We start from the raw sequence: 288,358 nt of genomic DNA on the forward strand, positions 1-288,358 counted from the left end.
TTGGTTGCATTATCTGGACCACTTGCTACAAATTAGTACTACTATTTTCAGTGATGGAGGGACGCGGGTGGCGCTGTGGTCTAAACCACTGAGTCTAGGGCTTGCCGATCAGAAGGTTGGCGGCTCGAATCCTCGAGAGGGGTGAGCTCCTGTTGCTCCCAGCTCCTGCCAACCTAGCAGTTCGAAAGCACGTCAAAGTGCAAATAGATAAATAGGTGCTGCTCCGGCGGGAAGATAAACGGTGTTTCCGTGCGCTGCTCTGGTTCGCCAGAAGCAGCTTAGTCATGCTGGCCACATGACCCAGGACAAACGTCGGCTCCCTCGGCCAGTAAAGCGAGATGAGTGCCGCAACCCCAGAGTCGTTCATGACTGGACTTAACTGTCAGGGGTCCTTTACCTTTACCTTTATTTTCAGTGAGCCTATACTTTAATAAGAGCTGTACTCTTAAAGGAGTTCAACTTGAACATGAAATAATTCAGTCATTTATTGTCATGAATCCCATGGAAAAATCCTGTTTGAAGGGACCGAAGGATTGGGATGAAATCACTTAGTCCAGGGGTCTGCAACCTTTAAGACATAAAGAGCCACTTGGACCCGTTTCCGAAGAAAAAACAACAACTGGGAGCCGCAAAACCATTGCGACATTTAAAACAAATATATCTCCGGAGCCACGATCTGACAGCGGGCGGGAAGGTGATGTCGGGACGGTGCATGACTAACGCACGCACCGCCCCCATGCGACGTCACAGCCAGTACAGCGCCCGCCACAGTGAGGAGTGTCGGGGTGCACAATGCGCCTCCTCCCCTCACTAGTATCCGCCCCGGAGCCGCAGCAAAGATGTAAAAGAGCCACATGCGGCTCCGGAGCCGCGGGTTGCAGACCCCTGACTTAGTCTGATGAAGGGTAGGGACCAAGGAGTTCATTGGAGCCATAGCTGCCCCACCATTTCTGGATGTCACAGCAGAGGAAGCAGCTTCACCTGATCAAGACTCCATCCCACCTCCTGTCAACAAGGTCGCTCAGGTAACCATGGAGCCATTTGAGCCTGAGTCGGAGAGTGAGCTGGCCCAGACAGCCCAGGGTCCGTTCCCAAGGATACACTGTTGGGTGCACCAGTACATGCACCACCACACCTGCAGGAGTTCCTGCTTGCTTGCCCAATCCCTTTGCTTGAGATGAGAACAGCACAAAGGACTGGTCACCACATTCTTCAAAAGAAAAGCGTGGGTGCGTTTCAGGTGTTAGGACGACTTCTTAGCTTGTGCCTAGCCATATATCTTACAGCTCTGCTTTTGAACTTATGGACTGTGTAGCCTGTAACCTGATCTATGTTTTAACCGTGTACTGACTTCTGGAATAAAGCCTTTGGGAATAATCGAGTCCAGAGTCTGAGTACTGTGACTGAGTGTGGGAGCCAGGGCATTTACCAACTAGCTGTCTTAACACCCCCTCCCCCCACTGTAAAATTATATGTGTTATATCTAAGACTGTCACAATAACTCTTACTGAATTAATTGTATGAGTTTTAGAAAATAAATCTATCAGTTCAAATTTATGTGTAAGGGTGTGCGTAAATGTATGTGTAATGTAAAAAAAAATTCTTGCTATTAATGGAATAAAATTGATTAAAAAGGAAATGGACTAAGAATTACTACCTTCTAGTTGGTCTTATATATGCATGCCTTCATGTTTTCTGGGAATATTGAGCTAAGTTTTTTCCCCTTTGCTGTTGTGATATTGCTTGTTCTTCCTTCCACCCCTATTTATTCACCATGAAATCTTGGATAAGGTCTTTCCAGCTCCCCAATATAATGGCATGACTATAAGGATAAGTTGGTATCCTACCTACCTCTATGGAGTGCTGAATCAACACTTGCATGGTGATCCCAGGTCGAGCCAGTGCTTGCATGAAGACTATATATTCTGGATATTTGGATCAGGCTGTACTGAAGATGACTCATCTCAGCTATCTGTACTGAAGATGACTCATCTCAGCTACCTGCCTATCTCCCATTCCCACCACCCTTCTGAGTAATACCCCTCCCCACCTTCTCACTATATAGAAGGATCTGGCAACTTCTGTTTCAGTGTATCTGAAGAAGTGTGCATGCACACGAAAGCTCATACCAAGAACTAACTTAGTTGGTCTTTAAGGTGCTACTGGAAGGATTTTTTTATTTTGAAGATGACTAAATAAGATATTTGTAAATAATATTAATCATCATCATCATCAGGGCTTTTTTTTCTAGAAAAAGAGGTGCCGGAGGAGCACCCACCCAAGGTGCTACCCACAGACTCCACTGTGCAACTCAGGCGCCGTGCCACCTGCAGCCTCTGTTACAGAGCCCTGAGCGATGTGCCCCTGTGCCAAAACGCTACAGAGGTGCCGGAACTCACCAAAGAGGTCCCAGAACTCACCAAAGAGGTCCCAGAACGCAGTTCCGGTGAGTTCCAGCTGGGAAAAAACTCTTGGTTTAATTATTTATACCCCTCTCTGGGTTTCCCCAGCCACTTTGGGTGGCTTACAGCATATCTAAAAACATAATTAAAAACATCAAATGTTAAAAACCTCCCAATACAGGGCTGCCTTCTAATGTCTTCTAAAAGTTGTGTGAAACAAATTAAATAACAAAACACCTGAGTTATTGCCCTGAAGTAGCATTGGAACATGGTTTCTACTGAAGTTTTATCTAACTTGGAAGTTAGCATTTTGCGCTGTTTTCCTGGAATAAGCCTTTTAGCCTAGACCAGGCTCCCGAATCTGGTTTCTGCCACTGTTTTGTGGCTTACTGCATCATTCCCTTCTGGTCCAGTTAGATTTTTTTTCCTTCGATCATTTGGATAGCTCAGACATTTTTGTTCCACGTAATTTTTTTAAATTAAAAAAAATTCTATTATTGCACAGAATGGGGATTGTAATGTGGTTTCTGTGTGGGTTTTGTGGCATATTCCATCATGCTTACTAAGTTCAATAGGACTGGTGAATTTAGTTTGTTTGGATAGGTTAGAAATTGATGTTCTGGGCCATTTTTATGATACTATTCCTTTCCTGAAATTGGTATTGGAGTATGGTTTCTGTGAAAGATTTGTTGCTGCACCGTTTCCATATTGTCCATTGTGAGTTGTGCAAATCATTTATCTGGATTGTTCAGGAGTTCATGTTATGGGCTGTTGTTTAATTATATTTATTGCCTGGAATGGGCTCCAGAACGTGGATTCCGTGGATATTTTGTGCCTTATGGCATGGATCCCATCTACTCATGCACGAGGGGTGAATTTGGTTCGGAAGTTGGTGTTCTGGGTCACTTTTCCAAATTACTGTATATGGTCTGGATCAAGTATCAGAACAGGTTTTCTGTGAAATTTTTGTGGCCAGACTGCATCAATCCCATCTGTTTCATGTGACTGGTGAATAATCTGTTTGGCAAGCTCAGAACGGCCTCAAACAGGTACGCGGATGTGGTTTCTGGGCACATTTTAAGTGGCATTGTGTAGCTACCATCACATGACTAACATTTTTTTTTTTACTTACTAGTTGGAATTTTGGGTCATTTTTCCTGTATAACATTCATGGCCCTGAGTGGGTATCTGATTGTGGTTCCTGCGAATCTAGTCGTGTGACTGGTGATTTGGTTAGGTTAGCTCTGGTGTCGCTGGACCTCGGCAGCCTCTCTGGCTGCAGCCCTGAAGGCAGCCCTGTTTAGAGAAGCTTTTAATGTATACTAGACTATTGTATTTTAATATTCTGTTGGAAGCCGCCCAGAGTGGCTGGGGAAACCCAGCCAGATGGGGGGGGGGATAAATAATAAATTATTACTATTATTATTATGGCTTGGGAATCGTGAATTTTTTCACGCTGCATTTGGAAGCGTGTTGGAAAAGCAAGGAAGCACCTCGCCCGCGCCTTTCCCGCCTCCCGCGTTGCCCTAACAACTCTGCTCCTCCACTCCCTCCAGGTACTGCCCCCTCCCTCCCGGCAGCCGATGCCGCAAAGCAAAGAAGCAACGCAAAAGCAACGAGGCCCGCGTCTTCCCAGCCTTTCTTTTACGACACTTAAGATGGCTGCCTCCATGAAAGCGGCTTGTGGGCTCTGTGCCGGGGAAGCTACTTAGAGGGGTTGCCGAGCTCCTTTCCAGCCACCGGATTCAGAGGGTTTTGCCAAAACAGAACCGGAAGAAAGAAAAGTGGTGTTTTTGGCTTTTCTACCGTGAGGTAGAAAGGAAGCGCCTGGGAGAGGGATGCGGAGCGCGCGCGGCGTTTGAACCGTTGCGAGGCGCCTCATGGGACGGCAGGGAGGCGCAGGCCCTTAGCCTGGACCGAGGGGAGGGAGCAGCTGCGGCGGGTCCCGCCCCGGAGTTCGCGGGAGGCAAGAGCTCAGGGCCGTCGGGGAAGGGCCCGCGTGGTTGCCTTGGGCTCCTCGGAAAGAGGCGTCCCGAAGGGGAGCCGAGATGCTGCGACCCGCGTTGCTGCCGCCCTTGGCTCGAGGCTGTTTGCGGAGGAGCCTCCCGCAGTTGGGAGCGGAGGGGAGGCAGCGGAGGTGCCTCTTCTCCGGCTCCCCCTCGTCCGCTTCCCACTGGAGCAAAGTGGTCTCCGAAGCCGAGAAGATCGTGGGCTACCCGACCTCCTTCCTGAGCCTCCGCTGCCTCTTGAGCGACGAGCTGAGCAACATCGCCATGCAGGTGCGCAAGCTGGTGGGGACCAGGCACCCGTTGCTCAACACGGCCAGGTAAGCTCCCCTCGGGGCCTCTGAAGCATTGGGCACCGAGTCGGCTGTCACTTTTCTCGTACACAACCGTCCACTCCTGCAAGCGAGGTAAATGGGAGGCATGCTTACTCTTACTGGCTTCAGTTGCCCAGTCACGTTTCCTATCACAGCGCTTCCGGTGCTGTGAAACCCCATTGACCCGTATGGCGCTGCCTGGCGTGGAGTCAGACCATTGGTCGGTCAGCATTGTCTAGTTAGATTATGCAGCCCTGCTGCATGAAGCCTTTCTTTAAAACAACAAAACCAGAGGCAGCTTTATGTTGAATGGCAAACGTATTTAGTTTGAATTGTTTGTTGTTGTTGATATTGTTTATTTCAGAACAAATCAATAAAAAACTATTAGGAAGAAAAGAAATCCAAAGATGTCAAGAATCAAAACGGGGACTTTCTACATGAAAATTAAGTTTGATGAAGAGAGTTGTTTTAGGCCAAGATGTGAACACTCATTTAAAGATAGGAACGTTCCTGGTTTTTGTGCAGAGGGCTCATGGGGATATAGTTTTTTCAAGAAACTCCATATGAAATTCTTTTTTAGCTAATGAGCACCAAGTGAAATCATATAATGAGGGCCATTTTTAACTGGTAGAGACTATAAATTAAGGACCTTGGTGGTGAAGGAGACTATCTTGGTTATTGTTTGTTACTGTAATACAGAGGTTTCCAAACTTTTCATGTTGGTAACACACTTTTTAGACATGCATCAGTTCATGACACAGTAACTCAGCAAACCAGAGGTTAAACTAACTCCTTTCTAGCCCTGAAAGGAGCACAAGGAATGTTCACGCAACACACCTACACATTACAGTTGACACACTTAATGTGTCGCAACACATAGTTGGAAAGCTTTGCTGTAATACTTCATGGGAAACAAACATTTAAAGGCATTCTGTTAGACAATGACTGATGGCTTTTGTTTATTCCTTCAACTTCTTAAGAAGGTACTTGTTTTGGAGATTTTTGTAGTATGCAGATTTATTTAAACTTCATCAATTGAGAGGTGGTTGGTAAAGCAGCTATGGGGGCAATCCAAACCCTAGGCTGGAAGCAATAGGGCTTGTTGAAGTATCATCACCATCACCTCATCCATGGCCCTGCCACTCATGCTGGTCAAGTAAAAGGGTGGGGTCAAGGAAAAATATCCCTTCACTGCACCAGCTCTCAGACTGAAGGGACTTCCAGGGGAAGATGCTTGGATCAAGCCCACTGACATCACAAGATAGTAACAGGACAAACTCAGGATCCCCTGGATCATGTCCCAGTCCCGAAACACCTTGTTTTCTGGATTTCCCACTGGCAGTTTCCAGCAGGGATACAGCTAGCAGTAGCTTCTGCTAACCAGTGTTTGGGTAGGCACATTGGGATGCTTCTCATTGACTGGGTTGCCCTGCTGACATCTCCACTGCATCCACATGCTGTCTGGCACAACAGATTAGGGATTTGGACCCTCCTGCTTGTTTAATTGGCTGATCATCACAGTGAATTCCCTTCGCTGTTTCTGGTGCTGACTGTAAAAACTGGTTATTTATAGGAACATTGCTTGATACTCTGGTCTGCTGTTTTCATTTCATTACAATGGTTATTATGGTCTTGGACAAGTCATATAAGATTATGTTATGTAGTTTTATAGCTATTTCCAAGATAACAATACTTTTCAGAAGAGATTGGTTTGATTTATTAACATCCTTCAACAGTTGTGGAAAAGTTTGATAGTTATTGTAATATTACAGTACTCTTCTAAGAGAGAAAACTTGGAATTTAAGTAGTATAGTATAGGGTAGATATGTTTGTTTTTGCTGTTCTTTAATAACTCTTCAAAGCTATTTCTTTGTATTGTTCTTAGAATATCTCCAGACATAATTAATACTTTTCTAGAGAGACCAGTTTGAACAAATGAGAAGTGTTTCAGCTAAAATAATCAAATTTAGAGGCAGTATATTGTCAGATAGCCCACCAATATGACATATAATCCTGGCAGAACATCACAGATATGCCAGTATAACATTCCATTGGTAGAATTGTTCTGCTGGCAAAAATGCACGCCATATACTGGTTTAAAAACTGATAAATCTTTCCTCTTCCAGCATACATCACTTAACATTGTATACACTGAACCTCATTAATCTTTTAGTGACCATTTGCCCATTTTAAAGAAGTCCTTTTTCGTTTTTAATCCCTCCACCCCAGAATATATTTGTGTCGTCAGCAAACTTGGCTACCTCACTGCCTCCTCCTAATTCTAGATCCTTTATGAACATGTTAAAAAGTATTGATCTCAAAACAGATCCTTTGGGACTCCACTACAGCTGTACCTTGGTTTTTGAACAGCTTAGTTCTTGAACGTTTTGGCTCCCAAACGCCGCAAACACTGAAGTGACTGTTCTGGTTTGCGAACTATTTTTGGAAGCCGAACATCTGACGGGGCTTCCATGGCTTCCCATTGGCTGCAGGAGCCAATCAGAAGCCGCTTTTTGGTTTCCAAACGTTTTGTAAGTTGAATGGACTTCTGGAACGGATTCAGTTAGATTTCCAAGGTACGACTGTATTTGCATGCCTCGAGTTCTCTTCTTCTTGCCCTTTAACCAGTTCCAAGTCCATAAGAGACCATTTCCAATTAACTCATGATTGATGTGTTTGCTCAGGAGTGTGCAGTAAGGAACCATATCAAAAACTTTCAAGTAAACAATGTCTACATGCTGACCCTTTCCACAAGTTTGTTTATAGTCTCAAATGGATTAGTGAGACGGGGTGTACCTTTGCAGAAGTTAAGCTGATTTCTCTTTAGCAAAACGTGACCTTGTATACACTTGATAATTTTGTCTTTAATGATGCTTCCCATCAATTTACTTGAAACAAGCATTAAAGTGTTTTGATGGTGATGTCTTCATTGCTTGACTGCTCCATGTCTGCTTTACAGGCATCCGGACTATGCAGCTATATAGGTGCTGTTTTGTATGTGATTTTCTTGTTTGGTATGCTAGAAAATTTGAATCTCTGCTTATAGTGATACCTGGGGAGTTGCTATACTGGGGCTACTGCTGTGTGCCACTTGGGCTGATGGGCTGGGGGTGCTGTGATGGTGCCATTTTTGTACATGGTGGTGTGTGTGATAGAGGTAACACAAGGCCCCATCATAAGTTCTTTGGCTGTCTCCATATGTGACTGATGACCTGGATTCTAGTGTTTCCAGAAGTTCTGGCAGGCATGTACATATTTTTCTTTCTGCTGTTTTTTATTTTTTCTCTCTTAAGTGCTTACCTCCTCTCTCCCCGTTTCCCAGACAGCAGCATTGCGCATCTCCCACCCACCCCACCATAATTCAGAGTATCTGATTGCTCTGTTGTACCTCTTGAGAGAACGATGTTTGCATGCATTGCTTTTATATTGAAGCAAGTTGAGACATGGGGTTGCAATCCACAGGTGATGAAAGACACCTCTGCATGAGATTTACTCGGGTAGATTGTTAAGAGCTTATACTCTGTTCTAGTGGGCTTGAGATTGTCAGGTGCATAAAATGTTTTTGACAAAACACTTTATAGTCTGTCAATTTGAGGTAAAACTGTTTATATTCCAGAGTAGTTGCCTTGGTCACATACTATCATTTTACTAATAGCAAAGCCAGCAAGGCCATGAAGATGGGCAAAAGGGAACTTAAAGCATGAGGAGGTTGGTCAGTGAGGCATTGCTGAAAATGGGGAGCCCTGTAGCTTTGCTTTTTTAAAAAAGGAAACACCTTTGGCTTGGTGAGGCCGTCATAATTTGTGATTAGTTTTACTCAGGCGGTGTCCCCACAACAGTATCTACCTTTGTTTATAGGCTAAAAGACAAAATCTGACAGCCAAAAGTGTGGTTTAAATTTGAGTTTGAATCCATTGTTTAAGAAAATAGTCCAAAAAAAGAAGTTGTTAGGGTAGCTTTAATTTTCTTATACTCAAAGAGAAAGTTAATGATAGTTTGAGAAGACCTGTTTCAATATAAGCACAGTAAGTATAGTTACAGGCAGGGGCAGAAACCTCTGCTCTGTGAAAAGGATGGTATGTTTGACTTTCATGTGTCCTATAGATACTTCTTTGACACAAGCCTCATGATGCTGACTGCAGCCTACCTAAGGAAAGGATATGTGACAAATGTATGTTATAATATGACAGCTTTAAAACATCATTGAAAACAGTCTAGAAGTCTTCGATATGAGTTATTAATGCTTTAAAAAGCAAAATACAAAACTACTAAAGAATAACAAAGCTGCTATATATTAGAAACCGCATCAAAACATTTCAAGAGATTATCTTAATTTTATGCTGACAACATAAATGAAATGGTGCTATTTAAAAGAATATGTTTTGTGTTTATTTTCAGCTCATGTAATTGCAGTTTATTTAAGTCATTTAAATAGTGTGAACTGAAATACAGCCATGGAATAGGTAATATTGACTTTCAGATTTCTCAAGTGAGATAAATTGAAGGTAGCATTATTGCTCAAAACTTGGATGTGTCCCATAAACTAAAGTGCTAAGGAGTATGGCCCATCACAGAATTAGATATGCTTAAGACATTGATTTCAGTGGGCTTAAGCACACTTTGCAGTGGGCTTAATTGTGGAAGTTTCCCACCCCCTATACTGACAATATCGTAATCTCTGTACAGCTCTAGTCTTCTGAGTCTGATGGCAGACAGTTTCACTTCACAGCTGTCCCAAGATTACCACATTTTCAGTAGACCACTAAATGCATAGCTGTGCTAACCTAGACTTAAATTTGGAGTGTTGGAGACAGGAAACTCTTTTGTTTGGGCATTCCCAATTGCTGAAATTACTTGGCTTTTAAGGCAGAAGCAAATTCTTCTGTAATAAGCCTAATTTAGCCTTGTATTCCACTTTCATCCCACAGATTTTCCAAATTTAACAAAGCTGCTTGAAATTTTGCAGTTGTATTATTATTATTATTATTATGCTGCCTGTTATGCTGTATGGAAAGTTTCAGGCAAATCACTTATGACAGCTGGCAGATACAGGATTTCTGTAACCGAGGTGGCTTTCAGTATTTCAGACTTTTCCCTTACTTCCCCACTCCTCCAACCCTGGCCTGGGTTATAAACTTCTAAAGAAGAAATATTCTGTTCCTAGCAGTTAAATTTGTTTTACTTTGTGGTGCCTGCTCAAAATTTGTGTCCTTGGCTAGCTCTGTGTTTTGAATGACCTTTTCATGTTCACACAGAGATTTGGTTTGTTCAGTGACTTATGAAGGATTTGGAAAGGAGACACATACTGGCACATTTTAGGAAACCTTCTATTAAAACCTTCGTAAAATTCTTCTTGGCTCTAAAGTAAGATGGCTATAACGCCAAGGGAGGGAGGAAAATAACATGTTCAAATGAGGGGAGGGAGTCTTTAAAATTCAATGCCAAATTCTTCTTACTGAGGCTTTCTAAAATATTGTGGGGGGTTTTCAGAAGAAAAAAACCTCATGTAAGTTCAAGGCAGAGAGAACAAGAGGTAAACACAACAGAGAAAAAATGACAAGGTTTTAGCAGAACCTTCATTTAATACATAATATTGAAGCAAAACTATCAAAGGACTCGAAGAGTGGCTCAAATTGCATAACTTGCATTAGCAAGTAGTTTATGACTTCCTTCTACTTTACAAATGGTGAATCTGTGGCTGTCAGGGATCAGGCTCCAGCTCCCATCAGTCCCAGCCAACATGGCCAATGATCAGGGAAGGTTAAGAGTTGTAGTCCAACAACGTTTGAGGGCCACAGGTTCTTCATCCCTACTCTACTTTGTTTGGATGTTGCAATTTAAGTAGCTTTTAAGTACTTCAGGGATAGCCGCGCAAAGCCTCTTCAACAACATTTGATTGATAATCTTTTTTTCTTGTTTTCCTCCTCTAAAAACTAGGTGCATCTTATGGTCGGGTGCATCTTATAGAGTGAAAATGCGGTAGTTTACAAAGCTCCCTAACCACCCTGAATCTGTTGTGACTGGACAGCAACTGATGTTCACTGCCAGTGCTGCAAATTGGTGGGACAGTTGTGTATTTTTCCAAATGCTTCCCTCTAGCACCTAAAGCATTAGCAAGCCACGTGTCTCTGTCCTCTTCCCTTTTATCTGATAAGAGTGAACAGTACAGAATGACAAAGGTGGCTTGTCTTGCATTTGAGCTGGTTCTTGTTCCTTCCTAGCTGAAGCAGAAACCAATTTGAAGGGCCAGCTGATTTTTTTTTTAAATAAACTGCTGGAGAAAGTGCCACTACTTTGCATGAAATGCTGCTGGAAAGTAGCAGATTTCTAGAGGTCAAGATGCTAGTTTTTCCTCCTCACTTCACTCTCAGAACTACTTGGGAAACAATTTATAAATGGACCTGGTCTCTTAAAAACTCATTTTAAAAAACCTTTTTTATTTCATTTAGGATGACATAAAACACAAAGTACAGCAATGTTCCTATGTGCTGGGGAGCTAAGAACCTGTACTGTATAAAGTAAAATGATAAGACAGTCCAACAATAACAATTCTATATTTTTGCAGTCTTTCCACTGGGTCAAGTGTTTCTCTTATAGATGCTGAATTAACCTGTTAATGCATCTATTAGTGCAAGGATCGGTGTCCATTGCCCATCCCACAAAAGTGAATTTTGTGCAGGAACTTTTCTTGAAGTCCTGTTGAATATTGAACAGAAGTGTAAAACAGGTCTTGTTGGATTTGTCTCTTCAGCTATCAGACCCTCTGAGTCAGCCTTTCCAATATTGCTAAATGCCAAGCCTAGTCATAGATTCATTGTTGCCCCCTCTAAATATTTCCAGAAATGTGTAACTATCATGCTCACTGACAAGCCCTTGTTTTTTTAAGGTAAATTAAGGGATATATTTATCAACATAGTAACATGTCAGGAGCAAGAACACTGAAATTTTGTATCCAGAATAGCTGTGTATAGTTCTGTTTTAAGATGGAAGTTTTCAGCATTGTTTTTATTATTATTAACATTATCATCATCATCATCATCATCATCATTTTAAAGTCATTTCATCATTTAGAGAAATATCCGTATAGAGCATGACAAATGGGGTAGGTGATGTTAGTGATTGATCGGGGCAGCACATGTTGTTTAACCACATGATTTATAAGCAGCTTTGCAGGGTGCTAATGCAGCTTTGAAAATAAATTGTATAGGCCACCTGCCCTCAGATCCTTTTAGTGTTCCTTCTTTATTGACTCCCACATTTCCCCTTTCTTTCCTTTTCTTCCTTAGAAAGCAAGCACGTTGGTTCAGAATTTATCAGTGGTGATTTTTACCAGTAAAACTAGAGGCATGATTGAGCAAAGTGAAATACTTTTCAATCCCATTGATTTCAGTGGAAACCAGGTATTGAGTAGTATATGTCTACTCACAAGTAAGTCCTGCAGAATTTAAGATTGCAGACTTAAAGTGACTGGCTCAAATTCTTCTTAGAATTAATAAAATTAAATTGTAAAAATGTTGATAAAGCATATCATATTTCACTAGAAATGTAATGTTCTGCATGCTTACACTTTCTGGAATCATTCTTCCCCAAGAAATTATATAATATTAATGGGAGAATTTTTCATAAATTGCATAAGCAAATTTCACATGACTAGCGCAAAATACAAAACATTTCGATAATTTTATTCTTTCATTTTCCCATCTTCCCAGTTAACACTTAGTGAAAACTTTTAATTACCAAAAATAGTTTTCTCTAAGTAATCTTGAAAACAGCATCAGTGTGCTAGTGTGGATTCACCTCTTGTTCATTAAGTTTGGGTCTCTGGTTATACTAGTTGTCAGTCATTGCTGATTTTAAACATATTTTCCTTTTTAAAATTTGAGTTTTTGCTTCCCTAAAATGTATGCCCTCACCCCTGAAATCTTTGGCACTTATTTTTACTTGAAGGAAATCTGGAGTGTATATGTAGGCATAGAGGAAAGTAAACCATTAGAAACTATTTTAATGCATGTGAAACAGACAGTGGAGCAAAGCTACAACTATCAAGATCGGAGTGTCAGAGTGCTTGTTGTCCTGGTAACAGATGAAGAAGATCAGGATGAGATTTCAAGAATACAGAGGAGAAAGAGACAACATTGGGCCTGTTATATTTAAAAAAATGCAGACCCCAGAAAAGCTTGAATGGTTCTTATGATTATGCCTTATGCTTCTACTGGTGGGTCAATATATAACCATTGCAAGTTAGATGAAAACATAGGTATAAAAGAAGTCTAGGCTTGAACCATGATAAGCGTTAAAAAATACTATGGATGGCAGAGCATCCCTGCTGAGACTTAAGTCCATTGACTGTAGTGGGTCTACTCCATGACTGATGTCCTTAGCTTTCAGATAGCAGCAAAAGATGGAAGGCAGACTGCCTATATGCCAAAGTTTCTAAAATACCAGATATAGATTAAGCTTTCGAAATACTCCTAGTAGCGATTGCTGGTTTCAGATTGATGTTCAGTTGATGTTATATGAACATGCAGTAGTGAGCATCAGACTTGCATGCTCTTCCTCTTCTCTTTGCATGCTTTGCTTTTCTAAAGGACTTGCAGTTCTTTGGTAAATATAATTGCCATTGCATGTGGATGAGGAAAATTATGGTTTGGGTCTGGTTTCAAATGCAAATATACAGAAAAACTGGTTGAATAAACAATAGTTTGCAGGTATATATGTAATGGCAAACTATGGTTTGTTAAACTAGATGTTTGTTAGGAGAAAAAAGCAGTATAATGAGAGATCAGTGGGAGATGAAACAATCACAAGCTTGAGGCCAACTAAGTTTGTTCTTGGTATAAGCTTTTGTGCGCATGCACACTTCTTCAGATACCATCTGGTATCTGATGAAGTGTGCATGCACATAAAAGCTTATACTAAGAACAAACTTAGTTGGTCTCTAAGGTGCTGCTGGACAATTTTTTTATATATATTTCGACTGCGTCAGACCAACACGGCTACCTACCTGAATCTACAAGCTTGAGGGTCATTGCTGCTCATTCATGTCAACACCAAACCATGGCTTGGAATTACATTGAATGCAGCAAGTATCACCATGTTAATTTTGAAACATATATACTTTAAATACATCTTTAATTTGTTTTTGGTTTTTTAAGCTCATCACACAACTATTTCCTTACTTTCTACTGATGTATTGTGAGAACTTGAATTTCAGAAGCCATTTAACTAAGGACAGTTAAGAAGCATAAAGATATAGGAAGCAAATGTTATATTTGTAATTTTAGCATTCACTTTCAAGATTTTATAGTTGAGAGATTATTTATGTTCCAAATGGTGAGAAAATGTTTTTAGAAAGCTTAGCCAAAGAACACTGAGCAGGGATGCTGTTTTGGGGGGGGGGGTTAGAACTGTATCTGTGAAAAGTAAAGATTTAATTGTATTTGCCTACAGTAGTAGATTCTGTTACTAGTATACCTGGATTATTTAAGAATTCAAATATACAGTACTGTAGTACAGCAGTTCTTATTGACATGCTTGGCAAAGAAGCAAACAAGACCACTCTTTTGCCATCTGTTTATAATGCTATATAAAGAAAATCATGCTGGTTGCTGTGGAAACTAACATTTCCCAAACCACAAGTTGCTTAAATTCTCCACCTTTTAAAATATTGAGTTCTCTCAGGAATGAATACACACACATGGGAAATATATCAGAAATGTTCCAGTTACTTTTCCACCAATTAACTGTACAGTGTGTTCAATATTTGTATTTTGTCACAGAGGCATACGTTGTCATTCTCATTTCAGAAGATTTATTGATATTTTTGACATAGAGATGTTTTGACTGACATCTACATCTGTACATAGCAACATATTTAGTTGGACTGTGAGGTTTTGCAATGGAGTGAAAATGCTACCATGTAGGTTTTAGAAACTGAAACTGCTATTTATATGAGCTGCTTCTGGACTTAGGTACTTTATTCATTGCTTTCAGGCACCTTTGGGAGACACAACTTGCTTAATCTTGCTCCTGCTTGTGGATATTATAATATGGATTTGTTGAGCAAAATATAACATTGTAAAAGTGTTGACAATCATGCATAAATTTCAGAAACCGTATTGGATTACCTTCAGGTTTGTTTAAATTCTACTGTTCTCTAGTTTTTATCCAGGTGTTTTGGCAGACACAGGAATTATCCCAAGAATGCATAATCAGATGCAATGTATCTGTAGCCTATCATGGCTCCTTGACATGTCTGTATGGATATATGTATCATAGCATTTATTTGGAGTTTTGCACAGGACATTGTAGCTTGCTGAGTTGGCTCTAGTTCAGCAGATTTCCCAAGTCTTCCTTTTGATGCCATGAACATTTCAGCTTTCCAAAGAAAATATCAGCTAATAAAAACACTGTCCAGAATTGACACCACTTGATAATTGGAAGTGCCTCTGATAGTCATTGCTTCTATCTTGTTTTGATTCATCCTAGTTTTGTCTACGGTAATTCTTGGGTGCTGATTCAAAACTCCCATTGCTACTTCAAGGTCAGATGAAAGATCCTCTGCATATTTGAGGACTCTGCACTCCCAATCTGTGGCTGACTTCTTCATATGCACAGAAACAATTTTATGGCAAGACAGAACCTTGTGGAACCTTACAGAAGGACTCATTTGGAACAGAATAGCAACTGGCTAACTCCTGTATCTGAGATCATCTAAATGAAGAACTGGGCTACTATAAGAGAGAATTCCAAATCCTAACCAAATTCCATAAGCAGCTCCATTTAGTTGTCAGTGCAACCCAAATATATTTTAATGCACATTTGTAGCCAATGTATGAGAGAGAATATTCACTGAAATGCAGTTGCTATAATTGGTCCACTGAGGATGTTAAATTACAGGTCATAGAGTACAATAGTTTGAAAACTGCTAAAGCAAAAATCTTGTTTCAGGCATCTGTTTAGGAAATCATCATAGCTGAGTGAGGGGGCCACTTTAGCCTAGATTTTCATAGTACAAAATTTTGATGTTCGATGACTAGGCAGTAGTGTTTCATATTGTCAGTTGTCCTGCAGTTGTAGAGCTGAAGTGGGATACACTCTGGCTTCTGCCACTGGCTATAAGACAAAGGGTCACTGGGAAGCTGCACTCCTTTTCTCTGGTCTCTTGCATTGGCCAGTGAATGAGCAGCTGCTCCAAGACCTGCTTTCCCCCTTCTCTCCAGACTTCTTTTTCCTTTTGTGTTGTATCCTTCATTTGTGTGAGCCTACAAATAGGAACTGTCTTTTTAATGCATGTGCAGCATTTAGACAAGTTTAGAGGCTTATCAGTGCTAATAATTTATGGAGTCAGGCTCATAAGTAAATGTATGTTAAAGTGATCAAAATACATATTTAAAGGAATATTTACAATTATTCATTTGCTGATTCTAGTATTTGTGACAGGCATAAATTGGACAGAATATCTGCTTCATAACTGAACCTGCACAGGATATTGGTATTCACGCCTGTGAGTTCTCTAAATGTTGGCAGTTCTTTTTATTTTTGTCATTTACCTCTCGCTAATCTTAAAGTTCTGATACAAATCAGGGTAGGGGTTTACGCAGTACATGCTAAACAACTCTCTTGTCTTCAGGTTAATTTTTTAACCTTTAAGGAGGAAAGCAGGGAGCCTGTATAACTTGCGCAAATTGTCTTTGAAGGTTTTATTGCTCTTTTCTTAATTTCATTTTAGTATCTGATTAGTGACCACCTTAAAGATCTTATGACTGAAAGGTAATCAATAAACATTTCAATAAAACAGGTAAATAATAAAATTAGGCATGCATAGTGCTATTGTTGGATGATCAGGATGACATATCAACTGGAACATTAATGCTTTCATGTATTCATGCATTTTAGATTTTATTTGCTCATCATGTTTCAGATTACTGAATTTTTCTACCTTGTTTTTGGCAGAAACCATTGTCTACTTTTCTGACTCCTTTGGAAATACAATGGAATACATTTTTCTACTATGCAGTATCTTCTGAACTTTTCTTTGTCTGGTGTGTGTGTGTGAGAGAGAGAGAGAGAGAAGCAGACTTTATTAGTACAGTACAACTCTCAGCCTGCAAGTTCTAAATGCTCATTATGCCCAATGAAAGTTTTTCTCTTCTGGGAAAAATACTCAAAATAATATAACTGCTAAACCACTGAAATTACAGATTTATCTGTGACTGAAAAGTTAAAATGCCTGAGCATTAGAAGTTGAAGTGTGCAAAGCTTAATGGGGATACTCATGTTTGCATGATTTATTCTTTTAAACAGATGGACGTTAGTAGGAGGTGTAATTCTTTCAGCACATAAACTATTAGCCAGTGTTACTTCTTGTGTGGGTGGTGCGAGTCTTATATCAGCATACCATAATAGTATACTTGTTTCAGAGCTAGACTCCCCCCCACCCCACATCAACATGAATTTTTAAAGAAGAGCTCTATTTAAATCTGTGAATCTGTCAGGCATTTAAATCTAGGTTTTGTCACATGGATAACATGGAGAATAATTGTTTCATCCCCCCCCAACCCTCAGTCTTTTCATTTTTCTGTAGATCTGTATTTGCTGTGGGTAGTTGTACCCGTCTAATTTTATTTACCTTGAGGGCATAGTGTTTAATAATACTGAGCTGCACAAACTATAACAGGCAGCACCTTAATCTTGGTAGTTTTGTATTTATATTTACACTTCTGCTTGTGTTTTCCCAAATCTTTTAAGAAAGAATTTGATACTAATGTGTGTGTGCACGCAGGCCCAATTTTACTTGGGTTGCATCCAGTTCCCCTTTCCCCCCTAGGGGCACCTGTCTTCTGCCACATACCCATCAAGAATAATTGCACCATCTGGAAGACTTTTATGTACCTGTAACTTGGGTTGAATATCTCTAGGGAACTGAATTCCGGTGGAATGCGAATGTGACCCCTGGAGCCATGTCAAGTGACTGCAGTAGCTTCTAGTAACTAAAGGATGGCCACCTTAGGCTTTATTTGTTTCAAGTCTTATGCAATTTACTGTAGCGAAGATAGAGTATGTGTTGCTAATGTAATTCTGTTTACTACTTTTGTTGAAAAAGAACTTCAGCTTTTTCTTAGCTGATAACTTGGACAAAGCAACTGTAAATAAACGTAAGGAATGTTAGGTGAGACAGATAATATGAGCAGGTGCCGTACTGCTTGTCAACTACTTTTGTCTATCAATTCTTGCTCTGTACTCTGTCCACTGTCATTTCTCTCTGTCTAGGGTTGCTACTAATTAGCAGCTGTTTTTAGACTGGAGTACTTCCCGGGTTAATCACGTGTTTCTTCCTCCATATTCTATTTTTATCTATTCTCTATCATATGGTAATAGACTTCATTTATATTTTCATTCAACCGAAGCGAGGTTGGTTGTGGAAACTGAACTTGTCTTCTAACATTATAACTTTAGTTTGAAACTTCGTTTGAAATTAGTCATATACCGTATTTTTCGCTCTATAACACGCACCTGACCATAACACGCACATCGTTTTTAGAGGAGGAAAACAAGGGAAAAAATATTCTGAATGAAACAGTGGACGTATCATTTTTGTGCTTCATGCTGTGGCCACAGACATGTGATCTGATGGTGAATTTGGGGTGACCCAATGCAAAAATCCTGAGGATCCATGTGGACCCATACTTTTTAACCACGTTTTTGCACCATTGCAGCCCCAGGCAACAGTGGGTGCATGATTTTTTTTGGGGGGGACAGGCTGTAGTCATGGACATGCTATGTGCTCTGATGGTGAATTTTGGCTGACCCAATGCAAAGATCCTGAGGATCCATGTGGATCCATGCTTTGTAACCACGTTTTTGCACCATTGCAGCCCCAGGCAACAGTGGGTGCGTGATTTTTTTTGGGGGGGGGACAGGCTGTAGCCATGGACATGCTATGTGCTCTGATGGTGAATTTTGGCTGACCCAATGCAAAGATCCTGAGGATCCATGTGGATCCATGCTTTGTAACCACGTTTTTGCACCATTGCAGCCCCAGGCAACAGTGGGTGCGTGATTTTTTTTGGGGGGGGCAGGCTGTAGCCATGGACATGCTGTGTGCTCTGATGGTGAATTTGGGGTGACCCAATGCAAAGATCCTGAGGATCCATGTGGATCCATGCTTTGTAACCACATTTTAAGTGGGGAGGGAAGGAAAAACACAGAAGGCTAAGAATGCAGGAGAGGGCTATAACGTGAGGAAAGGAAGGCAGAAGTTCCCCCCCCCCACCCACACAAGCCAGCCAGCGTGTGCTCTCTCTCTCTCTCTCTCTCTCTCTCTCTCTCTCTCTCTCCCTCTTTAAATGGAAGAAAGCATATTTGAATGCTGTGTGTCTCCAAAAACAAAAAGCAGGAAGTCAAATCAGAATTTTAAGCCGAACCTGTAATCTCTCTTCCCTTCACAAACATTGTTCCTCCGGAGCAGGGAGAGGATAGAAGGACGGACGCTCTGCTTTCCCCTCTACTTGCCTGGAGGGGAGGGGCTTCCCCTGCTCTTTGTTCCGTTTGAGCAAACACAGCAAGGAAACAGAGAGGGCGGGCAGTAAGACCCTGAGGCAGAATGCAGGAAACCTGCCACTTCCTCTCTTCAGGCTTCCCTTCTCCCTGAAGCGCGGTTTGATTTTTGCCTCATTTTTCGGCTCCAGGGACCACACATTCGCTCCATAACACGCACAGACATTTCCCCTTCCTTTTTAGGAGAAAAAATCTGCGTGTTATAGAGCGAAAAATACGGTAACTTGCATAATCACCATACCTATCCAGAAAATACTTTATGCCATTGCATATTGATTGCTTTTTCAATTAGCCATCTCTATATGCAATATATATTGGTAAAAGGTAAAGGTAAAGGTACCCCTGCCCGAACGGGCCAGTCTTGACAGACTCTGGGGTTTGTGCGCCCATCTCACATTTATTGGCCGGGGGCCAGCGCTGTCCGGAGACACTTCCGGGTCACGTGGCCAGCGTGACAACGCTGCTCTGGCGAGCCAGAGCCGCACACGGAACACCGTTTACCTTCCCGCTGGTAAGCGGTACCTATTTATCTACTTGCCCCCGGGGGTGCTTTCGAACTGCTAGGTTGGCAGGCGCTGGGACCGAGCAGCGGGAGCGCACCCCGCCGCGGGGATTCGAACCGCCGACCTTTCGATCGGCAAGCCCTAGGCGCTGAGGCTTTAGCCCACAGTGCCACCCGCGTCCCAATATATATATTGGTATCGCTGTGCTAATACTGTTTATACTGCTATAAACAGTATCCCTCTGCTAATACTGTAATACTGCTAATACGCCATTTCTCCCCTCATTCCTGATCATACAATATGGTGGCTGATGCTGATGGTAGTTGTAGCCCAAAACATCTTTAGCCACTAAGATAGAGAAAGCTAGCCTTAGGGCTGGTCCACACTTCACTTGTCCCATGCTTAAAAAACATGGGTCTGAGTGGTTTTCCATTTGTCCCACTCTTTCCCCAGGAAAACCTGCTCTTTACTGATGAATTAGAGCAAATCTCAAGCCCTGTAAACAGCAAGTGATGTTTGTTCCGATTCAGCGGTAAAAAGCAGGTTTTCCTGGGGGAAAGCAGCAGGATGAGCGAGAGTGTGGATGAGCCCTTAGTGTTAAGAATCATATAGAAGCTGTAATTTTGAGAGATCAGGAGCAAGCTGCAGTGAGCCTTGGACTTGCATACAGTGGTACCTCGGGTTACATACACTTCAGGTTACAGACTCCGCTAACCCAGAAATAGTACCTTGGGTTCAGAACTTTGCTTCAGGATGAGAACAGAAATCGTGCTCCGGCGGCGCAGCAGCAGCAGGAGGCCCCTTCATGAAGACTAGATATTCTGTTTTGGTTCCCATAACCCAGGTCCCAGAAGCCATTTTGCTCCTAGCTTTTCAATCTAACACTGTACGTAATCTAACATTGTACGTAATGTGGAGCTTTCTAAAGAAGCAGTAGAGAACTATAGATTCTAAAGTGAAAGCAGAAGTTCATTCTCTCCTCTCACACATAGAGGAGAACAGGGCAGGACACAAGCTATGGCTCATCCTCAGTCATCTAACCCACTATTTAGGCAGTCATCTAAATTGGTCTTAGGAAAAATTATTTGAATGTTCAAAATTCTGATCTGACTTAACTTTTTTCTTTTCTTTTTCTTTTTTGCAGAGGTTTTGTGTTGGATAGCAGGAACAACCTGCAGATGAGAGGCTTGGTGGTTTTACTTATATCTAAGGCAGCTGGGCCCAGCATAACAGCAGAGAGCTCCCTCCAAAATGATATGATCAGTGGGATACATCCTAGGTAAGAATTTTCTAATGCAAAATATGCAGAGTCACATCTGTTTTCTTTTCAGATTATGCCAATATGTGTGTGGTTGTTTTTTTAAAAAATATGCAAATACAGTGGCACCTTGGGTTACAGACGCTTCAGGTTACAGATGCTTCAGGTTACAGACTCTGCTAACCCAGAAGTAGTACCTTGCGTTAAGAACTTTGCTTCAGGATGAGAACAGAAATTGTGTTGCGGCAGCGGGAGGCCCCATTAGCTAAAGTGGTACCTCAGGTTAAGAACAGTTTCAGGTTAAGAACGGACCTCCAGAACAAATTAAGTTCTTAACCCAAGGTACCACTGTACTATTGAGATATATGAGAATAATATTCAGAAAGACAGTTTCCCTTCCTGTTTCCACCTGTGCTTCATTAAAAAGAAAAGTTGTATAGTGCTTTTTGTATATGATGATCTCTACAGTCCTTACTTTTATCCCTGTTTGCAACAACTCTATGAGATCCTTATATAGGCATTTCCCAGATAGGATGCTGCACTGAAAAATAGTGTTCTAAGTGAATGCACAGCAGCAGGATTTTTTCCCCACATAGATAGTTTTATAGTAGCAAAAGCACTCATCTTTTCCATCCAGGCACAAGTACCGCACGTATCACTTTCCAGTCTGTGTTTGACCTTATATTACTTCTTATTGTACTGATACACAGTAAAAAGGGTCTATTTTTCAATGAAATTATTATTAAACCGATTTGAGGGTTGTTGTTGTTGTTTTACAATCAAGTGGTGTGTAAATTTTATGAAATAAATAAATAATAAATAAAATTGTTAAAATGCCTTCCTTCATTTGGATCGCCTCCCATACCTTGGTATCCAATCCTCCAATACTGGTGCATTGACGACTCCCCCCCCCAAAAAAAAAACAACAACAACCTGAATTGTAACTAATTGTTGAATGGGCAGCTGTTAGTAGGTGTACAACTATTTTCCTGCCTTCTAACGTGGCTAGGTCTTTTACATAACCAAAAAGCATAACTAATAGATTGGCTCATAACTTATATCCAGCAGTGATGGCTCTTTTACTGTTTCTGATAGAAATCATTGGCTTCCATTGCATCAAAATGTTGATTCAGGATATGGGAGAAATTAATGAGGTGTATGGTAAACGGCGTTTCTGTGTGCTGCGCTGGTGCTGGCTCGCCAGAGCAGCTTCATCACGCTGGGCCGCGTGACCTGGAAGTGTCTCTGGACAGCGCTGGCCCCCGGCCTCTTAAGTGAGATGGGCGCACAACCCTAGAGTCGGACACGACTGGCCCGTACGGGCAGGGGTACCTTTACCTTTTTTATATAGGTAGAATGAATGACTTGGCCTCTGCAAACCATGGTCCAAATATCTGGGGGTGGGGGGAAGCTTGTACAGATGTCTTTGTCTTCTTATAATGATGAGTGCTTTGGCAGTGGTAATATGTAAGGAGCAGTTCCTGGTCCCATCACCTCCTGGCAAATAGAAGGGGAAGAAATGGAGGCAGTGAGAGATTTTACTTTCTTGGGCTCCATGATCACTGCAGATGGTGACAGCAGCCACGAAATTAAAAGACGACTGATTCTAGGGAGAAAAGCAATGACAAACCTAGACAGCATCTTAAAAAGCAGAGACATCACCTTGCCAACAAAGGTCCGTATAGTTAAAGCTATGGTTTTCCCAGTAGTGAAGTATGGAAGTGAGAGCTGGATCATAAAGAAGGCTGATCGCCGAAGAATTGATGCTTTTGAATTATGGTCCTGGAGGAGACTCTTGAGAGTCCCGTGGACTGCAAGAAGATCAAACCTCTCCATTCTGAAGGAAATCAGCCCGGAGTGCTCACTGGAAGGACAGATCCTGAAGCTGAGGCTCCAATACTTTGGCCACCTCATGAGAAGAGGAGGCAGTGGAAGACAGGAGTGCCTGGCGAGCTATGGTCCAAGGGGTCACGAAGAGTCGAACACGACTAAACAACAACAATCCACTTCTCTGTCAATAATTTGGAGTTGGGTATGTGTAGCTTGGAATGTTTAATCTGGAAAAGAAGAAACTGAGAGGAGATATGATAGCCATTTTCAAATATCTAAAGGACTGTCACATGGAAGATGGAGCAAGCTTGTTCTCTCCGGTGTAAGTCTCGAACCAATGAATTCAAGTTACAAGAAAGGAGAGTCCAACAAAACATCAGGAAGAAGTTTCTGACAATAAGAGCTGATCAACAGTGGAACGGACTCCCTCAGAAGTGGACTCTCCTTCATTGGAGGTTTATACGCAGCGGTTGGATGGCCATCTGCCATGGATGCTTTAGCTGACATTCCTGCATTGCAGGAAGTTGGACTAAAACTCTACAATTCTATGATTCTATGTGCCAAAAAAAGAGCAAACCCCTCCTATACATGGTGGACATCTTATAGAGCTCTGAATCTGGGAACAAATAAAGGCAGTATTGTCCTTTATTATTGTTAATGTACCAAGACTTTTGTTTGTCTTTTAACTGTTATACCAGATTTAGTCCTCAGAACAAAACAGTCACTCTTGTCACTAATTTCTAGACTGGTTTATGCTAATCACTGGACATGTAAGGAGATACCTTTGAAACAAGAAAGGCTGGGAAATTGTGGGATATTATATTATTTAAATTGATGCCATGCCACAAATCTTCAACTGCATTAAAACTTGCAAAATATCAAGCCCAGTAGTAATTTTTATAAAGAACATTTACTACTGACCTATTAATAATGTGATTAGTTAAACCCCTTACACAGGGTAATAGTATGCCTAAGGCAAATATATTTTATCTTACAGAAAGGTGGCTTTAAATAGGCACCACTGTTGCAGGAAGGTAAACGGCATTTCCGTGTGCTCTGGCACTTGTCAAGGTGTCCCATTGTGCCAGAAGCACATAACCCAGAAAGCTGTCTATGGACACCAGCTCCCTCAGCCTGAAGCAAGATGAGTGCCACACCCCATAGTCAGGTTTGACTGGACTTAACTGTCCAGGGGTCCTTTACTTTTACCTTTATATTTAACTTTCTGTATGTTCTGATAATTTTATCAAATAAAAAATATTATAAAATGGAGAAGGTAAGGACCATTAAAAAAATGACAATAGTTTTGCACATAATAGGTAGATTAAACTGCATGCTATTTTCTGAATTTTAGGTTCGTGCCTTCAAAACTCTAGTTAAAAGTTTATTTGCAATGACTATGCAAGACAAACTGAAGCAAGGTAAACAGATTCCCATTAATATGCATTGCCAATTATGTAGAGACACCACCAAACCTGTGAACAGATGCTCATCTGTCCAAGTGTTTCCCTGAAATATTTCCACATAGCTTTAAAAATATATAGCCATACCAGTGTAGCTGGAAAGTGACAATACTGATGGATTCAGCCCTATGATGCATGAACAAGAACACATTTTCAAATATAGTTAAGTGGCACTTGTTTCAAAATATTTGTTTCATTTCTCAGATCAAGATGAAACAGCTGAAAATCATTTGGTATTCCAAGTGTCAAACAAACACTGAAATAAAAATTTGCCTCATCCAAGTAAAGAAAGCTTTTATTATTGCAGAAATTTGGCCAATCTTACTGCTTACATTCAAAGCTATGTAAAATAGTTGTATGATGGAAGCACGGATTTGTGGGTACTAATGGCTTTAGTACTAGTAAGTCCTTTTCAAGTGTTGGGACCTGGCATACCAGGGTACGGATTCCTGCTCAAGTCATGAAGCTCACTGGGTAACTGTGGGCCAGTCACTGTCTATCAGCCTAACCAACCTCACAGGACTGTTTGTTGTGATAAGCTGGGGAGGGGGAAACCATGTACACCACCTTCAGCTCCTTGAGTGAAAAGGTGGAACATAAACTGTGATAAATAAACATGTATATATGCATGTGCATACATCTGTACACAAGGGATGACGGATAAAAACTTTACTATCTTTATGATTTCTGAATGGGTTCTACAACCTTACATTGGTCACTTCCATATCACATACACTGTTGGATAAAGACAGTGCTTCATAAGGTAGGTGAGCAGATAGGCTTTCAAGAAATAAGAAGTTTTATCAAAAGGGCATAGCCTTTTTCAAAATCAAAAAAGCAACATTTTTTTAAAAAAACATTTTACACTTCAAGGGTAGCTATAATTGGTTCTTTCCAGTTCTAAACATTAATATAAGGTCCATTGAGAGAGAGTAGAATTAAAGCTTGAATTACCAAAGAAAATTATTTATCAGTAAACAAGGATGGATATGACATGCTATTAATGCTCTGAGAACAAGTATTAATTAATAAGAAAGGCACCAAAGTGTGGGGGAACCCTATGTTTTTAATTAATAGGGTGTGGAGTCCCCAATTTCCCTCCCGCACCACTTTGACCCCTCTAACATTTAAACTTGCTTTAAAGAGATTTATTCCATCCTCTCCCCCAGCCACAGTTTTCACCTCATCATGGTGCTTGTTTCCTCTGCTTTTGGCAAAATATACCAATGAAGCAGATGGGCCTTGCTATGTACATGTGATGATGCTAAACAGTTAAAGGAGATGGCAAGCTGCCTCTGAGCCCTTGCCCCTATCACCAGGTGTGCTGCTATAATCAGCAGCAGGGAAGGGATAAAAATCCCTTCTGAGGCTTGCAACTGCTGCCGCCTCTGGGACAGGATCAGATTAATCAGATGCATTTTGGAAAGTTGGCGTCAGCTCATTTCTATTATTAAGGCAATTCCCTTCCACTATTTTTTTAACAGTTTGCTCGCATTTTAACATTTGCAAAATGCTTTCTTGATGCATGGAAACCTGTATCAGTTGCTGATCTTCAGTTAGGGAGGAAGGGGGGTGTAATGCGGAAGCAGGTGCCTATCTCTCCGGCTGGGTGCAAACACCTGGCTGGGCTGCCAAAGTGAACCTTTTCTGTCCGGACAGCCACTCACCCGTGGCTGACTCAATCGCTGGCAGCATCCATCAGTGGGCGTTTCTTAAACTTCTTCCAGCAAAGAAGCTCTTTGACGCCTAGTCTCCTCCTACACTCTCTGCGCGAAAGCCTTCTGCGCAAGGAGGGCGTGGGCAACGGAGGAGCCCTACTCTCCCTGCTGGTCCCAGGCAAGGAGTCATGGGACCACCTCGCCGCTTCCCCCATCCACCCCCCTTCTCCACTGGTGCTACGCTGATTCTCTTCCCCAGAAGATGGGCTGCTTCTCCCGATCTCTGGACGCTCTCTGGAATCCCTCTGGCTTTTGCTCTCTCCCTCCGGCACTGATGGCAGTTCCCTGACAGGGGGTTACAGTTTACTTAATTTATGCCTGTTCTACTGGGAAGCATAATTAAATTTTCTGAATATCTTTCAACAGAAATGCATCAAAAAGCCATGTATTGAAGTCAGAGCCATATGTTGGTATGGCAGATTTGTTAAGAAACTGGGAATTCTTCAGTAGGGCTTTTACATCAACATGCTAGCATATAGTGTATAATACTGTATAGACAATGTACCACGTGTGCAGTTGGCATGCCCTTCCTCCATGCATCTGAAACAGGCACCTAAATATATTAGACATGAGTAAAATCTTTATATGCACACAAAATCTTAGAAAACTGCCAGGGAAGGGAGCTTTCAGGTGCCTGCACCCACCACCAAACCACTCTACAATGGGTTCATGTCAGTAACAGCAGTGACCATTGAGTCCTCCAGCACAATAGCTCCATGCTGCTGTCAGGCAAAATCGTTCACCACTACCATGCAGCAGGTACAGCTTAAGTTCCCTTGCAGCCTACTAAAGGTAGTGACAGTGAACCAGAGAGCCAGCACAAGTAAGGATTCTGCATTATCACTACTGACAGGTTGCTACATCTTCAAATCATACAGGATTCAGCATAAAAAATGTAGATGATGCATTAAATGCATAAATAATAGCCACATAGGACCCTGATCAGGACTGGGGCTATGGTTCGTTCCCATCACCCAACTTCCAATCCAAATCTTTATTACCACCACCCAACTTCATTCCTGACAACAGCTGCCCACACATCCAAAACTGCTTCTTGCTGCACAAAAAACTGCTGTTGATGCAATCACACCTTGTCTAATTTTCTTTTATCTGGGCACAGCACAAAAGCTTTTCCAGCAATCTTCTAAATAAAGACATTCTGTAAGGATCATCACCACACTGCAAGTTAAATGCAGCTACTCTTAACAATGACCTCTACATGACCAATCATCTAGAACTGTCATATTTGAATCAGTTTTCCAGGTCATTATTTTGGTAATTCTCAGTGATCAAGAGTGATTTGATGAAGGTTTCTTGGTTTGGAAAACTGGTCAACATCATATTTCCTATGAATGGTTAAAGATCCACTTGTGACTTCTTTTCAACTTCCTAAAACAGGAAATCTTTGTGAGCAGATACTGATTACCTGTCTTTCTTTAAAACACCCTGGAAAAGTAATAGTCAATGAAGATATACAGCTAACTCAGTAGGTTAGGAAAATAGGTAGTAATCTTACAAGGATGCAGAATATGTCTTCATCTTATGGCTCAGGCAAGAACTGCTCCTTGTTGTTGTTGTTTAGTCGTTTAGTTGTGTCCGACTCTTCGTGACCCCATGGACCAGAGCACACCAGGCACTCCTGTCTTCCACTGCCTCCCGCAGTTTGGCCAAACTCATGCTGGTAGCTTCGAGAACACCATCCAACCATCTCATCCTCTGTCGTCCCCTTCTCCTTGTGCCCTCCATCTTTCCCAGCATCAGGGTCTTTTCCAGGGAGTCTTCTCTTCTCATGAGGTGGCCAAAGAAGTGGATTACTAGTGATAATGGCTATATGATAAGGTCTGTTAATGTGTCTGAACTTGGCCTCCAAAAATTATTTCTAGTAGTCACTAGGAATATCGTAAAAGTATTCCTGAACACATCCAATTGTCTTTCTGTCTTCACGGTTATCTGGCACAGTACTAGCAATAACTATTTCCAACTTTATAGGTCTTCTCTAATTTCAGAAACATTAAATGTCATTGTATTGGCATAGTTATGCAACAGTAGACTCTGCTTGATATCTGCTGGTCCAACAGCTCCTAGTACATCTTTTGAACAGCTCTACTTCCAATCTCCAGGGCTCTTGTTTGACTACAGATCCAGCTCTTGTACAGGTTCCTGATGGAAAAGATCAGTTCTGAAACTGGCATTGCACAAATGCACCATGCCACAGTTCCAGACCTTGCCTCGGCCAGAGCAGGGTCGATCCTGGTAAATCTTGGCCAGGTAGGTGGGGTACCTGAAAGGAAGATGGAGGCATCTTTTACGTATGGAGCTCCTGATTGCAGATGGTCCTTTTGCCTGATTTTTCAGCGATGCCTCTACCCTCCATTGTCACAACCAGCCTCATTCAGGTTTTGCAGGAGAGACTTCCAGGAAGCTGCTGGGGGAAAGGACAGTCAGCTTCTGCCAACACCCCCCTCCCTTTACCATATGTTTTTCTCTGAATCCAGCCCAAAACCTTGTATTTAATTATCTTCCTTTTAGAATTTATATTGGATTTTGAAAACATGTTTTCACATTTCAGTGGCAACTGTTAAGTAAGGTCAGTTGTTTAAACTATCACTGTATATTTGAAATGATATCAATTGCAGTGGTGATTCTAAGGCAGAAAGTTCTTAATTTAAGATGTCCCAGTCCCAGCAGGTTGATGGGACTCCTGTATGGAAGAAGTGATGTTATGCAGGCTTCCACCATGCCTGCATGATGAGGAGCATAAGTGCAATGACCATATGATCTGTGGGGTTGGGCCAATTGAGACTGAGGACTGTCCTGTTCACAGTGCCACTACATACCATTATTTGGCTACTGCATTTTGGACTTTTCAAATGCAGCCCTATCCAGAATTCAATGGAATAGCTGTTTGTTACTGTAGCATGTATGACTGTGGCTAGGACTGCTTTCTTCAGGTAAGGGCATAGCTTGCTTACCAGCCAAAAGTGGTAAAACGTGCTCTTGGCCTCTACCACCACTTGGGCATGCAGAAGTAACTCCAGATCCAGCAGCACCCACAAGATGAAAATCCAGTTCTTACAAGGGAATGCAACCCCAACAGGAGCAGGCTGCACACCTTTTGAATGGATCTGCCGCCCCCCAAATGTTTGCTTTGACTGGACTGGATAAAATTTTATTTTCTTCATCCTCATTCAGTCTTTCGCTGATGTCAAACAAATGCAAAGAAATAAATTCAAGGCTAGCAGTTCAGTTGTGGGGTTTTTGTTTTTGCTGATTCCACCACTTTTCTTAGTTTGTAGCCTTAATATTTGAATGTAGCTTATCTTTATTTAGAACAATTCAGTCATTGTATTTATCTGTCTTACTAAGCATAGGTTTTGATACATACAAATTATATTTCTATTCTCTCTCTTGGTACACTCTGCTGGATAATTTAAAAAAAATTTAAGAGACCTTTGATCTATCATTTCTATAACATAAAATATAACTTAATTTTATTCCTGACCATAATGGCTTTAACCTTGTGTACTAATTTGAATATGCTTGTGGAGGTAGAATCTTAAATGAGACACAAATGAAGGGAAAATTGCTAATGCTGGCACTGTATATCTAATGAGTACGGTGTAATAAACCATAACCTCTTCAACAGTTCTGTGGAAAACAGTGTGATTATTTTGGATGGATGGCTCTTTATGTATGGCTCATTACCATCTGGCATAATCTGTATTGATATAGACTGTAATTGTGAACTATTTGACATGCTGGTTTTAATAAATGTGACTTGGCTGGTTTGGGCTGGTATATAGGAAACTGTAACAAGGGAGTTAAAGGCTGTCTTTCAGATCTGAATCCCAGTCCAGATTCCTTGTGTGCGGGAAAAGACCACCTCCACAGATCCTCCTCCACAGAACAGATGGTCAGCTCTGGAGTGAGTGTGTGTGTGTGTGTGTGTGTGTGTATTTAGAATTAGTTAGAATTAGTTTTGCTCAAACAGGTGATTGGTGATGTTAGATTAGATATAGGTATAGACTATGCTAGCTGTTAAGTAGTACCTCCACTCTATATCCTAACCTAGCTTCTGGATTGAGAGACTCCACCCGCCCTTCTATCCTGTTGCATCCTGTTGGATCACATTAAGGAGCAGCAATTTGCAGATAGGTGCTTGATATTAAGTTCTTGCTTTCTGAATCAGGACAAGTGTATTCCTGTGCAGTTAACTTCCAGTGCAAAAAAGGGAAAGTTTAGCTGGAGGACATATTGAAGCAGTTTTTGCACTCTTCCATCACTCTCCTGGAATTCTTCCCACAAGGCAGTTGGTAGTAAAAGGCCTAGAAACCCTTTTAGACACACCATACTTTCTGTTTTCTCCTACAGACATACACATCCTTCATATATACCACGTCCCCTGGCAGTGCACTGAAGGAAGTTCAGTTTAAAACAATGGGCTGCGACCTTAACAGACACAAGACGAAAGGGGGGGGGGACAGGGACACAAGAGGAAAGTACAGTGGTACCTCGGGTTAAGTACTTAATTCGTTCTGGAGGTCCGTTCTTAACCTGAAACCGTTCTTATCCTGAAGCACCACTTTAGCTAATGGGGCCTCCCGCTGCTGCTGCGCTGCTGGAGCATGATTTCTGTTCTTATTCTGAAGCAAAGTTCTTAACCTGAGGTACTATTTCTGGGTTAGCGGAGTCTGTAACCTGAAGCGTATGTAACCTGAAGCGTACGTAACCCGAGGTACCACTGTAAGTACATTCACCAGTCCTTACATTATGATTACCCAGTGACCAGATGGAGTGGCTGTTTGTGAGGGCAATCCTGGAGGACCTAAGCAGCAATTGGTGCCAGTGAGGTTGATGAGCAGAGGATCGGCTCACTGCCTCACTTCTTCAGATGTAGCTATGTGGAAATGCTTACCAGAGTGAGGGGGAAGGGAAGCAGCCCTTGCCAATAAAGCATAATACAGTGGTGCCTCGTAAGACAAAAAGAATCCGTTCTGTGATTCTCTTCGTCTAGCGGTTTTTTCGTCTTGCGAAGCAAGCCCATTGACGGATTAGCGCTTTTAGCGGCTTTTAGCGGCTTATCTGCTGATCGGATCAGCTGATAAGCGGCTTAGCGGCTTAGAAAAAGGGGGGGAAGGGGAAAAAACCAGCAGGAACTCTCAAGACATTGTCGTCTTGCGAAGCAAGCCCATAGGAAATTCGTTTTGCAAAGCACCTCCAAAATGGAAAACTCTTTCGTCTAGCGAGTTTTCCGTTTTGCGAGGCATTCGTCTTGTGGGGCACCACTGTAAATCTTAATTCTCACACACAGTTGTGTGACATTAAAGTTTATTATTCCAAATAATGGGTGACAAAAAATAAATTTAACACTAGGGGCATGATCCAGACTCGCCTCTGTTCACAGCTCTGTATGTGTGGCAGGAAGATTTCTGATATAGGGATAGCCAAGCTCAGGGGGTTGGATTGGATAACTAAATATGTTTGCTAAAATAACTTTATATTTTTAATACCAAAAACTATAAAATATTAACGGTTGTTAGATTCCCAATTTCTGTTAAAAAATTATTTGAAAACTGTTAAATCTAAGGAGTTTAGATTCATATGTGTTGTGCCATTTAGTTACACTGTAATGTGGTTTCCAGAACATGCAGTGACAAATCCACAACACTTGATCATTGTTATTATGAATGCCCATTGTTTGCAATGTAATACAATCCTGAGACAGGACAGTGCCCTTCAGATGCAAGGGTAGATTTAATATTGAGACAATGCAAGCACCTAGAAGTAAATGATTATCTGCACACTGCATTTTCTAAGAGACTCCCTTCCTGCAGCTCCAACCTGGTGGAATGCTCTGTCACAAGAGACTAGGGCCCTGCGGGACTTGACATCTTTCCGCAGGGCCTGCAAGACAGAGTTGTTCCGCCAGGCCTTTGGTCAGGGCGCAGCCTGACTCCCTCCTCTGGCAACCTGCACAGAATTTTGTTTAATCGGTTGCCATCAATTTGATTTTAACTAATTTTTATAATGAAATATTCTTAGAATGTGTTATTATTTGATTGTTTATTTGATTGTTGTTAGCCGCCCTGAGCCCGGCTCAGCTGGGGAGGGCGGGATATAAATAAAATTTATTATTTATTATTATTATTCCTGCTGCATCAGAATTTGTATACGTAGCAATGGGTTCCAGGAGTTCCACGTTTTCCTTACTTAATTGTAGAGATTGGTTTTTGTTGTTGAACTGAAAACAGCCATATTAGTTAAAAGTTCTTATTAGGGATAAATCAAATGCTCTGTAATATGATCTAAGGAAATGTGAACATATTATAGATTGGTGGGGTTTTAATGCATTTCGGCAGAATCAACCAAGTCAGTTGGAAATTCTGCTGCAAATGGTATGTCAAATACAAAAAAACCAAAACCCATTTATTCTATGTGAAATAGTGAAAAAAATAAACTGGCTGCGCTCTAGGCATCTTTTGCAAGATGTAGCTTGTTATGGTACATTGCCATGTATTATAATCCGGATAGTACAGTTTTATTTGATAATATATATACCCACTCAGCTCAACTGCTTCAGAGCTACTTCATAGCATAGAAAGCATACACTGCCTCATTTAAAGGAAATTGTGGCACTTGAGCTGTTTACCTTCATCTACTAGGAAGTGTGAGAGGGAGCTCCCCATTCAGACTTCTCTTTGTGGCTTTCCCATACTCCTTTTGTGCTCAGTACGCGAAACAACTTGGTTTGTGGCAGAAGGGTAAATTGCTGGACCTCAGAATAGCAGGTCTCCAAAACTGCGGACTAAGCTAAGAAGGATGATGGGCTGCCCATGGAATAGAGAGAAATGAGAGCAATGGCAGAAATGACAGTGGTGGGTACTCTTGATGAAGGGGATAAAGTCAAAGTTGGATCTTACTTTTGCTAGTGCATCTCACGTAAAATGGGTGAGTGCATATGCGCCTTAAGCTATAGCTAGTGTAAGACTTCAGGATAAGGACACTCATCTGTATACTGTCAACTGCAGCCATATCTCTACCCTGTCAAAATAATAAATAATAATAATTTGTGCTGATAATAGTTAATAACAATTTAGTCTTAAAGGAGTAACGTAAAAAAAGAAAATGGATCTGACACATTTGGAAGTCGATAGGGAAAGGTGGATTTTTAAAAATACTGTACAGCATTTCCAGTGTTTCTATTTCTTTTTTTACTCTTAATTCCCCTATTAGCTCTGTTCTGGCACATCTTATTTTTGGTGCTCTCAAAGCATAACTGTTAATTCAGTCTCACAGTTACATAATAGGACTAGGCAAATATATATATATATATATATATATATATATATATATATATATATATATATGCAGGTTTTGGTGTCTTCGGGTGTCTTCCCATGTAAGAGTCGGGGTGTCTGGGCGACGTTTCGACGAGGTCTCACTCGTCATCTTCAGGCTGGTGCTTTCGGCTTCTTGTTACTGGAACAGAGCAGAATCTGGTGTTTGAGTTCCTATAAATACTGTTGAGGGGTGTGGTGTATAGCCTCCAACGTTCTGGGCAGAGAGGAAGTTCCTAGATTAGTGTGCCTTTTCTTCTTTTGTTCCAGTAACAAGAAGCCGAAAGCACCAGCCTGAAGATGACGAGTGAGACCTCGTCGAAACGTCGCCCAGACACCCCGACTCTTACACGGGAAGACACCCGAAGACACCAAAACCTGCATTCCTGTACCCGTGAAAATCTACGAAAGCAAAAATATATATATATATATATATATATATATATATATATATATATATATATATATATATATATTTTGCAAGGCTATAGCACATGCTACTAATGTTACAGAGCTGCAGAAATGTAACTTGATGGTGATTGGTTTAGTAAAGTATTCTCTAGGCAGGAGTCAACTCAGTTGTTACTGGTGCAGACCAATGTCCACTTGTACAATGGGAATCTCCCCCCCTTCCCTTCCCATCCCTCCCCCCCTCCCATCAGCTCTGGAGAGTTGAGGGAACCCCCAGGATTGAGGGGGCAGAGGGAGAATTCTTGTTGCGGAGTTGCCCTTTATTTCCTGCCCCCAAAAGTTAGTGCTACGTTGGATTCCACTGTGTTTTGCTTATATTATGTGAAGGGGGGGGGAGTGGAAAGCTAGTAACAGTGACAGTCAAAATGATTAATTTTGAAAAAGAATGAATGCTGAGGATATAAATCTGCCTTAAAAACATTCGGTTGTATTGAAATTAGGTGTGACTAACTTAGGTACATTAATATCAGTGGGTCTACTCTGAGTATAACTTTGTTGTATACAATTATTGTCTCACCTAATCGCCCTGCTTCGAACCCAAGATTAGTGAAGGGTTGCTCCATGTGCACAGTGGAAAGATAATGAAACTTTATGTTCATATGCCCTTCTCTAAATAGGTTTGATAGCTCAGTGTTAGTACTGAAAGCTGGTTTTGAGAACTGATCATGATGAGATTGTCTACTTGTTTGTAAATCGGCTGATTAAAGTTTAAATCTGTTGCTTTAGCCACTAGATTTTGATCATTATTACTTCTAACAATGTTACTCTTCCCTATAGTGCTTTTTTCTGCCATTTTGTAAACGGCTGTCTCTGTGACTTTTCTGTGCCCAAAGGCAGTCAACATTGATTTATCCAGGAAAGAATAATTCAGTAAGGCTGCAATCCTAATAAGCCTCACTGAACACAGGAATATTTACTTCCAGATAAAAATGCACAGGATTAGGTTGTAAACCGTGGTTCAGATGACTGCAGTGCTTAAAAGCAGTATAAATACCATATTCTTCTTTCTTATTTCAGAGGGCTGCTTTCGTAGTAAATAAATGTTCAACAAGTGATCTTTAGTGTACTTTATCTATTATGGTTTACTTAAGTAAAAATGGGACCATAGTTAATAATCTCCTGCAAAGTAGACAACCTCTTAATTACTATTATTTCACCACTCCAAGATTTCTGTAGATGTTTTCCCTCCTAACACATTAAACTGAAGTCAGACTGCTTAAGAATCTCCTATTCTGGCATCCTGTATTAAAACTCAGATTCCTTGGGAGATGCCTAGAGCTATTTTATATATCCAGATGACAAAGATTGCTTTACCTTGTTTGTCATTTTAGTTAAAAATTAAGTATGCCTTATCATAAGATGTCGTCTAGCATTTTAAAAAATTGAATATACTAAATACATGAGCTGTATTTTTTAGTGCAGTAGGCTGAATAATACAGGTTCTGTTTGGAGAGCAAACAAGAGCACAGAAACCTAAGGAAGAATGGGAAGGAAGGCTCAGAAAGTATGACACTAATGTATTTGTGTAACCTTTTTGTGGCAAGCTGTACAGAGAGGATTTTTGTTTCCTTCATTAAAAGCTTATTAAAGGGGGAAAGGGACACTGGGGGGTGGGGTGGGGGTGCGGGTCAGAGAGGTGAGTTTGATCTCAGGATATTAATGTGTGCCTTCAGCTGGGGGAAATGAGCCATCACTTGAGTAAGCTGCAGCTTTATGTACTCGTCACTAGGGATCCCCATATGTCCTGGGATCAGCAGCAGCAGTCAGACCTCAGTTGTCGAGAGCAGAGGACACTCATTGGTATTCATGGCAGGTATCTCAGCTCAATCTGCCCAGAGCAAGTCTGTTTAATGTTGATCAGCTGTCCATCTGATAAACTGAATTGATATGGACATTTTCTCCAAGGGCTGCCCTGACAATGACAGCAGAAGCATCAGGATGTCTTGTTAGTTGCCCTCCCTCCTCTTCCCTCGTTCTAGGATGTGTTAACCCTTCTTTAGACATAAGGTTATGACAGAATGTAATTTTCTGTCACATTCAATAGATGGCTTTTATTCCTGCCACTGTCTGAAACAAAAAGGTTAAATTTAGCATATAAAAAGGTTTGTTGTCCCATATACCCATTGCTATAATTTATCTGTGTATGGTAATAGAATGATAAAGTGCATAAAAATGGGGTATTTTTAGGCCCTTTTTTAAAAGTGTTTTTGTTGTGGTTGTTTTTACTTGCAATTATCAACATGGTTTAGGGTTGTTAGTACACATTTGAAGAATGGGGGTATCCACATTTTGATTTATTTTTAAACACTATTTTATATTGTTAAGTATTTCCTTAAATCTAGTAAGACTCCTCATGTCAGGGCCTTATTATACATGGCATCGCATATGTATTTAAACAAATATGTTTTATTAGTCCTCTTATTTTGGAGAGGAAAGCAACCATGGGCCCTGTGCTTGTTTGCTGCTGAAATTTGCCACTTACCTGGCTGCTTTTCTGGCCTTTAAGATTCTTGTTTGTAGCAAACTGCATTGGGAGGGGGGGCAAAAACACAGCCAGGTAAGGAGCAGCTTTTCAGTAGAAAATAAACACAAGGCCCTGATCAGGGTCAGCACCAGCTGCTTTTTCTCCAAAATAAAATCAATCAGGTTAAACACAGTTGTTCAAACGTGTGAGTTAATTCACGTGCAGTTTGCCCCTCAAGTGGGCCAGGCAGGATAGGCTCAAAATGGTGTGCTCACAAAGTGCTGAATGCTATATTTGTATTGATAAGTACCCCATCTGCTATAGTTTTCAGCATTTCTCTTTTGTAGACAACCAGATTATACAGCTGTTTTGCAGCTAATTGAACTGTTTCCTGTCTTTGCTTTAAAGCCAACGAAGTCTGGCAGAGATTACTGAGTTGATTCACACAGCTTTCCTGGTACATCGTGGGATAGTAAACATTGGTGAACTGACATCATCAGATGGCCCATTGAAGGACATGCAATTTGGAAATAAAATGGCTGTCTTAAGTGGTGATTTTCTTCTAGCAAATGCATGCACAAGCCTTGCTGAACTGCAAAATACTAAGGTAATATGGTTTTTATTGCTTTAAAGAAGGTGTAGGCTTCATTTGTGTTTATTTCAGTAGATTTCTCTGCTGCCTTTTGTGAGCTAATTTTGTTAGAAATCCATGTTCCTTGAGGCATTAGATGTCATATAAAACTGTACGTGCTGCCCAAAGGTCTGAAATTTTATCAGATACGTTATGTCAGCTATGTCAAATAAATTGTGCTATAAAATTAACTCTATATTAACCATATTTACTCACCAAGAAACTACTTGTAAGATAGCAGACTTATGTCTACCATAAGTAGAAATGATGAATTAAAGCAAATTGAACATAGCTCAATGAGCTTAACTAATTCCCCTTTAAATATTAATAATATTGTTTGGAACAGGTTTAAAACTAGTTTTTGTTAGAATTTTTTTTCATCTTTTCCATGAAACTTAGAACTCCACTGCACATAACCTTTTTCTATAGTAGTAGTAGAAGTATTGTTTATTAAATTTGTATGCTACCCTTTATCCAAAGATCACAGGGTGGTTCACAACACAAAAATACATAGTACATAATAAAACAAAAACAAACCAGTAGCCCCCTTCCCACAAACACATTTAAAAGGCCATAGAATGTTTAATCAGCCGAAGGCCTGGTTATAGGGTAATGTTTTCACCTGGTGCCTAAAGATATGTAATGAAGGCGCCTGGAGAGCCTCCCGGGGAAAGCATTCTACAAAGAGGGAGCCACCACAGAAATGGCCTGTTCTTGTGTTGATACCTTTCAGGCCTTTTATGGAAGGGGGCGCACAAAGAAGGGCCTCAGATGATGAGCTCAGGGTCCAAGTGAGTTCATATGGGGAGAGGCGGTCCCTGAGCTGTTTAAGGCTTTATAGGTGTAAACCAGCACTTTGAATTGGGCCTGGAAACTAATTGGCAGCCAATGCAGTTGGACCAAGATTGGTGTAATATGCTCAAACTGCCTTGCCCTGGTGAGCAAGCTGGCCACTGAATTCTGTCCCATCTGAAGTTTCCAAACCATCTTTAGAGGCAGCCCCATGTATAAGTATAATTTATCTAAGTAATCTAACCTAGAGGTTATCTAAGTATGATAAAAGAATGATAAAATTACTTCATGCACTGCAGTTTGTTGGCTCTCATCCAGTTCATTACTGAGGCAAGACAATGGTCCAGCACATTTGCTGCCACACCTGCAGGTGTAAAGGTGAAGTAGAGCTGTGTGTCATCAGCATATTGCTGACAATGTTCTCCAGAACTCCAGATAACCACACTCAGCAGTTTCATGTAGATGTTAAACAGCATTGAATCCTGAGGAACCCCACATCCAAGGCTCCACAGGGCTGAAGAGCACTCCCCAAGCATCTCTGGAAATTGCCGTATTTTTCGCTCTATAAATGCACTTTTCCCCTCCTAAAAAATAAGGGGAAATTTGTGTGCATCTTATGGAGCGAATGCAGGCTGCGCAGCTAAGCCAGAAGCCAGAACAGGGAGAGGGAGCACTGTGCTGCGCTCCGTCTCGCTGTAATAGCTTCGGGGTTTGCGGCGCAAAGCCTCCACAGGGCAGCGGGGTGAAGGCCCCCGTTACCCTGTGGAGGCTTCGCGTGGCTCTTGCGGTGGGGGGAAGGCACCTCCCAGAAAAGGCCCCAAGAGCCGCGCTCCCTTTAAAGAGTGTGCAGCTCTTGTGGGAGATCGGGGAAGGGACAGAGCCTATCCCAGAAGCCAGAACAGGAAGAGGCTATCCCAGAAGCCAGATCCCTCTTGCTGTTCTGGCTTCTGGGATTCAGAATATTTTTTTCTTGTTTTCCTCCCCCCAAAACTAGGTGCGTCTTATCGTCTGGTGTGTCCTATAGAGCGAAAAATATGGTAGCATCCAAGTAGGACATGAACCGCTACAAAGTAGTGCCACCCACTTCCAATTCAGACAACTGCTCTACAAAGGTGCCATGGTCGATGGTATCAAAAGCTGCTAAGAGGTTGAGGAGGATAAACAGGGAGGTGTTTCCCCTGGCTGTCTCCTAACATACAGGCAACCAAAGCAGTTTCAGTGCCAGAACCCTAAATGAAATGGAGCTAGAAAAGCAGTTTCATCTAAGAGCACTTGGAACTGTTGTGAAAAGTCTAATCCATCCTTGGACATCTGTTACCATGGGAAAATGTGAATGAGTAGACTGTTCACACATACTGTTTGTGATAGGCATAGAACTTTTAGAGCAACAGTGATCACAGGGATGACTGGTTGGACATTTTGGTTATGACCTGGTTCACACCCTGTTTTATGTGAGCATGTGCTTAAGAACAAAAAGTGGTATTGTCTACCAAGTGTATTCTGTGTACACACATGCTAAGATGCACAGAGAGCTATTGCATGAACTTTGTATTTTATAAAATCTGCAATTAAAATCAAGGGGGAAAGTAGCCATAAATCATTCTCAGTCCTACTCAGATTGATGAAAAACATGGATAAAATGCTGCTCATTATTCTGTCTTTAAGTACTTGAGCAAAAACGTGTAATTATTTCAAGCTTGCCTTGAATCAGATCTGTAGTAAATTGAAGCAGAGTAGCCTAAAAACTGCTTGTATTCTCGAGCAATTAAGCGGCATGTCTGAAAGTTCTGCCAAAACATGTTAACACTTTCTCCCACTTTTGACACCTGAATACTTTAATACCTTCTATATACCATAAGTGGAATACAGGCAATTTATTTATCAACTCATTCTTTCTTGCATCTTAAAAAGCATGAACAGTTGGACTATAAGCTGTAAAAATTCTTGACACTTACACTGACTTGACTTAGTATTATTTTGAAAGATGAGTTTTTAGACTTGTATATTTTGCACAAAGTGTATAAAGCCGTGAAGTCCTCCCCCATTTCCCCACTCACCACTTTGTGAAATGTGATTTCAGCTCATTTACTAACCATTGTTGCATTTGATGATACATGACAGGGTAAGGCCATATAAACCCTTCTGGGCAACACTAATTCAGTAATCCCATATTTCCCATTGGACCTAGTGGAGTTTTACTTCTGAGTAGACATGTGTTGTAATGGTCCATGTAAGTAAGTATTTTGCCTAATAATGGAGCCAATTGCTATGATTTCAAAGCCAGGTGGGGCTAACTCTTAAACCACCTAAAATTTTCAGATGGCCATGAATAGGAAGGCACACAACACTTGACATCTCTCCACTTTGCCTTTCCAATTCTGATATGTAATCCATGAAGAACGTCTGCCTCAAGTTGGAAAGCAGGTGGAGCTGCTGCTGCTGCTGCTATTTCTTCCTCTTACAAGCCCTTGGATTCAGCATGGGGGCTGGAAGGAAACCTGTAACCCAGCATGGACAAGATGGCTGTTTCTGTGCTGCTGAGCTGCATAGCTGGCATCAGTCTTTTCCCAGCTGCCCAGCTGATGGCTTCATCAGTTGAGCTGCAGGGAAAGATGGGCAGAACTCCCTGGGACTTGGCAGGCTGTACAGAGAGTGGCCAAGGGTCATGTGTGGCCTGCAGGTTGCTCCACAGAGTGCTATTATTATACCCCAGACTCTGTGGAGAGCTTTTAATTTCTTGCATTCCTAGCATGTAGGACCATCTTCCAAGGCAGATTTATGAGAAGCCAGCTAGTGACCAGTATTATATATTAGGATGTGCTAACAAGTGCAGTGAAACAAATAATTGTGTGTGACACGTTATAAAGTGTACTGGTCATGAGAGACCACAGTGATTGAGGAAGAACATGTTTGTTTCAGTGATTACAGTTGTGATATGCAATATATTTTACATCCAATATTTCTATTATTGTTTTGTACTGTCAGTCCCAAACTAATTCTATCATGGTGTTATGGGCAATTGTCTGAGATTTTGTATGATGCGTTTATCTCTGTATTTCTATCAAGCCAGATAATTAAATGTGAAAATTTGCAGTCATAATGAAATGCAGAGCTGTTTTATAATTGCCAAGGGTAAAATTAGCAGAGTCAATTATTTTCCCCTTAGGCTTTTCCCTGTAGATATTAAAGGGCTGCATGATAATTGCCTTAGGTAACACTTTGATTTTTAAATAACATTAAATATAGGAATTGCTGCTAATCTTGTCACAATTTACCTCTTTGCATTACTGCTGTAGAATATAACTACTATCAAAGGGCTGAACCTACATTGAAATGTCAGTTATGAAACTGCAGATTGCATAAACTCCTTGCAAAGAAGGCACATGGAAACATCAGTGTCTGTCTTGGTGATGAGGTCAATGTCATAGCTTTCTTAGTTCTTTGTTGGTGTGAACATGCCACTTTGCATAACAACGTGTGAGCAGTATTATTTAGCAAATGGATATTTCAGGAAAAGTCATGTTTATTAAAAAAACTAAACTACTATTTTTCTGCTGGAATCCTATTCTGTTATCTGTTTGTGTGTGCAGAATGTGTCAGTTGAAACATCATTGTACTGTATAATTCCAGGGTGCAAAACGTGGCTGTCATATCCAGGGTTTTATGGCAAACTCTGTGGCTGATTCAGCTTGCAAATGTATAGGAGCTGCACTAAATCCTTAACAAGTGACCAGATTCCCATATCAGCTGGCACTTCAGTATCATTGAGCTAAGCAGCAGAACACAATCATGTCAGACCATATTTTTAAGTTTTTTAGCTTTTCAGTCATCTGTGGATCAGTGACAGCTGACCTGTGATTGTAGTCGACCTCCTTGTATGCTTTACTGTGATTGTGAAAAGCCTTTGAGTGAAGTATCTGCAAAATGGCAAAGGTACAGTTCATTTGTGAAGAACTGTGGTGCTATTTTTCAAATTTACATGAACAAAAAGAGGCAAGTCTACTTGGAAGCCACACACATTGAACCTGGAGGCATGTAGGTGGCCTTGGCTCAAACAGACTATTGTAGGTGAGAAGAGTGCTGTTGTGCTCAGATTCTTTTGAGGAACTTCGAGTGGGCATCTAGTGCTATACTAGATGGACCTTTGGCCTGACCCATAAGACTTTTTGTGTTCTTATTTTGAAAGTTAAATCCTAATGACAAGGAAATGGATTTTGAATGCTAACACTTGTCATTTCTTCTTTTGCCCCATTGTCTCATGCCAGAAAAGTATGCGATGTGAACCGGGAGCTCTGTGTGCAGATTTATGTATGGCTTAGCCTATTTTCAACGTTATCTGAAATAAGTGATTTATTACATGAACTGCACAGAAACCTGCCATATGCATCAGAATGCATCATAAATGGTGCATATAGTTGTTTCAGCCATGTGTTCTTCTGGGGTGCCTTATTAAATCCTTGGTTTATAAATACTGTGAAAAATAGATTGTATCATCATAAATCTTTAATTTAAGGGGATGAACTGTAAACATGAATGATCTTCATGATATTTGCTAATGGTTCAAGGACAACTTCCAATTAGTCTGTGCTAGATATTAATTTCTTTTGTGCATTTATTGCCTAGATGATGTGAATAAAGCTTATGAAAGGGAGCATATTAGAGCTACCTTGGCAAGTCCAGATTACTTCTGGTTTGTAGTTTCTTGGTTTCTACTGGCTAATCATTTTAGCATTTTGTCCTGGAATTTGGGGCCAGTAGAACTAAATAGCAAATTTCATTTTGCTACTCTTTAAAAGCTATGGATCATGTTCAATTTAATTGTTGTGCTAGCAGAAGCTGGCACAACTACTCCTACTAGTGCAATGGGACTTCCCCCCTGTCTTCTGCCCTTGCACCCCTGCATCATCCCCAAATCTGCTCTAAAGGATCAAGAGAACCCACAGAACAGCCCGCAAGGGCGGAGAGGAGAATTTGTGCTTGTCCAACAACACAGTCTCTTTAGCATTACTTTGAATACAATATGTTATGCAACAGTATGGTTATGTCATATCTGAGCAGTAGTAAAGTAATTGTTGTGCTATTACACACTAGCCTTTGACACAGGAGCCTTTTCAGATAATTACTAAGGACTTAACAGAGAATTAAAGAGGTTCACGTCGGGGGTGGGGGAGGGAAGAAGAACACAGTGTGAATAGGAAATTCCTTCAGCTTTTCACCTCTGTGGATTGTAGTGGCAGCTATATAAATTTAAGTTGTTCTGAATTTTTGAATATTACATGATCTATGTCAACCTTTAATATCAAAGCACTGGGTTGTCAGTGCAAGTGGAGACTCCAGCAAAGGGAGAGTTTGGTATGTTGTATGAAACACTTGTGTTTGGCACATGTGGCTGTCAGCTGAAGCTATACACAAGGCAATATTGTTTCATTGAACATTAGCTGTTTATAAATAACCAGTGGCACAGATGTACCACTTATATTGTGGCTGAATTTCCGTATGCTAGCTTATGTATTCCTTAAGGCATAAATATGCTGCTTACTAAATAAGCTATTTGTTTACATAAACATCACAGATTTATGCAAGCAGATCTTCCTTCTGCGCAGAATCTAAGTAATTCTGAGCTAAGTTTTGATTTAATTTCCCTTCCCGTTATAGGAAGGGTTTACCTGTATTATGGCAAATAATGTACAGTATGGGCTGACATTGGAACACAAAGGTTATAGTAGTGGTTGCTTATGAGTATGTATGATTAGGACTGGGATCCAAACTACTCTTCATAGTTCTGTTACAAATTAGCTCATAGTAGTTTGTTGGTTATTGTACATGGTGCATTGTAGAGCAGGGCTGAGGAACTGCCAACCTCAAGGCCAATTCTAGCCCCCTTCATGTTCATATCTGACCTATGGTGCACCCTTGCTGCATCCCCCTCGGTGTTGCAAGTCCCCAACCCTTTGCATTTCTGTGTTAGGCAGGAAGAAAGAGTAACCTCTTTCCCTCTGCCTAGCCAAGAAGGGGAGAGAGAAAATGGGAGAGATAAGGAGAGAGAATGGGAAGAACAAAAGAGGAGAATGAAAGGAGGGGGATGAGAGAAAAGGCCCAGCTTCATCCACTGCTGTTGCGCAGACCCTGCGGGATCACCCCAAGGAACTGAGACCCTAGTTATAAAAAGATTCTTCATCCCTGCTGTAGACTAACTGGCAAAGCTGAAAGCTGATCTCTGTCTGAATAAGCTTCCAGTGAAAATGTTGGCAGTAGATGGGCTAGCCGTTGGGGCAGTCCGGGCTTCCCTAAAAAAAGAGAGGAAAGGCATCTGCACTCCATGAAGGGTGTTCTTTCTGTAACAAAACAAAATGAGGATCAATCTAGTAAAAGAGGATGCAGATGTGTCCTTTGTGGCCATAGTGAGTTTAAGGGTAAGTTAGTTTTAACTGTGGAGTTGAATGTGTTAAATATAAGGGATTGTTTGCTACATCCTTGACATTTTGCCACATCATAGCCCTGCCACTGACTTGAAGAATTGGCTGGGGTGTCAGTGATTGTAAACAAATCAAATTCAAAACATCTGTGTTAATTGATTTCTCTCTCATGTGCACATATTCTTTCTCATCCCAGGAAGTAGCTTTATTCTGTGGGAAAGGCCCCTGGAGGTTTTAAACGTAAGACTTTATCCCACCCCCACCCTCGTGACCCAGTTATTCACCTAACTGTAGAAAAGAGAGGGAGCTGTGGGAATAAATCTGGCATTATGTTTCCTTCTCCTGGCTGTTTCTGCCCCCAGGTGACGGGGCTGTTTGGATTAACTGTCATTTTGGCAGCAGCTGACATGCCAGATCCCTGTGCCATAGAAGGAAGGAAATGACTTGATGGGCCTGGACATGTGGGTGTCTCACTACAACATGGTTTGCCTGTGCATTGTTGATCAATAAGGATACGCAAGTAGTTACAAAAAATCTTTTTGAAAAGAAATACCCAAGGGATGGCAAAGAGAGAAAAAGGTAGGAAAATTTGAAGCACTATAACATAAACCTCCAAATAGCAGCTATGCACAGAACAGCAGGATCGAGGTGAGGAAGGGATGTTGTGAGACAATACAGAGGGGCAGCCAAGTTGTACATCTTGAAGTAAAGGGCCACATGAACAATGTAACCAAGAAAGATATCGTACTGTCAGGAGCTGAATGCTGGCAGGTATCAGTAAAGGTAAAAGACCCCTGGGCAGTTAAGTCCAGTCAAAGGCGACTATGGGGTGTGGCGCTCATCTTCACTTTCAGGCCAGGGGAGCCAGCGTTTGTCCACAGACAGCCTTCTGGGTCATGTGGCCAGCAGGACTAAACTGCTTCTGGTGCAACAAAACACTGTGACAAGTGCCAGCGTGCATGGAAATTCCGTTTACTTTCCCGCTGCTTACCTATTTACTTGTACTGGTATGCTTTCAGACTGCTAGGTTGGCAGAAGCTGGAACAGAGCAACGGGAGCTCACCCTGTTGCGTGGACTTGAACTGCTGACCTTTTGATCAGCAAAGCCAAAGAGGCTCAGTGGTTTAGACCACAGCACCACCCACTCCCTTCTGCAGGCAGATATATGGTAGAGCTGGTCCCTGTCTAAGCACAGTCTTTATTCTTGGATATCTCTGCCTCCTACTGGCTGTGTTGTGAACATCACCAATGAGGGAGCGTTACATATACCAACCAGAGAAATAAGGTTCCGAGTCTAATACCAGTGCTAAGTGTGGTTCCTCCCCCCACATTGCCTTTCACAACACATGGAAGAGCTGTTTGGTCACCTTAATTCCAACAACTTCCTCAACCAACTTCATGAGATGTCTATGTCACACACAGAGGAGCATAGAAAGCTGCCTTATACTAAATCAGAAAACTGGTTCATCTGGATCGGTATTATCTACTCTGACTGGTGGTGGCTCTCCAGTGTTTCAGGAAGAGGTCTCTTCCTGCCTTACCTAGAGACGCTGGGGATTGAACCTGAAACCCGCATGCGGGGTGGGGGTGGGGGCGGAGTAGCCAGTAACAAAGGTGCTTTTGCTTGTTCTGCAGTACTGCTTCATGCAGTGATAGTTTCACTGTAGTGCTAAATGAGTTTTTTTCGGTGCATGTTAGCAATCATACATTAATGCCTTCTTCCAGGGGCAAACTATAACTGCATACTTCTCCTGCAAGCCTCCATGTGTGAAGGCTCAGTTGGGCCAACAATATGGAAGCATGTTCTCTTGGATGTAAATGGCCTACAAAGGTGTAGAGGAGAGGGGGTGGGGTGGGGGTGTACACAGACAGACAGACACACACACACACACACACACATTCCAAAAAGCCCATCAGCTCCATTGATGGTCAGAGCAGTTTGCTTGCTTGCTTGTTTAAGGTTAAAAACAATTAAAGATTGGACTGTAAAAGCTGTCAGAGAAATTTCATTATCTGCTGCATAACAAGACATTACCATATATTTGTGACCATTTTGATAACTAGCTGTCCTTATTTAGCCTTAGTGCCCTTATATTTGCTAAGAGAACGGATTGCTGTTATCTGTTAGCGGTGTGCTGAATTTTAATTCAAGCTAATATATTTCATCTGGGAATTAAGGCAAGTCATGTGTAACATTGAAATGTGACTTCTTCCATGTTGAAAGTACAGTGCTGTCAAATAAATATTAGATTTTAATTGGCCCCATATAAGGGATTTGGAGTTGTACTATAGCTCGCTGTTATAATAGTGGCATGGTTTGTTTTTCTGTTATGCATCACATTGTGAATCTTCTGCTTTTGAGATTGAAAAATAATTGTATTATCTATTTTTATTAAATTCATATTCTGCCCTTCCCCCCAAAGGATTATTGTTTGAATCCCCACATTGGGCCGAGCTTCCATTGCTCTGTCCCAGTTTCTGCCAACCTAGCAGTTTGAAAGCACACCAGTGCAAGTAGATAAATAGGTACCGCTCTGGCTGGAAGGTAAATGGTGTTTCTGTGCGCTCTGGCTTCTGTCATGGTCCTCTGTGCACCAGTAGCAGTTTGGTCATGCTGACGAGATGACCAGGAAAGCTGTCTGTGGACAAATGCCGGCTCCCTCAGCCTGAAAAGTGAGATAAGTGCCACACCCCATAGTCGCCTTTGACTGGACTTAACCATCCAGGGGTCCTTTACCTATTGTTCTTAATACAAAAAAGGTTCACAATAACAGCATACCAGCTTTGACTTGAAGTTTATTTTTGTTTGACCTAGGTGAATTTCAAGTAATCTTAAGTTTCTGTCCATAAATGTAGTAGTGACTAAATTTACCAATTGCTGGAAACCACAAAAGGAAGAGTGTTGCTGTGCTTAGGTCCTGCTTGTAGGTTTCCCATGGATATCTGGCTGGCCACTGAGAACAGGATGTGGGACTAGATGAGCCATTGGCGTGATCCAACAGAGCTATTCTAATATCCCTGTATTTAAATGGGAAGATAAGCAGTTCTCTCTGATAAATGGACTAGAGTGGTGAAGTTGTAATTAGCACAGTATGCTGGCACCCCCCAGTGTCAATAATAGCTGAGTTTTATCAGCAGTTTCATTATACAGATACGATTCTGCTTGTATAAGACCACCCTCTGTCCTGAAAAAAGAATTGGGGGGCAAACTGTGAACAATGAAAGTACAGTCTTGCAAAGTCTTAGATGCTTGATGCTTGAACAGTTCTGTTTGCTGAACATACTTTCTTACCTCCTCCTCCTTGCTGCAGCCCCTCTGCCCCTTGAAAAGCTGCTTCTAAGTGATGAGGGGATCCTCTGGAATAGTATTAGATACTGTGTGAAGGGGTGAGAAAGGGGAAATAATTGACAGAAATCAGAAACAACTCTGCCCTGTTGAATGAGCAAGTGACTTTTGCCAGTGCTAGGGCTTTGTTGGATTCAAGCTGGTATTCTCCTGTGATGCTCATTCCTGAGAAGGATTTCAGATGCAGTTCTGTATAGTAGTTATAGTTTCCCTTGAAACTGATTGAACCAAAGGTTAAGCTTCCAGACCCACTTAATTTTGGTTCTTCCTAGTTGTACATTATTGTAGGTTCTATATTCATAACAATAGACACTCACTAATGGGTGATTTTCCATTGGTATCTTTAAAACTTTGGACAGTATGAATTGCAATCAAAATGTTTGTCATTGTTTCACAATATACCAGACTCATGAGATCACTGGTACCTTCATTGTCAACATAACACTATCATAATTTTATTGACAGTTTCAATATAGAAACTTGAATGGAACTTTCCTCCTATAAAAATGGGAATATGTTGTGAGAGAAGCAAAATGAGTAATAACTGTTGGGACTCTACCTTGCCAGATGCTCTCAGAAAGAGGACTGTGTAACTCTCTGCCTGAAGACAACAACAACAACCCATCTACACATAGACTGGTAACTTGCCCAGAATTAAACTTTGGATTTGGATCTCTTGTTCAGGGCTGAATTTAGGAACAGGAGACCCAGGTGACTGCCTGGGGCGTCTGTCATGGGCTGTCTACTCAACTATACACTCAGCAGCTGAAATGAATAGTGCAACCGGTTCATCTGCACTTGTAAAGCTGGCAACACTAACCTGTGTAGATAGCATTGTGAACCTAAAAGAAAATGTGCAGAATTTTACAGTTTCAGTATCCATTCAATAAATGGATTGTAATTGTGATCAGATGTATGTGCAAATTTATTGTCATACAAATCATGCCTCAGAAGTTGTGAAATGAACTCCAAATATAATAAGAGAGTATTCAAAAGATGAACCAATTGTGGAGCAGGGGGAGAGAGATACTCCTTGCCTAAGGCATCATTTGATCTAGGAATAGTCTTGTTTCTGAAACCTGTGTGGAAGTAGCTCATATACAGATTTAAATTAGTGGGTTGTCTAGCACAGTCCTGTTTTCCAATTACTACTGGCGGGTCTCAGCCAGACATCCTTCTCAGCCCTACTACCTTAAATCTTTCACCTTGGGATGTGTTATAATGATGCACTGTAATATTGTTTTCAGCACTAAATAATAAACCAGCAAAAACAGTCAATCTTCAAGCCCAATACAAATAGGCTATCAAAGCCATTTATATACAGTACATATCCTACCTTTTTCACAGAACTCAAGGTGGCTTGCAAAAATTTAAAAAATACAGGTAAAACACACATAACTAAGGACATAGAACAGAGTATGGTTAAAAAATAAAACAATGTAAAAATAGATCTATTAAAATTCAGATAAAAACACCAACAGTACAGCATACTATCATGAGCCCATTCCTTAAAAGCAGTCAGTTCCCCAAAACATGCCAGATTAAAACAGGTTTCACCAGCTGGCATAAGGACAACAAAGAAGGAGCAAGTCTAGCCTCTCTAGGAAAGGAGTGTTGTTGTTGTTGTTACTTATTAAATTTGTTGTTATTGCTTATTAAATTTGTACACTGACCTTCATCCAAAGATCCCAGAGTAGTTCACAACAGAAAAATACAAGATGAAAATCCAAAGTACATATAAAAACACACCAATAACCCCCCACTCCTACAAACATTTAAAAAGGCATAGAACGTTATCGGGCAAACACCTGGTGGGAGAGAACCATTTTCACCTGGCACTTAAAGATGTAATGTAGGTGCCAGGTGAACCTCCCTGGAGAGAGCATTCCACAAACAAGGAGCCACTGCAGAAAAGACCTGTTTTCTGGTTGCCACCCTCCAGACCTCTTGTGAAGGAGACACAGAAAGAAGGGCCTCAGATGATGATCACAAGGTCTGGGTTGATTCATATGAGGAGAGGTGGTACTGCTGCCTTCACTGCCACTAGGTAGGCTCGATGATGAGCCCTCACCAGTGTTCAGTTGCATTCAACCAGAGTTTTCCTCCACTTGCATTCAAGCCATCTTCCAGATTGTTTCCTTGCCCTAAGCTCCAAAGTCTGGGATCTGCCACCGGGAAGACTACCTTCTGCATTCCCATCAAATGTGCCTGTGGGAATGAAAGAAGGGTGTCTCCTGAAGAGCTAAGAACCCGGGTTGGTTCTGTCAATAGTATCTCATAGAGAAAGACAAAGGTTCATATGGAATAACATGGTCTGTCAGATAGCATGGACCTCAGCCTTGTAGGGCTTTATAGACCATAACCACCACTTTGAATAGCCAGTGGAGCTTTTTTAACAAGGGTGTCGTGTGCTCCCTATAACCAGCCCTGGTCAACAGTCTGCTTGCAGCTTTTTGGACCAGTTAATGTTTCTGAGTAGTTTTCAAAGGCAGCTCCATATAGAGCGTGTTACAGTGACCCAAATGGGATGTAATATGTCACTGTAGCCAGATCAGACATCTCCAGGAATGGCCACTGCAGAAATCTGGGCTCAGGACTGAATCCAGGAGCACCCCCATTATCCTATGTCTAAAGTAGACTCCAGTGCATGAGAATGATGGTGATAAAAAGTGGCTCATCACTAAAATGAAAATGAATGCCCTATGCCAAACTTGTGCTAAAATGAGATGTATGAATTATAGGCAAACGAATGGCACCTCCATTTTTTCTAAAGGGTTTACTTTTGTTAATCTAGTGTTAGTACTATGGATTAAGGATGTGTGTGACAGGCAGACAGACATTTATATATATATATTCGCTTCAATTGATTACTGAGGTTCTTGCTTGAATAAATTTCCCACCCGTTCAGCACATAAAGGGAAGATAAATATTCCCTAGAGAGCATTCTGCGTCTTCTTAATGGTTTTTAATGGTGCTTTGGTATTCAGGAAAAAAGTAATAAATTTGTATGTGATTGTTTTTACTACTGCAGCAAATGCTTAAGTGCCAAACTAAGAACCTTCCTGAGAAGCAACTAATAGGAAAGATTAAGATGTCTTTGATCACCTGTTCTCTGAAGGGACAGAAAGATCTGTAATGCATTTTCCTGCTTCATGGTGTAAGAAGTCTTAAAATATTTTCTTGACTCAGGTTTTAAGGAAGGGGGACTATAATTAAGTAGATTCTTCATGTACTGCTGTTCTGTACAGACTGAAACTGACAGAATAAAACTTGCAAAATCTTGTCGTCATTGAACTCCACATTCTGAGGTGCCTTTTATGTCAGTCTGGGATCCAAGCACTGTTAACTAATGTTGACTTAATGTGCCATTTTGTTAATGGGAAAAAGTGGCAGAGGGTTCATCTAGCTCAGTGTTCTGTGCTCTGAATGGCAGCAGTTCTCCAGAAGGCTGCCCCAGCCTTCCCTTGGAGATTCCAGGGATTGATCCTGAAACCTTTTGCATGCAGAACACTGAGCTGTGACCCTTTCCCAAACACTTCTGTTTAATGTATTGGGTGCTAAATGGCTCTTCGGCCTTAAACATTATTTATTGATATGGGACCAAGCCTGCTAAACTTGTGACTCCACAAGCTGAATGCAGCTCTGTTGGTGAGACCTCCTAGGTGCCTGACAACCTCTCTTTTTGCAGCAAATAAAATAAAAAGATTTAATTAAAAAAAGCTTGGATTATCTGGTGAATCCCTAACCTCTCCTTGTGAGTTTTTGTAAAACTGATTAGTATTAAGCAAGCCTCAATATGTAGGTTCAGTCCCCAGCATCTCTAGGTCGGGCTAGGAAAGATCCCTGCCTGAAACCCTGGAAAACAGCTGCCAGTCCATGTAGACAATACTGAGCTAAAGGTAAAGGGACCCCTGGTCCAGTTGTGGCCGACTCTGGGGTTGCGGCGCTCATCTCGCTTTATTGGCCGGGGGAGCCGGCGTACAGCTTCCAGGTCATGTGGCCAGCATGACTAATCCGCTTCTGGAAAACCAGAGCAGTGCACGGAAACACCGTTTAGCTTCCTATTTACTTGCACTTTGACGTGCTTTCGAACTGCTAGGTTGGCAGGAGCAGGGACTGAGCAACGGGAGCTCACCCCGTCGCGGGGAGTCAAACCGCTGACCTTCTGATCAGCAAGTCCTAGGCTCTGTGGTTTAACCCGCAGCGCCACCCGCGTCCCTTAATACTGAGCTAGATGAACCCAATTGTCTGCCTCAGTATAAGCAGCTTCCTATGTACCAAGTGAGCCTATTTACACAGAAGCACAGAACTATAGAGTTCAAAGGACCCTGAGGGTCATCTAGTCCAATCCCCTACAATGCAAGAATCCCAATTTTTCATACATGACCATCCAACGTTTGCTTAAAAACCTCCAGGGAAGGAGTGCCCACCACCTCTCCTGGGAGTCTATTCCACTGTTGACACTACACACTTTTTATCTGCTCGTGGAAAACATTAGTCCAGGTTCATTTCATTGACCTAGAGGAAAACTTACACATTATGATAGGAAGTCATAATAGGGGGCAAAGCCCTTGAGTAGATGAAACTTACTGGAATATCATTAAACATAAGACAGTATTTATTGCAACAGTTTAATACTAATCTTATAATTCACATGCTTACTAAATCTCTGATACATTACTGCCTTGAGTTCTACTATATCAATATGGCAATGATACATATCAAGTTCTACATTTCCAAGAAGATGTAAGAACCGTGCCAGACAAGATTATAATTGTAAAGGTCCACTTCAGGCTTTTACTTAACAAATCAGCTAAAGTCTGGAGGTGAACAAAATAAATAATAAAGGCTTTGTTTTGTTTGTGTCTGGAAACTTTTCAAGTGCATTTTCAAAATTCTAATTGGAGCCCTGTTTTTCAGCACTGGGGTCATGTAGTGCACAGTCTACAAATTGCAAGTTTCTGCACTAGGGGATTTCTGCACTTGTGCTTTTCTATTAAGTGCATTTATTCTTTATTTACAAAAATATTTTTAATCTGGTCTTATAGAGGCAATTCCCTTTGGACAGGCAGCCAAGGAATAAAAAGTAGTGTGTGACAAAGCTTTAAGCCTGGGGTGGGGAACCTTTTGCAGCTCAAGGACCTCATTCACTTCTGTGCAACCTTCCAAGGGCCACATGCCAGCGGTGCGTGGCATGTGGGAAGAGCAGTGGATGTAAATGTTGTATTTGTTTCAGTAGGTTTCTACACACACTCTCACACCCCTCTTTGCCCTCCATCCAGAGAAATAGGCATTACCAGTGTTCAAGGATACATTCTATTCAGGCAAAAACACTCGTGGTGGGTGTGAAGCTGGGCCAGTACAGCTGTGACTTGGGAGAGACCAGAGTTCAGAAAGACTCAGGTGGCTGCAGTTTCCCACCCTTGCTGAAGCAGTAGGTTAGGAGAGTAAAAGAAAACATATCCTTAAGAAGCAAGGAAGCAAAGTTATTGGCAACTTGAGAAGGCAACTTGAATGAGACCCTTTAAAGCAGCTTCACACTGTTGTTGTTGTTGTTGTCGTCGTCGTCGTCGTCGTCAAATTACTGGTATCTAATAGCATTTCCCCAAAACCCAGCAAGTTCTATCTTAATGGTGAATTGATTTTTAGGCATGATCACAGAGAGCTTAATTCTGCTTTTAAAACATCTCTCTTTCAAACAAATAGATGGTTAGTTGGAAATGGGAAGTGTGCTTTCAGCTAGCAAGTCTATCTGGAACTTAGGAGTCCAGCACAAGCAGTTTTCTTGTTCATCCCTTGTAACGTTTTTCCTTTATTTCTCTTCAGTTAAAAAGAAATTCCCCAGGACACTTTTGCCTCAATCCACTGCTTTCTCGAGTTCCCCTTGTTATTTCAAACTCTTCGTTCTGTGACATATGAACACAGAGTATCTTTTTTTTGCTCTCCATATAATGCTAACTTTTTTCAGATTATTTAAGGAGTGCAAGTGCTCCATCATACCAGCATGTTGTCTCCCTCCTGTCCTGTTCAGGCTCTTAAAAGCTATTTATTCTTCAAGTACTTGCAGCCTTTAAGATGGCTGCTCACAGTTTGGTTGGCTGCATTCATTGCTTGATGTAACTATTTTGTCCAAACAGTTAGATGGGGTGTGTGTGTGAGGGGCTGGGCAGGGAGAAGAAAATGGAAATTATTTGAGTCGCCCAGATGATCCCAACTGAGACAATAGCAAAAATGATAATTTACACAGCCTGAATCTCAGTGATGCTTAGAGAAAAATATACAATAGCTATTGAAATATTGCAGAGATCTGGTTTTTTTCCCTTCTTTAGCTGTAAGATGCCTTTTCTTGTATTCCAAAGCTATATTCTGCTAATGTTGCTCAGAGAATTTCTCCCCACCCCCATCTTTATAGACAGTTGTTACTAGATTGGCAATGCAACATAAATATGGTGTTATATTAGTCTAACTGTCCTGCTATGATGGCAATATTCAGTCTATGTACTTGATTGATAATTCTGGGCCCCCCCAAAATTTGCATAGTCCTCCAACAGTGATTTTCAAATTGTTCTCCAAGAAAACCTGGATTTTTCTCATAATTTTTTTCTGGGGTGTGATCCTCAATGAAAAAATAAATGATGGACAGGCTCCATGAAAGGAAGCTTGCCTACCACTCTGAATCATTGTTTAATATTTGCAGCTACAGGGCAGTGTTGGGCGTGATCTGGACTGAGCTTTTCATACAGAGCAATACTGAGGTCCAATTCATCTGGGCAGCACTTTGCACAAATGGTGCAGATCCTAAAAACCTAATGTGCAGAAATTTACCAAATCACAACTCTGAGAGCAAGTGTTGTCTGAAGTTCAAAGATTGAAAATCCCTGCTGTAGACCTAAGAAACAATGCCTTATATTGAGCCAGACCGTTGGTATTGTCTACACACTGAATTGCAGTATACTCTCCAGGATTTCAGACAGGAGTCTTTCCCAGACCTACCTGAAGATGCCAGGGATTGAATCCGAGCTTTAGCTCCTCCCTGAAGTGATTTGCCATGACTGGGAATTAAACCCAGGCTACTATGGTGAAAACACAAAGCCAAAACCACTAGACTACCTGGCACCTTAATCATGCTATGAATAATATTGAGAAGGTAGCATTTTTCATATTTTATATAACCTTTATCTAGTAGGTGTAAAGTTCTGATTAAGTAACTTACTATACTGTTGAATATTTCAGATTTCAGAAGCATCTTTCTAAACTTGGAGCACTGGTGATGGTCGGGGAAGTGGAGAGGGAAAGAAGTATATGACCTTGTGTAGTACAGTAACCAAAAGTACGAGCTCTGGGTCCTCAGTTCAAATATCACTTCAGCCATAGACTCAGCAGGGCACAGGGCAGGCGTAAGATTATGTTGGCATTCCTTTGGGATTGGTTCAGAAGGTGCAGCTGGTGTTGTGGCCCGCAGTTGTTGAGTGGAACAACTGGATGCACAAATGCTACACCTGAGCTGAACTTGTTGTTGATCAGTGACCAGACCATGTTCAAGTTCTTCTGCCCCTGTGTAGACCTGTAAAATCACTTCGACCATTTGGGGGAAATCTGCTTGTGGTCCTGCACCCTACAGTATATCATAGCGCGAAGGCCATGAAAGCAGGCATGCCAACTGTGGACCGCTGTTCTGAACTGGAGTTAGGAGAACATCAGATTTCTCTTTGGTGGAGGCTAGTGATTATATAATGCCATGCTGAAAGAGGAGTGAGAGACAGGGGTTGGAACGTGTGCATGAATGAAGGGTCTGTGAACATAGGGACCTATGGTCCACTCCTGATCCCTAAGCCAGAGTTAAGTGTTATGATTGCAGTAGGACATTAGTGACCATTAAACAAGGCTGCTGAGAAGATAAACTTTAGAGGGTGATTGTTAAGGGGCAAAACACAATTGTATTTATGTGAAACCTTTTATAGACTCGTACTCTATGGATGTATAAACAGTAGCTTTATTGCAAGAAAGATTCATTGCAGATGAAAAGAAGTGCTCTTAGGGTGTAAGAAGTAATTGAACAGTTTAGTATATTGTGTGCCTATGAATTTCATATAGTGTTGATTTTGATGTTTTATATATGTTTACAGGAAAAAAAATCTGATTCTTCAAGAAATAATTACATTGAAATTAGTGAAAACCTGCCACTTCCTTATATGTGTGTATAAGAAGTAAAGGATCTTTTGCTGAGTTGTGTCTTGTCTAGAGTTTCAGAGAAGGTTGGATGTGTGTTTTGAGAGGGGGGAGGAAGTGCTGGCTATTCACAGCTAGATGCATTGTTAAAGCTCATACTATCACTTTGACATTTAGAGGTAGGACTCAGTGTCTTTGTAAATTCTTCTTCTTCGTATTACTGCCATGTCTCTGGGCTCCAACCGTTTCACAAACCATAATATTTTTTAGTGAGTGATTGATCTGTATTATGTGTCCCAGCCATCAGAGAAATCTTGAGATGTTGCTTGTATAAACCGTAATACAATCTGACACTGAGCATTTGGTTACAGGCTTTCATAGACCTATTGGCGATACACAATCCTCCTGGATTTGGGCATAAGGCTTATCTGATACCTTCCCAAAAAATGCCCCTCATTTTCTCTGTTCCCCACTTAAATAACTCAACACATCTGGGTTAACACTGTAGGATCATTGTCCTTTCAGTTCCCCTGCAGCTCATATTGCTACAATATTTCTTTAAGTATCTGATTACTGAACAGGCAAGGCTATTTTTTCCCCTCCCCAAACAAGGCTGTTTTAAAATAGGCCTTACAAATTAGTTCCTAGGCGTCTTCTTTTTTTTAAGAAAAGGATTTAATTGGTACTGTTTGCCTAAGTGTGTACATAAGTTTGTGCAAGAGGCTAAGAGTGCAATCTGTGCATGCTTACTTGGAAGTAAATCCCGTTCTGTTCCATAATGCTAACTCCCAGACAAATGTACATAGGATTGCCGTCTAAATATAGTAAGGCTGGTGGAGGTTTGCAAATAAAACAATAAGAAGGATCACCAAGAATGTTAAGGGGTTTATTTGTGTTGCTTTTGGGGACTTTATTGTTGGCCATGCTGTCTTCGGTTACAAGAATGATAAAAACTGAAACCAAATCTTTTTAATTCAATAACAAATGGGCTAAATTTTAGGAAAGGGAGATGGGGAATCTGATACAGTTCTATATACATAGGAAATTAATCACCGAAGAGAGTAAACCTGTGAGCAGGCAGGATAGCCTTAAGGTGTGCCTACTTGATACGCCTGCATTGAATATATTACAGTAAATTCTGGTATATTGTTCCAGTTAAGGGAGTTCCAGTAGTTCCAGTGAGACTATGGCTGGTTTTTAAATTTTGGATTTGATTCAGCTTTTTAATGTGAACAACTGAGAACCCTAAAGATAATAGTTTTCTAAATATCATATGAACAGCTGTATGTTGGTGAAAGTTTCAATACATGTGTTGCTGTTGACCCTCAGGGCAGACACTTAATACAACTACAGTATGTTTCCAATGCATGAAAATGAATAATAAAGAACTGCTTATGGACTCTTTGACTTTTTTGCAGTGGGTATAAATTTTTGAGTTTGTAACAATTTCCAGAGGATCTTGCAATGTGTACATAACTGGCAGCTTATTTAATTTATACTTTAATATATATATTATTTTGCTTTTGTTTACATTAACTTGAAATGTAGTGGGAAGAGGAAATGCTAAGCACAAGGCTCCAACTTAGAGATTTTCTTTTATTAATGTTTCCTTTGCTCTTTCAGTTTGGTGCACTCTACCATCTCTGTAATTAATCAACCCACTTAAAACAATTATTTCTTTTTCCCCCTTTCAGGTGGTAGAGATCATGTCAAGTGCCATTGGTGAATTAATACAAGGGATATATTATGAAAATTCAAACTTGGAAAACGTAAGTTCCTATAATTACGAAACTCAGAGTGTGTGCATAAATCACTCTTTCCCTCCCACTTTAAAAAAGGTGGTGCGTGAGTCTGACAGAACAAACTGAATTAAATTAGAAACTCCTCATGATATTTCAGTTATTGGGTTGTACCATTTCAGGTAGTAGGTAGGTGAATCAAATGTTTGAAATCTTTTCCAAATGTTATCTCCCGTTGAATTTTCTCTGACATGTTATATGTATTTTGTGGGGAGAATGGCGAAATTCAATTCTTCCACTTACAGCCTGAAAAAAAATATATAGTCAAGGCTTGTAGATAAGCTCACAGAAGTCACTAGCCTGCAAAATGTATGACTAGCCTGCTAAAAGCCTAGTAGCTTCTGTGTCTATGCTGACTGCAAATGAAGGCCCCCTCCCCCAATTCTGCAGCCAGCATGGAAATGCAGACCGCTAGCATGTTAACACACTACCAAAAAAGAAAAACTATCTATCAAGCAGACTGGCAGAGAAGAGAGCGAGCAATCCATCCTTCCTCTGCCAGCTTGCTTCATTTTTATGCTGGTCACAGAGGAAGGGACTTTTCTTCCTCCACGGCTAGCGTGGAAACCAAGTAGACTGCCATGGAAGGGATGGAGAGATCCGTCCCTCCTCCACCTGCCCACTTGCCTGCATGGAATTACCGGCCACCTCATGGCTACTGGAAGACTTTTGAAATGCAAGGCTAGCCCTGCCTAGAAACAACTGCATCAGGTGTGGCTTCAGGATGTCCCTATTTCTTTTTAGTCATCAGTGTTTCTTTTTCATAGTGGCCATGCTCCCAAACAGCCCTGGCCTGGCTGCTTTTTCACGTGGTTTCAGATTCTTCTGAAGGCTCAATAAGACGATAGTTTCAGTCATGCTCCAATCCCCTTGCAAGAAAGACAAAGGAGGAGGACGATGGGGTGGTGGAGTGCTTCTAATGACGGAGTTCAAGAAGCAATGAGCATGTGATCCTTAAGGGAAGGCACATCTGAACTGAAGTACATCCCTAAATAACATTGTAGCAAGGAAACAATTTACTCCCATTTCATATACTTCCCTCCCTTGGGTATATTCTGCTCTTTAAGGTGCATTCTGCATTGGACGGACAGGTCCCTCTTTTAATTTAAAAATGGTTTTCTCTGGAATTTGAGTAAAATAAAAGGATTAAGGCACTCCAGGGTGTGTTTTATGGACCCATTTACTCTAGCCCCTTTTCATCACAAACATCAAAGGCATGTATTAATAGACCAATAAAATATGTCCTGTCATGTTCAACAAGCAGTAAGACATCTGCTAAGTGAGACATCAATCACATGCAAGATGCTTGCAGGGTAACTGTGTTGCTGCTGCTGAAGACTCATAATTTTATTGGCTTCTTTCCTACACAGATGGGAAAATAAAGATTGTTGAATCATCTCACTTATAGCTGAAACAGTGAGTGATCCAAATGGCAATTTTTTAAGTCTGTGCATTGTTCTGATTTAGATTTAACTGACATTTGTAGTGCCAAGTAGTACATGCAACACACTGCAGTTTATCAGAATTAAAATGTAGGAATATAGCAGTCCATGCTTTTCATTTTGAAGTTCTCAAAGAATTGTTGTACCTTTTTCTCTGTAGCCTTGAAGAGAATAATATATTTGCATATGAGCCCCAGTAGTTGCATTTCACTGGGATAAATTAAGATAGTTGGGTTGGGATTATGAAGGCACATGAAACTGGGATACGTAAATATTTAAAGTTATCTCCAGCTGACAGTAACTAACTGTTGTGAATTGTTGGCAAGTATTGCAAGCCGTGATTAAGGATCATGAGTAAGCTGTGGGTTTTAATCAGGGATATCCAAGGGATCTTAGCAGCATACCTAGATTCATTTTAAGTAGGCTTAGCAGCAGTAACGCATCACAAAACCAAGTAAAGGAGTTAAATGGAAGTTGAGAAATAGAGGCAGGAAGAGCCACTCCACCCTTCCCTGCTCCCAGGTCCTAAACAAGGGGAAGGAAACCTTATCTGGTCATTGGGCCAGATGCTTATCTCTCCACTTCCTGGCAAATTTGACAAGTGGGTGAGGCCATCCACCTGTCATTCAACTGACATCACATATTGAAGTTCCAATTGCTGGGTCTTCAAAGTACCGTATTTTTCGTCCCATAAGACGCTCCATCCCATAGGACGCACCTAGGTTTTTTTGGGGGGGAAATAAAGGGAAAAAATTGTTTCCTTTATTTCCCCCTCAAAAGCAGGTCGGGGAAACCGAACCAGGTCGAGGAACAGCGGGATGGCGGCGCTGCGCCTCCCTGCTGTCCCCCGAGCTTGTGGGGCTGGCCGATGTCTGCCCGGCGGGCGGGGTGCTCTGTTTCAGGGCGCCCCGCCTGCCGAGCAGCAGGCTGCTATCCGCAGTGTGGGAAGCCCTGCGGGGAACTCCCGCAGGGCTGCCTAGGCTGCGGATGTGTTCCCGAAGCGCCGGGCGCTCTGCTTTCAGGGCGCCCGACGCTCCGGGAAGCAGGCTGCTATCCGCAGCCTAGACATCCCTGCGGGACCTCCCGCAGAGCTGCCTAAGCTGCGGATGTGTTCCCGAAGCGCCGGGGCTCTGCTTTCAGGGCGCCCGACGCTCCGGGAAGCAGGCTGCTATCCACAGCCTAGACATCCCTGCGGGAACTCCTGCAGGGCTGCCTAGGCTGTGGATGTGTTCCTGAAGCCTGGAGAGCGAGAGGGGTGGGTGCGCACCGACCCCTCTCGCTCTCCAAGCTTCAGCGAAAGCCTGCATTCGCCCCATAGGACACACCCAGATTTCCCCTTCATTTTTGGAGGGGAAAAAGTGCGTCCTATAGGGCGAAAAATACGGTAGGTGCAGGGAGGTGTGGAAACACTTTTGCTGTTTGCAAACAGTCTTCAACAGACCCCATGCTCCTGTGGCTCAAGTGTGTGTCTGTGTGTATGTGTGTGTGTGTAAGCAAGCCTTTTATAAAAGGGAAATGTCCTGTGTGTAGGCAGTGCTTTCAAAGGGCAGCTTTTTTCTTCCCTTCCCAGTCGAATGCTTTCAGATATCCTATACATCCCTGTTTGAGGCTCATATGGAATGAGGGTGTCTGAAACCTCTTTGCAAAAGGGAGTAGTTTGGTGTGTCAGCAGTGAGCTCACCAGCTGATGATGGTATGGGGAAAAGTTTGTTGGAGTGACCCTCCTGGCCCACAGGCTGCAGGTTCCCCACATCTCTTCTAAACCCTTGTTCCAAGATTTAATCCGAATGAGACCATGTTGGCTATGACTTAAACATATACAGTGGTGCCCCGCAAGACGAATGCTTCGCAAGACGGAAAACCCGCTAGACGAAAGGGTTTTCCGTTTTTGAGCTGCTTCGCAAGACGAATTTCCCTATGGGCTTGCTTCGCAAGACGAAAACGTCTTGCGAGTCTTGCGATTTTTTTTCGCTTCCCCCTTTTTCTAAGCCGCTAATAGCCTTTTAGCCGCTAAGCCTTTAATAGCCGCTAAACCGCTAATAGCGCTAATCCACTAAGCCGCTAATAGGGTTGCTTCGCAAGACGAAAAAACCGCTAGACGAAGAGACTCACGGAACGGATTAATTTCGTCTTGCGAGGCACCACTGTATTTAGATTATATTTTAGAATGTTCTTTTATGCTCTTTGCTATCATACTGCCACCTTTTAAAAATCCTTCCCAGTAGCCAAAAATGTACCCTGTGAGTTCCCCACCCCAGTTGGGATTTCTTTCTTTCTTTCTTTCTTTCTTTCTTTCTTTCTTTCTTTCTTTCTTTCTTTCATCTTTGAAATAGGGTATGTGGTTTGATAACATAACTCTGAAATGTCAGAGTTGCCGCAATATACTTAACATGGATTCCGAGGAAAGTCAAATGCATTTTGTAGAAAGAATTTCCAGTGGAATTTATTTCTAAATAATGTGCTTAGGATCCATATAGTACTCTGTAAGAGGTCTCTGCAGATTATGAGTAGGTTTTGCATAGGCCAGCACTGGAAAGTAGCACCATCCATTATAAATTATTCCACTCACGCCGCTTCCTCATGTGCGGTCCCACAGCTGGGTGTGTACATGCATGAATTAAGCAATCATTCAGACTGACTAATCACATTGGTCTTTTACAACCAGCTATCACTTTGCGAAGAGGAAGGGTGCTGATCGCAGAGATCAGCATCTTCTCTCAAGTTGTTTGCCCCACCTGTCTAAATCTCTCTTGCAACAAACACTGGTGTAAGATTTCACTGAGAGAAAGTGGCTTCAAGCTCTCGTATGTGTGTGCATGCACAGGTCTCTGTTGACAGAACCTTTTCATTGCCTCCCCAGGCTGGGGTGTGTGAGTGTTCCACACCAGCAGTGGCATTTGGGATGAATGGCCTTTTACTCCAGTGGGCTGTTTTAAAAACTCAAGCATACAGACGTTGTTATAACTGCAGTTCCCAAATCTGTTGCTAGTTTTTAATTTCACAAACCTCACCAAAAGAATTAAGATGAAACACAGAGCAACATGAACATTTTAGGTATTTTATGTAAAAAAGAATGATCATTGCTACTTATCATCTGAAAAATCAAGTCATATAAACTTGTGGCACAATCTTAAAACTGCCTTTGTTAGCAAAGGATGCTCAGGATAGAGCGTCCCAACTGCTGTGCTAGTATTTCCCTTGTGCTGGCATTCCAGACTGATGCACTGGTGCAGGTGTTTGACCAAATGTGGCAACATGTGAAAATATACATTCCACTAGAGAGAGGGGCTGCTTAGGCAGGAGCCCCATTGAAATGATTTGTTCTGAACGAAGCTGTGCTTGGTAGATTTGCACCCATTGTTCTTTGTATTTTGGAAACCACAGTCTTTCAATAAAACGGCAGATTGCTCATATTTAGTCTGCTGGCCTTGCTTAGGTTGCCCAAATAAGTCATAGCATAGATCTAAATGTAGAAATTGAAAATAAACGTGTACCTCACTTGAGAACCAGTGAGCTCCCTTCAACCCATCCCTGTCAAGTTCCTTTGTAGATTGTTTTTTAAAAACTAATTTTATGCTTCTTATCTCTGCATTAATGAGGGCTGGGATTTAGTGGAATTTAAGTGGAATAATACTAAATCACATTTCTGAGCTGGCTATCATGTTAATTGTCCTTCATGCTTTTAGCTTTTTTTCCTACTTTTTTTTAATCTGAGGAGTTTTGGTCCCAAATGCAGTCACCAGTTCTTCGACATTTCATCTTTGGAGCTTATTTTGAATAGAATGACACTGGCCAAATAATTGGACTTGTTGTTTGGGTGCCTTTTCTTATCTCTCCTTGTTATTTTGGAAATCCAGGAAATTTGCAAAACAAATGTTGTTTTAGTAAACACAACTGTCAGATGAGACATAGCTGAAGTTTTCATCTTGATTTTGTCATCACATATATAGCTATAAACATGTGGTTTCTCTTGCCTTCTTCTCTCCCCCCCTTCCTCCCCCCCCTCCTTCATGCAAGTTAATGGTGTATTTGAAAGCAATGAATTTTGATACAATGTTCAGTAAGTTGGCTTTGCAGAATTGTACTACTTTTCCCATCAGTCTCATATTATCTCCTCCCTTGCAACCCAGCACTCCTTGGCAGTAGCCACAAGGGAGGAAGATTAGAGCTGAATGGAGGGATTTTATTTCATTTGTTACCAATTTCATGACAGATAATACCTTGCTAGAAAATTATGGTGTCATGCAGATTTAGTTCTTACTTGTTTCTAAGTAATTTAATTGAAGAAATTGACAGGAACAGGATTGTTTAGATGACATAGGTCTTTTTCTACAATCTCTTTTTTTGTTTGGATTTTTTAAATCCACCTTCTGGTTCAACCTCAAGGCAATGACAAAATGCATCCTAGGTTTTAGTAATCTTGAAGCCGTTTATTCATGTTACAGCCTTAAATTTCTTATCCTCTTCAAGGTGGCTAAGAGACAAGGAAGACAAGTCACAAAAGGACTATGGTGCTATCTTACATAAAGTTCCTCCCCCCCCCCTAAAAAAAGGAGAATTCTGGGTTAACCAGTCACAAAATGGATGGGGGTGGCTGCCATGGGGAGCATGGCATAATGCAAAATTAGAAAGAAAACCACTCCTGACAAATTTATGCTTCTGCTATGCTGGGAAGACAGCTTTGATTTGCTGGTCCTTATTATGGAGATCTCTTTCTCCTACCCGTCACCCCCACACGGACATGCACACACTAGTGCTGTTGCTGTCTAATGGCAACAGGAGCATTCCTTAGTACCTGGAAAATAGACAAGGTAGCAACTCTACTCTCATTACACAGTAGTTGCTTTGAATGTATCTGCACATTTTGCCCCATAACTTTCTTTCTAGCAGGGCTAAAAGGTAAAGGGACCCCTGACCATTAGGTCCAGTCGTGACCGACTCTGGGGTTGCAGCGCTCATCTCGCTTTATTGGCCGAGGGAGCTGGCGTACAGCTTCCAGGTCATGTGGCCAGCATGACTAAGCCGCTTCTGGCGAACCAGAGCAGCGCACGGAAACACCGTTTACCTTCCCGCCAGAGCGGTACCTATTTATCTACTTGCACTTTGACATGCTTTTGAACTGCTAGGTTGGCAGGAGCAGGAACCGAGCAACGGGAGCTCACCCCGTTATGGGAATTCGAACCGCCAACCTTCTGATCGGCAAGTCCTAGGCTCTGTTTTTTAACCCACAGTGCCACCATCGTCCCATTCTAGCAGGGCTAGAGACTTGCTTTTTTAAGAAGCTGTTGGGCCAATGAAATTAAGGCAGCCTAATTTCTGTGTCTTGAAGCTCCAGCAATTGCTTCTCCTCTGGAAAACAAGGGATTGCACGAGGAGAAACAGTCACTGAGAAGAGAGTTGCTTAATCCTTCCTCCACTCACCACTTCTCCTCTAACTCCCTGCCTCCACAGCTGCTTTTTCACAGTCATAGTTCCAGAGTCACTTTTGCAAATCTTTTCCTTTAAATTTTATGTTGCTGTTGGGTAAATGTTCATCTCATTACATAAACTTAGATTAGCAGGTTGGTAATTAGTTGCTAGTGGTTAAAATACAATGACTTTATAATTCAAATATACAGATATATAAAGAAATCACATTTGGTTTGTGGGTTAAATGGAATCAGTTGTGAAAGAAAAGATATTCAGTTAATAATGGGCACCAATAGCATGTGCATAGATAATATAGAAGCTTAAAGTTGTTCAAACCTTTTGGTTTCTATAATTTCCATCAACTTGTTAAGATGGAAGATTACTGCAGAATGTTCTGCTTCACCTGCCATATGAAGGTCTCATGTAGAGTAGGTGGTTTCACTGTTGTGTTTAATAATACCTCGATTTGGAGCATATTCTACTCACTCTTTCTTGCATTTCTAGGGAAATGGTCTCACAGATGACATTAGGATATCAACGTGGAAGGAGCAAGTTTTCCTATCCCATAGTGCCTTGCTGGCAAAAAGCTGCCACGCTGCAATGGAATTGGCAAAACATGATGCAAGGATCCAGAATATGGCATTTAAGTATGGAAAGCACATGTCTATGAGTCATAAGGTATGCTCTTCCTTTTACTGCAGTAGCTGAAAAGCTGATATAATGAACAAGAACCACACGTATCTTTTCTTTCTGTCGTAGCTTTGTAGTCAGCAGGTGCAGGTTTTGGTTGCTGCTGCTTAATATATATAGATATAGATATAGATATAGATATAGATATAGATATAAACACACACGTAAATTGTAGGTATAAAAGCTATTCACTTAACCAGCCCCATCAGTGGACATCCACGTACACAATAGGGCTCCCTCCCTCCCCAATTCTGTGCCTGCATGCCCTACCTCCTGAAATTGGCTAGGGAGGGGGATGGTAAGGAGAACTGCATGCAGGGGAGAAGAGGGGGCTCAGAATAATTAAGAAATTGCTGCATAACACCCAAACTAATTACAGCCTCAGTTAAAGGTAGCACTGAAGAGGAAAGTACTCCATGCTTGCCTAAGCACCTGTACAGGTGGGGCAAGGGGCAAGTCAACAGGAAGTTCCACAGTTCTAGGGCCATCACACAGAAGTCCCGGTTTCTTGTGTGTGCCAGTCAGCTGAACTGGTGCACACTGAAAGAACCCCGAAGAGCTAATTCTACTACTGAATGCATGTTCTGTTGATTTCACTGGGATTTAAGCATGCCCGAGTTTTGCACCAGTAGTGTGTCATTTTTCCTTTCATAACAATGCATTGTAAAAAGCTAGGTCACAAGCATGACCAAGAAACTCAGGGAGGGGTTGTGCACATAGGAACAGGCCAGATTCTTAATGGTTGGGTTACCAGAGTCAGGGAGCAGTCTTAAACCCCTAACTCTGGTATCTGCAATTGTACTTTTTTCTCCCTTATTATCAAATAATTTCTGTTAGCTCCTATTGGGAAAGTAAAGCGCTGAATTTGGCACACACTTGTGGTGGTTTGGCATGCTCTGACAGAGTTCCCACAGGACAGGACATTTGTATGCACATGCACAGACACAGAATCTTCCAGTATGCTTAAAAAACCGTACTGTGGTTGGAGACTCTGGTAATATTAATTGGATTTGAACCAATAGCCTGATAAATCCTTAATAGTGTGTATTGGTTGAAGGATTTTGGTATGGCCAAGCATACAAAATATATATAAGACTCTGCACACATGTGGGATGTCAGTCACTGATGAAATGGATTAGCTATGAAGAACTACTTTTATTTTACAAACTATTTTGATCCTCCTTCTTACAGCTAAATGTCGACATTCAACCATTTTTGAATGAAAGTTCTAATGATTCTGTGGCCTTCAGTTTAAATTCTGCTCCTGTAGTCTTGCATCAAGATCTCATTGGAAGAGAAGCCTGGATTAAGCAAATTGAAGAGGTAGGCAAATAGCACTGTTCATATATTTAGTCTTCTTTAGTCATCATTTGCTTAGCACGAGAGGAATGAGTCTCTAGCTCATGTGAATCCCTCTTTTCTTCCGCTGGAGCCACAAGAAGTTCAAAAGCTTTAGCTTCTGTTTGTGTTTAACCACAAGTTGTTGCCTTGCCCAGACCAACAAACTTGTTAGTGTTAAACTATGGTTTGTTTGGAATGAGTCCCAAACCATAGTTAGCATTAATCATAGTTTGTTAGTTCAGACAAAATGTCAAATCATTGTTAAGCACAGTGGGAAGCAAAAGCTTTCAAACTTTTACACAGCCATGCCTAGGAGAGGTGGGGAACACATACGTTTTTCTTGTTCCTGTCTCACTAAACTGTGTTTTTAGTATAACATCGGATTTTGCCATTCAGTGATACAAGTGAATGTGGCATATGTGTCTGTGTATTCGTCCAACATATGGGTACCAAACCAACATGCATAAAATGAAAATATTATTCTGCTTCTGTGTATTTACAGCTTAAGTTCAATAAAAATAAAGTGTTGGTACCAAGAAATGAAGATCACAATAAAAATACTATGACACTTAAGGTAACAAGATTATCAAAATTCGTAGTATTAGACACCGCTGAGCCTGACACTGCTCTGCTTTGTATTCTGTAGGGATTTTATTAAAATATGCAAGCATTATCTGTCACTAAAACAAATAAAATAACAGTTTTAGTTTTTCAACAACTAATTACTTCTAAGCACAGAGCAAAGAGAAGGCAGAGGGAAGGAACTGCTCATGCATATATGATTACAACTCAAAACACAGCTGGATGGACTAATTTTAGGCCTACTAGCTTTGATATGCTCTCTGATGTTGTGATTGTTATCCCTTCTCAAGCTGCTATCTTGATACAAATCCATATCTATTCTAATGAATACGTTCTTTGGTCAGTGTATGCTTTATTGAATTCAGTGCAGCTTACTCCCAACTAAGCAGGGTTATGACTGCAGACTTAGTTCCTTATAATCTTTCCACAGTCATCACAGAGAAGCCCTTTTCTCCCAGGCACAGGAAACAGTTCAGTCAGTACAGGCATCCCCAGTCTGGTACCCTTCAGACGTTGTGCACTGTAAGTTCCCTCAGCCCCAGCAAGCATAGCCAATGGCCAAAATGGTCTAAAAAAACTGAAGAGTACCTGGTTGAGAAAGGCTGAACTAGAATAACAGTTGATTGAACCAGTTCACTGGTGCACTTGGCGTTCTCTCTGCAACTGCCTTTGATAGCCCATCTGTGTGTCTTATTTTAGATGAAATATGTTTGTTTTCCATTGTTTAGTTTGAAATCTGCAGTCTCAGAATTATAATCTCATAGACAATGACACAAATTTTGAAGCATGCGGTCTCAGAATTATAATACCTTAGACAATAAAACAGATTTTAACTTTTATCCTTGTGTTGTTTCAGGCTCAAGTTAAAGGAAACTTAATAGACTATACAAAGGTAAGTAAATGCTTAAAACCCATGCCTTATTTTTAGAAGTTCCATCTCTCTCTCTCTCTCTCTCTCTCTCTCTCTCTCTCAAATGGCTTTAGTCAAGTCTGTGCATGCGTATGTAGTGTTTAGTTGGCCCAGTAACATCTTATGCATGATGGAGTAGATCTCATCATTTCCTTTATTTGTTAATTATTTTCATCCTGCTTTTCAACCAAAAAAATGGTCTTGCATAGTAGCCCACTGCAATGAAGATACAATAAATGCTGGTATATACATACAAAGGGACACGGGTGGCGCTGTGGGTTAAACCACAGAGCCTGGGACTTGCCGATCAGAAGGTCGGTGGTTCAAATCCCCGCGACAGGGTGAGCTCCCGTTGCTCGGTCCCTGCTCCTGCCAACCTAGCAGTTCGAAAGCATGTCAAAGTGCAAGTAGATAAATAGTTACCACTCCGGCAGGAAGGTAAACGGTGTTTCCGTGCGCTGCTCTGGTTCGCCAGAAGCAGCTTAGTCATGCTGGCCACATGACCCTGAGCTGTACGCCGGCTCCCTCGGCCAGTAAAGCGAGATGAGCGCCGCAACCCCAGAGTCTGTCACGACTGGACCTAATGGTCAGGGGTTCCTTAACCTTTACCTTTTTATATGCATACAAAATATGATGCCAGTGTTGCCAATATGTCCTTGTATTCTAAAATAGTACCCCCACCCCAGTATTCCATTATTTCAAAATGCCCATTTCAGCTACTACAGTCATTTGCTCACAAGTAGTTAATCAGTCTGTTTATACGCCAGTCCTGTATTCTGGAGTATGGCTATCACATGCAGAAAAATTATTGATCCAGTATGATGATTATAGATGACTTGTTCCAGAGAGGGGGAAAAGTCATTTCCCTCAGTACTCAGTGACTAAAGAAGCATTAGAAGAGGACCATTGGGGTTAGATGCATGTGAATTTGGATCAGTGCTAGAAATTCCTCCTTTGAAGAAGAGAATGTCCACCGCAGCTGCTCCTGTTGATCCTTTCTCCTGATAAGACATCAGAAGGGACAGCACAGCTGGATATAGTCATATTTAAGGAAACGGCTAATAATTCTTGTGTGCATGCTTGTGTGACATTTGCTAAGAGTCCTAACTAGAGTCCAGATCTCTCAAACTCTGCCATATATCTCTCCTTCCCTCATTTAAAATTTTGCACTGTAGTTAGCACATTCCTCACACCACAATGTAGCCCTCCCACTCAAAAAAGGCCTCCTAATAACAACAAAAATCACCACTGTATGCCTGGGGTGTATGTCACAAATGTCTATTTTGTATTGGCAAGGCATTGTTTGGGCACTAGAATAGCAGTCAATCTCTCTGTTTTGACTTGCTTGGAAAAGGCAAGGCAAGATTATTCTTCATAGAGCACTGCAACCGAGTTTTGTGTGTCTTGACTGGTTTCATGCTGCTAATCTCATACATGATGCTATAATTTATTGTAAAGCTAAAAACGAGTTCCTTGCATAATTCAAATCAGGGAAGCATTTGTGCAGGTGACTACTGAAGGCAGATATTTTGATAATAACAAACATCAATAGCCTTTTTGATATCTAAAAAGCCTATTCCAAAACTATTCTTTTGAGGAGTCAGATCTTTATATTCCATAATATAGTTATCTGCATTTGAGCTGCCAGATGATAAACACTATAACTGGTGCAGCCAATGTAGCAGATGGCTTATCTAAGCACCCTCCTGAAAGGCCTTTTGGATATCACAGCATTATGTACATCAGTATAACCCTTTGTATATGGAACAATGTTTTTTAAAAAATAAATTTATTGCTATGAGAGTTTTATATGAAGAGATTAATATACTTTTCCGATTGGCAGTCATATATTTTTAACAAAAAAACCAGTCTTACTGAAACTTCCTTCTTTAGCATTTAAATTTTCTAGTTTCGCATCTTGTGAGCAATGTGAAGATAGTGGGTATAATTTGCTCAGGAAGTTATAAACTTTGCATTATAATACAAAAGTTAGGTTGCTTGAAGACATATCAGGTTAGAATATCAGTGCAGTTCTATGTGTTGCCATGAAGAACTGCATCATAGTATATCCAAAAAAGATAGATAAAATATAGCATTATATAGCATTAAATTAATGACTGTCCAGCTGCCATTTAAAAAGAGGAAAGTTGAATGTGTAGAGCCGCAAACACCAATCTGATCTATAGCAACTAATTATGAAACATTCCAACAGTAATGGGGGAAAGTAAACCTCTTAGCTACAAAATATATTGGCTCTATCTCAAGGTAACATTTTGGTAGTCTAAATATCAGCACTTAGCAAAGTAGACAGTTCCTCACAGGAGAAAACAAATTTAGAAAATCCAGTACATAACATGGCAAACACTTAATGCATTAGTTAGTTCCTTGACCACAAATCAATTTAAGTTTTCTTCTTTTCTTTTTTTAGCAAGTTGGCGCTGTGGGCTAAAGCCTCAGCGCCTAGGGCTTGCCGATCGAAAGGTCGGCGGTTCGAATCCCCGCGGCGGGGTGCGCTCCCGCTGCTCGGTCCCAGCGCCTGCCCACCTAGCAGTTCGAAAGCACCCCCGGGGGCAAGTAGATAAATAGGTACCGCTTACCAGCGGGAAGGTAAACGGCGTTCCGTGTGCGGCTCTGGCTCGCCAGAGCAGCGTTGTCACGCTGGCCACGTGACCCGGAAGTGTCTCCGGACAGCGCTGGCCCTCGGCCTATAGATGTGAGATGGGCGCACAAACCCCAGAGTCTGTCAAGACTGGCCCGTTCGGGCAGGGGTACCTTTACCTTTACCAGGTTAAATATAGGGTGCCTTGTAAGAAAAGGACAGCCAGTTTTATGTATAGAAAGTGAAAAGCACAGGTTGTGAGTGAGACAGGGAATTCCCAGTAGGAGCAGGGAGACTTACTGGGATGCTTGGGCTGTGGGGTTTTTGTATGGAGTGTGAAGTGGCTGCATGGGAAGCTGTGGATGGCTGGAATGCAGTGAGTGCATTTGATAGATTGTTCCTGTGTGGAGTTTGCTTTGCTGAGTTTCATAGGTGCCAAGGCTGGAATATATTTGCCCTGGTGATTCAGGTATAGTAATGGGGAAATGCTTTGGAGCGCTAAATGAAATAGTGCTGATGAGTGAAATTTGTGGTGGGGCGGGGAGGAATAGATTTGCAAAGGAAAGGAGAACTAGCTGTTCGTCTTTGCTGTCCTTTTCACAATTTGGGTAAATACTACAGGAGCCCCGGCTTGAAGTATCCTCTGTGGTGGAACCTAAAGAGAATCAGAAGGCCTTCCTCAGCAGTGCTCTGAAATTCTCTTCAAAACCTCCTAAACACTTTGATAGGAATCACTGCCCCCACCTGACAAGTTTGAAAAAAATGACATTCAGAAATGGAAAAGATATTCTATGCAGCAAATAAGGGAACTCCCAGAATAGTTATTGACCATGCAGAGTTGCAGAAAGGCTACTTGAAATGAGGAATTGGGCCTCAGAGCAGGGGTGAGGGATCTCTTTTTCTGTGAGGGTTGCATTTCCTTGTGGGTCATCTGTGTGGGGCAAACACTAGTGAGCAATATGAGCTTGTGGTGGGTGGGGCCAATGCAAGCACTACATGGAACCCCTCTTTGCTCTCTCTGGCAAACCATTTTCTCACTTTCCTCTTTAGGCAAGCATCTTGAGGAGTTTGATTTTAGTCATGACTTAGTGGACAGCTGTCATTACACTTTTATGCTGCTATCTTAGTCTAGTTGATTTTAGTTTTTTATTGTATTCCACTGCCTTATGTCAGCAATCTTGGGTTATTTAAAAATGAGGCAGGATATAAATAAATAGATAAAAGTACAACGTATCTCAGTTCAAGGACATTTAGAGAGAGCCATTACGGAACAGAATATCTCAAGTTTCTAAGGAACATTGAGTTACAAGATCTGTAGCTGGCCCTTAGCTTCCCTTCTGAATATGACAATTTCTAAAGGATTCATCTGTGATGATTGCCTACCACCTCTTTAAAAGCAATCTCTCTAACCTGTCCACCATTTGAGAGAATAATTTATGTCCTTTTACCTTCAGCAAAACATCCGCAGCTTGCTGCACAATTGGAGCACCTGCTAATATCAGAAATGTGCACAAAAACAAACACACATTTGCAGTATTAAGTTTCTGTTCTTACCTTGCTCCACTTACTTTGTTCCATCCAGTATAGTGCGGTTGGCTCTAAAAGAAATGCTTAATTAATGTTGCACTGTACATGCATATCATAAAAACCTATTTTCCCCTGAAGTATACTGCTAAGTAATGTGGGAAATAATTTTTTTATGAATGGGGACATGAGCACTAAAGTACCATGCCTTGCTAAGAATTGAGTTCATCTTCAAATATACATAATTAATTCACTTAAGTTACATGTTTAGATAAGAACAACCATTCATTATATATAAGTGTAATTGCCTACATAAAATAGATGGATCTTGCAGCCAGCTTCTAGTTCTCAAGTTACTTTCATGTCATTTAGAGTATTTTTTTTTACTAAAGTATATTACTTAAATATTGCAGGAAATTTTTCTTTCCTGCCTTTTAATTTTATATATACACTTCAACAGGAATGTGTGTTTAATGTTTCTAAGAGCTTCCATATGTAATCATATAATTATCAGTTATGGTTTCATAGACCCAGTTCACACATAATGCTAAGCCAAACCATGACTAAGTATGAACAAGCAAATGTATGGATTCTCAGAGTGAATATTACAGCTGCTCCCCTGGTCCTTCTGTTGCTGTGCTACCCAAGACTAAACCATGGTTTGACTTAAAGTTATGTCTGAACTAGGTCTTGTGTTATTTGTCTTGCTGCAGGCAAAGCACAAGCTATAGTCAGTGTTTCTTCTTTGCTTTATTGCTCATTCTTTGTCTGGGGAAGAAAAAGCACACGCCTGGCTTCAGACATAATACTGAGCCAAACCATGGCTTACTTTCCAAGCAGCTCAGCAGTAGAAGGACTAGGGAAGGAGCACAACAGCCAAAATCTTTGCTTAGGAAACCCACACTTCTGCTTGCACATTGTAAGTCATTGTTTGGCTTAGCAATATGCGCAAAATTGGGCATTTCCCATGGGGTTCATTTAAAGCTGGAGGAGTTAAGTAGCAGGGAGCCCTGGCAGGATAATTGAGTCATCTTCTTCTAACCTGTCCCAGTAGTCACTTCAGGGTAACTAGTGTGCAAACAAACTTAGAAGCATTGCCTGTTTTGCAAAAGCTTCAGTAGATAAGGGACACATGGCCTCACTAACAGAGCTGAGAGGCATTCTCCATTTGCGCATTTTCTGTACATTTAATACCTAGTACACAGGGCATAAATATGTTACTTCAGGCATAGGCAAACTCCGGCCCTCCAGATGTTTGGGACTACAATTCCCATCATCCCTAGCTAACAGGACCAGTGGTCAGGGATGATGGGAATTGTAGCCCCAAACATCTGGAGGGCCGGAGTTTTCCTGTGCCTGTGTTACTTGATACTCTGATAACTCCTGATGCACAGCAGTACACCCCTGTATTGTAGACTACTGAGCTAGGACTGGGTGGGAGACGCAGGCTTGAATACCTACTAAGCCATGAAGTTCGCTGAGCGACGTTGGGCCATTATTGTCTTTCAGCCTGACTCATTTAACTGCTGTGAGAATAAAATAGGGGAGTGGAACCATGTGTGCCACTTTGAGCTCTTTGGAGAAAGACATGATATAAAACATAATAAATAAATATCCCCTCCATTGTATCTTGACAGGTTAGGGAAGCAACCCATCACATCAGTGCAAGATGATGGTGCACTTCTCCATTAGTGAGGCAGAGGGTTCATACAGGGCATGATTCAGATGAAATTAAGCATTTTATATTCATTTATTTCAACAATAAAGTTAAGCACATTCTTAACACTTTCCAGTTGAATCAGTGGGATTAAAATGTATCTAACTTTTGGCCTGGTCATACTTGTAAACAAATCCAGAAATACAGTGGTACCTCGGGTTACAGACGCTTCAGGCTACAGAGTCCGCTAACCCAGAAATAGTACCTCGGGTTAAGAACTTTGCTTCAGGATGAGAACAGAAATTGCACGGCGGCAGCAGGAGGCCCCATTAACTAAAGTGGTAGCTCAGGTTAAGAACAGTTTCAGGTTAAGAACGGACCTTCAGAACGAATTAAGTTCTTAACCCGAGGTACCACTGTAGATTGTTTTTTCCTTTTCTGTTATGCAGTGCTAGAGTGATGAAATTATGATTGTTGATAGCAAATGTTTTCTAATGCACACAGTGCCCACTGATCTAAATTAGACCAGCTAGAAGCCCATCTGAAAGAAGATTGCACAATAACAGGCTTTGGTGGGTGATCCCCATAGATAGGCTGAACTCTTCAGCCAGTTTGCCTCTTGGTACTCCAAAGGAAATGGGTTGTGGATTAATATTTTGAAATTATACTCCAGATTAAAATTACAATGTGTAAACAGAACAATATACACTGTGCTGTAGTCTGCACAACATGAAAGTAAATGCACATATTAATCTACTTGCTTGTGATGAAATTCAGTTAAAAATGCATATTAATGAATTTATTATAAGCACAAGTTTATTTGTTGGGCTTATTCCCATTAGGCAAGAATTGTACACATGACTAGTTGAGAGCCTTCTGCTGCAGTTACATTAGTCTTTGAAAGGTGCATCTTGAATTATCAATAAATGAAAAGCAATTAAATTGATTAGGGTTGTTTCATCGAATAGTGGATTCCATTTTTTTGTCAGTAATTTAACGAGACTGTCCTTTGAAGCTCAGGTCATGAAAATACAGAATCCATAATGTTTTCTTAGCATTCTGCATATAGTTATTTCTGTCAAAACTGATGATATTGTGCATGTGTTTTCTCACAGTTGCAAGATGCAATCAAGGCTGGCAAAGGTGTGACTTCAGCTATTGACCTATGTCGTTACCATGGAAACAGAGCACTGGAGGCTCTGGAGTGCTTCCCTCCCTCGGAGGCCAGATCTGCTTTAGAAAACATTGTTTATGCTGTGACAAGATTTTCATGATCTACAATTGGGAAAAGGAGCCACTTTTTGTTTGCGCTAATGAGCAGAACAGATAATAGTGGAGAGCGTCAAGATCTGCCATTGCTCCGCATCTAAATGTGTCAGTGGCTTTAAAAAATGTTTTTCTGTTCCACTCACCACATTCCCAAACTAACATATACCCTTCGGAACTGCTACAAACAAAATTAGGGAAAAAAGGTCAAACAGTTTTCACTTGTCATGCCAGAAGCACACTTGAGGCTGCACTGGTAGCAATAATTAATGAGACTCGCTTCTGTGACCTCAGCAAATGGACAGGAAATAAGTCCTTATTGATTGGACATAGCCAGGGATGGCGCCAGTGTGGTGGCCTGTGGTTTTCCTGCACTAGAGAAGACAGAGGGGGGCCCTGAAGCTGCAGGTGTCGGGAGAAATGCTTTCTAAATCTGCCAGAGAGAGGGCTGTTTAAAACCAGAATTAATGTACCAATTTATCAACATGAAGGGCAGCTCGATGAATTAGCAGGGGAAAGGAGGGAATCTTTTATCTGACTACATGCCGCTATGTCTCCTCACACTGTTTCGTTATGTATTTACATATAAAATTACCCTTTGCCTAATGCATTGTGTGTTTGAAAGAGTTGCTGAGAGCGCGCATCAGGTATGGTAAGAGCTTTGTAATATTTATGTCGTTCTGCAGAAAAGAATAATTTTGAATGTGCTGTTTGTATAGTCTTCAATTTGGTTCAGTGGGTGGGGTTTTAAACTTCCAGGGTAATTATTTGCCTTCTGTATAATATGCCACTTATTTCAGCAAACGCAGGTAACTACATTTTCCTTGATTTACTGAACATTTTGTTTTAATTCACACCAAATAAATGCTTCTTCATACAACTCTGTGTCAATTCTATGCCATAAAGGAGTAAAGGATCGTTCTTCTCCCTCCCCCTACCCCCTTCTGTACAGGATTTCATTCCCTGAATAGATGTATATTACATGAGAAGTTTTTTAACCTTACTGTGTCAGATGTTAAAGTCCAATTACAGAGAGAATACAAGGTATATCAGAAGCCTGCAATCTGACACTGTCTCTATTTTGTTCATAGGAGATGATTTTTGTGGTTTGCATGCTTGCAATCTGAGAACATCGTTGACAAGAAGGCTGAGTTTACATAAATGATCCAGATTGAGACTCAGCTACCTTTCTTCCTTCTGTGGTGTAATTACAGCCCAATCTGGAGACAGCTAGCACAGCAAACAGATTTCATTACATTGCTCTCTCCCTCTCAAACACTAAGTGGAGTTATTTCAGTTAACTTCTTCACACACACACACAAACTAAAGTGAAGTGTCGCAAACCTTCTATATAATGGGCCAGTATGTGATTCTCAGAGGACTTTAAAAAAGCTTAACATGATTTATGTATTTTGATACCTTAAATTTTAGCACTACAAAAACATTGCTGGCTTACTGTAATTCAGTTTTGTAATTAGATGAAAATGTAGATCAAACCAGTTGAATTCTCAAGCCATTATGTTCTTGATATACTCTTGAACAACATTCAGTCTGGAAAAAGAGGACATCCGGGGTTATAAATGTATTTTCCATGTCAAAGAGAATGTTGTTGAAACTATGTCAGAAACAGGGCTTCAAGTTGGCTTGTTTCAAATAACCCATACTTAGGGTGGGATTCACCTAACAAACCCTGTCAATGGAACCCCTGCGTAAGGGCTTCTACAATGGAACTTGCCCCCCTCTTCCACTCACACACCCAAAATTGGCTGGGGGGCAGGTCGGGAGAACCCCCAGAGCAGCCCATGGGAAGAAGGCAATTGTTCCCTCTGGCAAGCTGAAATGCATGCACAGATGGAACGTTTGTAATAGCAATGTTTAATTCCACCCTTAATGTTAACCACCATTTGGCAGTTCAGACGAAATGGCAAACTTGTCTCCTTCCAACCGCATGAGGAGGAGAAAAATGGAGAGGCAGCACTTAAGCCTAAAGCTCACCTATGCTCATTGGCATCATGCTAGACTATTGCTTAGGTTAGGGATGAGGGACCTCAAAGGCCAAGTTACAACACAACTCTAGAAAATGACCGAGTCCTGCTCTTGGCAACTAACATCACCAGTATTTATAATCTTATTAGTGAAAAAAATGAGCTGGAACCCAATATATGCAATAAACTATTTCTAAAGGGTACAGCTCAAGAACTCTTGGGACTGAGTGGTGCAGCCTTACTTATATAAGGGCTGAATTGTGGCATCTACCTGAGCATTTCTGGCAAGCGTCTTGATTTAGATATCATTTTAGCTTGCTTGACACTTTTAAAAAATAATCAGCAAATACATTTTTGAAGGCTAAACGTTTGTTCTGAATTTGGACCCCAAACCTCACATATGCAAGTACAATTGTATCTCATGGTGAGTTCTATGTAAACACAGTTGTCTAACAACTTCATTATGGATGAGGTGCATGATTTTCCACTAATGATTTCATTGCACCTATTTAATTGTTCCCCTTGATTCTGGTGCAACCAAATTCCACAACACACTCTTAAGCAATATATTTACTAGATGGGCAAAGGATGCTTCATCCTAGCAAGCAAACATTTTACATCAACTAGTGGCTTATTAAACATGTCTACAAAATGATAAGGCAGTTACAGGAGATATACCTGTTGGATTGTGCAGAGGTTTATGAGGGATTAAGCTCATGTGTGTGCATTAGCAGGATATTTCACTGAAGCACTGAACAAAAACATTGCCACCTGAACTGTGCAAGACTGCAGATACCAATATATTAAAATATACTGGGGGGGGGGGTGCTACAGCTTGTTACTATTGTTTTTTAGAAGAAGAAGAAGAGCTTGGATTTGATATCCCGCCTTTCACTCCCTTTAAGGAGTCTCAAAGCGGCTAACATTCTCCTTTCCCTTCCTCCCCCACAACAAACACTCTGTGAGGTGAGTGGGGCTGAGAGACTTCAGAGAAGTGTGACTGGCCCAAGGTCACCCAGCAGCTGCATGTGGAGGCGCGGAGACGCGAACCCGGTTCCCCAGATTACAAGACTACCGCTCTTAACCACTACACCACACTGGCTCTCACCTAAAGTTTAGGATTGCAGTTTAAGCCACTATAGTAAAATTGCATATGATATGTATTTTTACAAACTATTCCAGTCAAAGCTGTTTTGACTTCTGACAAAAATGATGTGACTTTAAATAACTGAAGACTATGAATAAGCCTTGACAAGAGGTGTACATATACAAAATATATTGCATTTTTTAATTTGGAGCTACCTGAGTTGGTAGTTCTTAGTACCTTTAAGTATGTTTTTTAACCTAACATTTCTCAATATAAAGTATGACAGTAAAAAGTGAAAGGCTTGATCTTTTAGCAGTTGGTCCTATTAAGTGATTAGAAAAATATTCCAGTTCTTTGGTAGGTAATCATAGGATTTTTAGAAGTTCTTTTCTGTTACATTAAAGGCACAGAAATCACACACAAACACACCCAATTCACCACTTGAACTCAAGATAGCCTCTTTCAAGAAACATGTTCAGGTGGTTCTGTCAGGATTGCTGAGTGACTTTACACAAACCACTCAATCTCCTGGTCTGTACTTTTCAATCCGTAATATTAAGATAAATTATATGTAGAGATATAGAGAAAACCTGATTTATTAATGCAGAATGTTTTGTGAGCTACAGAGGTAACAAAAATGCAGTTTTTTACTGCTTGTATATAAAATATACATTCTTGGTTACCACAAGTAAGTGCTGTTTTTTTAGAATCAGAAGTGTTGCAGCTCACCATGAAAGCCTCCCTCGTTCTCTTAGAATGGCAATGACACCTACCTGAAAAGTGCCGGAACTGAGTTCCGGTGAGTTCCTGCTGAAGAAAAGCCCTGGTTACCACTGCAAAGCAACTTTCTCCAATCTAAGAATGTGTTGGTGAGTGAGAACAACTGCTACAAACCTTCAAACTATTTATTTCAGCATTTGTAATATGTCAGTGTTTTCAACTTCTGTGAGAGCTTGTTTCCCTCACAGACAGACATAACTTCTACCATCTTATCTTATATAGGGCACTGTAGACTTCACATCCTCTGTTACCACTGATAAATGGAGAGGATCCTGGTGTCTTATTGCACAGAGAAGAGTAGATAGGCACAAGGACTTTATGACTCCAGTAGTAACACATCACATGTATGAAGATTTTTTGCTGATCCTCAAGGATATCAACAATGTACAGTACCTCTACAGCAGAAAGAAAGATTACACAGGTAGTCCAAAAATCTTTCATTACTAAAAAAAATCTGCAGACATTTTATTCTACTGAAAATCTCCACGTATTGTCCATAACATCTTCCTCAATTCATTTTTTTTCCCCTGTAGGTGTGTTTGTATAGTAGTTGACTTTGTGGTCAAACTTAGCACAGATAATGAAGCATAAAAATACCTGCCATCTAAATGAAAAAGCAAGTGTTACAAACCAGCCAAATTAGACCCACCTCCTTCAGTTTTTTGAAAAGTTAGTATTGCTCCTAGCATACCCATGTTTTATAGTACCTTTTCCCTTCAAATTATCTTAAGTTCTTGCTCAACTACTGTCTAAAATCACTGTAACCCTTTTCATTAGTCAGAAGAGTACTTTGGCTCCCCCATGTGTAAGAGATTCTTACACTTCTATGAAGCTCTGAATCCTCCATTTAATAATGGATTGAATCAGTGTTTTTAAAAAATGCCTGTGATGGAAGAAAGTTGATTCCTCTCATCCCTAAAATAAAATGAATGCATGTTTTAAACTTCTAATATTTTCTTTTAAATCACAATGTATAAAAGTTCAGTGACAAATGGTGAAAACACATTATTATTTAAAGTGTGCATGATAGAATTGTTGGCCTTTGATTAAATATTCTGTGAACACCTTTCAACTTTCTTTTAAAAAGTTTTTCTTAATACAGTTTAGGGCAGCCTTTACCAACCTGCTGCTCTCCGGGTGCTTTAAACTTACAGCAGTGTGCAGGCGTCCTGATGGGAGTTGCAACCCAAAACATTGGGAGGACATCAGGTTAGTGAAGGTAAATTTAGAGGCTCTATTGTTTTTCAAATGAATATTGTATTTCCTAACAACCTTTTGGCAACAATATTATTAAAAACATAATGGTGTTAAGAAAACATTTTTTGCAGTGCAGTATTAACTTGATGATAGGAAAGTTATTTGCCTAACCAAAAATGTGGAATAGAAAAATGTAAGTCACACTCAAAGATGCTAAAGTAATCCTTTACATCCTTAATACAGAAAAACCAGTGCTCTCCTTGCTTATTTGCTAGTCACCCGAGAGTTCCCTATCATTTGCCTAGCACTTTCATTTATGTACACCCAAACTGAGCTTAGGCCAAGAGAGATGTTAATGCTGCCTCATTACTCCCCCAAAGCTACTACTGGCTTGTCAGTTGTATTTGCTACCAGCTAACTATTGGTTTTTTAAAAAACAAGGTCATGTTATAGGTCATGTGTTTACCGCTTTTATAGGGAATTTTGTAGGGTGTATCTAGAAAATGTATTAGTGGTTCCTCAGTGGACACACCTTTCTGAATTCCACCCACTTTTTAGTGATACTGCACTACTAAGCATGTCTGGAGGAGAACACTGAATGCACCCTAAAACATGCCCATAGTTCCTGCAGTAGCACAAGACCTGGCAACTGATCAATGAGTGTCCGTGTGCAGTAGAAAAGAACACAGAATGTTAATGCAATAAATGCACAAAGATTTCATGGCAAATATGTAGGACAGTCCTTGGAAGGCAAGTAGACAAGAAGAGATTCTCTCTGGGCAGAAAGCTTGAAAACTACTGGTTTACTTAATGGAACCTTTCTAAACACAGGATTCTCTTTTAACTTAAATTTGCAATATTGGGCTTACTGAATTACCTTTTTTATACAAGTTGTTTTCTCTCTCTCTCTCTCTCTCTCTCTCTCTCTCTGAGGAGCACATCTTTTTTAAAACAATATATTTGTATGTTTGTAATCCTTCTGTTGTGACCACTTAAAGTTTGTGGCCCAGTAGCTGCTTCTGACCCACCAAGCGGAAGCCAGCACAAGTTGGGACTTTTTGTCTCTCCTCTAGTGCACTCCCCAAATCTGCTCTGGAGGGTCTGGGGAACCCCCAGAACAGCATTGGGGGGGAGATTGTTCAGGAAAGCAGAAATGCTTGTGCTGACAGAACAGACTCCTTCGCACTACAATTAAAACCCCAATAAACTGAATGACCTCTACTTTTCACCTAGCTCCAGGATTCCGTTGTTTTTTATTTTGAGAAACAGAGAAAATTACTTGTGAGAGTTTCTGTACAGCTCTCCCTTTACAAAATGAATGCAAAATCAACTATGATTTCAGTGAAAAATCTCCCAACTTCAACATGGTTTGAAAAACTCTTCATTCCTCGCTTTTGCTCATCAGAGACCATTTTCTCTCCCCACATACACACACATCTACATTCACTATTTATAACCTAGTTCAACAATGCTAGCATGCAGCAGTGGAAGGTGTGCATTTCATATGTAAATCAGCGGCAATAATTTTGTACAATTACTTCGTTGTTTGCATCATTATGATCAACAGCAGCATAACAAAGTGCTTGAAACAAAGGATGTTACCGAAATGTGGTTTTGTCTTGGCAAATCTACTCTCCACGTTTTAGCTAATAAAGCAGTTTATTCATAGATGACAGAAATATATAGGCTGTGTTCACCAGCGCTTTCAGAATACAGTTTAAACTTGTTGCATTAGCATCCCAATCTTAAATGTTTATTCCTGATGTTTCGGCATCTCTGCCTGAAATGATGGATTAACAAGTATATGATTATGTAAGATCAGCTGCCCAACCTGCACTTGCACATCAGGCATGAATAGATGAGAAACACAATAATCTTATATGAAGTAATTGTGAACTCAGTTATCTGTGAATACTTTAGTAGCCAAAACAACACCATCTACATGCAGTATCAGCAGGCTTACAGAAATACCAAGATATGCAGAAGCACCACATTTTTTAAAAAAAAATCAACAACCTTTAGGGAATTAAAAAGCAGGAATAGGAAATAGAATGGAGTGTCCTGGATAAGGGTCAGGCTAACTGGATCTCTGAACAGGCTACACCTGTAAGAACTAGAATAAAGGGGGCTGGATCAAATAAGAATATCCTGGTATGTGTAGGGAGATTTAAAGGATGTTGTATTTGGATTTGACAAACCAGTGGGGTTTTGTTTTTTTTCTTTTACTCCTGGAGACAAAGGTGAAGGGTAGAACTTGTTGGCCACAGCAGTGATTGGCAGAAAAGATTTAACATAATAGACTCCTGAATTACAGGAAATTTAGGAATCTGCCTGTTGGTGATGCAGGATTGCTGGGCTTCAGTTTTGGATTCTGCCCTGCAGAAAAAATACTGGTAGGGCTCAGCCCCACCTTGAACTAATGACTAGCCTCTTACGATAGAGGCAAATGAGGGTATGTGAAAGATGATCTGTTGTCACAGTACCAAATCACAATCATTCTGACATTTATGCACCAATATCCAGGCTATAGGGGACACGGGTGGTGCTGTGGGTTAAACCACAGAGCCTAGGACTTGCCAATCAGAAGGTCGTCAGTTCAAATCCCCGCAACAGGGTGAGCTCCCATTGCTTGGTCCCTGCTCCTGCCAACCTAGCAGTTCGAAAGCATGTCAGAGTGCAAGTAGATAAATAGGTACCGCTCCGGTGGAAAGGTAAACGGCGTTTCCGTGTGCTGCTCTGGTTCGCCAGAAGTGGCTTAGTCATGCTGGCCACATGACCCGGAAGCTGTACGCCAGCTCCCTCAGCCAATAAAGTGAGATGAGCGCCGCAACCCCAGAGTTGGCCACGACTGGACCTAATGGTCAGGAGTCCCTTTACCTTTATCCAGGCTATAAGCCTAGCAAGAATATGCTACTCAGTCCCACATTAAATGAAGGGGAAATGGAAATATAAGTATTAAGCTTATGAGGTAGTTTTTGCATGTATTTACTGCAATAAGATTATTAAATCTGTGCAGACTGCATTTTATTGATTGCATTGGTACCAGTCTCAGGCTTTCAAATTAAATAAACTGCTACTTCTAAAGGTCCTTGGGACCATTGCTTGTTCCAGATCATAAATCTTGCATTTCCCTCTGTGAATTTTAATTACAACTAGAAGAAAAGCAGACACCCCCCAATTAAGTGGGAGGTGTTTCTTAAAAGCATCAAATAGTAACCTCTGAATCAAAGGCATGAAAATGGAAACTGAAAACACTGCAAAGCACACCCAGATGTTTTTGTTTCGTATATGAACAAGTGTGCAAAACTTACTATGCATAGTCTATTTGAAATTGCAGTGCTTTTTATTCCTTTTTCAATCAGAATTGGTAGAGGAACGGTATACTCACATTCCAGGATGGGTAGCCGAGGCCTGCAGGGTCCCTTCTGGGCTTGGGTCCCCTAATGGGAACAGTGCCTGAGGCCAACACTCTAGAGTAAGAAATGAGGTGGAGTTCAAATTGGCAAATGTTTTCTCATTTCTGAAGCAGAGTCTGGTTTGCACACTTTTGCTTTTCTTTACTTTAAAAATGTGGTTTTGTTAACATAATGTAAAGCATTTCAGGTAAGCAAATAAGACTGCAGAACTAAGTGCCAAATCATTTAACTCTTTAATTACATATATGATTAACAGTGCAAAGGCAGGTGGGATTCCTTTACCTTGAATAGCTCTCATGTGGAAGGCAGCGTTCCTGCCGGTAGTTTGTTACATGGGGGTGAGAGAAACTGCAACAGCTATTGGAATTCTGCGAATAATTTCTGCCAATTGGGATATTATTATTTTAAGGCAAAATCAGATCAAGACTTACCCAAGTTTACATTGTGATCATAAAAGTGCTTGCCGTTCAATGTTTTCCAAACATATGCAAACCAGTTTGCCTGGTCATATTCAGCCAATTTGACTATTAAGCCATCATGCATATGAGAGATGTTAACAGATTTTTCTTCCGTATGTTAGTCCAAACTAATGTGAATGTGCCTAGGAATAACTTTCTGCACTTTTATCAAAACCCATGGATACACTAGTAGCAGAGTTTGCTCAAAGTATAGCACAGTTGCTTCTAAAACCATTTAAGTCACCTGATTCCTTTCCTGAGAAAGTTCAGGCACAAGGACCGGCCCTACATCTTCTATTGTGAAAACAGATACATTCAGTTTCACCGCAAATACATTCAGCTTCACCACAGTCTCCTTTCACTTATTCGCCAAACCTCTGGCTTCCTTGTACAAAGGTCCAAACAACCAGTGGGCTGGTCTGCTTCTAATGTATTTAAAAATAATAATTTTGTTGGTGTTTTTCTGTTTTTATTAATGTGCTCCTCAAATTCTCTTTTCCCCACCCCCACCCCTTATTGTCTGCTTGTATTAGTCAGAAATTGTGTTTCTTCTGTTTACTTTTGGATAATATTTCCATTTTCGAAAGGAAACCTTGGGTGATATTCAACGAAGTTACTTGGAATAGACCCCCTGAAATTAATGAACATCACTAAGTTCATTAATTTCAGTGAATCTTCTCTTAAGTTAAAATGCTCATGAAGCATGCCGGCATCCCCTTAGTCCTAAGCAGTACTATTCCTGATCTGTGGTCTACCTTTTAGCCAAGTTACTATTATTGTGATTTTGAACAGCCCCATAAGCAGATGTAGGGAAGCGTGACTGGTTAGGTCACAATAAAAAAATTCCTTCCTGTAGCACCTTAAAGACCAACTAAGTTAGTTCTTGGTATGAGCTTTCGTGTGCATGCACACTTCTTCAGATACTTCTTCAGGTATCTGAAGAAGTGTGCATGCACACGAAAGCTCATACCAAGAACTAACTTAGTTGGTCTTTAAGGTGCTACAGGAAGGAATTTTTTTATTTTGACTATGGCAGACCAACACGGCTACCTATCTGTAACTGGTTAGGTCACAGTGGACCTTGGGGGCGCTGCAACTATGATAAAGAATGGAAGTTGAGGTGCCGCTGAAATTTGAGACCCCAAAGACAGCCCCCAGGCATTCTAGAAAGAATTCATCTTCTCTGTCCCTCAACATGCATTTCTATAATCACTTTTGAGAACCTTTCAAAGTCAAAGGTGACTGCGATTGAGGGTTTTTTTTTGGGGGGGGGTTGTTGGTTTTTTTTTTGTTGTTGTTTTTTTGCAAGTTGTCTAGTTAAGTATGGGTTTTCCCCATCGGTTCAACATGTACATCTTGCGGCAGCGGCAGGTGCTGGGACTGTTAATTCCAGGTTCGCTGCCCCTGATTCGTTCCATTACCAACTAGAGGGCCATATATACTATATACGTTTATTATCTATATAAGTCGCCCAGAATGGTCCTGTATTAGACGACAAATAAATTGAACAATTAATTCAGATGCCTCTCGCTACCTTCGGTAGCGCCCGGCAAACCTCACGAGGGCAGTGTGGGTGTTTTATTAACCGTTGCTTTTTGTGGAGTGGCCGTTGGCGTGTAAACTAGCGGGCTGGAGGGCAAAGAGAAGGAGCGCGAGAGTGACCCGACTGCAACTAACGGCTCCTTCCACCAGGCACAGCCACGGGGGAAAGGGGGCGGGGCTCAGAAGCGCGCGGGGGGGGGAGGAGGGGTATGCGTAATACGCGTGTGGAACGGAGAGGGCCGCCGCCTTCTCTCCCCCGCGCGCGAGCTGTGGTGCCCCGACTTAATCAGTCCGCCTTCCCCCACCTCCTCTTCCTCCCCGCCCCCACCCGCATGCACATTCTCTGTCCCGGGTGGCCGCAGCAGCAGCAGCAGCAGCTCCTCGGGGCTCAGTGTCCTTGTGCGGAAATGACACACGGTCCCGTCACGTCACGCGAGAGCGCAGCGCGCGGACCCCCTCTCTCTCGCGCACACGGACACACACACACGCACATACACAAAGAGCTAAGTGGGAGGGGAAGACACGGGAGCCAGCCACGGCCGCGCTTATAAAACACCCACCCAAGACCAAGGGGGGCCCTCACCCTCTTTTCCCCACAGTGCCTAAGAAGGACCCAGGTAAGCCCCTTCCCAACTTTCTCTAGACAGGGAAACCAGCTTACCCCCCCAACCCCCCCTCCCCAAGGTAGGTGTGTGCGTGTGTTGGCCAACTCCCTCCCCACAGTTCCACTTTCGGCCTCGGCGGGAGGAACACGGTCCTTCCTCAGCCTCCCCGGCCCCCTCCCCCTCGGGGAGAACTATGGCTGTGTTCCTCGCGCGGGAGAACGGCCAGGCAGCGCGGGCGCCTCCATCTCCGGCGGGGGAGGGGGGGGGAGCTGGATGTTATATTGTGCCCCCTGTTTCCAGCTGCCACATAGACCAGCTCTCGAGGACCGGGGGGGGGGTGGGAAGCATTCCGGAAGCTGCCGTCGCGAGCCGCGGGGCACGCTACCCAAAAGAGGGTTGGCCCAAGAAGCGCTTCGGTGAGCGGGTAGACTGGCCAGCCGGCTCTCCCCTTTCCCCAGCTGCTTCTCGAGGCGCGCACACGCACCGCCGGCTCCTGTTGCCTGGAAACCTGGCTCCCTGCTCGGCAACGGAACCCGCTTTCACGACCAGCCGCGAGGCCTATCCTCCCAGCGCCCGCCGCTGCCGGCCCTTCCCTCAGTGGCCTTGGGACTCCGCTCCGTGCTAAGGCTGGCGAGGCAAAGGGAGGCGGGGGTGATAATTGAAGCGTCCTCTCCCCCGGACCCCCCCCCCGCCGCCGCCTTCGCCTTCTTATTCCATTCGATCTGGGGAAGGGGGTGCCCACGTGACCCCGCGACTCGCGAGCGCTGCCTCGCGCGTTTCAAAGCCGGGAGGGGGCGTTGCGAGTTCCCGCGCGCCTGGTGCGATCCTGGTCTTATTGGCCAGTTTCCAGGCATGGCTTCTGCATGACTGCAACACCTTCCTCCTCCTGTTGCCCTGGGTTGTTAGGGAGGGGCTCGTAGTTCTCTTCCTCCAGGCGACACTTTCTGTTCTACAGGCAACATCCAAATACAAAGTCCTTATTGGCAAAAAAAGAAAGATACTCATCCTGCTCTTGGGGAAAACGTTTTGGAGTTTGGAGAGGAAAGCACCCAGCAACAGCCCTGTCCTCCTGCTTGGGAGCAACCTCCGCTTGCCAGCCACATACTTGTTCTCTCTGGGTGGAGCCGTAGTAAGGAATGGCCGTATTTGGGGGATGCTGCCCAGAGAGAAAGTGTGCGCAAGGAAGTGGCTTACAGCTATAGGCTGGCCAGGCAGTGGTCACAGGTAGAGACAGGACTCTTTGGAGCACTGCTGTGTGGATTGGACATCACCATGCTGCTCAGAGAAAGAGAACATGCAGGGAAACAAAGTAGGAGTGGTTGCTGCTTGCAATAGTAGTTGCCATCTCTGTCTTTTTGCTTTCATCTTCTGGGCAGCACATCAGAGAGGATTTGGTTGAATATCAGTTGCCACTACAGTACCTGGTCAATCCTGTTGGGCTCACCCACTAGCAACTATCTGATGGTGCCAGTCTTGATGTTGTTACAACCATATCATAAATTCAAATTAACACACACCTTACAATGTTGAGCTCATGTACTTAGTATTTGGTGATAATTTATAAAGCAAAAGATGCTACTGTCCTGTAAGTTAGGGCAACCTAATTCCCATATATAATGTAAAGCTAGGCTAGGAGATGGTGATTTGCAAAAACTACATGAGTTTATGGCAGTGGTGTGTCTTCATTGCTTTCCTATATCAGTATTTACTATCTTCTAGATCACATTGGCTCTTATTTTGCTTCATAATAAAAAAAAGAAAAACCTTTTCCCGTAAAGTAGCTAAACTCTTACAAATAATTTGGGTAGTCACTGTTGCATTGTAATCCTACAGTAAGGCAACAATGTGACAGTGCTGACAATTGTCTTTGGCAGCCAGAAGTCAGGGAAGGATCCATGGCCATTTTAAGGCTACACCTCACATAGTTAGGTTATAATGGTAAGTTGGTTTGTGCAATTACTCTTACTGGATGTAGAGGCACCAAACTGACTGTGAGTCTCATATATCCTGATAATAAAATATAGATTACAAATATTTTTGTCTAGTTTCCTAGCATGGTACTCAGGTTGAATGTGTATTTAAATGGTGAAAATACATTATATAATCTTGTTGATCTTTAAATATCCAGCTCAGAATTGTTCTTGCAGTTAAAAAAAAGAGGACATATGTAAAGGTTGTCTATGTAGAAATAAGTACACCCCCACCTTGAGAAATCTGCTACTACAGCCACAATTTATTAAGTGTGATATGGAGGTTAGAAAACAAGGAATTGAATTTCTCAATAAATCTCAGTAATAGCTTTGGACCAGTCTGTTTGCTGTAGTAGAATTTGTCCTTCTAAGTGGCCAGACACTAATGGACAACTGCATATACTTTTACTGTGTAAACAAGACGGCCCTATGGAGGGAATTTCAACTTAATGTGGGGTGTGAGATCCATTGAATTCAGTGGGGCAACCTTCTAAGCAGCCATGAATAGGATCAAGCTGAAAGCCACCTAACTTTATAAGGCAGTAGTGAACTTTATAATTGCAGTGGGGCTATGATGCTGATCTGGCCTCACTCTGGAACAGATAGGTGTGAGGTTGTGAAAACGTGCTAGCAGGAGCACTAGATTCTGGAGCACTAGATGGTTCTGCCAACACATCTGTACCAGCATAACCTCACTGCTGTTGTGCTGCTGCCCCTCTCCATCCTGGTATGCAGCAGTGACTTAGCCAGAGGGAGGCTAGGTGAGTGGTGCAGCTTCTCTCTGCCACCCACTAATACTGTAAGAGAAAAGAGTGGGGTAATAACCTAAGTAGGTAGTAGCTGCCACAAGTGCACCATGGATATAGCACAGTTCTAAACCATACTTCTTGCATATTTCACCTGCACTCCCAACTTTAAATCAGAATATAACAAAAGAATCCAGGATGGGGTTGACTGGCCACAGTCTGGATCTCACTGTCGCTTGTGCCTGTTCTGACAGAACACAAAAAAGCCAACTTGGGGGGGGGGAGAGAGAGAGAGAGAGAAACTGGCCATAGATATGAGCTCACATGAACATCACACATTCCCATTGGGTTACTTCTGTGAATAGAAAAATAAAAACGTCTCTGTTTCTGTTGGCAGAAAAAGTGTAGATCAGGTTTTTGGACCACTGAGCACTGAGACTATTGCTGTGGGAAGCAGTAATGCCATGGGAGCATGGTATAACATGGCTGGTGGGGTGTAGCATAACACAAAATTGGAGAATACAGACCTTGCTGCTACCCACCCACCACCTCAGGCGTACCACATGGCCAGTTATGTCTTGCTGGTCCTTACTGTGGAGATAACACAATACTTCAAACACAACACAGATGCTGTCACTATCTCTTCATGTTTATGAATAGGAGAAGGCCTCACAGTTAGGCGTTTATGATGTCACAGGGAAAATCTGATATTGCCAGTTGGCTGTTGAGCAGACATTTTTTATTTCAAGATCTACCTTTTGAGAAAGAGAAACAATTCAGGAGACAAGTGTATTAATCAAAGTGACATTAATCCTAATGTGTTTCTTGCAATTACCTTTTCATCAGGGTACTTGCATTTGTTGCAGTTTAAATGAGTAGCTCTAAAAGGAGCCTACAGTGTTGGGGTTAGAAGGCTAGTGACTCTTTTCAGAGTTAGTCACACAAATAATTGAAATAGGTATGAGCTAGTCCTTTTCCTGACATTTCCCTAATGAAGAGCTAATTGCTCAAAATGAGTTGGAATTTAAGCCACTTGCATTAAATGGTCTCCAGCAGCTTTTTGATGTTTTGTTAGTTTCTGCAGTTGGTGTTAACCCATTTGGGGTGCTCTTCAAAGAGAACAGCTACTTTAGAAGCCAACATAGAATCCAATAACAATCTAATGACTCTGATTTGATTTTTTAATTAAAAAGTGTGCCATAAATTGCCTTAATAAAGAATAATTATTATTAGTAATTACTTTAATTACTAACTTTGTCAAGTTATTGCCATTATAATGAAAGCTTCATTTCACACTTAACTGTAAAGTAATTTTCAGTGTGTTAGTATTTATTGGTCCTGAAAGCTTAAAAACTTAAGATGAGCATTTTTTGTACCCATCATTTTTAGGGTTTCAATCCTATACACACCTACCTGGCTTGAGCATAAGACTTCTTGAACACAGTGAGACTTACTTCCAAATGCATAATATTGTTTTGTGAAATGCTGAAATCAACTTTTTTAATGGAAAATGATTTCAGGCTTAGGTGCTCAAAGAAAAAAATAACTGGTTTTGCATGGCGAGGTTGATACTTATGTCTGAGTCAAGCGATGTTTTGGTTTCTAGAACAAATCATTAGTAGCTCAGAGCAAATACTATGGGTTGTATCCAAAGTTGCCTGAGTTGGGTTGTGCTCACAGAAAAGGTACTTTCAGATCTCTGATCTCCATGCCTCTACCCCAACAAAATCTCTCGATTTTGGGATACCGCACATGTGAGGTAGTTTTGGGAATCTACTGAAGAAGGGAGAATTGTTGTAAATCAGCTCTCTACACTCTCCCTCCCAACTTTTGCTTATGGAAGCTCTCATGAATCCCAGCCCCTTTTTCAAATGGAGAGGTTCTGCTGGGTTCAGTACCGTGTATATTACAAATATCTATGTCATGATTTTGTGTTACGTAAACATGTTCTACATCTGTTTTGCTGATCTATGATCCCCTACTCCATTATAACCTCTGTCTTCATTCAGATTTTGATGAAGTTCCATAATGGTTCCCTGCATTCTTAAAAAAAACCCCAGTGCAAATCCTTATTCCATAGCTGGCAATGTTGACTCTTGTTCATCAAGAGGCAAGAGCTGAAGCTACCTCTGCATGCAACATCACATTTAAACCTTTCTCCCCATTATGCTTTTTTAAAGACTAGCTTGCCAAAATTGATAGATCTTCTATTTACTATATTGTACATTTAAATTTTTATTATTTATTGCTTTATTTATTTATTGTTGCAAACTGCCTTAGGACCCTAGGATGAAGGGAGCCATATAAATTTTATAAATAGTCAGCAATGTTCCTCACACCAATATAAATGGGGGCAGCTTTTGTATGCAAACTATTTGAGTGCATTCTGAATATAAACCAGAAAAGCTGGATTTCGGCAGATGGCTTTACAGTACACATAACATGTCTCTCCTAAGCTGTATAGGCTTTTTACTTATTTCTTTATCTCTATTATTGTAGAGTACGGAATATGAATTCAGATGAACTGCTTGATGATGAAGAAAATGCTGAAGGTAATGTTATTCCTTTTAATCTACTTTCTCATTAGATCAAAATACTTTTGAATATAGTCCATACCAAAATTACATTTTTATAACAAAGACTGTAACAAATGAAAAAATCTTATCACACATTGCTTTCCACTAATTTCCTTCTGCCTGTTTTGTCCACTTCTCTGGCTTGTTCTTTACACTGTAATTCTGTTGAAGCTCTTACATTCCGAATGCAGTGAAACTAGGGTTACCGTGTTTAATAACAAGAGAAGTTGGGGTGACTGTTTAAGTTATAGTAGAGGTGAAGAACTGGATCTGCCACACCAACCCTCATGGTCACACTGACAAGTTGGTGGCCGGAAATCACTTTATGTCATCATGGTGTTAGATAAGCAATTTCCCCATTTCAAACCCTGTAGGTTAAGGAAGGCTTTCCCTGTGGAGCTTGCTATAAGTTCCATTTAGTGCAGGCATTCCCAACCTACAGCCCTCCAGATGTTTTGGCCTACAATTCCCATGATCCCTAGCTAACAGGACCAGTGGTCAGGGATGATGGGAATTGTAGTGCAAAACATCTGGAGGGCCAGAGGTTGGGGATGCCTGATTTAGCGCTTACAGCAACCCTTGTTTTGGGCAAAGACCAGCTGCATTATGGAGTTACCAATGAGGAACTCCTTAATGCAGGCAGTCCCTGAAAACAATAATCCCAGCCTCATATGGCAAGCAATAATCAGGAGAGCACCTTAGAGGCTCTCAAATGTTCCTTTGCAGCTGTGTCTTTACCTGCCCCACCTCTGATGTCATATATGAGTCAAGTGTGGAACAGATCAATGTGGTTTGGGGGATATGGCCTCATGTGTCAAATTAGGACCCCATTGGGACTAATTAGACCCATGGACCAGAGGTGTCCCATTGCTGAGCTTTAGACTGTTGAATCCAGAATAGCTACCTATATATAATTCAGATCCAGTCAGTGACCAATTGGTACTATTTTTCTCTTTCATCAGTTATTATCAAAAATATTATGAAAGTAGAAACAGACAAAGAAGATGAAGTCCTAGACTGCTCCGTAATATCAAGACCTGAAAAAACCACGCTGGATGGTTTAGTGACTTCTCTGCAAGAAACCAATAAACGGAAACGGACCTTGTTTGGTTGTGATAGCTCAGGAAGCCACCAAGAAATTCTACCAAGTCTGAAAAAAAGAGGCCTTACACAAGAGGTGATTCCTTTACATATGGATATTAAGAGCATCTTGCTTAGACTTGTAGTTAACTATTTCAGATTGACAAGCAGTTTAATGAATTTAGTCAAACCAGTTAATCTTTGTTCCGAAATATTAAATACTCATTTGGGTGTTTTATTTTATGGAAATTGTAGGCTGCAACAAAGCAAAGAAGACACTATTTAGCCAAAAACAAACAAAGAGAAAACATGCATCCTAGAGATCAATAGATTTTCTGAGGAACAAGGTGGTGGCTGTTTTTTAAAGAGCAAAATTCAATAGATGTGTGAATTCAGCTGAAGAAATGGTGAATATGGTTTCTTGTCTGGATTTCATCTAAAATAGTCTACATAAACATTTGCACTTCAGTCCAGCAAGGTTAAGCCAGAACCCAAACAGCTATTTCTGAGCTGTTTCCTAGGTGATACTTTGTACTTTCACTGATTCCCCCTGCTTGTAGCCCCTTCTGTTCGCCAAGAATTGCTCTGGAGAGTTGGAAAGCCTTCTAGAACAGTGTGGTGGGGAGCCTACGGGGGGGGATTGGCCCCCCTTACACCAGAAACCTGTGAACTAAAAAAACAATTCCATTCCGTAGATGGCATGCTTAGGGTTTAAGTTATTTCTGTTTTGCTTTTTAGGGCCAAGCCCTTACAAGGTGGCTTACAAAGTGAGATCATAACTCAAAGCTGAGGTTTTTCATGTTTTTAAGATGGAGTAGTCAATTCTTGCCTATTTGCCTTGATAGTATTTGAATATGTATATTTTACCTTTTATTAATTAGTATTTGTACAGCAAGCTGTGAAAAAATATTTCTGATTTTTAAAGTCTAAATTCTTTCATTTTTTAATTCTAGTATTGAAATTTATGTTGCTGTTGCTGCTGCAAAGCAAAGTATGTTTGCAAAATATCCATCTTATAGTGAATTAATGAAGACACCCAAATAATGTGAACTGCTGGTATAAAATAGTGCCTGAAATGTTTTGTGATCTCTTCCAAATGTCAACACTTTATAGGCTACAGCTCTTTTGGCATTGCTTCCATTTGCATGGAAATGGAAGACGCGGGTGGCACTGTGGGTTAAACCACAGAGCCTAGGACTTGCCAATCAGAAGGTCAGCGATTTGAATCCCCACGATGGGGTAAGCTCTCGTTGCTTGGTCCCTGCTCCTGCCAACCTAGCAGTTTGAAAGCATGCCAAAGTGCAAGTAGATAAATAGGTACCACTCCGGAGGGAAGGTAAACGGCGTTTCCGTGCACTGCTCTGGTTAGCCAGAAGCGGCTTAGTCATGCTGGTCACATGACCCGGAAGCTGTATGCCGGCTCCCTCAGCCAACAAAGCGAGATGAGCGCCACAACCCCAGAGTCGTCCACGACTGGACCTAATGGTCAGGGGTCCTTCTACCTTTTACCATTTGCATTATCAGAAAATATTGTACATCATTTAGCACACATATTCTCTTACAACAGTTTTCTTCCTTCAGATGTGCCTAGTGGAAAGTGAGTAGGCTGTGAAAGGTTCTCAATCTGGGCATCGCAAGGTTTTCAGTCTGGGTGTTGTTAGTTGAATACAGTACTGTTGATTGGATCTTAACTATGCCTTTCACAGATTGAAGGTTTTAAATGTAGCGGAGGATCTCTTTGGCAGAAGGGGTAGTCAGTTCCCCTGATTTCACACTCCCCCTGCAGTCTTCCACTGGTCCAGACACGGAGCATAAGAGTCTACAGAGGGAATGAGGAATCAGCGAAAGATGACTCTCCCTCCTGTTGACAGGAACAAACTTGGAATCCAGGCCAGTGAGTTTGATGTAGGGGATCCTTATGCATATATGAGCTGCAATATTCTCAGAACTCTGATGTTAAGGAAAGGCTATTGATTTGAGTATTTTGGGCAGCTCCCAGACATGAAAGTTTAGATCCTAATAAATACACAGGGAAAATACCCTCCAACTCCTCCATCCACTTTCCAACCCATAGTGTAGGTGGAAGCAACTAACATAGTCTGGATCCAACCCTATGGCAGCATTGTGTTAAATTAATTTAGTGTTTAAAATTAAGAAAATAATGTTTTATAATTTATTCATTAAGGATAAATAAGTAACTAATTTGAATACTAATGTTACATTTGTTCGTTGAAAGGGCCTTCTTTCAAACTTGATGCACAGAGATGGATCACCTACTCAGGAAGATGTGGAACAGCTAAACAAGAGCAAGAATCCTAGCATAACGTGGCTCGGTGAAGAAGAAGCCTTAAATAACACAATCATGCCATCATATAAGAAACCTCTGTATGGGATCTCACACAAAATTACAGAGAAGAAAAGTCTGCCAGGAACAGAGCAGTTCACTTCCTATGAGTTGTTTGAAAAGGTTAATCCTAGCAGTCCTTCCAATCTTCGGACATTGAATGAGCAACGTAAAAGAGATATGAGTGCTATCACACCCGTTGCTTCTGAGTCCGACCCAAATATATATTCTTTGATACAAAAAATGTTTTACACACTTAATACCTTAAATTCCAACATGACTCAGCTTCACAGCAAAGTAGACTTGTTATCACTAGAAGTCAGTCGAATTAAAAAGCATGTCAGCCCCACAGATGCTGTAGCAGAATTCAGGCCACCACCTGAGTACCAGCTGACTGCCTCAGAACTCAAACAGATCATGGATCAGAGTACATCAGGTGGAGATTTGGCTTGCCGACTACTGGTACAGCTTTTTCCAGAGCTCTTCAGTGAGGATGAGTTAAGCAGGACCTGCAGCACCTGTGGCTATCTTAACAAAAAGAAACTTGAGTCCCTTCATCTACAGCTCATCCGAAATTATGTAGAAGTTTGCTATCCTTCTGTGAAGAATCCTGCGGTTTGGCAGGCAGAGTGTTTGCCTCAGGTCAATGACTTTTTCAGTAGCTTTTGGGCACAGAGAGACATGGAAAATAGTCAGCCAGACATACAGTCCTCCAATTTTTATGAGACTGATCAAATTATTGATGATAAGGAGGAGGATGAAGCTCTGCCCATGGACAGGAGTAGTTCCATAGCCTCTGAATGGGTATTTGATGCTCAGGATATAAATGAATTTTTAGATGAAGCTTCCTCTCCTGGAGAGTTTTGTGTCTTTTTATTACATAGATTGTTTCCAGAACTCTTTGATCACAGAAAGTTGGCTGAGAGATATAGTTGTTATGGAGAATGTGGAAAACAAGAGCTTGACCCGCAGCGACTTCAGGTAATTCGCAGGTACACAGAGATTTATTTTCCTGCTATGCAGGAGAGAAAGGCCTGGTTGCAGCATTGTGTCCAGCGAATAAATGATGAACTTGAAAGCATGTATATGGATGACAGTGAGAGTGAGCAGATGAGAGAGGATTGCTATGATTCTTCTAGTTTGCCTGATGATGTGTCTATTATAAAAGTGGAAGATAATTTTGAATATGAAAGGCCAGGCAGAAGGTCAAAAAAGATTTGGCTTGTGCCTATAGACTTTGATAAGCTTGATATCCCTTCTCCTGATTTTGATGTCCCTATTCCAGACTACCTGTTAAGCAAGGAGCAGCTTAAGAACATATATGAGAGCAGTTTGTCAATCGGCAATTTTGCTTCTCGATTGCTAGTTCATTTATTCCCTGAACTGTTTACCCATGAAAACTTAAGGAAGCAATATAATTGTAGTGGATCACTGGGTAAGAAACAACTTGATCCTGTTAGGATTAAATTAATTCGACATTATGTGCAAATGCTATATCCGAGAGCGAAGAATGATCGAGTATGGACATTGGAATTTGTTGGAAAACTCGATGAGAGATGTCGTCGAAGAGATACAGAGCAAAGACGCACATACCAACTGCAGCGAAAGGTCCATGTGCCAGGACCTGAAAGGAGAGAATTTTTGACCTATGCAATAAACCCGGAAAGATTTAAAGAAGAATTTGAAGGACCGCCATTGCCTCCGGAAAGAAGCAACAAAGATTTTTGCAAGATACCACTTGAGGAACTTGTTGTTCCCCCTCCAGACTTTCCTGTGCCTTCTCTGTATCTGCTGTCTGACAAGGAAGTAAGAGAAATAGTACAGCAGAGCCTTTCAGTTGGTAACTTTGCTGCCAGACTTCTTGTAAGACTTTTTCCAGAGCTGTTTACTTCAGATAACCTCAGACTGCAATACAACCATTCAGGGGCTTGTAACAAAAAGCAGCTCGATCCTGTCAGACTGAGACTAATCCGTCATTATGTTGAAGCTGTTTATCCTGTTGAGAAAATGGATGAAGTGTGGCATTATGAATGTATACCAAGCATTGATGAAAGATGCAGACGTCCCAATAGAAAAAAGTGTGATATACTGAAAAAAGCCAAGAAAGCAAAAAAGTGATGGGATCTTCTTAGTTTCCAAAGATGTTGACCACTAAGTTATTTAGAAGCAGACTGAGACATCAGTCAGCCTGCTTTAGACTAATACTCAGAATATTCACTCAGCATTAGGGCAACTGATAAGAAAAATGTTGCTCTAACACGTACGGGAAAGGGCAATACAGTGAGGATGGGGAAAAGGGGTGTAGGACAATCCAGTGGGAATGTCACTTAGAAGAACCTATTGAAATGAATGCCTATTGTGGGAAAAGATGTAACTCCATTTCAGGATGCCTGTATGTAGGCTAGGTTTCTGATAGTGCCCTTGCTACCTACCTGAACTGGTACACAGCAAAGAATCATAAATTATTACAGATGTTCCAGTAGCATCTCATTTAAATATAATCACCAGTGAAAATAAATTATATAGTTTTAAATTTTTTAATTGATTTTTTAGCAGTGAGTAGTCTCGTGCTCTTTAAAACAGTTTCTGTAGGTACCTTTAATCAGTCATTTGGAAACTAACTAATTTTTTAATTTTTCAAAGCTGTAGTTTTTGAAGTGCCATACTCTCTGAAAAAGAGTAGGGAATCAAGACAGTTTCTGTACTAATTACAGCTACTCCTTGTATTAGTTTGAATATTGGGGGAGTGAAGTACTACAAAATCAATGAACAGAAAAGTTACAATTTTCTTTAAAGGTTTCCCATTTTGTTGCTGAATGGTTGTAAAAGTTAAGATTATGATCATGGCATTATTTAACATGTGTTAAGATCGTAGTACCAATATTTCAGTTGTTAGTCATCTAAGTTATTCCATTGTCCTCAGTGTGACTTCTTGGTATAAAAGCTACTGGTATAAGCATAGGTTGTGAACTAGACTCTTGCCCTGTATCAGTAGAATATGGTGCTATTACCTGTTATTCTCACTACTTATATTTAAAAAATACTTGAATTGAGGAATGTACAAAAACATTTAAGCCCATATTATTTTTGTTAGCAAAATGATTGCAGCCTTTGAAAAGTTCAAAATATTAAATATTATATGTATCTATATATTTGATTATTTGGACTTCTATATAGCAAGGGCCCTCTTCATTGTATGTTGATTTTATATTTATAACTTCAAGTACAGTGTCACCCAGAGGATTTCAATATCATGGAGACTGTGAACTTTTCCTTAATCATTGTAACTAATAATTAACTTGAAACCTCTTTGTTTTTGAATTTACTGGAGTTTAGGTAAACACTAATGGATTGTATGCTTCCATTCAGTATGCCCAAACACCAGTGAAATATCAGCCTTTCTCCCTTTTCCTGGAGGGCTACATCACACCAAGGCTTTGTTTTCCTCTTTCTTTGGCAGTTGTAACAGGGATAAATAAAATCATCAGGGTTTTTTTTTATTTAGAGGCACTGGGCAACTTGGATCCAGATGAAGTTAACTGCACTTTAGTCCCATTTGCTTAAATAAATGGGACTAAACCATGGCTGACTTCCTCTGGATGAAACCCACTGGATTTCTAAAATGCTCATGGAGCTTTCCAGCATTTAGTTCAACTAATCCCTGTCTGTGGATCTGCTGTCCCTTGAATAGGGCAGACTGCATACATAATAGCTCCATGTGCACATTGGTTATGCAATGAGCTCTGGACTCAGATGTTTGTCTGATGCAGTGACAATGATCATTTAATACCAGTTATTTCTGGTTTAGCACATTCATTTGATACTCTTGTGCGATTATTTAGATCGTTATATATCCAAATAAAAATTTATATTGTAGCAACCGAATTAAATTTGATACATTAAATCAGCTTTTAAGAATATATTTCTCCCACAATTACAAACCCTTTTTCTTTATTTCTTTTGAATGCCAAGAACTGGCCAGGCCCTGTTGAGACAGTTTACTAGTAGACAATAGTCATTTTTTTCTTAGGAGTTAGCAACATCCCAAAATAACACAACTAGAATCCATGAATATACTGCCTGTGTCCTAATTAGAGTCAAGCCAACCTTTTACCCAAGGCAAACTGATATGTCTATATTTCTCTGTATAATAATACATATTTAGCAAACTGAAGGGTTTGGTTGTTATTTAGTTGTGCTACCCAATAATGCCAACTTCTTTGGACAACATAAAGCAGCCTTCCATTATCTGGTGCTCTTCCAGTGTTTCAGACTACAATTTCTGCAAGTCCCAGCCAGCATGATAAAGGGTGATAGGAGTTGTCATCCAAAACATGAAGGGTGCTAGGTTAGGGAAGGCTTACAAAAGAACCATGAAAACAGCGTGTTGTTAGAAAAATGTAGTTATTTCTTAACTTAAAAGTATATACGCTATATTTTTATAAAAAACAGTGTATCTCTGAAATCTTACAGGGTTATTGGGGTAGGGAGACAGCCAAACCTAGCAGCACCAAAGCTGTACAGGTGCTGTTTTCCCTCCCTTCTTTTGTCTAAATTGGGTTTGGGTTTTTTGGTTTTTTCCTCCTGTTGGTCCCAGATTGGTCCCCTTGGCTGTTATACCTCTCTATATATTCTGGCCCTAGTGGATCCAAATTAGCCCCCATCATACCCACTTTTGGCAGACCTCCCTCTTTTTCCTGTGGCCTTGGAATGCCCTCCCAAAAGCTATAGATTTCTGCCCTTGTCCCTGTTTAGAAAATATTTTGAGTAACAGATAGAACAGGTCTACTTTCTCTTTATACAACCAATGGATAAAGGTAAAGGTACCCCTGCCCGAACGTGCCAGTCTTGACAGACTCTGGGGTTTGTGCGCCCATCTCACATCTATAGGCCGGGGGCCAGCGCTGTCCGGAGACACTTCCGGGTCACGTGGCCAGCGTGACAAAGCTGCATCTGGCGAGCCAGCGCAGCACACGGAACGCCGTTTACCTTCCCGCTGGTAAGCGGTACCTATTTATCTACTTGCACCCGGGGGTGCTTTCGAACTGCTAGGTTGGCAGGCGCTGGGACCGAGCAGCGGGAGCGCACCCCGCCGCGGGGATTCGAACCGCCGACCTTTCGATCGGCAAGCCCTAGGTGCTGAGGCTTTTACCCACAGCGCCACCCGCGTCCCATCAACCAATGGATACAGTCCTATAATTATTTCACTATGTTCATCATAATCATTTTGAAAACCAAGAACTTACTAGTCCTTACAAATCTTTAAAGGACACAAAGAATGCATTTACACAGTTTCATATATTCTGAAGGACTTTATTAAGCTAGTTTTAACACTAGGATTTCTTATTCACATGGCAACAAATGACATTTGAAGGCAGCCACAATTCTGTATTAACAAAAATAACAGTGTTGGGCGGGGGGGGGGGAAGCATTTTTAGGGTGACATACAATACTTACCTTTAAAGTGGCATCATGTGCTCACATGAGGGTTGGAGATAAGGCGACCATTATATTTTCACATGATTTTCTCTTTATCCTCTAGCACTTCCTCATCTGGTTGTTAAGGGCTCATCAAGAATTACTTTTGTGCCACATTTCTAGGCACAGGTCCACACTTTAAAGCACTGCTTCTGAGCACTTTTTCTTTTCCCAAGCGCTTTCCACGCAGAGAAACACTCTTTACTGTTGAATCAGAGCAAACAGCAATCCGCAGCTAACCCAAATTACCATTCATTCCAATTCAGCATTAAAGAGCAGTTTTTCATGGGGAAAGTGCTGCGGCCAAAAAATAAATAAAAAATAATTGCTAGGAAACTGCTTTAAAGTGCGAACCTGTGCTTAGAAAGCGTGGGCAAAAGGTAAGTGCGGATGAGCCCATAATCTACAGTGGCTATGGAAACAAACTGAATTCTACTAAGCTGCATGTCCAAATTAATGCATGGGACACAATAAGTTGCCTGCAAACAGAAGCTCTGTATTTGGTGATACACAGCTAATGCCCGTTAAAATTTGTAGACCTATGCTGTCTGATCCAGGGACTCATCTGTGTTCCAGTGTTCATGTAGACTTCTGTATACATCTGCAGAGGAGATCACTCTGTTTGTAGGGCACTCTGCATCCAGAACCACCACTTGGGTTGAAGTGATGGAGCAATCTACATGTTTAAGATGTCCATACTCTCAATGGAACAAGCATGGGGCTTTCATGTGCAGTGTACATGACTATGGCTTTAAGCCAATCCCTATATACACTGGAGTTCCTGAGACAAATAATTCCATGGAAGCACAAGGCTTACCTGATCTTGCCCATGTCCCCTATGAGTAGGGGAACTCTGCTCTAGTAAACATAGCAGCCAGCATACTAAAATACATTTCACAAAAGATACCACCAGACAATATGTAAAAGGAAAGCAACCATAAACCATCAGCACCACAGCTCAGTGATTACAAATGGAAATGGAAAGCTGTATTGTTAATCTACCAGGTTGGGGTTATTTAAAAAAGAAAAAGAAAAGAAAAACCAGGTTCCTGAACTGACTGGCTACTGTTATCACACCACACAATGAGTAAAGAAAAGCCAGGCTTTCTTCCCACTCAAGTTGTTTAGTTTTGGGCTTCCGGGTCATGTCATTTAAACAAAAGCAGAGAATATTTAAAATTAGCCTTCCCTTTTATTCCTTTGTTCTATCTTTTCATAGAAACATTGCTTTCTCCCTCAGTATGGAACAAAAGCAGTAAACTAAAAAGTCACAGGCAAAGTGATGTTCACAGTAAGGAAGGTGGCATCATGCCATCGCATACCCATTTAAATATTATTTTCTTTAAAAAAAGAATGCAGGAATTTTGTTTAACCAAAATTCATATATTGTATAACCAACAGTTGTTCACAAGGAAACCTCTGCCACATGCAAATCCTAGTTCACTTAAATACATCCTGCTTGGGCACCTTTAAGTTCCTCCAGCGCCTTAACACCACTCTGTATTTTTCATCGTTGACCTTGTCGGATGCCTTCTTTAAGACAACTCTCATAACTACAGCAGTTTCTGTTTCTTTGTCCTCTCCAACTATCAGGTCCAGTGTATCACCAACTTTTACCTGAAGATTTGGGGTGGGGCGGGGGAGAGAAAGAAACGCAGCATGTTTTATTTTGCCTCCAGAAATAAGTTGGAGTAACTTGCTGGTGATCCCTGCACTTTTCATTCGGGACCTTAGAGAAAAGCAGCCAACAGAGCTGCAGAGCATCGGCTATGATGGAAGTGCTGCAGCTTCATCTCTCTACTGTCTTGTGAGCTTCTGCAATGAGGACAATATGGAGATTTCCAAGCAACCATGGCCTAAGAGTCTTGTGGCACCTCAAAGAGGACTGCCAGGGGTGGGGGTGGGGGGATAGGCAGAGAATGTATCAGTTGCTGGGAAATTTAGTGGGAAGAACCCAGATCCTGCTTATGGTATGGGCTTCCCATCGGCATCTGGTGGGCCACCGACAACAGGATACTTCACTAGATGTGCCTTTGGCCTGATGCAGCAGGGCTTTTATGTCCTTAATCTACGGTGGCACAAGCTGTTGTAGTTCCACAAAAGCCGATGGCATCATTGAAGTATTAGAGTGCAATCTTAACCCCCAATCTGTGCTGCAAGAGGAAGTGAGGAACAGGCAGAAGTAGTCCCTTGGCTTCAATAGGCTCTGCCACCATTATTATTAAATTGATTTGTTACCTGCTGTTCACCCTAAGGTTCCCAGGTGGTTTGCGACCATTTAAAATAGAGCAAAAAGGAAGCCCAATCCAAAACAAATTACAAATTACAATCATAATGGGGAGGTTGTCTTCAAAATATACATCTCAAGTGTCAAAATCCAGGGAAAAGAGGTGCGTCTTCAGCATATGATGAAAACTGTATAGTGAACTCTCTGGGGATTTCCACAACTTGGGGGATGCCCAAAGAATGCTCTTTCCCAGGCCAACAATCCTTAGCTTCTGAGGGCAGTGGAATTACCAGGCAGGCCCTCTCTACTGATGTCAACACTGAAGAGGGTCTGTAGAGGCGGCAGCCTTTCAGGCATTTGAGGCCTGAGGCACCCACCCAAATTGTGAGGGGTTAGGAAGCTACTGCCAATAGTTACTGGCATAAGGCCCCAGAAGAGGGCTTTGGGAAAGTAGGATCAGCAATAGATCCACTGGAAATGGGACCCATCTGGGCCCATCTACTGCACCAGTCTGAATCTGAGCCAATAAAATGGAGGGCAGAGTTTTCACAATGGCTCTTCATCTTTGACTGTACTATAAACAAGGCAAGACAGGGTGCAATCCACATACTACTGAAATAATCCACTCACTTAACTAGGGTAGGCATGGACGTTCCTATTTTTGATGTTTTAAACTCTTCCTAGTAACTCTGTGAAGATGCAGCAGGTGGCAACCATTATCCTAGGTGGTGATCCTGCAAACAGGTGTGCCCTTTATGAGGTTCTATTATTCTAGTAATATAAATATTATATGTGTGGAATGAGATAATGTGGATAAGCATTTGCCAGTTAAAGATAATTTGAGTTTTTGACATATAACCTCTTTTCAGTTTAAGACATAAACTATTTTCTGGAAAACCTTACCGCTCTGCTTTTCTTCCATAGTTTCTCTCCATTCAGCCTGAGTTCGCCATTATAGAAGGCATCTTCCACTTTGCTTTGAAACGAAAAGAATCCTTAATTTTTCTTACATATACATTAACCACTGCTAGTGTCCCATAAAAAAAAGCCATCCAAGAATACACATAGCCAGTAAAACACCTTCAGCTACTTCTGCACATATCTTTTCTAACATGGCAGATTTAGAAACACAATATCTGTACAAAAGACAAGAACAGGGCCTTAGGTAGAATCAATGCTGTAATTCTTAAGTCTAAGTAAAGCTTTCATATATTAAACCAAAGTTTAATACTGGGTACATCACAGTGCCAGCAAAGCTTAAGGTTTGAAGGCAAGGTCACTGAACTGCAAGTTAGAAATTTTTGAAGTACAGACTCTTCAGTAAGTTTTAAAGTGAGATTTCTTTTGTTATTAAAATTGCATTTGCTAATTCAAAGGGTCCCATTTTTTTTTTTTTAAACTGGGCAGTCTACTCTGGTAGGAATTTCTGAAAGCTTCTTAATGGTAGAAGTGACAAATTTCCACTGTCTTTATTCCTGATGAAAAAGGCAGGTGATAATCTACAACTAGCTTTAGTAGTAAGGAACATAAAAGAAAACCATTGGCTACCTCTTTTGATCTATTTTATTTACAAATTATTATACTTACTTTCTTGCAATGTCTAGACCAGCTTTCATTATTACATCATATCGAAAAGACTGTACTACTTTTTCGAGATCTTTGTAATCTTTCACTATAGTAGGATCATCCTCAAACTCATCTTCTGAATCACTTATCTCTTCGTTTTCATCTTCCTCCTCAGTCTCCTCTGGCACAGTTTGTTTTGCGTTCTTCCGATAACTTTTGTTGCTTTTGAGACGTACAGAAATCCTCAGTGCACTTTTGGGCAACGGTGTTAAAAATACTTGGTGTTTTAAAGGAGAAACACATAAATGTTTTGGGGTAATTGCCGTTACTTGCTGCTGGCTTGCAGAATAAAGAAGCCTCTTCCAGGGTGTGCAGAGTTTATAAGGAGAGTTCTCCAAGAGACCAAGCCAAACATTTAGATTTCTAAAAGCACCAAGCGGCAATCTGCAACCCGTCATAGCATACCCTGGAACAAAAGATTTAACAGTCAGTTTGGCTCAGTAACTAATGAGTTTTACAAGATTCCTAAAAGCTGAATATTCTTCAATAAGAATTAGTACTCAACCTCCCCATGCATTAAACAATGACATTAGAAGTACAGTGGTACCTCAGGTTAATAACTTAATTTGTTCTGGAGGTCCGTTCTTAACCTGAAACTGTTCTTAACCTGAAGAACCACTTTAGCTAATGGGGCCTCCTGCTGCTGCCGCGCCGCCAGAGCATGATTTCTGTTCTTATCCTGAAGGAAAGTACTTAACCTGAGGTACAATTTCTGGGCTAGCGGAGTCTGTAACCTGAAGTGTCTGTAACCCGAGGTACCATTGTACTGTAGAAAGAGCTTCAGATGTTGTTGTTTTTTATAAAAAAAATTTTTCAAGAGAACCAGGTTCTAATCATTAACATAATATTTATTCACCATAGTTCATAACTGATTAAGTTAAGCATTTTTAAACCCCATTTCCCCTTAATTCTCTGAACTAGGGCTTAAAAGTGCTCTACTTAGCCTGTATTCTACTGGTAATGCATCTTGCACTTGTATGAACATGTACTTGAAGTGAGCCATGCAAGCTGCTTATACAGATTTCATAACTGTCCAGAGTCCCACCATATAAATAAGGGACCAGTTACCAGTATATTGTATGAATGGATCATACGCACTACATATACACATCTGTGGGATGCAATCCCAATGTGTGTGTGTTACACACACACACTGCTCAAAGGCAATGTAAAGCCTCTCAGCACCACATACAGAGAGAAAAGTGTTGCAGCTATCCCCAGTTCCCCTGTTTTCAGCTCATATGTAATCCTTTCCCATCCTATGCAGCCAAGCAGCAATCAAACATATAAGCCAAAATGGCAGATGTTGTTGTTAACTCCCTGCATAGTGTCACAAAGAGCTATACGAATTCAGTAATACCATGATCTGCAAGACCAACCTAATACTGCTGTTTTAAAACTTGTCCAGCCCTAAATATTGCAGCAAGAGAAGGAAGTCCTTACTGTTCTCCCATCTGAGCTGTGTCACAACCAAAAAAGGCCATGCATTGGCTCTTCTTACTGGAGGCAGTGGTCACCTTTGCCAAAGAATGGGGAAATGTCCACTCCCCTATAAATACTTGCAAGATACCAAGCACTTAAGGGCAAAGAGCCTTTTCTGCATTGACCCTCACATCTCTGGAACCCATTGCCACCTGCACTCCAACAGACACTGTCACTCAGGTGTTCTGCAAAGCCCTAAAGACTCACTTGTTCTCAACTGCTGTTTCCAAAGTTGGTTTACAGTTCTCCAGATTATTGTGTTTATAATCAGGAACAGGACCTTTTTCATGACAGCACTCACCAGATCCTTACCTCTTCTTTTGCTGCCCATCAAAGACATTTTGTGCTGGCACCCATGGCATCTTTATCAATATGTGAGTATCAACCCCTCATTTATTTAATTTAAAAAGCAATCTCAGGTAGTAAGGGGATGGGGCTTGGTACTGTTGTATTGTTATTTCTGATGGTCTTATGTGTACAGTTGTATTTCATTGCATTTTACTACAAGCTGCCTTGAGAGGAGTTTTACCTTTAAAGGCAGCCCAAGAATACTATAAATTAACAATCAAAACTTAGAAAGTTGGCAGAGGGTGTTCCCTCCACCAAAAATCTGTATTTTTCTCCACCACCATACACACTTTTTTTCTCCTCCACCTCATAAGCCCTTGGTGTCCACTTGTGCAGAAGCAATGAACCATACAACTTCATTTTCTCTGGAACAGGGGTGAACCACAAATACACAAAAGAGAACAGTGCCATACTCTTCCTTCACAGATACTTCTACAATACTTACTATTTCTTAGATCTGTACAACCAAAACCATTTGTGCATAAATACATCATTAAATAAGGGAGGTGGGGATCTACCCCTACCCCAGATTGCTGGAACAAGTTCCGATGGGGAAGGGAACTGGAGTTATACCTCGGAGGGGGTTGTTGTTTTTTTAAAGAGTTTTCCCCTGTAACATTCATAGACCATCATATATTGCTTTTACAGTTCAATGCTATGAGTGAAACTTTCCAGGTAAGTTATCCCGGTGGACAACTGATGCTGCAGCCAGATTCTAGGTGATCATCATTTAAAATCAAGCCCCGTAAGTTCAGTAGGTAAGTAACCTTACGACTGCAGACACCTCCAACTACGCCTCATGTTTACTCGGAAATAAATATTAACGGTGCCGCGTTTTTCAGCGGGGTTTTCCTTCCAGGAGAGTGTGCCTAGGACTGCAGCCTTCGCTCAACGGAGCCTTCACTCCCAGGGAAACGCACGCGTGGGGTTCTTGCAACCCGCCCCTTTGGTGCGGTACAAATAAAAAGAAGCCTCGGACAGCAACACTTGAAATAGGTGAGACTTAAGGCTTCCCAGTCCATGGGGGATTTGCACGGGGAGCTGGTGGAGCTTCGGACCCGACCCCGGCCTCTCTTAGCCCACAGCAAAAAACCCTCCCCCCCCCCAAAAAAAAAAGCGGCTCTCCTGCACCAGCTCGCGCTCGCCACGCTACCTGCCTCCGCCGGGCGCCCGCAGCCCCGGCCCTGCCGCTGCTCCTCGGTGCTCGGCCCGTGCCCGTCCTTTCCCCCGCTTCCTCTCAGCTCGGTGGCGAAGGAGCAGCGGAGGCGGAGCCACGCTCGGTCGGACGCAGCCGGCGCCCTCTGCTGGCCAGGAGCGCCTCGGAGGACTCGGCCGCGGGGTTCTGCCACCGTCGCCGCCGCCAACTCCTCACCCAGTCGATGCGCTTCCCTGGGAGCCAGTTCTGAGGAGCTTCGTGGGAGCTGCTTTCCTCTCGCCACCCCCCCCCCGCACACCAATAAAAACGGAGTCTGGCTGACCGCCCCGATCACGCTGCAGCTGGTCTAAGGAGCACAGCAGCTCCACGCGCAAACCGGCAGCCAAGGAAGGTTGCTGGTTTTCGGCCATTTTGCAACCGACGCAAACGTTTTGCAACGAGGACCCTGACTTAGGTGAAATAGGCTGCTCCTCGGCAAGAGGTTGCTGAACAGAGGCTTTGTGGCCTCCTCAGCACGGTGCATTGAAATCAGTGGCATGCCCCCTTTCAGTAGTCACGGCTTGCCCACCCACTCACCCAAGGATCCTGGGAACTGCAGTTGGTGCCCAGAGTAGAGGTGACAGCAAATCCCCCCTCACAGAACTACAGTTCTCATAGTTCCTATGGAAGAGGGATTGATTGGTAAGCCACTCTGAAACCTGTAGCTGTGTGGCGAGGAAGGGGGGTCTCCTGACAGCTTCCTGCACCCCTAAGAAGCTACACTTCCTAGGATTCTTTGGGGGAAGCCATGACTGTTTTAAATTGGTACAAATTACTGCTTTAAATGCAAAGGTGTAGCTGGGGGGGCGGGGGGCACTGGGTGCCACACTGAAAGGGGTGGCACTTACTGCAGGGCCTGCAGCACGCCAGAACCACACGTCTCTCCACATAGTAGCTCGGGAGCCTGCAAGCTCTGCGCTGCCTGAAACAGCAGCATAGGGCTTGGATCTGCCTGCCACCTCTCCCTCAGCCACCCTACAGCTGGGGGCAAGGCGGCAGCGAGGCTGAGCTATGCTGCTGTTTAAATGTATAGTGCAGATGGAGCCTGTATGCGTATAATGTTTCTGTAGGTGACTGTGTGCCCCCTCTTCCCACCCACTCAGTTATTTCCTAATCCACTGGATAGTAGATACTGTACCTGTACATGGAGAAATTCAGGACAGTGAGCAAAAAGACCAGGTTGGATTTCTTTAGGAGTAGTTTCAATACCACCTGTTTTAAGGGCAGCAGATCACACTCCATTGAGTAAAGCTGCCCCCCCCCACCCTAGACCCACACAGTCCACTCTCCTTCCCCCTCACTCAGTTTTCAGCAGACAGGAGGGCAGGAGTCAAGAGAGGGAGAAGCGGATCCCATCACTGCAAGATTCCTGCCCACATAATCAGACCACATCCATAGAAATCGATCCTACACAGTGTGGGAAGGCACTGCAATGGACACCTTAACTGGATTTGCAGCAATAGTGGCATCTAAGACACTACAGAGCTGAGTTATGTTATCCTCAAAGTACCCTGCAAATTGTTCACAGCATGTTGCTCAGTGTTCAAGGGCGATCCATCCTCTACTTCTGGTATAACCTAAAGCAGCTCTGCTGGACAGCTCTTTGAGGATGACGTGGGGGTGGTAAAAGAGTTGTGTTTTGCCTTCACTACTGCTTGGTAGGCAGAATTATGGTATATGACATAACAAGCATTTGCTTGGCTTTGGAGTGTATTTTCTGCCACCTGTACTCCAGTCATCTCCCAGTCTGCTTCTTGATGTGTAGCTCTTCTGTAAACCAAAGAGTAGTGTGGACTCTGAAGCACTGGAGAGGAACTTGGAGAGTGATATTGTCAACATTGCTCCTCATCTCACTATCCCGTCTGCAAAAAAAGCTGAAGAAAAATTCTACCACTTTAAAAACTTTTTAATAAAAACATTTTTACAGTCATATAGGCTAGTGTCAGCTTCCAAGTATATAAAAAAAAATGTAAGCAGGACATTGTGAAATTAGGTGCACAGCTATCATCACCTGGTTTCATCCTGAACCACAACGTAATGACAAAAATAAGTTTGCATAAATTGAATGCCCTGTTTATTAAAACTGTTCACATTAAAATTAAATTAGGAGCAATAATTTCCCCACTGTGACTCATAAATGATTTTTATTGCCTATTTCATTATCTGGCAGTGGAGATTTAGTAGATTTTTAACATTCGTTGTTATAGTCAAATAGCTTTCAGAATGAATTTTTGTTTAATTATTTCTCTACTTGCCTGTGGGCACCAATCTGTGCATTCCACACCATTCTTGGATCCTTTGAAATAAATAAAACCAGACACGCGTACATATACACACACAGAGGAATATGCTTCAGAATTTCAGGTCCTGCCTAAAAACCAAGAGGTAGTCTCTATGGGGAGGGAGTTCCGTAAATATGGAGCCAAAGGGACCTGGTGCCCCACTGCCACTGCTTAATGGAGGTTTAAATGCTGTAAAATTAAATGGGGTGTGAAGAGAGATTTTTCTTTTTCTCCAAATGATATGATAGTTATGGCCTTGGATAGCTTTAAAACCAGATTATGCATCTCTAAGGAGGGTGGGGCTGATGATGTTTCCAGGGACACTGGTGTGGGAGGTGTGCATACCTACTATTTCCCCATCATTTTCAGATTTTCCAGTGAGTGTGCATTTTACCTCTTCCACCCTGGGCTAAGAGAGCACTGGATACAATGGACATTCCACCAGTAGTACGTCTCACAGCTAACGCTGTGAAATTAGAATATGATTGCTCTGTCCATTTTCTTGAAAAATGATGAACACGTTATCAATTTTCCTTACTCATATTCCTTCATTTGAATGAAGTTTCCCGCCCCCATTGCTTTTAGGGGGAAAAATCATATACATAAAGTATTCTATGTGTGGGGGGAAATGCTAAACTATTTCAGAAGTGCTGCAGAAAATCTTTCTGGTATGCCTTGCCTTTGATTGTTGCCCTGGGGGCTTATCTACCTCACATTAAGCAGGTGGCAAATGCAGTGAAAAAGGAAATAGCAATCAAATTAAGTGCTAGTTATTTTTAATATCCTTATTAACCATGACAGTTATGCATTCCACCAGCAAATGTTAATTAGTTTGAATTATTTGCTTACTTTTGTATTCTCATGTGTTTTGTTTCTGATTAATTGCTTTACTACTTGAAAGAGGATGTTTTTTTACCTAATTAATAGTGCCTAATTCTGTAGATATATGCTAGACTAATATGGTTAGTTTTCAGTGGGGGGATGTAGGTTCTCCCCATTTGTGTGCTCAATAAATATTATTTGGATTGCAGTGCAATACATAATCTCCAGGGAATTAGGCTGACTGATCACAAGGAGGGTTATTCCTAAACAAGCATGCATAGTCTCTGGCTTGCAAATGCGTGTTAATTTCAAGTGAAAGTATATTTTATAATAGTTTAAAAGTCATATTTATTCAGCATAGTGCAGAATTCATTCAGTGCGTTCACAGAGGCATCAATCAAATAGATCAGCAGCTCTCAAACCTTGCTGGAGGTCACAGCGAACCACTTACATTCTAACATTGTAAGAACACATTCGTTTTTCTTTTTGATTAAACATATAGTATTAAAAATAGCATCTCCCCCCCCCCCTTATCAAGCCAGAGATGTGTTATAAAAGTCATTGGCCTTTGGCCACATTCCAGAGAATGACGTCTTTATCTGGCAAATACGGTTTTTTTGGAAATTAGTAGACATAATACAGTGCTGTATTATGAAAATCGGGTACCCCAGACCAGGAAGTTCATATGTTTGCCTGATGAATAATTCAGCCCTGGTTAAAATGGCTTCAGCCTCTGTCATCAGAAATAAATCCAGCCCAGGGCCAAGTACAGATATCCTCAGCTGTCCTGCAACCTTTCTAGGACCAGCTGAATTGATCTTGTAGACCACAACAGTTGAGAACCTGTGAAAGGAATGATTAGTGGGGTGGGAGGGAGGATGGGGTGGGTCTTCGTTTGAAATTCAGCACTGGGGTGGAGAAGCATATCCTCCAACATTTCTCTGATTAAAATAGGGACATCCCATTCCATAACGATAATTTCACTATTTATACCCCACACATCTTACTAGGTTGCCCCAGCCACTCTGGGCAGCCTCCAACATATATAATAACATAAAAACATTTAAAAAACCCCCTTCCCTATACAGGATTGCCTTCAGACGGCTCAGGGGTCAGGTAATTCCAAACCTTCCAACATTTCTCCAGTGAAAATAGGGACATCCTAAGAAAAAGTAGGATATTCTGGGATCAAATCAGAAACCAGGGTGGCTTCTCTAAATCAGGAACGTCCCTGGAAAATAGGGACACTTGGAGGGTCTGGACTTTGGAGAAGGATTCTCTCCTGAAAAGTGAAGTCCTAATTAGCCTCAGACCACCTGAGTCAGGCCAAAGGCCTATCTATTCCAACACCCTGTTCTCACAATGGTTCTCAAATGGTGTCCACACGGGTGGGGCAGGAGAGGATGGCAAGGAAGTGTCAGACAGTGTCTTGAAGTAAATAAAAAAGACCACACAGAGTCAAATGTCCAAAAGGAAAAACTTTTACTAAAAGGCAAAGGCTTGTTACAAAAAAAAAAAAAAAAAATCAGACACAAGAGATACAAACAAAAAAAAGAGAGAGAGAGAGAGAGTAGCTTCCTGATCGCAGGAATTTATCTTTCCTGGCCCAGCGTGACCTTGAGATAGTCAAAACAATATTTGCCTCAGAAGTGAACCTTCTAGAATCTTCCAGCACTTTCCAGTTTCTGCCCTCAAAGACTTTAGTCATGACAGGAAGTGTGGCGGGAAGATTCAAGGACAATCAAGGAGACATTTAAACATTTCATTCGTGTTGATGAGAGTTTGTTTGCCTCAAATGAGACTTAATATAAATGAGATTACCCAGCAAAAGCAAGCTCATACCTCTCGTTGAGTTTGTATACATAAAGTCGGGGCTTTTTTCAGCCAGAACTCATCGCCTCTCAGGTGGACGCCATCATCTTAATATAAGAAAACAAGGGAGGCGTTAATGGTGAGTTCTGGCACCTCTTTTTCTAGAAAAATGGTGCTGCTTAAGGTACACATGTAAGAAGCTTATTTATAATTCTGTTCTTATGTAGCTGCATTGCTTTATACTTCCTGCATGTTTCATTATCATATTATTGTGTTCTGTGTTACAAATCAAGGAGTTGTTTATTTTTGTTTTCCAATGCATTTATTTTTCATTTTGAAATATACTGAGGTTCTGGCTCATGTTCCAAGGATGCTGGCTGTGATGGGCCTGTTTGGTTTGGCACAAGCGGCTCGCTCAGTCGTGGTTCTGGTTCCGGTGTCCTTTCGGCCTCGCGGGTCCTCTCTGTATTTACTGATTCTGCCTCTCCTGCTGGCCCCTCCTGCTCTATGGGCCTCACTGCCCCGCTGTTCCCTTGGGACTCCTCTGACCTGTCCTCCTCCTGGGTTTCTCCCGGGAATCGTCGCTGTATCTGGTCGTAGTGGCGGTGCCAGCATTGCCCCCCATCCGTTAGCACCTCGTACGACGCGGGGCCAGTGACCCTGGTGACTGTGGCGGGTACCCATGCTGGGCCTGCCCCAAAATTCTTTGCGTACACTGGGTCCTGGGCCTCGAAGGTCCGGGGGTTCCTGCCTTCCCCCCCCACTACCTCATCCTGAGGGCCCCAATCTTCAAGTTACAAGGCTCATCCTCCCCACAAAGTCACAAATCTCACTTCTGTACCTTGCCTGGTCCACCATTTTGTGCCTAGGAGCCACATTTAAGCAGTCTCATTAAGATGAGAACTCTGTAAGAAATTATTTGGTGCAGAAATTTAAAAAAAAGATTAGACTTGAAACTCTGTGTGTGTTCTACCCTTTTTGTTTAATTATAACCGATCAGACAACAAGGTTCGTTCTTTTCTGTCTCTTTTTTTGCATACGTGCCTCACTTTTGATAAATAAAATGTCAGGCACCTATTTTGGACACCAGATGGCAGCACCTCACCACAAAGAGTCAGACTCTGTTAGAATGATAAATTACATGAACTTGCACAATGAAAGTGCGACAGTTCCAGGGCTTTTTTTTCAGCTGGAACTCACTGGAACTCAGTCCCAGCACCTCTCAGATGTGCACCATTTCCATTATAAGAGAACAAGAGAGGCATTCAAGGGGAGTTCTGTCACCTCTTTTTTCAATAGAAAAATAGCACTAGACAGATCAATAACGCACCCACTCTTCTTCAAGAATCAACTGCCAGCAAATTTCAGTCCTAATTCTGCTTGAGAAGAAGCTGGGACTTCTAAAACAGTGCTGGGGAACCTGTGGCCCTCCAGATGTTTTTGCACTCCCAACTCTATCAGGCCTAACTAGCATGGGCATCGTTGAGGGATGATGGGAGCTGTAATCCAACAGCATTTGGGAGGCCAAAGGTTCCCCGGCCCTGTTGCAAAACTCTTTTGCCTCTGATATTTTTTGCCAAGGTGTGGGCACTAATCTCAAATAGCCTTCCCATAGTGTTAGTTGGGGAAACTGTGTGAACCATGCTACGGTAATTCTTTCTTGTTTTCAGCTGCTGCAAAATGCCTACATAAGGCCTTCCAAGTGAGGGATTGTTCTTGACTGTAGCTGCCTCCCTTGAGCACAGGGACAAGTTCTCCCTGGCCCAATGTACTGACCTGCCAGAAAGAATGGGCCAGGTACATGGCCACTTGGGGACAAAGACGGGAAGAACTTGAGCAGCTGCACTAGTACGTGTACAAACTATGCTGCGGTGACATAGTTAATGTCAGACTGAGCTGGCGAACTGTTCTGAGCTAAAAGGCTTCATTTCCTTCTGGGAAACCTTTCAGCAGCCACTTGTGGGTGAGGCCAGAGGCAAAAGTGTATGAAGCAATCCCACCCCCACCCCCCTTCCAGGCAAGCAAGAGGAATTATCAGCCAGGCTGAAGCACTTTAAATCAGGGCTGGTGAGGGGTGTGTTGCTAGGAATGATGTGCAGCTCAGAGAGAGATAGGCAGCCGTGTTGGTCTGCCATAGTCAAAATAAAAAATTCCTTCCAGTAGCACCTTAAAGACCAACTAAGTTAGTTCTAACTTAGTTGGTCTTTAAGGTGCTACTGGAAGGAATTTTTTATTTTAGCTCAGAGAGAGTCCGTCCAAGGGCCAGGTAGAGAGACCTAAATGGTTGTGTTCAGCCCCTGAGCTTGAGATGTGGATACTGGCAATGAAAGGAATCTTGGATTCAGCTATATTGATTTCTAATTATACTGAATTATTTTAATTTGTGGTTATATTGACCTGAATATAAACTGAGATTTTAGAGTATTCTATTTAGTGAGCTATTTCAGAAATGTGGTAGCCCTTAATTCCAATAGCTGGTTTCAGTTACATGTAACAAATGCTCTGAGATCAGAGCCACTCCTAAAACATACTAGGCGCAATACAGACTAGCAGCAATCTTAAATTTTTATTTTTTTATTTTTCAGATGTTAGTTTTCCTTCAGAAGCTGATGTTAATGGATCTGGTAAGTATGCTTTGCCTTCCTACTGAAATCCCATTAGAATTAAAACTCATGGGATGAGAAGAATAGCATGTTGCAAGTCCTGATAAGCATTTATATTAGGGAATAAGACCCATTCAACCCAGTTGGATTTAGTTCAAAGTAAATTTGCATAGGACTGTGCTGTGCATACATTTCAGCTTGCATATGTAGGAATCACAAGCTTTAAATCCCCCCTTTTTTTATCGCAGAGCACCCTGAACACAGAAAAAGAACATCAGAAGACTAGCTAAGGGGAAATTGGCAACACCAGTGTACATTTTCAGAGTACAGAGGAATGTTTTGCTATTTAGAGTGCTAAGCAAAATAGTAGCAACACATTATAATTACATCATGGTGGTTACTGACACCAAAATCTAAATATGGCATATGGAGTTGGATGGCTAAAAATGCCCCTCCATTTTTAGGAAAAATACACCTTTGGCATGGTGTATCTAGCCACAAAATTTGAGATGCAAAGTACATGCTCAACATCAGCCAAGTCACAGCTGTTTTGCAGTATGTAAGTGCAGCAAAACTTTTACACTAACCAAGAATGTGCTTGAAGACTGGTTACTTCAGAGCCAATGCCCAGCCTTACAAATCTCACCTGCAAGGAAGTATTTGCATACATTGCTTTCATTACAAAAATCATGCTTTGCAGAAACCCACAAGAGAAAGCAAGACACACAAAAGGAAAATAGCATTCTTGGATACACTGAAACTCTCTAACCAGAAAGCACATCTCCACAATTAGCCTGAAGCCATGTCAAGGAGGCCTTTCCAGATTACAGTATTATTGGGGAACAAACAATCTTCAACCATTACTCAGGTGTTGAAGGGCAGCCAAACACCTATTCTCAAAGTAGTGCAGTTGTTAACATAGAGCTTCTCCAGACATCCTTTTTATTGCATATCCATGATGATGAGCACTCTTGATGCTATGGGGATAGTCACACGCAATCCTGCCTTCAATGCTGTTTGTGCCTGGAAACGTTTTGAGGTGGTCACACTGTTTCATTTCCAATCAGTGCCTATCCCATAACTTCCTGCTGCTAAAAACCTAGAACTTTTTGTAGCACACATGTTTTCATTTATTTCTGTTTGCTATAGCCTTTCTGGACAGCAATAATGTGGTGGCATCACAATAAAATTCTAGTCTGGAGGGGCTCTCAGCAATTGCACGGTTCTTTTCTCAAGCAAATAACTCCTCTTGCAGTTTGTTTGTTTGTTTGTTTGTCAAATTGTGGCGGGAAGAATTGTAGGTATAATGTCAGCCACTCACAGCTAGCAGTTTGCTGCTTATTTCAGTTGCTTCTGTTGATAGTGCCTCTGATTGGTAGCAGGTTTAGAAAGTAGATGAAAGACTACAGGTTTTTGTTTTGTTTTTTAAATAAAGCACATAATTCTAAGGACTGCTGCCCTGCTCACTCTGCTTGCCAACTCCACCTTTCCTCCAACCCTCCTTCCCCACCTGTCTAACCCACCTCTGTTTACATCTCACCCACCCCCTTTTCAGCCCCTCATAGCTTGCCCAAACCTCACATCATCTCCCCCCACAGCTCACCCCAACCTCCTTTTAAAGGAGGGGGAGGCATTTCAGAGACCAATTTTCTGAAGCCCCTCCATCTTTAATGGTGCAGGGGGGGGGGCACTTCACAGAACACAGAACACTTTGCCAAACTGCTCTGTGAATGCCTTCCCCTTTTGTTAAACAGCTTGCCTGGGCCGCCTGCCATTTGCGCTGCTTGCTTGCCTCCCTGCCTGCCATTCTGTCATGCTGCAGTTGGTGTGATGCCCTGTTGGTGGCCACATGAACTGCAGCATGACAACAGCATTACATTTTTATGTATATAGGAAGAGTGTCCTTTACTCTGATGCCCTGCTTGTGGGCTCTTGAAGGCTGCTGAGTACTTCAAACAGAATACTTCACAACAGTACAACTCCATATATAACACAACATTCCCTTCACACACTTTATAAAAATGCTAATAATATATTGGATGTTATAAAAAGCTTTGTCAGTTTATCTGCTTTTGAATTTGAATGATACTAACTGTTTGCAGCAAGATTCCGTGGATAATAGACTAGGGTAGTGTAGAGATTGCATGGATAAGCTCACAGGGACATGAATAAGTGAGCAAATGACTTCCCTGTTTTCTTCACTGAACCTGTCCTTCTCATCTTACAATTTCCTCCAGCAGCTGTGGGAAAACAAGTAGAATCAGCATCATGTGTCACACTTGCTCTTCTGAGGCCACCCGCAGTTGTTGTCACTTTTAATGGGAAGAACAACCCCAGAGAATGAGGAGGAGTGATATCATACACTGGCTAGGAACTAATGGAAGCAGTAAAAGGCAGGGTGGCAATGGGAGTGGAGCAAACAAAAACACTTTAAACATAATGTATGTGCTGGAAAAATACACAAGGTATTGTTGAGAGAGACATCCTGAAAAGGAGGGGGGAGAGAATAGAAGAGGACAATTCCCTTCCTTTCATGTCTTTCATTCTCAGGATGCTGGATCTTACAAGCTGGTTCTACCCCTGGGAACAGGCTGAAGTAGCAAAAAGAGAAATATTTGAGCACTCTGAGTGGTCACTGTAAAACATTAGGAAATTTCAAACTGCCTGTGGGTGACATTAATCAACACTGCTCAGTTGTTAAAAGCACGAAACACTGAATGAGAGATGTCTCTTCTTAAGAGCACAGAGAGCTTATAACTAGTCTGACAGTCTAAATTATAAGGCCCATCGTTATCAGCTCAATTTCTCCATTGCTTGCTTCTTCTTCCAGGATTAATTTAAGCAAAGACTGACCTGCAGAGTGAGGCAACTTCCCCAGCTGGCAAATGCTTGGGAGGCAGCAGGCAGTGGAGGCAGCACCCCCAGCCAGTGGCAGTCTTTGGACTCAGATTTCAGCAGCACCCTGTGCAATGCTAAAATTTGGTGCCCCCCCCACCTCTTGAGCTACAACATTGTTGTGGTGCCCCCTGTGGCCGAACCACTTACACTACCCTAAAACCACCTCTGCCCCAGCTGTTTTTTCCTGAGCCCCCTGACCAGAACCTTTTGTTGGAGAACAGAAAGTACCGTATATGTCATGTGGCATGTCCTGTACCCCCATAACTACCTTCAAGTGCAGCAGAGGACTCTATCCCATTGCCTGTATTGAAGTAAGTCAACCGTCACTCAGCCTTTGTACACTGAATTGGGGTTTGTGGCTGCTATCTTGTCCTTTGCTTCAGGCAGCAAATAGTCTTGAGAGGACCATGCCAGGACCTAGCTCCAAAACTAGTTTTCACGGCAAATATTCAATGCAACAATACATTTTAAAATCCCTGTAATTGAGAAGGTAGTGTTCAAGCATGTGAAAAGCATCTTCCTGCCCTCAAAACTGAACCATTCCTATCCTCCACATGGTCAGAATTGGAAGGGGGGTACCATAGATCAGAGCCAAAATCCCACCTCAACACCTCTTATTTTACAAATGGAGCCCATTCTGCCTTGTCCACCTCTTTCTCTCTCCTGTTTCTTTTGAGGAATCTCTTGAAGGTTGTGTGAACTACTTTGCTTCATATTACCAGGAGTGTGAGGTGGGGGACAGTCCAGAATAGAAAACAGGTGGTTGTTGGAATTATTCTTTTCATCCGCTGTGGTTCAGTGTGCAGCAACCCCCTGGAGCATGAGAGTTTATCACAGGAGCCAGGGCTGTATATTCCAATACGGTTGTGCAGGGTTTGAAAGCCATCTATCCACAAATTAAAAGACGCCTGCTTCTTGGGAGAACAGCAATGACAAACCTAGACAGCATCTTAAAAAGCAGAGACATCACCTTGCCAACAAAGGTCCGTATAGTTAAAGCTATGGTTTTCCCAGTAGTGATGTATGGAAGTGAGAGCTGGACCATAAAGAAGGTTGATCGCCAAAGAATTGATGCTTTTGAATTATGGTGCTGGAGGAGACTCTTGAGAGTCCCATGGACTGCAAGAAGATCAAACCTATCCATTCTTAAGGAAGTCAGCCCTGAGTGCTCAATGGAAGGACAGATCCTGAAGCTGAGACTCCAATACTTTGGCCACCTCATGAGAAGAGAAGACTCCCTGGAAAAGATCCCGATGCTGGGGAAGTTTGAGGGCACAAGGAGAAGGGGACGACAGAGGACGAGATGGATGGACAGTGTTCTCAAAGCTACCAGCATGAGTTTGACCAAACTGCGGCAGGCAGTGGAAGACAGGAGTGCCTGGCATGCTCTGGTCCATGGGGTCACAAAGAGTCGGACACGACTAAACAACTAAATAACAACAAATCCACACTGCAATCTCTCAGATTTGATTGGCAGCACCCAATACATTTTGGCAATATTCCTTGCTGGCTGTTGGAGAATGCCCTTTTATTTTCCACCTACCCCCAGGCTAGTAAGGAAGTGGGATAGATACATGAATGTACAATAGCAAGCGTCAACACTGTGCCTACAGGTGTACATGTGCCAACAGAGGTCTTCCCCTCCCCTGCTGAAATTAGGCTTGCTTTAAGAAAGCATAGTTTTATGATGTTAAGTGGGTGTCGGTCTGGATGAAACCCTGGGTCCCCTTTCCAAACCTTTGAACTTTTATCTGTGAGGTTAGAATGTGTTAAGAGGGAACTTAATGAACAGGTCAAACTAGTCCCTTTGTCAGGGTAATGACCTTGGCTGAGCAGCCAAGTACCCAACATATGCATCTAAAGAGAGTGAGCAAATGTGTGGGCCCCATCCCACTCACCTGGCTAGTAGGTAGAAGAACAATAGCCTGAGTTCTTAAGGGGAGGTGGGAGGTGAGAAATGCTAGAAGTTGATGACAGAGGCATACCGGTACCTTGCTCTGTGCTGAGCAGAAGCTGGATTTGGGGTCTTATTTGGAAATCCAATGGAGAAGTGATATCTGTTGGGGTGTTTACTGTGTAGAGCCCTCTATCCTATGCTCAGGCTGCATATATATGTAAATAAAACAATATATCCTAACCCTACGCCAAAGGATAAATGGACATAAATCTGATATCAGGAATCACAAGACAGAGAAACCAGTAGGAGGACACTTCAGTCTCCCAGTACATTCTATACAAGATCTCAAAGTATCTGTCTTATTACAAAAGAATTTCAGAAATAGACTGGAAAGAGAAGTTGCTGAATTGCAACTTATTACCAAACTTAAAACCATGGAGAGACATGGTCTGAATAGAGACATTGGATTATTATCTCAATATACATGATAAAGCTATTTTTAGCCATCTCACCCCTTGCTTTTTCCTGTAAGACCAATTGCAGTCTCGTTAACAGGTTTACCACACCTATCAGCCAATCACCCATTCCCACCACCCTTCTGAGTAATACCCCTCCCCACCCTCTCACTATGTATAAGGGTCTGGTGACTTCTGTTTCAGTGCATCTGAAGAAGTGTGCATGCACATGAAAGCTCATACCAATAACAAACTTAATGCTACTCGAAGGAATTTTTTAAAATTTTGTTTCAGTATATCCTAAATACACCACAGTCTCCACTGACCTTCAGTCCAAGGAAACCAAAAAGCACCTGGAAGCCCTGGGGTCTCTCACCACTTGGAGATTGGGGTGGCAAATAACAATGGTGGTGGAGAACAATACTGTGGGATAACACAACTTGAATGCTCCTCGTTGTACTGTGTGTGTGGTGCCCAGAGCAGTTTGTGCACAGGCCCAAAAAGATTGGAGACCCCTGTGCTACAGAATCTCTTTGTGAAAAGCCCCTTCCTAATAATGATGATGATAATTTCTACCCCGCCCATCTGGCAGGGTATAGATCAAACATTAAAAGCTTCCCTAAACAGAGCATATCCTTTATTCAGTGACATTGAGCTTTAAATCCTTATATCAGTGTTTTACTATGCTTCATCTCATTTGTCCTCCCCACCAACACAGCAATGAAGTTTATTATTAATATGTCCATATGGTCTATTATGATAATGAGTATTTCCATGAAAAACTTTGATATAAGTTTTATATAAATATAAACTTTGATACAAGTTTACAGTCAGAAATGTATGATGTTTCCCTGTGCCCTTGAAAGCGTTCTTTGAATTTCCCACTTCTGCAATTCAGAATGTCAAACCCACAGTAGCAAGACTGTAAAAAACAACAAAACATTTTAATGACTTCTCCCATCCACTTTCTATCCCAGATACACAATATTCAGACACGAGCACAAATGGCGCCAGAGAGGCTTTGTAGTATAGTAGCATTGTGTGTGAAAACACCACCAGATTAACAGCCAAGGCTGACAGGTGGGCCAATGGTTAAGGTGGGAGATCTCATTTTAGCCATTACACAACATTTGACTCTGAAGCTGCAATATGATGTAGGGGAGTAAGTTCCATTGTAGTGAATGGGACTAACGTCTCTCTAAACATGCATACGATCAGATTACATGGATAAAATGCTATGTTCTTGGTTAACATCTGGTGAACTCAGTGAAACTTAGAACCAAAGTGTATGCTATACTGAAATCCTGTGTTTGGCACTGCCAATGCAATTTTCTTTTTGTATAAGGAACTGCAAAGGGGGTGGGGGGAGAGTTTCTGGATCAGGCAGTGCAGGGGAGGAAGGCCACATGGACCCAATCCAGATCTCCTTACTTCCAAGTGAGCATACATAGGATGATGGCCCAACAACCACTTATCAAATGATTTTGGGTCTTCTTTGCTTTTCTTTTGCCAGAGGAACACTTATCAGACAGCTGGTTTGTGTTTATGGCAATAAAAATCCCCCATTGCATTGTGAACACTGTAGCACAGGAAATTGTAGTATATAAAGTTATTTCCTTTAAGAGGGAAACTTCTTCCCCTTTCTCAGTGCCTGATCAGCTGCACTGAAGGAAAAGGATATGACAGAAACATTTGGAAGCATATTCACATTTCCCCAATCCTTCTTCCTCCGTTGGAAACAAATGGATTGTTGTTTGTGCTAATTCAAAAAGTCTGCTGTGGTAGATAATGGCAATACATTGAACCCTGAAGCATGACTGCCTCCTGCTAGGGGAAGGGAAAGAGTAAAGGAACAGGAGAAAGGAGTGGAACCTAGGTGTTTGGTGGGAAACAACAAAGTGTATTTTCTCTGTCTGTCAGTCTCAACTCTGCCTTCTACTGACTGGAAGCATGCAAAGTTGCTTATACCCAACAGCCCACACCCTCTCACTTGCTGTGCTTCACATCTTCCTTGAGTGTTGTTGCCTGGCTGGAATGTAATCCTTGAACTCTTGACAATGCCTCATTCTTGCCTGGAAGATGGGTAGAGAGGTGTGTGTGTGAATGTGTAGAAACTAGCCTTCTGTACAAAGGTACATTTTACATCCACTGCTCTTCTCACTTTTGCCTCTGGCCAAAGTGAGGTGACTGCCTCAGATGGCAAGATCCACAGGGGCAGCAGATCCCAATGCAGATATTTATTCCCTCCTTGTTCTTGATGCAGATCTTCATTCATGCTTTCTTCCCTGATGGGGAAGGGGACACAGTTTTTTTGTTTGCCTCAGGCACCAAAATGTTTTGGACTAGCCCTGTCTCTGGCCTCACCCACCACTGGCCTGTGGTCATAGGGCTGGAAAAAAAATCCCCACTCCTGGGACACAGCTCCCTGTGACCATGAGAATTTGAAAAGGTTTCTAGCCTATTGTTTATTGTGTATGAGCAGCATGCTAGTACAAAAAGCCTGACTGCTCTGGCTTCACTCGTCCCTGTTGCAAGTAGGAGAAATGAAAGAGGAAACAGATTCTTTTCCTTGATTTTAGTATATATTTGTAGGGTGTTTTTTGGGGGGGTAAGCTGCTTTTCTTGATTAATGATTAATAAATTTAATGATTACTACCACTACTACTACTACTACTACTACTAATCAGCCCTGGCTTCCCAGGGATTGTAGTTTGTTGCTCCCTAAAAAGCCATACTGAGTAAGCTGACAGCAAGCTGTGATTTGAGGTTGGCTATCAAACCAGGCATGTTGGGGAGCCACAAACCATGACCCCTGGTTTGGATGTAGGGGAAGAGCAGCTTAACTACAGCTTCCTGGCTTGTTTCCCGTCTTGTACCCAACCCAGAGCAGAGCAAAACCAGAGTGATCAGGCAGAGTACACTAGCACACCTGACTAACCTTGAGATGGAAATTTAGCCTGTGAACTACTCTGGCTAAAATCTTCATAGCTTTTTAAAAAGCCAGCACTTGGGTTTTTGACTTGGGTTCCAAAACTAAAGGGCAGCCAGAACACATCTTGAAGTTCTCAGTGTTTCTGAATACTCTTCAGAGGCATTCCCATGTAAAAAAGTGTTGTAGTAGTCAAGCGTAGAGTTTGAAAAAGTATAGCTGATGATGGCTTAATCAATGTTCAGTGTGCCAAAGCAGTTACAACATTGGACTCAGACCTGAGAGATCAGGGCTCAAACCTCAACTCAGCCAAGAACATGGGTGACCTTGAACCAGTCTATGGCTCTCCACCTAATTCAAGATACAGGGTTGCTGTGAGGATGAAATGGGCAGCGGGAGAATCACCTTGAACTCCTTGGATGAAAAGGAATAGGAATGGAATAATAAATACATAAATAATGTTCCTCAAGTAGACTCACAGCATACATAAGTGCTAGTGCTATCATCTATCTATCTATCTATCTATCTATCTATCTATCTATCTATCCATCTATTTAGAAATGTTCCTGGCTCTGGCTCCCCACTGGTAATTGAAAAGCAAGCCTGAATTCAGGAGAATGCCTAGGCAGTGTGGGCTTTACTTATTTACGTTTTGGAAATGGGAGGAGATCCTCTAGGCTAACCGTTAACTGGTTTTCAGTAGAGGCCACTATTTTTTTCAGCCCAAACACACACTCCAGCTGAGTCAAAGGGAATTTTCACTTTTTCTCTATAATTAACTCCCACAGACTTATGGAACATAGGTAAAATGAATCTAGTTGAAACATCACTACTAGAGAACTGGTCACAAGTGAGATTAACTAAAGAAAGTATATTGTTGTCATGTTCACTGCTCCCCTCAGAATGGGCATCACCTTTAAATGATTATGCGTTCCAATAAATAAAAAAAATCCAAAAGCATTCTTACCTTATCCTCCATTTACTAGATGAGTCTCCTTTCATAAGGAACTGGCAGCAAGGAGCAATTAGGCACAAGACAATCCTGGAAAAATCCCTTCAAGATTTCCTCCCTGGCAATTGGCTTAGCTGAAAAATGCCTTTGCAGATCAAACAGCTCTTGCTGCCTCGCTCTTAAGGGTCTGTGCATTAGATTCCAAAGTGACTGACTATTGCCATATCATTTAAACTGGAAATTATATAATTTATTTGAATGATTTTTAAACTAGAATTTTTTTTTTTTTACATTTCAGTTTATGAAAGAGTTAAAATCAGTTCCAGAAGAGTAGCCATATTAGCCTTCTGCAAGAAAAACAATGAAAGGTCTTGCGGCACCTTAAAGGCAATGAAAAGTATTATAAGCTTTCATGTAGTACTGAAGTCTGTTGAAGCTTACACCAAAATAAATTTGTTTGTTGTTATTATTTAATTTTATAATGTATATAAAACAGAGATAACCATTATAACAACAGGCCAACATTAAAAGGTGAAAAACAAAACTATAAAATAGGCACGTAGAATGAGTAGTTGCACATGAGTTAACATAACAAAATCCAAGTAAAGACTATCAACTTTATCAGATCATCAAGTATTTTTTTAAATAATATTTATTAATAATTTAATAATTACATAAAGAAGAAAAAGAGTTAAACAAAGCAAAACAATACAACACAATACATAAAAAGCAAAAAAAGAAAAACACTGCTTATCTTAACAAAACAAAAACAAAGACAAAAACAATAAAAAACACATCCAATATTTTCATAACTTGTCTTTCATTTACTTGTTTCGACGACCTCCTCACACCTCCCTTTTTTGTATTCTAGTTCAATTAGCTATTTCAGCAAATCCTTTCCATCTTTCCCAGTTTTTGTCCTATAGTTTATCTTAACACAATCTAACCTTATTTTTTTCCCTTTGGCCCATTAACAGTCTATTTTTACTTAATTCTTTATAACATTTCTGCTAAAGCCATATAACTTCATTCCAGCATCCTTCTAACATTCATTAGTTTTACAGTGTTTCTGTAAATAGTCTTTAAATTTTTTCCAATCTTCTTCCACCGACTCTTCTCCCTGGTCTCGGATTCTGCCAGTCATTTCCGCCAGTTCCATGTAGTCCATCAACTTCATCTGCCATTCTTCCCTGGTGGGTAAATCTTGTGTCTTCCAATACTTTGCGATAAGTATTCTTGGTGCTGTTGTAGCATACATAAAGAAAGTTCTATCCTTCTTTGTCACCAATTGGCCGACCATGCCCAGGAGAAAGGCCTCTGGTTTCTTCAAGAAAGTATATTTAAATACCTTTTTCATTTCATTGTAGATCATCTCCCAGAATGCCTTAATCCTTGGGCACGTCCACCAAAGGTGAAAGAATGTACCTTCAGTCCAGATCATCATGTATAGTTCCTTATTTGCCAGGCTTGTGACAAGGGTTATCTTGAAAATAATGGTTCCACTGTATATGTCATAAAGGAATGCCAAATCATATAAAACATACCTGGAGCTTCTAGTCCTTGTCAAAGTCTCAAATTATGCACGATTTTCATTATAGTTATATTCCAGAGCGAGCAGTACCAAATGTCCAGTGCAAGATTTGGGGCCATTTCCCATTGAGTTGCAATTATTTTTCCAGAGTTTTAACGAACAAACTACATGATGATTTTGATACAACTTTCAAAAAATGGCCAAAATTGTAACGGTGATGCACCTACTAGGGAATAGTTGATTTAAAGTATTAGTATGAAGCCTGAAAAAATAATATTTGTGTGTTGAGAAAGAAAGAGGCAGAAATTGTATGTTAAATCTGAGGTGGGTTGTTGCCAACAAAAGCTCTTCTCGTGCTGTATTAAGGTTGCAGTACTGAACATACTGTACTTACCACGGAGCAGTAAAGCCTATATGTTACGCACTTACTAAAATTCCCTCTTCCACACAACTGACCACACCTGCATAAACTTCCTCTTCCATACTCCAGTGTTAAAGGTACAGGAACTCGTCCTCTATTTGACCTGAACACTCTAGGAAGAAAGTTCCCTGAATCTCTGTGGGACTTTCCCCCAACACAGGATGGCACCTGTGGCCTTTGAGCATTGTCTCAAGACAGAGTTCAATATACAGGAAGTGTAAAAACACACAGAATACTTATTGCAATCAATTAAGCATTAACAATACAGTCCCGTAAAGAGATGATAAGTCTCTTACTAATTATCTAATGGAAGGGAATTATCATCGTAATGTGTCGCCACCTACCACTGTTGATCTGGGGCCAGGGGACACCCAGTCCTTTATGTGGGTATTTTAGCAGGTACCACAACAGTGGTGAGTATATAAAGAATCCACTTAGGCACCAATATCACCGACAGTTTTCAACAATAGTTTTAACAACTGTCATCTCTATGAGCTTATTTGCAGGACTAGAGGTCAGTTCTCGGATGCATCAAAAGTATTAAGGAAAACATCACCTACAGTCAGCCACTCTGTCAATTTCTAGAAAGGAGTACAGTGGTACCTCAGGTTAAGTACTTAATTCGTTCTGAAGGTCTGTACTTAACCTGAAACTGTTCTTAGCCTTAAGCACCACCTTAGCTAATGGGGCCTCCTGCTGCTGCCGCGCCGCCGGAGCACGATTTCTGTTCTCATCCTGAAGCAAAGTTCTTAACCTGAGGTAATATTTCTGGGTTAGCAGAGTCTGTAACCTGAAGCATATGTAACCTGAAGCGTATGTAACCCGAGGTACCACTGTATTTACACAGTTCAGGCATGCATTTCTAAAACAACAGGTGCAGGGGATTTAGGATCATATGAAGCTGTGTTGACTGACTTCAAAAGCCTCCCCCATAAATCCAGATATGCATTAGCTTATTGCGTTAACTTAGTAGTGAGTTATGACCAACACACTCTTCCTTTTTCAGTGTTATTTCTGGTTAAGGAGAAGGGCTCAGGGCTCAGCTTCTAAAGCCATCATCACTCAAATGAAGTACTGATCACTCATTGTGTAGTTTTACTAGGGCACCAGGTGATGTCACCGTAAAATGAGGGAGACCTCTGAGCATATCCAGAGTTGTTTGTTTTTTTACCACTGAATTTACCCCACGTTATGTATCTAAAATAGGGGTTAAAGCTTACAGGTCGGGCGGCGTGAATTCCAGGCCGTGCTGAGCCCCGGCACCTTTTGTTTTGAAATAAGTGAGCCTTCGAAAGGCGTCTGCTTCCTATTGTACCGCGTTTGGGGGGGGGGAAAGACCCTTGAATTGCCAGACGGAGTTGCGGGGATCAGTGGAAGGGCTCACAACAAGGCAGAGGGCGGGAACGAAGCCGATCCGGGTTTTAAAAAGCCCCCAAGAGGTGGGGCAGGAGGCAACGCGACGTGTGGGAAGGAGGAGGAGGAGGTCTGCAGGGGCTTCGCCCCGCCCCGGCTGGAGCTCGGCGCCCACATAAAAACCCTCCGCAGGCGCCTCCACGTTGCATCTCAGGAGCAGCTTCGGAGGGAGTCGGGGGCTCGCCGCGCGATTAGACATGGGCACGGCACTTGCTACGCGGCTCGGCTTGGGGCTTTTGCTCCTGGCGCTGCTTTTACCCACTCAGGTGAGCGTCGGCAGCGATCTTGGCGTGGCATCGTCCTCATGACCCCATACTCTCTAATCTAAAGGGTCGGGGGATCCTGTTTTTCCCTCCTGTTTTTCCTCCCCGCCCCCATCCCTATTCTAGGTTACTGTTGGGTTCTCGACCCGACCCCCACGCTTTGCGCTTTCCATTAATTCCTTTTGGCTGTGCATGTGTGAAAGGGATGGATGAAATCTCATCCCGAAGACTCGCTCGCCCCCGGACAAAGTCGCCTTGGGGATCCCGGTCCCGTCCGAGTTTAGAGCAATCCACTGCCTTCTCCTACAATGCGCGCACAATTGTGGCATCCCCAAGCAGGGCGGATTCTACAGTGCTGGCTTCCCAGAAGGTCCTAAAGTTGTGCGATGTTTCAGGGCGCTGCGGTCGAGCCCTAAATATTCACGCTTTTCTCCCTGTCCTTTCCAGATCTCAATTTTTTGGGGAGGCTTGTCTCTCGAGACAGACGGATGCCAACAATGTTAACTCTGCCATTGCCTACCACCTGTTCTTTTGCCAACTAGGGTGGATTGACTTGGCTCGTTTTCTTTTGAAATCCGTGTTAAATGGCACTTCTCTCTCTTATGTCTGCCACCTAGAGTGGCTGGGGCAACCAAGTCAGATTGGCAGAGTACAAATAATAAAAGTATTATTATTATTATTATTATTATTATTACCTCCTCCTATTCTTCTGGATATGAGATCCTGATAGGAGGCTTGGGGCACTAGGCTTGCAATATTCTGCCACACCTCAAACAAAATACAAATGGGTGCCACCCATATCAGTGAGGGTTCAGAACACCCTCCCTTGGGTAGCTTTCAATGTAAATCCTCAGGGCTACATTGTTGAGCTGTTTAATGTAGAATTTGCACTGTGTAGACAATGGGGAAAGGTAGGACATCTTGTTGCAATATGAATCTCATTTAGATTATCCAAGGATGGATATAGAAAGATCTTAAATTGTGGCAAATGTAAGAAAATGGGTCTTTTGCATGATGGGTTTCCACAGGAGGAGGCAACCATAATTCCCAGTTTTCTTGTTTTATGTAAGTTTTTAGAGTCTAGGATATGAGGCAGACTGTACAGATATGACTCTTATTGTTTCGTGTGCAAGATGCTAGTCTGCTTCCCTTTTCAGTGTTTTACTCTTCCCCTCCCTGGGAAAATTCCTGCAGACACCCAGTATTGATTTCTCTCCTCTTCATTTACCTAGCTTCTGTCTGCTTTTCTTCAGTTAGGTACAGACAAGTGGCTGTTTAAAATACTCTCAGTGTAATCCTAGGCACATCTACTCATAAGTAAGTGTTACTATGTTCAGTGCAACCTACCCTTAGTAAGCGTGTTAGGTTGCAGACCCATTAGTATCCCTATTTGCAATTTAGTAATCTGCCTCTAGGCACTGCTTTGGAACCATAAAGGCACCTTTCTTCTGTCTTTGTTTAGTAATCAAATACCTAAAATATAAAGGAGCCTAGGGATGTAAATGGAGACTTTTTTAAAAAAAAGATGTCAAAGATGTCAAATATGCCACAGCTAGAATAAAAGAAAGCTGTGTACACACTATACATTTAAAGCACAGCTCTTCCCCCACACCCCCTCTCCCGCCAGTGCTGGGAACTGTAGTTATTAAAGGTGCTGAGAATTGTAGCTTTGTGAAAGACGAACCACAGTCCCAGAATTGGTGGGTAGGGATTGTGCTTTAAATATATGGTGTGTACTCAGCCTGTGTTTCAGGGCAGGCTGTTTCTGTAATAAAGGATATCGGCACACAGTTTTACCACTTAAGGAATTTGGAATGTCTGTTGGCTTTCAGTGTTAGTTTCGTTCCACATTCTGCTCCAGAGTTTTTTTGCTGGAGGTGAAACAGTTGGCTGCTGGCTATAAAATGACAAAAGCTGCAGTGAGTTAGTACTTCATGCAGCCAGCTACAGAAAGAAGGATGAGTCATCCGTCATTTGCCCCAAACAAACAAAAAATTGAAGGGGTAGGACAGAGCTTGAAGCAACTTTGGCCAGGAGAGATGGGTTAGCTGGTATAAGGCAGCAAAGATAGTAGGCAAGGCTTGACTGCCATCCAAGAAACAACTTTTGGAAACTGTATTTGAGAAGCTTTAAAAGATCCATTGTGAGACTAGATCTGCTTTTTGAAGCTGCTTTTAGAAAGCAAACAAAATTTGCAGGTAGGTGTGCTGCTCTGTTAGGAAAACACTAGGAACTAGCAGCAGCAGCCAAATACTGAGCATCTCAACTCTTCTCCCATAAAAGAACTCCTGAAAGCAATGTTTGATATGAAGGGGTGCAGCAAAATGCTGGTCTCCTAAGTACAGTACTCTCCACTTATGCCCCATAGACTGTCTGCCAGCATAGACCCTCTGGGGATGAAAGTCAAATGCTAACAGATGCCATGCATTCTTGTTGCATTCTAATGATAAAATTCTATACAGTAAGCTACAGATCTCTGCTGCAAGCTGCTTAAAGCACATTGAATTTTAAAGACAAAACAGCCTGACTGTAGGACTGCAGCCTTGATTCCCCCCCCCCCATAGAATTGTAGAGTTGGAAGGGATCCCAAGGGTCATCTGGTCCAACCCCCTGCAATGCAGGAATCTCTGCTAAAGCATCCATGCTAGTTTGTGTTACACAGACTCCATTGCAGCCATACAGCAAGTCCACCTTGCTATCTCTTTTGAAACTTTGTGATCTACATGCTTGCTTGGTGGAGCTTGCTTGAAAGTAACTGATATCCAAAACAGATTGGCTGAGTTACATTGACTTGAACTTGTATTAATAAGTGTGGCTTAAGAGGCACATTTCAAATCGTAATGCCTGCAACAGCAATCTGTTACTGCTTATTATAGTGGAAAACCTCAATTTCCTGTATCTTGCGATCCAAAGCTATTTGATACATCTTCCCAGCTTTCAGACATACGAAACACTCCTCTTGTAACCGCTGGAGACTGACACTTTCATTCTGGAATAGCTCTCCAGTATAAATAGTGCCACACTGAAACCCTTAGCACAAAATTACCAGCTAAGCAGTGCAAAATACTACATGAAAGACTTGGAACTTGACTAGAAAGACAGTTATTTCTGTGTGTTCCTTCTGTCTCTTTGTGACTTGAAAGCTATTAAGCTAGAGACAGAAAGAAGATGGCTGTTCAGAGATAGGATAGTAGTCGTGTGTGTATTCATCTCACTTGAACTATTGGCAAAACTAGTCTTTATGATTTTGCTATATCCTTTTTTTTAAAGCTGTGTGACAAATAGTGACCAAAACAAAAGAAACCTGTGTGTTCCACAGAAAGCAAAGTGATTTTCAAGCCCTTGAAATTGCTTAGTATTGTCCCTAGTCTTAAGAGCTGACACCTCATTCAGTCAGCCTTGCTTCCAATTGCATGGCACCTTGTTAGTCCTGCTTTAGGCTCTAATTTATTCATTAAAATAAATAAATCTGTATTACCATTTGCACAAAATGTCCCAAGGAAGCTTAACATCAGGACTTGCTTCTGAGCAGGCAAACAATTATATTAGAGATGGATCTTCTTGGACAGGCGTTGTCGCTCTTCTCATCGCACCCATTTAAAGGTAGTAGTTTTCCTGAACTGACAGATGAAAATACATGCGGATATGCCCTTGAAGGCAAAATGCAAGTTGGAAAAGGTATTAATTGTGGCTTTACAGTCTTTTCTTTCTTCATATTTAGACGAGTGGCGGTAATGGAACAACTCCATCGGCTGCAAACAATAATTCAAGTCCAACGTCCGCACCACTTAGCACACTGAACAATACCACCACCAAGGGACATGGAAGCTCTCTTCAATCAACTACAGGCCTCTTCATTCTCACAATCTCTCTTCTATACGTTTGTTAAGAAACCCTGGCTGGGAAACTTCCACCATTCCCTACCCAGTGCCCTGAACCATCTGAGATGGCTAGACCTTCCTATCCCAGCATGAAAAAGAACCACAGAATACCTGCATCAAGTCAGTGCAGTTTACGCTACAGTTCAGTTACTGGTACCAATTGGACTGAGAGTCTTATAAGAGCACCTGATGATCCAAAGCCATTTCCCCTGAAAATCAACCCTATGACCATTCAAGATTTGGAAGGCAGTGGGGTGGGCTCCAGTCTTCAACTGCTGGAATTGGAAATACAAGACAAAGAAGTACAACTTGACTGGCCGTGGATAATGACTACCATGAAAAACATAGGAGAAAGATAATGAAGATATGCAAAATAAGGACTCTTTAATTTGAATGAAAACGAAGCTTCGAAAACCACTAGAAAATACAAATGGCGCTGGTTCAGTTCACTCAGTTTCGTATGTAAGGATGTATCCAGCAGACACAGAGTTCCATCCAACATTTTGCTTTGGAATTTCCAGCTTCAGTTGGGCAGATCTTATTTTAAGCCTCAGTTAATGTGTGGCTGTTCTAACTAAGCCTATGTAGTTTTAAAATATATTGGAAAATTACTTTTACTGTGGTATTTCAGGTTTTTCCCCATTTTACTAAAGCTATAAGTGAACCATATGTGCCAGCAAAACAAGTTATTTGGCAAAGCAGTGGCAAAAACCGCTTGAATAAAACTAAACAAGGGATCAAATCTCCACTGCTAAACTTGAAATGCTATTAATTTTTCATTATCATAGTAGTCGCCTTCTAAAATAAAGCCTCTAGAGTCATTTCCAGAAGTCCATTTTGATTTGGTGCAATTTGTATTTTACTCTATTTTATGCTTGAAATGTAATGTTGGGGCAGAAGAATTGAGAGTAGCTTTTTCAAACAAAAGTGGGAAGGGATGAAGTCTTCAATCATCAAGAATTTTAGAAAATGTCTCAATGATTGAAACCAAATAACACTTGCACAGACACATTTTAGGTAAGTAAGTGTACTAGATAACAAATAATTTGAACTAAAGCTGGCACTAAGATGCAGGCTGAACTAAGTGCTTGGATTTTCAGAAATATGGAGAGGCTTGTTGACAGTACTATGTCCATGTAGAGTCTTGTCCTGTTCTCCTGTGGAATCATAGCTTTTAAAGAGAACCCATCCTTTGACTTGGACAGTTTACCCAAAATCTAACAGTTTGCATTGTTGAATAACCATGTGGTAAACTCCATAAAATACTATGGTAGGGTATATGTGCACTTCTTCCTTTTTTGTATCAAGTACACTGTTTTGATTTTGTGACTATGTGATTATGCTTTAAATTTAATTGGGCAAATTGTAAATAAAAAAACCCCTGATCTAAGATTTGTGTATTCTAGCATTTCTTCAGCACTTTACCATAACTAAGTTAGAGCAAACAGATGCAGAAGAAGGAAGGCTTTTTGCATTCCAGCAGAAAATGCCGATACCTCTTTCTGGCCCTCTTGTATGTTGGTGACATCACACATGGGAGAAGCTGCCCATTTTCTTTAGGATGCTTTGAAAGGTATAGTCATGAAGGCCCTGCAGTATGTAATGTTGCAACTGGTCAATTAAAAGCCAGGCAAATGGAAGATGACTCATTGGCCGGCTGATAGATTGCTAGCTGCTAACGTCAGCATTATTCTGTTAGGGGCTTCTGTACCTCTGACCACTTACATAAATGGCTAGAAACTCCACAAAGGCTGCTTAGATTCCTGAATCCACCTCCCGGAATTCCCCTTGCCCCTCTCAAAGATTGTCAATGGCACAGGAATACTGTCAGGTTGTCTATGTAGGTAGCTCCCCTACACAATCATAAATAAAACTTGGTTGTATGACACATGACTTGCACTAAATAAATAAATAGTCCAGTAGCGCCTTGGAGACCAACTAAGTTTGTTCTGGGTATAAGCTTTTGTTTGCACACACACTTCTTCAGACATGACTTGCAGTATTTCTGCACTCTTGCATGCAGCCTTCTCATCTCAGGCACATGGTTCTGGAGAAGCACACTTAATGCATACATTTTAGATTCAAGCAGTTGCATGAATCGCATGGTATACATGCTGGTGATACTTTATAGCTTGCTCTTCCAGAGGAAGGATGCTTTTAAAAAAATAAAGAAATCCTGATTTAAGTTAGGGTGATCAGATGTAAACGGTTAAGACCCCAGTGCCTTGACAATGTAGCAAATGCTGGGTTTCTTTTAGAGACTGCTAGACTCCTACATGTGACAGTCACCCAGAGCATCTCTGGAGTCGTCTTAGTACATGGAAGAACAAGCACTTACTCAAATATCTGCATGTGTAGCCCCTTCCCCTTACAGAAAGATTGCCAGGGTGGGGAAGCAGGGAGGACTTAGCAGGGGTTCTTGTTCCACTTTCTAAGGAATGAAACTAGCAGGATGTCAGACAGAAATGGCTGAAGCTAGGAGGAACAGAGATTATTTTAACATAGTGTTGGATTTGATATGATGCTCCGGTGGTAGAAAGGGAGTGCTCACTTTCACTGCTCTTCTGAGTACATGGCCTAGCTCTCTGGGATCAAAGTGTCTGCCACATCTTTGAAAAGAGTTGTGTGGCACTGAAAGGTCAGTTTTTCTGTGTCATGGAGCTAGGTTCGTTCATATTTCTGTTTGACTAATGTACTGGAACACCGCAAGATGACATCAACCTAGATACAGTAGCTTGGGTTACAGCTAGGCATCTCTTTCTGTTCATAGGATGAACCAAGATCCAGCAGAAGAACCTGCTGGCAGAAGACAGTTTCCTGATCTCTCTGCCCAACCAACCATTCAGAGTAGCTTCTTAGGGTGCAAGGAGACTGGTGGAAATTGTTTTTTCCTGCTGGCAGGGACATTCTGAGTGACAAACTCAGTTGGCTGCACACTCCCACTGGCAGAAGCCTAAGCATGACCCAAACAAGGGCTTTCTTCTTCTTTTCTTTTAAATGAAGCAGAGAAAGGGCTGCCATACATCCTGATTTTCCAGGACGTGTCCTGAAATTCACCTCCAAAAATGGTGTCCTGGCATATATTTCGGAAATTGGGCAAATGTCCTGGAAAACCAGCAACAGTTAAATTGTGCCGAAAGTGCCAAAAAAAGATCCCAAACTCAAAAATTCTTGTAGCTTTTACTAAAAAAAAGTCAACAATTTGGGGGTCTTCCTAAAAAAAAAAAAAGCTGAACAACTTTTGGGGTGTATCTTACTTTTTGAAATATGGCAATCCTAAGTTATACTGGATATAGGTCAATCAAATTTTCTTAGTTACATGTCCAGTGTCTGAAAATCAATGCAGTATAAACATGAAGAGTTGGAAAAGAGACTGCTTCAGGGATCTGGAGCATAGCAGAGTACTGCTTGTCATCTTCTTGGTCTTTCTAGCCATATTAAAACTCAATGGGTTCTATCTAACCTGATCACTGATTTGGGAAACTAATAATAATAATAATAATAATAATAATAATAATAATAATAATCAGGTAACCTAAGAAAGACTGCTAGTATAATTTAGTCACAGGACAATGAAATCATTGAGGAAGCAGCAAAGCATGCCAGCGAGAACAATATGTCTTTATTAAGCTAGAGGGGAAGTGGCAGGGCCAACTTTTAATATCCACATCTATGTTTAATCAGAGCACTGAAGAACACAGCAGCACCCACTATATTCTGGATTTTATGGAGTTAATCTGGATAATATACTGTAAATTGAAGGGCTTGTCTTTAAAGATCCTGCTTCTTTTCAGTGGCAGTCATTGCAAACAGATAATACAATTTAAGGTCACTATCAACTCATATTTGGAAACTCTAGACAACATTTTAGTGATCCTTCCTTGGACAAAAGAATGGTGAAATGAATAGAATTCTGTTGTTTTTCCCCACTTCAGTTTTTAGGTTTGTGTAGCTAAAAAATAACTGTAAATACATTGAATGCGCCATAAGCTGCTGAAATAGTACCGTAATAATCGTGACAGGAAGATTGAGGGTATAATCTATGGGCTGGGTGGAAACAGTCAACATTAATGTATTTCCCCAGTCTTAAACATATTTATTTTTGCTGGCATGGACATATCCCAAGCAATCAAGCAAGGAGTTCTACAATACAATCCTATGCATGCCTACTTAGAGGTAAGTCCCACTGGGTAATCTCTGCCATAAGTCAACCACTGCGTCTATCACATATGACTAGCAGTGGACATCCCACATGGATTGCAATGGGACTTGCTCCCAGATAAATGGGCATACAGTAGCTCTGTAGCCTTAAATGTATTGTGTGTTTTACATTTTCTCCATCTTTGGACTGTGAGCAGGCCCTAAAAGTGACCAGCAATGATACAAATTGAACGTGCTATTAAAAATCAGTAATTAAAGAGTGTAGCATGATCAGCTGTAGCATAAATTGACCAACTGCCTTAGCAACTGCTGAACAGCATTCTGTAACAAGAGTGTTAGGGTACAATACTGCACTGAACTTACTCTCCCAGCCCCAGTTTTAGGTTTTCTGAACCTAGATGGAATGCTTCTGGTGTAAAAGTACATTTTAGTAATCTGAACAGACTTCCCCAGTCTTCATACTCTCCCTCACCCCTAGGCCTGGCATTTTCTCATGAGAGTTGATTTGACTCTTGCTTCTAAGCCTATTGATTGAGGTTCTTTATTTGCCATGCATTTATCAAAGTCACCTCATTCCTCAGTTCAGGTTACATCAGGTCCCCTAGTAAACCTTACAATGGAACGTTTGTGTCCAAGAACTTCTGCACATATTCAAACATGCATACCTTTAAAGTCATTTCTGCCACCGTCTGCTCTTTGCTTCCTTTCAGACATCTGAATGTTCAAATTTCCACATATGGCTGAAATGGTTACTGCAATAGACGCCATTCAGTTACTATATTGTGATAGGAACAATTGCCAACATTTTGCGCTCTCTTTTCTTTTGTACGATAAAAGGTAGATTTGAAATCGGATCCCCACTTGTATGTGCAGAATGTTTTTTATGGTACTGTAGCCTTTAACACAATTATATTGACCTGCTATGTTTTGATATTATATAGATGGTAGTTACTGAATGCAATAATTTAAAGAGCAGCATTAAACACTTAGAAGTTTTCGTGTTTAAAGACTTACTGGCTACATTATTATGCTGAGGCCTTGAAAAGTAACTGGATCTTGCATTCAGTTATCAGCTTCTGATTAGCCAAGTGAAACTCTGAGCTTCCTGCTCATGAATGCATAATTGGTCTGCTTTAGTCTAATGAGTGACCCAAGGCTGCAGAGGGAATGGGATTAATTCTATATCGTTTGGCCAATTTTCTGTTTTCCCTATCCAGAAATGACCATTTATGTCCTACAGAGACTCATAATTCTACTGTAACATTCATGCTGCATATAGATGAATGCATTATTTTTTTCATCCTCCTAGTTATCCTCTTGCTTTCTTTGCATTAGGTATACATTGATTCAATAATTAAAAAACAAACAAGGCAGCAATATTTTGCCTTAAACTGAATTTTAAACTGTATCAAAATTCCCTTCCATAATCTAACAGGGAATGTTTATTAACCAATGAATACAAGTCATTGAAATATTTTAGTTAACATACTTCCTAAGCCACTAATAGTCTGGCTCCACAGCATCTGCCTGAAAGGCGCTCAGAGATGTAACTTCTGTTTCCTGAGAGAACCCATCTAAGCCCCATTTATTTGCAAAGTTTCTTCCCTCGTCTCCTTCTAAATAATATAAAATATAAAATAAATTTATATATCCCTTGTCATGAAATAATTAAACAACGTAAAATAAAAATCGCCTAGCAAATAAAACAAATTTATTTTAGTCATAAACCATCTCATATGGCAGCAATAAAATGACACTAAAGCAAATAGTTTAGGAACCATTTTGTAAACAAGCAATGCTTTACGGCTTGTGCAACTTTTTCTGACTGCTGTATGGAAAAGTACATGAATCTGACCTTTGAAGAGTTTTTCAAAGGCTTTCTGAAAAATGTATGCATTCAGCCACTTCCAAAAAGACCAGCAGGAAAAGGGTTAGCAAACATGTCTCAGAAGAGAGTTATAGAACCCTGGGGCTTCCTCAGAGAAGGCCTCGTTCTTTGTAGAGAGTAGCCTAGTCTCTCTATATTGGAATATGGAGGTGGACCAGTTCAGAAGATCTAAAATGCTGTCAGTGGTGGTGGTCTTTATATGGGAGATGGCATTCGCTCAGGTATTTGAGAACCAAGGCACTTGGTCTTGAAATACAAGCCTCATATAATCAACATAAAGGTAAAGGTAAAGGTACCCCTGCCCGAACGGGCCAGTCTTGACAGACTCTGGGGTTTGTGCGCCCATCTCACATCTATTGGCCGGGGGCCAGCGCTGTCCGAAGACACTTCCGGGTCACGTGGCCAGCGTGACAACGCTGCTCTGGCGAGCCAGAGCCACACACGGAACGCCGTTTACCTTCCCGCTGGTATGCGGTACCTATTTATCTACTTGCCCCCGGGGGTGGTTTCGAACTGCTAGGTGGGCAGGCGCTGGGACCGAGCAGCGGGAGCGCACCCCGCCGCGGGGATTTGAACCGCCGACCTTTCGATCGGCAAGCCCTAGGCGCTGAGGCTTTAGCCCACAGCGCCACCCGCGTCCCCTATAATCAACATACTTGAGTCTAATTAATCCATATGGCCTTAATACCAAAGACACAAACTGTCTTTCCAGGCATAGCCTAGTCACATCCCCTTATCTTGGGAGGAAATGAGCAACCTTAGCCATTTGTTCTACCCAGTTTACATGTGAATTTGGTGTGTGAGGAGCTCTGAGCCACTCCCTCCAGCAGCATGGCTTTAACTTGCCTCTTTTGTTCCAGACAATAATGGAGTCTGTAGGTACTGTTTTTCCTATACAAATAGTTGAGGAACCATTTTGTAAACAAGCAACATTTTACTGCTTATGCAACTTTTTCTGACTGCTGTATGGAAAAGTACACGAACCTGACCTTTGAAGAGTTTTGTAAATAAAGCATTTTGTAACTTACTAACTGGTCTATCTTTGTGCTAGGGAAATGGGAAAGAGCTTTTGAAAGGGGGGCATTTTGGAACTCACCAAAGGGGCACATTTAAAAGGTTTTACACCCTATCTTTTTACACTTTCCTTTGCTGCATGCTTTGCCATGTGAAATCTCTGCCGGGGTTCTCTCACCAAAGCATACTTGCCCCAAACTTGGGTCTTGGCTTCCAGGAATTCCAACACAACCAGCACTTTGAATTGGACATGGGGAGATATCAGGGGCCAGCGAACATGCCTTAAATAGGTGATACACGAGAATGCCAACCAGCACCCGCCAACAGGAGCAAAACATACGCATTCTGGCCTGGCCGAAGTTTCTGAGTTACTTTCAAACATGTTATGGTAGTAGTCTAATCTGCAAGTCACCCAAATGCGAATGATAGGGCTAGTAGCACATTGATAAAGCTGATAAAAGCTGGTTTTCAACAATGTGTTTGAGCCTCCATGGTTAGAAAAGGAGGAGGTGTGGCAAATGTGCTTGTTCCCCATTCCCCACCCCAGTGGTCACTTTGCCTGATTATGAACACTTGAATCTCCCACTATTCTCAAGTCTGTATTTGGGTTGAGTTAAAGTTGCTGCCCTGAGCTGGATGGATTGAAATTGCTATGCCCCTCCTTGTGCATTGTTATAGGGTGAGCAGTCTTATAATAGCACATATTATCAGAAGTTAACAGGATATTATGTTCTCATTCCCCTTTTTACTCTATCACTTCTTCCTTCCTTCCCGTACAGCTGTGTCTATGCCTGGATATTAGATGGCTCTCAGTAGGGTCTCCTGAAATGCAGGGGATATTTGTCAAGAGAGGAATGTGTGTGAAAACTAGCCTACTGTGCAAAAATAAAGTTCACACATATTGCTTTGCCCACTTTGCTTCTAGTTCCACACACCACAGTCATATGACCCCCAGGAGGTTGTCCAGAAGGAAAGGTGGCTCTTGGGATTAAAAAGTTTATCCACCCCAGTTCTATGAGAATTATGAGCTGATGTAGGAGCCTGGCCAATTTTGATGTTGACTAGTTTGTGTCTTTGGCTCTGCTACCCCTGATTCTGTCTAACTGCAAACATCTCTGAGCTAGGGCAAATAGCTTGAGAGTAGCATTCTCTCATCTTGTTTTTGTTGTTCTCCTCTGACAGTTACTGCAATTAATTACAGTGGTACCTCAGCAGTACTGATAACTATAGTATACATTGCACCTGATGCAAACATCAATGAGGCAATGGGTCTTCTGCATGATGCTATTAGCAGGCAGTAAGGCAAGTAGCCCGAGGCTGCATTTCTTGTATGCGGGGATTTCAACCAGGCAGATTTGAAAGTGGTCCTACCTAAATTCTATCAACAAGTGTGCAACCAGGGGAGAAAAGACTCTGGACAGGCTGTATACAAATGTCAAACAGGCCTATAAGGCCGAACCATTGGCACATCTAGGTCAATCTGATCATGTGTCCCTACTCCTGACTCCTGAATATATTCCATTGAGGAAACGGACTCCAGTTATAAAGAGGGATATTACAATATGGCCAGCTGAAGCATCCCAACAACTACAAGACTGTTTTCATGACACCGATTGGGAGGTGTTTGCTCAACAGGATGTAGAGACTCATATTGAGCAAGTGTTGGACTATATTAGGTTCTGCACTGACAATGTAACACGGAGGCGCCTGATAAAGATCTACCCAAACAGGAAGCCCTGGATGACAAGGGAGGTCCAGGGGTTGCTAAAGGCAAGAAATACTGCTTTCAGAGGTGGAAATAAGTCGCTGTACAGCTTAGCTAGAGCTGATCTAAAGAGAGGTATCCGTGTAGCAAAGGAGGCGCATAGACAGCGGCTGGAGAATCATCTACAAAGTAACAACACCAGGCAGGTGTGGCAAGGTGTACAAGAATTAACAGGGTATAAATCCAAGGACTCCCTGGCAGACGAGGGAGGGGCATCCCTCGCAGAGGATTTGAATGCCTTTTTTGCCCGTTTTGAAGTAACATCTGCAGCAACACCTGTTGAGGCTTTACCAACACCACCACCACTCCAGGTGAAGGCTTTGCCGTCATCACCACCATTACCATCATCAGTACAAAGGAATGTAGTAGTCTCTGTGGAAAAAGAAGAGATGAGGAAGGTGTTGAAGGGAATCAACCCAAGGAAGGCCACAGGACCAGATGGGGTAGCTGGAAGGGTATTGAGAGACTGTGCAGATCAACTAGCAGGAGTTTTCACTGGGATTTTAAATCGATCCCTAGCCCAGGCTATTGTTCCATCCTGCCTAAAGTCCTCTATTATCGTTCCAATAGCAAAAAAATCTAACCCGGAAGATCTGAATGATTTTCGTCCAGTAGCACTCACACCTATAATCATTAAGTGCTTTGAAAAGCTGGTACGAAATTATGTCATTGCCTGCCTACCAGAGGGACTGGACATATTCCAATTTGCTTATAAAACGAAAAGATTGACAGAGGACGCTGTGGCGATTGCCCTCCATGCCGTCCTTGCACATTTGGAGCAGTGGGGGGGGGGTTATGCCAGACTGCTTTTTTTAGATTTCAGCTCGGCATTTAATACCATTCTACCACAACGTCTGATGTCTAAACTGGAAGATCTGGGGCTGCCGTTATCACTTTGTGGGTGGATATTGGACTTTTTGTCAGACCGCTCCCAGAGGGTTCGGTTGGGCCCTTATACCTCTAATATGCTTAAGACTAACACAGGAACACCACAGGGATGCGTACTCAGTCCGCTCCTTTATATTCTCTACACGTACGATTGTGTCGCTACTCACCCTAGTAATAGGGTTGTCAAATTTGCAGATGACACAACTGTGATTGGGCTCATCTCTGAAAGGGAGGGTGAAACAGATTATAGAGATGAGGTGGAGTGGCTGACAGAGTGGTGCAGAGCTAACAACTTGCTCATAAATACAAGGAAGACAAAGGAGCTTGTGGTAGACTTCAGGAGACAGAAGAGCAACATCCAGCCACTTTTGATTGATGGGGTCTGTGTGGAGAGGGTAACAACGTTCAGATTTCTGGGCACTGAATTACAAGAGGATCTGTCCTGGAGTGTCAACACAAGGGGGCTTGTGAAGAAGGCGCAGCAGAGACTGTACTTTTTGAGAATACTAAGGAAAAACCATCTTCCGCAGAAACTGCTGCTTGCCTTCTATCACTGTGCCATTGAGAGCGTGCTCACTTATGGCTTATGTGTGTGGTACGGAAGCTGTTCTGCCCAGGACAGGATGGGGTTGTGCAGGGTTGTTAAGGCAGCAGAGAGCATTGTTGGCTGCCCACTCTCCACCTTAGAGCAGATTTATGCCACAAGGTGCCATAGGAAGGCACTGGACATAGTAAAAGATCCATCGCATCCTGGTCACTGTCTCTTCGAGCTCTTGCCGTCGGGACGGAGATACAGGTCGATGAAGACAAGAACGAGTCGTCTTAAGAACAGCTTCTTCTCCAGAGCGATCTCGGCCCTGAATGGGAAGCCCGGACTTTGAAAGTCATCTAATCTCCCTTGCTGTATTATATTGTATTGTTTAATTAGTGTTTTTATGGAGCAGTCAAGTAATTTTGTTGTCCCCGAAGGGGGCAATGACAATAAAGATATTCTTATTCTTATTCTTATTCTCTTACATACGCTTAAGGTTACATACGTTTCAGGTTACATAGCTTCAGGTTAAAGACTCCGCTAACCCAGAAATAGTGCTTCAGGTTAAGAACTTTGCTTCAGGATGAGAACAGAAATTGTGCTCTGGCGGCACAGCAGCAGCAGGAGGCCCCATTAGCTAAAGTGGTGCTTCAGGTTAAGAGCAGTTTCAGGTTAAGTACGGACCTCTGGAAAGAATTAAGTACTTAACCTGAGGTACCACTGTATTATGGACTGAACAGACTGATGCATTGTTAAGTGTCTTAATATGAATTTTGGTTTTTGGCTTGTTTTGTATGTTGATATATATTATCGACATTTTGTATTAATTCCCATACCCTCTCCTACTGGTTTAATTGTTAGCTGCTCCTTCCATTGGGAAGGAAAAGCAAGATATAAGCAATGGGTGACTGAAATGAAATGCAAATAATAGAAAGTTACTGTAATGTGGGAATGAATCTGGCCTTCTGGCTTCTAACTCCTTGCACCAATTAATCTGGGATGTAATGCTTCTGAGAAGGACTGTGGTTTGGCTTCTCAACTTTCCACAGGTGCTCAGGTTACCTGCCCAGTGAATAGTCTTGGGCAAGTTATTCTGCTCTGTTCAGAATTAGCCTGTAACTGAAGAGGGATGCTGATGTCCTGAGACACTGAGAACTCCCCGCTAGCAAGGTGCTTCTTCTCTGCATTACATAGTTGGCTTAGTGTGCTTCATTGCTCACTAGCAGTATAACCAAAGAGTCGTTGGGCATTTGTCCAAAAGTTCTGTTGACTCCTAAGCTCAAACTTCTCTTTCTTCTTTGCTTGTGCTTTCCAGCCCCCTCAAATCTCCCAAGTTCTTCTTTCTTCTTGGCCTATGCCTAATTTTTCTTGATCTTCACATTCTTATTTTTCTCATCTATTGAAATGACACCAACCAAGGTCTCACCATATCTAAGGGCATTTCTCAATCTATTCCTCCTTGATTGCTATGCTGTCTCCCTGTGACAACTGCATCTGCTCCTGGGCCCACACGCATGACTTGAGAGGAGTGCTATATTGCTACTGTCAACTATAACATCCTCAGCAGTTCCCTTAATTACTGCTTCTATGATACTTCCCGCTTCTGGTTCCTTTCCTTCATCTTTTGCTGCTCTTTCTATGCTTCCTTTGAAGATTTTCCACCCCTCCATCTGACCTACATGCCATTGCAGCCTGTGCAAAAACGTCACCTGCTGATTTCTGCAGCCAAACTATTGTGACAGGCACAACAGGCCACTTTTACCCTGGTCAGTAGGGAAACTCAGTAAGAGGAAGGAAAGCATCAAACATCCACAACTCTGGTCTTGGTTTCCAATGCAGCAGAATGAATGAATACATTCTAGGTCAGGCATAGGCAAACTCGGCCCTCTAGATGTTTTGGGACTACAACTCCCATCATCCCTAGCTAACAGGACCAGTGGTCAGGGATGATGAGAGTTGTAGTTTGCCTATGCCTGTTCTATGCTGTGGAGCTGCCCCAATGTAAACAGAAGCAATATGAAGACTATGACCTGATTGGGGAAAGCGACTTGTACTTAAGGCGTATTGAAATCAGAACTTGACAATTCAATCCTATACTTATCTTCTCAGATGTAAGGCTGTAATCCTAACTTTACTTACTTGGGAGCAAGCCCCATTGAACTGAATTCAATAGGAGTTGCTTCTCAGTAGCCATGGCCTGGCTTGTGTTGTAAGTCATGCTGTGTTCAGTGGTTCTTACCACCTAGTAAATGTGTTAGGAATTGCAGCCTTAATTATGGCTCAGACCGTAGTTTCAATCCTATATTTAGCCAGAACTGGTGGTCTCACCAGGATGATAATAAGGTCATTATGGCTATCCAATTTTCAGGAGCAGCACCTGAATCTCATTTCCTTCACAGCATATAATATTAAAAAACTAAAAGAAAAAACAGAGCAAGGAATCAATGTCATTTGGCCTTTCTTTTTCTTTCTCTTAACATGCAACTTCAAGAGTAAGCCTCACAAGTGGGGCTTCCTGGCACTTAGAAAACTAGCAGAACCTGCCTAAGCAGAAACATTGGTAGTCCCCCCCCCTTGTTAATCTCCATAGAGGCCCCAGAATTTAAGCAGCTGTTGTGTGGATTTAATCTAGTTTCGTCTCTGATCCACCCACATGCTACCAGTCTCAGCAAAGTTGATTTTCAGCTTCTCAAATTTCCTGATTGGTTTTAGCTTTGTGTACCTGGAACACTTGGAAAGAGAATTCTACTTGTATGCTGAGGTGACTTTATAGGCATAGCTGTCAACTTTTCCCTTTTCTTGCGAGGAATCCTATTTGGATAAGGGAATTTCCCTTAAAAAAAGGGAAACGTTGACAGCTATGTTTATAGGAGGAAGTCACACAAACTGTAATCAGGACAATGTCAGAAGATATCAAGCAAGCTTTTGATATAATAAACAGAAAAATACCAGACCAGCACTTACCGGCTCCATCTTATGAAACTATTTCTATTTTAATAATAATAATAATAATAAGAAGAAGAATTTATTATTTATACCCAGCCCATCTGGCTGGGTTTCCCCAGCCACTCTGGGCGGCTTCCAACATAATATTAAAAAACAATAGTCCTTCAAACATTAAAAGCTTCCCTAAACATTTGAAATATTTGAAGCCTACCCTAATCACATAACACAAATGAGAGCAATGGTTGTGTTGCATTTGCATGTGCAATATGTCTTAAATATATGTGCTGCTATCGATATATATGAAATAAGTAGTGTGTTTTTGTTTTCACTGAACAATGTATTGGGGAGAGGGAACTGTGTCTAATAGTATCTCATATCCCACAATCTATACTATTACATTTTAATATTCCTCAATATTTATTTGATGATATTCCCAACACCAACTATTATAGCATTTCCCAATGTTTATTGTATTTTTCTGGCATTTCCAGCGTCTGTTTGGATCTTTCCAAACCAATATGTAGCTTAGAGCTTTCCAAACCGTGTGTCGTGACACATTAGTGTGTTGGCTGCAGTGTGTGGGTGTGTCGCACAAACGCTCCTTGCACTCCGCTCAGGGCTGGAAAGGGTTACAGCTGCCATATTTCAAAAGGTAGAAACCAGGACCCCCCCCCTTCATATGTTGTTGAGCGATTTCTCAGTTTACTTCTGAAGATCCAGGACATTTTCCCAAGGACCAAAATGCAACCTGGGCTTAGGACAATGCAATTTCCCCACAGTAGAGAAGAAGAAAAGTTGCCTTGTAGTAGGTAACAGCTTTTCACACTTTTCATGTTGGTGACACACTTTTTAGATATACTGTACATGATTTTGCAACACAGTAATTTAGTTTTACAGTACTAGCTAACTGGAGGTTAAACTAACCTAGGGCTACCATATATCCGGACATTACTGGGATTTTGAAAGGCAGAAGTGATGTCCAGGGGGAATTTTTCAGAAGGTGGCTGTTTGTCCTGGATCTTCAGAAGTAAACTGAGAAATCGCTCAACAAAAGTCAGTCTAATTGCTACTGTGATAACTGCTTTGAGTTTGATTGTGGGAGTCACAGAGCTTTATCTGGATATTTTGTATTATGTCATTGTATAGCTGGATTTGAATATAGAATGCTTAAGCCCAAGCAGTACTGAGGAAGAAACAAAGTGAGGAATATAAAGCATTTAAGAAGCTGTGTGAAAAAGCCATGATTGAGTTGGACTAGGATGGGGATCCAGGACTACAGTTCCCATCATCCTGAACTATTTTCCAAGCTGGTTGGGGTTGATGGGAGTTGGAGTCCTACAATATCATGGCATGACATTGACATGGGAAAGACAGATGAAGCTTCAGGCCAGTCTAGGGCAAAGCACTAACTAATCTAGCCTGCCTCAGTGAATCACTGAAAAAGTTAAAACACAGCTTGGAGCTGGTTGGAGGAAGCGTGGCAAACATTATAATTAAAGTAAAATATCCCTTTAGTGAATAATAATCATCACCTCATACAGCGAAGCATTATTATCCTAAAATGTGCAGATAATTCAGTCCGCCTCCCACTTTCCATCAATTGATGATTTTGGTAAAGGCAAGAATAAAGCAGAAACCGACTCAGCAGGAAGTGTCATTAGTGGGGAATCTGAAATGAAACTCTTTCATTTTGTTGACAGTAATGTCCTTTGGTCACAAAACTGGGTTCTAGTTGAATGAAGAATTAGGAGAAAAAAGCCTGAGATTTTTAACTAACCACATGATGGTATGTGAACTCTTCCAATGAACCATCTGTTGTGAGAGTTTTGATATCTACTCCCAAAGTGAAGTGTGCTTTTGAAAAGGAAATATGGAATATGGAAATGCAACACTTACTCCACAGCACACATATCATACCAAAGCAAATTTCTTTGCAATCTTGTTGACAGCTCTGGCTCTAATCAGATCAGCCTCCATGGCAAATAATTTTCTTTTGCAAAATAGCACATATTCTTTTGACTGATAAGCAGGTGTTTTCCTGGCAGAAAAATGATGGTAAGAGAGATAATCTTTATTCTTTAAGGAGGCTCATCCACTTCTAAATTAAGGAACTGATCATAAAGGAATTGTGCCATTATCATAAACATCAGCAGAGGCACTTTTGCCTACAGTACCTAGAGTCTGGAAATATTTTTCCCCCTTCATATTGCTCCATCATAACCTATTTCTTGCATGACAATATTCATAAGACCTTACAAAATCAAAGTCAAGACTTCACTCCTGTATAGAAGCTATAGGCATTTTTATGATGAATGTTAAACCTGATACTTGAACTTTGGCCGATCCATGTATCGTCCCCCACAACATGATCCCATTTGTTCATGCTGGGGGCCACATAGCAGATTTACCACCCTGCTTCCTATATATGAAAATCCATATAGGATATCACTGCACATGGAGATGGTGGGGGGAAGAATCCTATGTGGATTTTTTTTTTAATTATGTACAAACGTTATTCGTGTGATAAGCAGAGCCATATATGCTGCTTCTTTTTTAAATATATACATCATATACATATACATATACCATATACATATACATGGACTGCAAGAAGAGCAAACCTATCCATTCTGAAGGAATTCAGCCCTGAGTGCTCACTGGAAGGACAGATCCTGAAGCTGAGGCTCCAATACTTTGGTCACCTCATGAGAAGAGAAGACTCCCTGGAAAAGACCCTGATGTTGGGAAAGATTGAGGGCACAAGGAGAAGGGGATGACAGAGGATGAGATAGTTGGACAGTGTTCTTGAAGCTACCAGCATGAATTTGACCAAACTGTGGGAGGTAGTGGAAGACAGGAGTGCCTGGCGTGCTCTGGTCCATGGGGTCACGAAGAGTCGGACACGACTAAATGACTAAACAACAACAACAACATACATATACACATATACAATATATACATATAAAAATTACTTAGATTAACAATAAAAGCGTCACAGCACCAGCCCTTTCCTTAAAAGTGGCCCTAATAAAGAAGAATGTTCCAAAGTTCTGATTGCAGCAAGCTGCTGATTCTGTAGGTTCACCCTATTTGTACTTAGAAGCAGTCATAAAAACTGGAAAAAATAAAATTACAGTATAATAAAATAATAATAATAATAATAATAGAAAGCTTAAAAAGAATGAATGGTGTAAAATTTATCCCATAGTGGAATACAAGGGTCATATTTCTACCAAACATAACAAATAACTACAGAGTTCTGACGGAATATTAATGGTGAAAAAGATGAGAAATCCCAATTTTTTCATTTGGCTTGGAAACATGCTACATATTTTTGACATTGCTTTCTGGAAATTAATATCACATGTGTCAGTATGAATTGTGTAAAAGTAGTCACAAAGCTGTGAAATTGTCGCAAGTGGACCATAGAAAGAGAAGCAAAATTTGCACTGTATTATTTGACATTGCTGGGAAATGCAAATTAAATAGTTTGGGGTGATTTTCTCCATCCAAAACCAATTCAACTTTGTTTTGCTATGGCTCTGACTCTTCACGCTATGGAAATCTCAAATACTGAAGTACTTGAGAACCCTTAATGTCAGAAACTCAGTAAGCTGAAATCCCTGGAGTATCTGAATGTTTGATTGGTTGAGAGCTGGCCGTCACCCACGCATTGAATCCCACAAGACTCAGCAGAACCCTGTTTTCCTTGTTGCCTATTGATCTACTTGCGCTGGTATGCTTTCAGACTGCTAGGTTGGCAGAAGCTGGGGCAGAGCAACAGGAGCTCACCCTGTCACGCGGATTCAAACTGCTGACCTTCTGATCAGAAAGCCGAAGAGGCTCAGTGGTTTAGACCACAGCACCACCCGTACCCTATAATAAGTACTGTTTATGTATTGCATGAAGAACAGTGAATTCTTCCTGAAAATTCTTCCTTGTAAACATTTCCCTCTAAATGAGTGCATCTAATGAGAATGTTGATATTAAATGTGCATATATTTATGCACACTTCCTGAAAAGGGAACACTCCTACTCTCTAATGAAGTACAGATAACTAAGTCCAACACAAATGTTTTGCCCTGGTTTGAAACTTCTACAACAAAAAACAGGTACATCAAGCTGTGAGTGTCCTTTCGTCACTGAAAATCCCTTATTCCTCCTTATCAAATATGGGTAAAAGAAAACATCTGAGGAAAGAGAAGGGCATAAATGAGATGGGCATAAAAGTGGGGATTTGAGTCTTCCCGATCTTGTCTCAACACTCTTGCCATTAGACCACACTGCGTGTGTGTAGGCACAAGCTAGGGGTTTCATGACTGAAAGGGTTTTGCAGGCAAGTTTTTTTTTTTCAAATTGAAGCTCTGTGTCTGAACGTTTTTTTGTTTTTTTGCCCTAGAGTTTTCCCTGTTTTCTCTTTTTAGAGCTCAATCAGAGCAAACGTCATTCTCTGGAAAACATGAACTGACGTTTGCTCCGATTGAGTGGTAAAGAGCGGGTTTTCACTGGGAAAGCTCTGCGGCAAAAGATAATAATCGCTCAGACACAGAGCTTTAAACCTGTGCCAGGAAAGAGCAGGGCAAAAGGTAAGTGTGGATAAGCCCTCATATGTAGTCAATAGACTTGTTTCCTAAGTGCTTCACTTCAGGGTAGTTTGTACAATCATGAGTGTGTTGTTGCCCAGCTGGGCTGCCTTCCTTAGGAATAGACTGCAGGTAAAGTCAGAGTTGAACAGCTTCATTCAAGTACAGTACAGTGGTACCTCGGGTTAAGTACTTAATTCGTTCCAGAGGTCCGTATTTAACCTGAAACTGTTCTTAACCTGAAGCACCACTTTAACTAATGGGGCCTCCTGCTGTCGCTGCGCCGCCAGAGCACAATTTCTGTTCTCATCCTGAAGCAAAGTTCTTAACCTGAGGTAATATTTTTGGGTGAGCGGAGTCTGTAACCTGAAGCGTATGTAACCCGAGGTACCACTGTACAGCAAACAAGGAGCCCAGCTTACTCCTTGGCTTTCAGGTCCACACTGACGTCCTGTCCTCTCCTCTCCTCTACAGGATGTTCCCTCTTCAAGTACTTCCCTTTGACCCAGGAACTAAACTATCTACGCAGTGAGGACTTGAACAGCCTTTCCATTGTGGTCCATAAGTCGGTAAGCTCACAATTATATGGCTATAATGTGCTGTAAGTGGGCCTCTCCTCAGGCCTGATTTGGAAACTGGAGCTGGTGCAAAAGGCAGTTGCTAGGGGGACACCTGGCTTTACCCATGTTGAAAATCTGCTCGGGCTGCTTATTAGCAACTGAACTAAGTCCAGGGTTTTGTTGCAGGCACTGAAAGCCCCAAAACAACCAGGATTCCTAGCAAACTGCCTCTCCCCCCCCCCACGCAGGTCCAGCTGTTCTTTAATGTCTTCAGAAAAGACTCTTCTGTTCCTTCCACAACCAGCAGATTATCACTTGGTGACAACACACAAGTGGCCCTTCTTGGTGATTAGGACCTGCCCTTTGGAATGCCCTCACTTGAATAACTTGTAATGACCTTCAAATGCTTCTTTAAAAAAATTATGCTTACCTGAACCTTCCTCTCTTAATTTTTAATTTTCCATTTTTCACACTGCTCTATTTCTTCAGTTTTGCTTTGTTCTTATATTGCTTTGATCTAGTTGCTAGGAATTTTTACTTAATGTTATCACTGAAATTTTATTGTTTTTATGTAAATGGATTATTATTATTATTACATTAGGCAGCATAAATTCTTTACAAATAAAGGGTTACATAAAACTTTAACCAAGATGCTTGTGAAAGGCAGGGCAACAAGAAGTAACTGGTGGAATGTATTCCCATCCCTAGTTTTTATTGCTGCGAAGACAGTTAAGAAGGCAAAATGTTTCACCTTGCATTATTCTGTTGCTTCCTTTCACATTATAAAGCCATTCATATTTGTTCTCAGGGTGTAAATTACTGTGTGAGACTAGGGGTTAACATCAGAAGCATCTTTTATTATCGCCTCATTTCCCTTTCTACATCCAAATAGTTACAATGTTTAACGCTGTTTAACAGCTGTTATGAGTTTAGGATGGAGGAAGTAGACTGTTCTCTGGATCCGTCTAACCCCTGGATCCAGCAAATGTTAAAATATAAGCCAGTTTAGCTTCCTGTGTTGAGATAATTGCCTGGGTGATGATGGGCCATTAAGAGAACAAAGGAAAAGGGGCTCTGTGTCAGACAGCAAATGGGTGGGGGCCCTCCCTCAACAGAGATAGAAGGACAAATCCTGAGTTGAGAGAGTAAGAGCAATGTTTTATTTCTGTTTGAATCCAAGGCTGTGACTATGGGAGAATCAAGATCCTTTTGGGGTGTTAATGCTGTGAACTCCTCCATTATAGGCTCTGGTTGTATATATGTGTAAATAAACCATATATCACAAAGGCACTGCCTTATTCCAAAAGAAAACACAAACCCCTGGAATCTCACACCGCTCCGAGATTGGGGTGGCGTGCAACATGACTTTTTTGGAAGAGCATCTGTGGGGTTGGAAGTTCTGCTTCTACTAATGCTCCTATGCTGATAAACACCAGAGTTTTGTGCACATCACTTTGACTGATGGTTATTTTAGCCTAAGCTTTTTAGTACCCAGCAGATTTGTTTTCCTTTTTTATTATACGGAATTATCATTTTCCTTTGGCAATGAGAGCAGTCAGCTGGCTGCCTTTTGGAGATAGATGTTTGGAAGCAACTGTCAGTCAGTGTTTCTGTTGTGAAAGTCACAGCTGTTCCAGAGCCACCTGACTACCTTGTCCAGATGATCTTGGACAAATTATTGTCTCCCACTCGGCTCTGATCAGCAGTAGGATCACAATTAAGCACTTATTTACAGAAGCACATGTGAAAAAGTAAATGGACATAAATACATTAGAAATGGCAATACGTACACACAAAAAACACCACCCCAAAACACCCAACCCCACATTGAGGGAACATTTCAGCTTCCCAGGACATTTTGTAATTGACTTTAAAGTGGCCAAACTGGAACAAAGGAACTTCAAAGGGAGAGTTCAATGTGCAATGATTGCATCACAATATAATACATCATGAGGTTAAGTGCTGTCACTTCTGAATTGATTCGGTACAATGGATTTTTATCACGCTACCTGTACACACTGGCCAGCCAATGCCAGGATAGTCTGTGTCATCAATACAGCAGGGGGTTTTGTGTGTGCGTGAGCATAGCCACTGACAAATACGTAATTATAATTGTTTGTACTTTTCATTTGACTCATTGGATCAGGCATGTAATGAAGTGGACCTTAGCCAACAAAAGCTTGCTTGCTTGCTTATTTATTTATTTCATACCATTTATATACTGCTTGATTTGGGGGGGGGACTCTGATAATATGTACATTTCTTGGGCTTTAAGGTGCCTGAATGCACATTGTTTTCCTTTTTATGTTTTCCCCCCTTCTCCATCAGTATATAGCAGGGTATGTTAAACTTGTTTGTACTGCTGGGCCTTATATGTTGTTGTTCTCATCCAAGTGGCAGCTCACACTCCCCTCCCCCCAATTAATATGGTTTTCTTGATGTGCAGATAATGTGGTAAGAGAAAAAAAATCTACATGAAATTGCATGTTACCCAACTGAAGAACATTATGTGATTGAGGTTGTTTTGGGTTTTTTTTTAGTGTGGTGTTATTTTGCCAGGTGCGGCCCTCTATCACCACACCCCCTATATGCACTCCTCAGTGAGCTGCTGTTGGCACATACATTATTATTTTTTAAAGCAACTATTGTGCATATCTGGTGTACTGGAAAACTTGTATTTCAATTTTTAAAAAAATGCCTGATAAGCTCTTCATCTTTCTTTCTTTCTTTCTTTCTTTCTTTCTTTCTTTCTGCACATTTATTAATTTATACCTCCATTTTTCACTTTACTGAAAACAACAATACCCAGATATTTTAAAAACAATCAGAGTGCTCCAGGAATTGGGGGGAGGAGAGTTGGTGATGTTACACATATTAGCCAACAGGTACCCTCAGTAGTCAGTTTTTTGCTCATTCAAACTGGAGACTTCAAAACTAGTTTCGCCTGAGACAAACAGAAACGGTTAGATTTGTACTGAGCATGGGGAGGACACTTTCAAATGCCCCCACTACATCATTGTGTCATCCCTCAAAGTTATATGGACTTCAGCTTTTATTTCCTTTGGTACATGTTTTCCATCCATGAAAGCCCTTTTGGTATTCTGACCATTGAAACTACAAGAGGGAGAAACAACCCAACACTTGCTTTGAACAATCTATGATAACCATCAAATTTGCTGTAACGAGTTTCTGTGAAACCTTTTCATTTATCTGAGAGTACAACTGTTTCCTTCCTTGTTTGAGACTGAAGGCAATGACTGTAATAGCAGTGGAAGTGCCGAATCACAGGCGTTTAGACAAAAGGACTTTGTAATCTGCGTCTTGGCATAGTAAATCAGCTTTTCAGCAGAAGCCGTGCACTCCACCTATTCTAATTTTTAAAAAGGTTTTGAAGAACAAAACATTTGCATTAGAAACTCTCTGACTTCTGTGATGGAACTGGGCTAAAATTCAGTGGCAACAGAACCACTAACAGTGCAATCTTTTCCACATCTCCTCAGAAGTTTTCAATTGGACTTACTCCCCAGAAAGCATGTATTGCCACTCTCACTTTGGACACCATGGCTGCCTTGGAATGGGTTGCCAAAGCAACTTCAATGCTTGGGTGCTGACATGGATGCTCCTTTGTTAAATTATTTCACCTGCTGCACCACTGGTTCTTTGATATCATGCAAACAGAAGAAATTAAGTCCATTTGAAACAGGAGTGTTGCAAGTAAGAAGTAGCACTTTCGGGACACTTAAAATTAGTGGGAAGGGGACTTCCCAAGCCTCTATAAACAAATGTGATATTTATAGTTAATAAATACCACATTTAATTATGTGTTTGCTTGTGCCATGGAAATAGAAAACTTTGGTTGCAGATTATCGCAGGCAGTCACTGGTTTCCTTTTTTTCCTTTCTCTTTTAGCAAACATCCTACTACATTACCACCTGACAGACCTACAGCATCACACTGATAAGTTCTCATATTCATTCTGTTGCTTACAACCACCACCAGCACAATTGTGCTACCTTGTTTTGGCACCTCTGGTGCCAGGTGGCTGCCAACTCCTCCTTCTGCACTCTCATTTAGATAGTCTTGCTTTCTTAGGCAGCAACCTCATGTTAGATAGTCTTGCTGCTATCGCAGTCTAAAAGACACGGTACACAAGGAAAAGGGGATGGGGAGGAGAGAGAAAAAAGCAACTTCATGCACCAGTTCTTCTTCTTGTAATTACCAGTTGGGATGGAAACAGGTTCAAGTAGGCTCATGAAGGAGCTGCCAGTGGGTGACAGTTGGAGAGAGTCAAAGGAAGATGGTCCTCTCAACAGAGGTGATGAAACAGCCCTGTTTCCCCTTCCCCTTCCTCCCTCTGATCAGTGGCCTGATGGAAGGTTGCCGCTAGGTGACAGAAGGTACCAGAGTCAAAAGGCTTAAATCAGCAATAGTCTGATTAACATCTTGGCATGCTAATCAACTGCAGCACAGGGAAATATACAAAATGGAAGCATCTTCTGACACAAGAGTGAGCCTGGCATGACTCTGCATCTTTTGGACCAGTTCCTGAAAAGACTTGGCAGCATACACAACTCTCATTTCGCTTTAGTGCCCAACCCAGTTACTCAGCACCTTTTTGAATTTTGAAGAGTCATAATTTGAGAACTCTAAGCGAAAGCTGTGAAACTGGGGTCTTCTACCACGCCAAGTATTTATGCAAGTCCAGGCGCTCCTGCTCTTCAACAGATTTCCTTTGTAGACTAAAAGACATATTACTTTTGAGAGGCACAGCTCCACAAAGGATAAGCTGCAAGCAGGTTCAGGCAGAATGTGGTATGCACCTCATGCGACAGATTACATCTCCCCATAAGTCAGCCATGAGGCTGCCTTGTGACACTGGCATCATAATGTGGCTTACCTGCACCACCCACCTGCCTGCCTTGTGTATCCATGATGCCACCACATACCGGCCCACCTGCAAGAAATGGAGGGGTGTGCCACTGCTGTGATGGAAGCAACCAGGGGTGATCCATCAGAGCTCTTCGCTTTTAGTTAAACCAAGTTGCACTCTAGCATTTTGAAACAGACAGAAAAACATAGGAATATGCATTGTGCCAAATCAGACCATTTGTACATCTTGTGTTGCCTACACCAGGGGTGGGGAATTGGATCTGGCTTGCAGGGTACCCATTTGTATATCCAGACAAAGCAAAACGAAAAGCAGACCCAGCTTGTAAAAATGAAACAACCTCTAAAACAAAGGAATAAATAAATCAGCACTTATTTCTAAGGCTCAAGGTGTAGCCTAGGGAAAATCTTTAAAATAATATCAAAATTACACACACACACACACACAGAGAGAGAGAGAGAGAGAGAGAGAGAGAGAGAGAGACTATTTTAAGTTGCAACCTAAACCTCACAGATACATAAACCACTACAGTAACTCATATGCAAGCCTCACTAGTCAGGTATATATATATATATATATATAAATATATAATATCCCATTGGCAGCAACTGACTGCAGAGGTAATTGGATTCAACTTATATAAAAGTTTTCACTCTGGATACTTCCTTGCAAATGAGTCACCATAGCAGTTTATGTATTTTGCTACTTAAAACACGGACACAGCATTTCCTGTAGGAATGAAGGCACTTGGGTGGGGAAGAATGCTGAGACAAGGCAATATCCTTTTCCCAGCAGAAGACCTACAATGTGATACGACGTGGATAGTACTGTGCAGTATGCAAACTACCTTCAGAAGCTCTTAGGTGACACATGTTCCTCGAATGCAGCCTGGGACGATGGCTTCTCTGTGTTGGAAGCACCTGTCACAGATGAAGCAGAGATGAGCTTGCATCCCATTTGACTTGATTTGAAACACACCCTTTTTTACTGGAGGCAGTTAATAGATTGGATTGCAAGTTGTTCAGTGACAGAGACATTGAGGGGGGAACATGCATGTGTGGAACAGTCCTTAGGTCAAGTTGAAAAGTGACCCATGTCCTGGGTCTGCAAAAAGCAACTTTGGCTAGGATATACATTCAATTTATAAATGATTCAATTCTGCTTTCTACCATGCATTAACAACTTTCATAAGTGTTGCATTCCAGACTATGATGAAGCATTCTTAGCATCCTTTTGAAAATACTCTTGGTGAGATGTCAGCAGATGTCACACCAAGATGTCACACCAAGCTCTGATGATTACCCAGATCTGTTGTTTTTGATTTGTTGTGAAGACACTTGCAGCACAATCCTGCGTATGTTTACTCAGAAATAAGCTCAACCGTGTGCAATGGAGTTTACTTCCAAGTACTTCCAATGAGTATGCAATCCTAAAGATGTTCAGAAGTGAGTTCTGTGTTCAGTGGGACTTACCCCCATGTAAGTGTATTTAGGGTTACAGTCTTACAGAACAATCCTATTCATGTTGATTCAAAAGTAAGTCTCAGTGTAAGCCTGTCACATGAGTGCACATATCATTCCAAGCTTAGACTGCAGAATGATGCTCACTTCTATGGAGGAAGAACCTTTGACCATGGCTATACTTACTCCCATATCAATGTGCTTTGGATGGGTCTGTTAACCATGAATTCACAAATCCTATGCTTGTCTGCTCAGAAGTACGACACATTGATTTTAGTGGGACTTTCTCCAAGTAAGTGTGCATAGGAAGACAGGACTGCACTGCAGCCTATCTGAGCATTCATCAAGCGGGGGTGGTAATGGTTGGAAGTAACATGTCAGAGGAAGCACCACTTATAAGCCTTGTGAGCCCACTAAGGCCAGGAAGAATGGGACTAGTAGTGCTGGTGCCTCTTTGCCCTTTTCTTCCTCCCACTGACTCTCACTGAACTCCTGATCTAGCTCCGGGCCCATTTTGGGGGGCATGTTGGGGGGGAAGAGTGGACTTGAAATCCCAGGGATCTATGGTGTCTTCTGGTACCACTGATGGCACTCTAGCAGTGGTGGAGCTTTACTTTGCTGGTGGAAAATCTCCAGCCTCTAGAGCCCCCTCAAATGCCCCCCTGGGAGATCCCAGGATGGCTCCCTTAATAAGGAAATTCTCACCTAATGTTTTGTGGTTTATTATAGGGAAGGGGAAAAAAGATATGTAACACATTTGTTGTGATGAACCAAATGTTTAACTATGAAGATGTAACTTAATTTCTCCCCTTTGGGCACTCACTCACACCTTAAATGCCAAATGTAAGGTAGCATGACTGCATTTCTGAAATGCCTGAATCCCTTCCCTTTTAAAAGACAGATGAAGGTAGACAAACCACAAGGTATTTATCACTTCATAATAACAGTAAATGGATCGTACTGTCAGCAAGTGTTCACTCCTAATTTCTTCATTGGTGATAATTGGCTTAATGGAAACAAAGTGTTACCTTGAATAATTGAGAGCAGAATTATGCTAGAGATGGATGCTTACATTGCATTTTGTCTAGACCATGCACTATTTAAATAAAAAGGGCAATTCATTTTTGTAGGCTTTCTATCCTAGGGCTTAGGACCTAAGCAATCTATTGTCTGTTACTGCTCCCTTGAGAGTAATTTACAGGTAATATATTTTGCTGTCATTAAATTAAACTTATTCCAGTACATGTCATTAAGTGTCTTGTCTACAGTTTCATCTCTATTAAACTATGCTAAATTAGTCTTCTTCTTTACTATTTATATTTGCAATTATTTGGAAAATGTTGCCCCATGATGTCCAAATGTTCGCTTTTAGCTTTAAATGTGCATAATGTATCAAAGGGTGCTTCTTAGAATCTAGGCAATCACTACATTTGAGTGGGAGGAATTCAACCGCACACCAGCAAATTCAGGTTCACGGTTAAAGTTGATTTGGTGTTCCTGCACAACCTGTCTCTCCACCACTATTTATGATAATGAAAAAAGACTATTTATGATAATGAACATGACAAGTGAATGTGCTGGAAATAGTGAGCTAATACACTTGAGACAACATCATATAGCCTCCTTGCAAACAAATTAGAATGAGTGCTCCAATAAATAGCTGACATCATCTAACTTTCCTGCAAGCTTTGTGTAGACAAATAAGGATGAATGCTCAGTAAACAGGTCATCTGGAAACATCCTTAATTATGTCAGTCTTTCCAGTTCTACATCCTGTTCTGAACAAAGCAATATTGGTACCAACACATGACTTAAGAAAGGTAACGAACCGTTTCCAGAGACACTGAAATAAAATAGTTCAGCCTGGCTAATTCTTCTCATTCAAAATTCTTTCCAGTGATTCAAGATCCTTTTGGCATTAAATGGGCACAGTAGCTGTAACATTCAGCAAGAATGCAATTTGAGTTACCATTGGTGCTTTGTTTGCTGTTGTTCATGCTGTAATAGTAGAAGGGCCAAGGGATGCGAGTGGCGCTGTGGTTTAAACCACTGAGCCTCTTGGGCTTGCCGATCAGAAGGTTGGCAGTTCGAATCCGCACAACGGAGTGAGCTCCTGTTGCTCTGTCCCAGCTCCTGCCTACCTAGCAGTTCGAAAGCACACCAGTGCAAGTAGATAAATAGGTACCGCTGTGGCGGGAAGGTAAACGGCGTTTCCATGCACTCTGGTTTCCATCATGGTGTTCTATTGCACCAGAAGTGGTTTAGTCATGCTGGCCACATGACCTGGAAAGCTGTCTGTGGGGCTCCCTTGGCCTGAAAGTGAGATGAGCGCTGCAACTCCATAGTCGCCTTTGACTGGACGTAACCCTCCAGGGGTCCTTTACCTTTACCTTTTAGCAGAAGGGCCATTGATCTATTAAAGGGTGTTAGGCTGTAATCTGCATACTTACTAGGGTAAATCCCCTTGAACTCAATTGAGTCTTACTTTCAAGCAATGCATAGGATCGAAGCTGTTATTTGTTTAACTACTTGACATTTTAAATGGTTTGGTCAATCACTTAGTTGATATAAATATGACTCTTTGTTTACTGGAGGTGGCAGAATATATTTTATAAAAATATCCATTCATTTTAGTACTATATACAATTTACTAACTGCAATAGGTTTATTTTCCACTTTTCCACCATTAAAATCTTCAAGGCAGCTTCCAAACATGTTTGAGTAAATTGCTTCTTGTCTCAGTATAATGGGCTGAGATCTTCCACTCTAGAACAAACCAATACACTCCTGTCCCTCACCCTGCAAATGGAGATGATGAATCACTAACCAATAAATAACTGCTTATACCCCAGCTTTCGCTTTCAGATAAATTAGCAGAACCAGTTATTGTTCTGCATCATCTGGCATACTTTATGTTCTCTTGGCTTCCTGGATCCTTGCTTTTGACCCCAGTATGGCTTGTGACTTTGCTTTTGGATTTGGCCAATGGGCTTTGCCTAGGGAAAATTGTATAGAGTCCATTTGGCAGAGGTGCGACTGCTGCAACTACATGTATTTCTGGGATCACTCTCAAACACTTCAACTTATTCCTGGCAGGTGACCCCAAGGGATGATGGTTAGTGATGACTGAAGCCAAGTGAGCAATCTGAAGTGAAGTTTAGAACATATTTGGAAATGTTCTAAAACAGGCCCAGTAGGATGGAATTTCTCTTTTTCATCCAGTCAGGACTATTTGGCTAGTGTCAAGTTATCTGCTCAGTCCAATATCCCTATGGTCAATTCTGAAAAGACATTTCCCCTCCATTACAATACATAACATTTCCCAAGTATTTTCCTCCCTCAGTATAATTTGAAAGCACCCTGATTCTTGTGCTCCAGTTCAAGAAGGAGATGGATTAAAGAGTGCTTTGGAGTGATTCCTTTGGAGGCAAAGGTGTTCATTCCTCCAGGGAATGTGAAATGTCAGTGGGTCTGTGTTAACTGCTGGACCCAGCTGGTAAGGAAACACTAAGCTTTCCTGGGCTGGTAGTTGATAGAACACCCATGGATGGCAATAAAACTATAATTTGTTGCTTAATAGCAGCCTCATAACCAGTGTTGCTTGGGAATTCTAAGAGACCCCAAAATTTGTGTAGTACTGTGCAGTTGTGGCTTCTGGGACTAGTCCTACTGATTTCAAAACAGTGCCTTAAAATTCCCAAAATTATTCACTCCAGCCATATCCAAGATGCTTCTACCCAGTTTTCGATGCATGCACACACAAGGCCAAAACAGGTTTGATTCCACATCAGCAAATAGGTATGACTCACACAAAGGCAAGTGTGGTAATCGGTGGCCACGTTGTTGTTGTTTCAATTTATATAACACCCTTTATCAAAAGATCACAGGGTGGTGTGCAACATTAAAAACACATTTCAGAGCATCAATGATAAAACATAATAAAAGCATACTAACAGAAGTCCTGTCCCCCACACTTTCACATCAAGCTATACCTATCTAGGCAGGGAAAATAATAAGATTCTCTCTCAACCTGGTTTTGTATATGCATCATATTATTTTTTTCTCCACTCCCTCTTCAGATCATTTCCTCTATGTTGTTCTTATTATTCTGGTGGGGGTGGGGAATACCTGTGAGAAGTATTGTAAAGCTTTCTTTGTTTTTAACTCTCTGGTGACTCGTTCAGCCAACATACTGTCTGGGCTTAACTAACTCTTAATGGATTTCATGTTAATAATTAAGAGTGCTAAAATGTGTTATCACACACTGGGAGCAATGTGATTCTTTTGCTTCCCACAACAGAGAACTTCCTCCATCTAAAAGATCAAAAGCACTTCAATATATATGGAAATGAAAGCTATGGAATTATTATCTATAATTAATTTCCTTTTGTAATATGTCACTAAGTCAAGCCCTTTGCTCTGCTCCCATAAATTGCAGTTATCCACCATGCTAGGAATTAATGTAAAATATAGATCACTTACACATCTGGCTGGAAAGATAGATTGTTCCAGATGGCTTCAAATTTAAAGTTAGTTCTGCCGTATTATCAGCAGAGCTTAGCTTAGTTGAAGGGGGGGAGGTACAGTGGTACCTCAGGTTAAGAACTTAATTCATTCTGGAGGTCCGTTCTTAACCTGAAACTGTTCTTAACCTGAGGTATCATTTTAGCTAATGGGGCCTCCTGCTGCCGCCGCGCTGCCAGAGCACGATTTCTGTTCTCATCCTGAAGCAAAGTTCTTAACCTGAGGTACAATTTCTGGGTTAGCCGAGTCTGTAACCTGAAGCGTCTGTAACCTGAAGCGTATGTAACCCGATGTACCACTGTATTAGGAGACTGACAGTGGAATAAATACTATACGTGTCTTCACAGTTGCATGTCCCATTGTGTTCAATAGTTCCACACAGTGCAGGCTACTCTGCTGGGGTTGGTAGTGGCTGGTAACATTTTGACTTGGCAGGGCTGCAATTTTTAACCTTGCTTCTTTCATCCCAATAGGACTTACACAGCACTTATTTAGGAAAGTGTGCAATTACACAACTTCAGTATATCCACCCATTGTTTAAATAGAACTCATTCAAAGCGTCCCTCCTTCTGCATCATATAATTTTTCATGTTTTCCTTCATTGAATTAGTTTTTAAATTGGGTACCAGTGGCATATATTTCCAGATTTCAAACTGCACTAAAAGCTGTTTTGTTACAAGCCCATTCTGGGATATTTTAATTATTGACCTGTTAAGTGAATAATTGATAGTGCACAAAGGTATCAGTGTAACAACTTTGGAAAGAGTTACACCTGTTTGCTCAGGACATGACGGGGTCAGGGTTTCTCTTGAGAGTACATTGTTATGGTTGCCCCCCCTCCTTGTCTTGAATACTGTTGGGGTTTGGAACTTTCTGACCCGCATATTAGACAATTCCTGTCTTGAAACAAAGAAACACACACTTCTTCCTTTGCCACCCACATCAAACCAAACGTCAATCACCATCAACATCAACCCAAAGGAGAGGCTGCTCCGAATATTACAACTTCCTGCATGAAGCTACAAAAGCAAACCAACCAAGCATGGGTAGCTTGTAATGTCTGGAGAATGAAACGGCTGTTTTCCAGCTTCTGGTTAATGTAATGGGTTGCTCTTATGCATATCAGCTTCTGATCAGTGAATTTGTAGCAGGCAAATCTTGCTTGCATTCCACTGAAGATCGAGCATACAGGCGTACTATTACAAGAAGATTAATCTTTGGAAACATGCAAGCAGTTTTATTTATGTACTGAAAATGGTGGGGAGCAATGTATATTCTTGCCAATGGAACCTCAATGGAACCTCCTCTAATTGCATAGGAATATATCTGATCAGGAGAGACTGAGGGCCAGAGATGATGGAGTCACATCGCCTGCTTTCTTTTAACTTTTGCAAATAACATGCAGAGGTGGAGGTAGTGATGCCTCAAGGCAATTTTAGACCCTGGATGCAATGCTTGACATGGCTCTCCCTTTAGATAGCTAGATGTATTCCTTCCTAGCTGATGTTGTCTTGTGTTATGAAGGATGTAATTACCATTTCTTTCGATGCCATTTCATGCTCCTACATTCCTGGTGTGTTGGGAGCAAATGAACAAGCAGTTTGCTAACCCTGTTGTTTTTTTAAAAAAATGATATTCTGAGTATGTGCAATTTGTCATTTTAAACTCACTTAACTCATAGCACCATTGTGAGTACAGGAATAAAATGGAGTTTGCTTCTGCTAATCACATTTACTTTGGAATATGCAGCATGTTTGTTGTTGGAAGTAAAAATAATAAAATGAGCACCTGTAAACATGTGCATACCTGGCTGGTTCCCCTGTGGCGAGAGTTTTTTTTTTAATGAGTGGAAAAAAGATGCTGTAGTGATGCATGTCAGCCCCAGTGGGCCCTTGCCTGACCAGGTCAGTCAGTGCACAGAATGTGGGGGGCTGCTTGCTGCTTTCCTAATAATCCGCCACTCCTCTGGGTACTCATCTGAAGAGGAGCCTTGGTTTGGGACTCTGGACTTCCCCTAAGGTCAAGATCTTGCCCTAGCTAGGTGGAAGAATAATCCAGGTCAGAAAAATGGTTGGGTGAGGGACAAATTTGCACACCTATTTTTTCCAACTTTTCATTGAGAAAATGGCACAGAGAAAAAAGAGCTAAACTGTTGGGGCACAGTCCTGATCTGAACCCTCCTCCACTGGCTGTTACTAGCAACACTTTTAAAGGAGTGGAGGCGCATTCACACATCTCCACTCTCACCTTTGTTTGGGCCTTGAACAATACATGATCTCACTAGTTCAGGGTGGAGAGTAAGCTGCGCACATTTCAGCTGGAACAAACTGGGGGAAGGGAAAGAGAGGTGCAAGTGAACAGTTCATTATGCTAATGCTAGTTGCTAAGTGACCTTGATGAATTGTCACACAATGGAAAATAATTGTTTAGGTTAATGCAGCAAAGGCCAGATTCAAGCCCAGTGCCTTGCCATGCATTTATTCTAGTCAGGGAGCTGCTTATGTTATAGCTTTTCTGTTTTGTATTTACAATCATGTCTCTGTTGCCTGATATTGATCAGGTAATTGAACAAAGTTCATATCTTTTGCTTGGTGTGCAAAGAAAGTGTCAGGAATCTAAAAGCTGCTGGAAAGTTTGTACAGTGTACCAAAGCTTTGTAGAGTGATGATGGCAGATTTTGCACTGAGGCACCTGGAGAGAGAGAGAGAGAGAGAGAGAGGTGGATCTCGCAGGAACTTTGGAATTGCTTCTGGTCAGACAGCAATGCTTCTTTAGTGCATTTATTTACATCTGTTGAATGCAAAAACGGTTCTCCCATGTTTGGTGTATTGTAAATGCATACGATGTACGCATACACTGGGTTATTCTGGGCCATTGGGACTTTTGCTTGGCATATACAGTTGCTTTTTCAGTTCGCATAATCTCTGATGGGAATGACACACGTAGGAACATAGGAAGCTGCCTTACTCTGAGTCAGACTATTGGTCCATCTATATCACTGTTGTCTGCACTGACTGGCAGCAGCTCTCCAGGATTCCAAACTGGGTACATTGTACTCAGCCAGAATTAAATGGTAATAAGAGAAAAAGTTGTGTGTTTATTGCAAGATCTACATAAAAGCTTCACAATCTAAGTGGTTGGTTTCAGTGAGTGTTCTGTTCTTTTCATATACTCTTAAGGATGGTAATCTAAAACAGCAAAATATTATTTTTTGTGTGACCGGTAGTATTGTGCTGTGCCTGTATCCATTCCCATATGTGATCAGTGCAAATGCTATATGTCAGAGATGGGTGACCTCCAGATGTTGCTAGACTGCAACTCCTACCCTCTATGACCATTGATCATGCGGGCTGGGGCTGATGGAGCTAACCAGCATCCTGGTGGGCCACAAGTCCCCCATCTCTGAGGTAGACTGTGGCTGCTTCCAGATGACCTGTTTGTTGAGCATTCACTCCACTTTAACTGTGGGTGAGGTTAGAGAACATTGTGTCAAGCCACACTTTCCTGTCACTTTCATAATGGCAAAAGGCCTTAATCCAGGCATGGCCAAACTCGGCCCTCCAGGTGTTTTGGGACTACAATTCCCATCACCCCTGACCATTGGTCCTCTTAGCTAGGGATGATAGGAGTTGTAGTCCCAAAACATCTGGATGGCTGGGTTTGGCCATGCCTAAAATCTTGTTACATTCTTGCTGCCATGCAGACTATAGCCTTCTTAAGGTAGGTACCTGAGAAGATAATAACATTAATTTTAAATAATTTTGCAGAAGTGCATTATTTTTAAGCTAAATCTGTTTACACTTTTACACCATATAAATGCTTCTCCCCTGTTCCCAGATCAACTGCATTCCTTTGGCCGCTGCCAAGTGCTAATAGGCAAAACAGAAACAGTTAACATACTTGGACTGAAAGCTGTGATGCTCCTGGAGCTTCAGTAATATTCCAATTTCATTCCCCACCACCCGAAAATAACCGAGACTCATTTGAATGGTCCATTACTTCCAGAAAAAATATATATGTGAAAGTCAACTCAAAGTTCAGTCACAGGTGCCTTTTGCAATCAAAACACAGAAGCAGCTGGACGTTTGTTTCCCTAATATTTTTAATGGCTGCTTTATAGTCATATGTTGCTTGACATTCAGATTGCGTACACATTACCATTCCAATGCGCTCCCACTGCTGGTGTCTGGAACCGAATACATGTGGTGTTACCCACAATCCATAAGTATCCTGTAGCTTCTTGAGAAATACTCCTGTTGGATTTTCTTTCCCTTGAACCAGCTTCCATTTGATTCAGATATGTAAGCCGTGGTTTTGTTGAGGCATGCATGTTTGAGACAGCCATTGCGCATGCACAGATGACAGCTTCAGCGGGGGAAGGGGGGAACAAACCAGGTACTGAGCATAGAGTGAAGGCACCTCTGCCCCCTCTCTGTTGTGAACAGCAACATTTATAGCCTGTTAGTGATGCGATGCTTTAGTTACAACTGCACATTGCATTAAATGTGGCTTTACAACCGGAACAAGAACATGGCATACCAGTTGTAGTCAGACTGATTTTAGTCCTGTTAGGTGACTAACTGTGTTCAGCAAACTATAAGGGCCTTTTTCACTTGAGTCAAAAAGTATTCTGCCATGGAGGTTGAGGAGCTGGTTAGACAGCTTTCCCTTAATCTGTTCTACATATGTATTGACAATTCAACCCCAGGGAGTTATGAATAATCTGGAAAGGCACTTCTTCATAACAGGGGCCCATCAACAATAGTAAACAAGGCTGTTAATTTCCTGAGTTCCCTCCCTCCCAATTAATTCAGGAGGAGTGGGGCTGGGTGTTCGAAGTGGTATCATCGTGCTTTAAACGTATAGTGTGAATGTAGACTAAGTAATACAGTGCCCAGAGTAGACCCATTGAGATCCTTACATTACAAGTCAATTTATTTCATTGGGTCTACTCTAGGTATGACTTTGTAGGATATCACCTACAAAATTTATACTGTCATATTTCCATTGGGATATTTCAAATGATTTGTGCCTATTACATCTTCTGCATATATTGTGAAAGATACGTTTGCTGTTTCTTCAAACATAAATGCATAAGCATCATGCACACACGTGGTCCAATCCTATGCAGACATAGGTGTGTCTGTTGATTTCAATAGCTATTGGTGTTCTCAACTCTGTGTAGAATTAAGATATTGGTGCATATTTGTAACAAGTGAAGCAGCCCCAAGACTTTTGGTGAAACATCCCACCCATTTCTTCGAGTTGGCAGTCCTGCCTGAAGATCACAAATAATTTCAATCTGGTGATTGCTGAGAATACTTAGTTTCACCTGCCTGTGAGCTGGCTTTGCAAAGCTTGTTATGTTCCTCATTCCTGTCAGGTGTTTTTCCAGTTTCACTTGGGAGGGCTTGGCAGAGTTATTGCCTCTTGCTTTTCCCTGGTTCCTGCAACTCAAGTGTGACAGGGGAAGGGAAGCCAGATTGGTTCACTCTTCCATGGGGGTGAGCTGTAGCAATAGCAACACCTGATAACAAAGCTATTAACTGGACCTGTAAAAAGAGAAGATTTTTGAATCTGAAACTTTGCCAAAATAACTTAGGTAACTGTTTTGTCAAGCCATGCTAAACTTAACATGTTTTGCTACATACAGGTACAAAATAAGTGTATTTTGATAATGTTAGAAAAAGTACTATAATTGCATTTGCATTCCATTCTTTATCCAAGCAGCTTATTGTGAGATAACCTGCCTCATATAACCAACATACTTAAGTCTAATTAATGCATGAAGGGGTTAATGCCATAGAGTAAGCTGTCCTGCCAAGCTTAGCTAAATCCACTTCCTCTCACCTTGGGAGGAACTAGGTTTGAGCTGGTTGTTCAACATGGCTCTCACCAGCCATCAAAGGCACTGGCCAGGGGCTGAGGCACTGTGGGCTCCTAGATCTTTTTTTTTTTTTTTTTTTTTTGAACGGGCTGTGCCCCCTCAATGTTCAGAGGGCCCCCTGCACATGGCGTCAGGATGTGATGTCATGTGTGGGCTCCCTCAATCCTCCAGAGAAGCTGGTGGCTTTGTTAGCAATTCTTGCTATACCAAAACTTTGGACACTGTAAGTCAGCTAGGTTTTACTGCCCATGCAACTTCTCTGAAACACAGGAATCTGACCTTCAAAGAGTTTGTAAGTAAACCATTTTTTAACTTACCAAATTGTTGTATTTTCCTATGCTGGGGAAGAGGGAAACTTTGGAAAGAAACCTTTTAAGGGAACGTTTTGGAACTCACTTTAAATGGCATATTTTAAATATCTAATAGCCTATATTTCCATACTTTGTTGCATGTTTTGTGATTTGAAATCTCTGCTGGGGTTCTCTCACCAAAGAGTAATTCTCCCTATTCCCCCATCCAATAATTTTGGAAATTATAGTTCACAGAGCACCCTTAACAATTTTTTCCAGGATTCTTGGAGGGAGGGATATGTTTTCCATGTACTTCAAATGTATGGTGTGTACATGGTCCTAATGAGCTTCATAGGTGAACACTATGCAATCTCAAAACGCATTGCTATAAATTTGTTAGTTTAGACAGGAGAGGGTTAATGGAGTCAGATGGGCTGCTGGAGAGACTTCATTAATAATCAGCATTAAAGTTGCCAGGTGCCCCTTTTGTTAGGGGAATTACAGGTAAAAGGTTCACACAGGCTAGAAAACACCTGGAGACACCTCTGAATAGTGAGGGCCGGTTGTTTTTGTTTTTTTAATATTTTATTCAGAATTTTCTTGTTTTACAGAAGTGTAGTGCCTCGTTTTTTGTTTTTTTTCATGTAACATTTTTACAAATCCGTTTCATTTGTTGAGGCATTAGGGGGAGAAGAAAAGAAAAAAGAAAAAAGAAAGGGGGGTGGAGAGAGGGAAGATGGATAGGGGTGGGGTCGGGTGGCAGTGTTTCTATTATGTTTAATGTATGTAGAGTTTGGTGTCAGCGTTGCTTGTGTTGTTCACTTGTGTTCGTTTGGTGGTGAGAGAGGTTGGGGTTGGCCTAGGGTGTGATTGTTTGCTTGTGATTGGCTGTACAAATCAATATTGCTTACCTGATCCAAAACACCCACCCACCTCACCCACCCACGAAAACAAAGATCACCACATAGTGAGGGCCGTTTTGACACAAACAAAAAAGCCTCCCCCCCCCCCGCTCCACCAACCAGATTCCCAGCTGATGTTATCCAGGTTTCCATGTGTGCCTCTGAAGCATGGGTAGGCAAACTAAGGCCCGGGGCCAGATCCGGCCCAATCACCTTCTAAATCTGGCCCATGGACGGTCCGGGAATCAGCGTGTTTTTACATGAGTAGAATGTGTGCTTTTATTTAAAATGCATCTCTGGGTTATTTGTGGGGCATAGGAATTCATTCACTTTTATTTCCCCCCCCCAAAATAGTCCGGCCCCCCACAAGGTCTGAGGGACAGTGGACCGGCCCCCTGCTGAAAAAGTTTGCTGACCTCCTGCTCTAAAGGGAAGCCAAGGAAACAAGGTAAGAGTTGTGGGAGAGAGAGAATAACAGGAAGGGACAGAAGGTTTACTTTTAGCTCTGGAAAATGGCTTCAAGGGGGCAACCTATATCTGAAGATCTGATATGAATCAAGGGATTCTGCTCTTGGAGTTCTTAAACCAGTGCTGAGGAAACTGGCCCTCCAGATGTTGTGAAACTTCACCTCCCATCAGCTCCAGCCAGCATGGCCGCTGGTCACCACAATGGAAGTTTTAGTCCCACAACATCCAGAGGGACATAGGCTTCCCCATCACTTCTTTAAGCTGTTTGCCTTCACCTATGCTCAACACAGAATCATAGAATCTTAGAGTTGGAAAGGGGCCCAAGGGCCACCTAGTTCAACCCCCTGCAATGCAGGAATTTCTATATTTAGGATTACAAAACTGAGTAAGTCTCCTGTGACTTTGAAAAGAAACCAAGCATGGGGCCCCTGGAAGTTCCTCCCACTCATAGAAACAGGGCGAGTGTAACAGTACCTTACAAAATAAACATGATGGTTTAGGTGGCTATAAGGCTAAGCTGTGAATCGGGAAGGTCATGGTTCAGGAGGCATCCTTCCCGCTGCCTGCCATAGCAATGCAAACAAACTAAGAAAAGAAGTGGAGTGGTTTTGGGAAGCTTGCTCACCATGATCTTGTCAATCAAGCATGCCTAATGCACATCTTGAATGGTTCCGTTCTGTCTGGAGCATGTTGCCCAGGCATTCCGGTATTTTCTGCTTTACAGTCAGTTCCCCGCCCCTTTCTGTAGGCTCCGGTACACGCTCACAGCTGCACTGCTTTTCATGGTATTTTCAGGGCATCTGAGTGTTTCAAGAATCTGGCTGCATTCAGCAGCTTCTGATGCTGTTGTTGGCAGAGCTGAGAAAGCTTGGTCTTTTCCAAGTGCTTTGTTGCACGTTTAGGCAAACCAGTATCTCTCATCCGCAAGCCTTCTCCTGCTTCCCCAGTATGGGAATAAATACTGTATTTCTTTGCAGGTGTATTGCAGCACTGTGGAAACTTCTCTGCTAAGTATTATCATGATAGCTTGAGATCAGACTGCTGATATTTTTGAAGCGTCTTTAAAATCCAAGCTCTTGGACTGAGCATAATTGCAAATTTAACTGTCAGTAGAGGAATATTGTGAATTTGTTCCCAGAACAGTTGCCAGTGTTGTACTAGATGCATTTCCTTATCCTGGGTGAAGCAAAAGACGTTCAACAGACAAAGACGGTTATGTGTAGGGAGGGGGGTGTAATTTGATAGCGTTCCAAGCAGACCTGAGTAATGTCAAAGGCATCTCATTAAACCGGATCTCAGAGGCAGGTTTGGCATCTCATTTCCATTCTTTTGGGTAAAATATTCTGCTCCAGGATCAAAGGATGTGCTTGTTTCTCTAACATATCTGTCTTTGGACAGTTGAGGTATAAGAGCTTCTGAAAAGAGGCTTATTGAGCCCCTTAAGCATGAAAAACCTGTTCACACTCCCAGGAAAGGAGAGTCTCCCTTGAGCAACAGTCTGCTATAAAGTGCTCTGGTGGCTGCCATTCAAAAAGGAAAAATGGGCTTCTACAACCCATCCTGGGTCAAAGCTGCTTGTGACGTTGACTTCTGGTGGCTCAGATTTTATCTTAGAATAAGCAAAATGAAGCAATAGAGGCGAGTGTTTCAGGAAAACGAAATAAACATCAGAAACTCAAGTGCTTACCTGGACTGGTGTTTTATGGGTTTTTGGAACTGTTGTGGACAGTTGTTTTATCTTCCATATTTAAAAAAGGCTTTTCCTCCAGGGAAGCATGCGAAGAGGTTGTGATCACCCTGTTGTCTTAGCAGGTTCATGGGCAAGGAATTGGTAGTGGATTGTGCCCAGACTTTTGAAACCGCTTAGGTAACAGTCATGATAAAAGGATACTCTGGGAATGTAATATAAGGTGTAATAGTACAGCCCCTTAAGCAACAGAGTGAGCATACAGGGGCCCGTGTGGTGTAGTGGTTAGAGTGTCATACTAGCACCTGGGAGACCAGGGTTCTGTTCCCGACTCGATCATGAAGCTCACTGGGTGACCTTGGGCCAGTTGCTGCCTCTCAGCCTGACCTGCCTCAAAGGGCTGTTGAGGATAAAGTGGAGTGAAGAGAACTAAGTAAGCTACCTGGAGCTCCTTGGAGAAAAGGTGGAAGGTAAATGTAAAAAACAAACTAATTAAGTAAATGAATAACAGTTGCATTATATGGTCAGTTATCTAAGATAATTAAGAACAGAAAGCCTTAGTGCATATTTTGTGCAAATATTTGAAATTTGGCCTTGGTGCCATTAAAAAAAATCAGCTTGAAAAAAAATTAAAGGAGATAAACTATAGGTGTGGCCAGTCCTACTATTAGGTAGAGTGAAGTTGCTATATCAGGTAGGAGATTTGGGAGGACATGAGGTGCTGGAGGATATAGCTATGGGTGCCACATGCTCTGCTCTGTGCCCCCTGCAGCCCTCAGGTCCAGTGGAGGAGTTCTGTTCTGTCACCAGTGTTGTAATAAGATCCCACTGTCAATCTAATCCCCAGACATGGGAACCCAAGTGGCTGCTCTGCAAAGGATCACTGGCATCCACCCACAATGTAATGTTCCTTGGTAAAATGCAACACTCCAGCCATCATTTCCTGTCTGTCCCGTTAGCCTCCCAATATCAGCCTAGGAAACTCCTTATCTAACTCCATTATTCTCATAATACAAGTAGCAATGGGGAAGATTGGGGGGGTGGGGGGTCAGCAGCATTGGGACGGGTAGGGTGGAAAGCAGGGAGGCCAACAGTAGCTGGAGCCGGAGACAATGAGGGGGGAAGCCAGGTAATTTAGTTTTGTCCCCATCTTCCCTGCTGAGTTCTACAAGAGCAACACTGAGGCTAAGAAGGAGGAAGCTGACAACCAGATACAGTAAATAAGCCAGTGGGGGCTGGCAGAGGTGAGGCAGAGATTGGTGGGACCATGGGAGAGCATTTAACACCTTGGTGTCTCATTCTCATCCTCACATTCCGCTGAAATGTCAGTGGAGCCTGGTGGAACCTAGACCTTGTGGGGCACCTGGGAAGTCCCGCTGCCGACACCGAGGCAGTCTCAGTCCTCTGCTCACTTCTCAATTACAGTGGTGCCTCGCAAGACAAAATTAATCCGTTCTGCGAGTCTCTTCGTCTTGTGGTTTTTTTCGTCTTGCGAAGCACGGCTATTAGTGGCTTAGCGGCTATTAGCGGCTTAGCGGCTATTAACAGCTTAGCGGATTTAAGAAAAAGGAAACAAACTCGCAAGAACTCGCAAGACGTTTCGTCTTGCGAAGCAAGCCCATAGGGAAATTCGTCTTGCGGAACGACTCAAAAAACGGAAAACTCTTTCGTCTTGCGCGTTTTTCGTCTTGCGAGGCATTTGTCTTGCGAGGTACCACTGTACCGTATTTTTCGCTCTATAGGATGCACCCGACCATAGGACACACCTTGTTTTAGAGGGGGAGAACAAGAAAAAAAATTCTCCCCCTCTTTGCTCAGCGCCCCTTCAGCAAAGCGGCAGAAGAAACGGAGCCCCTTCCATTTTTCCTCCCGCTTGGCTGAAGGGGCACTGCACAGCTTTCCCTCTCTGCTGAAGCTAGGAGAGTCTTGCTCTCCCGGCTTCAGCAAAAGGAACCTGAAGCCTCCGGAGCGCAGCAGGACCTCCCGCTGTGTTCCGGAGGCTTCAGGCGGCTATCCCTGGAGCCTGGAGAGCAAGAGGGGTCGGTGCGCACCGACCCCTCTGGCTCTCCAGGCTTCAGCGAAAGCAACCCGAAGCCTCTGGAGTGTGGAGGGAGTGCTCCCTCTGCGCTTCGGAGGCTTCGTGTTGCTTTCGCTGAAGCCAAGGAGCCTGCATTCGCACCATAGGACGCACGTACATTTCCCCTTAATTTTTGGAGGGGAAAAAGTGCGTCCTATAGAGCGAAAAATACGGTAAATGCATAGCACTGTGTTTGTAGCACCACTTATGGCATACCTTGTTCAGTGGTGCTCTCTCAAGTCTGTAAAATAACAAAGGGAAACTGCCAACTACTATGAGATTGGTTTGTAATAAAGATTCCGTCTGAACATAGCAATTACTATTATTTATTTAGATTGCATTCTATTTATTGACTAATAGAGACTGTCCAGTCTGATACCTGTACATAGATTTAAGAAGTCTGTAAATACACAGGAGCTTACCTAGGAGTTGGTTAGGTTGGCCTCCACCAAAGGCACAGGCCTCGGGGTGGGGCAAAAATCATGCCTCTCCACACCAATACATCTCCTTGCCAACGGTGCAGGGGACAGGGAGGGGGGGCGCTGGTACAGCTCCTTGCCAAGGGCCCCCAGGTACGCTTCTGTAAGCACACAATGAAGTACATGTGGTACCCATGAGTAAACAGTCAAGGGCCAGTTTGAGCTGGACTATGTGCTGCTATGGTTCTTGGAAATGTTGTTTTTAAGAGAACTGGAACTTAACTAAAATTGTCCAGCTGGTTAACTTTGAGGAAACAGTCTCTGAAGCCTTAATAGTAGATAAGATGTGGGAGATCAGTGAATTGATCTTGTGACATTCTCTTAAAAAACAAACTAACCAGGTGTGTGTGTTCTGAAAAACAAGTTCAGGACTTTAACTTTCCCCCCATTTACCATTTCACCAACCTAAATCAAGTCCCTAAGTTCCTGGGGAAATATCACCTCATTACTAAAATTATGTTGGTGGCTCGTTTTAGAATGTTGTTAGCTATTCACTGAAACTCCCTCCCACCACTCTAGCCCAGAGCTTTCCCAATTGTGCGTTGTGACACAATAGTGTGTTGGCTGCAGTGTGTAGGTGTGTCACGCAGACACTCCCCGTGCTCCTGCTTGCTTTGCTATGTAACTGCAGTTCAACAGAAGCAGACATTTTATATGATTGAAAGTCAAGACAATTATTTCCACTCTCCAGCAAACAGAAAATAAAAAATAGTTGCCCCTGACAAAGGGCCCCAGTATTGCTTCATGAATGGCTTCCTACTGTGCGTTGATGAAGTCCTTTCTTGTTCTGGTTTGATAATAATTAAGTCCTACCTGGCTGGCCACTGTAGGAGAGAGTGTATGGGACAGCAAGGCAAAGTACGTCCTTTTATTTTCCTTAATTATATTTTTATTTCCATTCATAGAAAAACAGGATATACAACAGTAATACCAGGAAGAACAGGCAGGCAGGCAGGAAGAAGGCAGCAAGGAAGTGTGTGACCCATGCAGTTTCTTTCAGGTCAAGGTTGGAATATGTTCTCCTGCTCTACGCATCCCGTACTTTGTTTATGGCTAAATATTATTATTATTATAATCCATCAGATTTCACTAAGTACTAAGTGTTCCTACAAATGGCAATCAATTAATGGAATTTCTAAGGTCAAACGAGCAAGGGTGAAGCTTTTAAAAAAAGTGTATTCAACAGTTTCGCTCAGAGTAGACCCATTGAAATTAATAGACCTACCTTGGTAAAGCCCTTAATTTCAGTGTGTCTGAGTAAAACTAAGTTGCATACCACCCAGTATCTGTAGTTTAATGATAGTCATACCTCGGGTTACAGCCGCTTCAGGTTGCGTTTTTTTGGGTTGCAGACCGCCGAAACCCAGAAGTACCGGAACGGGTTACTTCCAGGTTTTGGCGGTCGTGCATGCGCAGAAGCACTAAATCACACTTTGCGCATGAGCAGAAGTACCGAATCGCAACCCGCACATTTGCAGATGCGGGTTGCGAACACTGTGGGTTGCGAATGTGCATCCCGCACGGATCACGTTTACAACCCGAGCATCCACTGTACTTTGCTTTTCTTTTTAAATAAAAAAAAATGATGAGAAACTTAAGCTGTAACTGGAAGCAGAATATAAATGGGAGAGAGAAAGAGGGGCTTTATATAAAAGGTTGCTGGGAGGTAGATCTCTGGGTGATTTGAAAGGAATAATTAGGGAAGGGGGTCAACAACCAGGAGTGGATGTTTTTGTGGAAGGACGATTCACACCCCGGCCAGCACCTCTTTAATCTTCTACCCTCGGGCAGGAAATATAGAAGTATAATCAGTCGTACCAACAGGCTAAAAAACAGTTTCTATCCATGGGCTGTTAGGCTGCTGAACGGAAAATAATATAGTGCAACTGACTTTTGGGGTTGGTGACTTGTGCGACAAGCACACAGAGTGCAATGGGATTGAGTGTTTGTGTGTGGGGGAGGGAAGGTTGTACATGGACAATAAAAGTATTATGATGATGATGATGATGAACTTGAATCTGGAATCAGTCCCAAATCCTGGGCTGCACATGTGCTCAGAGGCACCATGTTTCTCAGTTCTGAGTGTATGCTTGCCTATCTGATCCCAGTGGTGGACCTTGGGTCTCAAATTTCACCAGTGCCCTTTGCGATGCCAAAATTCCATGCCCCCCCCTCCTCTCTTGCTCCTTTCTGAATCATAGTTGCAGTGTCCCCTGTGGCATCCTTGAGTCTTCATAACCACTGTGACAGAACTGGTTGGTTGCGCTCCCCTAAATCCGCCTCTGCTGATCCATTCTATGATTCTTTTTCACCTGGCTCTTGTTGACGGATCTCAGGAGTAGTAGATACTACAGGTCTGAAATCTGCCCACCCCCATTTTATATCCCTTTCTCCTCATGCCATCCCCCTCCCTCATGACTGAAAGTGCCTCTATCAAGCTTCTTTTACTCTAAGACACAGGTGGGGAAACTGTGGTCCTTAAGGTGTTGCTGGCTCTCATCTGCCACCTGGCCCAGCCAGCATCGCCAAGAGGACATGAATGATTGGAGTTGTAGTCCGGCAGCATAGAGAACCATCAGTCCCTTGGCCTTGGCCCTGGGGTAGATGTGTGGGTACCTTTTGAAGCACGGCTGGTTGCTTGGTAAAAGAGTGGCAATTGTTTTGATCCCTATCCAAGGTTTCCCAGAGATTTGTCTTCTCAATTAACATTTTCTAGCAGCCACTATCTTCTCAATGACATATTTAGCTGGGGGGGGGGGGGAGAGAGAGAGATTTGTCAAAGGCTGCTAAGCAACTATGGAACCTCTGTGACAAAAGGTAGCACACCAGGGGCTAAGTGCAAACATTAAGCAAGGCCAACTCTGTTCAAGTGTTCCTAAAGGGCTTCCATCCAGCTGAATGCACTAGGATGGGTCAGCAAACTTTTTCAGCAGGGGGCCAGTCCACTGTCCCTCAGACCTTGTGGGGGGCTGGACTCTATTTTTTTTGCGGGGGAAATGAACAAATTCCTATGCCCCACAAATAAACCAGAGATGCATATTAAATAAAATGACACATTCTACTCATGTAAAAACACGCCGATTCCTGGACCGTCCTCGGGCCAGATTGAGAAGGTGATTGGGCTGGATCCGGCCCCCAGGCCTGTTTGCCTACCCATGCACTAGGAGATAAGAGAGAACTGTAGATCTGTGGTCGGATCATTCTTACTAACTTCTCTGTTCATGGCCTATTTATCCATCTCTTCTAAGGCCTCTAAATAAATGCTAAATGGCAGCAGTGGCAGTACATGGAAATAAAAAACATTGGTATGTTTGGGGTTTGGTAACTGGTGCTGCTGTAAGTAGAACAACTGTGCTACTTTGATGGTTGTGGAGTGTAGTGTAGGCTGATGAGTATTAATTCAGAGACCAGCAATGTGCAACTTTGTATTGCTACTAGCCATGATAGCTATGCTTTGCCTCGAGTCGGCAGCAGTATGCTTCTGAATACCAGTTGCTGGAAACCACAGGAGGGGTGACGGCTTGGGTCCTGCTTGCAGGTCCCCCCCACCCCGGCATCCAGGTGGCCAATGTGAGAACAGGAGGCTGGATTAGGTGGGTTATTGTCTGTGGTCAGGGCTGTGGACAGGGACTTGGGCTCTTTATTCATGCACAGAGTCTACTTCACACCTATAAATTAAAGGGGGGGAGGGAGAGGAAAACACAAATGCTTACATGGAAGAGGCCATGGGAATTGTTTTCAAAATACTATATGAAAATCAAAGGCTCTAAATTGTTTGGCTACCTGCCAGGCTGTCTTGGCAACTGAAAATTATATTGCCGAGAACCTAGCAAAGAATCACTATGCCAGAATAACAACAAAACAGATCGTCTGGGTCATTATGAAAGTAAGCAAAAGAGCCCCACTACTTTATTGTAATGTTAATTTATCCAGAAATGGTTAACAACATTGGCCTGTGCCATGATGAGAAATAGTGTTTGAAGGGCAATCTCCCCCATGCTTTTGTAAAACGAAATTGAAATATGTAGAGTATTTCATTAGCACATCTACTTTGAAAAGTGCTGGGCTGCATGGAAATGTGACATTTGCTTAATAAGTTTGCTCAGTGAAACCCACAGGTGACGGTTTAATGAACTGTGGGAGAATGGCAGGAAAAAGGGAATTCTGCACACCTCTGTGAGATAAGCTTGTAGATTGCTATGGTTACAGACGTCTAAATCTCCATTCCCTGACAGCAGCATATCCGTTTACAGCAGCCAGAGCCATTTTTCTTCCTGTTTCTGAAAGGCATCTAAAGTATTCATGGCCTATTGGTGAATCTTGCCTCTGAAAAACAGGTTTGCTCATTTAGGGCAGGAAATAAAATGAAAAGGTGGGGGAGGAGTGGGAGGAGGAAGGAAAACACTCCATTTTTATAGTGACAAAATAGAAAAGTACTAGATCAAATGCAGCTTTCCTGTTTTGATATTCTCACTTGGCTAAACGAAAATATTCATCCTTCTTCACAGAATGCAAACTGAACAATTGCTTATCTCAAAATGTCTGCTTGAAAGGCTTGCCTTAAAATAAAATTTTAAAACCCATGCTCCAAAGACTTTGGAACTTCATAGTACTATTTCGAATTTCCAAGGACCTCCATAGAATTGCAAAATGTTACACTTGGATGCAGCTCCTTGATTTTTTTTTTATATCTTAGGATATTTTATTCCTAAAGTCCAGACTTTCTGACAGATGTTAATGTTGCACCTTTTATTTGTTATATTTTGTGTGCCTTTATTGTTGTATTCTTTGCATATGAATACATTTTTATTGGGTGGCATTTACATTCTGGCAAGCCATCCTGAATGTTGCATGGATGGAATAATTTCTGTGATTGCATGATTAACTACAGCTGACCCATGGTTAGTGAACCTTCGCAAAATTACAGGGTGGTATTCACTAAGTCCTACTCAGAGTAGACTCTTCAGTGAATTAGGCACTTGATGGTCCTTATCTAATTCTTCTGTGTCCTTAACCTTTTTAAATACTTTAGGCAGAGAGGCTAGTAAAGGCATAACACAATGTTGACATTTACCTAGAGTTAAGGAAGTGGCCCATACTACTTCCTCTCCCAATTTAACCTCTGTTGTTGTAGAGCAATTCCTCCTATTTTCTCCATGGTGGTATGGAATTACGGTTGAATGACCGCAACCCCACTCAACACAAACTGGGAGACTTTCTGAACTTGCCTTTGAAACCATAGTTCCCAGGTTTCAAAAATTGTTCAGAGTGCCTTTGTGTGGGTGTTAACAAGGTTTGTGTTAATATTGATCAGATTCAGAAGGGACAGATGGCTACATTGACGTATAGGAAGTCAGTTGGAAGATATAGTTCTGGGAGCAGCTTCCTTACCTGCTGAGTGTATTATGCTATGACCGGATTAGCCCATCTTCTCAAGAGCACCATACTAGTGAATTTCAGGTGGGCTGATCCGCTCATATTCAACCAAATCTCTTTTTGGAATAATACAAGCAAATAGCATTTAGGAGACTGCACATCATACGTTGTGCTTAGGAAGCAACTACTGTGAACAAAATGTAATACAATGCTATCTTACAAAGCATGCATGTGTAAATCATATCCTTTTCATATCGGTAATCCAGTTGCCAGTCATCCACTTGTGTACCGTATTTTTCGCTCTATAACACGCACCTGACCATAACACGCACATCGTTTTTAGAGGAGGAAAACAAGGGAAAAAATATTCTGAATGAAACAGTGGACGTATCATTTTTGTGCTTCATGCTGTGGCCACAGACATGTGATCTGATGGTGAATTTGGGGTGACCCAATGCAAAAATCCTGAGAATCCCTGTGGATCCATGCTTTGTAACCACGTTTTTGCACCATTGCAGCCCCAGGCAACAGTGGGTGCGTGATTTTTTTTTGGGGGGGCAGGCTGTAGCCATGGACATACTATGTGCTCTGATGGTGAATTTTGGCTGACCCAATGCAAAGATCCTGAGGATCCATGTGGATCCATGCTTTGTAACCACGTTTTTGCACCATTGCAGCCCCAGGCAACAATGGGTGTGTGATTTTGGGGGGGCAGGCTGTAGCCATGGACATGCTGTGTGCTCTGATGGTGAATTTGGGGTGACCCAATGCAAAGATCCTGAGGATCCATGTGGATCCATGCTTTGTAACCACATTTTAAGTGGGGAGGGAAGGAAAAACACAGAAGGCTAAGAATGCAGGAGAGGGCTATAACGTGAGGAAAGGAAGGCAAAAGTTTCCCCCCACCCACCCACACAAGCCAGCCACTGTTTAAGGATTTCATCCTTTTAAATGGAAGAAAGCATATTTGAATGCTGTGTGTCTCCAAAAACAAAAAGCAGGAAGTCAAATCAGAATTTTAAGCCAAACCTGTAATCTCTCTTCCCTTCACAAACATTGTTCCTCCGGAGCAGGGAGAGGAATTAGAGGGACGCTCTGCTTTTCCTCTCTACTTGCCTGGAGGGGAGGGGCTTCCCCTGCTCTTTGTTCCGTTTGAGCAAACACAGCAAGGAAACAGAGAGGGCGGGCAGTAAGACCCTGAGGCAGAATGCAGGAAAGCAGCAACTTCCTGTCTCACGGAGCTCCCTTCTCCCTGAAGCGCGGTTTGATTTTTGCCTCATTTTTCGGCTCCAGAGACCACACATTCGCTCCATAACACGCACAGACATTTCCCCTTCCTTTTTAGGAGAAAAAATCTGCGTGTTATAGAGCGAAAAATACGGTATATTTTGTGGGTGAACGCCCTAATTTACATGTTAGACAATTAATAAATTATTCCTGCCCTGTGCTTGAAAATTGGTTTTTCATTACAAAATGAAATACCTGAAAAGGCCCTCTTGAGTTTATCTGTTTCCAGAGTTGAACTGACAACTAGTACAAAATGGGATGCTGTCTTTATGAAGACTGCTAGCTCAATAGGTAGATACGATAATGGGTTCATCATAATCTTTTATTCATGAACCAACCCAATAAACTCTGTGTCTTGAGTTGGTTCACCTGCAGTTACTACATACAGCAGTAGCCTCCATACTTTCTGCAATAATCTTTCCCATCAACCATTCCCCCCCCCCAAAAAAAAATTGGGAGCCCACTCTTTGACTTTCATGCCAATCTGGAAGACATAAACTTTGCATGCAGTGATGCAGTGCTAGCTGGTTAGAAAGTTCTTGCACAGAATCGAATAGGGAGCCTGTGGTTCTCTTTCCTTCCAGGAGTTTTGCTGGTTTACAACAACAGTTTCAAAGAAAGGGGCAACTGTCTCTGCTGCAGTTGCATCCCTGACATAAAACTAAGTCAGATGGGAGAGACAAAACTGATTCCAGCCCTAAACAGCCTCGGTCCAGTATACCTGAAGGAGCGTCTCCACCCCCATCATTCTGCCCGGACGCTGAGGTCCAGCGCCGAGGGCCTTCTGGCGGTTCCCTCACTGCGAGAAGCAAAGCTACAGGGAACCAGGCAGAGGGCCTTCTCGGTAGTGGCGCCCGCCCTGTGGAACACCCTTCCAGCAGATGTCAAAGCAATAAACAACTACCTGACATTCAGGAGACATCTTAAGGCAGCCCTGTTCAGGGAAGTTTTTAACGTGTGATATTTTATTGTATTTTTGGTTTTTATGGAAGCCGCCCAGAGTGGCTGGGGAGGCCCAGCCAGATGGGCGGGGTATAAATAATAAATTATTATTATTATTATTATTATTCCATAAACAATTAACAGGATTCCTTATCAGGTATCAGGATTCCTATATCAGACTGGATAGCTGCACATACTTCGTAAGAAAATTTCAGCCTGATCCTAATAATTTATACTTTGAAATAAATTTAACAGAAATCAATGGGATGTGCATCCACAGTGTTTGAGACTTGCGGCACAGAGAGATTGCTTTGTTCCATCTTTATTTGCTGAACTTCATAATTGGTGTTAACTCCTCTTCAGTAAGATGAAATTATGAAGACCTAAAGTTTTCCTTATTAATGGCTGGGCTTCGTATACACAGTTCTTACACTTATGTGACAGTACTGCTCAGGGCGATTCATTTTCAGATGGGAAGCAAGCACCATTTTATCACACTGTAATAACTTGTTTTGCCTTGAGTTTGATCAAGATTCCTAGAAGAAGAAACAATTTTTTCAACATGCTAGTAATTTTATCACATTATTTTTGGCCAGAACTGAGCTTGGGCTAAATCAAATGGCAATTGGAAGCCGATTATAAACCAGGTCTGTATTAAAAGCTTCTTCACAATCTTTTTCCCTACTGCAAAGTTGAACCCATCATGAAAAAAATGCTGACTTCTCCTGGTGAGAGACAGTGTCAAGATGATTCATCATCCCTTGTAGCTCTAAGACAGGGAACTGCACTTGCTTTTCAAACCATTTGGCAACTGTGAGAAGCTGTTCTTCGTGGAATGCGCGGCCAATAAACTGCAGCCCAATTGGTAAGCCTGTCTCTGAAAGTGCAGAAGGAACATTTACAGCCGGTAGCCCTGAAAGACAAAATAGATAATTATTTACATTGTTTGATCGAATCACACACTAAGTAAAGGGTAAAGGGACCCCTGACCAGTCATGACCGACTCTGGGGTTGCGGCGCTCATCTCGCTTTATTGGCCAAGGGAGCCGGCGTACAGCTTCCGGGTCATGTGGCCAGCATGACGAAGCCGCTTCTGGTGAACCAGAGCAGCGCACGGAAACGCCGTTTACCTTCCTGCCGGAGCGGTACCTATTTATCTACTTGCACTTTGACGTGCTTTTGAACTGCTAGGTTGGCAGGAGCAGGGACCGAGCAACAGGAGCTCACCCCGTCTGGTAAAACAAAAACCAATACACAAGGCATTAATTTGGCATTATTGCTTCTCCTAGCAGCAATATTGCCAGAGGCAGTGGAAGACAGGAGTGCCTGGCGTGCTCTGGCCCATGGGGTCACGAAGAGTCGGACATGACTAAACGACTAAACAAGCAGCAATATGCTAAACATATTTCTTTCTCATCCACCCTCAATGGGGAGAATGCACAGCTATAAGAGGAGAAAGCACATTTTCATGGTCCCATGCTGTAACTAAGGACAAGGCATACACATCTTCCATTTCTAATAGGCTCTTTTTTCCAGACTACCTCCAAAAGCATCCAAGATAGACTCGGCCACATGGATTGGGCTTCTTGAGCAGTTATCCAGGCAGCAAGATTAATGAACCTTTTCGCCTCCATTTTAGGAGTGCAGTAGAATCATAGAATTGTAGAGTTGGAAGGGACCCCAAGGCTCATCTAGTCTGACCCCCCTGCAATGCAGGAATCTCAACACCCATGGCATATACCTACTCAACCTCTGCTTAAAAGCCTCCAATGAGTAGAATTGCCTCCCCTTTGTTTGCTATTTTTTTTTATTGGGGCATCCACACAATGCTGTCATTCAGTCATTGTCTTTTCCCTGTAGTCCTTCTGCCTTTTCCCAAACAATATAGTCTGACTTTTTTTCAGAGCAGCACAATATACACCTATGTAGGTAGCCTTAGAGCTATTCTTCTTCTTTTAAGAGAGTGGTTTTGTTATATGCAGTGACATACCAGGGCAGGTCAATCCATCATAGCTCAGCACACATTTACCTTAGCCGTTCTAACAGGTGCTTTTATTAACCTATATATTATTTTAAATAGCTTTCAATTAGTGCAGAGACACTTTTCTTGCTATTTTTTAAAAATTAAAATAGTGAAATGCCACGAAAGCACATTACTATGCTGTAACATTATAATGCCATTTTTTATTTTATTTAAAAATGATGTGGGGGGGAGAAACCTTTCCTATAGTAGTGGTGATCAGTACAGGGTTTTCCCCCAATCATTTTTGCATACTGCTGGGAAGCCTTCAGGAACGCTGCACAAAGAAGATGTCTTTCTGGGAATGGCAAATTCAAGAAGCAAAAACTAAGATTAGAATAAGTATTTGAACCACTCAGATGTTCTCACCAGCCATGTTGGCAGCCTGAGTAAAAATATCATCCTGGGTGCTGCGGGTTCTGTTATCCTCTTTGATGAATTCCACATATGGTACAGTGTGGCTCATAGTTGTTGGAGTGAGCAAAATATCAACACCAGAATGGAAGACTTTTGCAAAATCAGTGGCAATGAGTCTTCTCACTTTCTGGGCTTTGATGAAGTAATTCTCATAGTTCCTAGAGGGGAAAACACATTTTGTGAGAACTAGCAACAGGACATTGAGTCTTTTAGCCAATTGCAGCATTTGGATGTGTGTGCAAAAATTGCAAACAAGATGTTATCTTTTCTCCCTGAGTCTACAGTTAAGAAAACCAATTAAGTCAAAGCATTGTGACACTTGCCTCAGGTGTTCAGATAAGAGGACTATCTGACTTAAGTGCTTAGCTACTCTTAGAAATGAAGAGTACAGCTGTACCTTGGCTAACGAACAACTTGCGAGTCAAATGTTTTGGCTCCCAAACGCCACAAACCCGGAAGTGAGTGTTCCGATTTGTGAATGTTCTTTGGAACTTGAATGTCTGGTGCAGCTTCCGATTGGCTGCAGGAACTTCCTACAGCCAATCGGAAGCCACGCCTTAGTTTCTGAACATTTTGGAAGTCGAACGGACTTCCGGAACGGATTCCATTTGACCTCTGAGGTACGATTGTATTGCTAATGTTTAAAATCTTGACAAATGAGAAAAGGGTAATTTAACCAAACAAACAGCTGCATAGTAACAGTTTAGTGAACGTGGGGTAGTGCAATACTGGACCTCAAATTCAAGTACTGGGTGGCTCTCAGCTGTCTTTTCAAATGTGCTATGCAGCTACTGCTTGTGGCTTTTTTCTCCCTCACCTTCTGGATTATCAGAAGGTTGGATTAAAGCCATCTGCCTCAACATACCTATCTTTACATAGCTAGAGAGAGCCATTCATGTTGCTGATCCTAGTCTTATAGTAGGCCTTTTAGAATTCTTTTCTGCCCTCTTGCATTTCAACGAGACTAGGGTGGAAATGATGATCACAGTTTATTAAGCAAGAGAGTACATCCGATTTTACTGGCATATAAAAGGTAAAGGACCCCTGGACAATTAAGTCCAGTCAAAGGCGACTATGGGGTTGTGGCGCTCATCTTGCTTTCAGGCCGAGGAGCCAGCATTTGTCCACAGACAGCTTTCCGGGTCATGTGGCCAGCATGAATAAACCGCTTCTTGCTTAACGAAACACCATGATGGATATCATGGGCTAAAGAGTTGCATAATTACAATCTTAAGACATGTGGGACATGTTAACTCTCAGTCCATCAGGACTTGCTTCTAAGTATGCCTGCATATTTAGGAACACAGCATCATTCATTTAGATCAGCAGCTCACACGATCCTAAACTGCATAATCTTAAGCACCTATCATTAACTCCAGCGTGTATGGCAGTAACAGTTGCCAAAGTGTTGTGATATTATACAGTAATAGCAGGTGGTGCACTCTAAGAGCAAGACACTGAAGGATGGAAGAGTTGAACTAGGGTTAAAATATTTGGCAAAATGCCCTTCTTTACTGCAAAGCAGTTTGGCAACAGGCTATCCAGAAAAGTTGTAATTTCTTTTTTTCTTGAAGGTTTTCAAAACAAGATTGGTATGGTATGATGAGCTGACATGGGCCCCAATCTGAATAGCTTTAGCTATTGCTTTGAGTTTCTTCCTTCCGTCTAAGCACACATTGGGCATCTTAACTCAAATTGGGATTTCTCTTTGGTCATTCCTTCCACCTAACTCACACCTGCCTTTAATTCCACCTGGTTGCTCAGAGCTTGCACATTTTATTGTCATCACCAATCTCCTCCAAACATGTGCATTGGGTCATCTCACTTTATTCTTGTAAATGTCCTGTGGAGTAAGCTAAGCTGACAGACAGCCACTAGCCCAAAGCCATCCAGGGACCATCATGGCTGAACTGGAATCTGACCAGGTCTTGCCAATCTATCCAGTGCATCACACTAGCACAGGGTAGCACAAATTGTGCTTATAAGGCCTGCTTTGCAAATGCCCCATGATCTTAAGAAACATCTAGAACATTTACCCATCTGAAGGTATTAGACTTGACACTGTTTCCTCCTCTGGGCTTCTGGACGCCCACTGTTCACATCTGCTTCTTTGGTCAGCTCTTTTACCTCAGTTGGCCAGGATACTGTTTTATAGTAAGAACAAAATAGCTTTCTTGGGAATTTAACTCAACTGTCTGGGTTGCTTCCATGACAAGGGGGGAAAGGCTTTATAGTTAACACATGCACAAAAGTTGAGGTTTTCACTTCTGATTATTTAAAATAAGCTCCTGGTTAAGAGGGTACATAGGAGAGAATAGAAAACAAGAAAACGCTTAGTAGATTGCACATAATTTTAGGAAATAGTGTTTTGCTGTATATTACAGCTATAGCAGCATCAGCAATAATAATATTGTCTTAACTGCATGGAAAAATCTGTCCACATGAGTAATTTCACCCTTAACTGAACCACAAATAAAATGCTAGCTTTGTAAATTTGAGCTTTCAAATGTGCTGAACTTACTGTTTTAGCAAGAAGTAGTTTCCTGATAGAATTCTTCCCCTTACAACATCATTAAAGCCTTCCCGGCGTGTGGCTGCATACAAGGCTTCGGTGGACTTGTCAGCGCTGCTGCGGTGCCCTAAAATTAAAAGTCATCAGTGATTTGGAAATGCATCTTAAACCATTCAAAGTCACCTCATGAATAAACAATAGAAATCACTGTGCTGTACAAATATATCCGAGGTTTATTTGCTGCTGTTGCACACAGCTAGATGTCAGGTGCTGTTTATTCATGGGCCAGGAAGCTAAACAAATCACATGGGTTTCAGCAGCAGCAGCCACCACAAGTAGCTATTTGACTTGGGACAAGTTGAATGGTCTTGGTTAAACATTTTTAGCATGAAGAGGGATAACTGGGAGGCCTTAAATGCTGCCTCACCCCCCAAAAAAACTTCCATAATTTTACATTGTTTGTACCAATTTTCTTGCTGCTCACTGCCCCTCGGAGCAGCTGCTTTAGTGCCAGGTTTTTGTTCACTCCTCCCCGCACCTTTTCCTCCTCACACGTTCCCTGAATATCAGGGATCGTGTTGCGAACACAACAGCATTATGCCACAAAACAGCCAGTTAGATTTGGCACTGTCTGATTAGATCCTCTGAGGGCCAATAAAGCCAATTTGGAATGAAAGCAAACTTTCCTTTATAAAATTGTCCTCATTCTGGAAGGGCGTGTGCAATGAGGCTGCGCTTGAGCACATGGCAGGAAAGCAAAGGGCGTGGAGCTGCTATTGCAGCCACCGCTTGCCCATCGCCTAAGTCAGGAATGTGGACCTTGAGGACTGCCAGATGTTGCTGGACTACAATTCCCATCATCCCTGCTCAGCAGTCATGCTAGCTTTGGCTGATAGGAACTGGAGTTCTACAACTTGGAAGGTTCTCCTTTCCTGACCTGGACCATACAGGTGCTTCTTTTCCTGCAGCTTCACCCTTAGAGCTCCTACTATTGTTAATCTGAGCAAGCAGTTTACTCCCTCTTTGGAGCCTCCTTCAAAACTGAAAGTGGAAGCCTCTTTTCAGATTGGTGAATGGGACTGTGAAATTCTGTTTCAACCCAGCCCTAAGGCAGACACATTTTCAATCTAGCAAGAATAATACAGAGTACGTCAAGGGTACTTATGCCCTGTCAGGGGGTTCATCTGATAATATCCAATAATTCATATTGATTTAGAATATATTATCTAAGATTTGGAAAGGACACAATGAAGTGGCTGCAGATTTCAGCAGGCTTATATGTTTCGCAATATATTTTGACACAAACGTTTTGAAAAAGGGCCAGGACTTGTTCAGCTTTGTTATTCTTTTCCTGATAAAAATGCTGGGAACAGGCATTTGAGAGTCAATGTGTTGAAGTACAATATTTCAACTGACTTGGCACTTTAAAAGTACACTGGAAAGTACAGGGAGGGTGATACCGAACAGGAGCCATTGTCTTAGACCAGGAAGTGCAGAGGTATTTCAATAACATTGTATTCCCTCATCAGTTGACCCTGAGTGCAGAAGAACAATTGAACTGAACAATGCATGTACTTTGTCCTGCAGAGCACTCTTCCAAGGACACAGCTGAGACAACACTTCTGTCATAATAAAAACATGCTCACAGAAATAATACAGAAAGTTTGGCCACCAGCAGACCTAACTGCAACTAATAAGAGACTTTCCTCAGTGCTAAAAAGGCTTTGGCAGAGACATAATCTTTCTGTAATTAAAAAGCACATCAGATATGCTGGTTCATATTGTGGCAGGTTGCACATTTCTCTAACATAATTAATGGATCTGCATTTAATCAACTAGGGACATGCTGTGAATTGAGACTCACAAGCAGGTGTACGTAAGCAGACAAATGCCTTAAAGATAATTTTTGTTTCAAGTTACTGTACTTGGCTCTGGTTTTTAATGCAGGACAGTCTGCCTTGCAGCTTACTATGGCTGAAACTTGTTGGGAGCAGGTTAGCAGGGCTCAACCAACTTCCTTTCAGATCATCACTCTTTGAACTGCTTCCCAGTTACAAATAAATTATCCCTGTGTTTACGCTGGAACAGGGCATTCGGTCCAAAAGCAGGTCACCTCTGAGAACTGATCTGTTGCTTCCTTCCCTAACCTTGTTCTGTGGAGACATTGTTTGCCTGCCAAATCTAGAGACTAGTGATTTTCATATACTTTGCCACTCCACAAACCAAATAATCAGCAAGCCTACAATCACTCCAGGGTTTGTGTATCAGTCCTCCTGCTGCTGTGCTTGCCTTTCTCCCAGAAGTAGCACACCATTCACGCACATCCACAGTAATCAGTCCACTTTTTAATTATTATTTTTGTTGGTATCTCAAACTTCAGGAGGAGGTATACTACGGTTGATGCTTGGTTGGGTGGAACATGTGCTATAGGCAGCTGCCTGACCTTGCTGGGTGTGTGAGTCCTAGCCATGAGTCAGCCAGCCCCTACCTTCAAAGGTGGAAGTTTCACTACTCTGTTTGGGCAGAATGGACACAGAGAGGAGAGGAAGGCATTGGGGAAAGCAGAGGAAAGCATACGTGATTGTCCTAGGTAATGTTTTTGCAGAAAAAAACACTCCGCTTTTGAAAGGTGTGATTTTAACCACAGAAACACATTCCCATTCGAAATGCATTCGGACTGAACTTATTTTTAGTTTAGATTTATTAAATCAATGTGTAGTCATTAGTGGGTTATGGAAAATGTATAAAGTGGACCGACATTGTTCAATCATACTGTGGGGAGGACTATTCCCACACCCTCATCTCTCTCTCTCTCACACACACAGACAAAACACCTCTCCACCACATTAAGAACTCCCACCTGATTTGCACACTGGATGTTTGTAGTAGCTGCTAGTGTTCCAGTTCTGTGCACCGTGCAATGATTCTGCAAATGATGTAGATCATATAGAAAGATGCAGGCCAGCGCTGTGAAGGCTTGCAGCCACAATAAGCAACAGAGAAAGGTGCAGGAGCAATAATGATTGGAAGAAGCGGACTAGAAACAGATCTGACAGCAGGTCTTGCACAGCTCATAGGCTGCCCATGAAAGAACAGGAATAATTTATAATATTATACCCTAATTGTTCTCGTTAGTAAGGCCTTTTTTGGCATAAGCTCTTGAGGGCAATGAATTTATCTAATTTACATGACACTTGTTGGAAAGAAGCCTTACCGTACTCCAGGCCATCAAATCGGGCCATGTTCGATGCTACTTCTGCTGCACACAGCACATGGTAGCAGACAATGGAGTAACAGGTGTGCGGGAGTCTGACCTCAATCACTTTGGCGCCAGCTTTCTCAAAGAGGTCGGCTGCCTTGGACCACACGGCCAGAGTTTGACTAGACAATCCTGGTACGTTGTATTCCTAGAGAAGGGAGAGGGTGAAAAGCATAACCCTCTGCACCAACAACTTTATATGCATCTTCTCAGTTCTCAGCTGAGCCAGAATTATCAAGTGGTTTGTAGCATGTTAAACTCCCAAGTGAAAATTTGTCCTTTTCAAAAAAATTATTATTGAATACTTCCTTTGGCAGGCAGCTAGGATGGCATGTGTTTGGTTTTAGTTACAGATTCAGTGCCAAACTGCAGCTTGCTTCAGAGGCCAGTCTGTCTTTCTAAGGTAATTGGGAATGGCTGGAATGAGCTGAGTCATAAAGCCCAGGGAACCAAAATGATGAGCTAGGATAGAATGACTGACGGGGAGCTCATTGGCAAAAGGAGAACCAAGACCTGACAGGATTTTCCATAAGCCCCAGTGCAGATGGAGGACTTTCGGCTAATATAAATAAGAGAGGTAGATTTTGAAACAACATGACATATTGAACTAAATTGTGGGCAATGACTGCAAATAAGGCCCAGTTCTGCATTCAGGGATGACCTGGTTCCAGCAGTTTCCATTAATGGCTATTGTGAAAATGTTCCTGCAGATCAGAACAAAATTCTTAGTGTTGTAACCATTTTAAATAACTGTGAAAAACATTAATACTAATTAACAGCTGGTATATAGCTTTCCCCCTTGATTTAGCCAAGCTCTTTTTCAACAGAAGGAGCTGTAAGTTTTCACTATTTCCTGGCAATGAGTTAACAAGCAGGCTGCACCATGGTAATTAAGGCTGCAGTCTTAACCCCCGTTATCTGAGAGGAAGCCTCTCTGAATTTCGCAGAACCTATTTCTGAGCAGATATGGCAAAGATCACATTGTAATTCAACACTTCTTTCACAGTGTGCATAGTTCTTTCTCTCTTATGTTTAGTGCAGTCTTTTGCAGTAAGTCAGAATGGTCAACTATGAGTTTTGGTCTGGATGTTATGAATTTAGTTCTCTAAAAAAACCAATGGGTTTTCAATATCATTGTCCATGTCACTTGGGGGGGGGGGGATCAAAGTATATCCACAAAAGGAAGGATGGGGAATCATGTGTATAACCCAAAATGAGGAACATGTGTAAATAACTTCAGAAGGCAAAAATCCCTCTTCACATTAATATTATTTTAAAGGTGGAGTGATGAGCTGCAATGGTGTGTCATTCCCTCCCTATTCCCAAGGGAGGCTGCCCCCATAAGAGCAGCTGCCTTTTAAAAAAATATAATCTTTCTGAAGGGGGTGGCATGTCAACTCCTATCATTGCTTTCAGGGGCACTTGCATATCCATTTACAACAAGTGTGGCAGGAGCCATGCTTTCTAGCTGTTCCTGGTTGTCTGTGCCCATTTTTCCAACACTCGGCCTGCCCCATGGAACTGAGTGTCGATTCTGATGTTCCAGTCTTTACCCTAGTCCTGGAGGGGCAGCTCAGGGGAGTCCACTTTTGGAATTCACATCCTCCGAATTCCTGAAGCATCCCGAAATGCGAGTGCACATGTCAACTTAGAAGAACACCTTTAAGACTTTGGTTGAATAATTAAATACAATGATTCTTTCAAAGGGTATGTGTGACAGGCATTCAGTGAGTACTTCTTGTTCCTGACAGTTCCGAGGAAGCCCAAATAGAGCGTTTCCTAAAGCATATATTCATTCTGATTAATGAATGTCAAATAAGTACCATTGTTCTTCAACACTGATTGTGTTCTGCAGATTGACTTCTTATTATTATTTAAATTTTTATACTGCCTTTCATCTGAAAATCGCTAGGCGGTTCACAACATAAAAATAAAAAATGAGAACACAAAATACACAATGAAAACATTATGCTTCCCCCCTTTTCTCTTTTTGGTTTTGTTTTATATTTTTAATTAGATTAGTTCCAATAAAAAAATGATGCAAAAACAAGAACAAGATCCAAAACAAACCAGTAACCAACCCCGCTCCCACAAACACATTTAAGCGGAAAAAGAATGTTAACCAGCCAAAGGCCTGGTTAAAGAGAAATGTTTTAATGACCTATGTCAGTCATAGGCAATAGGAATTCACTAACATTTAATTTTGGTGTTCCTTTCCCCCCTCCAAGTGACTATTTACATACCAGTTACCTTTGGTATGCCTATGCAAAGATCCTTCACATCTGTCAAATTGGGCAGCTGAAATGGGTGGACGGGGTCCTGCACTGTGGTTGAGTCTTTTGGGTCATGGCCACTGAGTGCCCCTGAAACAAAGCAGAAAGACTCATGAGCTACAGGAAAGAAAAGAGAATCCTTGAACCAAACTAGTTTTGAGAGAATTCCCTAGGGAGACAGTTGTAATCATTATACCCAACACGGTGGCTGCATCGTCCACACATCTGGCAAAGATGCCCGGCACATCCATAGAGTTCACCAGCGGAATAAGACCATGACGGGAAACCAGGCCATACGTTGGCTTCAAGCCAACCACTCCACAATGAGAGGCTGGGTTTCTGGTGGATCCTCCTGTATCAGATCCCAGAGCCCTGTGGTTGAAAAAAATAATAATAATGACGGCAGTCAGGACATCACATCCCAATTTGCTCTGCAAGAACATAAGAGCCTGGTTGGATCAGACAAAAGGCCCATCCAGTCTACCATCCTGTTCTCACAGGGGCCAAGAAGATGCCTATGGGAATCCGGGAAGCCATTGCATGCCTTCCCCAGGCTGTCTTTGCTTTTTACAGAAACAAGGCATCATGACCAACCAATCACTTCTAACACTTTTCCAATGAAGAAAGGCACATGCAATTGACCACAATACGTAAACTGCTTGGTCTAAGAGCAACATACAGATTACTATTACTGCTGTCAGCCTGTGAAGTGCCTAGTCTGAAAGGGTTCTGTTTTATCTGGAATATATGCTTGCCAGGAAGAAATTCAAAGGGTGCAGTTTTTGCATTGTGTTCCTTCATGGAGATTCAGCAGACTTTCCTCTCTCGTGCAGTTTAAGAACAGAGACCATTTCCAGATCAGGAGCAGACCAAAGTCATCTGAAGGTACATTATATGGCTCAAGGGCATTTAGTTCTCAGAAGCACCTTGATGGGAGATCACTTGGGACTCTTATGGTGCTGACTTCCTTGGGAGAAGAGTGAACTATAGATATATAGCAGTGGTTCCCAACTTTATTTTGGCCATGCCCCACCTAAGCATCTCTAAAATCCTGATGCCAACCCCCTCCCATGACATATAATTCTTATTATTCAAAAGTGAACTCCTAATAACTATTAATAACTCATTCTCAAATTGCCCCCCTTAAAAATCAAATTGCCCCAACGTGGGGCATGTGCCCCATGTTGGGAACCATGGATATATAGCAACAAGCCTTAGAAAGATGTTTTCCTGACTAAAAAGTATATTGTTGCATAAATTTCTGAATTAAATATTAAAATATTATTATTCAAATAAACACTCTACCTTTTAGAATAAACACACAGTGGCTCTATTCAGCTAAAAATAAGCAATCTGAAAAACTATTCTTTCACCCTAAGGGATAGCTTAGTCAGTAGAGCATGAGACTCTTGATCTCAGGGTCGTGGGTTTGAGCCCCACATTGGGAGAAAGATCCCTGCATTGCAGGGGGATGGACTAGATGATCTCATGGTCCCTTCAAAACTCTTCTATGCTTCTATGAAAATTGGAGAGTTAAAAATGCACTTAGATTTTTCTCATGAAGACAAATAGGACTTCAAAGCTGGCTTGCGTTTTAAACTTTTTCAAAACTATATTTCTTCACAAAACAGAAAGAAACATAAAGCACTAGTATCAGCACAACTATGAAATGTAGAATAAACCGAGGATCTGAAGAATGTTAGTCTGAAAATCCCACTCTATCTGAATTATTAGCCCACAGTGATGTCAACACAAAAGCCTGGGATGAAAAGGTGTTTTATTGTAAGGGATGAGATGCTGTAGATTTCATTGAATCGAAATTCCTTCTCCTTTTTTTGTGTGCCTGAGTTGCTGGAAAGATCCCACAACGCTTGTCAAAGAGAGGAGGTTCAGAGGATATTGGCAACATCCTTCCTTCTTTATTGCCACAATAAATCCTTTCCAAGCAATACGAAATGCCCACACGGAGAGGATGGAAATTTGTTTAGAATGACATGGCTTAAGTCAACCTTTTGGACATAAAATGGGGCTTTACACTGTCCTCAGTACTCAAGTCCTGCCTTATCTATATAGAATAGACAGTAAGGGATCTAATCAGGGACCATGTTGCTCCTAGGTCCTAGAGAATGAACAGCACTTAGGCCCTTGTTGGCACTCAGCAAATATTATGAAGTTGCATTATGATGCTTTTAATTAAACTGTTCTAAAAAAGCCTCTTACGTGAAGCATGTGAAAGACGATACGGCAGCAGCACTGCCTCCAGAGCTTCCTCCTGTTATCAACCAGCTGGTGTCTTCATTTTGAGCACTGGGTTTCGGCACACACTTTTCTCTGTACTGTCGTGAGTAACTCCAGGGGTTTCTAACCGGTCCAAATGCCCCATCTGTACTTCCAGAGCTAAGATGAGAAAATCATGGAGAAAGAATACATTTTGGGTAGTATTCAAGAGAAAGAGGAACATTGGGGTGATCTTGGAGACAAAATAAGGCAGTCCAATGGGCCATTTCCTTAACTAGGTAAAGGTCATATTGTATTATGCCAGGCATAGGCAACTTCGGCCCTCCAGACGTTTTGGGACTACAACTCCCATCATACCTAGCTAACAGGACCAACGGTTAGGGATGATGGAAGTTGTAGTCCCAAAACATCTGGAGGGCCGAGTTTGCCTATGCCTGTATTATGCCTTCACTGGCTTCTCAGGCTAAATTATTAGTCAAGGTTAAGGACACAGAAAATTTAGATAAGGTCCATCAAGTGCTTAATTCACAGGAAAAGTGCTATGGAAATAATAATGGCTTTTGTTTACAAATAGACACTGCGATGAGTAGTCTACTAAGTTTTACACAAAGTATACTCACTGAAATTAATGAACATCGTTATTATTATTTATTGAATTTATATACAGCTCTATACCTGGGGGTCTCAGGGCGGTTCACAGAATAAAATCAAGATATAAAATCACAAAATACATAATAAAAATAAAAACAACAACCCAATCCCCCCCCGAAAAGCCATTCTTTTAATGGCTCTACTCTGAGTAAAACTTAGTTGAATGCCCCCTGAAGCTTATCAATTCAGCTACAGATTTAACAACTTTTTTGTCTCTCTTTCCAAGTACATATGAAATCCTTTGCTCTGAAACAGAACCAAAAAATAAATCAGTTGACACTCCTAAATTTGATTGGTTCACACAGTCAAGGGTGAGCAACCTGAAGCTCTCCTATAGACTCTGGAAAGTTTCACCCCATTGGGAAATCTCTGTTTGAAAAGTTGGAGAGCTGCTGCCTGTCAGTATAGGCCAACCTTCTCCAGTCTGCTACCCACCAGAGGTTTTGGAACATCATCTCCCATCAGCCTCAGCCAGCATGACCAATGATCAGGAATGATGGGAGCTGTTGTCCAAAAAATCTAGAGGGTGCCTGTTAAGGGAAGACTGGTGCGAAAATATTGAGTTAGATGAACCAATGGTCTGACCTGGTACAAGGCAATTTTCCATGTTCCTATGTATTTGCAGTGTGTAAGAAATTTCATTCCTGCAGCATGTGACCCAATTTGTATGGTTGCAAAGATAGGCTTGAAACCATGTGGCCAATGTCTGCTAAAATCTCAGAAGCAGGAGGAAAACTGAGCAGCCAGAGCTTTAGCACCACATGATGTTCCCAGCCCAGCATCAAGATAGGCAGTCTTGCATCTGTAGTTAAACAGAAGTGAAGCAACACACCAGGCATCCAACAGCATAAAAATATTTAACTTGGCTTACCCCATGGCAAATTCATCTAGGTTTGTTTTTCCAAGAAGCACAGCTCCTTGATCCAGCAATTTTTGAACTACAGTTGCATTGTAAGGGGGGATATAACCTGAAAAACAAAGACTGGATTGGCTGAATTGTTTTATATTAGTGAGGTGTTTTTTTAAAAATGAGTATGCCATGTATATTACCATTAGTCCCAGTTTACATGGATTTCTACTGAAAATATGACTACCACAGGTATTTCATTGTTTTGTATTATGGGGTGCAATTTTAACTTGTTTCAGGAAACTACCTCAATAAGATTAGATGTTTGCTATCATAGCTGCCTGAGAGAAGATTCTCTTCTCAAAACTGCAGTGCGTCTTGGCAACCTTGACATCTCCCCTCTCTTTATTACTTCTTCCACAAATACTGAGTTCAGCTGCCCAACTAATAATACAGCAGGTTTCTAGTACCCCTTTCAAAGCCTATACAATGATGTGCTCTACTAATAGTAGAAGAGTATAGGGTTTCATACATATTGGCAGTAATCCAGAAAGATGACCAGCAGGTAATAAGACATGTACTGTACCAGCATTTTTCTGTCCATTTTCAATTCATCATACCTCTTTACTAAACTGCAAACTGTTATTGAGGCTACCCCAAGTTTCAAAGTAAAGACAGGGAAGTACGAAGGCTCTAAAAATATTCAAGTGAATCAATGAAATCTGTGGAACTAGTCAGTGCCTGTGGACTTGATGATTAGAGTCTTTGTTTTGGTGTCTGTGCAACATTGGTATCTAAAGAGGTTTACCTGGTGGCTCAGAGACCAGGGGCAGTGGCGGCTGCTGCCTGGAAGACTCCCAAGGACAGGGGGGAGGAGAGGAGCTGAGGGAACACTCCACAAGGGAGGGTGTTTGAAAAGGGGCGAGAGGCTGCCAGCTCTGCAGGTAAAGAGTGACATAACTGGGCTTCTGAGCCCCACAGGAGTGCCGCAGAAAGAATGTCGTTGGTCCAGGGAACTGTGGACTCAAAAAGGTTGAAAACCTCTGATCCAATACATCTACTCATCAACATAGTTATCTACAAAAGAATGAATCCATTTAAGACAGAACCACAGTACACCTATCTATATCCTTAACAGATTGAGGAGCAGAGCTCAAAGTTGTCAGCTTATCTTAAAAATGCTACTTTACCTTTTAGCATCTTGGATGCACATGTTGTTTCGATTCCAGTTGTGCTGAAGTTGTCTTTCACTGCAAAAGGAATTCCATCCAAATCCCCCAGTATCTGACCTATATTACGGATGACAGTGTGAAGATTATTTCAATCAGTGCATCATGCACACAGCCTTATTTAAACATTGAGGTTGTTCTAAATAATTTTTCACATGTTGTCTGAACTGCTAAGCCTGCTGTGCCAGCAGATTTGGAAAAGGTGTGAAAAACAACAACACAGTTGTCTCTCAATCTCCTAAACCTTTTCTTCTTGCTACCCCTTTCCCCCTAGCACAACTATGGGTAGTGCTAGGTGTAGATCTAACTGAAGCAGAAGACATCAAGAAGAGGTGGCAAGAATACACAGAGGAATTATACCAGAAAGATATGGATGTCTCGTACACCCCAGGTAGTGTGGTTGCTGACCTTGAGCCAGACATCCTGGAGAGTGAAGTCAAATGGGCCTTAGAAAGCACTGCAAATAACAAGGCCAGTGGAAGTGATGGTATTCCAGCTGAACTGTTTAAAATTTTAAAAGATGATGCTGTTAAGGTGCTACACTCAATATGCCAGCAAGTTTGGAAAACTCAGCAGTGGCCAGAGGATTGGAGAAGATCAGTCTACATTCCAATCCCAAAGAAAGGCAGTGCCAAAGAATGCTCCAACTACCGCACAATTTCACTCATTTCACATGCTAGCAAGGTTATGCTTAAAATTCTACAAGGAAGGCTCAAGCAGTATGTGGACCGAGAACTCCCAGAAGTGCAAGCTGGATTTAGAAGAGGCAGAGGAACCAGAGACCAAATTGCAAACATGCGCTGGATTATGGAGAAAGCTAGAGAGTTCCAGAAAGACATCTACTTCTGCTTCATTGACTATGCAAAAGCCTTTGACTGTGTTGACCACAGCAAACTATGGCAAGTTCTTAAAGAAATGGGAGTGCCTGATCACCTCATCTGTCTCCTGCGAAATCTCTATGTGGGACAAGAAGCTACAGTTAGAACTGGATATGGAACAACTGATTGGTTCCAAATTGGGAAAGGAGTACGGCAAGGCTGTATATTGTCTCCCTGCTTATTTAACTTATATGCAGAATTCATCATGCGAAAGGCTGGGCTGGATGAATCCCAAGCCGGAATTAAGATTGCCGGAAGAAATATCAACAACCTCAGATATGCAGATGACACAACCTTGATGGCAGAAAGTGAAGAGGAATTAAAGAACCTTTTAATGAGGGTGAAAGAGGAGAGCGCAAAATATGGTCTGAAGCTCAACATCAAAAAAACGAAGATCATGGCCACTGGGCCCATCACCTCCTGGCAAATAGATGGGGAAGAAATGGAGGCAGTGAGAGATTTTACTTTCTTGGGCTCCATGATCAGTGCAGATGGTGACAGCAGTCACGAAATTAAAAGACGCCTGCTCCTTGGGAGAAAGGCGATGGCAAACCTAGACAACATCTTAAAAAGCAGAGACATCACCTTGCCAACAAAGGTCCATATAGTAAAAGCCATGGTTTTCCCAGTAGTGATGTATGGAAGTGAGAGCTGGACCATAAAGAAGGCTGATCGCCGAAGAATTGATGCTTTTGAATTATGGTGCTGGAGGAGACTCTTGAGAGTCCCATGGACTGCAAGAAGATCAAACCTCTCCATTCTGAAGGAAATCAGCCCTGAGTGCTCACTGGAAGGACAGATCGTGAAGCTGAGGCTCCAATACTTTGGCCACCTCATGAGAAGAGAGGACTCCCTGGAAAAGACCCTGATGTTGGGAAAGATGGAGGGCACAAGGAGAAGGGGACGACAGAGAATGAGATGGTTGGATGGTGTTCTTGAAGCTACTAGCATGAGTTTGATCAAACTGCGGGAGGCAGTGGAGGACAGAAGTGCCTGGCGTGCTCTGGTCCATGGAGTCACGAAGAGTCGGACACGACTAAACGACTAAACAACAACAACAGGTGTAGCACTTAGGAATGTGAGCAGCTTGGCCACAGCAGTGGGGCTGTCCTCACATGCCAATGCATTAGTGCCAATACCAGAGCAAAATAACATGCATTATGGGTCTTGTTTTCAGAAAAGTGAACTGCTGCTATGGTCAATAGAGTGTAGGATTGGGTGCATCAATTCTCACTTTTTGGTTTACCATTAGAAATTTCCCTCAGTTCTAATTTGCTCTACAACGTTTTCAGCAACCCTCCTGTCACAACAAGAAAGGCATTTTGCAAATGAGGTAAGTTATGAGCTACTTTCTTTAACCATAATGGTTAGACTTTTTTCTTATTTACAACAGAGGATTCAGAAATTTAAATGCCGAACTAGGTTTCAGATTCATAGGACCTACCAACATCATTTTTTCTGCTTGGGGCAGTTTTAATAAAATGCCTGCTATTGTTTTGCCTACAAGTCTAAGTAGGTCTGTGGCCTGAGTAGTGCTTTAATGGGCATTCCAAGGACAGGTAGCGGGTGGGATTGAGCTGGCCCAAGAGCTGCTAGATCCAAACCTGATCTGAAACAGTGCAAGCAGGGCTGGCCCAATACACTCTGGCACCTGACCACCGCCGTCTCCATCTGGGAAGAAGGGGTAAGTGGAAATCTATATCAGGAACAAGGGGGAAATAAAGATCTATATCAGGGTCTACTCCCCCTGTGGTTCCAGCCACCCGAGGTGGTCACCTCACTTTGCCTTATGGGTGGGGCGGCCCTGAGTGCTTGTTCATAATAAACCATAGTTTATTTTAACTATAGTTTAATGTAATGTGCCAATAAGGCCTATCTAATATCACAGAAATACAGTGAAGTTAGCTGTACTCCCTCCCGCCCCAATATGAGTAAACAAATATTCTGGGCAGAAAGTGTAAGGATCACAGCCAACATACTTTAAGGAAGAGCAATTGTTCAGCAGAAATTACCTTGCCTGTATCTCTTCTCCGATGCCTCAGCCTGTTTTAATGCTGTGTCTTCTGCTACAGTGATATAAGCATTAAGAAATCTGGTAGCTTTTATTAAGGAGAGGCATTTCTGACACAGCTCTGTTGGACTCACTTGGCCTTCCTTTAGTGCTACAGATATCTGAAACATCAAAATTTTCTATTTTTAGCAGAATTTCAAGAGTAAGCTTTAAAGAACTATGTCTACTTGGTTTTCAAAGCAACTTCTCTACTTTGTCTGTACTTACACTACCTTTGATTGAACAAGCAACATCATGAAAATATTATGTGAAATATAACTATTAGAATGTGCAATTGTATAAAATGGCCTCAAGATGTGAACTAAATGTGGAGTAATTACCAAACAGGTGAATAATGAGGTCACAAATTATTTCTCAATACTATTATCTGTAGATGCTTTGTTAGGTAATCACTTCATATTTTACATTATAGCCACCCCAGCAGTTAGTCTACTTTATTTTTAATTTTCTTTTTGCCAAAATTGGTCCCAGATCTTGGGGGCCCAAAACAATTGCTTGCAAGGGGCAAATCAGATGCCTGAACAAAGGGTTAGTCACCCTGCCCAATAGTGGGCCTACATCTACCACAGCACCCCCAGCTATGCCCATGGAAAGATCTACCACTGGTTGTATTTCCTCTGGCAGTGATTCCAAATGATTTCTGTTCCTTTGCAAGTCCCCAAGTTTAGGCTCATCACCTATACCAGCCTGGAGGTGTCATGCATAATCTCCTCAATTAGGGTTCTTCCACATTGCCAGCAGTTTGGGGTGGGATTCAATTACAGACAGGCAAATTCTGGTTTTGTGATTACAGTTGATTAGAAGGTCTTGCATGGCAACCCACACAGCAGCCAAAGAGGCTTAGCATATGAGGCTTAGCATATGTTGTTACTAGTTACCTCTATATTTGCTGAGGATGGTGCACTATCAATACAGTGATGGTTAGTTCACTAATTAAAAAAAGAAAGAAAGAAATTATATATACTTGAACAGTGCAATCCTATGCATGTTTACTGAGAAGTGTCCCACTGTGTGGCCTTATTTCTTCTAAGCACGCATCAGATTGCACTGATCGTAAATAGGTAACCAATGTGTGCTGTTACTGTTTTTGACATGCTTGGAATTTAAAATATATAATTGTATTTTAAAAAAACAATTATGAACATGTATGTTTACCAGCAGCTAGAAATAAAATTAAAGAAAGGGGAAAGATGCTTAATAGACTGTACAGTCAGTAAATAAAAGTTCTTTATTGTCAAATTAAGATTTTTGAAAGCTTGAAATGCAAATGACTGAGTTTTGTTGGGCAGAAAATTCATGCTCTCTGTAGAGATTTCTCAGGGAAATTTTGCTAGAGTGCCCCTGCCCCATCGCTGCCGTAGGACTGGAGGTGGTAGAATGTAGGATTCACTTATGGAAAGCTGGAGAAAACAGCTCTCTTTTAGCAGGCATTATTAACTGTTTCAGGGCTGGAAATATCTGTCACTTGAATTTCCACCTGCGAACTGACCTTGGTATATAAACAAAATCACATTCATGATTGCCTTGCTTTTAATCACGTTTTGCTGATGTTTCATGTACGCAGCAGGCAGAAATCCTACAGGTGAAGCTTTCCATAGCATAAAAATGCCATAAATGGAAGCGCTTCGTGGGTTGACTGTCTTTCCTGCAGCTGTTAACAGGAACTGAATTGCTGTCGGAAAGCAAGCAATGCCCACCCGCTAAGAGGGAACTCTGTCTGCCTAAAGAGGGAACCCAGGAGGAAGATGAAGCCTGGGAAGAGAGGGGCGAATAGCTTGCTCCGTCCACGGCAGCGGTGCGGGGGGTGGGGGGAAGCAGCCAATCCCAGAGTCGCCTCACCTCTCGGAGCGAAGCTCGCAGCATTTTCTCTACCGATGCGGAATAAAAATAATCTAGTGACCTCGCGAAACTTCACCCGTATTAGTAGTCCCTGTTATCGGTAGTTTGCGAACGAGTTCATGGGCGCTGCCATCTTGAATAACGCGTTATAACATCGGCGCCTCTGATTGGCTCAGACTTTCGGGGTTGAAATGATGTTGTGTTCCTATTGGTTGGGGGGCGGTCAGGCCGCGGGAAGCTGTGTCAATTGGGTGACCGGGAACACAGGGCGCCCGCCTGAAGGAGACGCTGAGCAGGCAGGGCTGCCTTGTTTTGCTCACGGGGTCAGGTCTTCCTGGAGGAAAGGCGAGAGAGGCCGGTGGGAGGGAGAGAACTTTTGGAAGTTAGGACATTAAGGACTGCTTATATCTAGGGGGAAGGGGTCGCCAGCCTCAGGACTTGGTAGTCTCACTAGGGGCTGGCGCATAATTGATATTTCCAAACGAAAAAACCCTGCTGTGTTTTACTTCCTGTATACCTCAGATTCTTGCGAAACCCAGTGAGGAATGAAGATGTAACAGGAAAAGTGAGGTTTTTCCACTCTCTCTGTCTCTCCCTGTCTTTTCTATTTGGGAAGAAAAGAGAAACATCAAAATTGTCTTTTAAAAAAAGAAAAAGAAAATACAAAGTTTATAAATGTGCATTTCAGATCAGAATTGACTGGCCTGCTTTGTAGGAAAGTGTGTGTTCGAGGCATATCCATTAAAGAGCACAGCATTAAAGCCATATATATTCCTTTTGCTTTTGCAGTCATGTTGCTAAAAGTACACACGTTTAGTAGGAAAGTGTTCAGTAGCTTGTTGCACTGCCCTGGCTTGGGTGTTACCTGCCTTGGGATGGGAAAAAGTTTAATCCAGCAGCTTCCGTGTAGAAACTTCCACGTCTCCTGCCAAAGATGTACGACGATGCCATCCTGGGTGATTGACCGTTACGGAAAGAATGATGTGCTGCGATTCACAAATAACATGATGTTCCCTTTAATCAACTTCCCTAATGAAGTGATTATTAAAGTCCATGCTGCAAGCTTAAATCCCATAGATGTTAACATGCGAAGTAAGTGCCTATATACATTGCATGTCAATACCATTAATATTTACCTACTCCGCAGGTTGGTAGTAAGGATTAATGATTTGGTTTAAATTGTAAACTGATTTGAACTCATGAAATGAGCTGTATGAATATTATTTATAATTACTTATATTTTCATACCTTGGTGTTTCATGAGTGTGATGTTAAATATTATATGGTCTTTGTAAAGTCTGCATTAGTTGTGTGAAATACTGCATTTCATATTCAGTGCTCCTAATAGCCTTTTTAGCCTTATGCAGTTTGATTTCATTGGCCCTATTCTGGTGGGGTATGACTGTCTTGTAGAAAAAACAGGCCCCCCAAAACAAAACAAAAACCACCAAAATAAATCTAATTAAAATGGCACTATAAAGATTAACGCATATATTGAGGCATGATTTCTTTTAGGCCTACAAATGTTTCTACCATATGCAGAATTAATAGTGCCTAAATCCACTGAAATCAGTGGGCTTAGATGTGTCTTACTCTGGGCTGTATCCACCTAAGCTTTACTCAGAGCAGACCCATTGAAATTACGGGGCATAGATTAGTCCTGCTCATTAATGTCAATGGGTCTTCTGTGAGTTTGACTACCAATTGGATAAAATGCTTAGTATTCAATCATGTTTCAATTTGTTACTCTGCTGCAACAAAAATGAAGACTGATGTAGCAATCCAACACTTCTCTCGCCTGTATACTGGGCTGGAGGGAGAGGGTTGGAATAGGTTAAGGAGTCCCTGTATCAAGCTCACCTGGCTGAACTGGCCTTCCAGCAGGAAGGCAGGAGGGCCGCTAGTGAGTAGCCAGCAGGAAGGCTGCAAAATGGGGTGTTCAGACCCTACCTTTCCTCCAAGGAGCATAAGGATTGTGTACGCTGTTCTCCCCCCTCCACTTTTTCCTCACAAAAACCCTGTGTATCTGAAGAAGTGTGCATGCACACGAAAGCTCATACCAAGAACTAACTTAGTTGGTCTTTAAGGTGCTACTGGAAGGAATTTTTTATTTTGCCTGTGAGGTAGGTTAGGCCGAGAGATAGCAACCGGCCCAATGTCATCCATTGAGCTTCGTGACCGAGTGGGAATTTGAACACTGGTCTCCTAAGTCCTAGTCCAACACTGCTGTTTAATGCAGAGAAGGCTTCTTTGAGCATAGGAAATTGAACTGTGTGTAAACCAGCGACAACTGTTCTCTGTTTGCTTGGCAGGTGGTTATGGAGCTGCTGCTATAAGGATGAAGCGGGATCCGTTGCACATCACAAGCACAGGCAGTGAATTCCCTCTCACACTTGGTCGGGATGTTTCTGGAGTTGTGATGGAGTGTGGACTAGACGTGAAATATTTCAGACCTGGAGATGAGGTAAGGATGAGCAAGGAAGGAATAGGAATTACTCTAAGTGGATTTATAAATCCTCGGTCTCAGTTGAAACAGATTACCTCAGTGTGCATTTTCTGCTTCAGTTGTGCACTGCCAAACCAGAAGTTACAAATGGTGCCTCTTTCTTTGACTCCTTGTTTTGCTTCTTCTGCAGTTCTAAGGGTTATGAGAGCCAGCACAAAAAGGAGGTGTTGGGAGTTCCAGTAAGGGAAAAGTTGGATAACCCTGTACATAAGCTGCATACAGAGGTGCCAACTTGAGCAATACCATGTTGGAAGTTATGTTGCAATTCCACTGTTTTGCTGGCATCCATCTTTCTCAGGAGGCGCCTCTGGGGTGAAGCCAAACCTCTGGAGAATCACAGCAGCTGCGGTGGTGGCTGCAGGGACCAGTAACTTATAACTGCTGCCTCCTGTGTTAGCAGCACTTAAGTGACCTCCCTGCGGTTCAAGCCTGGGCAATGTGTATGGAGGTCCTGGGCTGCCCAGACGACAAAACCCCCCTCTCAGCCTCACCAATGTGATCCAAAGGATAGCAGAGCAATAGGTTTGGCACCAGCTTGGCTGCAGTTGTTGTTGGAAAGAGGCCATCCAACCATTTTAGGGACTTCACTCCAGATTTGTGTATGGTTTAGTCCTTAGCCTTTTATTCTCCCAACATGTCCTGCAAGGTCTCATGCCTCTGAATACATGTTGCTTGGGATTACAGGTGTGATTGAACTTTGGCCTTCTTTCAGGCTTCCCATAGACATCTGGTTGGCCACTGTGAGAACAGGAAGCTGGACTAGATGGGCAATTTTCCTGTCCAGCAGGCTCTTATTATGTTCTTAATTTGATACATAATATATTTAAGGATTAGAAATTCTGCTAAACCATGAAAAGCTTTGGACTATGTTTGAGTTTTGGACTTCTTTTTTTCACAGGTATGGGCAGCCGTTCCTCCCTGGAAACAAGGCACTTTGTCAGAGTTTGTTCTGGCAAGTGGAAATGAGGTAATGAAGCAAAGTATTTCATTTGAGATGAAATGTTTCTGTGCAGCTTCTAAAACGGGTGGGGTTGTTTTTGCATTTTGTCTTAGAATATTTTTTTTACTGTTAAAGGAAGAGTCAGAAATTTCCACTGTGATCTGAACTATGCTGTAGCAGATCTCTGTCTCTTCCCTAAATTTAACACTGAACGGGAGGTAAGGTGACAGGGAGGAAAGCAGATGAGTGATGGCTACAATTGCACAGTGCTTTATTTCCCCTGCTTGCAAAACAAAGCACTGAACCATAATCTCAACCCTTTGCCAGTGGGTGGGAGAGCCGTGAGCTTGAATTTACAGCTGCTGTATGGCAGCAATGAGTTTTCAGGATCCGATTTCTGAATATATAGTGCAGTGTGTTGCTGCAATGTGAAGACAGAAAGGACCCATTGTGTGTGGGTAATGCTTACTTGCTACAGTCAACCAGGTGACCTCTTATTCAAAAGGCTGGAGCTACCCTGTCTGAATAGTATTCCGGTCTTTATGAATTTTGATTATCCATATGCAGAAGCAACACGTGAGATATGGCATGTTTCTCACATGTGTACACATCTGTAGGGGGATAAGGATGCATGGTACTGTGTGTGAAAAATGTGTGATTGCCTGTTTTTCCCAGCATTTCAGCTACCAGCCGTGTGCATGTGGCAAAATAAGACACATGTATACAGTTCTGTTTTGTTTGTTCTTTAAATTATACAAGTATTTCCTTTTCTTACATTTTTATATGTTTATGTAGGGGCAAATGATGTATTTGTAGCAACCCGAAACTGTCCCTCAGCACCTGAAATTTGTATTGAATTAATACTGCTGCTACTACTACTACTACTACTACTACTAATAATAATAATAATAATAATAATCTGGGCTGCAGAACTTGGCAATCTTTTCTTTTTTACAATGTTAAATAGCAAAATCTTTCCGGTTCTTGGATACATCTCTGTTTTCCTCCCTTTCTGCAGATCTCTAGAAAGCCCAGATGTCTCAGCCACACTCAAGCAGCTTCCTTGCCTTATGCTGGTCTAACAGCATGGTCTGCCATTCGCCACGCTGGGGGGCTAAATCAGGATAATTGCAGCAATAAGAGGTAAGTTACCAGTTGTTCTGTAAGCAGGAGTTTCATGTAGAGCAAAGGTGGGAAGCCAGTGGCTCTTCAAATGCTGTTGGGCTCCCAGCTCCAACAGCCCCAGCCCTCAGGACCAATGGGCAGGGCTTATGTGTTGTCCAACAACAGTGTGAGGGCCACAGTCACTTAATGAGTGAGATAGGTTTCTACATTATATAAACTACTGCAAGCAGTTCCTTGATTATCGTGCATGTTGAAGTGTGTTGGACTTAACACGTTGTGGTTTGGGTGAAGGAGCTCTTGGGCTGGGGTTTTGCCCAGAGTGGGAAGAGGCAAGGAGCCAGTAGGCACTTTGGGGGAAGGTCTGGGGTTGGTAACATCACTAGTGAGTTTAGAGGAGAGTGACAGCAGAACTGGTGTAGATCTTACGATAAGAGAACACACCTGAAAGTAAGGTGTCTTCAGGTAGTCTCAGAAGTTAAGGGGTTCTAAAGAGCCTTGCGACCAAGAGGGAAGGGGAAAATCCCATTATGTCATATACAAGAAAATGTCATAGTTAAATGAAAAGTTTCTCCTTGGCTTTAGTATGATTTTTTAAAACTAGTTTAGGAGCTATTTATTATCTTTCACCCTCCAGTTTACCTTTCTTTTCCTTTGACTTTGCCCTATATAGACAGAACTATTTAGAAATAAATTTTCACAACAAAGACCATCAATTTAACACCTTTGAATTGCTGGGGTATAGAAATGCCTCCTTACCTGGAATTCTTTTCGCTTCACAGAGTATTGATCTTTGGTGCAGCAGGTGGAGTAGGTACCTTTGCTATACAGGTAAATATGTTACAACTAACTACCTTGGCTGATATTTTGGGAAAGCTTAGACTCAAATCCTCTGCAATGAGTGACTAAGAACATCATCCCCCACCCCCACCCCTCATAATCTTGGAATGGTGAGATAACAGTACTGATTAGTTGAGGGTTTTTTTGCCTATCTAGAATGTGTTTTTGAACTGTGACAATACATCTTGCTTGCTTAGATGAAGGATAGAGATGGATTTGTGAGTAAATTAGCATTTGTTGCTGCACCCATTTTTGCTCCTGATCCATCACTTGCATGTGTAAAAAAGTTACAGATGTTTCATTATTAAGAAAGAAGAATCAAATGTTAAAGGTACCGAGAGAAGAAATCTCCCATGACCTATTTGCAGGCTCAATGTACTCTTGTTGGATACTATGCCTAAAAGACCCATCCATTTCTCTCAAAATGGGGAAAAAATATCATCATGTTTAATTTCCCAAGAGTGAATGGAAGAGGAAACAAAACCCTTGCTCTGTCTCAGCTGGAGTTGGCAAGGCTGATGGTTTCATGAAGCACCAAATTGGGATCTGAACTTAATTTTGTGACTGGCGCCCAAGATAAAACAGATCAGACCTAGTTAAAAGGCCCTAGAAAGTGGAAATGCCATGATGACACTGGGGTACAGTTAGAGTGCTTCCACTAAGAAGGCTACCTGCCATCTCTTGGATGGTTGAGGAAGCCAGATAAGGACCTCTGATGAAAATTTTACTGTATCACAGGCACATATAGGGACAGGCAGCCCTGTTCCCAAACGACCAAGGTTTTGAATTCAGCTTGAAATCTGTTGTATATATTGGTCCTTTCTAGTTCCTAAAGATCCCTTGAAAGTCCAGTGGTAGATTCTGCCCTTTGCTGATCTACTCCGTGTTGTCTTGGAGGGACCCCATTCCACTCTTTGGAAATCACAGAAAAGCAGTCTTTTATGCAATATTGAATTACATGTAATTAAAATATCAAATAGAATCTCTTTCTAGAGCTGACACTTTAAAAAATGTGATTTAAAAATATCCAGGTATAAAATATGAGTGCCATCTGTCTGTGTATTGTAATGAAACTAAATTCGGAAAGTCAAACTGAGCTTTTTATTTGGGCGAGAAAAATGAGGGTCTGGGGGACAGTAACCCTCCAGAGGAAATTTGGTGAGTACTCAGGGAGTTCCATTGTGCAAGTGGGATGCATTTGTTGGATACCAGCCCTAGTTCTTAAGAACAAAACTGGGGAGGGCAGTTACTGTTACAACCTGCTTTGTGGTCTTTTGTCAGAAACATTTAAACTTAGATGGATTTGGTAGTCTGATCCAAGAAAACTCTTTCTTTGTTCTTAATGTAAAAACGCCGCAGGTGAAACCAGGTGAGCCTTGTCACTTGAAAGGCATCATGCGGTTATGGACCCAGCTCCCTCAGAACAGAATCTGACAGCTCCTGACTCTCAAGTTTGGCCATCTTACTACCAGGTGGAAGTACAGTGGTACCTCTGGTGAAGAACTTAATTCGTTCCGGAGGTCCGCTCTTAACCTGAAACTGTTCTTAACCTGAGGTACCACTTTAGCTAATGGGGCCTCCCGCTGCCGCCGTGCAATTTCCGTTCTCATCCTGAGGTAAAGTTCTTAACCCCAGGTACTACTTCCAGGTTAGCGGAGTCTGTAACCCGAAGCGTTTGCAACCTGAGGTGTTTGTAATCCGAGGTACTACTGTAACCGGATTCAGGGGTGGGGGGGCAGGCAGAGGACACAAGATAGTCCCAGCAGTGCCTGGTTGGGTGTCTTTTTCCTAGAATTGTAGAGTTGGAAGTGATCCCAAGGGTCACCTAGTCCCACCCCCTGCAGTGCTGGAATCTCATCTAAAGTATCCAAATCAGATAGCCATTCAACCTGTGCTTAAAAACCTCCAATGAAGGAGAGTTTAACACCTTCTGAGGGAGTCTGCTCCACTCTCAAATAGATCTTACTGTCAGAAAGTTCCTCCTTTCTTGCACAGAACAGCTTGCCATTGATAAGCAGCGCCAGATTTAGGGGTGTGTAGGCAGTTCTCCTCCATGGGGTGCTGAGTGGGGGGCGGCGATGCAAATGATGATGGTGGTGATAATAGTAATAATAATAATAATAATAGTAATAATAATAATAATAATAATAATAATAATAATTCATAGGGGGTTGGACTAGATGACCCTTGGGATCTCCTTCCAACTTTACAATTCTATGATTCTATTATGATTAGTAACACTTATAATACTAATCATCTTATAATTTATACAGGTACCTACTGAGAAGATCCATACAAATCCAGCTGTACCAAAATGAATTACTGTGAAAATAAATATAAGGGGTGGGGGAATTTTGCCCTTGCTTAAGGTGCCGTAAGTCTGGCCCTGTTGAGAAGAAATACAAATTTGAGTTAGAGAAGGGCGGTAGTTGTGTGTAACCTGCTGAAAACAAGTCTAGTCAGCTGCTGTGTTCTTTTTGCACTGTGTCTTCTCATTCAGCTAATGAAAGCCTGGGGTGCTCATGTGACAGCAGTTTGTTCCCAAGATGCCAGTGAACTTGTGAAACGTCTCGGAGCAGATGATGTGATCGACTACAAATCTGGAAGTGTGGAAGAACAGCTGAAAACGTTACCGCTGTATGTATGGGCTAAAGGCTAAATCATGAGTGTGCATGGTGAATGTGCACAACCCCAAGTTGGCTGCTAAATTTTTGGGTTGGTTTGAGCAGGTCGCCTGCACCTGAGTCTTCTGTGCTGGTAACTTAGTGAGCAATCCGTACAGGGATCAACTGGGTCGAATCCAGATGTGGAGCCATCACTGTATCTGAAGCCTTGCTGCTCACAGCAGCCAGGACAGAAGGTGGTATTTGCTTTGCCGGGTCAGGATTCGGTCCCTCTCTGACTGCTGGACTCACTTAGGATCCAGTGGCTCCGTGACCAACATTATTATTATTAATTAAATTTGTATATTGCCCTTCATCCGAAGTTCACAGGTCAGTTCACAACATAAAAATACAACATAAGAACACAAAGTACGTAATGAAAAAAAGAACCAAAACAAACCAATAATTCCCCTCCCGCAAACACATAGCTCTGCCCTCTCCTATTCCACCCTGTTTGGGGATTTTCCACCAGCAGGAAGATCACCAGCAGGAGCCTGTCAGAAATCCACACTGTGAGCACAGCAGGATCTAATGGTGGGAGACCTGCAGGTGGAGACATACAGGGAACCCACCACATCCTAACACTGGGGGCTCGAATTGCCCTGCCCAGGCTATTAATGACTTACATATAAAGACATGTGTATGTAATGTAAAGCATTTGCACATGAAAGCTTTTGAACTTCTTTCTGAGTAAACATGCTTAGGTAGCTTTCCTCAAGTTGTTATGTAATTGATTGATACCATCATGGTGTGTTCTTTGGGAGAGAAAGGAAATTGTTCCAATTCATTTTCTTCCTGTTTTATCTCCCTAGGTTTGATTTTATCTTAGATAATGTTGGTGGATCCACTGAAAAATGGGCTCTTGATTTCCTCAAAAAATGGTCAGGAGCCACCTATGTCTCCTTGATAACCCCCTTCTTGGTCAACATGGACAGGCTTGGTGTGGCGGATGGCATGTTACGGACTGGAATGACGTTCGGTTCAAAAACTTTCAAGGTCTGTTAACTAAATCAAATGCTTTAGCTTCCTACCCATTTGCTGTATGTGAGCAGTTGCTTTCCAGTGTGCTGTTTTTTCACCTGCTCTTTAATGTCAGTCATGCTCTAAACTTGTGCTTGCTGTCTGTTACAGCATCTTTGTAAAGGGGTTCATTACCGGTGGGCATTTTTTGCACCAAGCGGCCCTTATCTGGACGAAATAGCTGATCTCGTTGATGCAGGAAAGGTATGTCTGAATTGCTAGTTTTACTTCCCATTATCTGCTATAAACGATGTGCCGTTTGGGTTCAAATGCTTCTTTTGTAACTAAGGAAGAAAATTTTAGCAACTTCAAGGACTTGGCTGTGGTGCTGCCATGTTGAGAGTCCTAATAGGGGCTTCTGTGTTGTTGTTTAATTATCTATATAGCGTATCAGCTTACACACAAAAAAGTGTGCCTGGAGGTTAGGACTGCCTTCCAATCTGCTGGAGCATAATCATTTAAATCTGTGAAGATAGATGCTTACAATACATGCAGCACATAACATGCTGTAGCCTTAACTGTCTAGGCAACTGGCTGGTGCATATGAACATTGCAAAAAAGATTGAACTCTCTCCCCGCCCCCCATCAGCTTATGACCTGAAAGTTCAATCCTCCTTGGGCAGCATCTCCTCCGTCCCCTTTGGGCAGGGCAACACACTTGTCAATCATCTACATCATTATGACCTCAGATGATTGATGGTTTGGCAGTCCTGTTGGCCTTCCTCACCTGTGGACCAGGTGAATATCCTAGTCTTTTTAACTATCATGTTATCTTCCATTGTTCAAGCTTTTTGAGTCAGCGCTGCTTAATGGTGATAATTATGCTTGAAATTTGTATAGGTGTTCACATGTTCCAAGCACTTCACATGCATTATATGCAACAACCCTCTAAGAGAGGTGTAGGGGGGGGCAACACAAGAAGGAGCCTTCTCAGTGGTGGCTCCCCATTTATGGAACGCTCTCTCCAGGGAGGCATGCCTGGCGCCATCACTATCTTTAGGCACCAGGCAGAAACACCCCTGCTCTCCTAGGCTTTTGGATCTTAGTTTTCTTTTAGTAGGGCGTGGATCTGATTTTACATATACAGTGGTACCCCGCAAGACGAATGCCTCGCTAAACGAAAAACCCGCAAGACGAAAGGGTTTTCCGATTTTTAGAGGCTTCGCAAGACGAATTTCCCTATGGGCTTGCTTCGCAAGACGAAAGCCCATAGGGAAATCTCCTGGGACAGCGGGGAAACGCAGCGCACCTTCTCCTCTGTTCCCAGACCTGTCCTGAAGGCTTGTGGTGGGAGGTCCGGGAACAGAGGAGAAGGCGCGCAGCCTTCCCGGGGCTTGCGGTGGGAGGAGGGTTTTTCCTCCCCACCGCCAACATTCAGAACAGAGCGCCCTTCGCGCGGGGCAGACACCTGCAGCTTGGGGAGCCCTGCAGGACTTCCCCGCAGGGCTCTCCAAGCTGCGGATAGCAGCCTGCTGCCCCGCACCAGGGGCGCTCTTTAGCAGAGCGCCCCTCGCGCGGGGCAGACATTCGCAGCTTGGGGAGCCCTGCAGGACTTCCCCGCAGCTAAAGAGCGCCCCTCGTGCGGGGCAGCAGGCTGCTATCCGCAGCTTGGAGAGCCCTGCGGGGAACTCCTTCTTCCCCCGCCAGCCTTCAGAAAAGGTCTGGGGACAGACTGTCCCCGGACCTGGTCTGAAGGCGGTTTCCCTAGGAACGCATTAATTGATTTTCAATGCATTCCTATGGGAAACCGTGCTTCGCAAGACGAAAAACTCGCAAGAAGAAAAAACTTGCGGAACGAATTAATTTCGTCTTGCGAGGCACCACTGTATATTACTGCCATGTCTTAGGTTGTTCTATTGTTTTTTATGCATGCTTTTAATTTTAATTTTTTTATTGGAAAGCTGCTTTGAGTTCTCTTTTCTGGAAAAAAAAAGATGAGACTAATTTGTAAGAACCACCACCACCCTGTAGGCATCCTTCTTCAGCTTGGGGCCTCCAGTGTTGTTTGATTGCAGATACCATTAGCGACTGCAGGTTGGGGATGGCTGCTGTAAGGTAATCTGGCATCATTATCCCTTGTATTATGGAAGGGAGGCTGAGAGATAGTGGCTGGCCTAATTGTTCCTAGTGAGTACATGGCAGAGACAAAATTTGAACCAGGGACTTCTTAAGCTCAGTTTCTTAGCTACTGGGCTACCCCAGCTTACAGCATTATGCATATTGACTCAGTTTTGTTTGCTGCATACATGGAGTAAATGTGACCTTTTTGCTCTGTTCATATCACTTGCTCTTTCACATTCCAGCCTTCTCTACTGCAGCAAATAGGAAAAAGCTGGCACAGGGATACTTCTCATAATAGCAAGATTCAGTGGCCTCTTTCAGGTGGCGATAGCAAAGACGTCTTTGGCCTAGACATAACCGACAAGCACTGCTACGTAGCCACATGATGTATTGGGGATGCCCCGTTCCTCCTGGGTCACCCCTTGCTTCATGCTTGGGAAGAACTCTGCGTATGGAGGAGAGGAAGGGCATAGCACTAAGTTGTCTGCATAAGTCTCTGAGCAGGTGAAGGCTAATGCTATTGAAAATGCCCATTGTGTGTTTGTGGATGGCTTGGAGCTTCTTTTGTCATAAGGTTTACAAAGAAGGAGAAATGTTTGCTTACCCTCTCATTCTCTCTGTTCAGAGAGAAATCCTTAATGCCAAAGTTTTCCTTCTCAGGGCTTTTATGCTTTCCTCATTTGCTTTAGCTTCCTGTAGATCCCTGTAAACAATGCTGAGCCGATATTTTTGATGTACATACATTTATTCCATTGTTCTGGTTTTGTCTGTATACATCGGTAAAGCTGTACTTACAGGAATCTGTAAACTTAATAGTGCAGGGCGAAGAATGAGATAAGCAAATTCTAACTTACAAGCTTACTGGCAATTGCTTGCAAAAGCTTGTGGTAAGCATTACTTCTGGGTTTCACATTCTGTTTAAAAACCTGCCCAGTGGAGTCAGTGGAGCTAAATTGGCAGATTATTAAAGCATGTAAGGCATCTAGAACAAGACTGATTAAAACTGGGGTTCTGTCTGTTACCTTCTCACAAAAGTTCAGAGAACGTTTCCAAATGTTGCATTGTGAATAATGATTTCTTTCTGGAATTGGGGCATCTCTTGTTGTGTATTCTTATGAATGCACACTTTCATAAGCTGTGGTTTTATTTAGTGGTGGAAACAGATGTACGCTTAGTATGTTTTCTGCCATAGTCAGCTTGTCCCAACAACAGCTCAGTGAGAATTTGGTGCTGACTTTAGGGATCTGGGAAAGGGGCAGACATTGCATTTTGCATCCCAGAGGAGTAATAATTATGAAGTAGATAAAGTGAGCCAGGAAGGGATGTCCTGCATAAAAAGCAAGATTCGAGATACATCTGAGAGGTTTGCTCTCACACTTTGTTCATCTCTAAGGCAAAAGTGGGGAGCCCTTTTATAACGGTATCCTTTTGCACACTGGCAGTGGGTGGGGCTGGAGCACCCCTTTTTATCTCTCCCTCTGCCAGCCCCTTTCTCCCTTCTTGTTACTCACGTAAAATTAGGCTGAGGACTGCATGTGGCTCACCATTGATCTAAATCTGGTCAAGTACAGCTAATGAAGCAAATGGTGAAGAGCCTGGAAAGCATCTCCACTGCCTTCCTGCTTCCCTGGAAAGTAGGCCTTTCCCATTGGGAGGGGCAAGATGCCAGTTTGAATGCCTTTCCATGCCATGGAAAAAATACTGGGAGTGGTGGTGTATTAGAAAGAATAGACTTCTGCTTCTTGGGTTGCTCATTGACTTCAGAAAGTAGTGATTTAACCTGTGAATGAGGTATTTGCCTGGATGGGTAGGAATATAGGCGTATTTTTTAAACACCAGGATAAAATATATGCCACCGAGTTGCATTCAACTAAGTCCTGCTTGGAGCAGTTGCCTTGTAATTAATGAACCTATGTTAGTTCTGACCATTATCTTCTTCTGAGTAGGACTAGCATTGAATGCCACTGCTTGTATCCAACTTCATAAAGATTTTCTGGGCCATGCTTGTGTCATCTGATCCATTGCGTTATTGAGTTGCACCTCCTGCCGGCTTCTCACAGCATACTTGCCAATGTTGAGCTACATCTTTCTTTCAGCAGGGCTCGCGGCCTGCCTTCGCAAGTACAAGAGAGCTTTGAAAACGCCCACCTTGCTTGCTGCAGAGCCTTTGTGCATTTCCGCCCCCTTTCCTACCACACTTGGATGGGGTTGCCTCCTTTGACAAGCGTTAATTTAAAGTCAGTAGTCTGGGCAGGCTCCCATGCTAATAATAATAATAAAATCAATGAATATGCAGCCTTGTTCTGTTCTGAGGACACTTGGGCCTTCACGTTGCCAACTGTTGAGTCATCTTGCTTTTATGCCTCTTGTCATCATGTGAAATCTGGGGGTAGATCTCTACTGCAGCTTACCTTACTGAATAGCTAGGGGTGTCACCTGCAAAGTCTGTGGTTGAACTATACCCTCAGGCATGAACTCAGTAGGTGGCCATAGACAAGCGCTCTCTATAACCCTACATGCACCCCTTAGCCCCACTGGTTTGGATTAAGGGCCTTATTCGGTTTCTGATTTACGTTGCAAATCTATGAAACTGCAACACTTTTCTGGCAAAGAAGGGGAAGTGGGCTCTCTCACTGTTCTTTACCCAACATAGGTATTGAAGAGGGAAGCCTCTGCAGAAACATCCTAGCTAGCTCTTGGTTTAGTTTTGCTTGCAGCATAGTTTCTTTTGTGGGGTTATTTCCAAGACTTGAGAACTGCCTTTCCCCACTTCCGTTTTCTGAATCCTCCATTGGATCCAAGCCATCTTCTGCTAATGGAGTGACTCCTTTGGCTCTTTCCCTTGGTAGTGTTGTAGTCCTAGCTAGTTGAGTTAAATTTCAGGGAGCTGGCCAGCCAGCTATGCCCCTTCTGAGGAGACTCCAATCCATTCCCCCTCTCCAACAACCAGTCACCATTCCATGCCCACCGAGTATGGACAGTCCTCACTATTTGGATTTCTTGTTTGGATTTCTTTCCTACCCACACCTCTTCCCCTCATGTTTTGTATTCAGATTTGTCTTTTGGCCTTCTGCAAAGCTTTGGGATCCTGCAAAGCCTGCCATTTCCCTCTCTCTTGTGCACGAATGGTACCATGTTAGCTGTATAAAGATTCACACTCTGCAGATCGAGTGCACTGTTAGTACATGGGAGAATACTTCACAGGTCACTGTTATCATGAATGGACAACCAAAAGATACGTGTAACTGGAACTCCGGCTCAATAATTTCACTTCTTTTTTTCAGGCTGGCAGTTCTGTATTGGTGTATGTAATCCCTTCCCTCCCCAGACTTCATGATTTTAATCTCTCTCCTTTGAACAAACAAGTGTTCTGTGGCCAGGGGGCTGATGCGTACTTGTAAACAGATAGTGTTTTCATTGCCTAGTTAATCTCCACTTACTATCACGTCATCACTTGCTGAATGCATTTGTCTGACTTGCCCGCCTGTGCACAGGAAGAAATATTTGTCTTAGTCAGGTTGATTGCAGTAAACACTGAATGACATATTGTGCTGGGTACATGGTCAGCCCTTTTCAGGTTTATTGAAACAATGGGTCGGGATCAGCTGGCCAGATAAAGTGTTTAATGCGCCAGATTGCTGTGATCATCAATTGTAGTGTTCATGTCACTTTTTTGCATTGCTGAGGGTCAACAAGCCCGTCAGACCAGATGTCTGCAACAATGTAGTGTATGAGTTTTCAGCCTTTTGCAGCAGCCTTCAAAAATGATCTTAGTTTGAATTCAAGGGTCTTTCCCACTACACTGCTGCACTTGCCTTGTTTTTAAAGAGTGCTGTAGACTTCATGGAATAGTAAGATTGTGCCCCCTAGAGATTAGTCCTGTGAACCACAAGCTATTTTTCCAAAATGGTGTGTGTGATAGATATTTATTCATAGACCTGCAGAGTTGGAAGAGACCACAGGGCCGTCAAGCCCAGTCCCCTACAATGCAGAAATATTTTGCCCGATGTGGGACATTAACCCACAACCCTGAGATTGAGAGTCTCATGTTCTACCGATTTGAGCAATTGTGTGTGGAATTACTGTATGTTCCTCATTATCCTATTTCACTTTTTTCTGAGCTGCGGGGCTTGTTTTAATGGAAGAACTCATTAGCTTCAATTGTGAAGATCACTTGCAGATTTGATTTGTTTGTAGTCAGCATTAAGGCAGTGGCAGCTGGGAGACTGAAGACTTGCAGTGGGTTTTGTATTGCTAATCCTGAGCATTCATGGCAGCCACCCATTTGGTAAAGAGTGTGATGGAGCCCTCTATGTGCACCAGCTTACATGTTTAGAGCTTCTCCACATGAGGGAGAATCCTGACTAGCTCATGCGCCTGTTGGGCTCATCCACTCTGCCACTGAATCTGTGGGTGCCAGGGTCAGTTGTGATCAGTGCACATTTTATTGCCTTCCGGTGGTGGTGCAGTTCATTAGGACATTTATTTGAATCGCTCCCCCCAAAATATACTCTTAAAGTGTCAATGCTTATTAAAAGTCCACCTATAGAAGGGAAGGGTTGTAGCTCGTTGTGGAGCATCTGCTGTGTCTGCAGAAGAATCCAGACTCATTTCCCAGCATCTCTAGGTAGGGCTAGGGAAACTTGTTTCTGAACTCCAGGAGAGCTGATGCTAGCCACTGTGGACAATACTGAGCTAGACAGACCAATGGTATGACTCTGTATAAAGGTCATATGGTCCACCTGTAGGAGAGAAATGAACTACTGGGGTGCTGACACAAAAGTTCTCTGTTGTTTTTAAAGCCTTGTAGCTATGTGTATAATTAGATGGTGCCAGGATGCGCTTTTCAGCCAAACGGAGATAATACACTTATGGGGGGTGGGGGTGGGATTACTGTTCTAAATGTTGGGTCCTTCCATCTTGCTCCCCTCCCATTTTCTTCTTCCAAAATATTGGAAGAAAGAGCAGATAAACCTGGAATCAAAGGGCTGTTTATATTGTGCATGTGTTTTACAAAGTGTTTGGCTTCATCTACTCCAGATAAATAACTGCTTGAAGTGTGTGGGGCATCACTAAAAATATCTGCAGCTTTTGTTTTTCATTTAGTTAAAAATGATACACCTGATCATGTGTTTTGCCCTTTTCTAGATCTTCATGATCTTCTCCTATAATTGATTGCTTTTGTACCAATAAGGGTACAATATTGAAAGGAAAACCTGCATTCTCTTTCTTGAGAAATGCTTTATTTCTGCAGAGGTATAATATTTAGTCCTCTTGAGATGCATAGCTACAGTGATGCACAATCTGTAGGGGAAGCAGGCTAGTTTCAAGCAAACTGAAAATGTTTGCTACTATCTTTTAATGCTATATGCTAATATTTTTGTTGTGGGTTTGTGCTGTTGTGCTGTATACAAACTATTAGAATAACAATGTATTTCTGCCCCCCTGCAGATACATCCAGTTATTGAACAAGTTTTCTCCTTTTCTGATGTTCCCAAGGCCTTCCAGAAGATGGAAGAAGGGCATGCACGTGGAAAAACGGTGATTAATGTAACAGATAAATAAATATTTTCTGTCTAGGTACTCTGATTTCTGTGAAATTTCTTTAGTTCCTATGTGAGTTTTCTTACATGGGACTTTGGTAAGCTACTAATATCTAGAGGTTAGTGCTCTGTTAGAATTCTTATTTTGAAATGATTTTTTGTTATGAAACATGGTCATTAAATGCACAGTCTTTAGGAAGCAAAAATGTAACGTTTTCATAAAACTTATTGAAGACAGGCTGGAAAACCCTTAAGGTGTATGGAAAGGGATATTTAAAAAGCTTTTTGTTTTGGCTAAGGATTCACATTAATGCTTTGCTTCTGTAGATACCCTTGGCATCAACAGTGTATGAACTGTCAATCACTTGTGTATGTGCAGAATCACTGTGAGAAAAGTGTAATAGGTCTATCCTCTTTCCCCCCACACTGGAGGCAAGTCTTTTCAGTTTTTATAGCCATATCTCATGAAGCTAATACCGACTGCTTCATGATAGCTGAAAGACTTTTGCTAATCCTGCACCCATAATTATCCCTCTATGCTCCATTTTGTGCCACGCTCAGACTCAGAATAACTTATTGGCCCTGTAGAGAATGGCTGTAATATGCTATTTTTATCAGCAGTCTATTATTCCTGCTCTTCATCTATGCTCCCTGCAACTTTTGCCAGAACTTGGAGCTGTTTGTAAACATACACAATAGAATTCATCAGAATAATATATTTATTTGTAAAATATGTTTATACAATAGTTTGGGGCACAGAAAAATGTTTATTTTTAAGTAACACACCTTAAAACCAAGTTTCAAAGAAATAAGCAGCAGATTCTTATCAAGAACACTAGAAATATTTTAACCAAAAGCAATAATTTGTACAGCAGATTGAAGTGGAAGTGTGCTAATTTCCTAATAAACAAATTAACAAAATAGTGTTGTCTAACCAAGTCAGTGCAGAATTGGAAAATCCTAACAGCTTTTCAGGACACTTGACAGAGCATCTCAGGTGTGCAAGTAGCAATAGTATTAAGTGGTTTGCATCAGAATATTCAAGATCAAAGTAATAGAAATAACTAGGAAAGAGTAGTAACAGAAATAACAGAATAATCTTCACACTAGGAAAGAGTAGTAACAGAAATAACAGAATAATCTTCACACTAGGAAAGAGTAGTACTTTAAGAGCTATCTTAAGTTTCTATATATAAAACCTATTTCTGTTTTCTCTTGGAAAATTGCTTTGGCTTGCTAGAGATGCCTAGGTACCAAGCATCTATTATATTTGTCAGGAGAATGCAAGCTTCTCCATGACTGCCTCTAACATGCGAGTTTTCCTGCAGTTGAATACTCAAGGAATATCAAAATGTTCCCACCTTAGCATATAGGTAGTCAATTTGCTGGGACTACTTTATAGAATGGCTGCAACTCCTCTAGACTGTTTTTCAACTGAACAGTATGGTGTTAGTGGTTTTCAGGGGACAATTTGGATTATTGTGGAATTCAGATAAAATTTGTACTTAATCACACAAGCTATTGCTGTGGGTTTTCAAATGCAGCAATGTCTGCCCACTACATGCTAAGATGGGAAACAAACAGGATGGGTTGTAAAGCAGGGTACAGAAGTAAAGAGCTTAACACTGAAATAACTCTGAATACATTATCAGTAGTATAAAACTAACATGAAAATTTAGGCAACAATTTTCATCCAAGAAATTTTAGGGCACAGAAGTTGGGAAGCAAACAGTTGTTGTTGGTGCAGCTGCTTGAAAAGAGAGAATTACTATGCTAGCAAAGCCAGATTTTATGGAATAGTATTTCCTCTTGCATTTAAAAAGTGGTACATTTTGACCTTTAACAAAGAGTTACTAAGGGCTCATTCACACTTCTGCTTGTCCCATACTTTGATGGGTTTTCTGTTTGCCCCACTGCCCTCCCTGGGAAAACCCACACTTTAGCACTGAATCAGAAAATGTGAGTGACATTTACTCCAATTCAGTGATAAATTATTGGCTATGGGAAAGTGGTGAGACAAGCAGAAGTCTGGATGAGTCCCACGTTGTATAAAGTAAGGCAGACATGCAGATTTTTAAGGAACTGAGCAGCTTATGTGGCAACCTATTCTATCTGGCAGCAAATGTTTATGGAATATGCATTTGTCTTTGATACAAAACTACAACCACAGGCTTAAGAGTGTACTTTAATACATTTGACTGTAATGCTGTAACTCCATTTTAAAAATTGCCTGATTTGATTGGGTTCATTTTATGAGTAAACGGTTCATTATATTTGGTCCAAACAGAATACTGCAGGCAAATTTTCAGTAAAAAAAATTCCAGTGCAAAAATGTAAATTCTGTTTCAGCATGAAGCCAAGGAGAATAAAACAAGTCTTTGTAAATAATTTAAAATACCAGATTAAAATGTATTCTGAATGAGTAATTTATCAATGATGTATAATAACTGCTTGCAATATGTTTTAACCTTTTAATAACAAATAGGAAAGGGGGTAGGTATCTCAGTCTTAATCCAAGGGTACAAACAGCATTCACTCACTCACTCAAATTCTGTTCATTGTTTTTAAAAATTACTGTGAAGACTGCTCCAATGTCCTGTTTTCTGCCAGTCTTCATAAAGTTGATGGAACTGATTCTTAGCCTGTGCCATTTATACGACCAGCGGTTCCCAGCACTGTGTTGGCCTGTCTTCGCTGGCTGAACTGAGAACGAGGTGGTTTTGATCATAGTGCTTCCCACCTAAAATTAAACAATAGTTTCAGTATAGCATTTGTGAGTGAAAACAAATCTTTGATGCATCACTGAATCCCCCCAATTCCTCTACTTGCTGTCTTCCTGCAAGATGGCATTCTTGTTTCTGTGCAGTCTCCTCTCAAGACAACATTTGCTTCCCTGCACCCTAGCTGCCATGCAAATTTATCTTGCAACCTGCAAGTATACATGACTTACTGGTTATCAGAAATTCTAATCCTCGGTCTAAAATGTGTCCAATCTATGAAGTATAATGCTATGTGTTTACTTATCTAGCAGATATTCCCTACTGTAAGAGGCTTAAACATAAATCCATTTCTTTAATAACCAGGAACTATGAGCTTAGTCTGAGATAGCTATGATCAAAGTCCTAACTTGTTGCATAGAAGGTGAGTCATGACTTTGGTTTGACTGGGTCCACTGGGGTAAATCTCAAGGAATTCAACGTCACACTTTGATGGATGTTGCATCTGTGAAAACATTTCAACATGCCAGATGGAATGATCCCCCCTCCTCTCCGTTCCGGGGGTTTCCCCAACCCCACTGAGCCAGTTTGAGGGGGCAGCAGAGAGGGGGGAAACCCTATTGTTCAAGGCTTCCATTGATGGTGCTTTTAAGTGGATCCTGCTGTGTGTTTTTTTTTAAAAAAGCATTCTTGCTTTATTATTCCACAGAAAAAGGTTTTATGGGGAAATGTAGGGTGGTTGTTTTTTGCTACATTTACATCCTACCTGTCTTCCAAGATAGAACTTCAAGGTGGCATAGACAGGCTTTTCAGGCCATTCCCCATGGTTTTCAACCAAACCATACCTATTGTCATTATTTATTAAATTTATATACTGCCTTTCATCCAAAGTTCACAGGGCAGCTTACAACATAAAACACAAAAAACACAAAAAACAACCAAAAAAATCCCAGGCACATTTAAAACGCCATAGATTGTTCTATCAGCCAAAGACTGAATATTTTCACTTGGTACCTAAAGATTTGTAATGAAGGTGCTGGGCAAGCCTCCCTGAGGAGAGCATTCTGCAAAGGGGGAGCCACTGCAGAAAAGGTATAATGTTGCATCTCTTTAGAATGTTGCATTGCGTTAACGTGAGACCATGCCCTGAAAACGTGGCTGATCATACTAGAGTTTAGACTGTGTATACAGTGGTGCCTCGCAAGACGAAATTAATTTGTTCCGCGAGTTTTGTTCGTCTTGCGATTTTTTTCGTCTTGCGAAGCACGGTGTCGGAAAAGTTTTGGAAAAGCTTCAAAAATCACCAAAGTCTTCAAAAACCTCAAAAAAGGCCACCACACCGCGTGCTATGAGTTGCTCCTCGAAGTCAAGTCGCAACTGTATTAACGGTTTTAAGAAAAAGGAAACAAACTTGCAAGACGTTTCCGTCTTGCGAAGCAAGCCCATAGGGAAAATCGTCTTGCGAAGCAACTCAAAAAACCAAAAACCCTTTCGTCTTGCGAGGTACCACTGTATATCATATGATAATTTGTGTTATTAAATTTTAAACAGGCATTTGCCTATGTTGATAATCATTAATGCTTGTCTATCTTTTGAGTATCTACTCTGAAATCCTTGCATCTCACCTCTATGGACTCAAAATTATATATCATGTTCACAACTGATCAAGGGGACTTTTATGAGAGGATGCTTACTACTCAAAGTGACTAGCTCTGTTACGCGCAAAGGAATGCTATTTAACTAACAAAATGTAAATTGGCATTCTCAAAGTAGACTGCAGGACATCATCCGACTCTTCGTGACCCCATGGACACGACTAAACAACAACAAATTTGGCATTTAATTTACACATCAATAATAAAAACAATACTGCTTTCTCCAAATGTTGTATTGTAGATTTCCATTGGCAAGAAACTTGTCTGGAAAAGTATGAGCCGTGGAACATCATGTGGTAGAAACTATGGGAACAGTTTTTATAAATTACTCAAGATGGTTTTTTGCAGTAGCTAGTAGTGAACAAGTGGATCAAGTTTTGTTTGTTACAGAAAAAGTCCATCTATCTTTTAGTGTCAGTTCTAACTGCAGCCTCAAGAGGGCAACATAACACACACTTAGAAAGTACAAGCTTAGTATCAGCTCACAAACTAGAATAGGCATTAATATACAGTGGAGCCCCACAAGACGAATGCCTCGCTAGATGAAAGGGTTTTTCAGTTTTGCGTTGCTTCGCTAGACGAATTTCCCTATGGGCTTGCTTCGCAAGACGAAAATGTCTTGCGTTTTTTTTAAAAAGCCGCTTGAAGAGGCGCAGTTGCAACGGACCGTGCTTCGCAAGACAAAAAACATTGCAAGACGAAAAGACTCGCGGAATGAATTATTTTTGTCTTGCGAGGCACCACTGTACTGACAAATGCTACTCTTTTCCTCTTTGAGTTGCCACTGGCCCCCTTGTTTTTCTATTAAACTAAAGATCCTGACATTAGTATGACTGGAACTCAGTAAATATTAACTTTACTAACCGAGTATTAACACTAAACTGCTCTGATGCAAATAACAAAGCTTGCCGAACTTATTTGGGGCAATACGTCTGTCCAGAATGATTTTGTACTTCGATATTAAGCCTATGCAGTTTTTCAGAGAAAAAGCAGATTTACTACATGGCTTATGATAAAACAGCAAATCCTCAACTCTCTACAAAAATTGACACTATACCTATGCCATCTACAGATTAAACTGCTCAAGTGTTCAGAAAAGACAATAATCTGAATCCAGTTATTAAAACTAATAATAAAAACTTTATTATTAAACTGAAGTCTATATAGATTCTTTGAAAAGCATCACAAATCGATGCAAGGTGGTTTGGTTTTCAGCAGTTGTTTAATGCAAACAGTGCTCTTGACTCTTTACAGTAACTGGCCCAGGCAAAAGTGTGATTTCTGTCTACCAATTCACATTAGCTAAAAGGGCTCAAAAGGTGTGTCCTTCCAACCCCAACCCAGTATGGAAAGCATGCCTTTAAAAAATATTGCTCTGCATTAACCAGATCATAAGGATTTCCGAAGATAATGGGCTATTGCTGAAAAACGTGGAATTTAAATTGCACACTCAATACAAACAACACGAAGGCATGTCTGTCTTTCCACTTATCTTACCGAAATTCATTTTCACTAAATACCAATTCAGAGTTGTTTATAACTTACAGCTGGGAAGTTCTTACCTTTAATATCTAATACTAAGTTTGGTTTCATCTTTCTGTAAATCCTCCCATCTGGATTAATACTCCATTTTTGTTTTTCTTCATTCTGCTGAAGTGCCAGGCCCAGTTTGGCACCAGGTGTAATCAGGTTACCCACAATTGTCAAGCAAAGTTCTTCTGCCAGCTGTGCAGTTAAATAGAAAGTATGAGTCAAAAAATCTTGGTCTTACTTCCAAAACTAGTATATTTGTGCATATGCATGGATAGGATTGTGGATATTTTCGTGTCTCTCTTGATACTTTCCTCTGAACAAACTGATTTTCAGTATTCGGAGATTCTAGCAGTATTCCCACAATATAGCGGCTGTTACTGCAACATGATTTAACATTTGTTCATTCATTCTCTAAAAAAGACTATCTTACATATTATTAGAGGTGCATTAACTGTTTAGTTGCAGTTTTGTCGTGGCTTACTTTTTGCCATACAGAATATGAAGTAGTAGCAGAATGCCATATTTTTAGAGATGAAAAATAAAAGCCTACTAATTATTTGGCATTCAAGGTACCTTGAACAACAGCTTTATTATTTGTACCCCACCTATCAGACTGGGTTGCCCCAGCTACTCTGGGTGGCTTCCAACAAAATATTAAAAATACAAAACCACAGTGAAACATTAAGAGCATAAAAAACTTCACAATACAGGGCTGCCTTCAGGTGTCGTGTAATTATTTATTTTCTTGACGTCTGATGGGAGAGTGTTCGACAGGGTAGGCACCACTACTAGAAGGCCCTCTGCCTGTGAACTATTTATTTGTTACGTTTTTATGGAAAAGCAGGATTTAAAAATGCCCAAGGTGGCTGGCAATTCAGTCTCAATGTATTATAATTAAGCAGTATCACAAATATCACAACAAATATCACAACTCATTATCATTGTATACGTTCACCAAAGCAGCTTGCTAATAGCACTCTACTTCCACATAAACTTGTCTGAATTAAAGATAATTTATCCCTGCTATGTTGAATGGATGACTGATGCCATGAGAGACAGAACAAGCTAGATGTAATGCAATTCCCAGCTGGAGATCATACAAAGTGTATATTACTGAGCAATGGCTAAGTAATAGTTCTACTGTTCTAGGTTGTTAGGCTGCTGAACGGAAAATAATATAGTGCAACTGACTTTTGGGGTTGGTGTGTTGTGTGACAAGCACACGGAGTGCAATGAGATTGAGTGTTTGGGGGGGAGAGGCTCAGTTAATTTCACTATACAGGTTGTACGTTGACAAAAAAGGTATTATTCTTATCTACTTCAGACTGGGTTGCAAGAATTCAACTGAGTGCTGAAATGAAGACATATGAAAAGTAATGGTTTAATATCACTTTAATGTTTCCAATGTGTTAAGATGAGGCATTAAACTCAATCCGTTCAGTGTTGCAGCCTGTTGTAAGTGCACAGCTTCTATTTGCTCCATGTTGAGACATGCTCTTGGTTTATTGCAAGAAAGAAACCCATTCCACTGTGAGTTGAGAAATCTATTCCTTTGGCAGAATGTTTTAGGTCAAGTTATACAACTTAAAAAAAAAAAGACACATGGCTTGTCACTCAAGCTCTGTTCACTTTGTCTTGATGTTACGGCCTGATTATTTTTTTTCTACTTTGATCATCAAAGTATGTAACGCAGTAGGATTTACTTCCAAGCAAATTTTTTTAGGTCTAGCTGCTAGGCTAGTGTTGGCAGGCACCACTGTTGCAAGCCTTGATGTAGACGTTCACAATTTGATTTTGAAACAACACATATTTCCACTATAAAGCAGGAACCAAACAGCAATAGAATTATTAATAAATTGTCTAAAAGACTGCTTTCAAAACTCAACATTTCCTTCTATATTTGTCAAGGTTCCAGGTCAGTAATAATAATTATATAGACTCATTGCTTTCAAAGGGCTCAAAAAAGTCAGCAAGAGAGACTATAAAAACCCTGAAAAATCCAGTATTTTCCTCCTGTAAAGCAGCTATTATTTTAGCACTTTCATGTCTTTAGTAATTTGTTATTTTTTTAATATAAAGAAGCATTTTAAAAAGTTGCATTGAACACAAGGTACAGCTACTTAGTGCAGCAAATAATAAGGGGGGGGCAAGAGGAATATAGCCTCTGGTCAAAGTCCTTTTTGCTTTCCCCTTAAGAATCACTGTGGGGCTGCACTCATAGGAAATCCAACATGGGCAGCTGTTGGGGCTCAGTGCATCCTGGCAGTCTCACCAGGGCTGACATCAGAGCCTCCCCACCAAGGTGCTTCTTTTAACTGTTACTCTCCTTATATGTTTTACCCAGTGGGCAACCTTTTGGATGGCAGCCATGTCATCCCCAATCCTTCATGAGTGTGCTCCATTTCCCAGGCTTCAGTGCTGCTTCGACCACGTAAATACATCCGAGGGGGAGTTAAATGACTGGCAGTAGTAGCAATGTCAGGGGGCAGCAGCAGAGCCAGGCAGCAGTGGCAGATGGGGAAAGCCACTGGTGTTAAAAAGCCAAGGACCCGCTAAGCCTGGCACCAGCCCTTTTACGAAGCTGCCGACGCAAAATAAAACCATGCTTTTCATCAAACTGCTGATGAGCTCATGTTCCCATTTCAGTTACTATTCACTTATCACAGTATAGAAAAGTTATTTCCTATTTTTCCTATAGGATGGGTGCTGTTAGCAAGTAATTATTAAGGCAGAACCTTACCCTACATTTGATGAATCCATCTTGATAAATCCAGACTTGTTCATCAGATTTAGCATCTTCCACAACCTGTATCCTAAGAAGATTCAAGTCATCTCCATTTCCATCAGTTGACATGAACTTCTTTGTTACTTTGTTTCTCAGTCTGAAATATGCTTTTTTCTGTAAATAAATAAATCATGGTTTTTAACACTACAGTACCGGCAAACATTATGAGCCCTGTCTGGGTAACCTTGACCTAATAATGTAATTAATATTACCAACAGCACTTCAAGATGCTTCCCCCTTTTTACAGACAATAGTATCGAAACCCTGGATTAGGGAAATACATAAAATATGACGTTATTAACATGGTACTCTTGTGCAATACTAGGATAAAGGGATTGAATCGGAGGAGAGCTGATCAGTGCCATAGTACTAGTAAAAAGATAGAAGATTCACAGACGCTTCTGACATCCCAGAGTAAATTGTAGTGTCTTACCTGTAGTAAAGGCCGTAGAGAACCTATTTTGTAGTAGCCACTTGACTCATACCAGTTTGGTATTTTCTGAGGTGATAATAAAATCTGACGACCTTTATAGTTACTGTATTCATAAATAATCCATCTGAAACAAACAATATTTTACTAACTAGGTACATTAAAAAGTGCTGAGGAGAAACAACCTTTTAAAAATATTTACTGCGGTAGTATTGCATACTAGTGTCTCTTCTCACCCTGCTCACCACTTCTGCCAGCCCATTGTTGGCCCTCCGTTTTACACTTCACCAACCCCCCTTCCCCTTTTTTTACACCCTGTTGCCAGCTGTGGGGAGGAAACCAAAGGACAAAGTCCTTTCCCCCTTTGTTGTCATCCTCTCTGCTGCTGTGAGGAGTATGCTATGTGAATAGGAGAGAAAACGTTAGAAAGCAGACTTCCTTCTTCCTCTTGCATGGAATGTGGGGTGGGGATGAAAGCTGCTTTCTCCTTCTCTCCAGAGGAATAAGCAGGACAGGCCCGAGCCTCCTGCTCTGCTGCCATCTCTCCCCGCGCCCCCCAATCTTGGCCTCCTACCTAGCTGACACTGAAACAGCATCGTTGATTTGAGGTGTACAGCAACAGCAGAGCAATACAGCTGCTGGGAAGCTGTTCTGGTCTGACCTGGCTATTCTCCTGTGGCTCATCTGGGCCTCCCAACCCCCATGCATATTGCCAGGGCTGCCTGCTCATTTGCCTGCCTATTCTGTTGTCACACTGCACTTTGCATGGCTGCCCAACACAGCATGGTGACATTTTTACAATTACATACAACAGTATATATATATATATATATATATATATATATATATATATATATATATATCTTGCTTAAGCAGCAGATCTACTATTATTATGCCTCATGAAAACCAGTGAGAGTTGCCTCTAAGTGAATACGTTTAGGTGGGTGGCTTTATGACTATATTGCATAGAACAGTGGTGTATGTTTGAGCACAATAAAACCATCATAACAGCCAATATCTTTTAAAAGGCCTAATAAAAAGCAGGAAATGTCACTGTGAAAGCTGAGATGGGTTCAAGTCTGTCCTTTGCTCAAGCCACCCAAAGCTTGTAAAGTAACTAACAAACTGATCCACAGACATTAATTTACAGGGTTTTTTTTTTTTTTAATCAAAAAATTATGCAGTAACACTTGACTAATCCATGATTAATGATCCAATGCTAACTGGGATATGAAGCCAGGGTATGAAGTGGGCTTAAAATTCACAGTGTGTAATAAGAATTATATCTGAACTGAGCACCCTATCCCACCCCCTTTCCCATTTTTCTAGCCTCTGCTTGCAAGGTAGACAGCAGACCTTGCCAACATCTCCCTACCCTACAGTCTTGGAGTAGGCCTTAGCTTGGAAAGGAAAACCACGGAAACTTGGCTTTGTTTCATGGTTTGGGATCGTTACAAATTATGGATAAACGTTATGTCACCACTAGGCCCAAGGCAACTAACCATTTTTATAAAAAAAAAATATGTGAGGACATGCAGATACCTGAATTTTCACCTTGAATGAGTTTTCTGGCAATTCTGTTAAACATGGTGTATTTAGATAATGTCCTGCTACATAAACCACTGAGTAGTGCTTGACAGAGTAACAAGCCTGAGTTCATCCTCGCGTCAGTTAAGACAGCCTAAAATACCCAGGTTCAAATTCTTACAGCAGGGGTGAGGACAGTGTTCAAAACATCCATTGTTCTAGGCGCATTTTGCAATTGAGAAATCCATAAGCGTGAGCAATTTCTGAGCTCTGGGTGCAGTACTGCGCCTAAGATTTCAGATTAAAGCTGCAGAGTGGAAGGAAAGGAGGACTTTTTTCTGCCTCCCCACTTCCAGCTACTCTGAGAAGAATGGATAAGAGACCCTTTAAAAAATATTAGGGGGTGGGCAGGGGAAGGACTAGATCATGTAAAAAAAATGAACATAGAATTTTAGCTGTGGTTCATTCATTTTCAGCTTTGTATTCTTGTTATAAAAAAGTGTGCCTAGACATTCTGTTGTTGCGCCCATAACCTCGCTTTCAGGTGCCATTTAGCTCCTAGCCATCATATCTCAGTTTCTAACACTGGGTGAGGAGCCTCAGGCCCAGGACCCAGAGGTGAACCCCAGGCCTTTCTCTCTGGTCCTTGGTATTCTTCAGAGGCCACACCTCTCACTAGCCACTCTTTGCACTGTCCTTGTGTTTTTGTCTGGCTGGAATGCATCCTTGAACTGTATGATGCCTCTTGACTGCACAAAGAGTGCACCAACGCCCGACTTTGGTGTGTAGCCCAGTATAGAAAGGTAAGAGTCAGAGTCATTGCTCTTCTTACTTATGCCTTTGGTCCCCTTGCTGCTGAGATCTGGTCTTTGGAAGGTTCCATAGAAGGGAATGTGGTCCTTGGACTGAAAAATAGTCCCTATCCCTGCCTTAGAGACAGGAACATCTTTTTAAAAGACAGTGTATCTACAAAATTCCACTTAACAGTGCAACCCTGTACATGTATACTTAAAAGTAAGCCTCACTTAGTTCATTCTACAAATAACAAATCCCTCACTTCAGAAAGTGAACTTACATGCCACCATGGACATCTACTGAAGCCACATGACAGTTGTAGCCAAGGAACTGGAGATTTAAGACCCCGGTAGTAAATTCCATTTTCTTTCCGTTGAAGTCTTCCTTTTCAAAAAGGGCTATGGTTGGCTCAGAAAGTTCCTGTTTTAAAAGAGAAGGTTGTTTATTTCTTGCACATCTGATGTTTACTAATGTGCTGGACAGTTGCGAGATGTTCATCAAGCACTATACACCACTTAAATCTGGGTCATCCCTGACCTCATTACATTGCTATTACCTTAGCTAAAACTGTAATGTTACAGCAACTTGCCTTTGAACAATTCTCCAACAGAGGAATGGTTGGGGAGGTTAGTTCAGTAATACTGTACTGTAAACCATGGCATCTGGAAAGGCTTCAAGTCCTCAGTTCAAGCTAAATAACTTATCTAATACAGCTATCTTTTCAGAGAAATGAAAAACAAGTCCTCTGGTCTGGAACTGACTAGGTGGCAAGTCTGTATAAAAGGCATTACTCATGAAAAAGTTATTCCAAGTGTGGGATGAAAACTGGAAAGAGAAGCAAGGTGATGACTTACAGCCACACCTTCCATTCTTGGCTGGCATTTTCATGAGTCAGCAACAGCTAAAATTGCAGAACTTTTCCTACAGCTATATGGACAAACAGATGTGCTGCAAATCTGTAATTCTTTACAAAGTAAGAACTCTAAACTCTGCTACTCAGGATTTTATACATAACACTTATTTTATGCACTTATTCCATGCACAAGAATTACTAATTTATAATTCTAGACAAGGTATAGATAAAGTCAATGTGTATTAAAGGTAAAGGGACCCCTGACCATTAGGTCCAGTCGTGACTGACTCTGGGGTTGCGGCGCTCATCTCATTTTATTGGCCAAGGGAGCTGGCGTACAGCTTCCGGGTCATGTGGCCAGAATGACTAAGCCGCTTCTGGCGAAGCAGAGCAGCACATGGAAATGCCGTTTGTCTTCCCGCTGGAGCGGTACCTATTTATCTACTTGCACGTTACATGCTTTCAAACTGCTAGGTTGGCAGGAGCAGGGACCGAGCAACAGGAGCTCACTGTCATACAAAATGTTTCAAACGTACTCATGGCATTTCTGCTAAGGCTTAGATTGGTGAGGACCATATAGTTTGTAGGGAAGGATTTGGAGTTGGCACAGAAATCCTTTTGCAGCATTAAAATTATTGAATGAGAGAAATAATACTGTATTTACTCGAATGTAATGCACATCTTTTTTGGCCAAATTACTTCACAAAAATTAGGGTATACATGGTTTTGAAAATTGAGGTAGGCATTAGATTCAATGGCACATTAGATTCAAATAAATACGGTATATGCTTTAAGAAAAAATTATAGTGAAATGACAGGGGTGTGACAAAAATACTTAAATAGTCTCAAACTGAGTAGGAGAACTTGGGCACCAATTCTTAGAATTACAATTCTTATATAAACCAGCTGAGATAGAACAATTCAGCTGGCCTGATGAAGAGGCCTTCGGCAGCTGACATATGAGAAAAAGGAATAGCCAAAGGCAGCTGATTTCTTAGCAGAGCCGATGAAATGGTCCTGCTTTCCTTCTGTGTCTCTGGTGCAGCTTGATGAAATGGGCGCTCCTAGGTGACAGTTGAGGAAAAGCCAAAGGCAGCTGGCTTCTCAGCAGAGCCCATGAACATCTAAGTAAAACAGCCTTCCAAGTCTGGAATTATCTTGTTTATATATAAGCAAGATATAAATTAGATTCCAGGCATGCTGTTTAGTGATACTTCTTTAGTATGTTAGCACAACCTGCAAATCTTCAAGGTGTTTATTGATGTGAAAAGGCAGGTGCCTTGCCATTTGTTTGTTTTGTTAACAGAACTTTCAAAGAAAACATTTACTTAGCACCAACAGCTTCTTTCAGTGCAAATTAACAACTACCAAATTGCTAAATACAAAACTTTGCTTTGCGGTTGAATCTGTTGTGCCTAAAATTGATGACTACTACTAGACAAATGAAGAGCAGGTAATTTATGGGCTTTGGGCCTTCGTGGTCAATTAAATGAATACTGTGTATTTATTAAGAAGTAAGCACTTCTACTACATTTTTTTCTAGTGCTGCTATGAATTTTTATCTTGAGAAAAACAAGCGTGGAGTATGAAATAGTCATTGAAACTTTCCCAAATACTTTGTCTTCTTCATTTCATGGCACTTTACACCTACTCCTTGTGTGAGTCTAGCCAATCAGGGATTATAAATTAACAATATGACATCATGGTCTTATGTAGCCAATCAGATTTGATTATGTACCATTAGCAATAAGGGCAAATAAGGCAGCATTGACCACCCTGGGAAGCTGGGACAATTGAGCATTCCTGTCTTCTTGTGGTGCATAGTACAGCAAGAAAGCAGGAATCAGCCAACTCAATTGGCAATATAGGAATATCTTTTGTCCTACTGCATCCTCCGTGAACATTTTGCTCACTAATTTCCTCCTTCAAGAATTTTATTTCATGAAAATTACCTCCCTCCTCCCCCCAGAAACTCATCCTCTACTTTATATCAACAGATGTATGTGAAGGGGAGGGGCCGGCAAGACAGCTGACCTGATTGTAAATGTAGGCAGGCTGAAAGGGAAATGTTGAGAGACATTCTGGTGTACAATGGCTGTATAAAAGGCAGCCATCAGAAGCAAAAAAGCATTAATGCTGGCTGGAAGTGAGAAAGGACTAAGGATTTAAGGACAGATAAACGGAGTGCAAGTATAAAGGAAGGTGGGAGGGAATATACTTTATAGAATATTAAAGAATTGAGAGAAGGTCAGAGGAAGCAGAAAGGACTCAAGTTATACAAAGGGGAGAAAGGCTGGGCACAAAATGCTCCATGTTGCTTAGGATTAATTTGGATGCTTTTAAAATAGCCAGCAAGAGAAACTTTGTGATAGGTAGAATCCTGATATCTCTTGAAAGTGAGGGATTTACCATGTACCAACTGAAGCAAGAATATGTTCTGGGAATTTAAGGGTTCTCATTATAAGGGAAAACTTTACAAGGTAAATAAAATTTTAAGCAGAGGTTGGATGGCATCTCTCAGGTATGATTTAGCTGAGATTTCTGCATTGCAAGGGTTGGACTAGATGACCCTTGGGGACCCCTCCAACTCTACTATTCTATAGCTGTATGATTCTATGAAATACATGTAGCTGCCCTGTCATATTTACTCTGGCCCTCAATTAATGGAGGGAATTTTTGCTTTAGTTGATTAATCTTCTAATTGAATTAATTCATGTTTGCAGCCTGATCTTCCTGAAGTCACAGAATCAACCCTGAAAAATAGTTTAGCAAAGATTTAACTGCTGGATTATTCTTTGAATTGCTTTTTTACTAATCATGAGCTACCCTAGGAATATGTACTGAAGGGTGGGATACAAAATTTGTTACATAAACCAACAATTAATGGTAGGATTTTGCAACATCTAAAAATACAGATAGCCATGCAAGTTGTTCCATGCTAATTTGCTGTCAGCTTCATAGAGCTACAATATATGCTTCCTCTCCCCCAAATAAACTATTTAGAAGCATATTTTTAGGTCAATTTTTGTTTCTATAACTTAGTCATAAAAACTTAGCTCAGTAATGAGGCAATTTCAGCTTGCAATGGCTATCCAACTCTTTGTAAAACTTACAATATTCACAACTTTTAAGGACTTCAAGCATGTTTTGGGTAGGCAACCCATTGCAGACAGATTAGGATAGGCTCCTTCTTCTAACACATACTGATTTCCAGAGAAATTTTCTTCATCATATGCAATCCAACTGCAAAAAAGAAGAAAATGGCAATGTTAAATTCTTGCTTTGTTGTTAATTGCCAGTTTTCTTAATTGTTAGTTTTGTTAATTGCCATTTCAACCCAAGCTCTGTATAGCTTGAAAGCCTGCTGCTCGAGTGCTCAGTCAGATGTAGCATTATTCTTCATCAATAAAGAATAAGAATATTCCATTAATGGGCTTTTAAAAATACATGTTTCCTTACTGATATGTTTAAGAGACTTAGCATCATGCAATGCAGTACAGTGGTGCCCCGCAAGACGAATGCCTCGCAAGACGGAAAACTTGCTAGACGAAAGAGTTTTCCGTTTTGGAGGTGCTTCGCAAAACGAATCTCCTATGGGCTTGCTTCGCAAGACGAAAATGTCTTGCGAGTTCCTGCGGGGTTTTTTTTCCTTCCCCCCCTTTTTCTAAGCCGCTTATCAGCTGATCCGATAAGCCGCTAAAAGCCGCTAATAGCGCTAATCTGTCAATGGGCTTGCTTCGCAAGATGAAAAAACCGCTAGACGAAGAGAATCACAGAAACGGATTCTTTTCGTATTGCGAGGCACCACTGTATCAACATGTTCTTGTGCGAAGTTATTCAGAATGAGCAGAGACATGCATTCTAAAGGGTGGGGAAATAATCATTATCAGGCCAAGAAGTGTGCATTCAAATCCCTTCCACTACACTTTTGAATACACAAAATGCTTGTCATTATCCTTAGTTGCTCCCTTACATTTTTAGACAGATTTTACTATTAAGAACAAAAACCTTGATTCCACTAATCCCAAATGGGAAGATGCATCCACCCTGAGCCTATTCAGCGTTACCCAGATGGTTTGTATCTGTTGCACACTCAGAAGCTTGCTTGCTTGGGAGTTCAATGATGCAATTTCGTACTCACCTGCCCGATAATACTTTTGAAGACATAGCAAGGAATGTCTCCTCGATCTCTGAAGTATCTTTCTCAAATATTTGACAGTTACCCTGGAACTCTGGTTCCGAAAATAGCTGGACCTTTAAAGACAAAGCAGGTCACGTTAAACACTAAACATTGTGCTCAGGACAATTCCAATATAGTGTCAGAAAAGACCTGCAGAAATAAATGAATTTAACTAATGCACTTAGTTGGGTATCACCCCATGTTGTTAAACAGATAATTCTGATATCATTTGAATTATCTATGAATACAAGCAAAACATTTTTTTTAAACTAAACTAATGTACATTTATGTAAGAAGTATTTCCAAACTATTTTACAAAGATGACTTTGTAGTAGAATTTGACAGTCAATTCTTGATTCCATTTGCTGACCTGGAAGTGAAACTTTATTCTAAGATAGACAAACTGTCTTTTCCCTTATTGTTAGGGCTCCACTGGCAACAGTATCTTTTGATCTGATGTGTTCTTGTCACAGTGAAGAATGAAAAACAGGCTAGAGCTTGAACAGACTGAATGTTGGTTCAACTTGAAAGCAGTGAGATTTTTCAATCCTGATGAGATCCCATTCCTGAGCTTGGTACTTCAGACAAAGGTGGGAACTCACACCTATAGTCATATTGAGCTTCTGAAGCAGAGCGCTCCCATGCTTCCAAATGCCTTGGAACTCAGCCAACATCAGGCAAGATCCCTCTCAAGAGTCAGGGGATGAGCAGGGCTGATGGTGACTGCACATTTTGGCCAGTAGCTAAGGCTAACCAAAATTTGTGGGTGCTCCCCCACTGCCAAAACCAATATTCTCCTTCCATGTGTTGGCCATGTCTGCATGATACCATGTAGAGAAGCACCCTGGGAAGATTGAAAAGTCCTTTCGCAAAAGCCTGAGTATTTTAGGAAACCCTGAGCATCACCTGCAAATACATTTGTTCTTGCATTAAAAGGACCAGGACATTTACATTAGATACACATTTTCTCTCAAGCATCTGGCAAAACTTGACAAGGACTCAGTCTGCCTCCTCCCAGGGTACTGATTCCACTTTGTGAATCTCTCTGCCTACAGCCTCTCTACTCGTCTTTTTTATGTTATCTCAATTCAGCTTGCTATATTTGCTATGTAAAAGCTTGGAAGTTTTACCTTAAATTTCCCCGTATGATCACTCATGTTGTCCTAAAATAAATGGAGGGGAAAAGAGACAAATATGACGCCAGAAATATACATTATACAGAAAGAATATTGATTAATGAAATACGGAGCAAGCTAGCTTGGTAGGAAATAAAATAAAACCCAGCAGAACGAACAAACAAACCTTACCAAAATTATGGGTTGAACTGAAGAGATCTTACAATTTTTAGCTCCCCATGTACCATAGTTGGGATACAGTCCTTTATCAAGGATATACTGCTCTCCTGTAAAGTCAGGATTTTCATATGCCACCCACCTGTGGGGGAAAAAAAAATCATGATTTATGCTCTAATTAATTGATGCATTGTATTTTTAAAAAATAATTAAATAAAACATTTAATTATGAATATCGTAGGAAATGACTGATATTAAGTAAGCTGTACTCAATATACTTAGCTTCATATAAAAATAATATATTTGCAAACACAGCAAGGATTTTATAAAGTCATCATAATGAAATGTTATATTGTTTGCCTCTAATATTACAGCTCAAAACACCCACATTACAGTTCAAAACACCCAAAATACATTAAGCAACATTATGATGGGGAAGGTAAAAATGGTAAAGCATGACATCATTACTCTGAAAGTAAGGTAATTTTCTTAAGTCCGGTTCAGGAAGTTATATTTAGCATAGCCCAATGAATAAATATAGTTCACTAACAACTTAGAGATCTATGTACTATTGTCTAATTTCACACTGGGCTAGTAATGTGAGCAAGCAAGTGTGCTGGTTCATGCTGCCCAAATGGGGCCTGCCTACTTCTCCCTTTCCAAAGCCAGGAGGAAACAAAGCAGAGACTGGCTTAGCATTATGAGTGAACCACTCTTCATAGTTCTAGTTGCAGGTAGGTAGCTTGTTGGTCTGCTGTAGTCGAAACAAAATAAAAAAAATTCCTTCCAGTAGCATCTTAGAAAACAACTAAGTTTGTTATTGGTATGAGCTTTCGTGTGCATGCACACTTCTTCAGATACACTGAAACAGAAGTCAAGGGTGGTGGGAATGGGTGGTTGGCTGATAGGTGTGGTAAACCTGTTGATGACCATTAACGACTGCAATTGGTCTTTTTCCTGTTAACAGTCGTCAACAGGTTTACCACACCTATCAGCTAATCACCCATTTCCACCACCCTTCTGAGTAATACCCCTCCCCACCCTCTCACTATATATAAGGGTCTGGTAACTTCTGTTTCAGTGTATCTGAAGAAGTGTGCATGCACACAATTTTTTTAAATTCACTATTCATAGTTTGTTTCTGTCCGAAGAAGCAAGATTTTAGGTTTCTTAGTTCAAGACATGGCTGGATAATAAACTCTAGTAAAGCAAAGTTGCATTTCAGTAAAATTATACCAGGCATATGAAGCATGCCTAGCATGAAAGTACTGTATGTTTTGCCCATTGAAGTGTCACATTTTAAAAGTTTACCATTTTCTTTTATTCTGACTCATGTTTAACAGATCCATCAACACACTGCTGATTAATCATTTGAGGCATATGCCTTAAACACACACCCAACATGCTCTGTAAACTGCTTAGTCAAAGTGACGGAGGGATGAACAGTATGTTAACCATGAAGATCAAACTCAAATGGGACATGTTTATACTTGAACATCACATGCAATAGAAATTTTGAAAATAAAGCAGGCTTGGCCAGTCTCTTGGACAAATAAATGCATCAGGCTTCTAGTGCTGCAAACACTAAGGCTATGCTGCAAATGTTCAGCTGGTATGTGAAAGGATGGGTGTCACGCACCCTCAACTTCATAAACCATGGCTTGCCAAGGCTGTCTTGAACTAGTACACCCTCAATGCATGTTCTGATGAAAATATCTGTTTAGTAGTACTCAATTACTTCTAGGAGCAACAGACACACGACCATAGGTGCTGGATGAAGATTGCTATGTTGCTCTCATTTCATTCACCTAATCTAGAAGACTAATCGGCATGGTAGGAACAGTACAGATTATCCTTTCTGCAACACAACACTATAACAGCTATAACAACAGGAAACACATACAAAGACAACAAAGAAGTAATACCGAGTTACTGATTCAGGCCTCTTTTCCTTGTACTTATGTCTTTACAGCAAATTAACCATTTAAAATGAAAATGAAGCTACACATCTGACTTACACTCCACTTAACACATTTATGGATTGAGTCCTTAGTCCGTAGCCAGTATCCTTTAAATGGGAAACAATTCCTGAAACGCTTATATTGGAACTTTTAGTCCCAAAGTCTTTTTCAGCATACATTATCATGTGAGGTTGCATAAAACTCTGTGGAAAGAAAGAAAACAACAGAAAGCCATCAAGGCAAAAGAAATACAGTCTCTGTGATAGAAGAATAAAACTCTAAGCAGGTGTTTTGGGTGCAGATGTTGGGTGCATTAAGGTTTCCCACCCCTGCCCTACACTGTAAAAGACATACTTCCTCTGAAGTCCACTCCAAAACTCAAAATATTTATTTAAATTGGAAGGAGAAAATATGCCTTGCATAGTTAAAACAATATGCGGTGGCAGGGGAAAGAAGTGGCCTTGCAGAATTGGTGCTCCACATCTTTAAATTTTAAGGGCAGATGCCGGCTTAAACTTTAAAGCACTTTAAATATGGGTATACACTGAAGTGTGTATCAAAGCGCTGATGCAGTTTCTTGTAAGCATTGCACTGCTTCTGTCTTTAACCTGCTGGTTCCATCTAGCAACAGACAACACTATGCTGGAACTGTTGTCCTGTGTTCAGAGTTATGTTGATGAATACAGGCCAGCTTTAATGTGAGAACAGAAATAAAGGAAGTCCAAATGAAAGCACTCTGTACTGGTCAAGCTGGGCCAGCAAGGCCACAAATAACCATGCCTCTCTTTCCCAGATTCCTTCCTGGCCTTCAGATTAGAGGATGACTTGCTCTTGTTCCTCCCCTTAGCCACCAGGATGGGTGCCTGCCTACTTTTCTCCTCCTCCAGAGAAAACAAGAGAGGTTGAAATCCCTGGCACTCCTCCCTCTTCTCTCATCCACCCTGTCTTCCTCTTTTCTCTGGCATCTGCTGCTGTAGCTATATAGCTGATTTCTGGCATTGGGCAGACTGACAATGTTTGCCCAAACTTGCACATCAGGCAGCAGCCCCAGGAAAGCTTCTGTCTACTATACAGTCTAGTCAAGCAGCAGTTCTTTCAATGGAATACATACTCAAAAACACATTCAAACCAACATCTCCTTTGTATGCAGGCCTGTACATTCCATATTTGGATGCACGTCCAAATTAGGCCTGCTGTTTGTGATCCACCAGGTTTCTGTTTCCCTCCCTCTTTTACACCCACCCACCCACCCCACATACTGGATATGGGGGAGCATGGGGGGATTGAATGGAATTTTATGAGAAGGGCAAAATGTCTTCCCACTCTCAATCCCCCCCCCTCCATGCAAACAAAGACAGAGGGATGAAGCAAAACAGAGCGAACCACAAACGTTATTATGTGTTTTCCTCAGTCTACACTTGTTTTCATCATTTTTAAACTTACCCCTAGAACAGGCCTCAGCGACTGCACCTGCTCATCATAACCACCCCAGTCCATCCATTCCTGGTATTCTCCTTCTTCCAGCAAATACTGATGCCCTGCAAACTCTGGCTTCTTATAAGCAACCCAACTAAAAAGGGTAAACAAAATTTTTGAAAAAGTAGTAGTTTAACGTGTGAACAAAAGAATGTATGTACAAAACATGTGATCTTATTGCATTAACGGCAAAAAATAAAATAATGAGATGAACAGCAAAAATTATAATTAAAATAAATTGCTATAAAAACTGCAAATGAAATAAGGGACCGGACCCACAATTTCAACGGGAGATCTTTAAACACATGACCAACTTAGCCACATTTAATCCAATTTAATACCTCACATTTTAACATAGTTCTTGGGAAAGAACTATGTGGACCAACAGTGCAATCTTATACATGCCTATTCAGAAATAAGCCATTTTGTGTTAAGGGGGCTTACTCCCAGGATAAGCAGGTATGCTGTTACAGCAGTAACAAACTAAAGTCAGATACATCTTCCAGAAGTCAAGCAACATCTCTAAAATTAAGCATCATGTGGCATTTATATTTATATATGCTGCAATCCTTACCTACTGATCTCAGAAGGATTGCATTATACATCACAGTATCAACACAGCATTAAAAAGCTTTGCTAGCTAATGTTTCAATACTTTTCAAGAGTAAATTAATGGGGACAAAGGAACATCTTATCACAAACATGCATATCACACAAGTATTATGGCTGCTTCATACACTCTGGAAATTAGCAGGTATCATATATGAAGTGACCATTGTGTTTCCTGTAATGTAATAGAACCACAACCCTCCTTCCTCTCTCTCTCTGTCTGTCTGTCTGTCTCATTGTGCATACATGCTGCAGGACCCTAGACTCCTATGATCCTTCATAGGAGGCATATGCTGTGGACATGGACAGTCTAGTCAACTTCTTGTTACACAATACAGTCTCTACACTATAGTAGCTGCCTGCTGAAAAGTCACCTGCTCCAGGCAATACTTACATTCCTCCCTTCACTTTTATGGATCCTATTGATGTGAGTGTTCCTGTTTCCAGCTCTGATGATTCTTCTTTTTCATTTCCTTCCACAGCAAGAGCTACTAATTCTGAATCAAGCTCTACATGTTTTCCTTCAAAGAATGGCTTTTCATATATAATGACCTTTAGCAAAAGGAGGGAGATGGTAAATAATATTTAATATTGTGCCTTTTCCAAGACCTCAATATGCTTTCACATCTATTATCTAACATCACAATCCTAATCATTGCCTATTCAGAAGTTAGCCTTACTGAATACAACAAGGCTTACCTCTAAGTAAGTAGGATTTCAGCCTTAGTATTCTTTATACATTATTTAAATTGGGGCTTTAAAAAACCCCAATACCATTGCTACATAAGATAGAAATTTCTCACAACCCACTCCTAGGCTCAGGTGAATCCCTTTCCCCAAGAGATTCAACTGATAACCCCATTACTTGCCTTTAAGCAGCAGTCAGATCCAGACTTAGGATGCAACACAAACCCCCTTATGCTGGGCTGTGGGGGTTTGTACTGAGCAGAAGTGTCATTTGACCTGTGCCTGCTGGCTGCCAAATATGCAGTAGAACGCTCACAGGTTTCCTTCAGATGGGAGGAGGCAGAGCTGAGAGGATTGGGATCTGCTGGAATCTGAGCCAGTCTCATAGATGGCAACATTGGGTCCAGCCTAGAACTGGCACTGGGATCAGGCCTGGTGCCTGACCACCACCGCCACCTTCCACTATTGACATGAGTGACCAGGATGTGGTGGAGGCTTCATTGCTCCACAGCATCCTGGCAGCAACTGTAAGGAGTTGGACTGACCTGCCAAGTCATGTGTACAAGAGAGAAAACCAACTGAAATCAATCTAACCAAAGTTACTTGTGACTTAAGTCCCATTGATTTTAATAAATGTACTCTAAACATTACTGAATCCAGAAAGCTTTAAGGGGAGAATGACCGATAAAGCAGTAAGCTTGTTACTTACACCAGAAAGAGAGTACAACAACATTAGTATACAGTGGTACCTCGTTCTGAGTCAGCCTCGTCGAGCGTCCATTTCGTTGAACGTCCGCAGCAAACCCAGAAGTACCAGAACAAGTTACTTCCGGGTTTGCCACTCACGCATGCACAGAAGCGCTAAATCACGCATGCGCAGAAGTGCAAACTGCTCTGCTTGTGTGTGCAGAGCGGCACTTTGTCATGCGTCCTTTTCATCTAGAGTCTGGGGCTCCAGAACGGATCCCGGTCGCAAAACAAGGTGCAACTGTATATAGCTCAAGGGATACACTTTTATTATTACACTTTATTATATAGGAAATTCATATTACAATATTTTTACCTTTGGGCTTTCAGGAAATTCAACTTTGCGTCCACCCTGCAAATATTGAAGGGGCAGGGAAGAAAGGTAATTGAAATGTCATTGAATTTTAATTTTGTTAAAGAAGTTAAAAGCATGATTCAACAACTATTATTCACTTTCTAAAGTCTGAAAGTTAAATGTGCCATCTGTTGGAATAAAAATAAAAATGCTCCTTTTAAATTCAGCCAAATTAGATTTAAAAACAAAAAAAACCCATTAAATACGAGGCAGCTATTAAAAGATTTCAATTACTAGAAACAGTTCAAGATGGAAATAGCCTGCCTTGCTCACAGGCTTCCTATAGGCATCTAGTTGGCCACTATGACCACAAAATGCTGGGCTAGATGGGCCATTGGCCTGATGCAGCAGGCCGCCTCTTACACTCTGAAGTATGCAAAAATGTAACAAAGGTTTCTTTCCTCCAATGGAAGAAGCCCTTTTATGGGACACTATAAAGTTACAGCTGTTCTACCATCCCTGTAGTCTTCATATCATTATCTTACCATTTTCAAGGGCCTCATGGACCTAACATATGCTTCTTTCTTATCCCAAAAGGATAGATTAGGATATTCTCCAGGTTCAAGCATTAAAGGGATTCCCTGGAAACCAGGTTCTTCATAAAGTAGCCATCTACAAATTGAAAACGACAAGGGGAAAAAGGTCCAGACAATGCTGCGATAAAACATGATGCTATTACATTATTAAAGCTAAAGACACCTCATCCTAGCTATTTCCCAGAAGGGAGATGACAAAGAGCCCCTTTTAAACCACTGTTAAGACAACAGGGTAGAATAAACAGTAAAATAAAATATTTTTTGTATTACTGATCAGGGTAAAATATAACTGAAGGGTAAATATATAGTGGTTATAAGCATTCACTAAATTTCAGGTATTCACTGTGGCATATACATACATACATAGCCAACTTTTAACTTCTGTTCACCATCATTTGCATTCTGCAGCAATTAATCATCATTACTGAAAGATAGCATTGACTTCAAAGCTCATAAATAATCTCCTAAAATGACTGTAGTGTACTTATTTTTCTTAATACATACTTCTAATTCAGACATGTTGACAGATGTATAACAGTGTATGCCACTACAGTTGACAATGCTTGTGATTCATTCTCAGTGTTTATAATGACGCTATGATACAACACTTAATGAAATCAGTACTGGTGACTCCATTAATTATCAAGATAAAGCCACTTACACAGTTGTATGACACTTACAAACCAACTCCCGAGGTTCACTATTACAGTCTACCAGAATGCCACATGGTAGGGTGGGGGTAAATAATCAAACTATAACAGATACTGATTCTCAATTGAAATCCTTTCATTTAATCCCCCCTTCTTTTAGTATGACTTTTGTATCATTCTCACCCATTCTGAAAAGTACCTTGGCAGTTTCATCACTGACATTTAGTCAGCACCTATATCTCAGTTTAACGATTTAATACAATCCTGGGATATGTACTAATGATTTATTTTGAATCACCAATGCACTTAACAGACAGCAATCTTTTCCATTATTCAACAAAAATGAATAAAAATAATTTAGAAGACAGTCATATTTGTTGCAGCCCAGAATCCCTGGTTTAATTGAATGTCTTCCTGCTCTCAGGTAGAACTAATGATGCATTACAAGATGACAAGGGTATAAATATGTAGATATGTTAAGTATTTGTATATTAATTTTTATATTATATTTGCTTCACTAAATGTTTATCAGTGAATCATACCTTTTATCAGAGGTTTCCAACCTTTTTGAGTCCATGAGTCCCTTGACCAACTACATTCTTTCTATGGCACCCCTGTGGGGCTCAGGAGCCCAGTTATATCACACCTTGCCTGCAGAGCTGGTAGCCTCTCACCCTTTTTCAAATGCCCTCCCTTGGGAAGTGTTCTGTCAGCCTCCTCTCCTCTCCTCACCTCACCTCCTTGGGAGTTCTCTGGGCAGCTGCTGCCACCAGTCCTGATCCCTGAGTTGCCCCCCCACCCCAAAGAGAGGTTCCTCCTCACACTGCCCCACAGGGGCCTGGGAAGCACCCCCTGGCCAGGCCCAGAGGCACCATTCGACTAGGGAGCTTGTAGCCAGGGCTGCTGCAACAAACAGCTGTGCAAGCCTCTGGAAGGCAGAGATGCAAGAGGGCATCAGAGGAGGGAGGGAAGGAAAGAGGGACAGAGGCCAGTGTTGCCCACAGCACCCCTGACTCATTCAAGGCACCTCAAGGTGCTATGGCACACTGGTTGAAAACCAATGCCTTATATGATCATCACTCACTACACAACAGAACAAAAAAATATATGTATAACCTCATGCATAAATGTATCATTTCCAAATCTGGGCATTTGATATCTACTATAAACTAGTACCTTTTTTTAAGGATGCATATCTATATACTTACATGCCCCGATGCACTTTGATAGAACATGTTTTCTGTGCAGAACCAAATCGAGTTTCTTCCGTGTCGTCAAAGTATGAATTTACAAGACCCAGCCCTTCTGGTTCTGTAAACAGGTCAATTCGGCAAATGCTATAATCCTGGCAAAATTATGAAGAGAGAATGATAAATTATAAAATTAGGACTGAGTCTATTCTGTGCAGCAAAGGGAAAGACAAAACATACTTGTGGTGCCCCTTTAGCATTTACAGGAGAGCACCCTTGTAGCAAGTTGCTAATCTATACTGCTGCCATGTTGAAACTGGGAGGGGCCAATCATAGAGGCATCCTGACTGCTTGGAATGGGCCTATGCAATTGGCACCACCCAAAAGAACCAGGAAGGAGTAAAGTGGCTGCAAGCTCCTCTCCTCTCCCGGAGCCCACATATTTGTACAGACTTGGTAAGCCATAGTTTGGTCTACCATGTCAGACAAATCACCCATAGTCTACAAAGTTTAAGCCGTAATCTATAGTCTACTCATATCCATACTTGCCTTTACTACATGCCTCATTGAACCAATCACTGCAGGCTCGGGACATTTGCATTCATCTTTGTTATCAAGTGGTTCTTCACCCCAAAGGTTTGTAAATTCAATTTCTCCTTCCTCCAGAGGAATAGAGGGCCCTTCAAAGTTTGGCTTCTCATATAGAATCCAACTATAAATTAAAACACCAAAACAAACATTGAATCATTCATTTTCTTTCATGCAAATTAGTTTATTTACAAATTTATTTTGAGTTAAAGCATTTAGTTTACCATTACTCTCACATTAACAAAAACTGTAAAGAGAATGGATTAAGGTCAATATAAACTGGGGTACTCATAGTAGAGCATTTAGAGGTGACAAATACAAGTACAGTGGTACCTCAGATTAAGTACTTAATTCATTCTGGAGGCCTGTTCTTAACCTGAAACTGTTCTTAACTTGAAGCACCATTTAGCTAATGGGGCCTCCTGCTGCCGCTGCGCTGCTGGAGCATGATTTCTGTTTTCATCCAAACAAAGTTCTTAACCCGAGGTAATATTTCTGGGTTAGCGGAGTCTGTAACCTGAAGCATATGTAACCTGAAACGTATGTAACCCGAGGTACCACTGTAATGGATTGGCCATACCGAGAAATGCCAGTATATAATGTTATCACAGTAGGGGTTTAACTATACAACTATATAGCAGAAAACTAGATGCAATAAATAGCAATGTCTTACTTATAATCAAGAATGTTAGTGCAACACAGAAAGATGATTAACATGCAATGAAAGAAATAACCATAGGGAAAGAGCAATGCCTTCAAATACTAGGGCAGCAATGGTGAAATAATGGTCTGTTGTAACAAGCCATCTACTTTCCTGTGAGCAAGATGAGTGAGAAGATCAGAAGAAAGAACACAGATATATAACCCAGTATTTCCAAAATAAGAATATGAACATACTTCACCTGGAGCACCTGTCACTAAGTGGAGAGATGTTGTCAAGACTTGGGAGAGGGTGGTGTCTACCTCAAAAGATCAAAGTCAGAATGGACATCAAGAAAATAGCCAAGTGGGAAACCAGGAAACAGAGATCCAAAGATAATTTAGCATAGAGCTAGAAGTCAGACCAAACCAGATATCAGGTGTTGAAAGTACAGAGCTTCAGCCAAATCCAAATGGCAGGTCAAAACAGTGGAGTCAAGACTCGAAGCTATTTCAAAAGCTGAACAGCTAATAAAGAAAGTAAAAGACAGGAAACATTGAGGAGGTGAAAGAAAGTAAGGAGCTGGAAAGAATTACAAGTCAAGGAGGAGGATGAAGAAAGGCAGGAACTTTAAAAGGCATGAGAAAAGAAGACATTGATTCATATTTAATGTTAGGCTCTCCCATACAACACCTAAGCGTGCATAGTAATCCCATAAAAAGCATGAGAATGATGTGTGCTAGGACTCTGGAAAGAAATGGACATTTGGATAACGGTATGTGTGAAGCCTCTGCATGTAGGATAGAGGAAAGTGTGTGCCATGTAACTGTATTAAGATGACTAAGACATACCAACAATTTGCAATTAACATCAATTTAAGTTGGAAATCTGAACAACATAAAATTAATTCTGGTTTTGCAAGTTTCGCATTGGATGAATCAAACAAAATGGCTGAACAAAGCAGATGAAGCAGCCTACCACAATGGAACAAAGCAAGTAACTAAACAGTGCAGGACTATCAAACTAATTGATTAATACTAGGGTGTTGAGTCACATGCTCTATGCCACAACTCTCCACAAACCAAATCACAACAAATAAATAAAATACAAGCTTTTCAGACAGCTAAACTGAAACATAATTATTTTTATTTTGACATTTCCATCTTGTTATATATCTGCTTGGGCATATTGTGAAAAAATGGCATATAATAAATGTATTTTTTAAAACAATTGTAGATATAGCTAATGGGCACAAAGAACTATGTTTCTTTTATTGCATAGAGCGTGGTATTTGTTTGCTGTTTGGTAAAAGACTAGTATTAAACGACAACTAGATAATTACAGACATGCGTTCCTGCATTGAAACCAACCTCTTTTGCTTTGACTAGCAAACTCTGATGACCCCATGAAATCCCTAAACTTTATCAGTTTCATTCTGTATGCCTTTGGTTTCAGCAGCACACTGGAAGCTGCAGGAATTCTGCCAAGTGAAACAGTTTATCACTTGATAATCCAGCAATGTAAATTTGTTTGATGTTTTTAATCAAAACTTCAGGAAGTGTTTTTAAAAGATCCCTAACAGTAATCTAGTTTTCCTGTTGGTCTTTTCAAAGCCAAAAAGCAGTAATCTTTCAAGAGAATTAAGGCAACGTAGTATAACATTAGAAGTTACTTAAGGTCACAGGAAAAGCTTTTTAGAACATCAAAGAAGGAAAATAGGAACACATGAGCGAATTTAACAATAAGCTTCTACATGCATCAGATCAAGAATCAGACACGCTGGAACAGTTCAAAACATGCCTCAACACACATGAGAATAAACTAGTGAAAACTAGTTTACTCAAGCTAGGCTAAGGAAAAAGGCATGAGACCAAACTGAGTTTAGAAGCATACAGTCAAGGAGTGAATAAAGTATGTTAAAGCAGAATGGGAACATGCAGACTGAATTTAGAACTAGCTGTAGGGCGAGCATTTTATTCTTACCATCCTCTGACGACTTTAACTAGAATTGCAGGTGACAGTACCCAAGCGGTGCAGTCCTCCATATCATGAAAAACTTCAATAGCATTTTCGAAAGGGTCTGATTTACTGCAGATAACGACCTGTATTTATAGGGGAAAAACTTCAGTTTTTTTAATCCAACAAGGAAAAATTAAGTAAAACAGTAATCAATGGGGTGGGGATCACCTCACCTTTCCAGGTCTAGGATTAATTTTATTTTGGTTGTTTCCTGAAAATGCCTGTTAAAGCAGAGGGAACAAACAATAAGAAATTAATTTGTAAAAGAGATATATCTTACCTAATCTTGGGAAATGCTGAAATACATTTAGTGTATTTAGCTTCAAAAAATACATCCATTAAAACAGTTTACAAGTCACACTTTAGTATTATGAAAATGGGGTCAGGTTAAGGCTATACGGCCTGCAAGTGCTTGGCATGCTTTCAAATCTTACTGACACATTACCACACATTCAAGTTGCCCATGCAAACCATTAAGCCACTTAAAGCTGCCCCTTAGGTTTGCATAGATATATTATGCAGAACATGCTGAAGCTGCAACCACAAATCACTGTCATTTTACAGCACACTAAAACGAACAGGGGCTTTGTATGGAAGGAGTGCCTGTTGAACTACACCTTTAGCCAATAAAGGCATGAGTATGCATTTTATTACTGTAGCCCAGCCCTGCAAATAGCTCATACCACCCAATGCACCATGTGGTACAGCCAATTATTCTGAAGACATTATATATCTTTATAGCTGGTAGGAAGAAACTTTTTGAATCAAGTCTGATTTGTTTTGTAAATCATCAAGATGGTTGCTTTCTAGGAGTTTTCAGTCAATATTGCTGCCCCTATTCCATTGTTGCACTGTTAATTTTAGCATAAAACTTGGTCTATGAAAAATGTATGTCAGAAGTATATTTCAAAAGCATAACAATTTCCTGCCTCTCATGATATACAGCAGGGGCCACCATTTTTTTTTGCACCCATGAACACAGTTGCAAACCAGAAAAACTGTCATGGGACGACACACATACGGCAACCAGGCTCACCCCAACAACAGAATGGTTTTGAAGACTAATTTCGGGGGGGGGGGACACACCAGAAATTGTATCTGTGCAACCATGTGTCCCACTCACACACACGTAACCTGCAATATATATGAATCCATAGATTCCCAATATGCCTTTTATTATTCAGAATAGAATTTCTAAAGGAACATACAGTAAGCCTGCAACTTACATAGGGGGGTTACATTGGCCTAAAGCCAAAATCATGTTGTGTTCAATGGCAGGTGTGATCGCCAGTGTTTTTCCCCAGAACACTGTTCCCTTTCATTTTGTTTAATTTTTTGCCATGCACGTAAAGCTGTCTGAATGCACGCAAGTTAAATGGGATGTGGGAACACAGTCTAAAATTGTTTTGATGAGTCGGTTTGTCAAATGATTGCTGAATCTATTACTATTACATTTCATTTTTCTCTAGTAAATCTTAAACCTATCTTAAATGACCATTCTTAACAGCTGCAGACAGTGATTCTAAAAGGCTTTTCAACCAACACGTATGCTGGTTCAGCACAACTGACTGCTGAACAATCTGTAGATGTGAGGACTGGTGGGGTCAGCAGCAGAATCCAAACAACAACTGACATACTGCAGTATGATTGTATATTTTTTCTTCTACTGTTTCTTGCCTTTATGCTAAATTGGGCAATCAGTAGTGCCTAGATGCAGCCATGATCTTCTCATTCCAGATTCATTTGGTTAGAGAAATGCAGCATGCTAATGAAATCTCACTTTATTGAAAAGATAATCTTTTTTCTGGAAAATAGTCACTTCCAATTCAAGCTATTATTTGTTCTAACAACAATATGTATGTATGTATATAAATCAAACCAATATCAAACAAAAGAAATAAAAGCAAAAATCAATTTGACATTCTAGTTACACAAAGCATGCAGATAGACTTCTAAAAGTAGGTAAACAACATTAAACACACCTCAATGTCTGGTAAGAAGCTATTTGGTTCATACTGCCCAGGTTTCAACCAGCTTGAAAAACTGGTGTCAGGGTTTCCAAAGTTAGACATCTGTAAAATTCTCTCTTTTTTTGGATCTTCACTTTGCAAATATTTCTCCATAAATTGTGGATTTTTGAAATCTGAAAGAGACTGAAAGCACAATAAAATATAACAGTGGCTGTTTACTGCTAAGGTATAATACAACATACATAGCATGTGAGTTTATATGTAGTTATATGATGTTTGTCCTATTACCTCAGATTTCTGAGCCACATCAAATATCAGAGGAGGGTCTCCTGGGCAATTAACACTCTTCTGAGATGCAAAAGTTGTTGTGATAGTGTTTATAGATGTTACAGATGGAGTAAACACATTTTCTTTAGTTGCAGGTAATAGAAGGCTTGAGAATATGGCACTCTTTTCAAGTCGAGATCTCTTAATGTCTCCATCGGTACCATCCTTGCTCTCTTTCCCACTTATTTCCTGGGTAAGTGCAAGGTCTGGTCTGTTGGATAATTTCAGAGATTGGAGAAGAAGGCTGTTCTCAGCTGAGGCACGTTTGGGTCTGACTCTAGCCTCTGTTTCTAGACTATGCAATTTCAGCTGCAGGGATGGGGCTAAATCTCGTGGTTTGTCTCTCTTGATCCCTAAACCAACTGTAAATATATTGGGGTCAAATATTTTCTCTAAATTGTCCTCATGAATTGGAGGCATAGCAAAGGGAGGTGCTGGAGATTTTGGAACTTTGGGTTTTTTCTTTTTTTGAGGTACACAAATAGAGCTGTCTAGATTTTTAATAGTTTCAGTAAACTTCGTCATGTCTGGGGAATCACAAATGGTATCCTCATTGCCAGCTTTAGGGACATTACAATCACTGTTTGAATCAGGTTGTCCACTGAAATTCTGCTCGAATATCTGTTTGTTTTCCAAAAACATATTTGTCATCTTTGTGTCTTCATTTTCAGTCTGAGAAGTCATGTTGTGTTCTACTTTGGGGGGCACTGGGTCAGGCTGCAGGAGACACTGGTCTTCTTTACTTAGAGAATGCATGTCTGTTTTCAAGAAAAGTTCCTCTCCACTTTCAGGAGATATGGATCTGACATTTGTATTCCTGTTATCATTTTGGATTGTTTCAATTTCTTCAGTTTGTAGTACAGATGGCGTTTTAGGCAAACAATTATCGTTGGCTAATTCTGTATCCACTTTTTTAGAAATAAAAACACTCACATGGTTATCATCTACTTTTCCATTCTGACTAAACTGAGATTCAGCAGCATTTCCAATTTCTTCATTAGTTATAATATTTGACTGAATCCCTTCTTCAGACTTGCTTTTTATATCTGAAGATACATCCTTCACCTTTGCACCATTTTGCAATGCTTTCTGTCGATTGTTTGGCTTATTTGTTATTCTTTTGGTCTGCTCACTTTCAGGGTGCTGTTTCCCAAATTTCAGCTTTGCTCTGCCAACAAATGTATTTGATACAGAACCTTTTTTTAAAGAAGAGATCTCAGCAGATTGGTTCTGATTAGTTTGTTTGCTTTCAAACATGGATATTTTATTGGCAATACTGAAGTTAATTTTAACAGCTTTGTCCATAGAATCTTGCTCAGTTTGCACATCTTCTAGAGTTCTGGACGCCTTAAGGTTTAATTCTACATTCTTTGGTTTAGCTGGACTGTAAAAACAAAATAATACAACAATTACTTTACAGTCCTACTCAACAATACTTTAAAGATGTATTTTATTTCTAGCACAATCCTATGTGCCTGTCTCCTTAAAATAAGGCTGCAATTCTAAATACACCTGCTAGGGAGTAAGCCACATTCAATATAAGGGGACTTACTGCTATTTATTATTATTATTACTATTACATTTAGTCGCTTTTTCCAAAAAATATAAATTCAGAGTGACATAACCATTAAAAACCAGAGTAAAAGTAACCTAAAAGACAATAATATACATAAAAGAGCAAATCCAACCCAACCCCACTCAACTAAAAATATTCAGAGTTACGCTTTGAAGGGCTGGCTAAAGAAAAATGTTTTACCTGGTGCCTAAAATAGATAGTGATGGCACTAGGTGTGCCCCCCTGTAAATATGTATAAGTTTGTGCTGTATGTCTCATTGACTTCCATGAGACTTACTCCCAGGAAAGTGTTATATGAATATAGTTATTATTCTCTAAGTGCAAATGCACTCAGGTTCTGCTTGTGGACTTTACATGGACATCTAGTTGACCACTCTGAGGACAGAGTGTTGAAATAAACAAGACTTTGTCTGATCCAGCACAGTTCTTCTTATGTACTAATTAAATATGCATGGGTGGTTCCAGACTTGTCAAACTGCTGACAGAAGGCCTCCTTCCATTCATGGAACACACTCCAATCTGCCAATCCCCCCTTCTTTTGCATCCCCACATACACACACACACACACACACACTGATCTAGAGGGTTTCCCAACTCTCAGAAGCAGATTTTGTGGAGGTGAAAATTGACACACACCCCTTCAATCAGTGGAATGATTTTTCACTCAGGGAAAATCTGAATTGAACCCACAACATTCTAGCAAAATTTCTGCTAAAGAAACATATAGGTCTAACTCAGAGGTTTTCAACATCTTTGAGTCCACAGCTCCCTTGACGAACTACATTCTTTCTGTGGCACCCCTGTGGGGCTCATGAGCCCAGTTATGTCACCCCTTGCCTGAAGATGACAGCCTCTCATCCTTTTTAGAACACTTTCCCTTGTGGAGTGTTCCCTCAGCTTCCTTTCCTCTCCCCTCTCCTTGGGAGTCCTCCAGGCATCCGCTGATGCTGCTCCCCCTGATCTCTGAGCTTCCTCCACTGCCCCAGAGAGATGTGCCTCCTCACATTGCCCCCCAGGGGCCTGGGAAGAAGATGCCCCCAGCCTCAGTGGAACAACTGAGACTGGCCAAAGGTGAATGTGAGGCCAGCACTGCCGGGCCTGCATGGTGGAAAGACTCCCCTTCAGCACACAGCAAGCACAAGAAAGGCCAGTTCAGCGCCTGCCTGCCTGGCCTCCCACTTGTCTGTCCATTCCCAACAGTAAGGGCTGGTGGACTGGCTGGCTGGGCTCCCTTCACTGGCTTGCTTGCTTACTCCGAGGCTGTCTCAGTTCCTGGCAAACAGCACTCCCTGGCCAGCCCCAGATGCACCATTCATCTGGGGAGCTCATAGGCAGGGCTGCTGCAACAAACAGCTGTGGAAGCCTTTGGGAGGCAGAGAAATGAGAAGGCATCCAAGGAAGGATGGAAGGAAAGAGGGACAGAGTCCAGTGTTGCCCGTGGCACCCCTGAGGATCATTCAAGGCACCCAAGGCACACTGGTTGAAAACCACTGGTCTAACTCGGCATAAAAAAGACAAATGAATTTTATAATGCTGCGTAAAGTCTGCGGTCCTAAGAAAACGTATTTAGAGTTAGTTTCCTTGAAATGAAATAAAAATATATATTGTTAGGACAGTGGATTGTGTGGGGTTTTTTAAGAATAGCCTTACTGAAAACCTAACAGAAAACATATCATTCCTTAGAATGTGGGTTTATTGAAGATACATTTATACAATTATTTCCTTTTACCTTTGTTAAGTTGCAAGTTAACGTAAAGTGTTTCTTACAATCTATTTTATTATGTGAACCATCCTGAGACACCCCCCCCAGGCATAGGGTGGTATATAAATTCAACAAACAGCAACAACAACAACAACAACATATCAGAAAGATTTATAAGCATTATTTACTCTCACAAGAGCTCACTTTATTTCTTTCAGAAATTATAGACTGCAAATCACTTGCAATTCTCTCTCTCACACACAAACACTATTCACACTTCCTATTTACTCAAACATACACCATGGATGCATTCCATTAACATACTTTCATATGTAATTAAAAGTTGATTGCTGCTGTGATGTATTATGCCATCTTTTTAGCATCAACAGTTCACAGTCCTGTAGACACATGCAGAGACTGGCTTTACCTGTTTAGCAAGAAAAATGTTCATATGTGCTCATGAAGACTGAGCCAATAGAATGGGAGGATCTAAGATGCCGGACTATTGCTTGAAGGCAGGAATGGAGTGGAGGCAGTATTATTATTATTTATTCAATATCTATCCTGTCCTTCATCCAAAGATCACAGGGCTGTTTACAATATAAAAACAGTAATGGAATGGTGAATATTTCTAACTTAGCCTGTTCCAGTTGGGTTTTACTCTCCCTAAAGAAACTTGCATAATTTGGGGAAACTCTTTGATTCGGCATTGTAATTTGAGGCCCAGGTGGTTTCAGTTGTGTGGAGTACTTTTGCTCAGTTCCAGCTGGTTCATCAATGATGGCCATTCCTGGATGAAGATGGCCTGACCACAGTGATGCATGCTTTGGTAACTTCCTGACTGGATAAATGTGCTCTATGTGGATCTTCCCTTGAAGAGGCTACAGTTTGTGCTGAATATTGTGCTGAATATTGTGCTGAAAATTTGACTGTTAATGGACAGAATTAGCTGGAATCATGTACTCAGTAGCAGTCAGCAGAGCAATCCTGCTTACCTGGCTTTCCAACATTGAATATTGCTGCCAGTTACCAAGAAGGACAGGTGTAAGGGGGAGGGGAGCTTAGTGTGGGGGCAGCAGTGGGAGTGTTGGGTTGGCTCTGCTGCTGCATCTGTACTGTTTCAAGCTCCTCTCCTGTCATAGTAACCAGTAACAATGTTTGGTGTTGGGAAGTCCGAGCAATGCCACACCACCCATGCCAACAAACCAACTTCTACTGCATACAGCACTGATTCTGAAAAATTAAGTTCAGCTGTCTACATGCTTCTAGGTGGAATGCAAGGGGCTAGTGTCCCCATGACTCCCCATGTACAGTGGTACCTCGGGTTACATACGCTTCAGGTTACACACTCCGCTAACCCAGAAATAGTGCTTCAGGTTAAGAACTTTGCTTCAGGATAAGAACAGAAATTGGGCTCCGGTGGCGCAGCGGCAGCTGGAGGCCCCATTAGCTAAAGTGGTGCTTCAGGTTAAGAACAGTTTCAGGTTAAGTACGGACCTCCGGAACGAATTAAGTACTTAACCTGAGGTACCACTGTACTTGTAAACTTAACACTGAAGAAGACTGCCTGAAGAGGGCCATCATACTTTCATTAAAAAAATTGTAAAAGCTGAAGTAAATATTTGAGTTATAGTCTAGTTGGATAATTGTAGTGTATGTTTCTGTTTCTCTTTTGAAGACTTGATGAGAATGCAAACTCAAATGGTTAAGAAAAAGATCTATATCTTCCTAAAAGACTGACCCATACCCTTGACAGATGTTGAAGCTATGATCCATTCTGTTAAAATGAAACAAGGGAAAACAACATCTACTTATAAATGATTTATAGTTCCCATAATACAACGCCTACAATTACAAGTCATAGTCTCCTCTGGAAACTATGCTAACAGATGTGTCGGGACAGGAAAAGCAATGTAAATCAAGGGAAGGTGCTAGTGAATTATTAATTTGAATATCATGGAAAATGACACTAACACCCTACTGCTAAGCAAATTTATCTGCAAGTATATTCTGTTTATTTCATTTGAATTTATTCAAAGAAAGGCTATAGTCTTGCAGCCCAATGCTTCCTCAGATATTAGTGGTTTTGATTTTAATGTATATGTACAACTGCAAGTATTTCCACCCAAGCAAATCTGTATTTCTGTGCATATTTACTTAGATGTTTGTCCCACTGTGTTCAAGGCTTAAATCTAGGTAAGCATGCATACAATTTTGGTTTTACAGAACAATCCTATTGCATATTTACCCAGGAGAAAGAACCACTGTATTATGAATCTTAGTTTGGATAAATTGTATTTAGGATTGAAGCTCAATATATTAAATTAAGGTTTCAGCCCTAAACACACATAAAATCAATTACAGAGTTGGCAGGGACCTTGGAGGTCATCATGTCCAATACTGCTGCTCAGTGCAGAATCTGCAGTGCATAATGCAACTTCATCTTCCTAATAAATAGCCATTAAGCTTCTGTTTAAATAGCTCCAGCAAAGGAAAGAACCTTCTGAGATGTATGTTTCACTGTCAAACAAAACTTACAGCTCTTTTTGGTAGGATGTTTCTCCTCATATTTACCCAAAATATTCTCCACTGAAATTTCCACCTCTGTTGCCCTCCGGAGAAAGAGATAATAAGTCTGTTCTATCTTCTGCATGTCAGTCCTTTAGACATTTGAAAACTGTTATGTCTGCCTCTCTCATCCTTTTATTTTTTATTTTATACCTACACACAAGACTTTTCTGTTGAATTTAATTTTGTTGGTTTTAGCCAATGTCCCAGCTATTTAAAAACCATCCAACTCTACAATTCTACGATTTTGATATATTATACGGTGTTAGATATTCCTCCCAATTTTGGATCATCTGCAGATCAGATAAGCATCCCCTTCACACTCCGATCCAAGTCATTTATAAAAACAAGAAAAGGAATTGGCCTAGGGTATCTCTGTGGCTCTCTGTTCAATACTTCACTCTATGATGCAGAGCCATTAATGAACAATTGTTGAGTACAATTGTTCAAGCAGCTCTACTTAACACTAGTGTAATCCACCCCACATTTTATGATATTGTCAGTGAACTTAATTCTGTGTAAACAGACAAGCAGTGGCTCACAAAGCATCACTGTGAACCAACCTATCATAGTCAGATAATATATGAAAATCAATTAATAACTGTATACAATGTAAAGGCAGAGCAACTGAATTTTCATTTCTGAATAGACACAGATGCTCTGCTTTCTAAGTTTCTGTATAACATGCTGTTATATTACAACTTACACACAAAAAACTACTTAAATGAGTAACATGGTGAATGTGTCATCTTCTTGAGAACATAGTTTTATTCCCACCCATAATTATAAATGTTTGGCAGCTTAGGTCTCAACTAAGACTTCCACTGCTTTATTACCTTAAAGCTGTATCTTTTCTGTTGCATTTACAAATAAGATGCATGTAAAATCAAAGCTAAAAATTCAAAGTAAGTCTCACTGAATTCGGTGGGATTTATTTCTGAGCATATTTTTATAGGATTGGGCTGCAAGATGTTAGAGAGTTCAACAGGTACCGTATTTTAAAAGCCTCAGGAATCAGGAGTGGTTAATGACTCAGTTCCTTACAGGCATCATATAAAGTGAGTGAGAAACTGTTATTACCCTATGGTGGGAGAAAAGCTCAAGTTCTTGTTTAACTATTCAGCACCCTTAAAAAATACAAAATTGAAGAGTCCCCGTTCCCCCACCCGGTATTTAGACAATCAGACCCAAATATTATATAAATCAGTCCAAATCACATAAATTAATGAGTGACAAGTTCATTCAAAAACTATTTAAAAAACCTTATTCAATGTCCAATATAAGCTTTATCAGTGCACAGCTGAAGAAAAGTACAAAGGATATTCAACTATCCCCACCCCAGGATCAAATTGCACAATATATTCTACTCCTCAGTGTCTTTAGTAGACGGGATCTAAATGAAATATAACTTTTGATTCCAAAATTTTGTTTCAAATGATTGTTTAATGATGAGGGTGCAGTGCTGTGTTATAATACACACAATTATCTTACCAGGTTTTCTCATTAAGATAATTCAAGGTGTGGCAAGTCTCACATTTCTTGACACAGCTGTAAAAGTGCACTCATGCCTTTAAGTAAGTGCTGAAGGCCACACATTTCAGTCTTCTTTAAAAATAATACTTTGCCCCACAGCACTACACATCAAGCCCCTAAGTCACTTATTCTAGTGATTATGGCACAAAGAAGAGGTAAGAGCAACATATATAAAACTAAGATCCAATTCCTGTTCCTAAAAGTGCTGCAGGGTGGCATCTTGAAATACAGTTGGACACAGCTCTAAGAGGCAATGAATTGCCCCCCCCATACTTTGTGTTTCTTTTTGGAATAGTTAAACCTGCCATAACTGCAGAGGGAGCCGCTTGCCATAAACGCCTTAACACATGGGTATGCCCTGCACGTCTATGAACTGGGCCCAGTGTTTGAGATATAAAAGCTGGGAGCCAAATGGCACCTTAAACCTAGTCTTCAGTTGCCACAACAGTATGTCTAGGGACATTTTTTTACACGATTACAAAGCAAATGAAGACAAGGTGGATGATTTAGCTGAAAATGGAATAAATGCTATGTGCAAAAGACAAGTTTTTTAAAACCAAAATACAGTGGTGCCTCGCAAGACAAAATTAATCCATTCCGCGAGTCTCTTCGTCTTGCGGTTTTTTCGTCTTGCGAAGCACGGCTATTAGCGGCTTAGCGGCTATTAACGGCTTAGCGGCTTTAAGAAAAAGGAAACAAACTCGCAAGAAGTTTCGTCTTGCGAAGCAAGCCCATAGGGAAATTCGTCTTGCGGAACAACTCAAAAAACGGAAAACTCTTTCGTCTAGCGAGTTTTCGTCTTGCGAGGCATTCGTCTTGCGGGGCACCACTGTAGCAATCAAGCAGAAAAGCAGCCTGTAAGAGACGTGGCTGCAGTTTCATTCTAGCAAAAGTAAAAACCAAACCTCTTTTACTCGCAAAAAGCGACTGCCGACCAGTTGATTTCAAATGCTGTCTGGGCCTATGATTCCACAACACAGATCCTTCTAAATTACTCAAGCAAGTGAACCAAGAAAAAAAATCACAGCCACTGAGCTAGAGACAAATTTGTTCCTGTTCTTGAAAAGGCACTGATTTATCAACTATAGCTTAGGAACTATACAGCCATGCTCAACATAACAGCGATACTCAGTCCAACCCTAGCTAAAAGACCTTCAATAGCAGTACGAGGACAGTCTGAAACTAGAAAACCTCTGCCAGACAAGATGGTTACAAAGGCCAGTAGCGTTACTCAGTATAAGGTCCAAACCACATGCTACAGTTAAGTACTCTGTAACGCCTAGGGCTTGCCGATCGAAAGGTCGGCGGTTCGAATCCCCGCGGCGGGGTGCGCTCCCGCTGCTCGGTCCCAGCGCCTGCCCACCTAGCAGTTCGAAAGCACCCCCGGGGGCAAGTAGATAAATAGGTACCGCTTACCAGCGGGAAGGTAAACGGCGTTCCGTGTGCGGCTCTGGCTCGCCAGAGCAGCGATGTCACGCTGGCCACGTGACCCGGAAGTGTCCCCGGACAGCGCTGGCCCCCGGCCAATAGATGTGAGATGGGCGCACAAACCCCACAGTCTGTCAAGACTGGCCCGTTCGGGCAGGGGTACCTTTACCTTTACCTTTACCTTTAACCTTCCCCCAACATTGCAGTTCCTCTCTTAGTCATCATCATCCACAGGAACACGCATAGACTCAAAAGACTGAAGGGCTGGGGGAGGATCCCCTCCCCACCCCAACAGCTGTTTATTTCCTCTGGCAATCATCCTCAAGCTGCTTTCGCTTGGACCTTCCCCCCCCACTGCATTGGATGGAAGAAAAGGCAGCTTGAGGGAGATAATTATGAGAAGACAAATAGCAGCAGTGAGAGGGTCATGTGGCTCTTCCTCACTTGGTCTTCCTCTACTTCTGACGGTAGCCTCTAGTCTAGAGGTCGTTTTCATTTTTTAATGAAACAAAAAACAACAACTGGGAGAAATTTATATGGAACCCTAGGTAACAATTATTTGGCCCTTAGCCAGATACTTATTACAATAAGCACAATGGAAGTCTTCTCCAAAGAAAATATTATTGAGGACACATAGACAATGAATGCTATTTAATTTTTTTAAAAAAATATATTCCATAGCAAGACTTATAATTTTTCCCAAGTAAGGAAAGGTTTAACAATGAGTGAGACAAAGGGTGGCAATACACAGCTTCATAATAGAAGCTAACAAGAAGAAAATATTCTATACCAACTTCAGTCACATAAATACTAAGTGGACTTTTGCTGTGGTAGAACATACTGGAGTTCCTGTGAGGTAGTCGAAATATTATACTGGCATGGAATCCATGCAATTAGGATACAGATTTAGCAATTATAATACATGTTATCAAGGGATTTAATGAACATCTTATTGCAACAAGCAATGTAATTTAAAATATGAAACTACTTACAGACTAACTTTTGTTGTGACAGTTCTGGAAACATCAAAGCATGGATTTCTCTCTTTTGCACCATCCAAACCAGAGGTAGTTTGCTTTCCATTTGTAGTTCCCAACTCACCATTTCTTTGCTTGTCAGTGCGCAGCAAAGCACTGCCATCAGAATTGTTGACAATATCTGGTACCTTAGACTCTGTTCTTCTTTCAGAATGTGACACGGTGCTATTGTCTGTGATGCCTACAGAAGAAATTTTAGGAGTCTCTACAGTGCTTTCACCAGAAGACAGCTTCTCTGCTGAAGTACATTTTGATATTGGATTACTATCTGTTGCACCTTCAATCTGTCGTTTGGTGGATGAATCTTTCCCATGACTCTTCAAGCCTGTGGGTGAAAGAGGACTTGTGTCAGGTTGATTCTTTTTTAAGGATTTCCTCCTGTATGGGGATGAAGTAGGGGTCTGCTGCTTGTTTTTCTCTAACTCTGTCTTAGTAAGTCCCTTGTGATTACTTCCAGTCCTTGTGTCATGGTTAGTTGTGGGAGAATTCATCTGTTGAGAAGTCTTAGCTTTTCTTTCAGGGGTGGTTATTTTTTCTGAAACCAAATCTGAAGCAATACCATCAAAAACAGGTTCTTCTTTTGCAGTATTCTCAGTTACATTTCTGTCCCCATTTGGCATGTCACTGGAGGACTGAGATTTTCTCCTCTTTCCAGATCTCCTTACTGCAGATTTTTTATCCATTGTGTTACTACAGTCGTCTAATACAACAGTCACTGGTTCATTGGAATATGGTTGTTCAGCTCTACGAAGAAAAATATCCAGTGTCAACACTCTAGAAGTGTGGGCACGTTCACTGGACTCCAAAATAGATGGCTCCTCTGATGGTGCATATTCTGATTCTGAACATGAATGAACATCCACTAATTCCTTGTGGTTTAATATGTTATGTTCTAGGTCCTCACTGGATATATTAGTTAAACTTCTAAAGAAATCTGGAGTTGTAGTATTTTTTGTGTCAGTGACTAGATCATTCTCTGCTTCCAGTGTCTGAAGTGTAAGATTGCTATCAAATAATGTATTTTTTATTGTCTCACTACTGCTGCGCCAATCAGATAACAATTCACTGTCAGAATTAATTACTTTACTGTTCCATTCTGAAACAATATCATTATACAATCGTGTCAGATCCCTTTTGGAGAGATATTCTTCTGTGTCTTTAACAGTATTCCGTATCCTTTCCTGGTCCTGATTGCAAACCTGGTCAATAAGAGATTCCTCACTTTTAGACAGATCTTTAAAGTCTTCAATATCTATTGATGCCAGTGGAGCGATACCCTTGTGAGGCGAACCCGAGCTTGCACTTTTAACACTTGATCTTAAAGAAGCTTCTAATGTGTTTTTGGGATTTTTTCTTCTCCCTGTAGTAAAAAAATTTCCAAACTTTCCCAAAACTGGCTTCTTTTTGTTTTCTTCCTTATAAGACTCTGCAGAGGATGTTTTGGACTGAAAAACAACAAGAAAAGGGAAAAAAAAGTTAGACTAAATGTTTCTTTCAAGACACATAATTCATTACTAAACATTTATATGTTGGGGAAAAAAACCCTGAAATTGAATTGTTCACTGAACCATAGAATTTTCTATGAAAAGGTTATCTTTACATGTAACATAATCATCATTTTTACTTAAATATAATGATTCACATTAACATAATTATTACGTTAAAGACTTATAATGCAAACATTCATAAACTTCCTCATATCTTTAGTCAAATGAATGAAGCATATAAACACTTATAGGAATTGCTTACATTTTATGTATGCACCTGCCTTAAGCAGGAATGTGTCTTTGATACTGAAGTAAAGGTAAATCAGAGGGCACCTTTAGCAGTAAACTTCTGCAGTAGTTTTGCTAAAATTTGTATGAAAGTTAAAAGTTGCATAAATGTTCCTTTTATCAGCCACAGTTTGTATCACCTTAAAATCTGTGGCATGGATAAAAACAAGCATTTTTTTAGTATTCAAGACAAAAATAAAACAAATTCTAGATTGCAATACATTTAGCCTGAACTATAATCGTTGTTAGGAGATACGTTTAGCTTTCTTTTAAACAAAGCTATTTCCCCCATTCTTTCAGCGTACATCGATAATCCTGTGATATTTGGCAACAATCCAATAATTGTGTTGCGAAAGGACGGAAGCGTTTAAACTCTACAGCCCAGCAAGACGCCATGCGACCAACTGCCTAGATAGGACGAAGATCCATCTCCAGTTCTTTCCGCGCGCTCACCTAAAAAAAGCATCTGGATGCCACGAGGGCGGCGGGGCCCTGGGCTCGCAATTGAGGCCCCTGCCGGCTTCAAGGGCTGCCGTGATTGAGCGAAAGCGGACTTCGGCCCCAGGTGCGCGGTTTCCAATCAGCTAGCTCTTGCTCCCTTCAGGTCTACGGCTAGGGCATCCTTGCCGCCCAATGAGAGGCAGGAAGCGTTTGTAGTCCCCCCACCCCACCCTTCGGCAAGACTGGGGAGATAAGGCTCCTCTCTGGCCCGCAGGGATTTCGCGGCAACTTCTCCCGCGCGCCAACGACGTCCATTTCCCGCCCTTCTCCGGCCCACTGAGAAACCGCGCTGGGTTTGCTTTGTACTCACTAGCTAATGACCGCTCGCTCGCGCTCCTCCTTTGGCAGCCTCAGTCCGGAGCTTGCCGGCCACCTCAGAGGAGCTTCCCGTTTAGTCGGCGCGGGGAGCTCTCGAGAGGAGAGCGCCAAAGCCGGCTCCTGCGGAGGCGCCAACTGTCTGAATGCCAGCGCCTGCCTGCCTGCCACGCCCGGCCGCCCGAGCGAGCGGTGCCCGCCTCCGCCTGCAGCGCCAACAGCAGCTGCTCTCTCCCTGGCACGGGCGCCTCAGGTAGGACGGCGGAGTTCCGGTCACCGCCCATGGGGTCCGCGCCGAGGGAGAGCGCGACGCTGAAGACGGCGCACGGAAGAAGGAGCCACGTGGGACCTCGGCGCCCGAGGAAGGAAGGGCGTCAAAGAGAGAGGTTTCCCTCGTGCCTCCTCCATCCAGGTCAGGCCTACAGCAGGTAGAGGAATCTGGGACGTGTATCAGAGCGCAAGTCTCATAGGACGCGGCTTCCAGGCATGTCTGAGCCCCAGCATCTTTTGGGAGTTAAAGAGAACCCCACACGCCCTCAGAAATCAACCTGAAGTGTAGTGGAAGACATTTGATCCCCTGGTCACTCAGCCCCGAAAAACCTGTTTCCAGCGCATCTCGGCCTAGGACCCTCGTACCTACGGGACCGCCTCTCCTGGTATGTCCCACAGAGAAACCTACGGTCAGCAAATAATAACATCCTCAAGGTCCCAGGCCTCAGAGAGGTTAGGCTGGCCTCAACTAGAGCCAGGGCCTTCTCGGCTGCGGCTCCAACCTGGTGGAATGCTCTGTCACAAGAGACTAGGGCCCTGCGGGACCTGACATCTTTCCGCAGGGCCTGCAAGACAGAGTTGTTCCGCCAGGCCTTTGGTCAGGGCGCAGCCTGACCCCCTCCTCTGGCAACCTGCACAAAATCTTGCTTAATCGGTTGCCATCAATTTGATTTTAACTAATTTTATAATGAAATATTTTTAGAATGTATGATTATTTGATTGTTTATTTGATTGTTGTTAGCCGCCCTGAGCCCGGCTTCGGCTGGGGAGGGCGGGATATAAATAAAATTTATTATTATTATTATTATTATTAAAAGAGTGCATGTCTCCTTTTAAAAATTAACCACTGGCAGCAGGAGGAAGGGCGCGCCATCATTTCATGAGGGCCTCTCCAGCCTAAGTAAAGGCAGAGGAAAGCGTAAAGGCGGAGAAGGCTGATTGCTCAGAGGTGCCAAGGAGACAGGCAGAATTTTCTAGAGGTGAAAAGGGAAGGGTGCCAACAAACACAGCAAATGCCCATGAAATGCAAAGATATTTCCACGCTGCTGATTGCCCTGCCCAAGTCTGAGCAATATGAAGTGCTTTTCTGCCCAGCCTATTTCCATCTATTCAGGACAAAAAGCTGCCTCGAGCAAAACCGAACAAACTTTGATGTGAAAAGCCAAGAGCTCTTGTTGGATTTAAAACAAACAAACAAAAAATCACTGCCAACATGCCATGTCTGAAGTTGCCTTATTTATAAAGCACCAATTTCAAAAAAAGTCTGGTATGAATGTAGTGTTCTGATTGAACAAACTTTTCCACTTCCATTACCCTCGCTCCGTCCCCAAAATTACTTACTTTATTGTTTCACTTATACACAGGGGGAGCCAGAAGAGGCACTAGCAAATAAATTCTTTGTACATATTCATGAAATGTATATACCAGAAAGCTTTTAGCTTCATTTGTCTAAAATGCAAAATGAGCACTGCAAAACAAACTCAACAGCACAGGAAGGCAGTGTTCTTATACCTGCTGAATTGCTTTTGCAACAAAATACAATTTCTGCTGCTTAATTGATCACAATGACAGTCAATGGTCATTGCTATTCAGTAGACTAAGATGTATAAATTCAGAAAGGTGGAGCCACTCCCACTAAATCAAAATAAGTGGGAAGCTCTACCAAGGGCACTTTTTTTCAAAAGTCTAGATTAAACAGCCTGCCTCTGACTGGTTAAAATAATTAGACAACCTCCACACAATCAGCTCAGAGAAAAGGAAGCCAAAACCCAACCTTGCCTTTGCAAGTAGTTGTAGGGCGGATTGTACCGTTACAGATGCTGGTTAACAGTGCCCTTTAAGTCTGTTTTCATATTACACTGCATGGGTTTAGACTCTAGATCAGAGCTTTCCAAACTTTTAACGTTGGTGACACACTTTTTAGACATACATCATTTCATGACCCAGTAATTCAGTTTTACTAGCATACTGGAAGTTAAACTAACCCCTTCCCAGCCCCAAGAGGAGCATTCGCATGACACACCTACAAACTGCAGCTGACACACTTAACATGTCATGACAGAGTTTGGAAAGCTCTGCTCTAGATTATGTTCCCCTTGGACTGTCCCTTCAGTAAATGAAAGCTGTGGCCATCCAGATAATGTTGGACTCAGTCTCCCATCAACACCAGCCAGCATGGCTAGCAGCCAGGAATGATGGAAGTTCTAGTATCAAGGGCCACAGGTTCACTACTCTTATTACCCAGTGGGATTTCCTAAGCACATCTTTACTGACCAACAGTGCAAGACAAACTTCCAGTCATAGTTCACTTGACTCTGCTTCTTCTCTTTCCTGTATCTTGCTATCTGCTATGGACTTTAAGCTTAAACAGAAATCTAAGTCTTTGGCAAGGAGGAGCTAAATTCTGTGACCTGTGTAGAGGCAGAGTGATTAGTTTGTTTATAATTCTACTGTTATAAGGAGAGGCAAGGAACTCCTTCCATTTCTCAGATTTCATTAGGCAAGTTCCATGTCCTTATTTCTGCAGCTTTAAAGACTATAAATTTGTTTTGAAAATTAAGGAGGAGATCCTTTTGAAGCTTTTACTCAGTACCAATTGGGGAACAAACATGGTTTATTAACTATGGATACCCATCAATGAATTCTGCCCCAGCTCATCTCTTGACAGTGCTAATCGCCTTCACTTATGAATGACAAGTGAACTTGTGTCAACCAGAGCCAGTTACAAGCCTTAAGGCCACAGCAAAATATGTCACTGAATATTTGCCATTGTTCCTGATATGTGATGAAATATAGCTTGGAGAGTCTGTCAGCTGCAGGGCAGGGCAGATTAATGTCATAAAAACAGACTCTTTAAAAACGACACAACCCAATCAAATTTAAACACTGATTTAAGTTGGTGACTGAAGTTAAAAATGCTTAGCTTTTTAGACAGATTGTGTTATGTCACTTTCACATTCCTCAGCTTTGTTTCTAACATAATAATGTATAAAAAGCAGCTGTTAAAACATTAAGCAACAAAACTTTATGTGTTTCTATTTCAGTCTGCACAGTGAAAGCAACAGAGTCCTAAAAGACTAAGTTTTAATCAGAATAGATCCACTGAAAAGTACATGACTAAGTTAGGTCCATTCATTTCAATAGATCTACTCTGAGTAGATCTATTCAGGGCAGGGGAAGAGCAGATGCCTCTGGCTAATATTCATCCTGACCTTTGTGTATTAATGTTTTATACATACACTACGTGCATCACACACTTCTAGTATGGGTATGAGAAATAAAGCTTTCTATAAGTCCAGAGTCCTCTTCTGCAGAAAAGATTACCTGTTGTACATCTGCAAGATGTGCTGATCTGATCTTTATTTTTCTCTTTCCAGTCAGGCTCTGATGAGAGTGGGGGTGGATTTCGTGATGCTTTTGCATTGCATGTAATCAAATCATTTTATCATTCCTGATATAGACAAAGGAGTTACTCAAATGACTTTTGCCATGCAGTTTGTCCTTGCATAGCCTTTAAAAAAAATAAGGAAGTGGGGAGTCAGACCAGAACCTTGGGGTGGGATGAGGAGGCCTCTACCACAGTCACAGCTGTAATTGCCCATGCCTGCTATTCACTATGGGAGCTTTTCTCAGAAGATAAACGGTGAAGTAGGGATTCTGATCCAAATCATAGCAGGGGCTAAGGGTTATCTTTATGAATCATTGTTCCAAATTTGGAAAATATCCAGATGAGTGATTCATTCAGAACCACAGGGCAACATGGTTATTTGCCTTCTGATAAGCCTAACTTTTACACAGTATCAGAAAGTAAATATTTCTAAACTAGGGGCTCTACCTTGCTTACTGTGCTCATCAATCTCACTGTGATTCTGCCCACATTAACTTACTAGAGAGCAGCCTTTCTAAACCTTGTACCCCCAGATGTTGTTGGGCTACAACTCCCATCATCCCTAGCTAGTGGGACCAGTGCTCAGGGATGATGGGAGCTATAGTCCAACAACATCTGGGGACCCAAGGTTGAGAAGGGCTGCCCTAAAGCTTCCCTTTCCCAACCCATGCAACGACTAAAGCTCACTTTGCCCCTTCCAAACCCCATTTCTGAAGCAATTTCTCTCTTCTATCCTTCAGCCCCTCTTTACGTGCATTTTCACCTGCACCCCATGTCTATGGCTCCTCCTCCTCCTCCTCTACTGCAACCCCACTTGCACAACCCCCATGGTAACCTGCATCTTTCTCCTCCCGCACACTGCAACTTCTAAGCACCCTTTTCACCTACTGTCCAATTATGCAGCCACCACCTAAGCCTATACTTTAAACCCTTTCATGCCCCTGCTTTAATCTTCAACCTCATTCCCATGCCTCCTATTATTTTTTGCAACTCCATTTGCACCCTAATTATGATTGTCACTCCTTTTTCCTACCTCCTCCTTCCTATTTTTTCAACTCTCTTGCACTCAGACCACCCCACATTTCCATGCCACAGTGCCTTTCCTATTCTGCAATCCCCTTTGCACATGAGCCCTATGTTGATAGTGTTAGTGTATCATTCAAATGATACAGTAAGAGCTTGTACTCACAACAATAGCAGATGTTTGAGTAAAGTGGAGTGGCACTGAGGTTAAAAAAAAGTGGTTTTAAACAATGACAGAGATTTGAGTAAAGCAAGGATGGAGTGACAGAGTTGTTTTTGTAAGACAAAGAAACCAGTTTTAATCAGGAGAAATGGGTACAACACAGAAGCTAACACAACAGAGCTATTCCCAAATCCCTTCTCACTCTATTCAAACCTTGTTTTAAACTGCCAGTTCCACCCTACTCAGTTTCTCCCCTGCTCACTCTACTCAAACCTCTGCCATTGTTTAAAATCACCAATTTTTCCTTCAGTCTTCCTTCATTCCTGCTTTATTCAAATCTCTGCTGTTGCTTTAAGCCGCCATTTTTCTTTCAGTATTTTACCCAAATATGCATTGTTTCCTTGTGCACGTTTGTGCCCCTTCAACCACACCTGAACACTTTTTATTTTATGCCTCCAAAATCTGTTTTGATATTTACAGGATAGTAGACAGAGCTTGATTGACTGATTATTTAATTTCTATACTACTTAATATATTTAAAATATCTCTAACAGTGTGCAAAAAAGAAGCAACACACAACATAAACAATATATTACAAAAATGCACAGTTATATATAAAAACATTACGTTAATGCAAAGTTACTAATATATATAATAATTCATTTTCCTTCTGACACTGCTCCCTCTCAACCCCCAGATTCTCATCCAAGGTCCAAACAAATTCTCAGCTCACACACAAAATTCTCAGAATGAGAAGAGCTCCTGGAAACAGTGGGCATCACCCTAGTCTCTCATTCTAGGCCTCCTTTTTATGGGCAGGTCCAGGGTGGATGGTACTTCCTCAGGCTGCCCACAGCTGAGTCCCATTTAGCTGCACTCTCCATACCCAGTTCCAGATACAGCAGGTTTGTCAAATTTCCTAGGGAGTCCAAAGGATAGGGAAAAAGGCCTCCTTCCACTCACAGTTGTTTCTCTGTTCTCGCCTCTTATAATTTTATTGGGCTCCACTTCAGTTGGGTTTTTCTACGATCTCCCTCATTGTTTGTGCAACACAATGTGTTTTTCTCCCCTTAATTAGTGCTTCCTCACCCACCATAAGTTCTGGAAACCAGGGGTCCCTTGTGGGCACGTGTATAGGTATACGTTGGGTTTTTTTTAAAAAAAATGTGCCAGTACAGAGCTAAACAGAATGTTTCCAATATTTCAGATTTGCTCAAAAACCAGTCAAAAATTTGTGTGTATTGCTGCAAGCAGGGCAATTTTTTAATACAGCTATTTTTTGAAATAGCCTTTCTCTGCAAAAAGAATGGTTTAAAAATAAAATCCAAAATTACCACAAACATGCCTTCAACAACAACTGGTTGCCCGGCAACATTCTTTGCTTTGGGCTGATGGAAACAAAATTAAAGTGGGGGGGTGGTGGCAATAGATGGCACTCAGTTAAACCTCACCATGCGTGAAAGAAAGAAAGAAAGAAAGAAAGAAAGAAAGAAAGGCCCATATGGTTCAGTAACGTGCAACTTTATGTTGGATTTTCTTCCCTTATCATATTACTGTATCTGCTGATTGGCAAAATCAAATCTAGCTGAGGAAAAGCCACCTCACCAAAAAGCAAGAGAGATAAATCTCCATTAAACTTTGGTGTGCACAAGTGCTTTACAACTGCTCCAATAGAGAGGTGAATGGCTTTGTGATTGACACAAGTGCTGGACAATCAGTGCTGCACACACAGATGCAGTTGCTTCATTGATGACACAAGGACCAGCCAATCAGTACTGTGAACACTCAGCTTCTCCTCTAAACCAGAAAAACAGGGTCTTCCTTAGCTAAATACAGGTGAAATGACAGTATGTGTTTCTGAAATGCATTGAGTTCACTTCCAAAGCAGGTTCAGTGCTCAAGCTGCCTTCTGCATACCTTGACTGGCAGATCTTAGGGTTCTAATGAAAAATGAAATAGCTCTAACAAGTCTAAGGTCTGCTCATCCCGGTTATATGGAGATTAAGAATAATGAGGAACTGCATTAAAAATGCAGAAAAGGCATTAACTTGGTTTCCAGAGCACAACTGTTGCCCACAGTTTTAGAAACTGCTTTATGGAATCATCTGTTGCAAAGAAGCTTACCAGTCATTATCACTTTTTTTAACAAAAGGAGTGTCACAGTCTTCTTCACTGTGTGCAATAATGCATTATCAGCTATATGTTCAGGCTTGAAAATTGCTACTTACCTAGTTACTTGTGATGAATAATAATAGCCTCCTAAGAGCAAGGCAGCAAATAACTATATAAGTGGGTTATTGTGTTTTCTTTTAGGATATAAATGGGAGGCAAGCTAATTTTTGTGTGTGAACTAGTACATTTTTGTACTTGTTTTCAAGGGTACACTGAATACAGAACATAAACAAGGCAACCAGAGTACCTGAAGAACCTGAGTGCTCAGCAAATTCTTTGAGTATGCTTCTATATGTTTCTTGGTCAGAAAGGGAGGATAGAGGGGAGCAATATTTGAGGTCAGCAGAATGCTCTCTTTCCCTGGTGTGTGTATGTGTTGGTGAGGCAAAAGAGATAAAATAGGATCCCCAACAGGCTTTGTTTTGCTTTTGGGGGATCCTTTTGTCTGCACTACAACAAATATGTTGGATTGGGTCAAAGTCATATTTTTGCTTGTATTTGCATTGTAAACATGTTAACACAAGTATATTCTAATGAAGAGAAACATAAATAAGTTTGATTTTTCTTCCATAACATAGCCAACAAAGAGAGAGAGAGAGGTGAAATGAAATAACTTAACAGAGCACAATGAATGACAGAATGACAAGACAGAGCTTAATTGGGGAAGAAGAGAGAAATCACAGAAACAAAAATGATTGGTCTTTATTTCTAAAAAAAAAACAACCCAACTATGTTGCATAATGCACCATGGTATTTAAACTTTTTAAACAGCTACACTGATCTAGTTTGTGTTTGCACACTCAGGTTTTTCTTATAAAACACTTTCCCACAAAATCTCAGCTAAGAAAGTAAAATCTTGCATATGACCATTTCTTAGGCTTCTTTTAACAATATGGTTGTGTTTTGATTTTGCTTTAAAAATGTACCTTGGTGTTAAGACTGGCTTTACCAAGGAATCAGGAGGAGGGACAACACTGAGCTCCAGAATGAAATTAGATGAGAATCCCAGTACTACTTGTTATTTCCTTCAGAAATCATAGCTTAACCACCATAAAACTGACCATATTCCTACATTTAGCCACAGTTCAAAGCTACAGTTCTCAGAGAATTTATCGGAAAAAGCAAAATAAATTAGGCATATTGTTTCATCAATAAAAAATATTCTAAATGACTAAGCCTTCCTCTATCACAGAAGAAAGACAAATTTTGCTCTATGTGACTTACTTCCAAGATGAAGCCCAAATTTATTTGTTGAGCCATCCAGACAATGTAAAGAGGAAGTTATGAATGAAAGTGAAATGAAATTCTTCATGTTTATTCAAGTGATTAAAAAACACTACAGAACACAGTACAGTAAGCAAGGTTGGGAAGACATGCCTGATCTCAGCTTCTAGACGCACAACAGCAAAACATGTTCCCAAAGCAAATTCCTCATTCTACTTCTGTTGTAATTTCATAAAACACAACCAATGACAATTCCCTGCCGCCGCCCCAAATGTCTCACAGGATAGGCTTTATGGCTAAACTCAGAAAAAGATAATATCAAGTCAAGAAACAATAACAAAAGTATTAGCTGTCTTACCATTGTGATGTTCAGTTTTGCTTTTTTCAGAACAGCAAGCAGAGAAGGATTTGAAAGTTGCAGTCATGTGTGCATTAATGCAATACATCTATTAACCCTGATCCTCCCACCGCTTAGCTGCCTTTTTGATTTCCTTCCAAGAGACTCTCATAAACAAAACACTGCCCAAGCTGACTGATATGTTCCATTCAGTACACAGACGCAGTTAGCATCCACTTAAGAACATGAGTCACAGATTGAGACACCTGAAAAATAATGGTGAAGGAAACAGGTATTTTTCTAAAAGCACCTCCCCAAAAGATAGAAACTTATTACAAAGAATTAGAGAGGGAGATTTCAATAGATACCTTAAGTCCTTAATTATCACAGCAGGTATTGCAAGCCCTTTTAAAATATGTAAACAAATATTTCACATAAATCAGTTCTCATTAGCATTCCAGGTGTACAATTAAAAGTAGGGTTGATGGACAGGGAGGCGCAAGTAGCCACATTTCCTACTGCCTTGTTTCAGTAGAATGTTTGTATACTGATACAAGTTATTTAGCTGCTTCACAATATATACATAAAATACATTTGAAACCACAGCAAGTTTGCTCACCTCTCTTGGTGCAGCAGAATTGCTGGACAGAAGAAACTTCACTGGGGCCCGGACGGTGGAATTCAAACAGCAGTGCCCTCCTGATAGGTGGAGGGGGCATAAGCCCCCGCCGCCTATCAGGAGCTGGATCTTAGCCTGCACCCTGCTTTGGCGAATGGGGATGCAGGCTGGGAGGTGGGCTGTGCCAGGGGGCGGAGCAAATGGAGCCAACAGTGGGCTTCCCTCGGATCCGCCCCTTGCCCATTTAAGCAGCCCACACCTGGGGCACAGCCTGTTTGTTCCTGTGCTGGATATTTATATATGATACAAGTTATTTAGCTGCTTCACAATATATACATAAGATACATTTGAAACCACAGCAAAATATAGTTAATTGAAATGAGAGTGCAGAAGACAATTTTCTCCCAATCACACTACACTCTCATAGGTACAAACAATATTTTAAAACTATACTGTGAGAATATTGATATTAACACAATGCTGTGTTGAAGTATTGCACACATTTTATCTACATAGTCCACTAAAGATAATGGCTGCATCGACCATACAGATGGTTTGTGTATAAAGAAGGCATGAAATCACAGCAGTTGTAACATCAGAAAAACTGAAAGAAAACCTTTTTTGCTGAACAATCTTGACTAAAATCCCCTGTTTTCAAGACAGATTTTTTTAGTAAAATGCCTCACCCTATTCTGGATTCAAATCAAGATATATGTTCTTGGAAAAGCAGTCAATGTTGCCGACTGCTCTTTCTGCATTCCTATAGGTTTTGCAATTTTGCATTATCTTCGTACAATCTCTTCTCATAATTAAAAAAGGCGGCTGTGGTTGTAATTCAGAATTGGGATTGAACAATGTAATAGTTCTGTTACTGAGTTTTAAAAACTACTTTGCAGCCTATTAAAAATTATAAAACATATGAAGTTGTCAACCTAGCTCATGGAAGCCAAACTGCATTCCCCCATTAAAAACCCTGAATGGTCTAAATGTTAATAAGATGAAAACAATTGGCACAATGTTTCCAAAAATTATTATAGTATATATATGACAAGTACAGTAAGATGGCCTAATTTAACACAGACGTGGTGAAAATAATCAAGTCTAATGATTATCACTGTTCCTTACCATAAAAACATACTGTCTGCTTGTTTTCTTTCCCCTTCAAATGCATCCAAAATTTGTGTAGTTTGTCTTTCCCTATTTTTGTGAAAATCCATTGGATTTGCATTAAATGGTTAGGTTTTCAAAGTCCTAATTGTTTTAAATAGAAAGGTCACATCTTGGTGGCCATGCTCAGTACTATTTTTGCATTGCCCCACCCCACCACAGTCCTGTCACCCTCAAAAATTGCTCTGGTTGTTCAGGAAACCCTCCAGTACAGCATGGGGGTGATGTGGCAATTTAAATCATGATTTAAATCAATTTTATTTAAATCAAATCCACCCTGTCAACAAGGGAATGATATTAATTGGTTTTGTTTGTCTCCTTTCACAGTGAAGCAAAACATAAAACAAAAAACCCCACACACAGAATTCGGACTTCCAGGTCTTGATGCAAAGCCATTGTTTTCCTCATTTTAGAAGAAGAAGAAGAGTTTGGATTTGATATCCCGCTTTATCACTACCCGAAGGAGTTTCAAAGCGGCTAACATTCTCCTTTCCCTTCCTCCCCCACAACAAACACTCTGTGAGGTGAGAGGGGCTGAGAGACTTCAGAGAAGTGTGACTAGCCCAAGGTCACCCAGCAGCTGCATGTGGAGGAGCGGGGAAGCGAACCCAGTTCACCAGATTACAAGTCTACCACTCTTAACCACTACACCATACAGGCTCTGTCAAGCATCCTGTGTTTTTCAAAGCACGCATCTGTAATGCCGGATGGTGTGAGTAGTTAAGATTGTAGAAGAGTGAGGAAAGAAGTGCCAGTTTAAAATAAAAATTAGTCAGTTGGAGGCTGCCCCCTTAACAGCGAGGATTGTAACAGTGGGGATTGTATTAAGGATAAGAATGAGCCACCTACTTTTTCTTAGTTACATATATTGTAAAAAGTTATTTTCCCTAAGAATTCTATTTATAACTTACTATAAGCATAACATTTCCAAAGACGCCCCAACATCAGCTGGTTGCGTCCCTTTCCCATAACATGTTTTCAGTGCAATCATCAAAATGCACAAACAGGTCTTACAACATTCAGACCACTTGCAATATCACAATAAAAAGGAGCTTATTGCTAAAGAAGTCAGGGATCAATTTTTCACAAAGTCAAAGGGTCTCAAATATCTTGCACTTGACTGCTAAATATAGAAGCCATTAACACAATTCATTAAAATTAAGCTCATCAGCAAAATGAAATCCATTGATAGTATGCACATAAAGCAGCTCTGGAAACTATTTCCAGAGAAGTAGTTGTGTTAGTCCATAGTAGCAAAAACAACGAAGAGTACTGGGGAACCTCCTTAAAGACTAAGTGCTCATCCACACTTTTGCTTAACCCATATTTTAACTGTATTGTATCTGAGAGCTTTTCTTATCAGGGCCGCCTTTAGCATATGCACTGCTGGGGTGCAAAGATCCACACAGCGCCCCCAAATTTTGACACGACTAATCTCATAAATACCTACTTCCTGTGTTCCTGTGTTCCTACCCGGGGAAAAGCAAGCACCAGGAGACCTCTGTGCGTGCCCTGGGAGAAAACTGTTGCGTGCGGGATGGAGCCATGGAAAAGCCACGTGGAGTGCAGCTCTGCGCACCAAGCTCCACAGCCTGGACCAGCCCAGCCCGGGGCTGCGTGGCGGGGCTCCTTACGTTTCTCCTTCCTCTCTGGCTGCCCATTCGGAGCAGCAGGTTGAGGCTGGTCATGCTGGGGGTGGCGCGGAGTTTTCTCCTCCGGTGTGCACATGGATAGTGGTGGCAGCGCCCCAGTACCTGATTGGCTCTGCCAGGTGGGTGGGCATTGCAAAGGTGGAGTGAGGTGAATCACCGCCAGACCCCGCGGCTGAGCAGCCCATGGAAGGGGCCGGGGGAGGGAGTGGCCCTGTACTGCCTTCTCCGCCAGATCCGGCCATCGCAAATTCAGAGTGATGCCGGAGTCCAGCCACACAGCCACCAGGGCGCAGTCAGCGGCAGCCTGGCGCCCCCCCCCCAGAATTTGGTGTCTGGGTGCCCCACACCCCTTGCACCCCCGGGTAAAGGCACCCTGTTTATTATAGTTTCCCGGCTGTGTCTTGCAAAAATCTGATCTTGTCTGCTGAATAAGGTCTTATCAGATATTTTTCTTAACTGAGCTTCAATTCAGAGGGGAAGATCACATTTTCACAAAGCACAGAAAGGTACAGATACCTGAGCAGGTCAGGTGGCATAAAAATAGCTTAAGCAGTCCTCCCCAAGCAGCATTTTTCAAATAAAAATAAGCATACCCAGTAGCTAAAATGTAGATATTTTAAAATTATTCTTTCTCCTGCTCTCTACCACTTCCATATCCACAAGAGGCCCCTTTCAGACTGAAAAGCTGACAGTGATATTTGTGAAAACACCATAAATTGAACTTTGGATTTTTATCACTTCATTCCCAAGCACAGATTGAAAAAATATCTCCCCATACCTCCTATAGAAGGTCCTAAGGTGCAAATAAAGTTTCAAGAAAAAGTTTCACCACCACAGTGACTAGTGAGGGAGTGGACACACACTTGTTTTTAGCTCTAATTAAAGAGGCAGTCCAGTTTTGCAAAACAGTAATTTTGTTACCAAGTAAATAAAACAAAAGGCATGACAGTGTTGTAGCTATAACAATTATTCACTCTATATATTCGGCATTCCTCCTTCCCAACCAGGCCAAAAATACTTTGGTTTTTTAATGCTATTGGGAGGAATTAATAGAGATGTTCAACAACACTGACAGAATGTTGGCAAACTGGTTAACATTTTGATGAATTTAAGCAAGATAATAAGGGATTTTTGTAGATTGCACAATGCTCTAATTAGTGCTTTCCTCAAATCAGCCCCCCTTTGGTAGTGGTGAAAAAAATAGCTGTCGTAAAGGAGAGCATTAAAGTAGGCCTGAGACCATTATTATAGGCATGGCCAGTGTATATTTCCTACAGTAAATGACAGTTGAGGCTGTTTTGGGATATGTATAATCTATCCTTCAGTATATGTTCCCAAGATAAGTTATAGTAACCACCCCCCAAAAAAACTATATAGTATAGAATTAAAAAAATATGACATAAAGCAAAGGAACAGTACCAAATAACAATAAAGGTAGGCTGAATCATAAAAATTTGAATTTTTTCCTGCACTCAAGTGGTATATAAATTCTATGAAATAAAAACAAAAAAAGTAAAATTGAAACAGAAATTAAGCAACTATTCAGTGTGCTGAAATGTGCATGCTTAGTGGACAAATATAAAAGCTCCCATTGCATCTAAATGCCCTTCATGTATATTTTGTATTATACAGTGGAACCTGACTTACGTTCACCTCTAGTTAGGTATCCTTTGGGAAATGTGCACGGCAAACCTGGAAGTATTTTTCCGGGTTTCACCGCATGTGCAGAAGCGCTAAACTGCGCCATGCGCAGAAGCGGCACCTTGGGATCCAACCGGAGCTCCAGAATGGATCCCATGCACAACCAGAGGTACCACTGTATTTCTGTAATGCTTTGGGCATACTCAGGGTTTTTTTCAGCCAGAACTCACTGGAACTCAGTTCCAGCACCTCTCAGGAGCCATTGTCATTATAAGAGAACAAGGGAGGCGTTTGTGGTGAGTTCTGGCACCTTTTTCTAGAAAAATAGCACTGGGCATACTGAGTCTTGTTCTTTCAGAGTATCCTCTGGTACACTATGCTCAGTTACAAAGATTTCTTCCAATTTCAGCTATATAACAGTGGAAAGTTTCTACTGCTTACAGGTGTTTTAATGGTACAGAAAGGTAAAGTGCAGAGACAGTCTATGTTCATCTAATTAGAAAATAATTAAATTGTCATATAAAATGTTGTATTATATCATCCTGCTTTGTAGCTTCTGCAATACTTACACACACTTTAAAAATACATTTTAAGTAATATTAATGTCAAATTAATCAATGCCACTTTTTGGGTAGACTATCAGTTTAATCTTAGTAGCTCTCAATGAATTCAGAGGGACATATTCCTAGGTGTGTACATGATTGCAGCCTAAATGGGTAGTTTGATTAATCAATTAACATTGCAGTGGTAAATAAAGTGTATTTTAAAGCAAGCTGTCACTTTAATTGTTATTCATCACAAAGCTATAAAGAAAACAGACCATTATGGAAACTGATCCCACATATAAATTACTGTGACTAAGTAAACAGAAAATAAAGGATGTCTGCATCAGGAACATCTGCAGTCCTAGGTTGAATTCTCAACAAAAAGGGGAGCATCTTACTAAATAAGGTGCAGCAATCTTTTTAAAAAAAGAGAAATCAAGTCTACCACCATAAATTTAACTGATCTCAGAAGCAATGGCAAATGGAGACCGGTGGATTTACTTTATAGAATAGTATCAAAGTGATGAGGAAGCTAGAGACTGTTTCATTTGAAAAATGTTTATGATAATACAAAATTTCCCAAACTCTCTCTGTCCCCCACAGACTTTATGAAAACTGCTGCGGGGATCCTGGTAATAATTATAATAATTGGTAATAATAATATTTTAAGCAACTGTAATGAACTGTGCTAGATGTTGCATGATTATAAATGATTTTTAGTGGTTCTTTTATTTCTTATATATTGTATTATGATTGGAAATCCATAGCAGTCAAATTGTAAGTGTTCTTCACAGACGTGCTGTGGAGCACTTGAATGAAGCCCAATCACAGTTTGGGAACCCCTGAGACAATGCATTACAGAGGAATTAGTCTGATATCAAAGGCTGGGAAACTACTGTTGAATCACTCTGAATCACAAATAGAGCCTTAGTGGTGAATTAGGCAGACTTTCACAAGAAGAGAAAAAACAATTAATTGATTCACTGGGTAATGAGAATGCCAGATGATGCTCGAGATAAGCAGCGGCCTGTTATGGCAACCCTTGAATTGATTTTGCAAAAGCATTTACTAATCAGACTGGATTTTGCTGTCCTTGCCTGATAAGATGCCAAATGAAATTAAAACTGTATGTCATCATTAAATCCAGGTGTGGGAGGAATGTTTATCAGTTCTTTCGAAGTTGAGGCAAGTGTTTTACCAGGAAGCTCACTGGCTTAGCTTATGTTTATTACTGCAGTGGACAGATGATAAAGGACAAAGGGACAAAGGGGAACTCCTATTATCATGATCTTGTAATATAGTCAGTATGGCCAGATGTGTAGCACTGGGAAAGAGAAACACGACCTCTGGGGACAGAAGTCACAATTCTTAGCAATCAAGCAAGAATAGGAACATACTGATTATGGATGTTATCATGGGCATCTAAAATAGAGCAGAAACTGAAGCTACAGTGTGAGCAAGAATCGGGCAAAATTAAATATAGTATCAGCTATATTTAAATGAAGTACAATATTGAATTAAAAGACAAAAGTTTGATTGATATAAAATTCTATGCTTCCTTACCTAGCTACGATATTTGCAAATTTTCAAACACAATTTTTAAAAGTGCTGCATAACTTTTTATTTTATTTTAAAGGGTGATCTCCATTGTTAGACATGCTCAATGTACTCATTTCAGTGTTTTCAGTGGGTCTTCTCCAAGTATGACCTTGCTGCCTATCATCTAAAGTTTCTAATATAGTGTAATACCATTGTAATTTTATTTATAAAGTTATGTTTATGTTGTTGCTTGCTGCCTTGAGAAAAGCAACCTATAAATATTTAAAATAAACAAACAAAATTCATGAAGTTATCCTTTTATATTATTTTTTTACATTCTTGTCTTTCAGCAGAAAAGCAAACTGGCCAGTTTTCTTCAGCTTATAGCCTATGATTTACTATTGTTTATGAGAAAATTAGGCTATTCACCAAGCCAGACGCCTTTAAAGTAAGTTATGACAAGTAAGGTATTGCACAACCTTGTCTGCAAGGTAATCACTTAAGCATAGTTCTCACACTACAACAGAAGTAATAAGCACCCTCCCTCTATGCTAAGTTGCTGGCATTATATAATACTAATATAAATAAGATGAATAACCTAAGTGGAGGAATTAAATGAATTTGTACACAGTACATTCAAACCTCCTGCTAAGCCAAAGGACACCAGTTTAAGCCAATTCAGTTCACTGGCTTCAGTGGGTCTAAACTGGAATAAGCATTGATATAGAATATTGATAATATTCCAGTTCCCTCATGTCAGCCTATCAAAAGCATTTACTTGTGGAGAAAATTGGGAACACAAGGAATTTATTTGTTTTTATAATTCCTATTGATCCCATCTATGGATAAATGCACGTGTAGCTCAATGTCATTATACTCTTATATAATTTATCTTTGTACTTTGTACATATTTCATGGACCCAAATGGAAAAAAGACATCTAGCTTCATTGTTTGTCATCAAATTTCCCCCAGTAATTTTATACTTATTTTTTACCTTCCCTAAGAAATTTCTATGTATGGTATTTTTCAAAATTAACTTTTTTAAAAAAAGTAAAAACAATGTCACTCTTCATACTTTTAGTTCCTCCTTACCTTTTTAAATGATGCTGGCAATGTAGATGTAGTTACTGAATCCATTGGAATACCATAAGCAAACTGTGTCTCTTTTGAGGGTAGTGGAGGCAGCTGATTGCCCTGAGCAGCAAATTGTGTATCTGGCATGTCAAAATCTCTGAAAAACACATAATATTTTTGCCCTTTAATTAAATTGACCAGAAACATTGTAGTAGGATGTTAAATGGAAGCTGTATTAAAGATAATTGTGATGAAAGTCTTTACATGTGACAAATATTGTGTGGCTGCATCCAAAAACGACATAAAAACAGCTTTGTACCTAACTTTTAAATTAATAATGATTGGATCTGGTTTATGAGTCTATCATCCTGACTTCCGGCCAAGAAGGCATCAAGAAAGGTCTCACATTTCTCTTTATTCTTAAATTACGGCTGTTTTGTTGAAGGTGAAATATGGCCAGTTTTGAAAGGCATTTTTCATTTTTGCCTGGATTTAGTTTAGGCCTTGAATATTTATAGCTTTTGCTATTTGGGACATAGCAAAAACTATAAAGTGCTACAGCAGTTCAGGGGTGGTGCCAATTGCTCTCTCTTCCTTTGAATAACCATGCAATTATTCCCTCAGGAGCACCTGCATCTCTGATTATTAGGTCATAAAAACACAGTAGAAAGTTTTCAAAGATTATGAAACATAATACAGAAGAACAGCTCTCATCTATCAACACATGCTGGCCTGGCAATTGATCAACATTATTATTATTAACATTTGTATACCACCCTTCATCCGTAGATGTCAGGGTGGTTCACAGCACAGAATACAAGGCAAAAAAACCCCACAAAAGACATAAGAAAAAGAAGAACAAGAACAAAGCAATAACTCCTTCCCCAATCCCTCCCATTAGAACACGCAGAGCACATGCTGTCCAAAAACCATTTATTAGCAGTAAAAATTAAGACAGATGAAAAAGGCTATTTTTCACATATAATTTTGTTAATGGAATTAACTGCCACAAGATGCCATGGTCATTTGTTTAGGTGATATACAATGGGTTTCGTGGAAAACAGGTCTGTTGATGGATATTAGCTATGACTACTAAAGGTGACTTCCCTATTCAGAAGAAATATAAAACTGAATATCTGCTGTTAGGTGGCAACATAGAGAGAGTGCTATTGCCCTAAATTTCAACACCCAGCTCTATCTCTGAATGCCACTTGGAGCTGCCTGGAAGTATGTTTAGAACTCTTAACAGATCCAAAATGCAGCAGGCAAAATGCCCTAGCCAACAAATTTCCTAGAAGTGTTAAAAGATTTGTACTTACCAGTTGGGTTCTACACACAATTAATAGTGCCACTTTTGAACTGGGTAACCTTAAAGTCTGGGAAAGAATACCTTTTTCTGTATGAGGCACTTTCTCAGTTTGCTCAAATTTCAAGTGAAGTTCTGCTCTGGATTCCATCATTTAGAAAGACCAGATTGGTAGCTACTGGCACAATATCCCTGCTTTATGTATGTTCCAGTTCACCAGGGTCCGGATCAGTCCATTCCAGGTCTTACATGAAAGCTCTAAAGACCAAGCCCTGAATCAGCTGAGGACATAAGCTTTCTGGTGGGCATTTTCTAATGCCTAATGTAATATTTGTTTGTTATAAATAAAATATTCTTCCTTTGTGCCAAGACTACATCCTTCAATGAATGCAAGTTTTCTTACTGGTGGCATCTATGTTATGGAATTCCTCTTGTGGGGAGTTCCACCAGACCTTCTTGCATTTAGAATACTAGGCTCAAAATTAATCCTACAATTAAATAAATCTTAGCTGTTCTTTTTTCCCTTAAAAAATGTTTAGGGGTGCTCTCGTTTTCCTACTCATATTTAAATACTGCTCCTCAATGAGGCCAAACTTAGACTCACAAAATGTTTAGGAGTATGCGTACCCCTGCATCCCCCCAGAACAAAAGCACTGAATCTTAGTCAATTAACAAAACTAGTTTTAGTAGTACCTAAATTTGCAAGTGAGAAAAAATAATGCTTCTAACGAAAAGAATAATTAAAAAAAAAAAAAGATTATGTACTGTAAAGCATACACACACCATGCTAAAATAAGTATCTCTCATTCCTTCTTACACAGGTCTCTTACATGCTCAGTTTTATACGTACTTGCATTACAAAAGGCATTTTTAATCAGACATTATCTTTATTTAAATGAAAACAGACTAACAGTTCAATCCTATTACAAGTTCAACCCTACACATCTTTTCAGAGGTAAGTCTCATTGAGTTCAATAGCATGTACTTCCACAAAGGTATGTAACTGCAGCCTAAATGTTGTAGCCCCAGATAAAGGCTTTTGTCGCGTTTCCCAGGGACAGCAGGCACGGCAAGGAAGAGCCCTGGGCACCAGTTTTATTTGGAGTTGGCTTAGGCTGCCTTGATTCGAGGCAGTAAAAGGAGTCTCTCATTCACAGTTGGCCTATGGGTGTAATATTCCTGGAGATGCTCACACTTGAGTGCCCTCTGGTGGAATGCCTGGTTTCCTACTTGTCTTCAAAAGTGAAGCAGCAGTTTAGAAGCTCCTGGCAGGTTTGTGTACATGGATTCTTGGGAACTGTCTCTGGCTCATGCAAAACTCTGTCTGGGTGCCTTTTCTTAATCAACTCCAAGTTGCGCAGAATTGGCTGACACCTCCCTCCATTTTATCTGTGATTTATATCTGTTGTTTTAATCATACTGTTCTGATGTTACTGCTTTTATGCTTTTAGCCCATCTTGCTTTTGTTGATTATCTGTAAGCTGTTTTGAGGATTTTTGTAATTAAACACTAAGAAAAACAAACTTTTTAGTCATATTTAATTGACTGAGAAGCTAATTAATTAATTGCCCATCAACCCAGGTAAATATCCGATACTGGGTAACAAAAGTGTTTGGCTTGACACTTGGTACATGGGCTTTTTACATGGGTCTGAGAACATAGAAAAATGCAGAGCAACTTCTGACAGCAGAGGAGCACACTAGAAAGACTAACAAAAAAGATGTAAGGCAAAACTGATACATATTGTTTTGAATGTAACCACACAGTATAGTAAGGAGATATGTCGATAGATATAGCAAAGTCAAGGTGTGGGCATCCCTCTCGTCTAAAAATTGTATCTCTCTAGGTCTAGGAAACCCTGGGGTCTGGGAGATGAATAGTATTTGGAAACTGCCTTCCTACCCAACATATTGTCTGGATGAAGACAAAAGTTCTAAGAATTGGCTTTCTAATGCCAGCATGTAGTCAGCTGGATTGGCTGCATGGAGTAGTGGTGTCAGGATGCTGACTGTACGGCTCCACTTAGCTAACACCATGTTGCTAGCAAGAACAACACAATGTCAGAGGCACTGAAGCAGCAGCCAATCAGGGCTGTGAACTGCCTCTGAAACAAGGATGAAAAAGGCATGCATGAGGAAGAGTATTTGGCTGCAGATCTATGAAGCCTGAAAACACCATTTTCATTGTGATATGAAATTTCAGGATAGTAATACATATAGAAACAAATAAGAGCAAGTAGGAAATATTACAACTTTGTATGAAACCCTGCCACCTAGTGGACTGATTATATTTATCAAGTTATTGTATGAATCAGTAAAGGTAAAGGGACCCCTGACCATTAGGTCCAGTCGTGACCGACTCTGGGGTTGCGGCGCTCATCTTGCTTTATTGGCCGAGGGAGCCGGCGTACAGCTTCTGGGTCATGTGGCCAGCATGACTAAGCCGCTTCTGGTGAACCAGAGCAGCACTGCAGTATAAAAAGCTTTTGAAAAATGCTAAACTCGGTGCTATTTTTCTAGAAAAAGAAGTGCCAGAACTCACCATGAATGCCTCACTTCTCTTATAATGGCAATGGTGCCCACACCTGAGAGGTGCCAGAACTGAGCTCTGGTGAGTTCCAGCTGAAAAAAAGTCCTGGCTAAACCAATATTCAAAATGCAGTACTGTATGTATATTTTTGAATCACACAAAACTCTACCTAAATTTGCATGTGCACATTTTGTAAAGGTAAAAGTGAGCTAGAGTATCTTATGTTGACCTGAGATAAGAGCAATAGAATTCAATCTCATTAGAGAAGCACATTTCATATTATTGGAGGTATATTAAAGGGCTACTTGCAACTACACTCACTCAATCTAAATTTGTCATTGAATAGTAGAGTTGGATTCCTGCAATGCAGGAATCTTTCATCCAATGTGGGGCTCATGACCCTGAGATTAAGAGTCCCATTCTCTACCGACTGAACTCTTCCTTGTGTCTAGTATTGTTTTGGTCATATTACTATGCTTTTCCACAAATAATATTTGGAACAGCAATTCTTTATTGGGTTATACCTTACCTATTTTATTATATTCCAGTGCTTCAAATAATATTTTCAGGGTGCTTAAATTAATAATAATAATAATAATAATAATAATAATAATAATAATAATAATAATAAATACAGTGGAAAAATAAAACAAAACAGGAACATAAAGCCACATCAATTGCAGGGTTGAACATATTAATGAAAAGGTCTTCCCCAAATAACAGGAAGATAGTAATAGAGTATTGGGATTCATATAACCGGAGTAATCAAAGATATCCTGCAGTTACCTACTTGAGCAGGAGTAGCCACAGGGTGGTGCCATAGAACTACACTACCAATAGCAGCATTGTTGCAATTACCTGGGAAATGAAGGGACAGGGCCACATGGCAGTGAGCTCAGGGCTGTGTGGGTACACCAGCAGAGTCAATCTGGGGCTCCTGCTAGTGTCTTGATGCAGACTCTACACCAGCTGTTTCTTCACTCACCTTACCCCAGATAGGAATATTAGCAACTAGTCAATTTTTTTCATTCAGGTAGGGTTTTTCAGGGGCAGCCTTAAAACTGCCTACTTAAGGGCTGCCAGGACACAGCACTCCCAGCTAGTTCACTATTTTTTAAAAAGTGAAATGGGTTCTGGTTGAGGACTATATCATGGGAACACTACCCAGTAATATTGAACTCAAAAAGCCTCAAACGCATGGTAAAGTTTTGTGGAGGAGCCCACTGCTGGCAGTATTTTTTAATGCCTTAATGTCTTGAGCACATTGTCTGTTCCTGCTTCAGCTCACAAAAGCCCTGAATTTATCCAAGATGGTCCCACTTCAGATCTTGATTTGGGATTCAGCTGAATATTTTGAATGTCACTAATAAAAATGACTATTCTGCATTATCTGTTTCTATGCAATGAAAGTACATTTGTATTTGTTGTGCACGATCCTCATAGTTTAGTTCTTCTTTTAAGATTATAGTAACACAGAAGTCAAATTGCAACATTTTTGTACACACATATTATAAACATCTATTCATTAATGCCACACTCAGCCCCTGCAGCCCCTTCTGCACTCTCCAGTGCAATATTCTACCAATTTTTAAGAGATGATCAGACTGCAGCAGGCTCTTTAAAACTGAAGGTGCTATCATTGTTTGATATGAAAACTTTATGAATTAATTTCAGGTGAAGGCGGCTGCCCAGAAAATAATAATCTAGATTTAGCTATGCCCGACATTGCAGGGGTTGGACTAGATGACCCTTGAAGGTACCTTACCAACACTACAATTCTAGAGCCCTCTTGCCAGAGCCAGACCAAGCCATTTTAGCAACTGAGAAGAACCACAAAATGTCCTTGTCCCGCGCAACAAGGAGTAAAGATGAACATCAGGAACAAGAGGGGTAGGAGACCAGCAGTGGCTGCTATTTGCCAAAAAGCCACACCCCTGAGGTGGTATCATGGGGGGGGGGGCACTGCTTAGAAAGAGGCAAATTTCGCCTCCAAGGAATGTGCTACAATGCCACTGCGGAGGCAACAGTAGGCGATGCATTTCTTGGAGGCGGGATCTGTAGATGTGCATTTTTTATTGCTTTTACACTCATTTTCCATTATTTTTGTAATTGTTTTTTAACTGTGTTTTAGCCACTTTTAATTTTATACATTGCCTTGGAACTTTTATGGAAGGCAATTTCAGGAGAAGCATTTTTAATTACTTGTTTGCATCATGAAATGGCCTCAAATTTCCTATGTTTCTTTATTTCTGAAGATCCTTCAAGCTGCTTGATTATCCAGCTGTTTGAGACAAAGGTACCAAAATCTGCCAGAGCCAAAAGCACATTTGGGGGCAGATAACATTGAAAAATATTGTATTTTCCTTCAATAATGTGTAGACAAAGTTTGACCACTGGGTGGCAGAGCCATCTGTTTCCAAAGCAAAGTTGATGCTTATAATCACCACAAAGTGATAAAGGGCCTTTGCTGGCAATGAAAGCAAACATAAACAGAATGTTTTGTTCACTTGGTTAGAGATTCTGCTGCAGGGTTATCACAATTTCTTAAACCCTCAGATTTTTGTCTCTGGGGGGACAAAAGCAATTAATGTGAGAGTACTGAGTGCTGCAAAAAATGTGGTTGTGCAATTGTAATGAGGGCTTCTTGTAGGGTTACCGTATTTCAGTTGTGGAGCTTTTTTAGGAAGACCCCCCCCACCAAATTGTTGAGCTGCTTTTTTAATGTATGGCAGCCCTCATTCTTATGTCTTGAGTTACACAATTTATTTGCCATTCCTGAATCATTTAATGAATATTTTGATAACTTAAAGACTAAGAAAATGTTTAAAAATTTCCTCAGAGGATTAGTGATTCTCTCACTGTACTAGTCTAGTGAAGGTGCACACATCTAACCCTTATCAGGAAGATAAGGATTCCATTAAAAAAGGGGGGATATACTACTATCTCCCCTTGCAATAAGGCTGATTCCTTACAGAATAATTCAATACTGCCATTGGATTTTCAGTATAACTAATCAGAGGTTTTTTATTGTCTGCTCCTGGAATAACTTGTATGTATTTAGCCAGATATGATTCTGTTGACTGATTTATCTAAATATCTTTTTACTTCAAGACTATTCTTGCAAAGGTACCTTCTAGTAGAATGTGAGTAGAGCTTTTCACTATTTGATCTACTTCAACCATGTACAATATTAAGTTCATTAGCATTATTTAACATCTTGCCACAGTCTATAATTTATTGGGTCTTCCAATTATTTTCACAAATTGCATTTGGCCAGACAACCTTCAATGTTGATATAATATTAAAGAGGTAAGTGGAGGAGTGGGGGAATGTTCTGAAAACAATGTAAGTATTCATGAGAGAAAATAGACAGATACATGTACTGTTAAAAAGTCACAGTTGCTGAGCAAGCTTCTGATATAAACTCACTGCAGACAAATCAGGATTTCGGGAATACGGATTGCTCTTCCCATAAATTTGTTTCCTGGAACAATGATTACCCAATAAGACAAATTACCATATTTTTCTGTGTATAAGAAGCCCCCATGTATAAGACGACCTCTATTTTTTAACCCAAAATTAAGAAATTAAGTTGTTAAGCTTTTGTTGGGGGTGGGGGAGGTCACTTCCGCCAATAGTTCACCTGCCTGCCTGCCACTGCTGACCGCTTGCCACAGCCACTGCCAATCGCACACCTTGCGATCTAGTTATTTTTGCTTTTGTTGGTGTATATTGGGACATGTGATGGTGCCTTGTGCCCAGAAGATGCACTGGGCCAGATAGCATCCAACATCTTGTGGCTGACACTCTCCCATATGTGGGGTGCACAACTTATTGTAGCCCAAAACATATCTTGGGGGTAGGCACCTTTATGTTTTTCTACATATTTTGGCTATTTTTGGTATGCATAGATGCACTTGGTGACTTGCACCTGGAGGAAGCTCTCGGCTGGGTAGGGAATTTCATACAAAAAGGGAATCTCCTACAAAACACTCTTCCAGATGTGGGGCTGTATGTGGTGGCCCAAAGCATATTTTGGGATGGTCAGGTCTTTATTATTTATTGTCTTTAGATGTCATCACATGTTTATGAGTGTTGCACAACCATGATACTTTTGAATGAATAAAATTGTTGGCGTCGAAGGGGAGAGTCCTCCGGTCATGCTAATATGGAGGTTCAGGCGAAAAGAAACTGTAGAGTTCAGGAACATATCGACTTTCCTTTGTGTAGTGAATCTTCAAGCAAATAAGGATCTGAGAATGAGTAACCAACTTCAGCAACATAACAATAAGGGAGAGAGAACACAGGAAGTGCTTTGTTTGATCGTCGGGATCTACCCAACTTTCTAGCTTTCAACTTGCAACAGTAGTGCCAGACAGATTCTCCCAGGCATGTATAAGCAAGACATGAAATTAATGTTCTTCCTTAATTTCTGTCAGCATCTGGTAAACTGATACATTTAGGGAACAATACTTACAAGAATTACAGCTGGAAAGCAAAAGAAGATTAATGTTCCAAGAAATGTCAGTGGATAATCAGGTTTGTTCTCAATAAAGGCATGGAAAAGGCCAGCAGTGGACTACTGCCAAAGTTTTTCAGCATAATGTCCTGCCAAGTAATGTAATGCACAAGTTTTACTTGTGTAAAACCTGAATTTGTAAACATCATTCTACTTAGTGAAAAAAATTCTCTATGGAGCAAGGAGCTTTCTAAATCTTTGGTTGTTGTTTTTTTACAACTTTTAAGCCTTACTCTATAGTGATGTTTTTTAAAAAAGGTTTAGAAAGCTTTCAGAAAAAAACATGAAAGAAAAACAATTAAAACATAGACAGCTTAACTAGTCATAAAGATGTAACATAAAAGGAAATAATGTGTGAGATTATTGGTAGCTATGGTTTGATTTGCATTTCTTCAATGCCTCGGGGTTACAAGCTTGGGTCCATTAGACATTATGCTGGGTGATGTACAAAAGTAACTATGATCTCAAGTAATAAAGGTTTATAAAGAGAGTCAGGGTGTAAAAGACGATGAAATAGCATTGTAAGAAATATCAGAAGCCCATCTGGTTCTTTACCCAGTGGAATCTGATGAGCCTTAAGATGAAGCAAGTACACACACACGTTGAACAATATCATGACGACATGGCCACACAGCGAACATGTTTTTTTAAAAGGTAAACTTTTACGCAACATGGTATATGAAGGAAAACCCATTGAGGCATGCTGATACTTGTAATGCAAAACTGAAACAAAAAGCAAACTGCCTGAGAGGTGACTCAGGAAGATTCACCTATGGCAAGCCCAGTGGGCCAATACATTACACAACCCAAGAATTAAGCACAACAACATATTTCTAGAATAAGGCATCTAAAATCTGATGAGAAGCCATGCGGTTTATTAGTTACATTACTGAGTGACAAAAATGAAGACTTTGGGGAATGCAAAATAGATAGAACGAACCACATTTTTGTAGCATCTTTTTGGGTTATCAAAATGAAATCTGGTACACCTGCTCAATTCAACATTACAAGTTAAAATATAGGTTTCACCCCCCACACCAATTTTCAAAGGGGAAAAAAAATGCAAAATATATTGTAAAGTGATAACCTGCCTTAAAAATTTAGATAGTGTGATCAGACATGTACAGTGGTGCCTCGCAAGACGAAATTAATCTGTTCCGCGAGTCTCTTCGTCTTGCGGTTTTTTCGTCTTGCGAAGCATGGCTATTAGCGGCTTAGCGGCTGTTAGCGGCTTAGCGGCTATTAACGGCTTAGCGGCTATTAACAGCTTAGCGGCTTTAAGAAAAAGGAAACAAACTCGCAAGAACTCGCAAGACGTTTTGTCTTGCGAAGCAAGCCCATAGGGAAATTCGTCTTGCAGAATGACTCAAAAAACGGAAAACTCTTTCGTCTTGCGCGTTTTTCGTCTTGCGAGGCATTCGTCTTGCAAGGTACCACTGTAAATGGAATATAAATTAATCAAATGATTAAGAATATACCTTTGTTTTCCTTATGTTTTAGAATCACTTGTTTAATGACAGGAAAATTCAAAATGTTATGCAGTAATGTGATTTTATGAATGTATGCTAAAAGAAGCCAATAAAGATGAACTGAAAGAGAGAAAGAGAGAAAGAGAGAAAGAGAGAAAGAGAGAGAGAGAGAGAGAGAGAGAGAGAGAGAGAGTAATCAGATTTCCTATGTTTCTTCTTAAAGTTGAAAAGTAGCGACAGGTAGCTAAACTGGATCTGGGTTGTGGCACTGGGGAAGGGAGGCTTTTCCCTTTTCCTAATTTAAATTCTTCTCCCTGGTAAATATCCTATTTGCCCTAGAAGCACAAACATACTATCAATCACTTGAAGTCAGAGCAGAGCCGGGGAGGGGGGCTAACCAGTTTTTTTGCCCCAGGTTATACCTCCAGAAGGGACGCGGGTGGCGCTGTGGGCTAAAGCCTCAGCGCCTAGGGCTTGCCGATCGAAAGGTCGGCGGTTCGAATCCCCGCGGTGGGGTGCGCTCCCGCTGTTCGGTCCCAGCGCCTGCCCACCTAGCAGTTCGAAAGCACCTCCGGGTGCAAGTAGATAAATAGGTACCGCTTACCAGCGGGAAGGTAAACGGCGTTCCGTGTGCGGCTCTGGCTCGCCAGAGCAGCGATGTCACGCTGGCCACGTGACCCGGAAGTGTCCCCGGACAGCGCTGGCCCCCGGCCAATAAATGTGAGATGGGCGCACAAACCCCACAGTCTGTCAAGACTGGCCCGTTCGGGCAGGGGTACCTTTACCTTTATACCTCCAGAGGGGTGACATTGAGGCTCCCAGCCTCCCTCCCTCCCTCTCTCTCTATACACACAAATGTGCATGGGGGGTTGCCAAACTGGGACTTTGACCCAAGTGAAAGAAAGCCTAGTTTTGCCCTGTATCACAGTAATGTCAGGTGACGCAGAGCTCCGAATGCCTGACCAAAGCATCTCACACGACTCTGGCACTGTGCGTTGATGTCCCGCTGATCACCAGCACTTCAGAAGTAA

At 41.4% G+C, this 288,358-nt stretch overlaps 7 protein-coding genes and 3 long non-coding RNA genes across 19 annotated transcripts in view; 6 read left to right on the top strand and 4 right to left on the bottom strand.

The window, feature by feature from the left end:
• Positions 1-4,035: 4,035 nt before the first annotated feature.
• PDSS2 (decaprenyl diphosphate synthase subunit 2) lies at positions 4,036-75,778 on the top strand. Of its 2 annotated transcripts, XM_082216675.1 has the most exons (8): positions 4,037-4,728; positions 20,929-21,063; positions 36,734-36,932; positions 57,374-57,448; positions 64,834-65,007; positions 66,211-66,342; positions 67,799-67,834; positions 74,748-75,778. In XM_082216675.1, the coding sequence occupies exons 1-8, from the start codon at positions 4,451-4,453 to the stop codon at positions 74,904-74,906; spliced, it is 1,188 nt and encodes a 395-aa protein (XP_082072801.1). In that variant the 5' UTR covers positions 4,037-4,450; the 3' UTR covers positions 74,907-75,778. The 2 variants fall into 2 exon arrangements, with proteins under 2 accessions (XP_082072802.1, XP_082072801.1); XM_082216676.1 differs by lacking the exon at positions 57,374-57,448 and having other exon boundaries at positions 4,036-4,728.
• On the bottom strand, positions 67,842-85,441 carry LOC309528996. Of its 2 annotated transcripts, none has more exons than XR_014218010.1 (7): positions 85,356-85,441; positions 83,646-84,452; positions 83,336-83,417; positions 78,744-81,727; positions 76,355-76,449; positions 72,006-72,049; positions 67,842-68,853 (listed from the first exon to the last, which is right to left on the bottom strand). It is a non-coding gene; the product is annotated as an uncharacterized lncRNA (long non-coding RNA). The 2 variants fall into 2 exon arrangements; XR_014218011.1 differs by having other exon boundaries at positions 72,006-73,501.
• Positions 85,442-85,832: 391 nt separating this feature from the next.
• BEND3 (BEN domain containing 3) lies at positions 85,833-97,832 on the top strand. Of its 5 annotated transcripts, none has more exons than XM_082216626.1 (4): positions 85,833-85,980; positions 91,184-91,236; positions 92,223-92,437; positions 94,577-97,832. In XM_082216626.1, exons 2-4 carry the CDS (start codon positions 91,194-91,196, stop codon positions 96,800-96,802), a joined length of 2,484 nt encoding a protein of 827 aa, XP_082072752.1. In that variant the 5' UTR covers positions 85,833-85,980; positions 91,184-91,193; the 3' UTR covers positions 96,803-97,832. The 5 variants fall into 5 exon arrangements, with proteins under 5 accessions (XP_082072752.1, XP_082072756.1, XP_082072754.1 ...); XM_082216628.1 differs by lacking the exon at positions 85,833-85,980 and adding an exon at positions 86,364-86,384; XM_082216627.1 differs by lacking the exon at positions 85,833-85,980 and adding an exon at positions 86,764-89,642.
• Positions 97,833-99,976: 2,144 nt separating this feature from the next.
• MTRES1 (mitochondrial transcription rescue factor 1) lies at positions 99,977-107,153 on the bottom strand. Of its 2 annotated transcripts, none has more exons than XM_082216704.1 (4): positions 106,999-107,153; positions 103,977-104,421; positions 103,293-103,365; positions 99,977-101,779 (listed from the first exon to the last, which is right to left on the bottom strand). In XM_082216704.1, the coding sequence occupies exons 2-4, from the start codon at positions 104,411-104,413 to the stop codon at positions 101,603-101,605; spliced, it is 687 nt and encodes a 228-aa protein (XP_082072830.1). In that variant the 5' UTR covers positions 104,414-104,421; positions 106,999-107,153; the 3' UTR covers positions 99,977-101,602. The 2 variants fall into 2 exon arrangements, with proteins under 2 accessions (XP_082072830.1, XP_082072831.1); XM_082216705.1 differs by having other exon boundaries at positions 107,003-107,108.
• Positions 107,154-111,040: 3,887 nt separating this feature from the next.
• Positions 111,041-118,667, top strand: LOC309528999. Its single transcript, XR_014218016.1, has 3 exons — positions 111,041-112,095; positions 114,542-114,580; positions 117,390-118,667. It is a non-coding gene; the product is annotated as an uncharacterized lncRNA (long non-coding RNA).
• Positions 118,668-127,167: 8,500 nt separating this feature from the next.
• CD24 (CD24 molecule) lies at positions 127,168-132,589 on the top strand. Its single transcript, XM_082216575.1, has 2 exons — positions 127,168-127,321; positions 131,040-132,589. The coding sequence occupies exons 1-2, from the start codon at positions 127,253-127,255 to the stop codon at positions 131,205-131,207; spliced, it is 237 nt and encodes a 78-aa protein (XP_082072701.1). The 5' UTR covers positions 127,168-127,252; the 3' UTR covers positions 131,208-132,589.
• Positions 132,590-167,826: 35,237 nt separating this feature from the next.
• On the top strand, positions 167,827-260,201 carry RTN4IP1 (reticulon 4 interacting protein 1). 3 transcript variants are annotated; one of them, XM_082216661.1, is made up of 12 exons: positions 200,214-200,382; positions 200,827-201,129; positions 202,350-202,501; positions 203,442-203,510; positions 204,502-204,626; positions 205,388-205,436; positions 207,946-208,082; positions 208,921-209,104; positions 209,240-209,332; positions 216,641-216,730; positions 247,465-247,598; positions 260,174-260,201. In XM_082216661.1, exons 1-12 carry the CDS (start codon positions 200,229-200,231, stop codon positions 260,184-260,186), a joined length of 1,503 nt encoding a protein of 500 aa, XP_082072787.1. In that variant the 5' UTR covers positions 200,214-200,228; the 3' UTR covers positions 260,187-260,201. The 3 variants fall into 3 exon arrangements, with proteins under 3 accessions (XP_082072789.1, XP_082072787.1, XP_082072788.1); XM_082216663.1 differs by lacking the exons at positions 200,214-200,382; positions 200,827-201,129; positions 260,174-260,201 and adding an exon at positions 167,827-167,935 and having other exon boundaries at positions 247,465-247,890; XM_082216662.1 differs by lacking the exons at positions 247,465-247,598; positions 260,174-260,201 and having other exon boundaries at positions 216,641-216,772.
• QRSL1 (glutaminyl-tRNA amidotransferase subunit QRSL1) lies at positions 180,086-200,184 on the bottom strand. Its single transcript, XM_082216660.1, has 11 exons — positions 200,038-200,184; positions 198,140-198,299; positions 195,211-195,309; positions 194,045-194,141; positions 192,505-192,681; positions 190,481-190,656; positions 190,262-190,374; positions 187,967-188,159; positions 184,762-184,879; positions 182,193-182,398; positions 180,086-180,716 (listed from the first exon to the last, which is right to left on the bottom strand). Exons 1-11 carry the CDS (start codon positions 200,059-200,061, stop codon positions 180,505-180,507), a joined length of 1,575 nt encoding a protein of 524 aa, XP_082072786.1. The 5' UTR covers positions 200,062-200,184; the 3' UTR covers positions 180,086-180,504.
• Positions 217,480-288,358, bottom strand: part of CRYBG1 (crystallin beta-gamma domain containing 1) — a 91,025-nt gene continuing 20,146 nt past the window's right edge. The window contains exons 2-23 of the mRNA XM_082216605.1: positions 277,523-277,661; positions 258,054-259,543; positions 248,216-249,638; positions 247,940-248,110; positions 246,131-246,178; positions 245,922-246,040; positions 243,260-243,422; positions 242,729-242,865; positions 240,820-240,946; positions 240,296-240,331; positions 238,940-239,097; positions 237,904-238,030; positions 236,518-236,663; positions 234,515-234,641; positions 234,338-234,370; positions 233,169-233,281; positions 232,141-232,270; positions 228,455-228,594; positions 225,856-225,979; positions 225,378-225,536; positions 222,667-222,829; positions 217,480-219,472 (exon numbers count right to left, since the gene is read on the bottom strand). Coding sequence (XP_082072731.1) covers positions 219,384-219,472; positions 222,667-222,829; positions 225,378-225,536; positions 225,856-225,979; positions 228,455-228,594; positions 232,141-232,270; positions 233,169-233,281; positions 234,338-234,370; positions 234,515-234,641; positions 236,518-236,663; positions 237,904-238,030; positions 238,940-239,097; positions 240,296-240,331; positions 240,820-240,946; positions 242,729-242,865; positions 243,260-243,422; positions 245,922-246,040; positions 246,131-246,178; positions 247,940-248,110; positions 248,216-249,638; positions 258,054-259,543; positions 277,523-277,661 — 5,362 coding nt within the window. The 3' untranslated portion in view covers positions 217,480-219,383. The remainder of the gene's footprint in view (positions 219,473-222,666; positions 222,830-225,377; positions 225,537-225,855; positions 225,980-228,454; positions 228,595-232,140; positions 232,271-233,168; positions 233,282-234,337; positions 234,371-234,514; positions 234,642-236,517; positions 236,664-237,903; positions 238,031-238,939; positions 239,098-240,295; positions 240,332-240,819; positions 240,947-242,728; positions 242,866-243,259; positions 243,423-245,921; positions 246,041-246,130; positions 246,179-247,939; positions 248,111-248,215; positions 249,639-258,053; positions 259,544-277,522; positions 277,662-288,358) is intronic.
• LOC309529002 lies at positions 219,479-221,332 on the top strand. Its single transcript, XR_014218021.1, has 2 exons — positions 219,479-220,632; positions 220,953-221,332. It is a non-coding gene; the product is annotated as an uncharacterized lncRNA (long non-coding RNA).

The sequence above is a fragment of the Podarcis vaucheri genome (assembly GCF_965113315.1).
Source record: "Podarcis vaucheri genome assembly, chromosome: 3".
In the NCBI taxonomy this organism is placed as follows: Eukaryota; Metazoa; Chordata; class Lepidosauria; order Squamata; family Lacertidae; genus Podarcis; species Podarcis vaucheri.

What these genes read in the sequence shown, in the direction of transcription:
- PDSS2 (XM_082216675.1), top strand. Translation starts at nt 4,451, where the DNA reads ATGCTGCGACCCGCGTTGCTGCCGCCCTTGGCTCGAGGCTGTTTGCGG. An exon ending in ACATGTCTATGAGTCATAAG is followed by an intron (nt 65,008 to 66,210) that starts GTATGCTCTTCC and finishes TCCTTCTTACAG; the next exon opens with CTAAATGTCGACATTCAACC. An exon ending in ACTTAATAGACTATACAAAG is followed by an intron (nt 67,835 to 74,747) that starts GTAAGTAAATGC and finishes GTTTTCTCACAG; the next exon opens with TTGCAAGATGCAATCAAGGC.
- BEND3 (XM_082216626.1), top strand. Translation starts at nt 91,194, where the DNA reads ATGAATTCAGATGAACTGCTTGATGATGAAGAAAATGCTGAAG. An exon ending in TGATGAAGAAAATGCTGAAG is followed by an intron (nt 91,237 to 92,222) that starts GTAATGTTATTC and finishes CTCTTTCATCAG; the next exon opens with TTATTATCAAAAATATTATG. An exon ending in AAAGAGGCCTTACACAAGAG is followed by an intron (nt 92,438 to 94,576) that starts GTGATTCCTTTA and finishes GTTCGTTGAAAG; the next exon opens with GGCCTTCTTTCAAACTTGAT.
- MTRES1 (XM_082216704.1), bottom strand. Translation starts at nt 104,413, where the DNA reads ATGACGGGTTGCAGATTGCCGCTTGGTGCTTTTAGAAATCTAAATGTT. An exon ending in GGTCTAGACATTGCAAGAAA is followed by an intron (nt 103,366 to 103,976) that starts GTAAGTATAATA and finishes TTCGTTTCAAAG; the next exon opens with CAAAGTGGAAGATGCCTTCT. An exon ending in TATGGAAGAAAAGCAGAGCG is followed by an intron (nt 101,780 to 103,292) that starts GTAAGGTTTTCC and finishes CCAAATCTTCAG; the next exon opens with GTAAAAGTTGGTGATACACT.
- CD24 (XM_082216575.1), top strand. Translation starts at nt 127,253, where the DNA reads ATGGGCACGGCACTTGCTACGCGGCTCGGCTTGGGGCTTTTGCTCCTG. An exon ending in CGCTGCTTTTACCCACTCAG is followed by an intron (nt 127,322 to 131,039) that starts GTGAGCGTCGGC and finishes CTTCATATTTAG; the next exon opens with ACGAGTGGCGGTAATGGAAC.
- QRSL1 (XM_082216660.1), bottom strand. Translation starts at nt 200,061, where the DNA reads ATGCTGCGAGCTTCGCTCCGAGAG. An exon ending in TCGTCTTTCACATGCTTCAC is followed by an intron (nt 190,657 to 192,504) that starts GTAAGAGGCTTT and finishes TTTCAACCACAG; the next exon opens with GGCTCTGGGATCTGATACAG. An exon ending in AACTACTTCTTGCTAAAACA is followed by an intron (nt 182,399 to 184,761) that starts GTAAGTTCAGCA and finishes TTTCCCCTCTAG; the next exon opens with GAACTATGAGAATTACTTCA.
- RTN4IP1 (XM_082216661.1), top strand. Translation starts at nt 200,229, where the DNA reads ATGATGTTGTGTTCCTATTGGTTGGGGGGCGGTCAGGCCGCGGGAAGC. An exon ending in CAGGTCTTCCTGGAGGAAAG is followed by an intron (nt 200,383 to 200,826) that starts GCGAGAGAGGCC and finishes TTGCTTTTGCAG; the next exon opens with TCATGTTGCTAAAAGTACAC. An exon ending in ATTTCAGACCTGGAGATGAG is followed by an intron (nt 202,502 to 203,441) that starts GTAAGGATGAGC and finishes TTTTTTTCACAG; the next exon opens with GTATGGGCAGCCGTTCCTCC.